General features: G+C 45.5%; 13 protein-coding genes and 1 non-coding gene across 33 annotated transcripts; 7 read left to right on the top strand and 7 right to left on the bottom strand.

The window, feature by feature from the left end:
• Window positions 1-1,720: 1,720 nt before the first annotated feature.
• Window positions 1,721-3,803, top strand: TMEM139 (transmembrane protein 139). 2 transcript variants are annotated; one of them, XM_033099005.1, is made up of 3 exons: window positions 1,721-1,901; window positions 2,897-3,146; window positions 3,357-3,803. In XM_033099005.1, the coding sequence occupies exons 2-3, from the start codon at window positions 2,914-2,916 to the stop codon at window positions 3,769-3,771; spliced, it is 648 nt and encodes a 215-aa protein (XP_032954896.1). In that variant the 5' UTR covers window positions 1,721-1,901; window positions 2,897-2,913; the 3' UTR covers window positions 3,772-3,803. The 2 variants fall into 2 exon arrangements, with proteins under 2 accessions (XP_032954896.1, XP_032954895.1); XM_033099004.1 differs by lacking the exon at window positions 1,721-1,901 and having other exon boundaries at window positions 1,916-3,146.
• Window positions 3,804-5,235: 1,432 nt separating this feature from the next.
• On the top strand, window positions 5,236-20,796 carry CASP2 (caspase 2). Of its 2 annotated transcripts, XM_033099140.1 has the most exons (11): window positions 5,236-5,409; window positions 8,438-8,588; window positions 8,889-9,056; window positions 9,206-9,287; window positions 9,880-9,974; window positions 10,247-10,423; window positions 14,297-14,425; window positions 14,564-14,654; window positions 17,991-18,140; window positions 18,291-18,400; window positions 18,571-20,796. In XM_033099140.1, exons 1-11 carry the CDS (start codon window positions 5,336-5,338, stop codon window positions 18,700-18,702), a joined length of 1,359 nt encoding a protein of 452 aa, XP_032955031.1. In that variant the 5' UTR covers window positions 5,236-5,335; the 3' UTR covers window positions 18,703-20,796. The 2 variants fall into 2 exon arrangements, with proteins under 2 accessions (XP_032955031.1, XP_032955032.1); XM_033099141.1 differs by lacking the exons at window positions 18,291-18,400; window positions 18,571-20,796 and adding an exon at window positions 14,740-14,800 and having other exon boundaries at window positions 17,991-18,107.
• Window positions 20,797-25,300: 4,504 nt separating this feature from the next.
• CLCN1 (chloride voltage-gated channel 1) lies at window positions 25,301-52,182 on the top strand. 2 transcript variants are annotated; one of them, XM_033098692.1, is made up of 23 exons: window positions 25,301-25,513; window positions 27,078-27,198; window positions 27,615-27,746; window positions 28,338-28,466; window positions 28,698-28,831; window positions 29,970-30,047; window positions 31,099-31,177; window positions 36,022-36,147; window positions 36,471-36,555; window positions 36,767-36,868; window positions 37,164-37,248; window positions 37,519-37,668; window positions 42,071-42,140; window positions 42,330-42,440; window positions 43,555-43,768; window positions 44,014-44,147; window positions 45,933-46,174; window positions 46,463-46,574; window positions 46,869-46,954; window positions 47,175-47,213; window positions 50,108-50,212; window positions 50,301-50,387; window positions 50,988-52,182. In XM_033098692.1, exons 1-23 carry the CDS (start codon window positions 25,334-25,336, stop codon window positions 51,357-51,359), a joined length of 2,973 nt encoding a protein of 990 aa, XP_032954583.1. In that variant the 5' UTR covers window positions 25,301-25,333; the 3' UTR covers window positions 51,360-52,182. The 2 variants fall into 2 exon arrangements, with proteins under 2 accessions (XP_032954583.1, XP_032954584.1); XM_033098693.1 differs by lacking the exon at window positions 50,108-50,212.
• A 145-nt stretch (window positions 52,183-52,327) lies between these two features.
• FAM131B (family with sequence similarity 131 member B) lies at window positions 52,328-75,394 on the bottom strand. Of its 4 annotated transcripts, none has more exons than XM_033098704.1 (7): window positions 75,156-75,394; window positions 58,915-59,024; window positions 58,544-58,579; window positions 58,115-58,208; window positions 57,629-57,826; window positions 56,049-56,192; window positions 52,328-55,836 (listed from the first exon to the last, which is right to left on the bottom strand). In XM_033098704.1, exons 2-7 carry the CDS (start codon window positions 58,966-58,968, stop codon window positions 55,364-55,366), a joined length of 999 nt encoding a protein of 332 aa, XP_032954595.1. In that variant the 5' UTR covers window positions 58,969-59,024; window positions 75,156-75,394; the 3' UTR covers window positions 52,328-55,363. The 4 variants fall into 4 exon arrangements, with proteins under 4 accessions (XP_032954595.1, XP_032954594.1, XP_032954592.1 ...); XM_033098703.1 differs by lacking the exon at window positions 75,156-75,394 and adding an exon at window positions 61,843-62,251; XM_033098701.1 differs by lacking the exon at window positions 75,156-75,394 and adding an exon at window positions 61,523-61,677.
• ZYX (zyxin) lies at window positions 70,685-83,557 on the top strand. Of its 5 annotated transcripts, XM_033098696.1 has the most exons (12): window positions 70,685-70,746; window positions 73,098-73,211; window positions 74,524-74,695; window positions 74,795-75,017; window positions 75,481-75,680; window positions 75,860-75,952; window positions 76,050-76,568; window positions 80,719-80,839; window positions 80,984-81,153; window positions 81,267-81,445; window positions 82,272-82,392; window positions 82,994-83,557. In XM_033098696.1, the coding sequence occupies exons 4-12, from the start codon at window positions 74,810-74,812 to the stop codon at window positions 83,096-83,098; spliced, it is 1,716 nt and encodes a 571-aa protein (XP_032954587.1). In that variant the 5' UTR covers window positions 70,685-70,746; window positions 73,098-73,211; window positions 74,524-74,695; window positions 74,795-74,809; the 3' UTR covers window positions 83,099-83,557. The 5 variants fall into 5 exon arrangements, with proteins under 5 accessions (XP_032954587.1, XP_032954591.1, XP_032954590.1 ...); XM_033098700.1 differs by lacking the exons at window positions 70,685-70,746; window positions 73,098-73,211 and adding an exon at window positions 73,886-73,974 and having other exon boundaries at window positions 74,524-74,690; window positions 74,798-75,017; XM_033098699.1 differs by lacking the exons at window positions 70,685-70,746; window positions 73,098-73,211 and adding an exon at window positions 73,886-73,974 and having other exon boundaries at window positions 74,524-74,690.
• A 165-nt stretch (window positions 83,558-83,722) lies between these two features.
• Window positions 83,723-98,106, bottom strand: EPHA1 (EPH receptor A1). Of its 2 annotated transcripts, none has more exons than XM_033099251.1 (18): window positions 97,971-98,106; window positions 96,960-97,024; window positions 92,921-93,202; window positions 91,606-92,002; window positions 91,224-91,379; window positions 90,559-90,903; window positions 90,272-90,399; window positions 89,874-90,024; window positions 89,330-89,426; window positions 89,058-89,116; window positions 88,127-88,252; window positions 87,050-87,235; window positions 86,824-86,885; window positions 86,496-86,702; window positions 86,158-86,307; window positions 85,701-85,894; window positions 84,080-84,235; window positions 83,723-83,999 (listed from the first exon to the last, which is right to left on the bottom strand). In XM_033099251.1, the coding sequence occupies exons 1-18, from the start codon at window positions 98,050-98,052 to the stop codon at window positions 83,921-83,923; spliced, it is 2,922 nt and encodes a 973-aa protein (XP_032955142.1). In that variant the 5' UTR covers window positions 98,053-98,106; the 3' UTR covers window positions 83,723-83,920. The 2 variants fall into 2 exon arrangements, with proteins under 2 accessions (XP_032955142.1, XP_032955143.1); XM_033099252.1 differs by lacking the exon at window positions 97,971-98,106 and adding an exon at window positions 97,626-97,743.
• A 28,591-nt stretch (window positions 98,107-126,697) lies between these two features.
• TAS2R60 (taste 2 receptor member 60) lies at window positions 126,698-127,654 on the top strand. The gene has a single exon (XM_033098645.1). The coding sequence runs from the start codon at window positions 126,698-126,700 to the stop codon at window positions 127,652-127,654; it is 957 nt and encodes a 318-aa protein (XP_032954536.1).
• Window positions 127,655-143,800: 16,146 nt separating this feature from the next.
• TAS2R41 (taste 2 receptor member 41) lies at window positions 143,801-144,727 on the top strand. Its single transcript, XM_033098711.1, has one exon. The coding sequence runs from the start codon at window positions 143,801-143,803 to the stop codon at window positions 144,725-144,727; it is 927 nt and encodes a 308-aa protein (XP_032954602.1).
• A 6,349-nt stretch (window positions 144,728-151,076) lies between these two features.
• On the bottom strand, window positions 151,077-152,036 carry LOC117017984 (olfactory receptor 2F1-like). Its single transcript, XM_033098644.1, has one exon. It carries the CDS (start codon window positions 152,034-152,036, stop codon window positions 151,077-151,079), a length of 960 nt encoding a protein of 319 aa, XP_032954535.1.
• Window positions 152,037-166,342: 14,306 nt separating this feature from the next.
• LOC117018324 (olfactory receptor 10AC1-like) lies at window positions 166,343-168,410 on the bottom strand. The gene is made up of 2 exons (XM_033099280.1): window positions 168,059-168,410; window positions 166,343-167,844 (listed from the first exon to the last, which is right to left on the bottom strand). The coding sequence occupies exon 2, from the start codon at window positions 167,820-167,822 to the stop codon at window positions 166,854-166,856; it is 969 nt and encodes a 322-aa protein (XP_032955171.1). The 5' UTR covers window positions 167,823-167,844; window positions 168,059-168,410; the 3' UTR covers window positions 166,343-166,853.
• A 27,004-nt stretch (window positions 168,411-195,414) lies between these two features.
• Window positions 195,415-209,621, bottom strand: TCAF2 (TRPM8 channel associated factor 2). Of its 4 annotated transcripts, XM_033099279.1 has the most exons (9): window positions 209,545-209,621; window positions 207,303-207,938; window positions 204,469-204,751; window positions 203,775-204,027; window positions 203,435-203,532; window positions 202,265-202,478; window positions 201,686-201,925; window positions 200,453-200,790; window positions 195,415-198,415 (listed from the first exon to the last, which is right to left on the bottom strand). In XM_033099279.1, the coding sequence occupies exons 2-9, from the start codon at window positions 207,923-207,925 to the stop codon at window positions 198,164-198,166; spliced, it is 2,301 nt and encodes a 766-aa protein (XP_032955170.1). In that variant the 5' UTR covers window positions 207,926-207,938; window positions 209,545-209,621; the 3' UTR covers window positions 195,415-198,163. The 4 variants fall into 4 exon arrangements, with proteins under 4 accessions (XP_032955170.1, XP_032955167.1, XP_032955168.1 ...); XM_033099276.1 differs by having other exon boundaries at window positions 203,775-204,751; XM_033099277.1 differs by lacking the exon at window positions 209,545-209,621 and adding an exon at window positions 208,592-209,013 and having other exon boundaries at window positions 203,775-204,751.
• Window positions 209,622-219,050: 9,429 nt separating this feature from the next.
• Window positions 219,051-265,628, bottom strand: TCAF1 (TRPM8 channel associated factor 1). 6 transcript variants are annotated; one of them, XM_033099274.1, is made up of 9 exons: window positions 265,478-265,628; window positions 244,057-244,690; window positions 228,632-229,626; window positions 228,249-228,346; window positions 226,967-227,180; window positions 226,433-226,672; window positions 225,104-225,441; window positions 223,817-224,093; window positions 219,051-221,208 (listed from the first exon to the last, which is right to left on the bottom strand). In XM_033099274.1, exons 2-8 carry the CDS (start codon window positions 244,674-244,676, stop codon window positions 223,839-223,841), a joined length of 2,760 nt encoding a protein of 919 aa, XP_032955165.1. In that variant the 5' UTR covers window positions 244,677-244,690; window positions 265,478-265,628; the 3' UTR covers window positions 219,051-221,208; window positions 223,817-223,838. The 6 variants fall into 6 exon arrangements, with proteins under 6 accessions (XP_032955165.1, XP_032955162.1, XP_032955163.1 ...); XM_033099271.1 differs by having other exon boundaries at window positions 223,843-224,093; XM_033099272.1 differs by lacking the exon at window positions 265,478-265,628 and adding an exon at window positions 253,515-253,659 and having other exon boundaries at window positions 223,843-224,093.
• TRNAI-AAU (transfer RNA isoleucine (anticodon AAU)) lies at window positions 225,785-225,858 on the bottom strand. Its single transcript has one exon. It is a non-coding gene; the product is annotated as a tRNA-Ile (tRNA).
• Window positions 265,629-278,302: 12,674 nt separating the features above from the next.
• Window positions 278,303-279,256, top strand: LOC117018327 (olfactory receptor-like protein OLF3). Its single transcript, XM_033099282.1, has one exon. The coding sequence runs from the start codon at window positions 278,303-278,305 to the stop codon at window positions 279,254-279,256; it is 954 nt and encodes a 317-aa protein (XP_032955173.1).
• The last annotated feature ends 3,588 nt before the right edge of the window (window positions 279,257-282,844 follow it).

Here is a 282,844-nt window from a genome sequence, read left to right as displayed (position 1 = left end):
GGAAATAATCAAAAAAGGGAAAATTACATGACACAAGATGTAGACCAAAAGGGGTCCTAAGGAAAGTAACCTCAGGTGACCTGATCACCAATTCCCAACTGAGAGGGTCCGGTGGGGAGTCAGGCCCCAGGCCTATCACCTGTTTAGTGAGAGGTTTGAAGCCGGCCGTGTCCGTTGTTCTTGGGCATCTAGGATCACACACCTTTGAGATGCCAGAAGTCATAACCGCGAAGGCCTGACCACCCTCAAGAGAGCACCTGACAGTAAGTATCCTGTCATCTAATCCCCGCCTTGCCTTCTCCCACCTCCATGTAATCTTCCTTACATTCCCTCCTTAATTTCAAATGCATAAAAGAAACTGCAAAACCGTCATTCTCTGGAGCATTTGAGATCTTGCTTCCTGGCACCTGTTGTCAGTTTGGGCTCAAATAAAGTCTTATACACGTTCTCTACAGGTTTGAACGTTCTTACATCGACACTTATTATGCGGACCAACTGGCTTTTGCCCAATTTCATTCTATTACTATATTAAGTATAGACTGAAATTCTTCTGATCCCACCTACATTTTCCAGTATGCAAGGAAACTGCTGGAAACAAAATAACAACGTCTCCTCCCTCTCTCCATTCCCACTTCCTCATTTATACAACCATAGCCTTCCCTCTTCTCTATCCACCTGGGACAGAGACTCATGATGACTTGTCCCACTATACACCCACACACCCCTCCTTTCCCCTGTCCTCCTCTTCCTTCTGTCTCTTTCTCTCTCTCTCTCTCACACACACACCCACACACACACACACACACACACACACTCACACACTCATGCTCACACATCGTCTGCTGCCGCAATCCCGGCTATGCGGCACGCCTGTCCCTGGGATTAGATTTGTGCCCCGTTATCTTCCGCTCCCCTCCGTTTGTCCACTGGTGACTCTGAAGGCACTCAGCACAGCCTTGTCTGTCCTTCTCTGAGTTGCAAGGACAAAGTGTGCCTCCAGCCACTCTGCACCTCCCAGCACTCGCCTCACCCAGAATTTACTGCCCGATCCGCAACTGAAAAGAGTGGGTCCTGGCTCTCCTGTGTGTGGTGAGGCCAGGCGAAATGGTAGCCTTCTAATCAAAGCATTTAGCTATGCTTAGTGAGCACCTACTATGTGTCTGTCAGGACTTGAGTTAGTTGCAGGGATTCAGAGATGATTGAAACTAATCACTCACCATGAGAAGCTCACGGGGGGGAAAAGGTGCATACACCGAAAATTACTATACGTACAGGTAAAGCGACAGAGGTAGGTGGTTATACTGTGGAGACAGCCTCCACAGCAGGCTTTGCCTCCAAGGTGGTTTCCGAAGAATCGAGAGTTCACCTGGCCAAGCAGCATACACACAAACTCGTCTTTCAGGTCTGCAGAAAACAAGGAGTTCATGGAAAACGCACCAAGGCAACAGAAGCAGCACGCACTATTCATTCCAGGCCCAAAGCAGTTTACAGTATGCAAAGCACTGTGTGACTTACAGACATTAAACAAACCAAAGTCTCCGCCCCTAGGCACAAAACAGATTCCCTGAACGTAAAGGCGAACTCTCAGCACACACCGGATTGAGAATAAGGAAAGGGGAATTGAACTCTGGCCCGAAGTACAAAGATCGCTGGGGGTGGGAAGGAGGCGCCTCTCATTAAGGCACTGCGGGGGGTGGATGGAGGGAAGAAAAAGCCAGGTGCGGCGGTAGGTCAGCCGCACCGAGAAACGGGAAGAATGAGCCGGGGCAGGAACTGAGGGATTGGGGCAGAAAAGAGGGTGGGGCCAGTGGGCTCCACCTCCTCCCCTCCTCGGACTCCCCCCACAACCCACTTTCTGCGGAGTCTGGTCCAGACAGTTGTGGGAGGAACTCCTAAGGCCGGTGAGAGGGGCGGGAGGGTCCTGGGATTGGGGCTGGGGTGGAGGGAGGGCTGGCCCCTCTGCAGAGTCTGTGAGTCCTTGCTATTCAGAGTTCAGGGAACTCCTGACAGGCTGGTATTGGAATACAGCTGCCTTGGTGCTGCTGCTGTGTTGCAAAGGAAAGAAAAGGCTTCTCCCTACCAACCTCCCAGCCCCTACGCAACTCCAGGGAACCGCGGTAACTCCAGGCAGGAAACTAGAAATCTGTCTTTACTGCGTTAGGGCCAGAAGAGGATGGGAGACCCTGGCAGAGGTGGGGGGTGTAAAGAGATCAGGAGTTATCTGGGCCACTGTCACCGCCCTAGGCCTTTGTCTGTAAGGTTCTCTCTCACTTAGTTGTGTCCCTGTGGCTGTGGTGGGCCTCTGCGCATTTTCTCCCTCCAACTGGAGCATGGGTTGACAGGAGGAAATAGGAAGGTGGGGTCAGACAGGGTGAGTGGTGCTTCCTCCCTCCCTACTCACCCCAACAGGGTCATACTGAGGGTCTCTGACTGGGAAGCTAGGGGGTGGAGTCCAGCAAGAGCAGTAACAGAGAAAGGGCAGGGCCTGCCCCATCACCTGGATTCCAGGGGTGCCAGTGAACCCCAAAGCCCCAGAGCCCACCCAGGACTGGATCCTGGATGGTGTGTGTTGAAAGGCAGAGCTGGAAGGGAGACCACAGGGAAGAAGGAGAAAGGAAGGCAGGACTGTGACCCAGTCAACTGGCATGAGGGCTGGGAGTCAGAACTCCTGGGCTGGTTTCCTGGCTAGTCCACATATACGAATACTCGGGGACAACAGTGGGATCCTAAAAAGAATTACTGGCCTGGAGAGGACCCTGCTGCTCATTTATCTGATTTGAAACCCAATCATCTGACTTAAAATCCAGAAAGGTGTCTAATATGGTTACTTTGGAATCTGACCCAGCCATGCTGCCAATTGCTAGTTTAGACACAACAGCTGTGTATCTTTTTGCAGGAGCCTGGGGAAGGGCCATGGTGCTCAGCCAGTGGTGGGGAAGACTGGAGAAGCTGTTTCTCTACCTGTGCTGCACCTCCTTCCTCCTGGGGCTGGCTCTGCTGGGCATACAGCCAGACATTGCCCCTGTCGCTTATTTCTTTCTGACCTTGGGTGGCTTCTTCACGTGTGCCTGCCTCCTGGCCTGTTTTCTGAAAAAGGTGTTCCAATCAGTGCAGACGGAGAACCCAGGGGCCTCCGGCAATGCACGGTGAGTTAAGATGTGGGCAGGCTTGCAGGACTTCACGGGGGATCCATGCTCCCCGTGTCCTTCTAGTCTCTTAGGCTCTGCTTTCCTCTGTCACCGGTATCAGCGAGAGGAGGGGTCACGGGCTTGTGGAGGGGTCCTTTGTGGTAGATAGAAAGCGGAAAAAGGACTCCTTTCAGGAAGCCACCAATGACCTTATTTCTCCTCCCTCAGGGACAACGAAGCCTTTGAGGTGCCCACCTATGAAGAGGCCGTGGTGTTAGAATCCCAGTGCCCCCCGCAAGAGTTGGATCAACCACCCCCCTACAGCAGTGTTGAAATCCCCCCAGGACTTGTAGACAGGCAGCCTAGCCATCCAGAGGGACCCAGGACAGACAGACTGGAGAGGCGAGTGGGCTCAGAGGGCTCCATGACCCGGGGAAGCCCTGGAGGAGCTCTCGTCAGCCTGCGGCTTCGGGGACCGCGAGTAGTGTCCACTGCTCCGGATCTGCAGAGCTTGGGGACACTCCCCAAATTGGAGTCGATCCCCAAACTGGAGCCTCTTACTCCACCCCCCGCCTATGATGTCAGCTTTGGTCACCCTGATGATGACAATGTTTTCCATGATGACAACTGGACACCCCCCTAACAGAGTGTCCCAGGATATATCATCTCTCTGCACCAGACCCACTCCTTCATTTGACCAACATTTCCCAATGCCTGCCTGCTCGGTGTCAGGAACCGGACATAACAAATGGGCAATTCAATCCAGAGAGGAGTCAGGCTTATGGTAAGTCCGTCGTAGTTGACAACATTCAGGCAACATTCCGAAACCTACCCCACATCCGATATTTCCGGAGTTAAACTGAGGGTGAGATGAGGTCGTCATGCACCGAATCTGGGGAATGAAGAAGAGAAACAACATTTAAGTGACAGCTCTGTTGCTTCTGTTCCAGGTGCTTTGCCTCTCTATTAGGTCACTTAGGCCTCTCAGCCATGTGAGGTATTATTACCTGCAACTGAAAAATGAGGAGTCCCAGGGTCAGAAAAGTGATTCCTTGCACAGGGGCACAGTACTCGTAAATAGCATAAAAACGATTTGAGCTCTGGCTTTTCTGATCCCAAAGCCCACTGTGTTCTCAGTACAAGGTAGAGGAAGCCAGGCCATCCGCACGTGTCGGTCTCCGTTCTGGACAACTGCTAGTGAGAGGCGGAGACGGAATGGGGGACCCGCTGCGTCTGCAGACAGGGCAGGCTGAGCGTGAAGCGCAAGCTCAGCCTCCTAGAGGAGCAAAGCTAATCAACGCTGTGACGGACCCTGCCCCTGTGGGAACAGTTCCTGCCCATCCAATGGGGGAAGCAGTGGAGCAAAGCTGCCCCAAGGTTAGACCTCCCAGTGTGAGAACGGGCGGAGAGGAGGGTCAGCAGGGATACAACGTGAGCTTCCAGGCAGGCTGGCGGAGTACCTAAGGCGATACTCGTGACTCTCCAATGTGAAGCGCTGGCGCCACTCGCACAGCCTGTCATCGCTTCAGCCTCACCCCTGCACTCTGACCGCTACCAGCTTTCCCCAGCGCGGCCCGCCCCCGTCCCTCCCCCGTCCCTCAACTCCCAACAGAACACCGGATTGGAATCAGGTGCTGCGGTGGTGGTGTAGGTTTCAGCCACCGGGAGCTGCTCAACCACCGCGGACCCACCCCACCCCTCCGGGCTGCGCGCCCCACGCAGGCTCTCAGTCACCGCGCGCGTGTCCGCCGAGCGCCTTCTCGCGCTCTCCGCCTCCTCCTAACCCTTGCCCCAACCGTTCAATAAAATGAAAAGCCCGGCCACACCCGTTTCCGTAACGCCCTTGCAATAGGCCGGGAAGGCGGCGTGGGAGGGGCCGGGAAGCGGGCCGTGATTTCCGCGGGAACCGACCACCAATCGCATTCCCCGCCTAGGACTGGGCGGATCCCCCCGCTGTGCCCGCCTTTTCCTTTTCCGCCGACCGCGCTCTCACCCCATTGGCCCGCGCGTCCGCCGGAAAGCTCTGCGCGCGCGCGCGCCCGCGGGCGACAGTAGGGGCGGGGCAGCCTGGTGTAGGGGTGGTGCTAAGGGCGGTAGGGCGCAGGCGCGTTGTGCTTCGGCGGACGGGGCTGGGATGCCGAGGACGCGGCGGCTGTCGGTGTGTTTGGGTTGTGGGCGGTCCGCTCACAGCCCGGGAAAAGCGAGAAATGGCGACGCCGATCGCAAGCTCCCGGCCCGCCTTCCAGCAAAAGGATCTGATGACCGCTGACAGGGGACGCAGGTGAGTGGCGGAAGGTCCCAGGGGTCCATAGTGGGGCCCAGGGAGGGAGATCGGGGTTCCAAGCGTGTGGCCCTGGCGCCCCCTCCCCTTGAAGAGCCTGGAAGCTCGCGTTTCCTGCCGAGGCCCGGAGGCCGGGATGCGCCCCCAAGGGGCGCCCGGTCGGGCGGGCCTCTTCTCGGCCTTGTCCCTCCTGAGCAAAGGCTGCCCAGCTTCGATTCGTCCAACCCAGGGGGGCTCTTTCCAGTCCTGCCAAATCTCGGCTTCTCTTAAAATTCTCCATCTTTAAGTCTTTAAGAGAATCTTTCCCTTTCTTCCTTTAGGAGGAATTATACTCTAGCCTTAAAAACTGATGAGACCTGCAGACCTGGGAATTCTGCCTGATGTGCATTTGATTTGGATTGAATATATCATGACCGGTAGTGCTTGGGTATAATGACCAGATTTGCAAAGCAGTCAATACAGGCTTTGGGATTTGAGTACTTTGAAAGGACAGGGAGTTTCCCCAGGCACCTAGTGTGTCTCCTTCTCTGCCCCAGTTAAATCTTGTAATGGCAGACATCACCCAGGATGATATATTTAAATGCCTCCTGGTCCAGACCCAGAAGATTAATTTAAGACCTCAGAACTGGAACCTGCATAAGGACAGAGAATCAAGACTGAAGAACTCTCTTTGTGTCCTTTTTCCCCGCCCTTTTTCCCCTTCCAGATGTGCCCTAAAGTTCTAGATGATTGTGTTTACTTTGGAAAGTGCACCTTTGAGTCTCTCCACATAATGTGGAATACAGGAAAGAGCAAGTGTGTGGAGAAGCGATGATGGTTCAGACGAAACCTAAGGAGCTTTTTATTGAATATTCAAATCTGAAACGTGACAGTTAACTGGGAGTCAATTAGTGAATTGTGAGTAGGATAAGATAGACTAGGAACAGGTTCTTTGGGGGTAGGGGGAAGGTTCTCTGGAGGGAAGTGGAATGTAGTGGGCAGAGACCTAAAGAATGGTGTCAAGAGAACCAAGGGAGGAGAAAGTTTTGGGGTTTTTTTTTAGGTTTTTATTCATCAAAAGTTAGCAGCAGACAATATTAAAATAAGTATGGCAAAGCCTTTTACAAATGGCTTTGCACTCGAACTTGGTCCCAAGAAAATGACTGTTGCAACAAACTAAACTTGATAAAGTCTTTTGAAATAACAAGGGAAATACAGTTGAACTAAAAGAAAGCACTGGTTTCTCTTAAAACTAGGTTACAGTTGTTCTTACTACTATACATCAAACAATTGAAAACGAATTACAAAAGTGGAATGTTGTAAGTTTAAAATTAGTCCTTAGATTTTTGTTCTACAAAACATCTGTTCACATCAAAAGGACCGTTCAAAGGGTAACTTTTCGTCAAAGCGAGGGACAAGAAAACAATACACTTTTTTCAAATCAAAACAAGAAGTTTGGTCGTTTAGCTTTGTGCATAATTAAGGCAACTGGGGCGATCTGTTACAGCTTATCTACTGGAAGGAGAAAGTTCTAATGAGAAAAAAATACTCTGGTAAACCAGGGGAAGAAACCGAGCAGGTAAACCTGCTCTGCCTTTGGTATGTATGCTAAGGAAATAGCATCCAGCTGCATGCGATGTTATCTCGTGGTTGGCCTAGTATCACTTCTTTTTACCGGAGTTCACATGTCATCATTATTACTGCTTTGGTCTGTTCTAAGGTGATTTTAAATGGGGTTTTTGATTTCTCTAGATTGTGATGTTGTAGCAGGTTTTCCTGAAGTTTTGGGGTAACAAGAATTAAAATGGACCAGCACTGTTCCAAACCGAAACTTAACCTAAGTTAGCTGCTTCCAATCCTGGGAATGTTTTCCTGATCACTTCCTCTGCTTTAGGATCCCACATGCTGTCTTTTTGGGTCTCTCTCAGCTCTTCCGAGACTCTGCTTTTCTCTCCTCTAACCTAGAGTTAAGCTAAGTACATCCTTAGATGCATGGTGTTTCACTGATTCTAAGATGCACATTTTAGCATCTTTGAAATCAGAATGCATCTTTTGGATAGGTTTTTAAATTATAAACTGAAGCTATTACCATATTCCTTTCTCACTACCATCAGGCCCTTACAGTTGTCATATATTTGGACACTGGCTAAGCAGGCTGGCGAGCTCTGGATTTATATAAACTAGGCACATAGATGATATACATTGGAAATGGGATTCTTTTGGTTCATAAACAGAAATTGATCTCTTTCCAAAGCAATAGCAAAACTAAGGAATCCTTGAAATTAAGACATCCCTAGTAAACTAAATTACCAAAATAATTTATCCTGTATGTGCATTACTTCTAACTGATCTCAAGGGATGGTGATTGTGTTTGTCATTGGTATTTGTCTACTGTGATTTTCTGTCATACTTTCTACTTACCCCGTTCTTACAGGATTCATTATCATTTCTACTGTCATTTTGTCCTATGGCTTTTAAAGTCTTAAAACTTTAAAAGCCATAGTTACAATTGTTATAAGTAGGCTAGACAGAGTATGTGTCTGTGTGTCTGTCTCATTTATTTTCTATTAAAGCTGGCCATTGGTTTGAGTTTTTGCCAGTGTGTCAAATGATTTTATTCCTCACCCAGGATGATGTTAAACTTATATCACTTTCAGCAGCCTAGATAAATAATGTGAAATGTTTTCTGGAGTAGCCTCCTAATTGAAATTCGTCTGTCAGAGGAATGTTTCTTCTCGTGAATACATGTGTGCTTGCTGTGTGTATGTTATCTTTGTCAAGACAGAGATTTCCCTCCTCTAGACAGACCATCTGTCTCAGGTGATGCTCTCAGTTGAACATACTCAGTAAAGAATTACATACATAATTTTCTTAGGGTCAGTGTGTTACTGCTTAATCCTTTGATTTTAACCAGATGCAATAAAATGTACGTGATCTTGGTTATTGTAAGTCCTGTTCTTTCTGTTCTTCCCGCCCACGCCTCTTCCACTCTACTCTTCTGTACCAAATCTTGCACTTCACAGTCTTTCTCTCTGCCTTTTATCTGTAGGATGTTGGGAGTTTGTGGCATGCATCCTGACCATCAGGAAGCTCTAAAAAAGAACCGAGTGGTGCTAGCCAAACAGCTGTTGCTGGGTGAACTCTTAGAACATCTGCTGGAGAAAGACATCATCACCTTGGAAATGAGGGAGCACATTCAGGTATCTCGAGGCAAAAGAGGAAAGCCAAGTAAATTGGCTGTAGAAGTAGGAGCAGAATATGATAAAGTGGGAAAAGGAGGCAGGGCCTTCCTCAGCCAATGGAAATACCCTCCTGCCCCAGAGCGGTTAGCAGAAAACAGATGTGGTTCAAGAATTACAGGAAGGGTGTCACCCGTGCATGTTTTGCCGATAAAGGGAATTCTTGAGATGGATGGTGCCATTTTTAGGAAGCTCATCTGGAGAAATACAATGATAGCTAGATAAGTAAGTATGATTTCATGTTTCGTTCTTGTATCATAGGCCAAAGTGGGCAGTTTCAGCCAGAATGTGGAGCTCCTCAACTTGCTGCCCAAGAGGGGTCCCCAGGCTTTTGATGCCTTCTGTGTGGCCCTGAGAGCGACCAAGCAGGGTCACCTGGAGGATCTGTTGCTCACAACCCTCTCGGGTCTTCAGCATGTACTCCCACCGGTATGGAGCCCAAGACGGGGGTGTGTTGAGAAGGGTTAGTTTGGTGGGAATGGCATTTTTGAGAAGGAGGGTGGGGAGACTAGATTTTTGTTGTATTTGGCCTGGACCATCTCCCTAAGTCCTGGCCTGGGGGTCCTGATTTCTTACAGTTGAGGTGTGACTACGACTTGAGTGTCCCTTTCCCGGTGTGTGAGTCCTGTCCCTCTCACAAGAAGCTCCGCCTGTCTGCAGGTGAGAATTGCTAGGCTAAAATAGGTCCCACAGATTGCTGTCCCTTTCCTTGACTGGTATCTGACTGTCCTAGCGTGATACCCATTTTCTCTCATCTGGGGAACAGTTCCCTCACTGACTTTATTAGGGACTAGCAGGGCAGTGTAGACGGGGTATTGCTTAGGCCTATTTGCCTTCCATCACAGATTTTTTTTTTAATGGCAATTGGCCCTTGGAGCAACTGTTTTCCAGCCCTGCCTGCAATTGGCCTGTCTGTATAAAGCTCCTGCAATTGGCCTGTCTGTATAAAACTAAGTTATTTTAGAATGAGAACAGACTACATTATGGGCCACTAGCCTGCTGATTGAACTGCTTCCTGATGAGAACAAGGCTTTTATTATCTATCTCATTCAGTCATTCAGTAGGTTTAGCACTTACTGAATACAGGCTAAATGAATAAACAGGCTCTTTTCCCTCGAGGATCTTACAAATTAGTGGAATGCAAGACCAGTAATTATTGAAACCCCAGTACCAAAGGATGCCTGAAGTTATAATGAAGCACTAGGATTGATGGGTAGATTATATGCTAGCTTTCTGGCTTTCTGTGCCCCAGATACTGTGGAACAGCCCTTAGACAACGGAGATGGTCCGTCCAGCCTTCAGGTGACGCCTTGCACGCCTGAGTTTTATCAAACACACTATCAGCTGGTGAGTCTTGCAGAGTGGCAAGAGAATAAGAGCTGGGAAATGCGATGCCCTTCCTGGCATCTAAACGTAGTTTGCATATACATTTCCTCCCTCCTTTATTAGTCAGGAGGTCTTTGCTGATGGCACGTCTCCTGTGGGCATTTCTCTCTTTTGACCTGGTGGGGTTCAGAAGAAGAATTTATGTCTTTGTGTTCTGAAATGTCTCATCTGCTGGGGGAGGCATAGTTTCTGTCCTCAGGACGCTCATGGTCTAATTGACGTCCCCTCCCCAGGCCTATAGGTTGCAGTCTCAGCCTCGCGGCCTGGCCCTGGTGCTAAGCAATGTGCACTTCACTGGAGAGAAAGACCTGGAATTTCGTTCTGGAGGGGATGTGGACCACAGCACTCTAGTCGCCCTCTTCAAGCTCTTGGGCTACAAAGTCCACGTTCTCCTTGACCAGACGGCACAGGTACAGGAGGCAGGAAACGCTGCCGTGTACATTAGAGGGCCGGGCAACACTGGGGCCAGAAACATCTGCTCTTACATCTGCTGCTCTCCCTCCGGGGATGTGTCGTACTAGAGTTAGATCCTCTCCTTCCCTTTTTACTCATTCTGTTCTGCCTCCCGCTTTGCAGTGTAGCTTAAAAAGAACAACAACGACTAGGTAGGGCCAGGCAGCTGCTTCTCAGGGTAGCTGTCCTCTCCCTGAGAAATGAAAGTCCAGGGCTGGGTTCTCACTTTTCTGTGTTCGGCAACTTGATTCCCAGTCACTCAGGAAGATATTTCTAAGCCAGGACTACACAGGACATTTACTTGGTTAATAAAAACAGGAGAGCGGTTATGGTTGTAAAGATGGCTTTGGCAGATAAAATTCTTACACATGAAAGTTCGCTGCAATTGCCCTTCTAACCATTTTGTGACAGTTTAATGAATGAACATGGAAAAATTCCTTATTTTTATCAGTTGTGTGGCCACAAGGCAGATCTTAAGGTAGATTACTTCTGAACTAGATTCCTGCAGATCGTAAGCATTTTCCTGATGGGCTATTCCGTTAACCTCGATTATAAAGCATATGTTACTGACTTTGTTTCCTTTAGGTGTTTCTGCTTTGAAATTGACAATAGCCTGTTGGTGAAATGATACTATTAATAGTGCTTCATTTTGATTCCAGAATAATAGTACTTTCCTAAACTCGCCTTTGGGAAAGTCAGTGGTAAGAGGAATGTTTCTAGGAGATTCCCTTTAATCTGTTGAGGTTGGTGGGGTGGGGAGGTCTTTGTTTCGGCTTCAACATTGTCTGTGGTCTCTGTCTCTCACCTGGCTTGCTTCTGTGAGGAAAGTATGTATTTGATATACTTTTGGTAAGGCTGGTTTCCACAGTAGATACTCAGATTATTCTTTACATGCTGTTTTGCCAGCTTTCCAGTGACAGCCCATGCAAAGACGTAAACCCGCCCTTGCTTCAAAACCATGGCTGAAACAGCTGCTTTAGTCACCAGTATAAGTAGGTTATACGCTTTCCCCTGAGGCCTGCTGGGCGTGAAGATAATACAAGTGGGATATCAGCCGTAATTCCTCCTGAAGGAATCCTATTAGACAGTCACTTAAGAAAGTGAATACTCCATGTTTTCTTACAGGTTTTGGTCCAGTCATTCCTTTTACTAGGAATTTATTATGTCCTGGTTTTCTAAATTGTATGTAGTCGATAAGGGAGCTTACATTGATGATAGTGAAAGATACAATCGTGAATCACCAAGTCAGCTGTGTATTATTGTTTTTCAGAGACAGCAGATTTGATGGACTTAGGACCCCACTTGACAAACACCATTCCTGTTTATGCTAAACCTGGTCAAGGACCTGTTGGATTCTCATTCTCTGGTTCCATTGCTCTATAACTGGAATTGCAGTGGCATTAAGTTTTGAGTACCTTAAAATGGGGAGAACTATATTAGGTATCAGAGATTTCAAAAAATGTGGACCTTGAGTTCAAGGGACCTCAGATACATAAGAAAGTATTGACATCAGCAAAAAAGGAAGTATGTCCCCTTATATTCCCAAGGACCCAGCAGGATTAGAGACAGTGTCTTCTACAGTCGTTAAGAGGAAGAAGTAAAGAATCGCCTGGGTAGATGTGGTCGAAAACATAAATGGAGGATGTGAGACTTGAGCTGGCCTGGAAGGATAGAAGCTACTAAAGCAGAGAGGAGTGGGGAACGCATTCTAGGCAAGAAGGACACGTGTGGACGAGAAATGTGTGTGTGACATTTGGGCCCAAGGGGGCACGCCACACGCTTAGAGCAGAGGAGAGCCAACAAGATTGGAGATACAGGGAACAGGGTGCACAGCGCCTTCCTTGGGTGTCTTCCCAAAGGAACTGGACGTCCTCGTTTTGACAGTAGAACATCATAGTAATTCTTGAACACAAAGGTGGTGCATTCACAGTGATGATTCAGGAAGATGAATATGACACCATTGTAAAGAATGGAGTAGGGACGAGCAGCAGAGACTCCTGTTTGGAGTTAATATTATAATGCCAGTCAGACATGATGAGGGCCTGGGCAGGTTAGTGGACCAGTAAGTGTGGGAAAGAATGTGTGTGAAAATAGTCTAATGGCAGGAAGTACTTTCAGTGCTTGGTGATTGAATGAGTACCTATAGAGGACGATGGAAAAATTAAGGAATTGAGGCCCTGAGAGGAAGTCAGGAGCAAAGATGTAAATTTGGGAATTACCTGGGTAAGGAAAAATACTTAATGAGAAGGTACGAGATCTTTGAGAGAGAAATTTAGAGTAACGAGAGCAAACGGTTTAGGCCTGAGCCCTCGGATATAGTCCTTCGTGTAGCCTGATCCTCAGCTGTGGAGACTCAGAAATGGGAGGAGATTATTGCAGAACTAGTTTCTGACAGTAGCCAAACTCTGAGATATAGTTACGAGCAGGTAATCGCAATGAGTATGATAATTTGGTGCATTGGGCACCTGCACAAAGTACTTTCTTCCTGGTAGAACCTCTCAAGAAACTCAGCACTTTGATCACACAATTATTTGGTGAGCAAAGAAACAGAATCAAAACAATTAAGATCCTCTGTTTTTTCCTTCTTGACTTTAGAGATAATTCCATTTACAAACTGGAAATAGTATATAGTCTTAGAAGATACTCTTCCCTGGATGGGGCTGGAGAGCACACTGGTACTCACTGCTCACGTAGGCGTCCAGTTTTTCTCTTTGTCATCAAGCCTCTTCTCTTTGCATCTCCCTCATGAGGTTGCTCGTTATAGAATTACAGTTTACACATATGAGGGAATAAGAGACGTTTTCAGTGGCAAGTTTTCTCTTACCATGTGGTATTGGTTTTTAACTTGAATTTGGGTCATAGACTGCTTTGAGAATGTAGGAACAAGTTATGGGTCATTCCAGGAAAATGAGTGGCCCACAAAATTTTGCATGTAATTTCAGAGGGTTCACAGGTTATTCTCTTCTCCTATGTCCTCCAGCCAAACACACACACACAAGAGTTGAGACTATTTATAGAAGTACTGTAATTTTTTCAGAAATACATCTACAAATCTTATTTTAAGTGATGCTACCTTTGGAAAAATTCTCCCAAATGACTAATCCCCATTAATTGAATGGTTTAGTCTTATTAATTCAGTTAGAAAGTGTGTGTTCTTACTTTGGGCTTTCTTGTCCTCAGTTTACTTACCTATGATCTCTCTTCAGTTTAGAAGGCTCGTGAGTAGGTGCCAACCATGTTTTTATTTCCTTCTTCGCGCAAACTTAATTTCAGCTGCTATATGTTAAATTATATTATGGTCCTCTTTGGAGGAGCATTCATACTTGTGTAGTCTCTTGAGGTTATACTCGAAATAAATGACTTTTGGGTATCTTTTATTACCTTAAGATTTCCAGTGTCGTGGTTGGCTTATACATACTTTTTCAATAGAGCCAGTTACTCCATTTTCAGATTAAGTTGGAGACTTTCAAGTCTTTGATATAATTAAGTCTCAGTGAGCTAGTAAAGAGTACAGTTGACCCTTGAACAACATGGGTTTGAATGGCGTGGCTCCACTTATATGCAGATTTTTTTCAGTAAATGTGCAGTGGGCCCTTTGTATCCCCTGGTTTTGCATCCGCAGATTCACCCCACCTCAGATAGGAAACAGTATTTTCAGTCCGCAGTTGGGAACCCGCAGATGAGGAAGGCCCGCTGTGCATTCTTATGCGCTAGTTGATGGAAGCGATCTGAGCATGCTTGTCCGTATCCGCAGGGGGTCCAGACACCAAAGAAAAGCTTATATTGGTGCTGACTACAGTGAACAGGGCTAACAGGTGTCTGTCCTCTAGGAAATGCTAGAGAAACTGCAGGATTTTGCCCGGTTCCCCGCTCACCGTGTCACGGACTCCTGCATAGTGGCCCTCCTGTCTCATGGCGTGGACGGTGGCATCTACGGTGTGGACGGCAGACTTCTTCAGGTGCGTGTAGTCCTGTGACCGACGTGAGTCCGGCTCGGGCGCGTCCCCCCGGCCGACCTGCCGGTCCTGTGCTGGGTGTAGGGCTAGGAGGTCTGAGTGACTGCTTACCCTCCCTTCTCCCTCCTTTCTTTCTGGCAGCTGCAAGAGGTTTTCCAGATCTTTGACAATGCCAACTGCCCGAGTCTACAGAACAAGCCGAAAATGTTCTTCATCCAGGCCTGCCGTGGAGGTGAGTGCCCTGGCCAAGCAGCACCTGGGTGGTGGCTCCTGGCCAGCCTCCCACCAGCTCTCACTTTGCTGTTTGCTCCTCTCAGGTGCTATTGGATCCCTTGGGCACCTCCTTCTGTTCACTGCTGCCACCGCCTCTCTTGCTCTGTAAGTGTCTCCCAATGCATGGGGTGTGCTGGGACTTGGGCAGCCACGGCTCTCAGGTTGATCAGCTGTGTGCACCGCCATGTGCTGTTCTCAAGACTCTCTGTCAGTGTCTCTGCCCTCTTTGCTGAGGATGCCGACGTTTCTGTGCTTATTCATAACCCTGATGCACTTTGTTGTTACTCCTTCCAGTTCCGGGTTTTCTGTCTGTCTCTTCTTCCCGTCCCCGTTCCTCTCGCTTTTATCCCCTTCTTCTTTTCCTTTCTCCATCTCTCCTCTCCCTTCCCACTTTCTCCTTTTGCTTCTCTTTTCACCCAGCCTGCCATTCTTGCCTCCGTTCTTCTCTTCTTCATCATCCGTGCGCCATGCAGGACAGCAGTACGGAAGCCCAGGTCAGCCCTGACTCTTCCTCTTCATCCGTTCTCTGCTTCCATCCCCTTCTTTCTCGCATGCAGTCTGCGTTCCCCCTTTCAGATCCAGGACTCCATGACTAGGCGCAGAAGACTCGCAGGCATGCTCATCCGGGAGCAAAGCAATAATAATAAAAAGCTCTAACTTTGGAGTCCACTTCTGCCTCTACCACTGACTAGTTATGTCAAGTTAGAGAAGATACTCGATGTCCCTCCGCCTTCACTTCCTCAAAGTAAAATATAGATAATCATCAAGCCTACTTCACAGGGTTGTTGCCATGACTAAATGAATTAATACATACGAGTATGAAGGGCTTACTTAGCACAGTGCCTGGCTCATAGTAAATCCATAAAAAATGCCAGCTGTGGCTGTTCTAACATGATCTGTGCCCTCACAGGGCGCTGTTTGGTTTAAAGGTGACTTAAAATATTGGAAAAAATTTTTTGATCTGTTGTGTGATCAACAAATGTAAAAGGCTAATGATGTTATTATCCTCCTAATGTCACCAAAGAATATCATTTATTAAGGTCCTACAATATGACTGGGACGACATTAGTTACTAATCACAAAAGCAAAAACAAATGTGGTCGGTCTCTCTTTTTCTCTCTCTCTAAGGGACCTACTATTTAGTAGGAAAATAAAGCAAATATACATGAAGTAGCTTGAATATAGTTCAAAGGCCTCAAGTAAGCAAGGCTGAAATTAGTGAGATACAAACTATACATATGAAGAAGTAGGCAGCAAGGAATAGTCATTTTAACTCAGCTTAGTTTGAACGGATTTTGTGGATAAGACTTAAGTTGGACCCAAAATGATAAGATTTACATAGGTGTGGAATAGCAGATAGAGCATTTTAGGGGGAGAGGGGGAATACAATATGACAGGCACACCAAGATTAAAAGGATGCCCCCTACCCCCCCAAAAATGGTGTGCTGAGTCAGAAGTATGCCCTCATCTAACGGGGAAAAAAAAAACGAGCTTCTAGAAGGACATAGTGAGATGTAGCTAGCCACATAAGGTAGAGCCAGCTGATTATGAACCTTTAGCCACGACTCAGATTATGGACTTCAACAGATAATAGTATGGAACTGTTGGGAGCTTAAGAAAAATAATGTGATGAGTTTTTTTTCCTAGGACAGTTACCATGGCAGGGAGCTGCACGAAGAAAAGAGTACATGAAGGCAGGAACTTTTTTATTCACCTGCTGTATTCCTAGGCCTGGAACACTGCCTGATACATGGTAGCACTTAATAAATGCTGAATGAACGGATAAAAATTAACCTGCCTAAAAAAGTTGTAGCAGTGATGTAAATAACAGATAGGAGGATGTTGTGAAGAAAGAGCCAATAACACTTATTGATTAATAGATCTGCGACATGAAGGCAAGAGAGGAGTTTCCTTTCTCCTGAGGGAAACAGTCAGCTTGGCCTTGTTCCTTTGGGAGGTGTCGCCAGCAAAATAAAATGAAATAAAAACATTAGCGATCATTGTCTCCTCCCATATTCAGCGATATATGCAATGCTAGACGTGGCTAGGGAGAAGTTGCTCTCTTCTGGGGTAATCTGAACCTTCTCTCTGCCATTAAATCCTTCAGGGGAGTGACCGGTAGCCAGCTGTTCCTTTGAAAACTTGAGCTCTCCTGTCTCCCACTGTATTTCAGTTAATATGATTGATGTCTGTAAAAGTACCGCTCACCCCAGTTGACTGGCTCCTTAGCTGGAGTGTGAGCTCCATGAGGGCGGGACTTTTTGTCTTCACCATGTCCCTAGGGCTTAAAAACAGTGCCTGGCACATGGCAGTTGCTTGATGAATTTTTATTGGATTGACGAGTCTCGGTTGTTTTCCCCAGCATTCTTCAAGCTTCACTTTCCTTTTAGGCTCTCTTGAATGTTGCATGGAGCAGGAAATGTAAAAGAGCATACTCCTATCTATGGTGTGATGAGCTGTGTGTCCTCCCTATCTCTCTTTCCTACCGACAGCACCCCTGCCACCCCCAAAATGAAACAGTATCAACATAAGAATATGTCTGGGGGTAGGCAAGGCCTGAGTCAAGAGGTTGGGAGTGTGCTCAGGTTATTTTGAGAAACTACTGCTAAAATGAAATAATAGTGTTCTTTTTTGATTGTATAGGACAAAATAGTCAAATTATCCCAATTTTAAGTTTTTCCTCCTTAAATGTCTCTTAAATCTTGGATGCCTGCTACAGTTTGGCTTATGACATTAATAAACAAGTAAGTGATTTAAAAATACCAAAAATGCCTTGGAAACATCTGGTCATGCTTAGTTTTAAACCTGTTTGTCGATACACAGATTTGAGGTTGTGACTTTTATACAGCATACATGTAGTAATCATACTTTGGGCTTGTTAACTTGTTTTTCCTTTTATCATAAAAGCCAAAATATCAATATTTTGTTGTACATTGCAATAAAAAGCACTGTGGCTTCCAGGTACATTGTTCCGTGAACAAATAAATCACGGACAGACAATTTTTAGCTCTTTATAAGGAGTATTGGATTCAGCACGTTCCCTGTCTCACACAGAATGGACAAAGCTCAGACTGGATGTGTGTACCCCCTGAGTGACAGATGCCTTCTGGGGGAGGCATGGGAGTAACGATTTTTTTGGTTTGTTTTCTTAATTCATCAAACATAGGTTGGAGGCAATAGCTGGAAACGGCTCTTCCCAGTAAAGGTCGTAAAGGGAATTTGGGCTTGCCTGTGACGGGCCCAAGAGAGATGGGAGGAAATAACATCCTTGTCCATTCTGTCTGCCTTCCTACAGATGAAACAGACCGTGGGGTCGACCAGCAAGACGGAAAGAACCACGCCCCGTCCCCTGGGTGCGAGGAGGCTGATGCTGGTCGAGAGGACTTGCTGAAGACGAGGCTGCCCACTCGCTCAGACATGATCTGTGGTTACGCCTGCCTCAAAGGTATTCGGAGTTCCAGAAGCATAAGCCAAATGTTACACTCTTGCACCTTTTCGTGCAGGGCTTTCTGGCCGGGGAGGGTCCAAGGTGCCATGAAAGTCTAGTTCAGGGTGTCCCACGACCTTGACACGGGCTACTGCTTCCTGGTTGCAGGGACGGCTGCCATGCGTAATACCAAACGGGGCTCCTGGTACATTGAGGCCCTCGCTCAAGTGTTCTCTCAGAGGGCTTGTGACATGCACGTGGCCGACATGCTTGTGAAGGTAAGGCGTTCCGTCCGGCTCCGTGAGCCTTCTGCACCTCCCTCCCACCGTGTTCCCCCTTCCTCCTCCCTTGCACTATTTTTCACCCTCTCCGCTCTTCCTCTTGTGCTGCCGGTATCATGAGAACACCCGGTTCTCAGACGTCGGACCCTTGGTTTCTACCTTTCCAGGTGAATGCACTTATCAAGGAGCGAGAAGGCTACGCCCCTGGCACGGAGTTCCACCGGTGCAAGGAGATGTCTGAGTACTGTAGCACTCTGTGCCGTCACCTCTATCTGTTCCCAGGACACCCTCCCACGTGATGCCACCTCCCTGTCATTCATGCCAGATTGAGGCCACTGGATCACAGGAGGCATGATGGAGCCTTTTCAGGATTACGGTTTCTGTTCTTCCCCCTCAGGGATTGGGAGTCTCCCGGGCAGGTTTCACATGCCCGTTGCCTCCGTTGGGTTTGGGACTGCAGGCCGGCTGCTGTGTGACACTCTCCCTGTGGAGCCGGCCCTGGCTGGACTGGTTGCCAGGAGCGTTTGGCCAGGAGCCTGGCAAAAGATGTTGTGAATGCGGTGTCTATGGGGAGAGGGCATGTGGGTTTCCTCAAAGTGTGTGCTCACTTCCTGCCCCGAGGCGTTTGTAGATGGCAGGTTGGTCATTGCTTTTATTACGTTAGCTAAGATAGCTCAGTGGTCATCTGTCTTTCCTTTCATATCCCAACCCTTTTTGTCCCAGAGTGAGTTTGGAAGGCGTCCTAATGTAATGCAGGCATTTTTCATTTGGCTTTGAAAGAGCAAACAGGATTAGAGACGCGGGTGCTGAGTGTGCGGAAACGACCTGTGCATTCCTTCCGTGTGGCAAGGCCACCCGCTGATGGGACAGTCTTCTCAGTGCCCCTTGGGGCTCCTTTGGACTCAGAGGGTCCAGGCTTTCAGCAGAGGGGAGTGTTTGGATGCCTGTGTCTGGAACTGGTCGATCTTTGCCGTGCAAGTTCCAAAGATCTATTCATTAGTTCTTTCTCTGAGTGTTGTTGCTGAAACGAGCCTGGCAGAGTGCCAGCAGAGGCCGATAAGGCTGGTATGCTTCCTCATACTCTAAGCTGCCACCTGCTCTTCTATTTCTTCCTATGAAGTGTCCCTTTCGTTTTCCCCTCTTTTCCATCATTTCATCCTGTTTACTGCTGCCATGAAATCTGTCTAAAATCCTACTCAATTGGGTTATTTGGCTGCTCAAAGATGTGATGATGTACGTTGCTCCTGCTTTCTGTTTCAGTATTAAATCCCCTTTTGATTTTGTATATGCCCTATGTCCCCTTCCAACTGAGTCTGTTGCCAGGAGGCCGTTGTCGTATTGCTATCCATGTTACTTGTTTCCCTTGGAAGCCTTTTTTGTCTGTGCTTATATGAAACGTGCCTGTTCTTGGAGCCTTTCTCTTTTACTTCCATTCTTGCTCGCTCCAATCTAATGTCTGTATGACAGGTTTTGGTTTGGGATTTTTTAATAGAAATCTGATCACGTTACTGCCCTGTTTGGAACCCTTTGGTTTCCTCCTGCACCTCACATAAAATCCAAGCTCCAGGAACTTGGCCAACAGGGTCCCTGCCTTCCCCCCCAAACCTCACTACGTGCTGCTTTTTCTCTTAAGCGACAGCCCCAGGGGCTTCCTCAGTTTCCAACGTTCTGAGCTCTTTCCTTTCCTGAACCACTCTCGGGGTCTGCTGAGCGCCACTCCTCACCGCTCTCGGTGGCTTGCTTATTCCTCAAGTTGGAGCTGAAATGCCTCTTTCTTCTGGAGGCCTCCCAAGCCGTTTTCTCTAAATGGCCTTCTATGTTTCTTTATCACTGTGTCCTGCTTGATCCCTCCATTATATTATACTTTTCACACTCTATCATGATATATTGGCTTGCTTCACTTGTTCATTCCTGTCTCCTCTACTAGGTTGTAAGCTCCATCAGGGCCAAAACCTTGTCTCTTTTGTTCACCAGTATGTATCCAGTGCCTGGCACATAGTAGGTCTTCAGTAAATGTTTGCTGAAGGAAGAAAGGGAGAAAGCAAGCAACCATAGGTAGAAGACTACTTTTTGATAATACACACAGTTTGGTGTTTGTTCTTGTGTGTTGTTTTATCCACTGGTGGTGTTAGCTCCTGAAGACACATGTCACATGTGTGACAACTTCTCCACGTGTCCCCCGTGCCTGGCGCCGTGCTCGGCTTGTATCCAGTCAGCACTTCAGGTGCTCAGTGAATACTGTTCTGTGAGCCAGGAGGATCGGAGACATGTGGCCAAGTCCTATATTGGGTCCTCATCTCATGGAAGTCGTATCTGGATGACAACCTTTCCAGTTCCCACTGCCAGGATGTATTGCCATCAGGTGCCAAATAAATTCTCGTATTTATTAGTGATGTGTGCCTGATGTCTCTGTCTGTAGATAATCGCGTGAAGCCCACGTGTTTTTATTTTCTTAGCCCCTTACCACATTCCTCACCACCGCACCAGGCATACCCCTTCTTATTTTGCTGCCAGATCTTTTTTATATGTACAAGTCCACGCCTGAGATGAATCCGTTTTAAGCTATGGGATGAAGGCTGGAGAAACATTGGGCTGGAATAGGATGGTAACGGGGATTATAGAATTGCTTACCTCACCTGGTCCAATTTGGATTTCAGGTTTCCTAGGGTGGGCACAGGTTGTGAGAGAATTCTTGGGCAACCAGGACACGATCTAAGCAGTGGGCTGCGTGAGTCGGGGAGCCATTGGGGTGCGGTGTGTCCAAACCACATGCTGGAGAGGCAAGGGCGCAAGTGCAGTTGGGCTGCGGAGGTTCAGCAAGAGATGGGACCTGCAGGAGCGGCGGTGGGACGGGGGCCAGTCGTGGAGAAAGAGCGAGAGGCACCGAGTCGCATCACGGGTGCAGGCAGCTGAGGGCACACGGCACGAGGACCGACTGGACCCTTCGGTTGTGCTGTAAGAAGGAATGGCAGCATGGCCTCGCGGGAGGGGGCGACACGAAGTCTCGGAGCCGTTAGAAAGTACTGGACAAAGGAAAAACGGAGGGTTGCTAGATGGGCGGGGGGAGTGGGGGTAAAGGGGAAGGTGAGGGGATTAGAAAACAATCAGTAACCACAAGATGGCCACGGGGTTTTGAAAATTAATCTGGGGAACGTAATTTAGTGGTTACCAGAGGGTAAGGGGGTTGGGGGGCGGGAGATAAGGGTGAGGGGGATCAAATATGTGGTGATGGAAGGAGAACTGACTCTGGGTGGTGAACACACAATGTAATTTATAGATGATGTGATACAGAATTGTACACCTGAAATCTATGTAATTTTACTAACAATTGTCACCCCAATAAATTTAATAAATAAATAAATAAATAAATAAAAAGAAAGTACTGGAAAAGTAGGAGGACAGGAAGGACCCACTTTGGGGACAGGAAAGCGTTTTGGAGCTGTGATGTTTGGGAATGACTGCGACGTCCGTCTGAGTTGGGTTGTGTGGCCCTGCCATCCCCGCCCTTGACTAAGGGTATCAAGTTCAGGTTCACTGCTCGCTTCCCTTCCCCTGTGCTCACCTCTGCCAGGGATTCTCTTCTAAAATTATCCCCTCCCTGAGCTGGGGGCTGCCCTCTGCTGCCCTCCCCCGGCCTGTTTCCTCTGATGGGGAGGAGGAGAACAGGAAATGAAGAAATGAACTGTGGGAGGTCAGAGCAAAGGGGGAAGGTGTCGAATCTGAGGAGGAAGCCGCTGATACTTTCCGCTGAGCGGGCCCTGTGCTTGGGAGCTCGTCCAGCCTCCCCACGCCCCACACGGCCGTCACTTGCCCACTTTACAGGAGAGGAAAAGGAGGCTCAGAGACTTCAGTTGTACAAAAAGGGAAGAAATGGAGCTGTGAGGGCATGGACTTAGATTTAAGCAGATTTTGAATGTTAGCCTTTTAAGATACTGGAGACCTTGGCTAAGGTACCTCACCTCATGGAACCTCGATCTCCCTTATCTGAAATGAGGAAAATTTTGCCTTACAAGGTTGAGGATTCAATGTGATGATGCCTGGTACGTTGCATGCTGTTGACGCATTAAGTCTCAGAATGCGTTTCAGTCTCATAACACGAGAGAACATTCCTTCAGTGCTAACTGGGGGGCACATATTATGGTAACTTTTGCATGCATCCTTCCAGCTCCAGAATCCTCTAATTGACTGCCTTTCTGAGGCACCCGTCTGTCACCAGTCTGCCAATCTGTCATCTTGAGTGTGCATCCTTAACTAACAATAGTGCTTCTGTGACTTTCCCTTGCGTGAGATTTTTCTCTTCACTTTTGGGGGCTATAGACTTTTCCCACTGAGCCGAGAGAATAAACCTGAGACCAAAGACTTCATTATTCCATCTTAGCAGAGAATAGGGGCAAATTGCATGGTGCTCGAAAAGCCAGAAGGGGGAGAGAAAGACCTGTCCAGTGCTCTCAGGAAAGCCTCATATGCGGGGCGTGGGGAAAGGACCAAGGATTTTTAAAGGATCTGGAAGGTAAGATCCAACAGGGAGTAGAGGAGAAATGACTACAACTGCAGAGAGAAAGTACACAGGAAGTTGCAGTTGCCTAAGTGAAATTTCAGAAAGAAGGTGCTCATGGATTCCATGCTTGGCTGGAAGGACAGAGAAAGTAACGACTGGAAACGCCCTCACAGAGAGTAGAACAGTGTATTATTGTCTAGGGGACGCCAGACTTGAAGAAGTGGGAGTCTGCAAACAAAGGTGTAACCCTGGGAGCAGATTCGTGCTTACATAGATGTGGCGGTGCCACAGAGCTGGCTTGTTCGCAGCCACCGACACCCCGGAACACACTTTCCTCTGCATGTGTGTCCTGTGTGGTCACTTTTGACAACCAACCTTCAAAGAGCAATTCATAAGCCTGTCGGTTTTAATCTTTGGTAACACAGACCTCAAGAAAATGTATTTAAAACCCGAGAAGAATCCATCTTACACAGTATGCATATCTTAGAATACATGCATGCTTGTGAATTTGTTTCCACCTCGAGGAGCTTTTCACAGAACTCCCCAGAAATCCATCTTTGGCCTTCCAAATTAGAACCTAAGCACTGTACCCGGAGTGCGGGGAAGGGGGGCAGAGTTGACATTTTAATTTCTTCTCTTACAGGATGGTAACTATGAGATTTTAACAATTTCTAATCTCAAACTCAAGATAATTCCTCTCAAATCCTTGCCCTAGCAGCTGTAGTTACCCTTGACGCTCCTAATTCCAGAATCTGGTTTTTAGAATTCCAGCTGGTGCCTCCACTTGGCTTGGTCAAGTGTGAGGGTTTTCCCAGCCCCACTGATCTCAGCCTTCAAATCTTGGAATTCATCACCAGGACCTGACTTTCTCGGGAATAGTGGGAAAATGGTAATTGCCTTCGATATTTGTTCCTTGGGATTATCAAGCCCCTACAGAAACTGGCTACCTTCAAGAGACCCATACTCCACAAACAGTTGAAAACCTTTCCTGTTTCTGAAACAAGCCCCCCCCCAAAAAACGAAAAAAAAAATATATATATATATATTTAATTCCACTTTGGCACTGTTTTCTTTATTAAGACAGTATTCTTTTCATCTCACACCAACCCCTCAGATCTCTTGTTTTCTGCCTGAAGAGAAGGCGAATATCACCTTTAGTCCTCAAATTGGCACACGGTTATCTGGTGGGTGATTTGGCAGCCTTCGGGCTTGTAGGATTCATGTTAGAAAAGGTGCTTCCAATGGTATCCATCGTCCCACCTGCTTTGGACAGTTCCATGTAGCCAAGATCAAAATTTAACTGTTTGGTGTCCCTACCCTGTTGTCCCTGAACTTGGACAGACCCTGCTTGGTGATGGATCCTTCATGACACATTGGCTCATGTAGGTACCTTGGCTTCTATAGTGAGGAGTTCACAGGGGAAGGAATGTCCTAGGGAAATTGGTACAAGAAAAAAGAAACTGTAATGCCAGATGGTTTGTCCTTGGACACAAGTTATTTATTGACCTGAAAAGGGAAGAATACTTGGGCACAAGTACTTCCCCATCATCTTGCAGGTTTGTCGGCTCGTCATGAGACATTCTTTCCCCCCCTGTTATTTAATGTACCCCAATAGACCTAGGCAGGTGTTCCACAGGCCCTAAGGAAGCTCAGTCCCTCCCCGTCCATCCTGGCTACTGGTGGGGCTGGCACCTATCAGTCTGGGAAGTGGGAGAAATGCCAGAACTCAAGGCTATCAGCCTGCTTCCCACAGCACCCCACAGCGTGGGTGATAAGGGGGTGGTCAGGGAGATGGCACCAAAGCATTGTTAGCTGCAGGCAGACAGAAAAGGCAGAGCTGGTCTGACAGGAGGACTAACCGTTGGGAAGATACCGAGCTGGGCACAACTCAACAGGGAAAAATGGCAGCGAGGCACAGGTTACTCTCCCAGGTGAGTGACTCTGCAGTGTTCCCAGACCTTAGAATCACGCCCTCCATCACCAAGCCTCACCTTTCCATCCTGGACAGAAGAGGTGGGACACAGAGTGCCGAGTTTGCGCACTCTGCCAGCGCAGAGGTTTGCAAGCATGCTAAGCAGTTTTCCATCCTGGTCTGGGCGATATTTATAGAGGGACCAGTGACTTGGGGCTGGAAGCCTCCTAGTGACTAAGGAGGGCACAGTGCTGCTGGCCCTGCCGAGGGAATACCCTGTGGGGCTGTCCCTCAGGTTCTTATCCCAGCCCCTCCCCCGCACTGCTCTCACACCTGCTTCGACCCCAAGCAGATCAGATGTGGCGGTGGGGGGGTCATGTGATGGAGAGATGGCTATAAATAGCTGGGGGTGGGCATGCTGCCCCAGACGCCTTGGGGACAGGCAAGAGGACAGGCTTAAGGAGTTGTACTGGGGGGCGGACGGGGCCAAGCAGGCCACGGCCTGGCCTGGGGAGGGAGCATGAAGCCATCGGAGTCCCTGAGGCGTGGGGGCGAACAAAGCTGGTGGGGTAGTGCCCCCCAGTACCAGTACATGGCCTTCGAGCACTGCACCAGCTACGGACTGCCCTCCGAGAACGGGGGCCTCCAGCACAGGCTCCGGAGGGATGCAGGCCCCCATCCCAACACCCACCAGACACAGGTAAGGTCCCAATGGGGGGGGCGGGGGTTTCAAGGAGACAGTGGTGTGATGGATTGGGGGAAATTAGGAAATAGGGGAAAAGAGGGAGCAATTTTCTTTTTCACTTAAAAAAGTACATGGCAATGTGTTCAAAAGGTGACAGTCCTTTGAAGGGCTGAGCCGAGCTCCCTGTGCACTGCCAGACACACACGTCCTTTTATATAACCTCTCCCAACAGAACACCCGAATCCAATGGGGGACAGCAAAGCCACACATGCGTGCCGAGCTTGTGCTTACATAAGCTACACAAGTGATTGGCCAAGGAGCCCACGCCTGTGCGTGTGCGAGCTCCCTCACCCACACGCAGCACCACCCCACGCACACCAAGCCCAGACTCGGCATCCCTTCAGGCTGGACTCCTCCCTCCCCCACCAGCCCTGCTCTGCTGTGGTACTTAGCCCTGAACCAGCCAGCACAGATTCGACTCCTCTAGCGTTTTCCAGGCCAGGGTTGGTAGGGAGCACCCCTATTCTTCAACTCCTTCAGCCTGGGTCCCAAGGGATGGAGACAGCCTGTGGAAGGGCGTGCACTGAGTGCCGCTGCTAGTGCCTTGTCTCTAGGTCCCACGTGGGGCGGGGAGGGAAACACTGCCTCCTTTAGCCACTACTAACCCCATCCCAGAAGACGAAACAGACACACGCAGGGCAATTAGTGTGTGCTGTCCACTACCCAGGCTTCAGATCTGTGCTTATATTGCGAAATCAGATCTCTTGTACCCAGGTTGTCTCAGAACCAGCAACATGGCCTGGCGTGACCCTGGCCCCAGAGGACAGAGTCAGTGCAGTGGGGGGGTGGGGCAGGCTGCAAGAAGTTAGAGCCCTTGCTTCCTAAGACGGAACTCACCTGCTCTACCTGGGGATGAGAGCAGAGGGCGACCACATACAAGGGGCACTGCTCCACCCGCCACATTTGGGGGAACGTCGAAGTAGCCTGTTTTGGGATGAAGTGGATTGACTTCCCTTCTCGGGACTGGTTCCTGTTTGTGCCTACAAGTCCAGGGAGTGAGGGATAGGCTTCCTTTAAGCTTGGCCGAGCATCTGAGGGGCCTCCAGTGAGACTAGACACACCAAGTCTCAGTGCCACCGAGAGTCACATGCCGCTCTGTCCTCACCCTGTTCGTGTCAGCGTTCCTAGGAGGGCGTCAGTGCAGGCGGTCGGGGGATATCAGCGAGGCGGGCTGAGATACAGTAAGCAGAGTGACAGAAAATGCCTAACTGACACACATACCCAGGCTTAGCACAGTTCTATCCCTGCTACAGAGTAGAAATTGGCCTCCTTAATGAAGGCTGTCATCGACCAAGATGAGGACGGATGGAGAGGGAGTGAGGATGGACAGACCAGGGGAAAGAGTGAGGAATGAGCAGATGGAGAGTGGGGAGTTCAGGGCCTGGACGCTACCTGAGGCCCTCAACACCCAGGGTTCTGTAAAGCCGTTCGGTTTTTCCTGGGGGTCTATGTGCTTCCCTCTGTCTAGTCCTTTGGATTCTTTCAAAAGGAAGACATTTCCCGTTCTCCCTCTGTCCAGATGTATGGCCATCACAAAGAGCAATTCTCAGACAAGGAGCAGGACATGGGGTTGCTCAAGAAGACGGGCTCCAGTGCTACCATGGACAGCAAGGACGAGGACCACTATTCCAAGTGTCAAGGTGATGGGACTGAGCAGTAAAGGAATGTGGACTAGAAGGAGGTGCAGGCTTGGGAGAGTAGCTGGATGTCCCACTGCATATATCCCGCCCTCCGCCTTCCCCACGTGCACCCCAGCATTCAGGAGAGGCATCCCTCTCCATCTCTTTCTCACTTGCCTTGTTCCCCACTCTCCCTCCCACCCAGCCCCAAGAAATGAGTTTTACAAAGGCATTCAAGGATCCAGTGGGGCACTGGACTTTGGTGCCTTTGGACGGGGCAGGTGCTGCCACACCTGGCAGAGAGGTGAAGAGAAACTCGGTGAATGAGACGTATCGATCGACAAGACCCTAAGTGAATGAGATGTCTGAACAAGACCTCAGTCCCATACCTGAGCAGTGAGGGGTTACCACTCTTCTTTACCCCTTTCTCTTCCTAGATTGTATCTGCCGCCTGGGACGCGTGGTAAGAAGAAAATTAGGGGAAGACTGGATCTTTCTGGTGCTTCTGGGACTTCTCATGGCTCTGGTTAGCTGGAGCATGGATTATGTCAGTGCCAAAACCCTTCAGGGTAGGTTTCCCCCGGCCCTGCCCCTCAACCTTTCCCCACACTGAGGCTGTGCCTAGAGCTTCTACTTAGGATAAGCTGGGTATGTTTGGGGAGGGGGACATTGCACAGAGGAGATCAGGTGGGACTCTGGCCACCTGACCCACATCCATCTCTGCTGCCCCTCCACCTGCTACCAGCCAAGCTGTGGGCGCCCCTCTAATACAGTGACCTACTCACCCCAGTTTTCCCAGGACTCTCCCGGTCTGAGCCCTGAACGTCCTGGGTCCCAGGACCCTCTCGGTTCCAGGCAAACAACGGTAGTTGGTCACCTGGGTGACCTCTAACATGACCAGTCCCAGCGCCCAGTGTGGTTTGCAGCCCTGCCAGGGTCTCCACCCCTGTGAGTGGCGGGAACGTGAACGGGTCAGGGTACCTCCGGCAAGTCAGGTTCCCCACGCGCGCACGTGTCAAATGAGAATAGCACGATCGCGCGAGGTCAGACGGGATAGCCCCGGCGCGTGCATGTTCTTTGCACACTGTCCTGTGCGGCGGCGTGGCGCTGGCAGCGGCGTGCCATCCCCCCGGCCTGAGCCCGGGCGCGTGTCTCTGCAGCCTACAAGTGGACCTACTACCAGGTGCAGCCCAACCTGCCTCTGCAGTACCTCGTCTGGGTCGCCTTCCCACTTACTCTCATCCTCTTCAGCGCCCTCTTCTGCCAGCTCATCTCTCCCCAGGCCGTTGGTGAGAACTTGCTTCCCTGCACGCGGTCAGCATAATCTCATTGTTCCGTGGACCCTTCCACCCCACCCCTCCCTTGCCCAGCCCTGCTGACAGCTCATGCACCTGCTTTGCCATTGTTCTCCCCACCACAGCCCTCTCCCTGCCCCCGCCCCCATGTCCCCGCCCTGGATGCTCACCTCCCTTTTAGCCTCCAGCTTGAACCTGCACAGAATCCTTTTGTTACCCTTTTAGGCTCTGGGATCCCTGAAATGAAGACAATACTCCGTGGGGTTATCCTGAAGGAGTATCTCACCCTCAAGGCCTTCGTCGCCAAGGTCGTGGCCCTGACTGCTGGGCTGGGCAGTGGCATCCCTGTGGGGAAGGAGGTAGGTGGCAGTCACCGAGGTGGGAGCTGGACGGCCGGCAGGCAGAGAGTGGCTCTGGGAACAGACGTGGACATGGGCATGGGGACGAGGGCCAGGGCCAAGAGGGACCAGGGAGGGGAAATACGTGGGAGGCCCCCGTCCTGAGGCAGAATAACAGTCATCAGAGCTGGGAGGGCTTTAGCGCAGAGACTCCCAGCGTGGACCTGGGTGTTTGGTCCTGAGGGGCCATCCTATGCACTGTAGGATGTTTTAGCATGATCCCTGGGCTACCCACTCGATGCCAGGAGCACCCCTCGTTGTGACAACCAGAATGTCTCCAGACGCTGCCAAATGTTTGCTGGGGGGCGGGGAGCAAAATGTCCCCCAGTGGAAGACCACTGCGTTAGAAACACTCCACACCAATGCCCTTGTTTTAATATGCAAAACTGAGACCTGGAAAGAGGCTGTGCTTTCTTCAAGGTTATACTCACGTGCATTCTTGTCCTGCGGCAGCCAGTATCCACACAGCAGCCAGAGTCACCTTTTCAAAATGGAATTAGTAATGTCTGACCTCTGCTCAAGAACTCCCAATGGCTTTCCATCCTTAAAATAAAGTCCAAACTTCTCACTGGGGCCTCGGAGGCCTGTGGTGACCTGGCTCCTCTCTGACCCCCCCTCTTGTCCTCCCAGGCTGCCCCTTGTTCAGTGCGTTTGAGTGACAAGGCCTTTTTTCCTGTCCTTCAACCACACAAGCGTGTGCCCTCTCAGGGCTTCTGCACTTGCTCTGCCTGGGACATCCTTCCTCCTGACCCCTGCGTGGCTAACGCCTTCGTTTCAGTCAGGCCGGACTCAGTTGTGATCTTCCCTGAGCACCTTCTCCAGACACACCCCCATCCCACCCTCTTCTGTCCTGTTTCTCTCTGGCCCCTGGCCCTCCCACCATTTCTTCCTAGCCCTTAGAATTTTCTGAAATGATAACATGCTGGTGTACTACCTCCCTTCCTCTCTGGGATGAAGCTCTGTGAGGGCAGAACTTCTATCTTCCTTCTCTGTTCCCAGTGCCTCGTACAGTGCCTGGGACAATAAATGTTAGTCCGTGGGATGCCACGAAGGCCCCCTCTGGCCCCTGCCCCTGACGTCTTGCCCTCCGCTCTCCCAGGGCCCTTTTGTCCACATTGCCAGCATCTGTGCTGCCGTGCTCAGCAAGTTTATGTCTGTGTTCAGTGGGGTCTATGAGGTAAGGTTGAGAAAGTAAGATGGAGGGCAGGGGCTGCCTTTGCTCCGGGCTGGCTGTGATGCTGAAATGGGGCTTGGCGCTCATCCGTGCTCCCCTGTGTTCCACACACACCCCACCACCTATGCTCCCCGCCTGACACCTCTGTTTAGCTTGTGTCTGTTCAGTAACGCCCTCTCCTTGCTCTGTACCCCTGCATCAGGGCTGCACACAGCCCGCTCCTCTGCTAATCTGCCAGTCCACTTGCCCCCCAACATCCGTTCCCCCACAATTGCCTCCCATGCTGCCCCTTTGTCGTTCCTGGCCCCCACCTCGTCTCTCTACGACTGCCCCCTGTGCAGCCCTCTGCCCTCCTGGTCCTGCGTGCTTCTCTGTTGCAGACCGTGCCTGAGCAGCTTGACCTCCTGGTGTCAGCCTGTGCGGTGGGCGTGGGACGCTGCTTTGCAGCCCCTGTCGGAGGCAAGTCCCACTTCCTCCCCATCCCAGTTGCCTGAGCACGACTTGGAAGTAGGGTCTGGGTGGCTGCCACAAGCTTTGGGGTGGAGGAGGGTGCTCGCTGACGGACTGGTGGGTGGGCAATCAGGGAGTGAGCCTGGATCCCAGCTCCTGGTCTCCAGGCACCCACACTTTTCTACCACAGGGCCTTGTGTTCTTTTGAGGCTGGTACCTATTTCATGCAGGCTTTAATAGCAGCACTAGTTGTCTGAAGTCCTTTCCTGTCTCTTGCAATTGACACGTGTGTCCCTGACTGTCCCCACCTCCAGCCCTGCTCTGGTGATCATTGATTGATTGGCTTACCTGCCCACCATATATTTGCCTAACTTTTATTTTCTTTTCTATGTTTGGCCTTGCGCGGTGAGGTCACTTCCTGTTTGCCAAACTCACTGAGTTTCTCTTGCCCTGGGAATTGCGGGGACGATGGGACCACTGAGATTCCCTGTGACTTAAGGCCCTCCTTCTGCCTTCTCCCCACCCTTGCTTGTTCTCCTTTCCTTTCTCCCCTGCCTCCTTCCCCACCCCGCCCACCTGTCTCCTGGTCTCTCTCCCCTAGTAGCAGCCATACTATTACACGGACATGCTGACGGTGGGTTGTGCTGTTGGAGTCGGCTGTTGCTTCGGGACGCCACTTGGAGGCAAGTGATTTGTTTACTCTCACAGCAGTCCATTTGCCTGATCTTGCTCCCAAAACAGTTGTCAGCATCCCCAAGTGTAGGAATTACCAGTTAAAACAAGGGCAACACAAGAATAGCCAACTTGTAGTGAGCATTTCCTGTGTGCAGGCAACATTTAAGCACTTGACATTTATTCCTGCCAAAAGCTCTATGAGACCGAGATTATACAAGAGAGAACTGATTAGAGAGAAAGTAAGTGATTTGAGCAAGGTTAGTAAGTGGTAGAGCCAGGAATTCAAACCCAGTCGGGCTCCCGGTTCCCCTACATACATTAAAACCTTTTATTGTATTGTTGGCTATTTTTGCCCTCCATTTTTCACATCTTCTCACAGGAGTCTGTGTACTTTCTTCTCCAACGGCAAACTTACATTTTGTTGTGTGTTATTAGGTCACGAGTTTAAGTGGAGCTTCTTTAGATGAACAGTCAGCTCTGCAGGAGGACTACTGGTGGGAGTTAAAGGATCGTTGTTTCTCGATTGCAATTTACAGTTGGGTTTAGCTCTTTCTACACGTATGAGACAAAGGGCAACCTTACGGTTTACTTTCCTTATCCTGGATGTCTGACAAGTGGGCGTGGTCAGAGAAAGCTGTTGTATGTTTATTTGCTCATCAATATCCATTGTAGCCAGATTAATTGAACAGAGATTATATGGACCAGTCCTTGGATTCACTGGTGACAAAAAGGACACCAAGCTGACAATTGGAGAAATCAATTTCAGGAAAGGCATATGCTTTTTAAACACACCAGCTGTGAGAGGTATCTTTTCAATTATGAAAAGGTGGTTGGTCCTTGCGTAGAGGAGTCTTCAGGTAGCTATAATGGCTTGGCTCAGGAATGATGCATGGATAAGCATTTAGAGTTAATGAAAATGGATCACGTTCACTCGTCCTGACGCTGCGCCAGTGCACACCGTAAGGAGATGAGCTCAGCAAACGCGTCAGCTGGCACCCTGTTTACACATCCCTTCACAGCTCTTGTCTTTGGAGTCATTGGTCCCCATCAGTAAAGGGTAGGTAGTGTGTTTGAATTTTTACACACATTGTTTCTCATTTCCATTTATACCCACTTTCACCTTTGTTTACTCCTCACCTTACACATCCGGAAGAGCTAAAAAGACAGGTAGAATTGTTTTTGCTTTTGTTTATAGTCAGATTCTTTTAAAGTGAAAAGGATCTGGATTTTCTGCAGACAACGTGACTCTTGAAACAGAACATGTTAAGCATTGAAAAGTTAAGGTGCTGTCTTCAGAATGTTTGTTGTAAGTGGCAAGTATTAAATGTACTTGCCAATCGCATAACTTGACTGGTTTTATTTCATACCCATAAACGAATTCTGAGAGAAGAAATTAGTATTAAGATCATTTGTTCACTATGTAGTCAACAAATTACCTAAATGACCAGCATCTTCTCGCATCCATTACGTGCTTTCTGTGCCGCGTCCTCTCCGGGTTCTGCTGGATCCTGGACTCACCTCGAGAGGGTAGCAGGCAGACAAGCACAGGTGTCTCCACGGCAGCCTGGCCAAGTGCAGTGAGAACCTCCTGCTAAGCTGCCTGGGTGGGGGTGAGGGTGGCAGCAGAGCTTTACAAAAGAGATAGTGTTTGATCTGAGGCTTAAGTAACAAGTAGGAACTTCCAAGGAAGACAGTGAGGGTAGGGTATTCTGGACAGAAGAAACAGTATGGCAGAATCAAAATCTGGGAGCTATAGTTACAGTCGAGTCGATGACGATGGAAGGGGAGGAATGACAGGAAATGAGTCTGGACAGGTAGCTGGGCGCTAAATCATGAAGGTCCTCATAGACCACGCACAAGGATGTAGCTTTTATTTTCTGTTAACAGATGTAACATGTAAAAAAGGGTTCCAAGGTCAAATAAGTTGAAAAACTATTGCGTTAAACAGAGAGGCTTTTAAACTGGGAAGTTATCAGAACGTTTGCTATGCTGACATGCATTGTGACTCTCCAAAATGTGGCTCAGAGTCAGCATTTCCTACAGAATCCCTTTTGCAAGGATTTTCTCGTGGGACTTAGAGCATCTCACGGACCTGACTTTGGGAAACACTGTCATGGGTGAAGGGGAGCCATGGAAGAATTGGGAGCAAGGAAGAGACATGGCTTGCTTTGCATGGTCACCCAATCCCTTTGGCATATGTGGGCAGCATAGAACTGGCCTGTGGATGAACAGGGTGCATCCAAGATTAACAAAAAGGCCATCATCGTAGGCCTAATGCTGGATGAAAATATGCGGGCGAGAGAAAGTAAAATTGGTGCAACCTGGTGGTTGATTTTATGAGAGGTTATGAAGGGTAAGAGAGAAGTAGAAATCTAGGCTAACTCCCAAATTTATAACAAGGAAACGGTAGACAGTGGTGCTAGAACCAAGAGATGGAATATAGGAAGTGAAACAGGTCTGGGGAGTTGGTAATTTTCACTTTGAATGTGTGGAGTTTGAAGTTCTGTGGCATATCCAAGTGATATCTGGCTTGGCAAGTCTGAAGTTCAGGAACGGGGCTGAAAAACATACTTTTATTAACCAGTAGCCTATAGGGGGTAGTTGAATCCATGGGCATAAATGAACTTGAGAGAGAAAGTGTATCTGAGAATAGCAAGAACAGGAGACCAAGGACAAGGCCCTGGGTTTGGGCAGAGGCGATGGGGGCAGAGGAGAACAGGGAACATCCAGAGTGAAATTCTGGGAGAAGAGAGCGAAATTCCTGAACCTAAGCGATCAGAGAGTTTCCAGAAGCTGTTTGGGTTTTTAATGCCGTGTTTCCTTTCAGCAACACATTTTCTGTTTGGCTCAGGCTAATATTAAAACTAGTTCTCATTCCTGAGTATACAGTGACAGACTGTTAGGGGAAGTGTCCCAGAACCACACCGTGGGAGAGAAAAATCTAGCCTAGGATTTCAAAAAATGGTTGTAATATAGTCCTCCATTGGATGGTTTACACCCAGACATAGCAAAGCCGACTTTGGTGCTGTTTCTGGTAAAGAAAAGGAGAGAGACTTTCTCTACCTGATTCCCTACTGTGTCAAATCTTCCTTTTAGGGCAAAGAGGCAGCTGCCTTACCTGATGAGATTCGAGGAGCAGGGGCAGAGGGTGGTTGGCAAGGCTCTGTCTGTCCCAGATTCCCCATTCCCTCACTCTGTTTTCTGAAATTCCACCCATCCTATTCTCTTCTGTTCTCATTCTTCCTTCTCCTCCGTGACCTCACCTCCCCTCTTTTTTCCCCTTCTCACCTCTCCTCACCTCCCCTCCCCTCCCCTGTCCTCTCCTTATCTGTTCATCCATTGAGCCCTGATTATGTACCAGGCACTGTATTGGTGTTGGGGTCCCAGAGGCGTTCAGTCCTGGGGGAACTCAGAGATGCAAACAAATAACTACATCTGAAAGTGGGAAGTGCTCTGATGGTTCAAAACTGAGAGAACAAGGGGAGGGAGGGGTTGTGTCTACCTGAAGAGGGGCTTGGGGATGGCTTCCTAGGGAAGCTGACGTTTAAGCTGCCCTCTAGGAGTCCTCTGCCAAAATGCTGCAGCTATTCCATGAGGGCGTAACCTCCCCTGTGACTATTGACTGTCACGTAGGGAAGAGAGGGGCTGGAGTCCTGAGAAGTTTAAGAGATGTGGCTTTGAATGTGGAACAGGGAGAAGAAACTGGCTAGGACGTGAGACACCACCTGAAGAGGGAACCAGCATTGGGACGGGTGGTCCTTATAGGCCAGAAACCACTTACCATGGAGCGGAAGGAAGAGACCAGCCTTACCTGTTTCATGATCTTTCTTGGGGCCAGGTGTCTTCTCCATTCACCTAATTATATGCTGCCTTTCCCTAGTTTTTTGATAAAGATGCGGCTTGGCTAGGTTTTAGGTAATGTTGTCGTCAATCTTTACTTTGCATCTAATCAAAGTCCACTCCCTTATTTTGAATATGTTTGATGATTATTTTCTTCGCCCCTCTTGAATCTTGCTTCCTATGTCCTCACTAGTGTTCTGAACTGTGTCCCTGTCAACCCTTGCCATTTTCCTATATATCTGCCTCCTCGTTTTCGGCTCCTGTGTCTGCTCTCAGAAACAGTGCTGCTTAGGACTTTGGTGTTCCTTCTGCCTCACTCACCCTTCTTCAGCGTAATTATTTTTAACTTCTTCTAGTCTCTTGGTTTTTCCCCTTGCTTTGGTCCTTTGAAGTCAAGTTTTTAATATTAATTTTTTAAAATCTAAATGAATCCTCTACTTTCTGTTCTTGGACTATTGAGCCCTGTCAAGTCTTGTGAAGCCCTTTCCTATTCATTTTTCTTATTTCTTCCTTACCAAATTGCCCTAGAATACGTGGTGCATGGGAGGAGGGAGGAAAGATTGGAAAGGATATTAAGGAGAGTCCCCAAAACTCTAGAGCTCAGCTCGGCCACTCTGGTACGCACCTGCTCTGAACGATTTCTTTCTCACAAGGTCCCTGCAGAAAATTTTCAGTGACCCTTAAATTCCTGTGACTATCTGACAATCGTGACTCCCACCCAACCCTCCTTTCTAAGGGACAGAGAGGGCATGACCACCTGATCCTCGTGAGGGTCCCTCATGTCCCAGTCTCCCTGGGTCTTGTTGAGCCACATCTCTGGCCTGCAAAAAGCTGCTACCACGAGCAGGTAGACGGTTTACAGCATGGTCTCTAAGCGATCTTTCCTTCCCACTACTGCTTCCCCTCGTGAGTCGAGTGTCAGGGAACGTTCCTGTGTCAGGCCCGCGGGGTGGGAGCGTGGGAGCGAGCGTTTCAGGCCTGTCTGCCCCTAACCAACTTCCACGCCCTACAGGAGTGCTCTTCAGCATCGAGGTCACCTCTACCTACTTTGCAGTGCACAACTACTGGCGAGGGTTCTTTGCGGCCACCTTCAGTGCCTTTGTTTTCCGCGTGCTGGCTGTGTGGAACAAGGACGCTGGTAACAGGAGGCCCGGGCTGCAGGGCTGTGAAATAGGGAGGCTGGCAGAGGGGTGTGGAAGGAAGCTCTGGGGAGCAGTGCGGAAAAGGAATGGGTGGCTTTACGTGGGACGGGGGACCGAGACCCAAGGATATCGGACAGGGAGATAAGTCATGGAGTAGGGGAGTATTGGTTGTTCACAGAAAAATGAAATTCAATGGAAGAGGAGCCACTGGGCTTGGAGGGAGAAAGGAGTTGATCCTTAAAAGCTAATGACTTCTGGTCCCCTCTTGGTGGGTTTCTGTGACGCTCCCACCATGATCTTTGGCCTTTCCATCCTATAGACACCATCACTGCTCTCTTCAGAACCAGTTTCCGAATGGATTTCCCCTTTGACCTGAAGGAACTCCCAGCCTTTGCCGTCATTGGGTCAGTGGGGTCACCTGCTCTGGGAGTAGTGAGCTGGGGGTGGGTGTGGCTTTGGATTGGAAGGGACCCAAGTTGGGAAGAAGGTGGGGTGGCTTGGATGAACTGTAAATTGTTAGTGGGAGGTTGGTAGAACAGAAAGGCAGAGGCCTGGTATTTGGGTCCCCCGTGGCTAGGTCTGAGGGTTTGATTTCTGTGTAACTTACACCCTCAGGATTTGCTGTGGGTTCCTGGGAGCTGTATTTGTATATCTGCATCGCCAAGTCATGCTCGGCGTCCGAAAAAACAAGGCCCTCAGCCAGTTTCTTGCTAAGCAGTGAGTCACTGCCCTTCCTTTACCCTCCCCACTTTTATGGTTTCTCCAAGAGTTCCTCTTTTTTAATCTTGTGGAAGGCATTAGATGTGTTTCAGTGACTGATGATAAAATACAGAAGCCCTGATACCCTGTGTAGAGAGTGAGTGGTGTGATTTCTCCTTTCAAGATGGCGTTTTGGAGAGAATGCGCAGTGTTTAAAGAATTGCGACTACATTGGACCGCAGGAAACTTCAGCTTGCCAGGGTTCAGTGGATGGGCTAAATTCGGGGGATGATTCATTCTGTTCCTTTTTCAGCCGCCTGCTGTATCCTGGAATTGTCACCTTTGTCATCGCCTCGTTTACCTTTCCACCAGGAATGGGTCAATTCATGGCTGGAGAGGTCAGCTCCCAGGGGGGTCTGAGGGTGAGGGTCAGGTCACTGAGCGCACGACAGGGACGAAGCCAGCACTGGGCCACATGCAAAGGAGGAAAGTGCACAGAGGTCCCTCAGGCTTCTGAGGATTATGTACTTTTGCCCAAGGGTAGAATCTGTCCCTCAGAAAAGAGCAGAGGGGACTCTTGAAAAATGAGAACGGGGGTCAGTTCTGTAAAAAGAGGAAGGACAGAGCATCCCTGGAGAACTGCCCCCTCTTGCTTCCTCCTTTCACAGCTGATGCCTCGGGAAGCCATCAGCACCCTCTTTGACAACAATACGTGGGTAAAACACATAGGTGACCCCGCAAGCCTGGGCCCGTCCGCTGTGTGGATCCACCCCCAGGTCAACGTGGTCATCATCGTCTTCCTCTTCTTTATCATGAAGGTACCTCTCCCAACACTCCTGACCCCCTACGCTTCCGTTTTCAACCCAGGGTCTGCAGAGGGTAGGAAAAGGTAAATCCTTCATCCCGTCTTCATCCAACCTAAAAAGAAACAGTTTGGAAACCATACCATAAGTAAGTTGCTCTTGTGTATGAGTGAACTGACATCTCGGTTAACCGTTCCACGGATGTCAACTTAGTGATGTTGCCATAATTATTTCACCCTTAAAGGTTCCACTTGCTAAATAATTAAGACATCACGGCAGCCAAGTCAAAAAGGACGAGATGTAGTTTAGCAATACAGATGACTGTAAAAACCTCAGCTAAATTAACCAGGACCCCCCCACATATTACATAATTAGGCACTTCATTCTCCATGGATCGGGTAATCCATTTTTAGATAATTGGCATATCCCCTTTTCCTCCCAGTCTAGTGGGTAATCTCTTTTCTAGAATTGCAAAAGAGATAAAATATTTAATTTCATTAGTGACTATAAATAATTTTTATAAATGTTGTTATTCTCTATTTAGCTAGCAAGGCTGTGAGGGTTTTGCCATTCTCAGACCACTGTCTTCTCACTCCAATTAGGAAACAAAAGCTGATCTCTTTTTACATTAGTTCTTTTTCATATCTGCCCGTCAAGGCTCATGTATTTATAGACTTCTCAATTACTGCCTTATACAAAGATGCTTTTATTTCCACCCCTGGTTGTGCTATCTATTACAATTGCCGGTTGCATTTTTGTTTTCTTTTTTGATGAATTGCCTTAATACTCATAGTGTGTCTTGCCGAAATAAGCCAACATTTTTCTCTGTATATTAGGGCTCTCATTTAAAAGTCTGTCCACACTGAACTTTCATGCTTTTGAATACCTTGCTATTACCTTATTCCTGATACTTTTTATGAATCTATAGTTCCCTAGGACATGAGTCACTAAGTGATATTTATACTGTAATAACTGTAGTGGGTTCGTTTACTCATTTATTCAATAAATGTTATTTTACACCTTCTAGGTGCCAAACGTGTAATACTTAATCATTGATATTTGGCAAATCTGATGCTTATGATTGAAAAAAATGTTTTTAATTTCCTTTTTTGTTTATTGATGCTCCTTGAATGTACTTGTCAGTGACCTTATGATTAGAGATGCCAGGTGCTTGACGCCCCAGGTTCCAACACTGTCATTTACATTCTCAGGATTTGCTGTGCGGTTTTAGAAGCTGAATTTGTGTCTGTTCTTCCCTGTTTCATTCCGGGGGCATAATTGGGTCTGTAGCTTCCACATTTCGCACACCCACTTTATCAATTATACCTTTTTAATTTCTGCCTTCAACAGATTTGATATTTTTATCATCTATAAGTTCTCAATATCTTGTGAGGGACTTTTTTGGGCTTTCGTTATAGAGTTCATCTTCTCTAATTTATCAATCCCAACTTCCTATCGTTGGTTGTTGAATGTACAAACCCACTTACAGTAACCAATTCCAAGGGTTGATGGCATCTCAGAATTTCGTTGTTCAATAATAATAATAATTGTGGTTTTCTGATACTCCTCTAGCCTGAACTGTATGGTAACTTTGAGATCATCCATACTTTTCAAGCGTCAAGCTTTTGAAAATGTTTTGAGCAACACAATACATTTTTCAACATTTTACCCACATCCCCCTCCCCTCCCAGGATTCCCAAGTATATGTCTGGATTCCACTTCACAGATTAAAGTTTACTCTGAGAAACCTCCTGGATTGTATAGAAAAATTCAACTGTATTTATTTGTATTTGTCACTATTATTAATTTCTCACTGAATTATATCCCTGATAACGTTTACATCGTAAGTGTATCAGGAACGGGAATTCACACATTTCCTGGGCTGTCCAACAGTTTGTAGCGGGCCTCTAATGGTCTCTAATATTTATAAACATGAAACCATTCGTGGCTCCCAAACCATGATATTACTCACTCATCACTGCTTCCAGCAGTTCTCGCTGTCTTATCATTGGACACATACACATACCCTTATTTTTTCCAGAGTGTGGGCAAGAGGGTACATAGCCAAATGAAAATGTAAAAGTGACTAGAACTATTTTTCCATAGTGTGACTTAAAATTTATGTGGTGACTACACTCACAGTATCAGGGCATGCAGATAAGGGTCTCAGTGCAGACCTTTCATAATATTGACGAAGGGCACTTTCATCTTCCTCAATCTTAAGACATGGAAAGTATCATTATGCTGTAAGTCAGGAGCATTTACAATGAGTATGAATATGATTGCAACTTCTCAGTTTCCCTTTCAGTTCATCTAACACGATTGCTTAGTATCACGGAGCACAGCCGGAGGCTCTGTAGAATTCCTTTTGCCTGATCTTCATATCTATCACTCCTTCTTGTGAAAGGTCTAAAGAAAGTGGAATCTATAATCATGGGTCTCTAGTTTCCCAGTTCTCTAGGATTGGGTGTTTAAAATCTTGGGAGTTATTTGTGTTCCACGTCACTTACACTGAGTCTGGATCTTTCCTTGCAAGAGCTAATAGCTCAAAAGCCAGCTAATCTCGTGTCATTCTTGGTGCTATAGGAGTTGAGCTGCCATTGTCCTCTGATCCTGATACTGGTCTTACATATATCTTGGAAGCTAATCTAAAGTTCATCCTCTGAAATCAGACCTATCGGCCACCTATTATCTGTATTACTGGAGTTTTCAGATTGACCTGAGCCTAGAAAATCCCTTATGGCTTTTCAGAATCCCTTATGTATTCCAAAGAGATGGTACAGAATAGTTCAAGGGGGTCTCGAACTGTCAGAGGTCAGAATCACTTTAGAAGCTTAAACTACAAGTGCCTAGAACTGTCTCCAGACAGTCTGATGTGGTGGCTTCCAGTAGTGTCAGGTCATCTGCAGTTTAAACAAGTTCCCTATGAGCCTTACTGTTGGGTGTTGCAGCAGACAATAGCTCTGAGAAGACTTTTCTGCTTTGCATCAATACTGTTTGACCAAGCTCTCTTCTTTTTTCCTTCTCTCCTACCAACCTACTTACCTACCTACCTACTTACCTACCTACCTACCTACATCCTACCTATATTTACTGAGCCCTGTGCCAGTGCAAAGCGAAGGCAGAGATAACAAGATACACTCATGCTATATACACTCAAGGATTTCTCAGTCTGCAGTCTCTTCATTTGTACATTTCACTTTTCAGTTCTCAACTGTTTCAAACAGTGATATTCTGACATGAAGTATGTGCTTTGCCTCAGAGTATCTGGGATAAAACGTCCGAGTCCTCGTCACTACCTCTTGAGGTCAGCCCTGGCTCCAGGGAATACTTTCTAAGGTTCAGGAAATGAAGAAATTTATTTCTCGTTAGTTTACAATGCAATTGGTTTTTAACTTGTAAATATTTTGATCCTGGCAATTTGTTTTGAACTTTAGCTTCTACCATCTTTCACCAAATTAGTTTGAGATCCTTTTCCAAGATTGGCTTATTTATTTTGGAAGTGATATATAAATCTATTGCTTAATTTACATATTATGTCTCGTATTTTTATTTCCTTTTTAGATGTTTCAAAAGTTCAACCACTACTCCTTTTCCCACTCTATTTCTCAGCTCATTTGCATCCTTTGCCACAAAATGCACACATTGCTTTTTCTAAAATTATCCCAGTTTCTGTTGGAATACTACCTGACAAAGTTGGCCTTGGACGCCTTTTCTGTTACGTTGGCTGAGTCACCTGGCTTTCTCCATGTGCCTTTCCAGTATGGCCAGGCCAGATCTGATTTTTGGATCCTTGATTTAAAGTGACTCGATGTCACAGGGAATGTCAGGCAGGACAGTCTCCACTGCAGCTTCCCCTGTGAGGTTTATCGTATGAATGGCTTGTAAATGACCGTCTCAAAGTTCAATTAGTCACACAGTAAGGCACTAAGACTTTAAGGTATGTCTGCCACTTAGAACGGGGGATCTTTTTCAGAAACATAATCTGACCAGGAAAAAGGTATTTTTCAGCTACAAGAGATTCAGGCTGCTCTGCTGAGGTGAGCCTTTCAAGCCAAGAGGATACAGAGGGCCAAGGCTCTTTTTGTGGGCAGTGACAGAGGAGAACTCTGGGGCCCCAGTCCTTGTTCTAGATTGCCTAGGAGCAAATATAGTCACTCCAAGTAGCAGACTTTAGGATAACCATCTGGAGGAAGTTTCATATTGTGTTGTCTTGGGTGATCTCTTAGCCTGATCGCTCCACGGTTTTTTGGTTCTGGAGGAAGGGGGACAGACAAGATGGCTTCCAGAAGGATGAGCCATCCCAGGATTTCTGTGACTCTTGAAGCAAGAAGGAAGATAGTGGGAAGGGGCTTGAGTATGCATCTGTGTGTTGGGCAGAGTTGAGACGGTGTCCTGACGCCTCTTTTTACCCCAGTTCTGGATGTCCATCGTGGCCACTACTATGCCCATACCCTGTGGAGGCTTCATGCCTGTGTTTGTGCTAGGTAAGTTCTGATGGGGAGCCTGGGAGCCTACTGATAGCTGCCTTCTAGGGCACTGGGAAAATACAGAAAGACCTGGAAAGCTGGAGGCTTGTATTTGGTCTTAGCACCCAAGAAGGGATTGGCTCTGAAAATACAGAGGCCAAGGAACATGAATCTCTAACACCTTCCTTCCTGTTGTCTGTCCTCCAGGAGCTGCATTTGGAAGGCTGGTAGGAGAGATCATGGCCATAATATTTCCTGAGGGCATCTTATTTGATGACATCATCTACAAGATTCTACCTGGGGGCTATGCAGTCATTGGTGAGACACACCCCACCCTCCTGTAACCAAACATTGAGTCCTTCAAATGCCCACACTCAAACTTTCCCAGGACATCTGCATTCCATGCCACACAGTATGGTTTTAATTTAATGCTATTTCATTCAACTTCTATTCAAATAATCAACCCTTAGTTCTGACTGTCATTAACATTTATTGAACACCTATGAGACTTAGTTTCTTCAAGGAGAAAAGGGATTATGGGGATTAAGTGAAATAATAGGGATGGAAGCACCTATGATTGTGTCTCAGTGTTTGGTAAGGGTTTGTTTTTCTCCTCAAAGAATCATGGAAACAACTATGCAGGTGACTGGCTCGGCTACTTTCACCTTGTAGATGGGCTAATATTGACGAGACTTAAGAGCACATGACTAAGAGCTAAGAAACATGGGCTCTGGACCCATCCCTGCCACTTGTCACCTGGATGACCCTGGACAAGTTACCTGCTTTTCTGAGCCTTAGTTTCTGTATTGTAAAGTGACTTCTGAGATAGCTTACAGCCTTAATATTCTGAGAGTCTATGATTTCCTTTTCATCTAATCTATTATCCCATCTAACCAAAAACTATGTCTAACACAGTGACCAATGTAACCCCCGGAATTATTATTCGTCTCTCTTCCCTCCTCTCTTCACCGAAATCCCATAACATCTAAAGCCATGTCTCCTCTAGACAGAGGCGTTCTAACCAGCTTCATTGCTCATATGATGCTCTTACTCTCCCATAAATTCTTGGCTCAAAATCTGAGTTCCAAAGTAGACTGCCATAACTGGGTTTTAAAATACTCAGCTAAGAATGATCCAAACTTTCAAAAACAAGGAATAGATAGGACATCACTACCTCCGTTTTATAAATGAAAATTTGGGCACACACCAAGATTTTGTAGCTTGTCAAAGGTCATAGAATGAAATCAAAAGGACGATTTCCTGACAGTTCAGCATTCTAGCCCCTCCTCTTGACAAGTGGTGATCCCAGGAGTATTGGCACTGACGAGGTCAGGTCTCCCTACTCTGTGTCACTCCCATCACACCCCCATGCACCGTCCATGCCAAGAATGGCAGCTCTAATGCACCAGTACCTTCCTGTGTCTCATTCTAGGAGCAGCAGCGCTGACTGGCGCCGTGTCCCACACAGTCTCCACAGCTGTGATTTGCTTCGAATTAACGGGTCAGATCGCTCACATCCTACCCATGATGGTGGCTGTTATCTTGGCCAACATGGTGGCTCAGAGCCTGCAGCCCTCCCTCTATGACAGCATCATCCAGGTCAAGAAGCTACCCTACTTGCCTGACCTTGGTTGGAACCAGCTCAGGTCAGGGGCACCAGCTGGAATTAGTTCAGCTTTGAGGGGGTGGGGGTGGGAGATTGTAAGGTTGAGAGTGAGGTTAGGGTCAGTGTTTGGAAGCACCGCTTTTTACTGATTTTTATATTCCCATGTACTTACTGAATATTGTGAGCGATCGAATGCCTGGCCAACCTCATGGGAGGTGTGGAAGGGACAGCCAAGGGACAGCATATGGTGGGGCTAACCCCGCCCCGTGCTTTCTCCCTCCGTAGCAAATTTACAATCTTTGTTGAAGACATCATGGTCCGTGATGTGAAGTTTGTTTCAGCGTCTTGCACGTATGGGGAGTTGCAAGCCCTGCTCCAGACAACCACACTCAAGACTTTACCACTGGTTGATTCAAAAGGTCAGTGGGAAGAAAGGTAGGCCACTCCTGAGCTAGTGACCTGAATTTAGGTCCCATAGAGGTGGAGGGGGCCCTGTGGTGTGGGTGCGTCTTTAGGGGCCACCCAGTCTGCTACAGGACACCCAGCCTGTGCTCCAGGAAGGGAAAATACAGCCGTAACGCAGGCACAGGAAGGAAGTTAAAACCCGACTAAAGAAATACAGTCAGTTCTCATTATTCATTATGGTTATAGTCTATAAAGTCGCCATGAACACTGAACTGGGGCTATGACACTGAACTATGGCTCCTAGAGGACATACAGGGTGTTCAACCCTCATCCGGGATGTGTGCGTGGGGCGACTCAGATATTTTGCTGCTCTGCGCATGTCTGTGAATGACGGCGGAAGCTCCACAGGTATTGATTTGGGTTACAAATGTGACTGTAGCCAGTAGGCAAATTAGCAAATAGGGAACCCCCCAATAATGAGGGTCAATCGGAAGTCTTACAACCCCTTCTGTGGTTCTCTTTGCTACTTAGATAAATGATAGCTGTTCTTTAATACCCCACTTGAGGGGCAGATGAAGCTTCCACGTGAAGGAGTGGACAATTTTAGTAAGCAGTGGTTTCCCAGTTCACTTCCTTCACCATCCTTCCTGCCCACCGTTGGCATTTAATCCCGCTCTGTATTATTTCTTACTGTGGTTTATATATCTCTGTCTGATCTCCCTCACTGGAGTGGGTATTCCTGGAGACTAGAACTTCTGTCTCCCTCAGACCACCTCTTCATAGGGATTTACTAGATATTAAATAGCTACTTGCCTAATGTTCGAATTCGTGTGATAGCGAAGAATTATGGAGGGCCATTTGGAGCCATTAAAATGGTTAGTTCTGAATTCAGATCATCAGAGTGCCCGAATTGCCCACGTTAGGTTAGTTTTAATATTTCCCCAAATCCCAGATACCTGCTAAGTGACCTCTAAAGCAGTGTCTCTTCATTGGACATGGGTACAGCCAGTGAGATTCAGGGTTTTCATAATAATGACTAAAACTTAAAGGTAAGATTTGTCTCAATAGCACTGCCACAATTTTATGGCCCTAACACTTAATGAAAATGTTCATAAATGTAGCAGAATATTGATAAACGTATAAAAGATCTTCCCAGGAAAAGTCGGCATTCTGTTTATACCGTGTTTCCCCGAAAATAAGACCTAGCTGGACCATCAGCTCTAATGCATCTTTTGGAGCAAAAATTAATATAAGACCTGGTCTTATTTTACTATAATATAAGATTGGGTCTTATATAAGACCAGGTAATATAATATAATATAATATAATATAATATAATGCCGGACGTTATATTAATTTTTGCTCCAAAAGACTCATTAGAGCTGATGGTCTGGCTAGGTCTTATTTTCGGGGAAACACGATATCCTAGGAGGACAGAGTCTTTAAGTGATTAAACATCGGATATCCCTGTAGATTTCTTTCAAAGTATACTCCTATCTCCACCTACATGGATGGCTTTTAATGTTTCTTTTTTGGGAGACGAGGTTGATTAGCCTACTTTAATCCCAAGTTCACCTATTTGCAAATAGACTATATCAAAATGAGTACAAATTAGCACCAATTTGTATACGATTAATTAGGTTTCTAAGTGCTCCATGGGTGAACTAAAAGGGAATGAGTGAGTTTTGGGGAAGAAGCAAGGGGCCGCTTGTTCTCTGTCCCTGTCCCATCCTGCCGAGTGGGGCGGGGTTGGGGGCTGTAATGAGCAAGTCCTCAGGCCCAGCTTGGATGGCCCCCAGATTCAATGATCCTGCTGGGCTCCGTGGAGCGGTCCGAGCTGCAGGCCCTCCTGCAGCGCCATCTGTGTCCTGAGCGGAGGCTGAGGGAAGCCCAGGACCTGGCTAGGAAGCTGTCTGAGCTGCCTTACGACGGGAAGACGCGGCAGTCTGGGGAGGGGTGCCGCGGCTTCTCCGGGGGCCGGCCGGAGTCCTTCGCCTTTGTGGATGAGGATGAAGAGGAGGACCTCTCTGGGAAGCCCGAGGTGACTGAGCTGGGAAGGGCCGGGGGAGCAGGAGAGATTGGTGCACAGGGAAATAGGAAGAAGGGGTGGAGATGCTGGTCACTGAGAAAGTCGGAGACCAGTGCCCCTGAGCCCAAAGGACTAGATTAGATTGCAGATGATGGTACCAAGAAGACTTCAAAGGGATAGAGGAACTCTGAACTGGGGAGGAAGAATAGAATTCGTTTTCCCAGGGCACCAGCTGGTAAAGGCAGGAAAGCACCAGGTAGCCTCTTCTCAGGGACTGAGAATCATTCCTGTTCTTTACAGATGCCTCCTCTCCATCCTCCTCACCCCCTTCCTACTGTTCCACTGCACCCCGAAGAGCCCAATGGGCCCCTGCCCAGCCACAAACAGCAGCCAGAAGCCCCAGAGCCTGAAGGTGAAGATTCTCCCATCCTGCACCTTCACTCAGCCTAAGGGCTGCTAGTAGGAGGAAGGGAGAGGCCAGGGTGGTGTGGGGGCTTCCCTATTCATTGAGTCTCCATATTACTGCCCCAAAGAGTGGGGCGAGGGCTGATTCAGGAGAGTAGGAGAGAGGGTGTCTGTGGTGGTAAACCATCTGGGCAGGACAGACCTTTTGTGGCAAAGGGTCGGGGGACCACTCGGGAGCCCCTGGCCATTTCTTCCCAGGATGAGTATTATTTTGTTTCCATTTCCATCCGCTCCCCACTAGTCTCAGGTCAAAGACCCTCCATCTTTCGGTCTCTGCTACGCTGCTTGCTGGGCAAAACTCGCCCCACAAAGAAGAAAACGAGTCAGGTGAGAGATGTGTTGGGGAGGGAACAGGGGAACAGAGCTCGTCTTTGAGGAGTGAGAAAACCATGGTCCTTAGATCAGGAGGGAAGGGGTCCCACCAAAGAGAAGTTTGATCACATGGAAGGGATGAGGAGCCGGAAAGCAGGCATCGGTGGCCCTGGTCGGGGAGATGTGGCTATGGTTCCATTAGGAAAGACCTTGGACCTTTGTCTTTCTTCTCTAGGATTCAACGGCTTTAGTAGATAACATGTCACCTGAAGAGGTAAGTAAGCGAAACAGCAAGCTGGGGTGGATGGTTCTGTCAAATGAAGATATTGCTCGTCTTTTTCTACCTTGTTCATTGCGTTGTCATAAGACTAAGATGCGAGTCTAGGGGGCAAAGCATTTTCAGAGATTGGAAAGGAGGTGTGCTTAGGGGGAGTGTGATGGACACAGTGCTCAGAGATGAGGGAGACCTGGTGGTGTTTTCAGATAGTTTGTCATCATTTCAGAAGAGGTAAGTTTTGAGTCTGCATGCATCGATGGGACCATGGTAGTAAGATGAGCCTCAGATCCTCTAGACATCAGTGATGTTCTGGACCAGACAGAGGCTGTGGGAAGGCTGAGCTTTGCCTGAAGTAAAACGGCACCAGCCCTTACATGTACCACTGCGGAAGAACAGCATGGAGACTAAAAGGGGCAAATCAGGGCCTGGGGAAGTTTACTCTGCTGAGGGATCCGGGCCCTGAGACACTGGACAACTGGAAGATGCCAGGAAGCACGACTGGGAAGAACCACAAACTGAGGACAAATATTGACAGTGCTGCCTCCTTGGGACTCATGCCCATTTCCCAAAAGAGTTAGTTATCAAGTCCACGAGAGAGAAAGTTGAGCCCACCGAATGAGTGGGCGTGGCTGTGAGAAATGAAAGAAGATGGAGCGGTGACCGGGAATACTAGTGATGGGATACCCTGGTGGGTGAGTGGAGACACCACAAAATCCATTAGCAGCCAGTCCATCTAGTAAAGGAGAACGCAGACTAGACTCGCTGTGAAGGCTGAAAGGTAGAGCTTTGTAGCTGACAGAACCACAAGGGATATTATTTCACAGTGAACATCTTATTGGACATCCAGAATAAATGTGTTGAAAAGTGAAAGTCCTCTGGGGTTAGAGGAGGGTTTGGGGAGTGACAAGAGAGAAAGGAAACCTCCCCATCCTCTCCATGTCACCCTTCAAAACACATACACTTCTGATAAATGACGTATGGAAAAGTCAAAGCAATGACCACGGAAGAAAAAGAACAACCGTTACATCTGCCCACAAGCAGGAATCAGATGGGTCATAACTGCAATTAAGAAGTACGTTGCTAAGGTGCTAAAACCAATAATAATAATAATAATATTATTATTATTATTATTATTATTCCAAAGAGAGGAAGCCAGCTAGATGATCAGTGAGTCTATTTATAAGTGCTGGAAATTAAAAGTTTAGCCAGAGATGAAAAGAAGATAGATCAATAGGTCGTACCTTTTTAGTTTATATCTTTCCCCAGGAAGACTTTAGGCAGCTACCAGCTGACATTTGAGAGGGATCAGACCCAATAGGAATCAAAATTCAGAGTATTTTGAACATGGCTTTCAGACTAGATCAAGGTGACATCCTTGGTAATACCAAGGGTGATACCTATGATATTGAAAGAATTCAGTTATTGATCATCCGAAGTCCCTGCTATGACTTCATTCTGCTACACTGTCAGGAGTACACACAATTGGAGCTCCAGTGTGTATCTGGGGCTGAGCTTTTTCAAGTTCAAAGCCAAGAGCTGGGGGGATACCTGGAACCCTGTCAGCAGTCCACGTCAGCAGCCCAGCTCCTCCTCTGTGTAATCTTGGGCACACTACTGAAGCACTCTGTGCCTCCACTTCCTTCACTGTCGAGTGGCTATAATGATAGGGTTGTTGGAAAGGATTAAAGGAGTGAAGATGTGTAAAGCAATGTGAATAATGCCTGGCACAGAGGAAATGTTTGGTACATGTGTGCTAGAAATTGGTACATGTGTGTTTGGTACATGTGTGCAGCTGTTGTTGCTGTTCTTTAAGGGAAGGCAAAAATGGAACTAGGACAGGCCAGGAACGATCGCAGAAAGGTCCAGGAGGACAGGAGCAGCCAAAGCGGAGTTGGCAAGAGTCTAGCCCGTCCTATAAATAAATTGTCTCTGCAACATACCTGCTAAGTGGTCACCATGTGCTGTGAGAGCTGGTCAAACTCCATGTGTACCTTTCGTCAGACAAGATGAGAATTTCAGAAAATTTTAGATTCATTTATGAAAGCCAGAGCTATCCTGGATTCCTTGAAAGCGTGAGGATTTGGAGTTCGTATCTAAAGTCAAGAGGTGAGTTGGCCATCGTGTTTTAAAGGATAGCTTTTTTGACTTGTGCGACTCAGTACAGCTCTTCAAACCCAACAAATACGCGCGTGATCGGAGGTGTAAAAGGCAAATGTGCTAGTATTTTCACGACATGCAGCCATCGATACCAGTAACACTCTCAAGGAGGTCACGTCCAATGGCAGAGGCTAGACAAACGCCGATGCAAGAGGGAGCATGGTCCGTACATTTCTGAAAAGCAGAGACCAGCAGAGTGCTGCAGGAATTGAAAAGGGGCGAAGCCAGTGCCTGGGAGTGGCAGGAGAGCTGTGTGGGCGCAGGGTGGGCAGGTAAGGGAAGTGCAGCCCAGCCAGCACGGAAGCCAGAAGGCCTGTCTGAGGAACGGAAAGCAGTCGGGTATGACCGGAGGAGGGGAAAAGGCTGGAAAGGTGCGTCGGAAATACGAGGTCGATGCAAAAGTACTTGCAGTTTCAAAGGTTAAAAATAATTGCAAAAACCGCAATTACTGTTGCACCAACCTAATAGCAAGTGTTTGGAGCACCAGGGGAGGACACGGGAGACGGGTCCCAGTGCCTGAGGCCGAAGGTTGATTTGTGGCCTGTGGAGGGGCCATCCCCTGGGAAGAAGGGAGGGAGGTGGTCTAGTGATCTGGAAGGTCTGTGCTAGTTCCTTGCAGACTTCAGGATTCTGACCTGGGGCTAAGAGGGCTGCTTGGGGATCAAAGTCTCCTCCTGTCTGAGGTGGAGGGGGACTCCTGTGATTTTGGGTGACTACCCTACTCTGCCCGACAGATAGAGGCCTGGGAGCAGGAGCAGCTGAGCCAGCCTGTCTGTTTTGACTGCTGCTGTATTGACCAGTCGCCTTTCCAGCTGGTGGAGCAGGCGTCCCTGCACCAGGCTAGTCCTTGCCCAGCACTCAGGGCTACTGGGAGGGGTGGGAGGTGTGGGGCTGCCCTTGCACTGACCCCCTGCTCTCTGCACACAGACTCACACGCTGTTCTCACTCCTGGGTCTCCACCTTGCCTACGTGACCAATATGGGGAAGCTCCGGGGGGTGCTGGCATTGGAGGAGGTAAGAGGGATGTGTTCCATTTTAGCTGCAGGAGGAACAGGTTGGCACAGGATGTGAGGGGATGGTCTTAATCCCCCATTTTCCTCTCTATTTCTCACACAGAGGTTGGGGGTACAACAATTGGGGTCGGGGGAGTAGAGTGGACGGCCAAGTCTTTTATGGCTGGTCCTGAAGGGGACATAGATCTCCACCCCGGATGTAGCCCTTGAGATCATCCATGGCTGGCATGGGTTGGGGTTGGGGTTCAGGGCCTGAGTCATGGTTTTACAGGAGTGCACTCTGGGGAAGGCCATGGAAGGAGGGACGAGATGAGACGTGGCTGAAGGGGGCCTGAAGGTTACTAGGAAGGGGGCCATAGGAGGTCGTGGCTCTGGAGGCTTGAGATTCACTGCTCTGGGGGGTCTTTTGGTCATGCCCTTTTCTTTTCCTTTTTCTGTCTTCTTTGATCTGTCCAAGTTGTCCATCTTTCTTGCCACTCTCCATCTTTACCATTCCTTTTCCCTTTTATTGTATCTGTTCTTCTCTCCTGTCTCTCTCTCACCCTGCCTCATCTTTCTTTTCCCAATTTGGTACCCTCTTTCCCTTTCCTTCTGCCCCCAGCTGCAGAAGGCCATCGAGGGGCACACCAAGTCAGGGGTGCAGCTCCGCCCTCCCCTTGCCAGCTTCCGGAACACAACTTCAACTCGAAAGACTCCTGGGGGCCCGCTCCCTCCCACAGAGGCCTGGAGCCTGCCTGAGGATGAAACTGGGGCCGCTGGGCCAGAGGGAGTGACCCCTGCCATGCCAGAGACCCGCACGCCCTCCCCTTGCCCACATACCCCTCTCCCCCTGGCTCCAGCCAAGGCGGAAGGTGAGCTGGAGGAGCTGGAGCTGGTGGAGAGTCCAGGGCTGGAAGAGGAGTTGGCTGACATCCTGCAGGGCCCCAGTCTGCGATCCACAGATGAGGAGGAGGAAGATGAATTGATCCTTTGACCACCTCCTGAGAGATGGCAGTTGAGAGAGGCCCAGGCCAGAGAGTGCAATTGTGTGGGAGAGGGTATGTCCTAAAGTTGGAGAGATCATGCCAATACCCTGGCCCCTCCCGGGAATCTTAAAATGTGACGGTGATAGTCTTAGAGGAGGCGTGGGAATCTGGGCAGAGAGTAGCTGTGGTGGATTAATTAGGCCATTCCTCCCCCTTCCCAGACATCCCAGTGAAGGGTCCCTGATACTCCATGGGGCTCCCGAGTTTTCCTGATGTGTGGTTGGGGAACTCCCTGCCTCTCTGCGCCTCCCCTCACTCCCCCACACGCCCTAGTGTTCTGTCCCAGCAGCTTCCTGGTCTTGTCCATTTGTCCTACCGTCTCCGCAGGGGGTGGGTAAAGGGAGACCCAGGACCACTTAGGCCCCGCAAGTGCCATATTGGAGGAAACGGGACCACCTCATGGCCTCATAGATGACGGCCCCAGAACACACTTGCAAACCTCTTCTCTGAGTCCCCCACCACCCTGGTGGGCTCCCCTCTTGCCCACATCCACTCTCCTAAATTTGCCTCTAGACTCTATCTGGCTCCCATTATCTGTCCCCAAGCCAGGGCCCTTACTAGGGCAATGGAAGGCCAATCCCAGTTCCCCTCCTTTGTCCCCCATTTAACCAGTAAAATGTGCATAAAGAGACTGTGGGGGGAGCCGCTAGAAGAGCTTCCACACTTGGCAAGTCAGAACCTTATCCTCCCCAAATCAGCAACAGGGAGCCTGCCATTAGCCTGCCTTTTCTGTAAGTGGCCCCAGGGGCTCCCAGCCTCCCGAAACCCTTGCTTCCACACCCGGCGCTTTGCTCCCTCCTTGCTTTGATGCCTTCTTTAGTTGTGTCCCCTCTCCAACACGACCTTCTCCTCCCTCCATCCCCTCCCAGGGGCCCAGTCTCCTTCATCCCCCAAAGAAGACACTCGTAGCCAGAGGATGCCACCACATTCTGTTTAGTGCCACTGAACACAGCCTGGAGCCCTCCCCAATGTTCCATGCCTGCCTCCTCCCCAGGCCGAGAGGCTGCAACCTGGGGAGGCGGCTGGCCCTGGGCATTCAAGCCCATGCCCATGTGTATATAACTATAATATTGATATATATTTATATATAATTCTCTCTGCAATATATGTCATAGAATCTCTCTTGGGCCTGGGGCGGGAATGTCACGTCAAGAAAACATGCTGAGACTGGCCATAAGAATGGATAGTCCCCAGACCTGGAAGACAAGTATGGGCCGAACAGGTGGCGGCAGGGAGAGGGTCTGAACCTCATTCATTAAGATGCCGTCCTTAACACGAGGATAAAGAAGGAAGGGGCCGGGAACTGGGGCAGTGGAAGGGGGAGGAATGGAAGAGCTGGGTTTTCCTTTAATAAAGTGAATTGAAAATAAAAGCGCACCCCGCCCCCCACCATGAGAAAATCATTTAGCATGAGCAGTTTCATTCACAATAATGTAAAAACAGCCCTGTTCCCGGGACTGTTGTAAGTCGTGCTGCACAGCCTTTAACCCCAAAGGAAAAGCGCCCCTCCCCCACCCCAACAGCCTCTTCCTGCACATGCTCCCCCCCCCCAAAGGCTATAAGCAAACCCCATGCACCCTGCCCCCAGCCCCAGAGGCAGCCCCTCCCTCCAGAAGAGTCCCAAGAGGGTCCCAGGCCAGCTCCCTGGGTCTTCTCCCTCTTCAGAGTGGGAGGGAAGCTCCTTGCAAATGCAGACCCTCAGCGGACCTCTGGTCTGCACACATGCCAGCCGTCAGCACTGGGGACGCGCAGCCCTGCTGGTGTCGTAACTCTGCTCGATTCTTTCACAGTTCAGTCATCCTTGGGCAGGAACCGAAGGCAGGCTTCCTCAAGGACGGGAAGGAGGAAAGAGCGGTTCGTCTACCTCCCGTAACTCCCAGGGCCCTGAGCAAAAAGGAACTGTGATGGATGAGCCCACTCACTGGAGTGGATGTCCACTGCGGTCTGGGGGCAGAATACGGGGCACGAAGGGGATGAGACTAAGAGGAAAAGGTGATGCGTGGAGAGAGCAAGTTGCTCAAGGCGAGGACACAGGGACCCCCTGGGAGGAGGAAACCCTGAGCATGCAAAACCCCAAGAGCCGCAGCAGGAGTGCGGAGCATGGGCACAAGGCCACTTCCCAGAGCTCCTAGACAGTAGGTCCTGGGACCTTGTGAGTCAGGTCAGGTCACGTGATCACACACAAGCCACAGCTTTAAATGAGGTAAGCAGCTCTCCACCCACCTGGCTCAGCAGGCCTACTTCTGGTTCCTCCAACAACTGATCTCCTCCTCCCCTGAGGACATGGGACCCCAGCCTTGATTGCATTTCAGGTACAGGCATGTACGAAAGTGTGAATTTCATTGGGGGGCGGTAGGGTCATAGATGGACAGAAACACCCCAACTCTCAACCTCCTCATTCCAAAGAAGTAGGCCTCTGGGGAGGGGTAGTTTGTGCCCAGGGTCTGAGAGAGGTGACAGTGCTCACTTTTGGGCAGAGAACATAGGCAGTAGGTCACCTGCCGAAGTTTGGGTAAGACAGGAGGACTCGGAGCTGCAGACAGACAGGAAAATGGGGAGGCAGGCAATGAACATCTTAGCTTCTCACAGCTACCCAGATTCTCCCTCTGCCAGGGGCCAGGGAGATGGGGTCCCACTGCAACAGGGAGGGGCAGTGTGCTCCACAGCTGCCACGTCTTCGCCCTAGCCTGTCCCTGTCATCAGGATCCCTTACAGATGTGTTGGGGCTTGATGTGCTCTGCAGGGAAGTCCCCAGTGGAGGTGGAACCTGTGTGGAAGGGCAAGCAGGTTCGGGGGCTTATGCATCACTGTAAACCCATCGTGGGAGGAAGGACGCCTTCTAGGGCCTCCTGGGAGTCCTGGGAGGAGCTGTGAAGACGGGGGAGAAAGGAGAAAGGAGCCGAGTGCCCACACTGCTCCTCAGCAAACACCCCACCTGGGGGGCCGGACAGCACCACACTCCTCCCTCCACTCCACTCAACCTGAGTCCCCAAGAAGTTATAAAAATGTAGAAAAGGCAAAGAGAAAAGTGTAAACAGCTCCAGAGAATTAGGGGATAGATGGAGGGAGGCACAGCCTTCATGCTTCCCCGCCTGGCAGGACACCTGCAATCTGTGTCACCCCCTCAGGGCGGGGGCTCCCAGAGCAGGGGGTGGAAGAAGGCAGACATAGGAAGCAAGAGCTGGGGCAGCCAGCTCACTGGGTCTTTTCCCAGACCCTTAGGACCCTCCTTTCAGCCACAAGATAGTCAAGATCCCAGAACTGGTGGCCGTGTTGGTTCTTGGTCCCATCAGTGACTCTCTGATCTCGGGGTGGGCCTTATACAAAGAATCGTGTTTGTGCCCCTGTGCGTCCCAGCTGCCACGTCCACATTCTCTATGAGTCCTGATCTCAGAAGCCACGTTACCCACTGGGGGCAGACTCGCCACCCTCTAAGGAGATGTGGCTTCCCTGTGCCCATCGAGCCACATTCAACAGCCCCTGAGGTCTGTTCCTCATACGTAGGGTCCCACTGAGGCCACAGCCAGAGAAAACACAGAGTTGGAAAAAGCAAGAGTGACATGGGGAAGGGGGCGTTCAAACAGCCACAGTCAAAGCTCCTGGAAGACGAAATCAGAGAGTGAGATGTAGTCGATGGCCGCAGGCTGTTCTGTGCTCCTGTCCCCACGATATCAACTGGAGCCTCACCATCACAGACCCAGAAGCCCGCAGCCAACTCAAGTTCACAGCCATCTGGTTGCCTGGGCCTCGGTCCCTGGACCTGTGGTTTCTACAGCACAAGCCTGGAGAAAATGCCATCCTGGCCCTGCATTTTCCTGGCGGGGACTGGCAGCTCCTGGGTTCCTCGCAGTCTTTTGCCCAGGTTTCAGCTGTATTGCCGGGGAAGGGAGGGTATTGTCGCAGCCATGCCTCTCAGGTGGGAGTGGAAGGCAGGGCGTCCAGTGGGAAGAAGCTAGTTGTTAGCCTCGCCCTCTTCTTCATCAAAGGACTGCACACCGGAGGATGTGACGTCGGACACCTTCCGGCTGAGAGCAGTGGATATCTCAGGGTCTTCTCGTGGGGAAAGTGACTCCAGGTCCCGGCATCCTGCATCCTCTTCCTCCTCGGGGGCCAATGGCCTCTTCTCCTCCTCGGCAGGGCCCCTTGCCAGATCCACGCCGCCCACCCCCGGAGCCCAGTCAGTGTCTCCCCCCAGCAAAGGAGGAGGCTCCTGAGCACAGTACCCGGAAGCAGGTTGGGAAGGCCCCATTTCATGCAAGCTGGGCTGTGAGTCATCAAATGCTGGGCCAAGGTAGGATCCTGTAGCTGGAGAGGCAATGAGGGACTGGTCACTTGCTTCCCAGGCATCAGATGACCCCAGACAGTACATGCCCTGGGACACGTAGGAGTGAGGCCAGCCATCCATGGGGGCTTGGACGAGGGCATCTGTAAAGAGAATCATGGAGGTCAGCAGGGTCACAGCCCATCAAAGGCAGTAACCACAGCACAGAGAACTGAGGGTGAGACTGAGGAAGGAGGGGAGTAGGAAAGCTGAGGTGAACAGAATGTCTTAGAAGAACAGAGATGAACAGAAGCAGCCACGGTAGTTGGGGAGGCCTCTTCGGCCTCCGGGGTAAGACTCTGGAACCATTCCTCACCCTGACTCTCCATCAACTCCTGGTAGTTGTCACTGTAGTTGCAGCCCAGTGGCTCCTGGGCAGAGTTGACACTCATGTCCTCACCATCCATGGAAGACCAGGCCATGAGTGTGGCCTCAGAGATGGCAAACTGTTCCATGACACCTGGAAGAAGAACGGTAGCTAGCACCAGACACTTCCAAGAACGCTTAGACACATGCATGGGGTAGGGGACATCAGGGCAGCGCTGTTCGATACAAATATCAATGCAGGCCACCTATGTACTAATATATCTTATGTAACCCAATGTGTATGAAAGACTGTCCTTTCAACATATAATCTATATAAAACCAGAGCTATTTTACATTCTTCTATTCACATGAAGTCTTTGAAATCCAGCCGATAGTTTACACTTACAGCACATCTCCACTCAGACGGGCCACATTTCAAGTTCTCAGTAGCCACATGTGGCCAGTGGCTACTGTACTAGACAGCACAGTCTTTAGATATGCCCCCAAATGAGGCAAAATCGTGGGCGACTTCCCAGAAGGTCAGATTTAGGATTCCTAGGGGAAAGAGTTGGGGGTCTTCAGGGGAGGTATCCTAAGGGATTGAAATTAGTGACTTCTCGAAGTTTATTTTTGGAAGTTTGTAGGGACCGTAGCTAGTATTAGGTAGTCAAGGACAGAGGATTCTAGATGGGAAGGGGGGTGGAGCCTAAGATCACCAGAGAATCCCCAAGAGAGCATCACGGGATTATGGGTCCACAGTGGTATCAAGGTGAAAGTTCAAGGCATTGGAAGGAGGGATGGAGGGTGGAATAGTGAGGAGGGGGCGCCTTGGGGGGGTCCCCGTTCTAGTCAAAGCCATGAGGAAGCTGAAGCTTACATTGCTGGCCACCCTACACCACCCCCTACCCCGACATGTTGTCTCCCCTCTCACTGATATTTTTTCCACCACCCATACCACCAACACAAAGGTATCTCCCTTCTCTTCTAGATCTCTCATTCTCCCTAGGCATCTTATCGAGACCTGCCATTGTGGGGGCACTATATGCCTGTCTCGTATCTATACTACTTAACTGGAGTGAAACCTCTTCTGGACACCCCTCTCTCCTCACCCAGGTCCCTTGATCTTCTAGTGGTTGTCACAAGTAATGAGCCCACTAGGTGAATCCATGACTGCAGTACGCTAATTGGATAAGGATAAAAAAAAATCCCCAAGGCCTTCCTTTCTTTTTCCTCAAAAAATAGGAGAAAGAGAGTCGTTTGAAGCCCACGGCCCCTGCCTTTTTTTCCTGTATTGAGGGAATCCAGAGGTTGGATAGTCCCACCGTGTAGGAAAAAGGCATTAGGTGGACCCACAATCCCATGTTCACTCTCCTCAGAGATGATAAAATATAAAAATAACACCCCTTCTGAGACGATCAAAGTAAGTTGGAGGGCACCTAGCAGAATCAAGTCAAAGAGTCTGAAATTAGAGCGGGTTGGCAAATTAAGTCTGCCGGTCCTCATTTGGACGATGTTCACACGGAGTGGAGTTGGAGGGTCAGTCTCTGGCCATCCGGAAATGTGCCTCTTGAGGGTTGGGGGAACGAGTACCTGCAAGGAAACGTGCCTCCTTCTCGCCGTCGCTGAGGTCCGAGTAGGCATCCGTATCCCTGCGCACGGCCTCGTGGCTGTGTTGCGGCTGAATGGCCGGTGCCTTCCCCCAGCCCTGCCACTCAATCATGTGGGCCACTCGGCCTTGCCCCATGGCTGTGGGCTTTGTCACGTGGTCCTTCATGCTTCTTGAAATCCCTGAGGGGCCAGACAGTCCCACATCCTCCACAATATTACAGGATACCCATAACAGATCTCATTAGCCCCACCCCAGGCCCAGAGGATTCCATCCCATGGGGAGGCGGGGCAGGGTCCCCAAGGTCTTCATATACGAGAGCAGCCTGGAGGATGGGAGAGGTTTGACTGAAAGGGCAAATAGGTCAGGGGTAGGTAGATGAGGGTCCTCTTCAAGCCCGAAGGACCAGGGAGACTGTGACAGGAGCCTGCAAGTATCTGTCTGGAGAGTCGCCAGGTAAGGAGTCTCACCTGAGAACGATGACTTGGCCAGGGCCCCAATGCCATAGGCGTTCGAGTTTCGCTTAAGCTTCGGAAGAATGGAAGTGGTATCCTCCATGGAGAGCTGGAATGGGAAATGTGGGAGAAGAGGAGAGAAGATGAGGGCCTGGGGGTGCTTTACACGCGCGGAGGAAAGTTGATGGTTTCCAGGCGGAAGGATCGGAGCTAGGGCCGGTGAGAAAGAAAACCATTATAGCCAGAGGTCCCCAAGAGGCATATCCCCCACCCGCCCTTGAAAATTTGGGATGGAGGGTGGGGTAGGTAGAGAACAGAAGGGGTCACAGTGCTTGTTGGAGTGAGGGGGCAGGCACTGTGCGCTATGGAAGGCCTAAGGGGAAATAGAAGGCAGCCGAGTTAGGCTGGAGAGGGAAAGCTGCCGGTGGGCAAAGCTGCACTCACATTGATGCCATCCCAGGAGAAGTCGGTTCGGGTTTGCTGTGAGGAGAGAGGAAATGGAGTGGGTATCCCTGCCACTTCCAGGCATGCAAGTACCCCCCTACCCCCCTTCCTTCAGAGGGATTTCCAGAAGTGTGTGAAGGAGGGAAGGCTTTCCTGAGATTAGCATAGGGAATTAGGATCTCAGTGTAGAACATTTGGCTTTGTATTTTGAGGAATGTAGGAGAAATGTTCTGTAAAAGCATCAGTCTGAAGGAGTGTTTAGGATGTTGTCTTGGAATTTAGGAAGGGAATTCAAGGATCAGGCAGCTGGCAGGCTTTGTTCGTGATGGATCCTGGGCTCTTTTAGAGGTCCTTTGGGGAGGGAGGCTCACCTCAGTGGATGGCCGGTGGAGGCTGCTCCCGTGCAGTGAGCTGGTGCTGTCCATGTTGATTTGGTCGACATCCTTCAGGCCCTTCCAACCCACTGCAATCACTTCATTCCCTGAAGTGGCCAGAGAATTAGGTGAGCCTGACTCAAAGGCCCCTCCTTGGTCTTGGAATGCAGAGGCCAAAGCACGGAGGCAGCCCCTCCAGACCCCTCCTTTCCCTCCAGCTAGGACTCCTTCCTCCTTCCGGTTGCTCCTTCCTTTTCCATCCCTACTCCCCAGTTTTTGAGTAGGAGAAATCCTAATGCTGAGCTGAAATATTCAGTTTGAGCTCAACCAAGAAGAGCAGTCACAGAACGAGTGGTATGTGGCCTTATTTGTTGTTGTTTACATGGAGGGGTCAGTGGTTGGGTTTTAGCAGGAAAATAATTCTCCATTCCGCCCAGAGGAACTTCTGAGGGTGTCTCCTATGTGCCTGTACTCAGAAGCTGTGCTTTTCATCTATTATGTCGCTATACATAAGGGTGGAACTTCTCTGTGTGCCAGCTTTATTTGTGAGGTGGAAGGCATGTTGTGGACCCTCCGCAGGAGTTAGAGAATTCGTCTGAGAGGAAAGAGATTTGGTGAATTTGTCTGACGAGGATTTGGTGGGGATGGAGGCTAGAGTTGGGTGTGTTCACCCAGAAACAGCGAGAGCAGAGAAAACAAAGAGTGAGCCAGAATCATTTTACCTGACTGTTTGGAGACAAGTGATGGATTAAAGAGGAGTGGAGGGGGACAGCGGGAGGAGAGAAGGGAACTTTTAAAAATAGGAACCAACAGAGTAGGTATTCAAGTCAAAGAGAAGACAGAAAACAATGGGAGGGGGTGGGCAAGGCTTGAGGGCTGTCAGGGAAAGTGGAGGCCTGAGAAGGTAATTGTTAGGGTGAGGCCAGAGGTCCTGGTGAAGGGAAACTGATGGCAGGAGGGCAGGGTGGTACCTCCTCCAAGGCTTGGAGAACAACCACTCGGATAGTTGTAAAGAGACTCAAGCATCAGATGGCTGTAGAGCCATCTGCCTGGATAGATCCTTTCTACACAAGCAGTTTTATGATTCTGAATTGAGGATGAGAGGTCCACTCTTGAGAAGGGGTGAACCGAACCCCGTCTTGGGCCTGAGGAGGCATTTAACATAGCTAGTGCAAGAGGAAGGGCTCCTGGTTAAGGGGTCCGAGGGAGGTAGGACCCCTCCAAAATGAGCCCTGCTCTCCCTTGGGGCTACAGGAGAGTGGCGCGATGGGTCAGACCAGAGTCTGTGGCTTGGGGGAAAGAAGAAAGATGGACGTCCGGGCAGAGAGAGTGGGAATGGGGCAGGCAGAGAACAATCTCTGAGGAGAAGGGAGATGGCAGAGTGGGAGAGAGGGGAGGGGGAGGGGGCCTTCACAGAGGAGGGAGAGCTGAGTCAGAGCTCTGCTGGGGGGCAGGGAGGGGGAGGGAGGGAACCCGAAGAAGAGGTGAAAGCAGAGGAGGAGGGGGGTATCCATGGAAATAAATCAGGTCTCAGAGAAATCAGGCTTCCAGAGAGTGAGTTTGTTTGTAATAATAATACGAATTATTTTCTCAGCCTGAGGTCACTGGGGCGTGTAGGCGGGAGAAATGGGGAGTTGCAATGGGAAAAACTGAGGGGTTGGATTAATTTGTTGAGCTGTGAGAGTGGAGTAGGTGCAGGGTCAAGGGGGTGAGGAAGCGGTAGCAAGGCAAAAAGGTGAGGGCGTTAGACGAATTAGGAGGCGCTCTTCTCACCCCCAGTCAAAGGTAAATAAAGGGCCGGCCCCGCCCCGCCAGCCCCCGCTGACAGGTGCAGTCTAGTCCCCGAGTTCCTCCACTGGGCCGGCCCCACCCTGCCGGGAGCCGGCTCCCGACCCCTCCACACCCCTGCCTCCCCGCCCGCGCCCACCGCTTCCCCCACCACGCCAGGCGGGCCCAGCCCCATTCCCTCCGGGCGTGGAACCCATCGCCTCCGGGAGGCCCTAGACGCATCCCGCCCCCGCCCCGAAGGGAAAACGCACGTGAACAAAGCAAATCGGGGGAGGCAGAAACGACAGAAAAAGGCAACGGAGAGGGAAGGAGAAGGGGGCAAAACACGCAAGCCAGATGGAGGCGGGTGGGGGGGGGGGCGTGCGAAAGAGACTCGGGGCTGACACTGTGCTGGGGGGGTTAGCAGGGGGCTGCTCAAGAACTGGTGATGGGGGCGAGGGCGCTGGGGAAAGCGGAGTCGAGGCGGATGGCGTGGAGCTGGTGGGTGAGGGGACGGGAGAGGAGGGGAGAGCGACGGAGGACAGAGGAAGCTGATGGAGAGAGGATGGAAAGGGACCGCGCCTGGGGGAGGGCGATGGAAGGAAGCTGGGAGGGAGACGAGAGAACGCCGAGAGCCAAGAGGGATGCAAGCCCTGGGGGCGCGCGAGGAGAGCGGGGAGGAGAGGAGCGGAGCGGAGACAAAGTGAGGCAGCCAAGCCCGGCAGCGCGGCGCGGAGCGAGGTACCCGGAGGGGCGCGGAGAGGGTGGGGGAGGGGGCCGGAGGACCGGACCCGGCGAGCCCTGCCTCCGCCCGCGCCCGCCCCGCCGCGGTACCCACCCACGGTCCGGGAGCCGATGCAGCCCATGGCGCGAGGCCTCCGGGGCCGGGCCCTCGCCGACGCGGGGCGGGCGCGGGGGGAGCACCGGGAGCCGCGCCGCCGCCCCAGCCTCTCTGCAGCACCGCGGCTGTCTCCGCTCGGCTCCGCTCCCCCCGCCCCTCTCCATCCCTCCCCGCGGCGGCCGCCGTCGCCGCCGCTGCCGCCGCCGCCTGGCTCCCCCGCCCCGGCTCTGCTCGCGGCCGGGGAGGGGGTGGCCCGGGGATTGGCTGCGCCCAGCGCCTCCCCCCAGCCCGGGATCGCCGCCGCGCTCCCCGCGCACCTCGCCGCGCTCCCTCGGGAGCCGTCTGCGGGCCTCGCGCCGCTCCCTCCGCCTGCCTTTCCCCAGCCCCACGTGGGGCTCCTCGCGGGTCGCGGCTGGGCTCGCGCCCCGGGGCCGGTGGAGCCCCGGAGAGTGCCCACCGTGGGTCTCAGGAGCCGCGTAAAGAAAGCCGGGCCCACCCTTCAGTTCTGGTGGATGGATTTTCAGGGTCTGCTCAGAGAGAAAGTGGGGTGGGGGTGAGAATAAAGCCTGGATCCAGGGCCTTGGCCGCCAAATTCCGCAAACACTTGTTTTCTTCCTGGGGCAGCATCTGGGACACAAACGGAAGCGTGATTGGATACAGCTGAGGATGCTTGCGTTTCCTGTGCACGGTGTGTCCACTCTAAGAGATCGCAAAGTCTTTGCTTAGACTAACCCGTGCTCGGCGCTCGCTGGAAATTCCGGGATGGGGACGGGGATGTATGATGCAGATTATCTAACTCCTGGCCTGATTGGGGATGTGGGAGCAGAATGAAGCTCCTTCAATGTCAACTAGAATGAAATCAAAATGTCAAGCCCCAAGACTGGCTAGAAGACTTAGTTTTAAATCCAATTCAACTTTTCTGAGCCTTGCTTGGTCTTCTCTGACAAATAAGACTGTGGATGTCATGAAGCAGTCAAGAGAGGGGAGGCTTGTCCTCTGGCTGGTAGGGAGGATCAGGTAGGTTCCAAGGGCTTCTTGGGTAAGAGATTGAGAGAGATATACAGGTGGCAGGGGTCAAGTGGGCACTGTAGTTACAGCAGGCAAGAAAGAAGTAGAGTCCAGAAAAGTCACACGAGCAAGGAAGGGCAAGAGACTCTTGCCAGAGCAGTACCCAGAAAATGCAGAGTGAGAGAGCAGACCTGGTTCGCACCAAAGACCAAAAGCTCCCCGCCTACTTTTCTGTCCCTCCTGAGGTTGAACAGGGAGAAGGGCAGTGGGCTAGGGGGTCCCTGGTGTGGGCATGTAACAGCGAGAGCGAGAGAAGGTCGTATGGATGTCACATTTAACCTTTAGGTTATGAATGGACGGCGAATCTTCCCGGTGATAACCACTACGTTTTGGGGAATCCCACATGAAATATGTGAGGTGACGCCGATAATCTAATGTAGATCTGGCAGATAGGATTCTGGAGAGAGAACTGATCTTTGGTCTCTGTGCATGAAGAAATTAACCAAAGCTCCTACATCCCTAAAACCATGAGAGAGAAGACAGAAGAGTCAGCTGTAGGTCTGCTTAGATTTTAATTGTCCAGTATAATTTGTGACAGGATCTCAATCCTTCTTTTGACAGTGGAGAGAAATAGAAAGTATTTTTCCTTATATCTACTATTGTTGGTTATACAAAAGAAGGACCAAATGGTTTCTGCTCTCCTGGAATATATTGTCTAGTTGCAAAGCAAAGAAAATGTAAAGATGGTAAAAAGAAAAGAAGAAAACAACCTCCATTACCACAGCAGTTCCACCCAAACCCCTAAGGTTTGAGCAGACAAAACACTGCCAGCGGAGTTTCCAGGTCAGGAGTAATGGGCCAAATATCCAGCTCTGCTCATGCCCTCCCACCTGAAATTGCTCTCCCTTTCGGGTGCTCTCTGATTCCACTATTCTCAGTATTACTCCGGTCCAAACATGGATATAAACCCCTCCCTTACACAGCCTTAACACAACTGTATAAGGTTGGATTTATCCAAATGATTATATCAAGGTCAACAAAAGGGATTTCAGGTCTTGAAGACTCAGTCCCATCCCACATTCTGGTTTTTTTTGCACCAGAGAAAAGTAGAATATCATAGGTACAACCTTAGCCAGCTTCCTTCCTGCTTCTCGTACAGGATCCTCTCACTTCTCACCATTTCGAGGCATTTTCCCAATCTCTTTGCCACTTTCTGAGCCAAGGTCAGTGATTCCAGTTCTCGTATAAATGAGAACAACCTTTCCAGAGGACAATTTGACAGTACTGATGAAAAAAATCTTTACAATATGCATTGATGTTGTTGTTGCTACATTGTGACACAGCTGTTCCATTTATAGAAATATTCGAAGGAAATAAAAATAGAATGTGGACAAAGATTTAATCTGCAGCACCCATCAGAGCACTGTTTACATAATAATGAAAGATTGTACATAAGCCCAATGTTCAAACCTGGGGGTTAATTAAATAAATTATGGTGTATGTCTATAACAGAATACTATGGAGCCATTAATAATATTTTATAACTGTATTTGTTGACAGAAAATTATATTGTGACATTATAAAAAATCAGGCTATAAGAATTACAGTACATCGATTTTTGTTTTAAAATTCTTCTCCTGCCTTTTGTGGGGCTTTCCATCCCAAGTAATTTATGGGTTTCCTTGGGGAAAGCTTATGTTTTCGAAACGTCTAATCCCACTCATTGGGTACAGTTTGACCCTCGATGAAATCACAATATTAACCAGTCCATTTCCAATGTCTAGAAATATAAGACTTGGGCACTTCCTAACTTGTTGCCTTTGTGACACACCCCTAAGGTGAAATTATACTTCCATCTTCTCTGTGGTTGCTGTTTCACGCTCCTAAACGCCTATGGACAGAAGGAAGAAACCAAGTGCAGAGATACTAACACAGGGACTGCTGTCCCAGAATTCACGGACAGAATCCAGAGGCCACAACATTGGAGGGAAAACTTACACCTTTATGTTCAGTAACCTGTAACTGAAATTATGCACTATGTAACTGAAACCCATGCACTTGGGTTATGCATACAGGCAGCAAACCACTTCAGTTTTAGAGATATTGTACTGTCTTTATTGCCCATAAAAATCACAGACATTTCTATTCTACAACAGTTGTTGCAGATTGTTTACATTTTTTGTGTTCACTACTTTGAAATTCCGGTAGCATTGGACTTGCCTACACATTTCCTTATGTGATGCTTTTATGAAGAAGCAGATAGATCACTGTATCAGAATTTTATAATAGCTGTATTTGATATAATTGGTTCCCTTTGTAATCCAATGCATTTGGTATTCTTAGGGGTCCAAGGCACAAAAAGCTTAAGAACCCCTGGCCTCTAAATACATATGAGGGAGAAGGGGGTTCTCCTAATTCTGCAGGAGCTCAATATTCCTTTTAATAGTACCAACTTAAAGGACCAAGCAAGACACTTAACATTCCATTTTGAAACCTGACTCCTCAATAACAAAGACACATCGCTTTTATCTGCAAGACTGAAAGAGCCAAACTCAAGCTTCATGGCTGCCCTCACCCAATGGAGAGGCAGCTCTAAAACACAACAGCGTAATCAAGTATTTCTTTTGGCTTCATGGGAGACACTAGATCACAGGTAAGGGTCTATGAAAAGATCCAGCTGAGAGAGGGAGGTTCCAAGCTCAAGAGAGGAAGATTAATCAGCACCCAGGGTAAATTCCGAAGGCAGCCGCCAAGGGTGGGTGCAAAGCCCAGTAAGGAGGATTAAACTCATATAAAGGCACCCAGCTCCTGTAGTCTAGCAGAAAGGATGGAACAGATGCCAGAATGTTGCACATTTGGTGTCAGGAAGATGAGGGATTCCTGTCTGATGGCGTCTGTTTTCTCTGAGAAATAGGAGGCGAAATCATCTACTAAGCGTCTGGGAATGGAGGAGATAGAGAAGAAAATAATAAAAAATAATATCCCTGTATCACTTTACAGCTGACAAAGAGTTTTCAGTCTCCTCTTACGACAACCCAGTAATGAATTGGGTTGAAAACACTGGGGTTAGAGGCCGATTAAATTTCTGTTCCCCAAAATTACCCAGCTGGAAAGAGGAGCTAGGACTTCAACTCAGATCCCCAGATGGAACATTCATCCTGGATGATGTAGGAAAAATCTTTACTTATGTGTTTGTTCATTTGTTTTTTAAATATTAGATTTCCTGGGTTTAGGACATGTTACTTGGTATGCATTCTTTTCCTCTTGTCTTGATTTAAAGTGGGACCATAAACTGAAGAGAGGGATGAATCTATCTACATTCCTCAATTTTGAAAATGGAAAAGCAAGGATCTTCCCTCAGGTGACTTACAGCCGTACTACAGCTCTTGGGTGCTGTCATAAAGTATTGATGAGAAGAGTGTCTCAGTTCCAGCTTGTCAAAATCTATGCCTTGGATCAGAATCTCTGTGTCTCGGGGCCACAAGGAGGTGACTCAGGCTGCTCCCAAGTTTAGTCAGCTTTGGAGCAGCTCTTCATGTCTCACAAGAGGTATTATGTACTTAAGGAACCGGAAGTGTGTATGCCAATACTGGAGAACCTCGAGAAAAAGGCTGGAGGAGATTTTGGCAGAGGAACACCTGGAATGGCGTGGGGTCTGGGTGGAAATCAGAAGAGTCTGTATTCTTTTCAATGGGAGTAACTTCCTTAATTTTCAGTGTCATGCAGGGTGTCATGTGGGGTCTCTGGTCCCGCTCCCCACATAAGAATGCAGGATGTGGTGAGGCCAAAAAGGAACACCCACAGAGCCGTAGATAGGGAAGTCATACAACTATATTCTTGCTGGTGGCCGGGCAAGACACATGAAGTAGGATCCACACGATTTGCAATCTGCCATCCACTTCTCTGCCTGCCAACCAACCAACCAACCAACCACCCTACCAACATAGCCATGGCAGTTGTACCAGTGGCTAATGGGCTAACTGGTTACAGCTGATGGCCAACCAGTCACAACTGATGGCCGTCTACTACCCGAGCCAGCACCTTTCCATGTGAGGCCGAGAGCCTGGAAACTGCTCTCTGGGACTCTGTCCCCACACTCAGTGAACAAGAAGACAAAGAATGGGGTTTGGGGCTCAGGTTGCTGACACATGGCAGCAGACTCAGCGCTAAGTCATGGATGGGTGGGGATGTTGGTAGTGTGTAAATTGTATTTCCACAGAGTAGGAAGTGCCACAGAATGCGCTGGTGGTCTAAGGAGTGCTCTTCCCCACACCACGCCCACCTTCAGCTGGATTCCCCGTGTAATCCATAGATGAAGTCCCTGGCCATTCTGTTGAGGCAGAGGCTTTCCTGGGCAGAGCAAGTTTGCTGAGGGAAGGAAGGACATCTCAGGGCAGCTAGTTATATAGGAAGACACATTCCATGGCAGAAGGTCTCTGGTTCCAGTGTTGGTAGTGGGGACAAAAAGTCCTCATTTGACTTGTGCCTGACCTGTGGGACACTGTACAAGATAAAACCTTTTAAACCAGCAGAAGTCATTGGTCGTATGACTTTTGGATGAAGTTTGAAACCTTTGCAAAATACTAAGGCTCTAAGGTGAGTTCATTCCCATGTATAGTGAAATAAGGACCCTTGGCAGGGGGGTGAACCCCCCACCCCTCTGTTGGTGCAGGCCCTGGAGACACACCTCCATGCATGAGGGCAAAGCCTCCTGCTGATGGGCATATCAGCATCACTGAACCCACATTTTGCAGGATCCTGTGTCTCCATTCAGCAGAAGAGAATGCCCAAATGTTTTCCCGGTGATTCTAATAGAGGCTTTTGACTAGATTATCAAGGGAATGCATTTGCCCCATCTTTTCTTTGAGAAGCAGGTGTGTGGGAAAGCCGGGAAGAGAATCATTTCGGATTTGGGGGTTCCATCCAAACATTCTAATGAGAAAGGCCAGGCCAGGGGTTCTGGGCTAATGGGATCCCATATCCTTCTCAGAGAGGGGAAGGGTTGGGTCCAGCGAGCCTGGAACAATGTCCGTCAGGCCCAAAAGCATACTCAGGGCCTCGGGGTGCCATCATATCCAGGTCACAGGCAGCAGCAGACCAGGCAGGATACCAGCACCAAGAAAGCAGGCCTGGGCAGCCATGAGTCAGAGGCCAGGAAAGCAATTCAAGCACAGTTCATCAATCCCAGAGGGCAGATCAGATGCGATCTTCAGAGGTGAAGCGAGTACTCAGCATTCACAAATCCCAGAGCCACTGATGGACAAGGGAAAGACTCAGATAGGTAACACCAGGCAGTTGCTTCTTCCAGCCTCAGGGACCCTACATGCCAGTATTTAACTCCTGTCTCCAGGAGGGCCAGTGGGAACCTGGAGCTGGAAGGCTTGTTCCTGACCATCACGGGTAGCTGCCTGCCTAGTATTTATGGACTCAGGGAAGAGGAGCAGCTGATGTCACATCATGCCTCTGGAGCTTTCTTATTGGCCCTGCTGGGACCCTTTTGCCCCACCTTTCTGCTAAACTCCTCCAGGAGAGATATCCTGCCTCGTTCTTGACTACCTGCTGTCACTGACTCACAGCCTGGTAGCTGATGCTCTCTTACTACTTGCCAGACTTCTCCATCACCAGGTAACAGCGACAGTCCAGCTCTCAGATTCCTGAATATACCCCCATTCTGTGCCCCATCCCTGTGCCTTCCCTAGTGGGTATCCTATAACCTCAGCTTGGATGCCTCTTGCAAATGCTTTCTTGGACGAGGGTCTGTTTTTGCTACCAAGTCTAACTCCCTGAGACCCTTTCTCCTTTCCTGCAATTAGTCCTGATCCTAAATAATGTTTAATACATAATTAAACACTATTACGGTCTCCAGGTCTCAGCCCTTCCCAGTCTGCCACCTTTAAGCAAGATGACAGAGAGGACAGCAGAGGCATTTTCCTGACAATGAAAGAGCAGGGGATGTACAGGACACTAAGTACAGATCACTGAGTGTTAGAACTGGAGGAAAACTTAAGATATCAAGTCCGTTCCTGTACTTTCCCAGAAAAGGAACATTCGTTTCAGACTTTTACACTCACACAGCCAGTAAGTGGCTGAACTGCAACAAAAATTCAGGTCTTCGAACTCATTTCTAGTGTTCTTCTCCCTATCCTGTGATGCCGCGCTAAATTTATGTTGGATTATTTTTCTGAATTTTATTGGACCATTAAATACTGTTGAAACATGCTCAGTCCCCACACTCCTTTTGCTCCATGGAGATGGATCGGCTCCTTTTGGATAAAATGAGGGGAAAAGAACGTCGTTCTAAGAAGGTAGGTTTCATGCTAAGTGTTTTTAATACAGTTAAAAAGAAAAGAACATTGTTCAAACTTAGGAGTTCCAGAAATAACTATTCTCTTGTTCTGTGTGTTTAAGAATGGGTGTGTAATCCTTATATATATGTAGTCAGGTCATTGTTTGGTTAAGGTTTTTTTCACGCTGATAAGCTGACAGGGAACACAGTTGTTACTCTCCTGGAAGGTGGCGAGTCCACTCGAGGGCTGTTCACTTGCTGAGTCAATCGTGATTGTCCTGTGAGTGTGCAGTGGACCCACCCAGGTGGGAAAGAAGAAAAGAGCCTGGAAACTTTGAACTCCAAGTGCTGTATAGGTGTTCCTCTCAAGTAATAACGTGCCCGTTTGAGAAAAACGTTAAAATGCAAGCAAGCAAAAATGTAGATACATACCACGAGGTGGCTCGAGTTAGCCGAGTTGAATGTTATTCCTGCTGGTGGCAAATTGTGTTGAGGGAGGGGCGCAAGTAATTTCTCCATTCTAAGGTGGGAGCTGGAATTTGCCTCTTGATCTTTTAAAATATTGGTTACATGTTGAAATGATAATATTTTGGATATCGTGGATTAAAGTATGTTATTAAAATAACAGCACCTGTTTCTTTTTTAGTTTCTTTTTAAATTACCTAGATGGCTCCCATCATATTTCGAAAGCTCTTAAGCTGTACCAAACACAGGGCCTCCCTTGATCTAATATAAGATTTCAATGGTTCTGGAACCCCGTTGCACTAAGTAAACGTACAAGGCCCTGGCTGTGTGGCAGACAATGTGTTGGGTCCACCATGCTGTGCTGATACTGAGCACACAGTCGTAACTTTGCTGGAAACCGGGTCGGTCTGCTCGGTGGCAGACATGTCTTCTGGTGGCATCTCACACCTGGGTACAAAGGCCCATCTCTAGCATGTTGAGAAGTCTAAGTAGGAAAACATCTGCTATTCTGAGTGAATCCCTTTTTCTCTTTCTGGGACTGGCTGTTCATTTGCCGCATTCATTGCATTACGGCAGGTAAATAACAACAAACCAGATGGCAGGAAGTGTGATCTAAAGAAAGCTTGAGCAAGCTCCCTCAGGAGTACCCACTTCCTGTGTGAGGTGAGCCTGGTGGGTTTCTTCATAGGAAGGACACCTTATCAAAGGGAGCGGAGGTGGTGGGAGCCACCAGACAAACAGAAGTACTTCTCATCTCAAGTTGCTAGGTTATCTATCCGTGGTTAACCCCCCCACTCCATGACATGTTTACTTCCCTCTAGTGACTTAGTCAGCTATTTTCAGTACAAACACTCGAGCTCCTAGCCAGGCTCTCTCTGATTTTGACATCCCCTGGGTTCAGGGAGAAGGAAGAAAAAAGGCAGCAGATGCTCCACGAGTGGCTGCCGTGGTGCCAGCAGCCTGCCTGTGCTGCTCTTGGTGCCCTGGGTCTCTTCCTGTCTGCCCTTCCCTGCTCCCTCGGCTGCTGACTTTCTGCCATCTGACCATCTGCCTGCTCTGCACCCCCGCAGCCACCACACATGGCTGCCTTGCTGACGCTTTCAGTGCCTTTGGGTGCCCATCTGGCTCAGACCTTGGAAGGTATGGATCCCCGCCTTCTACTGATCCTCTGACCTCTGCTTCCTAGATGCCCTCCCTGTGCGGCTCTGCTCACTGCTGCCTGGACGCGGGAAAATAATAATGAGGCGAGACGGCCACCCAGCTATTGTAAGTCGTGTAACCACACCACGCAAGCATTACTGGGAGTGGGGGGTGGGGGTGGGTGAAACTTGTTTTCTAATCTTTACACTTACCTACTAAAATATCTACTGAAGTGTTTTTTCCTCTAGATGAAGAGTTTCTTGAAGGCAAAAACTGGGTTTATTTACCTTCATACCCAGTGCCTGGAATATATAAGTTATTGGTTGATCTGAGGTTGGGAAGAGAAAAGTGCAGAGGGGATGTTTTGATGTCAGACTACTGGGCTGGCCCTGAGAGAAAGGAGGGAAAAGGGGGCATTTGTGGTTGTCAGTCCATCCCTTCCATAGGAGAGTGGTCCCTGGGGCCGCAGGGCTATCTGGGTCTTGCTGGATGCTTCACCCTCCTTCATCCCTATTCCCATCCAACTCACCCATCGTGTCTGCAGTCCCACGGGGGACGTCTTTTGTCCTGATTAACAAATGCAAGTGGGACTAGGAGGGGAGTAAATTTGGGAGAAAGTGGGAAAGCTACAGAGCATGTGCCCCGTCCTCAGTGCAAGAAAACACTCTGATCTAAGGAAAAAGAGATGATGGCTCTGTCACTTGTCTTTCTTTTCCTTTTTTAAAATTATAAAAGTAATACACGTTCCTGGAGAAAAAGACGACAGTTGTAAAAGCTTTCTGCCTTCCCCCAATCCCATGCCCTGACACCAACCACTGTTAACCATTCTTGGAGAAACCTTCTGGAAAAGTTCTATTACACAAAAGCATCTCTCTGTATCTCTATCTCTAGCGTTATCTCTACGTACATGCAGATGGACAGATACAGAGAGACAGACGGACAGAATTTGATGGTACCATGTGATGGAAAAAGAAAATGGTGGCCTAAGGGCTTAACGTGAGGGATGGAGAAGAGGTTGTTGATGGACAGGCAGGAGCTCCTGAAGGGGAGCCGTTGATGATGGACTGCAAGGATGTAAGTGGGGGGCAAGGGGGTCTTCAACTAAAATATTTGCGTTGCAAAACATTTTGCAGTTTTGAAGGTGAAAAATGCAACATCTAGTTAGCCTCAGTTTCCTTAACTGAAAAATGGGATAATAATGTCCATTCCTGACAGGTTCACTGTGACAACTAAATGGGGGTTATATATTTAAAGTGGTTAGTCTTATGCCTAGTGTCACGTACTAGGCTTTCTCTAAGTGTGTATTATTATTATTAGGATGATGATGATGATGGTGGTAGTGGCTTTTCTTGATGTTGTTTATGCCTCACGTAGCACCCGGCACATAATTGACCCTCGGTCCACCTGCAGCCCACGTCCGGAAAGAACTTCGTGATAGCATCCGTCTTTTCATTCCAGAATTCTTTTGCTACTGCCCTTGCTCGTTCCTTCTTCTTTTTCCTTTTCTTCTTCTTACTTTAGGTTGTGTGTCCTTGAGGAAAACTTTCTGATACCCGGCGGACATAAATCTTTGGAGATGTGTAGAGATGTTTTAGGTAGCAAAGATCCCTGCTCATTTTCTTATGTCCTCTCTCTTGCCAGGGCCCAAGCTGTTGGAAATGATTAGGTGGAAACACCTTCGTACTGGCTACCTTTTATACATACAACCTGGGGAGATCAATTAGAATTGTTTACTTAAGCACCTAATAATTATTAGGGCCGCTCCTGTTCATCGTGTGCATTTTAACAGCATTGACCCTGCAGGTCCACTGGTGACATCCTGGCCTAGTGACCCTGACCTCCTGGGGTACCCGGTGTGTTTCTCCTTGTATTCAGAATGGCTGGCTGAAACCCCTTAGTTTTAATATTCTGCATCCCAAATGCTCTTCGTTGTCAGTAAAACTAAGCCTGCCTACGCACTCTTCTAGTCTTGATTTATAAATAGTTTCAGCTGCCTAACAATTATACTATATTTTGCACAGGCACGTTCCTTAACGAGACATTTACACGGTCGATGGCTTTTCCTCTTGTGACGCTATCTGGAAACCATCTTCCTTTTTTCTCCAAGTGGGTGTATTTTGAAGGCTCGGCAATGAGACTTTTGGTCAGAAAAGCCCAAGACACAATTTCCAACATGCACAGGAAATCCAGTCTCAGATTTCTAGCAGGTCTTCACAGGGACAGGCCCAGGACCAGCTTATACCTGTCAGAGAAGGTCTGGGCAGCATGCTTTATAGCATACACGGCCACACATGCTTGTGGCTCTGAGAAACACCCGTGAGAAAGACAAGACACCAGAGAAAAGAAAGATGAGTGGAGTCTGAGTTGAAGATGTAGTATTAGGCATAATACAGTATTTGGTAAGGTTGAAGGAAGGAGCAGGCTTTGCAAAACAAACCCCAAGGCCCTTGGGAGTTATCTGCTTGGCAACCGAGAAGGGGACCTATGGAGCATGGGGGGTGGGGGTGAGGGGGAACGGCCTTAGGGTAACCTGTTAGAATTTTATTTCTGAGTGGAATGGGGAGCGAAAAATAATACCAAGTGTTATATAGCACTTTCAGATATGGAATTTCATTTATTTCTCCATATAATGCAATAAGGTAGGTGGATTAAATATCGCTGTTTTCCACACAGAGAAAATGGAGAGAATGAAGAGACTTGTCACCTAGTTTGGACACTCACACTAGTCGCTGCACCCTGAGTTCACCCTGCTCCCTTGTCTCCAGGGTTGCTTCACTTGACACCAAGGTATAAGGGAGTGAGCGCTGACAGCAGAGCCCTCAAGACACCCAATTCTCGCCTAGACCTTGTGGCTAAGTGGGCATGACTCTGTGCCCCTCTCTTAAGTTCCCCACTTGTTTTCTCATGGTAAAGGTCAGGGATGAGTCTGGATGATCTCCAGCGCACAGCCCAGATGCTTGCTGACAGTAGCCGATTGGGAGGGCTGGAAATACCGAGCAGGGTGTGTACTGGTGACCGACTGCCTTCCATGGCAGAGAAGGCTGGCAGCGCCCGAGGGTGATATGTTAGCCTTAAACGGACCGAAAGGCCATAAGACTCCATAGTTTGCAGGTAGTGAGTGTGGAGGAATTCAGGAGACAATTTGTAAGTTTCCATGTTCAATTAAAAACAAAAAATAGAACCAAGGTCGGTCCCTTTCGCGTAGCCTGGGGCACAGAGCCCAAGGCTGAGGAATCCGGTCGGACCAGTGGGGGGCTCCACAGAGCGCAGTCTCGGAATCCCCTGAGAGCCGCTCCGCCGCCCAAAGACTACTTGAAGGGTGGGTCACCGTGGTGCCCACGTCCGCGCACGTCCTCCCTGGCCCCCAAGGCGGTGGGCCGCCCCCGCCTCCGCCCTGCTCCCCACCTCCATTCCCCGGCCCCTCCCACCCAGCCTCTTCCTCCCGCAAATCTTAACTGATCTGCAGACTAGGGAGTCCGTGCTGAGAATTCCTAGAAGCCTGAAGAGGCTGCCCAGGATTTGAAGTTAGGATCCCCCAAGAACCCTTGAGGTTTGTGCTCACACACACCCCCATCCAGGTCACGGAAGGGCCTCGGGGGGCGTGGGTAGGGAAAACGCCCCACTCACCATCCCAGTCCACCCTGGAGCCCAGTTCTACCCCAGTCCTTCCAGTCCAGCCCGACGGGAGGGGATTTGGGGCGCGGGGCTGGCGGCTGGGTGGGGAGGCAGAGGAGCAGCTGGAGGTGGCGGGGACAGGTAACGGCAGGCCCGGAGAAGGGGGGGCTGGGCCGGGGCGGAGGCTCAAAGGAGCTACTTCGGCACGTCCGGGGCACCCGCGCGACCTCCGCCGGCTAGCTCAGAGTGGGGACGGTGAGTCAGATCCCGGGCAACCGCGGGTCGGGCGTGGAGGGGGGCAACTCAGGAAATGACATCAGAGGCCTGTGCTCGGGGAGGGGTGGTCCGCGCCGGGCCGGGGCGGCGGAGGTGGGGGCAGGAGGACTTTGGCAGAGCCTCGGGTCCGGGGGCAGGACCAGGGCCCCTTCCTGGGGGAGTTTCCTGCCCGGTCAGCCCTCCCCGCCTCTCCCCGCCCCCTCTCCAGGCCGCTCCTTGTATGGTCTCGGCGTTGCGCTCTCCCCGCCCCCTCCCTCCTCCCTCTGCTCTACGTCCCTCCCCCGCCTGGCTGGAGGCGGCTCGGGACCCGGCAGAGTCCGCGGACCCGGCGCCCAAGCGGCCACCCGAGACGCGGCGCATACGCTCCGGTCCGCGGTGAGGTGCGGCGAGCCGCCCACAGGGAGGGGACGTGGGGATCCGGGCCCGCCAGAGGGTCCTCCTCCGGGCTCGGCGCGCGTAACCCGGCCACCCACCTCCAGCAGCCCGGCCTGGCCATGGCGGCCCCCCGCCCGTCTCCCGCGATCTCCGTCTCGGTCTCGGCTCCGGCTTTTTACGCCCCGCAGAAGAAGTTCGCCCCGGTGGTGGCCCCAAAGCCCAAAGTGAATCCTTTCCGGCCCGGAGACAGCGAGCCTCTCCCGGCCGCCGGGGCCCAGCGCGCACAGATGGGCCGGGTGGGCGAGATCCCCCTGCCGCCCCCGGAAGGTATGCAGCCGTGCTGGGGGGCTGGACACCGGCGGGCTCCAGGCTGGGGGCAGTGGTTTTGAGAATTTGGGGGTGTCTGGAAATGTTGCAGCGGAGGGGGCTGGGCGCAGCCACCCTGTCCCGAGCAGATGTTCTTACCTCATCGTGGAGCTCATGGCTGAGAGCCAGGGTTCCTGGGACCGGTCCAAGTCCTTCGCCTGGGGGTGGGAGGCGGGAATGCGGGACACGAATCTTCCCCTCCGGGTCCGTTTTCCAAAGTGTAACGGGAGCTGCACCACTCCTGCGCCGAGCCCCCGGCCGTTCCTGACCCTGTGCTCTCAGGGTGTCTTGCGCCCCCTTTTCCTTCCCGTGTGCCCCGGGACCCCCAAGAGAGTTCTTGGCTTGGGGGTTAGAGCTGTAAAAGGAGGGGGACTCGGGGAATGTTAGAGGGGCCCCTGCTGACTGCCCTCTTTCCTTACCCCAGACTTTCCCTTACCCCCACCTCCCCTCCTTGGGGATGGCGACGATGCGGAGGGCACCCTGGGAGGTGCCTTTCCACCGCCCCCTCCCCCGATCGAGGAACCGTTTCCCCCTGCACCTCTGGAGGAGGAGATCTTTCCTTCCCCGCCGCCTCCGCTGGAGGAGGAGGGAGGGCATGAGGCCCCCAGTCCCCTCCCACCACAGGTATGGAGGCCTGGGATGGGCAGCAACGCAGGGACACCCGCAGGGACACCCCCAAGGGAAGGAGAGGAGGGTCCTTGCTTCTACCCCTTCCGCACCTCTGTCCTGATGGCACCTCTGTCCTGATGGAGTGGGGTGGGAATGGAGGACTGGAATGGGTGCTCTGACCCCTGATCCTCTAGCCCAGGGAGAAGGTGAGCAGTATTGATCTGGAGATAGACTCTTTGTCCTCGCTGCTGGATGACATGACCAGGAATGATCCCTTCAAAGCCCGGGTAAGGAACTGGAGCGGAGGAAAGGAGTGGGGACAGAACTTGGAAGGGCAGCACCCTCCTCTAATGGCACTTCTCTCCCCTCCTCCTTCCCTTGCAGGTGTCATCTGGATATGTACCCCCACCGGTCACCACTCCATTCATTTCCAAGACCAGTACTAAGCCTGCAACTGGGGGCACAGCACCCCTGCCTCCTTGGAAGGCCCCCTCCAGCCCCCAGCCTGTGCCCCAGGCTCAGCCTCCTAGCCAGGCACTGTTCCATGTACAGCCCCAGCCCCAGCCCGCAGCCAAACCTCAGGTCCAGCTCCATGTCCAGCCCCAGCCCCAGCCTGTGCCTTTGGCTAACAGTCAGCCTCGAGGTCCCCCAGCCCCACCTCCAGCCCCTAAGTTTTCTCCAATGACTCCCAAGTTTACTCCTGTGGCTTCTAAGTTCAGCCCTGGAGCCCCAGGTGGACCCGGGTCACAGCCCAGTCAAAAACTGGGGCCCCCTCAAGCTCCCTCTTCCACTGGCACAGGCTCCCCTCAGTCCCCCAGCTTCACCTATGCTCAGCAGAGGGAGAAGCCCCGAGTGCAAGAGAAGCAGCACCCAGTGCCCCCACCGGCTCAGAACCAAAACCAGGTGAGGGAGGGTGGGAGGACTAGGGTGAGACCTGGAGGCTGGCGGTAGGGGGGTAAGTTCAGGAGCCAGAGAATGAGGGCAAAGATGAGTGAGGTGGGGGTGGTGGGATAGGAGTTTCCAGCCTCTGGGGTTGGACTGGTGGGATAATGGTAAGAGAGAGCTCTTCTGGAGGAGGGCCTGGCAGGGGCTGCGGCTGGGTGGGGCCTGACGGAGTGGGAGAGCAGCACAGGCTCTGAATTAGGAGGAGGATTTGGTGGATCTTCCCTTGCACCCTGCCCCAGAATGTTAAAGGTGAGGGATGAGATCATCATCCAGCCAACCTTGGTTCTTCCCCCTGCTTGGATTCTTGAGTTAATCTCTCTGCTTCTCTGAGCGCTCTCACCGCCCAAGGGCCCATCTGATGATAAGAGTCGCTGCATTAGTAAACACTGGCTGAGCCAGCTTCTGCTGAGTGCCAGGCACTGTGCTCCGTGCTTGGGATGGAAGAGATCTCCCCAAGAGGTTAAGCCTGAGCGAGTGGGGTGGACCTGGGATAGAATTCCCTGCTCCCCATCTCACAAGACCCTAGGCAAGGGAGGTGAACTTTGAGCCTCAGTTTCCCCGTCTTTAAAATCACACTATCCACTCGGTACAATGGTTGTGAAGATCAAGGAGCTGATGCATAGAAGGCGCTGGGGTTTTTGTCTAGCACAGGAATGCTCAAAATAGAAAAACGATCATCCCTGCCTGACCATGCCTGCCTTCTAGTTCAGGAGATGAGAGCTTCCAAGTTGAAGCGACCTTGATGGTCATCTAGTCCAACCAGCCACAGAGTAAACCGACGACAGGCATGTCTGTCTCTGTGTGTGCAGGCACAGGATTGGAGGAGATGCCAGGTGCCACTGAGTTGTGCAGAATCCTGTGTTACAGGGAGTCGGCAACGGGCTGGCAAGTTAGGAAAGGCATCATGGCGCTGCTGTGCTTCGAAGGATGGGGGAACTTAGAAATCCAGAGAGGAGAGGGAAGGGCATTGAGGTGGGAATTGCATGAACAAAACTCAAGGGCACAAATATACCAGGGTGTTTGGAGAATAGAAAGTAGAAGGTCATTCTGGGAAATGATCAAGCGGTAGAAAGGTGGATGGGGGCTCGAGGGAGGAGGCAATGAAATAGCGCACCAGGGGAGCCTGTGAGTCCCGGCGCGTCCTTCACGGTGTTGGAGTGATGTGTGGCTGGGCCAGAGGACCGATGACAACCATGCTTTTGGAAGCTTTTGGGGAGTGTTTCCAGCAGCGGTGCGGAGTAGAGGTGGGAGGTGAATGACATGTAGAGATTCACTGGACCCTGCTGAGAGCAAAGGAAGTGCCTCCAGGACCTGGTCACTTCTCAGCAGTTGGAAGAGGAGGGGGAGGGGGGAAAATGCCTGGGTGTGTTGGGGAATGACGGTATTGCTGACAAAATAGAGAAGTCCAGAAGGGGAAATGGTTTGGACGGGAAGAGGAGGGGTCCAGCTGTCAGCGTGTTGAACAACACATTCCAGGAGGACTTTCGTTCAGCTGGAACTGTCATTCACTTGGAAATAGAGGACTGGGTTTCAGGAGAAGGGCCTGGACTCGGGGTTGTCGTGTGCAGTGGTACTGAAGCAGCCAGGGCTCTGAGGTGGCCAGGGCATGCTCACACAGGAGGAGATGAGGGCCTGGGAGGAACCTTGGGGAAAGCTCGCAGGGGTCAGGTGGGAGGGGATGAAGGGTGGAAGCAGCAGGGGCATCGTAAGTCAGGGTGGAATCTCACAGGATAGGATGTGAGGGCTGGGGAGCTCTCCAGTGGGGGGTTGAGGGAGATGAGGACTAAAAGAAGGCCAGAGATTTGACTGTGTGGACGTCATCGATGGCTGTGGGGTGGTCCATCTGTGCCCTGTGGTGGGGACAGTCAAAGGAGTTGAGAACTGAGTGGCGGTGAGAAAAGTGGAGTTGCCGCATTAGCCTGCAAGTCAGAGGTTGGCAGGGAGATGGACGAGGAGAGGAGTGTGTGTGTGTGTGTGTGTGTGTGTTTCAAGTTAGGGGAGAAGGGCCCAGATATGTGTGTGAACCAGGAAAAAGAATCTGCTAGAGGAGGTTGTTAGAGACTCCTATGAACAGGGGCTGCTGCTGCGATGAAGTCCTGGAGAAGAGGGGGTGGTGCCCTCCGCCCCTGCCCCCCACCGTGGCATTCCCCGAGAGCAAGGACAGTGTCACCACTGTCCTGTGTGTTGGGTGGAGAGGAGGAACGATGAGGGAGCTGCAGCTGGCTGGCTTCCATCGTCTCAGTCATGTAGGGGGGGAGGTCATCGGTAAGAGCGAGTGAGGGGCTAAACAGTCGGGGCTCGAGAAGACGGAAAGGTTTGAGACAGCTGCTGTGGGGAAGGTGACTGGGAACGTACAGGAGCCAAAAACCAGACAGCCGAGCTGGGGCTGGAGGACGCGGAAGGCCCTGCAGTGTTTTGTGAACTCATTCTGCAGTGTTTAGTGATCTCCACTTACTTTCCGCAGTTCAGAGGCAGAAACAGGAAGTGGGTGGTGGCGTGACCTGGGCTTGAAGTTGGACCAGATAAATGAGGGTGACAAGAGTGGCTGGGAGAGCCTTGTAGAAATAGGTGGTCAAGGGGCCGGGCTGGTTGGGGAAATGGGGGGTGAGGAGACACACATGGAAAGGTTGAGAGGCCAGGAATGAAAGCCTTTCTGAGTAGGTTCCTTCAGTGGGTGCGAATGGGGAAGGGGCAGGAGGGATGGATGGTTAGGGCTCAAGTCCAGGGTTTTGGAGGTGGAGAGAACCGTGAACCTCAGGTCCAAGATGGCCCGTGGTGGAAAGTGCCTGAGATGGAGGGGCGTTTGGAGCCACTGGGGTGGAGCTAGAGGTCTGGTACCATCGGTGTGGAAACTGGGACATAGATGCTGGCAGGCAGAGGGGAAAGCCAACTGGCTGAGTGTGTCAAGGAGCATGGAAACCCATGGGGCGCTGAGGTATATGAATAGTTCATACTTGAAAGAATGCAACAGGCTTTTAAAGTGGCACCAGAGAGCAAGGGCTGGCTGAGTCCCCTTTCTCTGTCCCCAAGGGAAAGAAAAATTGGGAGAAGAAAAGGTGAGCTTCCATTGCAGAGAGGACTCACAGGGAACACAGTTGATTGAGGGCAGGAGGTGGCAGGAGTCTACGGGGAAAGTGGCTAAGAGCTGGGGCTTCTGTGTGTCTGTTTCCCAGAGCAGATGTGTCTCTGGATACAGGTGGGGTGAGGGAGATGTGGCCTGGGCTTAGGGCAAGGTGGCTGTAGGAGGAGGTAGCTGGGAGACAGACTCCAGGTGTCAGGGGAAGGAAGGCCTGGGCCCTGAGAACATTCAGTGGCCACAGTCCTGGGTGGACTTACCCAGTAACAGAGAAGACCAACCAGTGTTCCTGTTGGAGCATCTCATGGCTATGATGATGCAGGCCCCTGCGTCACCTCCTCCTGGTACTTTTCAGGGTTCCTGCAGTCCCCTTCGCCTCACCCCACACCCATCCCTAGCTCTCTCAGGATCCCCTAAATAGGAGGGGTGAGCTGGCCTAGGATAGGCCCTTCTTTGAGGCCTACTGGGCAGGAAGAGAGGTCAGGTAGCCCAGAACCCCACTCTCAGGAGGGACCCCAGGACCTCTGTGTGGGGGGCTGGGGGCTGGGCTGCTGCAGACAGCCCTGAGGGTTTAACCTGTGCTTCCCGCCTGTGTTGTATCCTCACGCTAACAGGGCTGCTCGGTAGCAGGCGGGACGGGTAGGTGTGTGTGCACCTGGGTTCACACGCCGTCGCGTGCCGACCTCTTCCATGGGGGGCCATGTCTGAGCATGCTCTGTGGAGTTGCTGCGTGGCCTGGTGTGTTCGGTGCTTCTGTGACCTGAGCTGCTATGTGTGTGGCCTCCGTCCGCTCGCTCAGTCATTCTGGCCTGTCTGTGGCTGCCCAGGGGGGTTTGGGCAAAGTGGGTGGAAGAGTCATCCCCTCTCCCGGATTTGTGTGGTGCTGGGGTTGGGGAGGGAAAATGAGGAACTTTCAGGGTCAAACGTGGGGGTGAGTTAGTCCTTCTTGGGAGAAAGTGGATAGCTGACTGGGGAATGTTCTTGAAGGAGGGTGACCCTTGAGAGAGTGTGAAGAAAGTGTTGGGGTTTCAGGTGCGCTCCCCTGGGGCTCCAGGACCTCTGACTCTGAAGGAGGTGGAAGAGCTGGAACAGCTGACCCAGCAGCTGATGGAGGACATGGAACATCCTCAGAAGCAGAACGTGGCCGTCAGTGGTGAGCCCACCGTCCCCCGTTGGGACGTCTGCCCCTCCATTACTGTGTTGGCTGGTGCCTGTCTTCTCCCTGTGTGAGTCAGCTGATCCTTGGCAAGCCTATGTCCTCCCTCTGATCTATTTCTGTCTTCTCTGTCCTTCCCAGAGTCCTGTGGCCGGTGTCACCAGCCCCTGGCACGTGCACAGCCTGCAGTTCGTGCTCTGGGGCAGCTGTTCCACATCACCTGCTTTACCTGTCACCAGTGTGAGCATCAGCTGCAAGGACAGCAGTTCTACAGCCTGGAGGGGGCGCCCTACTGTGAGGGCTGCTATACTGTGAGTCACGTTGTGGCTCAGCCAGGGGGTGGGATGGCGGTGGGGCAGACCTGCCTTGATAGCGGGCTGTCAGGTGCCAGTTCCCAGCCAACCTCCTACTGCTACCTCCTCAGGACACCCTGGAGAAGTGCAACACCTGTGGGCAGCCCATCACTGACCGCATGCTGAGGGCCACAGGCAAAGCCTACCACCCGCAGTGCTTCACCTGTGTGGTCTGTGCCTGCCCCCTGGAGGGTACCTCCTTCATTGTGGACCAGGCCAACCGGCCCCACTGCGTCCCTGACTACCACAAGTGAGGACCCACCACCACCTTCTGGGCCCAGCTGTGCTTTGCCTGGAAGCCGGGCTACTAACCCCTTGACCCCAAGACACCTCTAACCCCCTGACCTTACTTTCTGGCCCTACAACCTATCTACAGACGGCAGAGACCAACTTATCTGGACGCAGATGTCTGTCGTTCTTAGACCTGGGTAGCCAGGCTTACTGCTGGCCAGTCCCCCGGCCTTTGGCTCGCCAAGGCTTCTTTTGGGTGTGGTCTTGTGTTCAGCAACGTGTGCTGGAGTGACTTCATTTCACACACAGGCCAGGTTCTAAACGTTCCTTTAGACATCAGCTGTTTGGAACTCTGGTTTCCCCCTAGAAACAATGTTTACAAGGTGGCTACTTCTCAGGCTAGTGGAAAATCCTGTAATGTGGCTAAAGGGCGGTACAAGGAAACTGCAGAGCCTGGCTCCCACCTCTGTCTGAGGTGTGCATTTTCAGGATTCCACCCGGGCCAGGAGTTTACATCCCTCTGTACTCCGCCCCAGTAGTCGGGCACAGGGACCTGTGTGGTGTGGGGGGGTGGGCTAGGGTCAGGGCTGCAGGGATGGGATGAAAGGGGCACCTCTTGGTATGTTTTCTGCAGAACTGCCCTGTGGATGTGGCTTTGGGAGGGTAAGGTGAGAAATTTCCGTTACGGTGGCCGGTCTTAAGCCTTTCTCTACCTCGAGATGTGGGGCAAGGCGGGTCAAGACGTGTGCCCATTGCCGTGCCACCGCCATCTCCTCCCTGCGCTCCGGTGAGAGCCCGGTGCCGCTCGCCCCATCCTGACCCGTGCCCCACTTGCTGCCCTCCAGGCAGTACGCGCCCAGGTGCTCTGTCTGTGCTGAGCCCATCATGCCTGAGCCTGGCCGCGAGGAGACTGTGCGCGTGGTCGCTCTGGATAAGAACTTTCACATGAAGTGCTACAAGTGTGAGGTCAGTGTCCCTGTGGCCCCCGGGGCGGGAGGTGGGACACTGCTCACTGACTGACCAGGTGGTGGACAGGGCCAGTCTGGAGATCGATGTCGTTTTGAGAGTGACCAGTGGCAGTACCCAAGCCTGTGCAGCCCAGATGCTTCCATCACTGCAGGAAAGGGGGGCTGGGGTTTCTGTGGGGTCACTCAGCTGTGGATAAACCAAGAAAGGGTGCTGACCAATGGCAGGGAAGGGTGCCTTCCTTTGTTGTGTCAGGGTTGGGGGCTCGGATTAGGAAGAAAAGTCAGAATGGAGTTGAGACAGGTGGGAGAAGCCCGATATCCTTTATTGGGGTGGACACTTTGGAAGCAGCTCTACCCACTGCCCTTCCTCCTGAGGGAGGCCTAGGGAACAAAAGTGAAAGCGGGTAATAGAAGAAGTGGGGCTAGCCCTGGAGTGGGGGTGTGGCGGTGGCTGGGGGAGGGAGGGAAAGGAGACAATGAGGACGCCAGCTCTGGGCCATTACTTGCAAAGCATTTGGCCTTCCTCATGTAAAATGGGGGTGAGTGGGGTGCACAGGACCGTTTCCCACCAGGGCGTCCTTCCTCTTCCTGCCTCTCAGGACTGTGGGAAGGCGCTGTCCATTGAGGCGGACGACAATGGCTGCTTCCCCCTGGACGGCCACGTGCTCTGCCGGAAGTGCCACACTGCCAGAGCCCAGACCTGAGTGAGGGTTGGCCCTTTTCCACCGCGAGTCCATTCCCCATCCGTGGACCACCCACACTGAAACCACCCGGCTCTTCACTTGCCCTGCCCCCTCCACTATTTTTGATGTCTAGCCCTTCCCTCCATTCCAAAACCCACCCAGTATCCCCGTCCTGGATCCAGGGCCCCCGACAGGCCTAGCCTGCAGAGTCCCAGCCCGGGGTTTCCTGTCCTCCCCACCATCCTCCAGGTACCCCACCTGAGATGGCACCAGGTTGAGCACTGCTGCTTTCACTGCTGCACCAATGCCCCCAGCTGCTGGCCCATGAGCAGCCTCTACTCCGCTTTCTTAGGGCCAGGAGCCACCCTGACCCTCGGGGAGGCTGGGCTGGGCTGGGCTGACTGGCCTGCACGTTCCCACCCACCCCCGGGCGGCCAGGTTGTGGCTGTAGCTACAAATAAAAAACATTGTTTTCCAGAATTCTTGGCAATTGACTCTTTTGTGCTACTGCCCTCAAGGGTGTGATGGACGAGACGGAGGGATGAAAAACCAGGGCTGAGGGTGAAAATTCAGCTCCTGTTTATTTACAAAAATATATATGTATATGTATATATATATAGTATATATATATATTAAACCCCCAGCTCCCTCCCACAATTACCTGTTTACTTCCACCCCCACCTCCCTTTTTAAAACAGAGGCTCCCAGCCTCCAGAGGCCATTTCCTCAGGGAAGAGGGGGCAGGAGCAGCACCAAGGCCTGGTAGGCTGAGGGAAGGGGCCTGAGCTACCATGGCCCCACCCTTGCTCCCTGAGGAGGACAGCGTCGGGGGGAAGAGACGGCTCAGTCCTTGAATCCCTGAATACTGCAAAGAATGCGCTTCTGGTGTCCTGGCAGCGTGATCCCCATTTGCACCAGGTCCCTGTGGGCAAGGAAAGGGGTCATGAGTGTGTGAGCTCAAAGCCCAGCAGCCCTCCGCTGCCCGGCCCCCCGGGTCCTCACTCAGCCGTCAGCTCCAGCACACACTCCATGGTGTCCAGCCCGGCGGAGCGGAAGTGCAAAATGTAGCGTTTCATGCGGATGGACTCCAGCCACTCAGGGACACTTCGATAGGGGATCCCATCTGAGCCACTCAAGCTGGGCAGGCGAAGGGTCAGCCTGTGGGACACGGGCTACCTCAGTCACACTGAAATACAGGCAGGGGCTATCTTTGGCCTTCCCATCCCCAGCTCGCCCCTGGCGTTCCTGAAACCGGGGCTCAGCCTGTGAGCATGGCGGCCAAAATTTAACTGGGTGTCTGAGCAAAGAGATTATCTAGACTTTGTGGATTAGCCTGGCTATTGTCTGTGAACCCATTTCCTGGCCTGCTTCCTGGTACACTTACAGCAGTGGGCAGGCTGACAGTCTGGCTGCACTGATAGACCTGGGGGAGGTGGCTGCCCTGAAAGTGCCAACACGAGCCTACCACAAAGCCCATCTGCAATGGAGTGGCCAGTTAAGACACAAAAGCATCCACTCTCCCAGCTGGGAGGAAGCAGAAGGCAAAAGCAGAGGTCCAGACGCCGGCTGTGGTCCTGCCTCTCTTGAGGGTGGCCCCTGGAGTTCTGGGAGCAGCCCCTACTTGCCACCTCCAACCCTGGCTGTTATTCTTGCACTCTGACACCTACAATACAATGAGTGTTCCTGTACTCAAGCCAGCCAGAGCCAAAAACCATTAGCAAAGTAAATCTGCTGGGGAAAAAAACATCCAACATTCCAAAAAGATTAGCACATGCAGTCTCCAGTGTACAAGGGAGTTGTGCTCCAAAAGATAGTTTCAAAAGTTGGAACTTGGAGCACATTTTCTCCCAGAAACAAGGTTATATATGGTGGTTTGATAGAGGCCAGCTCGCCAGGACTGGTTTGCCCGATAAAGCATTTGAAGCCCAGCTTTGCCTATCTCCCCCGCCTCAATGCCACCACCAGTTCATTTTCCACATCCTGGCAATGTTTTTGATAAAAATGCAATTCTGACCATGTCCCTCCCGTGGACAGTTTTAAAACATTGGTTACTAGTTCTCTGTGCTCAGGATAAAGTCCAAACTTCTCAAGGGTTCTCCTTGTACTGACCCTGCCACCTCTCCAGCTTCATCTCTGTCTGGCCACTGTCCCTGAAGGGGGTGCTGCCGTCCCCCTGCTCTTTGCAATCAGCCTGCCCTCAGTTCCCCAACCCATGTTGGCCACGTGATCTGGGAGCCTTCCCAGACCCCACAAGGCTGCTCCTCTCAGTCATGACAGACGTCCCACTGTCCATCGCTTGCCCGTTTCTCTGTCTTCCCCACCCCAATCGAAATGACCAAGCCCCCTGGGGCAGGTATTAGCTTGTAAGCACTGCTGCTATCTGCAGTTTTTGTTTTCAGTGTTTGCTTCCTTTCTTCTATCAAACTTGAGCTGCCCAGGGCAGGACAGCACCTCCTCCATCCGGCGCGGCCTCTCCCCGAGGGCGCAGGCTGTGGTCCTGCCTCATGCGGTGGACTTTGTCTGGAGCTCTGCAGGCCCACCCCCTGGTGGACACTGCCAAGTGCCCATTTCCCTTCTCCCAGATCTACCCTCCGAATCCCCTTGCCCTCCCCAGCATGGTTACTTGGGATCGAAGTTGGCAATGGTCCGCAGGGAGTGCGGCTTGGCAAGCAGCTGCTCTAGATGTGCCTTCAGCTGGTGGAAGGGGGGCCGACGAGCACAGTCGTAGGCCCAGCAGTTCTTCATGAGTTCATAGAGAGGGGCAGGGCAGTCCACGGGCGGGGGCAGCCGATACCCATCCTCAATGCTCTTCATTACCTGCAGCGGGGGGAGGGGAGGAAGGCCCAAGGTAGGAAGCTAACCTGGCGGCCCACACCCAATCTCTGTTCACACAAGATCACTGCAATGGAGCCTCTAAACCTCCTGACCAATAGTAAAGAGAACAGGGCGTGAGGAAAAAGGGACCAGAGGAGACAGAAGGGCAGAAAAACTGTGGATCAGGAAGAAGAAACAAGGATACGTGCAGGAAAGAGGCATGAGAGGATTTGGGGAGAAGATTGGTGCGAAGAGACCGGGCACACCTCCTGGTTGCTCATCTCGCCATAGGGTTTGTCCCCAAAGCTCAGCACCTCCCACATCACAATCCCAAAGCTCCACACGTCGCTGGCCGTGGTGAAGATCCGGTGGGCAATGGCTTCAGGGGCTGTCCATCGGATGGGGATCTTTCCTCCCTAATAAGGCACAGAAAGCTGATGTGTTTCAGGGCAGGGAGGAAGGGTGAAAAAACACCTGTGGGAAAGGGATGGGAAGTCACCGTGTCCACACGTGCACGCATCCCACACGCATCCCACATGTGCGCTTGTCGGTGTGGCATGAATTGTGTGCGCGCATGTGTGCGCGGTGCGTACCGGGCTCTCACCTGGGTTTCGTAGGTGCCGTCAAAGTTGTCCAGGAGGCGGGTCAGGCCGAAGTCAGACACCTTGCAGCACAGGTTCTGACTCACTAAGATGTTCCTGGCGGCCAGGTCCCGGTGGACGTAACTGTGGTCACTGAGGTAGTTCATACCAGAGGCAATGCCCAGCAACATGGTGACCAGCTGCCCCGGCCCCAGCTGGTCTTCCCGCTCCTGCAGCCGGATGAGGGGGCAGGTGACGGGATGGGCAGGGTGGCCTCTTCCAGGACCAGGAGCCAACACCCAGGGTTCCACGGTGCAGCCTCCCTCCCAGCGGGTCCTCTGCCCTCCTTACCCTGAGGAAGGCATCTAGGGCTCCATTCTCCATAAACTCGGTGATGATCATGATGGGTTTTCCTGAGACACGACGCATGTGTCACCACGGCAGCCTCCACGCCCTCTCCACCCAGAACCACCAGAACCACACTCCCTGCCGTGGCAGTACGTCTCCCCGCCACGGCCAGCGGTCTCACCCTCTGCCTCCTCCCCTCCCCGCAGACTCCTCAAGCCCCTCCTCATACTCTTTGTGACAACGCCTTCCAAGTGCAGAATGTGAGGGTGGTTGAATTGGCCCATGATCGTTGCCTCTCGAAGGAAGTTCCACCACTGGCCGTCTGGAGATGTGTCCTTCAAGGTCTTAATGGCCACAGTCTTGCTGTCCTGGCTGGGGATTCGCAGAGTCCCTCGATACACTTCCCCAAACTCTCCTGGGTGTAAAGAAAACAAGGTCATAGCCCGATGCATTGTCAGGCTCCTCGCCACCCCCAACCCCAGGGGACAGGCAGCGATATCCTCCAGTCCCCCAGTTCTCTTTTCTTCTCGGATCAGAAACCTGGTGTGCCCTTTCTGGGACAAGAGCTAGGCTGTCCTTCCCAGGGAAGGGGACAGGAGTCTGGGACAGGAATGCAGCTGGGGAACCTGTTCAGCACTGTCTCCAGGGTTAGCACGGTTCTTGGCTAACAGTGGGTGCTCAGTAAATGCGGGGTGAGTGGACGCTGTGCGGTGGCACCGGGGTGTCTTCATGAAGGGCAGGCTGGTCCTGGGCCGGCACACGAACGACCGGGAGGCTGCCCATTGCTGCCTCTTTTCCACAAGTTCCCCTGGTCAGAGCTTGGCCAGCTTGGCCGCACAACCAGCAAGGACACTGCCAAGCTTTGTTCTCTGCTCAGATCCATTTCCCCCGGTGACCCAAGGATCAGGGCAGCCCAAGGGCACTGGGCCCTGGAGGAGGGGGGTGTGGAATGTGGGGTGAGGGAGGCTCAGAACCTCTCCCACGTTTGAGAACCATCTGAGAAGCGCCTGAGCCTGGGCACAGTGGTGCACTATTGACAAACATGCTGTGTTTAATGCTCTTTATCAGGAACTCCATCACCACAGAGGCAGATTGTGTATGAGGCAGCGGCTACTCCAGGACACTTGATAAGGGGGCCGTAACAATGACCACAGCACTTCAGGGAGGATACAGGGTCGAGCAGAGAGGGAACTCATCTGGGAGTCCCTGGGCCAGAGTAGAGGCAGCTGGGCTCCGCAGGGAAGGGCTGGAAGGAAGTGGCTGGCCGGCAACTCTGTGCGGCCCCCAGACGGACCAGAGGGCTCACCTTCCCCTATGACAGTGTCCACGATCAGCCAAGTGGGATCGAGCTCCTGGGTGAACTCCAGAGCTCCCTGGGCAGGGTCCTCGTATGCCTGGAGGTCCACATAAGGCTTCAGCCACAGCTTGTCCTCTGCAGGGAGAACAGGGAGGCTCAGCACAGGAGCCCCACCTTCGGGGCTCAGGAGTAAAGAGGGGAGGGGCCAGCAGCAGACCTCGGACTTCCAGTCTTCTGTTCCCCGAGGAGTCCCGTTTTTGGCTGAAATGGGAGAAAGTCTCTATCCTCAGCAACGAAGCCAGCTTTTCCTCCTCCTATCTATGCGCAAAGCTTCCGTGTCCTCACCCGCTCCCCCCGGCCCCAGGCCCAGAGCAGTGGGCCAGAATCCAGACCCAAAAGCGTGCTCATGGCCTCGGGTTACTCAATCTTCCTGTGGTGGGTTGACCCAGGCTTCGAATTCTTTGCCCCTCCTCCTCCTCACCCCGGCTCTCCATACTCCTCCAGTAACTCACACTTCATTCACATTCCCAGACAAGCCTCACTCCGCCCCTTTACTTGGATGGATTGCAGACTGCCCCTTGTGTGGGGCACCTAATGAAGTGACCAGCAGGAAGCCCACATGCCTCCGAGGACTTCGGGGAGCCTGCCAAGCAACCTCCCTCCCGCGCGGCCTCAGCCCACACACCTGGCCAGCCAGGATGGGGAGGCTGCCCAAAGCCTGGGCGTGGGTGTAGCTGCACTAACAGCTAGCAGGTAATCGCACAGAGCCTCTGGGGTGCTCTCAGCACAAAGTTAATTAACCAAAGTTAATTAGGTGGCAAAAGACAAGAAGCCTAGAGACAAGAGAGCCCACTTGCGCCCCCAGAACTGGCCCAGCAAATGTGGGTCTCTCGGTCCCATCCCGATGGCGCCTCCCAACAAACAGGTGATTCTGACTCACCTCGGTCCATGTTGGTGACACGATCACGCTGCCTCTGTTGCCGTCGCCGCCGACCTTTCCTGTGGGGGATTGGGCACAGCTTCTTCAGGGTCCCAGGACCACCTCAGGGGCCCAGTGGGCTCCGGCTGAGTTTTTCCAGGGTGCAGGGTGAAGGTTGAGACACAGTGGAGCTTTGGTACTAGGGAATGGGAGGGTCGTGGAGGCTGCATTCAGGGGCTTCTGACCAGACAAAGGGACCCAGGATGGTGGCTTGGGAGGGGCAGGAGCAATACCTGGACCGGAAGACGAGAATCCCAAGCAGCAGTGCCACGCCCAGCAGCAGCCCGAAGATGACGGCCACGGTCTCGCCTCCAGTCAGGCCCTTGGAAACTGTGGCACACGGTGAGGGGGCGGGGAGGGGGAAGTCTGAGAGGCTCAGAGGCCACAGGGATGATGGAGGCCAGAAGGGCAAGCCCAGAAGCGGTCCTTCCATGGGCCTCACGTGTGTCCCCTAACTGGGGAGATGGGACTATATATGAGACAGCATGTGGAGGGGCCTCCTGCAGGGGCTGCCAGCTTGGGCTGCCTGCGCTGAACACTAACTGAGCGGTTAGGGGACTTGACGGGATGCTGGCCGGCAGTACCCAGTATCGGAAGGTGCGCCTGAGATCACTGGTGAGTCCGTGTGGGGCTCTCCCCCTGAGGCAGCTTCTGCGTGTGTGTGGGAGTGTGTGTCGAGGGAAAGGAAGGGTCACTGACTAGAACAGGGTCTGAGAGGGCCTCAGTGGGATGACAGATGCCTGTGTATTTGGAGCAGAACACAGGCTAGGCACCCACCTGGCGGGCTGGTCCGAAACTCATGGTCAGGGGAGAAAGGGCCAGGTCCCAGGGGGGTCAACATTCGGACTCTGACGATGTATGTGGTATCTGGCTGCAGTTCCGTCAGCAAGACCCTGGGTTCTAGCACCATCTGGTGCCGTTCTTCATCCTGTGGATGGGGACTCGTGTTGACTGTGCCATGCGTGCCAGACCTGGCAGAGGTGATGGGCGGTCTTGGGAGCATGTGGGGAGGGCCGGGCTGGGGAAGGGTCAAGGCAGAGTTCTGCATAGGTTTGGTCCCCAGAAAGCCATGTGGTTCCCTTCGGGCAGTTCCCCGCCATCCTGCACCCCAGGCAGGCTAGAATGTTGGGGTGTGCCAGGTCTCGACAGAGACTGTCTCTCAGCTGCGTTCTCACCTGGTTCAGCACATGCAGCTCGTAGCTCAGGTTCCCACTGGGGATACGGGGCCAGGAGCCTGCCCAGGTCAGCTCCAGCTGCCGTGGCTCCTTCTTTACCAGCCGCAGGGACAGACCTGACAGTGACTCTGAAAGTCCAGAGGGTTCCAGTGGATTGAGAAGGAAAGAGGAAATAGCTTGAGTAGCTTTCCCGATGGCATCCTGCCCATCACTTTGTCCCTGTGGTCCTAAGCCCTTCCTCTAGGCCCAGTCCCTCCCTAGGCCCAGTCCCTCCCCAGACTCCTCACCTGCGTGACCCATGCTGATGCTGAGCGAGGTGCTGGCGTGCGTGGAGCTGGCCAGCCCCGACACTCCATTTTGGGCTTCCACGTTAAAGGTATAATTGGCATAGGGTTCAAGGCCGCTGACGCGCACAGCAGGCTTCGTGAGCCCGCTGGCCCCCGGGGAGAAGCGCACACTCCCTCCACAGGGCTGGCAGGGCCCACCGTCCGGCACTGCTCCGCGACACTGAGAACACTCCACATTGTATCTCACGTCCTGGCGGCCCCCCGTATCTGCGGAGGGTGCCCAATACAGGGAGAGCTGAGTCCCCGACACAGAGAAGCTCAGGTTTTGAGGGGCTGAGGGAGGACCTGTGGGAGAAAGGGGCCATCAGTAAGAGCCTAAGCTTCTGGCCCTCGTTTCTTCCCACCACCCCAATTCTTGAAGTCCTCTGAAGGTCTTGCCAGGAGATTTGATTCCTACTGAGGAAAAGTAGCGTAACCGAGGCTCTGCATTCTTCCGGGTGGGGTGGGGGGCAGGGGACAGGGGAAGGTCTTCAAGTGTCTGACACGACATCCTGGACAGTCAGCCTCCAATATCTGAGAAGCTCTGGGAAACGCCCACCCTCACGCGGGCTCAGCCAAGGTCCCACACCGCCTCACAGATGGCCAGGCCTGGCTGCTGGACTCACGTGTGCACGCTGCCTGGGGGCCCTCCCCGGGGGCTCGGTAATGGCCGCTCTCACAGGCACAGATGGTGGCCCCTTCAGATTCCGCGGTGCTGTGTTGGGGGCACTTGAGACAATGGGGTGGGTCCATGTCCGCCCGATAAGAGCCACTAGGGCAGGCTGGAGAGACAAGCCAGCAGAGCCATGGCTGTCCAGTGCTCTTACAGGTAGAAGTCACCCCTGCCCATCCCTCGTACCGGAAACACCCCTGCATGTGTCTGTCTGGGGCCCTCCGACACTCAGTTTAACAATCTCTGATTTCCTTCCCTCTCTTGGCACCCCTGCCGCGGTCCCCCTCCCCCGAGCGGTCCCTGCTGATTGCCACCACCTCTTTAAGTCTCCTTACCAAGGCATCCTTCGCCACCTTCCTCATAGCCAGGCTCACAGTGGCACCGCCCCACCGGCACCAGCCACTCGCCTTCCGGGCTGCAGTGCATACGAGGACCACCCGAGGGGCTGGGGCTGGCCTGGGCATGGGGCAAGCAGGTCCCGGTCACTTCCACCAACCCGCCAGGTCCGGGAAGAGTGTCAGGGAATCGGGCCAAGCCGTGCACAGCCTCGGGGCAGCGCTGGTAGAACACCCGCACGGACACCAAGGCCACACAGGCCCCCGGGTTGTGGAAAGCGAGGTAGAGGCCACGGCGGGTCAGGCGGCCCAGGGAGCAGCGCTCCACGTTCATTTTCACAGCGCCAGAGGCGAGGTCTTGAATGGTGAAGCTCTGGTCTGCAGCCACCGTGGTCACCTGGGGAAAAGGTAGGGGGACAAGGGAAGCGACCACGTAACGGAAACGAAGTACACGACCAGAAACCGAGGGCCCATTACACGTGAGTTACTGGACTAAGCATTTACGTGCATTACGCTGTTGAGTCCATGCAATAACCCTGTGAAGTGGGATGGGTAGCCATCCCCAGCTAACAGACAGGAGACTAAGGCTAGGAGAGGTTAGAGACCTTGCTGGAGATCACACAGCTGCTACCCCGGTGGGGCCATCCTGTTGGGGCCAGGATTGCAACCCAGGCAGTGCAGCTATGACCCATGTCATTTCTGCTGTTGGAAGGTGTTGCCCAGGTGAGTGCCAATGGGGTAATCAGTTATAAAGTGTGTCATCATTTATTACTAATAGCAAACTTTACAACATCTTATCTTTGGAAAAAAATGTGCGTACACCCTATAATCGCGTGCTCTGAACTCTTTTGCCCTTCCGGTCTGTTTTCCTGAGTAGGAAAGACAGGGACAGAATTAGAGAAAGAGCCGCAAACAATGATCTCCTGACACAACCCCAGCAATACGCATGGGGAGGTGCCACGCAAGTGCGCGGCGGATACTGAAAACTTGAGCCACCTCTTCCCAGCCTCCACCACGGCAAGCTGTTATCTCAATGGATGCCTGGAAAGCCTCTGAAGTAGGGGAGGCTGACACTGTTATCACTATTCTCAGACAAGAAAACCAAAGCTCAGAGAGGTTAAGTGACACACCCAACGTCGGGACACCACAGAAAAAGTACTCAAATCCGGCTCTTCTGATTTCTTTGGTTAGTCAACACCTAGACTCTCTTCCTGTTGCTGCCACCTTCTCTTTTTCTTAAGCTGAGCAGGGACACGGACTGCAGTGAGGCAGGGATCAGTGTCCGGACCGGAATGGCACAGAGGGGTAAAAGTACCTTCTGGAACATGAGCCGGCGGAGCTGAACACCCACGTCCTGGTCGCTCTCCATATACAGAAGGTTGAAGGTCTCCTTGCAGCCCAGAGGCCCGGCGCCGCCAGGGAAACTCTTACAGTCCCGCACTGTGAAGCGCAGCTCCACATGCACGCGCCAAGGCTCTTCCCCTCGGTAGATCCAATTGGAGCGAAGCCAGTGGTCAGTGTCTCCGCTTTCTTGCACCGGGCAGTCCTGATACATGTATAGGGGTGTCCCATTCAGGATCTGCTGCACCCCGCTCCACTGTGAGAGGAAAATCAGAGTCAGGCTCCAAGTCACCACCTGCTCCCCAAACCCTAATTTTCTAGAGCTGATGGTGAGGAAGCAGGCATCAGTGTCCCCCAGGTCCACGCTCCCTGTCCTGCCTCTGCCCACCCCTCAGCCCCAGGACAGACAGTAGATGAAGTGCTACAGTCAGGGATTTATTTGGATAGAGGGTGGGCAAGACAATGCTCCTTTCCCAGCCATAGCCATCCCTTTTCCCTTCGATCAGCCCATTCCAGCTGCAAGAGTACGAGCACCAATTTTTATCTATTTCATCAACAGAGCTGTCAAGTACCCCAATGGCAGATTTCTGTAGCAAAAGCTCATTCACAAAATCTTTGTGCCTATTTGTTTAGAGAAGAGGAGTGTTTTAATATTGAGGCACCTGTGCTTTTGGAGGAGGCTAGAAGCAGCATAATAGACCTCTTCTGTAAAAGGGAATGTCACCCTCTCCAATATGCCTTCCAGTAAGGGCCACTATGAAAATCAACAAGAGTTGGCTGGACTTCTAGACACACCATCCAGTCCAACTCCTTTCATTTCTTTTAAACTAAAAGAACGTTTAAACTTAGTTAATAACGGCTAGAACTAATAGTATTTACCATGAGCTAGTCACAGTGGTAAGTACTTTCCACGAGGAAACTGAGTCACAGTGGGGTTAAGGGACTCGCCCAAGATGCTCCGCTATTAAAAGGCAGAGCTGGGACGTGCACCCAGGTATTCTGGGCTCCAGAGTTTATGCTCTTAATCATTATGCTTCTATGTGCTTATTATAAAAAAAAAAAATCAAAGAACAAAAACTTATATTAAAAAGTGAAAGTTCTCTCATCCATCCAGCCCACTGTCATAGGGAGCCACTCTTAACAATCGGAGTAAAACTTTCTAGACCGTTTTCAGTGCCTCTAGAGAAATGTTTTAACGTTTCTCTCGTGTGTGTTTAACATAAAAGTTTTTTAAAAAAACATACAAGTGTTATTCTGTTGAACTGCTGTATCAAAGGGTAAACATATTATACATAAGATAAGGCCAAATTGTCCTCCAAAACGGCTTTATCAGTTTACACTTCCACCAACAATGCCTGAGGGCTAATTTTCTCAAAAGCTCATCAACACTGAATATTAATGATTTTTTTACTTTTGGCCAAGCTTCTAGACAAAACGCCTTTTTAATTTACATTTCTTTGAGAGGAGGTTGTACGGTTCTCTTTTGCTCACTGGCTATTCGTAATTTTATGCAATTATGTATAACTTTGTCTGATATTCTATTGTTATCTTTTGATTGTTCATTTGGATGAAATTTTTTTTTTTGTATGGACATTAATCATTTGCTTGAAATGTATGTTTCTCCCTGTCTGTCATGCCACTTAACTTTGCTAATGTCTTTGATGTTGACATATATTAAAACTTTTTATATAATAACATTTATAGCCTTTCCCTTTATGATTTTTGGGTTGTGTGTTTTGTTTGGGAAGCTGCCCCATCCTAAACTTATAAAGATCTTCTATATTTTCTCCTAATATTTTTGTAGGTTTGGTTTTTAGTTTTAGATTTTAATCTCCCTAGAATTTATTTTTTGTGTATATAGGGTGGAGGTGTAACTTTACCATCTTCTTTTTCATTTTTTTTCAATTGTAGACATTCAATTGTCAATTTATTGACTAGTCTAGACTTTCCACATTGATTTGCAATTCCAATGTTATCACATACTAAAATCTTACATACGCGGGTTTGTTTTTGAACTTTCTATTTTGTTCCACTGACCTAAATATTATTGTGCAATGCCACACGTTTTAATTATAGTTGATGTATATAGTATGTTCTGGTGTCTGTAGGACAATCCCCCAGTTCATTATTCTTTTTTTCCAAAAAAAGTATCATCCATTCTTAAGTATTTTCTCTGCCAGATGAACTTAAGAAAGAGTCTCCCACATTCTACAAAATATTCCATTGATATTTTGGTTGCAATCCCCTTATTTTACAGAGAAGAGACCAAGAGGCCCTTAGAAAGCTCACCTCCCCAAGGGATTTTAATCCACTATAATAGCAGGGGCATTCATAGCTACTCTCAGTTCTGGGGAAAGACAAGAAAAAGCACCATTAACTATCAATTTGGGGTGGGGAGGGACAGGGGCATATCTGTGCATTATGCTAGGGAAGTCACAGATTGGGCAAGCGGGTGTCCAGACACTGAAGCTGGGATGAGAGAAGGCACTGAGAGCCTGTTCTTAAGGGGAAGCGGTGAAGGGGGGCAGGTGGGGGGGTGGTGGGTGGCTAATGTGCTGCTTGTTAGTTCGCCGGCCACCCCTGCAGCTGGAGCCAGAAGCAGATGTCCCCAGCTGTAACGCGTCTCTCCCAGTGGTGACCGATGGGGAGAATAAGCTGCCCCAGGATCCTTTCACTTATCACTCAGGCAGGGCTGGCTGCTGGGTGGGTACATTCTGGGGGAGCCTGGACCTGAGCGTGCGTGTGTTTTGAAGAGATGAAGAGGAGGACAGGGGCTGAGGTAGACACAGTGGGAGTGTGTGACTGCTGCTGTCTTCTTGCCCTCTTAGTGCTGTTGAGCCTGAGCTGGGAAAGTTGCCCGGCTTCCACTCCAGCCCAATTAGGGAAGAGTTATTTGGGTGGAGGTGGCAGGGGCACAGTGGAGGCCCGTGGGAGCCAGCAGATGGACCTGCAGCCCTTTTTGTGGAGTGATTAGCTGGTTTATGAGATGAGGCGCCTATTAGGGCTGGCCTAATCCAGGATTTTCCAGGCAGCCCCTCCTGTAGGATACATTATGGTTTAGTCTATTAATTCTAATTACAGGCTACTCTGTGGGAGAGCTGAGAGTGGAGCCAGGACCCAAGGACCCAGAAGGAAAGGAAGCAAGTCACCCCAACTCCAGAAATAGAGGCCTGATTCCTACTGGAGTAGGAAAGGGGAAAAGGGACCCCCAGAGAATGGGGTCTAGGACCAGAGCGAAGAAAGGCCTGACGCCAGAGTCCTGGAGGCTTAGGCCACTGGGCCAGCCTCCTGTGCAGCTCTGCTAAATGGCAGATAGGTGCTCCCTAGGACTCATAAGATCCTACCTCTGCTCTCTGCGTTTTAGGAAAACCCAAGGAAAGAAGGGATTGGAACAAACTCAGACAGCTGGAATACACGGTGTGCCTGCACTGGGGAGGACAGAGGAGGTGCCAGCAGCTCAGGGACCTCTATTGAGGCAGATTTGACTTTGGGGGAGTCACAGACCCTTTGAAAAATTTGATGAAAACTCTGGCTCTCCTCCCCAGGAAAAAAAGAAAAAGGCCACATATACACAACTTTGAATACATTTTTATGGGGTTCCCTGACCCCCTGGAACCTATCTGTGCAACTCCATTGGGAAAGATGAACCTCAGATTGAGGACCCTTTCCTGTTTTGGTGTCAGTCTTCAGCCATCCCCAGGACGGTCCATGCCCTCCCCACGATGTGAGCTCCTCTCTCCCCAGTTCCTCAGGAGTATTCAGCCCTGCCTCACAGGGGAGGGAGGAGAGCAGCCAGGGACTGAAGCATTCCCCATGGGGTGAAGCCTGACTACCCCCCCACCCAAGTCCCATTCAGGAGGCTCTGACTCACCTCCCCTCCCCCTCCCAGAGGAGACACTTCCAGTTTTTCCAGCTCTTTTCTCCGTTCCTCCACCCACCTCTCCACCCCGTTTCCCACTGGCCTTCAGCCTTGAGCCATCCTGGGTCCTTCCCTCCCCTCCCCTAGCACTTACCCCATCCTCTGGGTCCAGCAGCCAGCCCAACTCTCCCTCTGCGGTGCTCGTGTCCATCAGAGTGACTGAAGGTGTAGAGGAAAGGGGCCTGTCACCTCTGGGGGAGGAGGCCCCACATGTGCAACCCACATTCCTCACTCGGAGTCCCCCAGCCCCCAGGCTTCTACATCCTGTTCCTAACAGCTGTGAAGAGCTCCAGGGAGCAATTAGTCTGTCTTCCTCAGGAGTGAGAAGGGAGGAAGGCAGAGTGGAGCAAGGGTTGGAAGGCTAGACCTCTGACCAAAGTCAACGCAGGAAGCGTTAGAAGAGCTGCCACACAGAAGATGTGCCCCCTCTCCCTCTGGGGGACCCATCAGCTGCAGAATGGAAGGGTGCATGGGCAGCAAGCTGCTCAGCCTCTGGGGGTCACGAGTGGGCAGGACGTGGACCGGCGAACTTAGAGGGGAACCACCCACTGGCAAAGGGCCTGCTCTGACCATGATTGGGGGTGTGGAGTCGGGTACAAGGTACAGCTCTGAGTCTGGGAAGTGGGGGTAGTAGGGGTGAAGAAGGTGGGCAGGCCTTCACATATAAGGCTGGATCTCTACATCTGGGAACCGCTGCACCCCGACTCCTAACCCTTCCCCCAGCCGTGGGTCCCTAGGTTAGCACTGGGCGACTTCCCACCTCGGACTTCAGAGGGTTCAGATCTCTGGGCTGGGCGTCTGAGGCTGGGACTGCCTGGGCAAGCGGGGCCCCGCCATAGCTGGGGTGGGGGTTTGGACGCTGCTTCCTTGCACCCCACCCGCAGGTGTAAACTGCTGCCCAGCAGGGGCCGGGATGACTCGCCCGGGAAAGCAGCTGTGTGGGGTCAAAGACCAAAGATTGGCCTGCCCAGTCGATAGCCTGGCGGCAGGACAAAACAAGAGCGCTGGAGGGGGGCTCAAGGAGAGGCCTCCTCAGGAATGCCGGCTACTGGAGGGGGGTGCCAGCCCGGCCAGGGGAGGAAGGGTTGGGGGCGGGGGTCTGTACCTTCCTTGGCGCGCGCCCCCGGGGGCAGTGGGGCGCAGAGCAGCAGCAGCAGCCCAAGCCCCAGGGGCCAGCGCCGCTCCATGGCGCGGGGCCGGGACCTGGGACCGCGGTCGGGACAGCTGGGCCAGGTCTCGAGGACAGGGTTAGCCGGGCGGGCCAGGCGGGGGTGGGAGGCGGGGCCAGCTCCGGGGGCGGAGTCCCGGCCTCACCTGGCTCACCTTCTTAAAGAGACAGTAGGGCAGGAAGGAAACTTGTTGGACAGGTAATAAACTTCAAAAACCGGAGGCGTCTTGACAGGTATGAGACTGCGGGCGCCGCCTAGTGGGTGGGATTAGGAACTGATTAACCTAGTCCTAATTTTAACCCCACCAACCAAGTCTTGAACCAGCCTTTAGCCTAATTCTACCTAGGCTTTGAACTACACCCTTGTATTCCTCCCTCTTTCTTTCTTCGGGGCCCAGCACTGTGACAGACACCGGGGGAGGCAGGGGCTTGTGCTTCCGTGGGGCAGGCTTAATGACCAGAATGCAAGGCGGCCTACAACTCTTAGAAGGCTGGAAGAGAGAGCAAACTCGGCTGGCCGGGCACTTGAGGTGAGTCTGCAGGAAGTAGGCGTTTGAGTTGGGTTTTCAGTGGCAGAGATTGGGAAAGGCATGAGCAAGGGCCTGAAAGCAGGGAGCCTCAAGGTGCGTTCTGGGAGTGGCGAATGGACCAGTTTGACTGCTGGGGCACAGGATTTGTCTTGTGGGCCAGAAAGACAGGTGTGGGCCAGAGCTGGGAAGGTCCTGGTAAACTTGTTAAGGAGTTTGAACTTCCCATGCTCTTTGCAGAGCAGACAAGAGGAACCTGAGAGGTTCTGAGCACAAGTGGTAGAGACGGAAGGGATCCAGGCTGCTTGAGCCCTATCTGGTGATGTCAATCCAGGGCTTTCCCACCCTCTTGGACGCAGCCTTACATTATATTTAATAGCTGCTTATTCAGTTTCTACTTTCCATGCATTAAGCCCGAAAGCATCACAAAAGCGTAAGTCAGTCCTTGCCCTAAACGAACTATTAATCTGAGGAGTGTTGGGACTTAGGACGTGAAGCAAGCACACAGATGACTAAAATGACAGGCGGCAGCGGACCCCAGTGAAGGTGAAAAATAGGGGCAACAGTGGCTCAAAGGGGAGTGATGCATTCCCTGAGAACTGGCAGCGAGTTCCACTCCTGGGGCCCCTCCTTCCTACACCCCTCCCTGGCTCCATCTCATTGGGGTGAATCATTCATAGTTTTTCTATTGTTTAAGTTGTTGCATGTTTTAGTCACTGTGGAGGAAGGGAGATGGTGCATTCTAGGTGCCTGGTTTTTTTTTTATTTTTTCAAAAAGTAATACATAATATATATATATATATATATATATATATATATATATATAGGAAAGGGCTCATAATGTCCTAACGCAGGGTATCCTCATTGGCATAAATAAATAAATGCAACCCATGTACATTGGTTGGAAATTTTACATTGAACAGAAAAGAAACAGAACGGAAAGTAGAATCTTCCCTCCACCCGCCCTCCAATTTTTGTCCCCCAAATTTACCGCCATCAACAGTCCTGTGATTCTCCCCGGATTCCCCCGCTGTGTACACACCATCACCTTTCTCCCTCCCACACATATACATGCTTGTAGAATATATACACAGAGGGGCCCTGGGACCCAAGCACGGTGCACCAGGGGCCTCTTTCTAATGGAAGGTCTGGGGGGGGGCGGGGGGAGAGGCAGAGGCTCCTGTGGGCTCACTGGGGTCAGAGCTGTGTGATTTCAGCGGGGAGGAATGGTCGAAGGGTGCACAGCCAACAGAAGGGGGGAAATGGAGCAAGCTTTGGACAATTGCTGCTAGGAAATCAGCCAGACTGTGGTGAGGTAATGCATGTGCACATTGCTGTAGTTTTGTTAAAGTTACAAGACCCTTGGGACTCAAGGGGGTGGGGTGGGGGTTGCTCTGGGCAGGGAGAGTCTTGCTTTTGTTTAAGATTGCTTCTCTGTCCCCGGGTCTGAAAGTGTTGCAAAGGGGAACGAAAGCCGACCTTCTAGCTCCATTCAGCATGATTCCAATTGACAAGTCCTCCTTCTGTTTGTTGTGGGAGGAGGCACACCTTCTACTTGGCCTCTGTCTTAACTAGCAGTGCAGCTTTTGTCAAGTTATTTACACTCTCTGGACCTGAGTTCCCTTAGAACCGGGTGATCTCTGAGGCCACTTCCAGGAAAAACGGTGGGATCCGGAGTTAGAAGACTTAGGCCAGCTCTTTCAGCCATGCTGCGTCTCTGTTTCCTTAGCTATAAAATGGCATTAATCATGCTCACGTCATGGGGGTGGGGGTGGGGGTGTGTGATGATCAAAAGAGGAGAAAGTGTTTTGCTAACTGTAAGGTACTGAACAAATAAATGTTCATGTGCTGAGGGAATGATGGAAGTCAACATTTTGCCACACCAAAATATACCTTTTGGGATATTGATTTTGAGTTGGTTATCAACAAACAAAAGACTTAGAAAGTACCTTTGATACCCTCCCCCCTTACCTGCCTAAAAGAGTTCAGATAGAAAAACCTGGTTAAGGGAAAGGAACATTACCTTAGCTTCATAATATAAACTAAATGTGGCAGGCGCAGAAATCTGGCAAAGCCTGCTTGTTGAACTTCCCTCTTTGTCCCACTGTTTCTGGGTGGGCCTGCAAGAATTTATTTGCCACATGTTTGCTCTTTCCTGTCTATCTTTGAATTGCCTGCTTTCCCTTTCAAATCTCAGGCCCTGCGCCCCTCCCCACCCCTTCTCCTTTGTCCAAAATGGCAGGTAAACTTCAACTGTCCAATGCATCTTCGGGTCTGATATCTTTTGGTACTCCCGCAGGTACCTCCATAATAAATTTTAATCTGTCTCATGTAATTTGATTATTAGCCTGGCTGGAAGAATTTAGGAGGTGGGAAGAAAGTTATTTTTTTGTGTCCCCACAATACTATGACTTACTGAGGTTTGAACTCCTTACTGAGGCCTCCGGGGTTAGTCCCAGAGTGGAACAACCTGTATGACTAAGACATCCATTTTTTTTTTTCTTTTAAAAGCAACTGTATTACAGGACAATTTGCATAAAATAAGTTGCACCCATTCCAAGTGTACAATTCAGTGGGTTCTAACAAATGCGTACTCCCTGGTAACTACTGCCTCAGTCACATTACCAAAAACTTTCATCACCCAAAAAAACGTTCTCTGGAGCCCTGTGTAGTCAATCCCATCTCTGGCCCCAGGCTTCCTGTCAGGAGAGATACGTTTTGCCTGGTCCAAAATTTCACGCAGTCTTCTGAGTCTGGCTTTTTCCCTTCATCATGATCCCCCTTTCCCCCCCTACGTCTCCCCAAGGCCCCACAAAGTCTTCCTCTGCTCTCTCAGGAGCTGTAGGCCTCTTAGCTGAGGGGGTGCTCCACCCACCATACGCTGGGTTCCACCCAGCCTGGGTCAAGACCACGTATGCCCATAAGGCTCTGGTTAAAACTCTACTTAACCCAGTAAGCTGCCGGCAACCACTGAGAGCATCAGAGCAAATTAGTTGATCAGGTTAGTAGCATGTGCCCTAGCAAGGGCCTGCGTGGATGGGGCCCAAACAGCTTTGTTTTCGCTGCAGCAGCCGTGCCTGCACTTGTAGGCAGCACGACCCAGGAGATGGTATGGGCCGTGGGGAGGGAAGAGACAGCCCTCTCTGTACGGCATCGGGTACGCTCTGCCCATCTTTGGTCATCGGGCTAGTGTGGTCCTCCCCTTTCCTTCTGTCTGTGCTCTTTCCTATCTGTTCTCTGATCCCGCTCTACCACCAGGCAGCAGGGGTCGGATAATCATAGCTGCCATTTATTATAGCACTTACACAGGCTGCTGGGCACTTCTATACATTGTTTCATTTCCTTCTCACACCAACCTTTTGAGGAAGGTATCATTAGCCCCATTTTATAGATGGAAAAACCTGAGGCACAGGGTCTTTGTTCAAAGTCACTCAGTTGCAGAATCAGGATTTGAACCCAGTTCTGTCAGATTCGACTCAGGGTTTCCAGAAGCAAAGAATGTGGGGAACAGTTGACTTGTTTTACTCCCTACCTCCACCCCACCACCCCCCCCTTTGGCCCCGCCTGCCCCACCTGAGGGTAACCAGCATCCTGCCTTAAAACACCGTGGATTAGGTTTGCCTGTTTTTTGAACTTTGGTGACTGAATTCTTTCATTTACTCATGTTTGGGAGATTTATTCATGCGGTTTCTGCTGGTTCATTCATTGCTGTGTGCTACTCCATTGTATAAAGGACACCTTATTTTTAAAGACCTCTTGACTTGTGGTTAAACATTTCTACACTTGAATTGCTACACTGGGCAACTCCTGTGGTTTATCCGGCTAGTCTGAATGTCTCTGAAAGAGGCTTAATCCTCCCAGAAGGCACTTCCGGTTTTAAAGAAGACTTTCCTTAGCCCCATGGCTCCTTAATTGCTTAAATATACACAGGGGTGGTCTGTGAGCAAAGCCACCGGCCCCAGGGAGCCCCACCCCACCTCCGCCATTTGCATGTCCCTTCCTCCCTCCATGTCACTTTGCCAAGAGGAAAACACCTGATATGATTTAGGTAGCTGCAACTCTTCAAACACGTACTAGGACTGTTTTGAGAAAGAGGCAGTTTGAAGTTTTCTCTGCGATGTCAGGCGCAAAGTTATCTATTAGAAAGTTCTAATATTGTGACTTAATAGCCGTATGCTCTTGGGCAAATCCGTGAGCTTTTTGGGGCTTCAGCCTCCTCATCTATAAACTGGGGGAAATGGTGATAAACCCCTGGAGGTGAGTATAAATGGGATACGGTACGCAAGCCAAAGTTCCTGGTACTGCCATACAATTCAGGAGACATCCTTTTCATGGTTGTGTCCTGTACGGGGTTATTTGCAAGAGAGGTTTGAAGAATCAAGGGCAACGTCTGCTGAAGGAGGAAGCTGAGTAGCATCAACCCGTGAAGTAAAAGGGATGTTTGGTGGAAGCTTGGATCTCAAGAAGAGGCAAAAGAAGAATAAAAGAAACAGCTAAAAGAAATCACTCTTGATCTGTTTAGATGATGAGGCGTTATGGGCATAAATGCCCGAAAAGCACTTTCAGGACATATTGCAATTCTCCCTGCACTTGGATTTTTGTTGTTGTTGTTGTTTGTTTTGTTTTTAATTCTATCTCTATTTTTGCCATATTAAAATCCTCCAAAGCATTTTGTCTGTTTTAGGGGCAAGAAGGTGGTGGAGAAGGTGTAGCAGCCACAAAGGAGGAAGTGAGACCGTCCCTGGGTGCTGGTGGCAGAGCCCAAGGGGTTGAAACGGGAATTTGCTTGGGTTATGCATTACATCCAAGCGTGTATTTAGGTACAAGTTCACCTCGACACCTTCTGCATCCCCATTCTTAACTGATCTCACTCCAGAGTAAAAATAAAACCAATTCACAATCCTATTGTTACAGTTGATGTTTGGAGCCATGACGTGAGAATGTGGAGAGGCAGTTCAGTCACACGAAGGGGTCATGACTCAAAATTCCTCAGACTAATATTTGTGTGTGTCTCAGGAGAAACCAGGGTGTTTCTACCGTAACTTGTTTGCGCGACTGCCTGAGAAGGGAAGGTGGCTACCCAGAGAAAGAAAAATGCTGCATTAGCGCTCGGGCAGGTAGAAGGGAGGCAGAGAAAGGAAGAGAACAAACGTGGCTCAGAGAACTGGAACACGTCAGCAAGTTAATAAGAACAAGTTGAGACAAGTGTTAACCACCAGAAACGTCTGGGAGAAGAGTGTTCACTTGGTCCTTGTCAAAATGTTTACTGGTGTGACGGCAGGGAGAGAAAGTGGTAAACCAGATATGTTTTAAAATCAATTTTTGTTTGGCTAGTATGAGAGAGGAGAGGGCTGCAACCTTCAGCTTTGTCTTCCGGATTGGGCTCACATAGTTTATTTGACAAACGTACAATTCTATTGCTGGTCTAAGTTGGGGGTTCTGGGGAAAAACGGCTGGGAAGTACGTTGGCATAACCCACATCCACAGTTTTAAGTTACCAATCCCATTGTCTGGAGGGAACATTACATTGTTGTCTTATAAAAGAAGTATTTGTTAAGTACGAGCCCTATTAATTGGGCATAAGTTTGATTCCTTTTAAATTTTGCTTTGAAGACCTTTTTTATGAAGGGATCCTAACAGGGCAATCTGTAATTTCTTCTCGAAAGTTCTAGTGAGAAAGTTTATGTTTTGTTCAAACATACACGTTTGAACATTCATATCGACCAGCCATCTCTTTTAAGCAATCTATGTGTATTTCTCCAAATATATACCTGAGTTTGGAAGGGAGCCAGGCCATGGGTCATAAAATAATCTCGGCGCCACCTGGTGAGAAAAGTAGGTAACTGCATGGGTAACTTCAAATTTCAGGTATGCTATTAAACAGGTATAATTACTGTTTATAAAATCTTAGAATAGCATGGGACTATTTAATCAACATGCTATGAAAGTGATAACCATTTTTATCTATTCTCATTATTAAGAAAATGGGTAGGCTTTAGGCTAGAAAGTATCTTTCTTAGCCTGCCGTGTCATCCCGGTAACGGTAGCCTCTGCCAGGAGAGAAAGGAAGGGTCAGATAAGAACGGAATGGAGGGAGGCACTTGCAATGGCGTGGTAAGGGGCTTCTCCTACTTTCAGTCTTCAGTACTGGACACCCAAAAAAGCAGGCACAAAGTCATTTAGGAGGTGTTGTCTCAGAGGAGAGGCGACCATTATTTGCAATGTGTCTGTTACGTAGAAGCTAGAGACAGGCTTCCACTCTGACTAAGGCGTCTTCCTCTGAAGCTGCTATGTCATCTGGGCAGAGCACCGCCTGAGAAAAAGTCGCAGCACGGTTTCTTTTGCTTTATTCCTTCCTCCCGAGCCTCCCTCCCTTCTTTCCTTGTACATAATTATTGGAAAGTGCTCTTTAATAGATCAAAATTAAGAAAAAATTTTGGTATCAGAAAACCTTTTCTCAGGGTGAAAGTAAGGGTGCTGGAATGAATGCCTGCCCCCTGGAAAATAATGGTGGTAAATCAGTGTGACACTGTGACTTATAATAAAAAATAGATATTTGGTCTCAGTCCCCTTTCCTGGCACAGAGCTCCTACAGCCATTGGAATTTCCTGTGATGAGAGCGATAAAAGTGTCTTTTGCTATGTTAATGATGTGGTTTTTGGAGGGCCCCCTGGGTAACCTCGGGATGGGGCTGGTTGCCAGGGGACCCAACCTTGCGATTAGGGGGTTGGAACTTTCAGTCCCATCACCTGACCTCTGGGTAGGGGAGAGGAGCTGAGGGTTGAATCGACCCCAATGGCCCACGATTTGATCAATCGTGACTTCACGATGAAGCCTCCATTATCACCCACGCTGAGCTCCCAGGTTGGTGAGCGCGTGAGCTTTGTGGGGTGTACTGGTGCTCCTTCCCCAGACCTTGTCCTGTGCCTCTGTCTCTTCATCCAGCTGTCCCTGAGTTATATCCTTTAATAATGAACTGGTAATCTAGTGAGTAAATAGTTTTCATCCCTTCTGTGAGCTGCGCTGGCACGGGTGACAATCTGAACTCGGAGAGGGGCATCGGAAGTGGGAGGGAGGAGTGTTGTAAGGCTGAGCCCTTCACCTGTGGGATCCGATGCTACCTTGGCATAGATAGTGTCAGAATCCAATTGAGTTGTGGGGCACCCAGCCCGTGTCGCCGAATTGCATGGTGGTGTGGGGAAAACCCTCCCACGTTGGAATTGGGTGCAGAATTGGAATCAAAATCATTAATCAGGATTTTGTTTAGTTGAGTGGAGTCTGCTGGCTGGGGAAACTGAGAAATGGAGCTGGCGGTGGCAAGTGAGAGGCAGGGAATCAGGGAGGCCTGGGACAGGGTAGTTTGAGAGAGGACAAGGGAGTAAGTCGAGACATGGCCGGTGCCTTTGGCAGCAAAACATTAGTTTAAAATGGCCAAGGAACGGCAAGTGGACATTTGTGAAGATTTGCAGTGAGATGTCATGGCTGTCGGCTCCTTTTCTTCTCCCCATAGAGCTTTCTCTAGAAACTAAGTCCTTAGGTGTAGCTTTTGGAATCAGATTCTTGATTTTCTTGGAAGGAGAGGGTGCCAAGGACCCAGGACCAGGGCCGTCTTTTCTTTTTGCTCTGCGGCTTGTCACCTGCTGTGAGAATGAAACAAATGAAAATTTCAGCTACACTGCTGTTTTTCTTCCTCTCTGTTTAATGTGTCGCTGTTCCTTTTGTCTGCTCTTCCAAGCCCCGTGTTTTGCCTTATGCTCCTGCTCTGTGACATAAATTGTGCTTTATATTTCCCAACAGTCCATCTGGATTGAAAATAAAGGTCACGACTCACCGCTCCTTTGCTCTCCAGCTGTCTCCCTCAGGTGGGATCTTCCACCATTCTAGCCTCTCCTGTGGGTCTGGCCTGCTGCCCAAAGGGGTATTTGTCTGGAAGAAGCACCTCAGCTCTCACCTGTCTTTATTTCCCAGTGAGGATTTGTTTTTGTTCCCTCTTCCTTTATCACCTTCCCTGCTTGAAATACATCCCTCACTGTCACTTTGCAATTCTCAGAACTAAAAACAAAAAAACAAAATAACCCCCGAAATGATCACAAAAGAATGACATTCGCTTTGTCATGATCATAATGTTTCCTTTATCGCTAAGACTTGAGAAAGCATTAATTGTAACTGGTCCACGGGGATAGCAGTGAACAAGCATGAGTGTTGTCCAGGACCTGTCTTGGTCTTTAGGGGGTGGAGAGTTTGACACCAAGAAGCATGGACACTTACATGCAATGGAAAGGACCAAATGTCCTAAATTTATTGGGTAAATTCTAACTTCTTTCTGCCTTTGAGACCCCATCCTTTACTAGCTATGAGACCCGAGGCAAGTCATTTGAGCTCTCCTGGCTTCGAGTGTGGATAAAAAGATCTCACTGGAAGTTCAGCAAGACGATTTCTTAAAGGCCCTGCCTGTATTAAGATCTATAATTCTACGAATACTGTTTACTTGAAGGTCCCAGAAACAAAGTCAAACTCAATCCAGCATAACTTCAGAAGAATTCCCATCTGTTGGACCTAATATTCACAGTAAGCCCAGTGAGATTCGGGGAGGGGTGTTTTTAGCCGACCGTAACTCCTGAGACTGCCATGGTTTAGTCGTGGGGGACGATTTACTGGTGTGGTATGGTGGGGTGAGGTGTCCACTTCTTCAGAGTGCGTTGAGCCCTTTGCCCTGTGGTGATGGAAGAAGGCCCAGGAATTCTCCCTAACTCTCCTCTGATGTCCCTGCCACCTTTCTGTTGTGTTCCTGGGGGGTCTCCTAATGCTTCACAGAGTCTTGGTCGGGAACAGAGGGACGGAGCTCAGTTTGGCTCCGTCCTGTCTTGTTGGTTGCAGAAAATTGGCCATAGTACCCCATGTGTGAATCCCCAAAGCACGGCGAAGGTTTAGGGCCTCCTTCACGGCTCCTGGTGATAATGCGGTGTTGTCCTCTGGAGTGGCAAACCTTTGGGTTGGAATGCCCACTTCCCACTGGTGCACACTCAGTGGGGGGCCCCATCTCTATTGGGTTGAGACCCAAGTCCAAGTGCTTTCTCTTCCTGTCTGCAGTGCAGAAGGAATCGGGAATCCAGGCATGGTCTCACTGTGCCCAGGCTGCTCCTGCAGAAGGCTGCCCTATGTTCAGGCCACCAACACAGGGTGACAACTGTGAGAGCTCGGACATCGTGTTTTTTTTCTCAGCAATTCTTTTCAAGATTTTTATTTTAGGAATTTTAAACGATGTAATGAATAACTGCATATTTTCTCTCTGTACAACGTTCAAGCTTTACACTCACCATTTCACTCCCACTACCAGTCCTGATTCCATCCCCTTGTTCTCCGTTCATTTTGTAAACTTTCAGACATTTCCTCCATGCATTCTCTCTCTACATGAATATCATAAATAATGTGGTTTAGTACATATGTATGTTTATATAATTGAAAGCTGTACATGCTGTATACATTTCTCTGAAACAGCTTTCTTCGTTCAATTATCAAAGATTTTTCTATATCAGTGTATATAGATTTAGCTAATCTTTTTTTAACTGTTGCAGAATATTCCATAGTATAATGTATCATATTTTATTTAATTAATGATACTCTGGACCATATTTTATTTAATTAATGATACTCTTTTCCTAAAATTATTGGGGAATACCCTCCATGCTATTCTGAAATGAAATTCATACATAATACAACTTAAAATATGATTCCAAATCAATATAACTGCAATACGAAGATATAGAGATATAAATAAAAGTAATTTATAATAAACTGATATGTATTTTGATATTTAAATAACTCAGTCACACCGTGGCAAATGACATCATAAAATAGTCATCCTACACGGAGACTCAAGTGCTACACCCCCAAATGCACACAGATGTAGATGGTTTTTGTTGCTGATTTAACTACCCTGGGGAATGTTGACATTACTTTCATGATTTTTCTGACACGATGAACAACTCAGAGTAAAGAGTCAAACGAACCAAAATTCTACCGTGTCTCGATTTATTCGTTGGTTCCATCCTTGGAAAAGTCACTGTGCATATTAAAATTGTGCAAAAGTTATTTTGTGTTTATAGATAGTGGAGTTTAATTCTTGGCTCAGATGTTTCCATCTACACCAGTGTCTGGCAGGATACCCAGAGTCCTTGCTGGATGGGGAAATTTCTTCACTGTGTGGGATACATCATGGCTCCCAACCAGTAAATGCCAATAATATCCCCAAAGATGGTGACATCGCAAAAACATGCATACATTTCCTAAATATCTTTTAGGAGGGTGGTACTATCCTCATTAAGGACCAGTGATTTAATGATGACGTATGCTTTTTTTTTCTCTCTAGATTTCTGCTGTTATAAACAAAGCAACAAGGAGTATCCTTATTTATGCCTTTTCGTGCTCGTGTCAGAACAATTCTTCAGGGAAGGACAAATCCCGCAGTCATTGCAACTAAGATGCTGTCACGTGGAAGCTGGGACACGAAGTGTGATTTCTCTAGAGGAGGGCTCTTTCTGTGTCACTGTTTTTCTCTTATTCAGGGGACTCCCAGACTTGGGTCAGAGCAGGTTCTGGTTCACCCGGAAAACTCAGAGCCAGGGCCTCCTTCCCACCTCTGGGAACGCAGTCCTCCTGTGGGGTACACCCCTCTTACCTGCCTGTCTAAGGGGGGGGCGACACAGTCATGATTTCAGAGAACTCACCCTGCTCCTCCAAGGAGACGCCCCCTCACTGACTGACTTCTCTGCCATACCTTAACTCACAGCTTCTGTGCAGTGTCGTCTCTGGTGGGACACCCCCTCGGTGGGGATGCCACTGTTTGCCCAAATGTCAGTTTCAGAACAAGAGCAAAATAATCAGAAGCTATTATTATTAGATTGATTTTTTGATTAATGAGGTGTCTTAATTGTACATATTGAAAACCGTGAGTCGTTTGAAGGTGCTTCTCGGTGAGGTGGTGAACCTGGGCTTTTTCCCAGAGAGACTGATGAAAAAAACAGAGGTCAGACTTCTCAGACAGTGACTGGGAAAGAGAGAGAAGAATCAGAAACAGAACTTGCGAGCTGGCTGGGAACGTGGAGGACATTTCGTCTAAGGTCTCTGACGCCCATCGCACGAGAGAGACACTCTAGGAAGCCTTGAATGAGCCGGAACGTTCAGAGAAAGACAGGGAGGGTTTCGAAACATTATGAAGAAGCTGTTACAAGATTTGAGATTTGTTCATTAGCAAGAAGCAGAAAAGGCCATTTTTACTTACTTACTTATTTTTTAATGAGGTAAGGCTTCGGAGCAGGACTGTTGTGGGAATGTGTCCCTTCAGAAAAGGAAAACAATAGATAATTTAAGGAGTTTGAGTTATCTTTTCTGGGTTGGGCCTGTTTTACAAAGTAACTAATATATATATAAAATATATACAATATATAATATATCTATTCTATTGCCAAGCCCTTTTATATATATTATATATATATATATATATAAATATATATATATATATATATATATATATATATATAAAACTTTGCTTACCATTCACAAACTTGCCAAGTATTTATTATTACAATTGTATACACCAAGGCTGAAAAAGACGGAAAGACCTTTTTTTTTTTTTTAAAGTTTATTGGGGTGACAATTGTTAGTAAAGTTACATAGATTTCAGGTGTACAATTCTGTATCACATCATCTATAAATCCCATTGGTGTTCACCACCCAGAGTCAGTTCTCCTTCCATCACCATATATTTGATCCCCTTTACCGTCATCTCCCACCCCCCATCCCCCTTATCCTGTGGTAACCACTAAACTATTGTCTGTGTCTATGAGTTTTTGTTTCTCATTTGTTTGTCTTGTTCTTTTGTTGTTTTGGTTTATATACCACATATCAGTGAAATCATATGGCTCTCTGCTTTTTCTGTCTGACTTATTTCACTTAGCATCATACTCTCAAGATCCATCCATGTTGTCATAAATGTTCCTATATCATCTTTTCTTACCACCGAATAGTATTCCATTGTGTATATATACCACAACTTCTTTATCCATTCATCTATCGAAGGACATTTTGGTTGTTTCCACATCTTGGTCACCGTAAATAAAGCTGCAATGAACATTGGAGCACATATGTCTTTATGGATAAATGTTTTCAGATTTTTTGGGTAGATACCCAGGGGAGGGATTGCTGGGTCATATGGTAATTCTATTCGTAATTTTTTGAGGAACCTCCACACTGCCTTCCATAGCGGCTGCACCCGTCTGCATTCCCACCAACAGTGTATGAGGGTTCCTTTTTCTCCACAGCCTCTCCAACACTTGTTACTATTTGTCTTGTTGATGATGGCCATTCTGACTGGGGTGAGGTGATATCTCATTGAGGTTTTTATTTGCATTTCTCTGATGATTAGTGATGTTGAGCATTTTTTCATATGTCTATTTGCCATTTGTGTGTCCTCTTTGGAGAAATGTCTCTTCAGGTCTTCTGCCCATTTTTCATTGGGTTGTTTGTTTTTCTGTTGTTGAGTTGCATGAGTTCCTTGTATATTTTGGATATTAGCCCCTTATCAGAGGCACTGTTTGCAAAAATCTTCTCCCATTCAGTTGGTTGCCTCTTTATTTTGTCGATGGTTTCTTTTGCTGTGCAGAAGCTTTTAAGTTTGATATAGTCCCATTCATTTATTTTAGCTTTTACTTCCCTTGCCTTTGGAGTCAAATTCATGAAATGCTCTTTGAACCCAAGGTCCATAAGTTTAGTACTTATGTTTTCTTCTATGCAGTTTATTGTTTCAGGTCTTATGCTTAAGTCTTTGATCCATTTTGAATTAATTTTGGTACATGGTGACAGATAGCAGTCCAGTTTCATTCTTTTGTATGTGGCTTTCCAATTCTCCCAGCACCATTTATTGAAGAGGCTGTCTTTTCTCCATTGTATGTTTTTTGCTTCTTTGTCAAAAATTATCTGTCCATATTTATGTGGTTTTATTTCTGTGTTCTCAATTCTATTCCATTGGTCTATGTATCTGTTTTTCTGCTAATACCATGCTGTTTTGAGTATTGTAGCCCTGAAGTACAAGCTAAAGTCAGGGAGTGTGATACCTCCAGCTTTGTTCTTTTTTCTTAAGATTGCTTTGACTATTTAGGGTCTTTTGTGGTTGCAAACAAATCTGATGATTTTTTTTTGTTCTATTTCTTTAAAAAATGCCATTGGGATTTTGATGGGGATTGCATTAAATCTGTATATTGCTTTGGGTAATATGGCCATTTTAACTATGTTGATTCTTCTAATCCATGAGCATGGATTGTCTTTCCATTTCTTTGTGTCTTCTTCAGTTTCTTTTAAAAATGTCTTATAGTTTTCAGCATATAGGTCTTTCACATCCTTGGTTAAGTTTATTCCTAGGTATTTTATTCTTTTTGCTGCAATTGCAAATGGAATTTTTTTTTAATTTCTTTTTCTGAGATTTCATTGTTAGTATATACGAATGCAATGGACTTTTGTATGTTGATTTCGTAGCCAGCAACTTTATTGTATTCGTTGATTGTTTCTAATAGCTTTTTGGTGGAGTCTTTAGGGTTTTCTATATATAGCTTCATGCCATCTGCAAAGAGTGACAATTTTACTTCTTCATTCCCAATTTAGATGCCTTTTGTTTCTTTCTCTTGCCTGATTGCTCTGGCGAGGACTTACAACACTATGTTGAAAAGCAGACGTGAAGGAGGGAGAGACTTAATCTTAGGTTGCATGTTGAGAAAAGTGACAGAAATAAAACTCAAGACCACATCTGAAACTTAATTCTATGCCCTTTACAACAAAGCAGCTCAATGCTAATTGAAACTTGTAGAATATTGAGCATTTTATTTTTGTAGCTATCTTTGAATGTCATGTTTTCTTAGTCTCTCTAATGTTTGCCTGCCTTGGCATATTTACTCATTGCCACCTGGTGGTAAATAAATATTATGGGGAAGAGGAGAAACAGGGAGATGAGAAAACACTTGTTACTTACTCCAAACAGCATTCTTGGTTCAGAAATTTCCGATTCAGTCCCTGAAAAAGTGGCAAGTAGATGAAGCTGGTTTCTTTTGGCGCCACCAGGCATTGGAAAACACCGAAGTGACGTGGAGTCCTGACCTTCCATTCAGGGCAAAAGGAGAGCTGTAGCAGCCTCACTCTATTTTCCTGAGATTAAAAAACAGACAAACAAGAAAACCCAGAGACATAGACAGTGTGGCCAATAAGAGAGAACAAAATCTGGAGCACACATGACATCGTCAAATCAGGTTAAATGACAAAATGATGTATACAAACGTGCAGAGCATAATGTCAACTACATACTAGGTTTTCAATGAATGTTGGTTCAATTTGAGACATATTTCTTTCTCAGAACTCCCTACTCAATACCTTGTGATATAAAAAAATTTTTTTCTCCCTTTTATTTATTACGATGGTCTAATGGGGAGAAACTAAGTAATCCACTAATCCACCTATCTACTTGTATTCACCCAGTGCCGTGTTTCGGTGGTCCACACTTACTTACCCAGTGTTCCTGCAGCCATTCCACAATCCTTTCTTAGGGCATCCAAGAAGGGACAAAATGAGGGGGCCTGGAGAGAAAAAAATCAGGTAAAAAAATTGCCATTTGAAAAGTACAAATCTTAGATTATGATTTTTTTTTTTTGCGAGATGATTAAACCATTTTAGAAATATGACTTATATACTGACTCCTGCCCTTTCTTCCTCCAAGTGATTACGAAAAACACATACTTTAATAAAATTAAGGCTAATATTAGATCATTAGAATTTCTGTTTATGGAGGATTTCCGTCCAATACTTAATTGCAAGAGGAAAGTGATATGCTTCTAGGAGGCACCGCCATTTATAAAAACCGAAGAAGAATTTGGCTGTTTTTGCTTGTAGCCTTCTTCATGTTGCCTTTTCTCCTTTTTTTCCTTAGGATTGCATCAAAGTTATTTATACAGTTAGTTTAAAGAGCCGGATAGTTCTACTAATTTGCTTTGAAAAACACTGGTTCTTGCTCCCATCCTTTCATTCTCTTCCCCAAGACAATTAGTTTTACTTCCTTTAATTGACGTGCGTGTGTGTGTGTGTGTGTGTGTGTTCATGCCTTTGTATGTAAATTACACTCTTGTATTTTCGCTTTTGATTTTTCAGTCTTGGGCACCCTTTTCACTATGGGATATGAAGATTCATTCTTCCTCACTCCATTCCCATGGCAGACACTTTGCATCTCACTTTTCAATATAGTTTTATTGTGATGTTGGCTAAATCAGTATTAAGTGTTTAAAATACAATGACTGTGATAGAATAAGAAATATATATTTGGTCTCTTCCTCTGGTGTCTGACACAGAACTCCTAAAACCCTTGTAATTTCCTGTGTGATAGGGGTGCTACGAGCATCTTTTATTCTAAAATGGTTGACCCTTGAACAACATGGGTTAGGGAGGCCAAGCCCTGCATCGGGAAAATCCGCATATAACTTTTGAATCTCCAAAAACTTAACTGCAGTCAGCCCTTAGCACCTGAGGATTTAACCAAGCATGGATTTTCGATCACAGGTTGGGAATACGAGGTTGGGAATCCCCTGTTGGAAACTCAAAAATACTGTTTTCAATCCAGGGTTGGAAGGCCGAGGGTGGGAAACCATGGTTGCAAATCTGCAATTGGAGATGCGAAAATACTGTGTTCTATCCGTGGTTGGTCGAATCCCCGGATGCGAAACCTGCGGATACCATGTTTCCCTGAAAATAAGACCTAGCCGGACAATCAGCTCTAACGTGTCTTTTGGAGCAAAAATTTATATAAGCCCCAGTCTTCTTTTACTTTAATATAAGACCGGGTCTTATATTAATTTTTGCTCCAAAAGACGCATTAGAGCTGATGGTCTGGCAAGGTCTTATTTTCGGGGAAACACGGTATAAAGGGCGGAGAGCCTATTGAATAAATCCGTGTATATGTGGAATCCAGCAGTTCAAACCCATGTTGTTTAAGGGTCAATGGTATATGGTCTTGGACTCCAGTTCCTGACACAAGAATTCCTAAGGTCCTGAAATCTCTGGTGTGACAGGTGTGTCTTTTTGTATGCTACGGAGATGACTGCTGACTCGCAGCTGGGGGCCTACAGTTGCCAGAAAAACCAGGTGTGAACATTGGCAGTTTTAGCCCCACCTCCAACCTCCGGGGAACAGGGCTAGAGACTGGTGGCCAGTGATTGACTCAATCGTACCTACGTAGTGGAACCTCCATAAAATACCCAAACAGAGGGGTTCAGACAGCTTCTAGGTTGGTGAACACGTCCACATGCTGGAGAGTGGGGAACCTCAGCTCCACAAAGACTGAGCTCCAGCACGGAACTCTTCCAGAACTCGCCCTAGGTACCTCTTCATTCGGCATTAATCTGAATAAGCGCAAGTCAAGTGTTTCTTTGAGTTCTGTGAGCTGATACAGCAAATTATTGAACCTCAGAGGGGAGTGTGGAAACCTCAGTTGAGAGCTGGTTGGTCAGAAGTACAGGTAACAAACCTGGGACTTGGAACTGGTGTCTGAAGTGGCAGTCTTGTGGGACTGAGCCCTTAACCTGTGTGTTTGCACTAAATTCGAGTGGTTAGTGTCAAAATTGAACTGTTGGACAGCCAGATGGTTTCTGGAGAGTTGGGGAATTGTTTGGTGTGAGAAAAACTCCCACTTATTTGGTATCAGAAGCGTTGTAAGTAGAAAAATAGGTTTTCTTTTAATGACAACGTACACACTATTTTTGTTGGAGAAACATAATTTCATTTTGATTCCTGTACACATTTTTGTTTTCTGTTGAATTAATCACTGCTTTGTCTGGTTTGCTTTTGCTCTCAAGTTCTTCATCAATTGTCTAAATCTTTGTCGAAACAATTTGGATGCATCTGGTATTCTAAGATTTTATTTGTCTGAGAAAAGTTCTCCTGCAATCTCCTGTCCCGTCCCAATCTGGACTTGTCCCCGTGTGTGGTGCACCTCCCTTCATCCCGAGATCTGCCATTGCAGTCGACCTGGTCTTTCTCTCTCATCTTGGATCTTGTATTGTCTTCCTTTGTCCTGGTTTACCTGCTTGCCCTGGAGGAACATGTGCTCCAGTAGCTCCCAGAGAATTCTAGGTTAGAGATCGTTATTCCGTTGTCTTCTAGCTTCCAAAACTACCTTTGAAAAGTGTAAAACCACTCTAATTCCTAATATTTTGAATATGGTCTCCTGTCCCCTCTTTCCCTCCCTAGAAGCTTATAGGAACTTCTCCTTATGCTCCGTATTCTGAAATTTTATGATAATGGATTATATACTTGAAGAGCCCCTTTACAGTGAAAACCCAGGTCCTCTAGTTCTGGAAAATTTTTCTTTATTTGTTGATGTTTTTCTGCTGTTCATTTATTATTTCTCTATTTTTAGAATCCCTGTTATTGGGTATTGGATATCCTGGATTGCATTCTCTTGTTTTTCACCTATTTTTTTTTTCTTTTTGCTATGCTTTCTGAGATATTTCATACATTTTATATTCCAACTTTTCTACTGTTTTTAATTGCAGATATCATGTTTTTAAATCCCAAAAGCTCCCTTTTAAAATTTTGACAGATTCTTTTTAACAACATCCTGTTATTTGATATGGTTTTGTTATAGTCACTGAATTCTCTGAGCATATTGATTTTTGGGGGGCGGGGAAAGGTTTCTTCTCTTTGCATTCTTTTTTTTTTTCCTCCATGTAACCATTTTGTTTCTTTGTTTTGGTCTTATGTTCCATCTTTTCTCAGATGTCCCAAACTTCTCGTTTTCTGTTCTTGTTGAGTAAGGGATGGAAAGGCTGATTGAGCACTCTGAATTTATGCGTGGGGCTTGTGGCCACAAGCTTCACTGTAGAGGGATTGGCTGGACCAATTATTTGAGGAATTGCTGATACCAGTGTCTTTGGTTCTTTCTCTTGGAATGTTCAGATTCTTGGAAAAGACTAAACTCATCTCCTACCTGGAGGGTGGAGGCCTGAGTGCCAGTGTTCTGGAAGCCAACTGAAGGAAAAGCATTTTTTCTCCTAATTTTCCTGTTTTCAGTAAACCCTGGCCTCAAATGTGTTTGATATACACCCAGCTCAGAAATTCTGTTTTATTCTCTCCAGAGAACACCAGTCTTTTCCTAGGGTGAGGGAGGAGTGGTTGCCCAGTTATATAAAAGAGGAGAAGTGATCTGGGAATCTGTTGGTGGAAATGCAAAATGGTGCAGCCACTATGGAAGGCAGTGTAGAGGTTCCTCAAAAAATTAAGAATAGAATTACCATATGACCCAGCAATCCCTCTCTTGGATATCGACCCAAAAAATCTGAAAACATTTATCTGTAAAGATATATGTGCTCCAATGTTCATTGCAGCTTTATTTACAGTGGCCAAGACATGGACACAACCAAAGTGTAGATGATTAGATAAAGAAGATGAAACTGACTTTTAACCAATTTTTTACCAATTTGTCTGCAGAGGTACCTGGTACTATAAATCCTGAGTAAAAGTCAGGTTAGTCCTTGACTTTTCCAGCTGCTTGCGTAGGATTCAGTTTTCTCAGCCCTGCTACGTTTTTGATCACTCTTCCATCTATTTTCCAGCTTTCCAAATGTATTTTTTTTCCTTTTCTCATTTTTTTCTGTTATTGTGGATCAGTGCCTTGAAGATAATTTCTAAAAATCCCTTTACAGTCAATTTAGCAGAGTTTTGGGGAGGGAGTAAAAGAAAATGCATTGAATGATTTAATTTATCTTGTTTTCTCTTGGTGACTTGATCTAGGACAGCATTTTTAAATTTGTCCGTTTGTTTATTTATTTATTTATTTTTCAGTCTGTAACTGAAATCTTATGCAGAAGCTCAGTGTGAACGTACCATAGACATAAACGAAGCTGCTCTGTTTGAAGAGGGGATGGTTTATACACCACTGATTTCGAAGTTGCACATGATTGATTGTTTCAGTAGATGGTAGACATTCTAGTGAAGATTGTGACATTGTAGGAGGATTGATTTATTCCTTTAGAGATTAATTTCATTGCTTCCAATAGCTCAAATGGTGCAAGACAGAGAGACAAAAACTCTTCTAAAATGTTTTGAATTGAAATAAAATTGGACACTGGACCTCCTTGCAGGCTAACTTTATAATTGCAAAAATGACTTTGAAATGTAACATTTCATTTGAAAGGAAAGTGTGTAAATTTACCTGAATAGTAAACAATACGTAACTGTGCTTACACCTTTTGATAATTGAGAATGTTGGAAACTCTCAATTTTACTGTTGGAAAGCTAAAATTCTATTTTATACTGGATTACCATTAGATCCAATGTTTTATCCAAACGTATTTACCTGAATATAGGACTGAGAGGAGGTCTGTAGGACCAAAAAAATATTTAGAGCTTATTCTGCATGAAAACGATTATTAAAGTTGTGCATTATTTAGTTTATATTTATATGCAGTCTACTCATTAAAAACATTTCCTTCCTCCTCTATCTTTCCTTGGCACAGACCATCAATTACCTGGTAAAACCATGGGAAAATGTGAAAGTACAGTGCTCCCCCATTATCTGTGGGGGATAAGTTCCAAAACCCCAGTAGATGTCTGAAACTGCAGATTATACCAAACCCTATGTATACTATGTGTTTTCCTATGCATACATACATTTTTATGGCTTCTTTTTGGCATATCCAAATTGCTAGCATCACTACTCTTATACTTTTCTTGTACTTTGGGGCCATTATGAAGTAAAGTAAGGTTTACTTAGCACCAGCACTGTAGTACTACAACAGTTGATCTGATAATTGAGAGGCCTACTAAATGACGATGGGCGGATAATGTATTTGGGGTGGAGATACTGGACAAAGGGATAGCTCACATCCTGGGCAGGATGGAATGGAATGGCATGGGATTTTATCATGCTATTCAAAACGGCACGCGATTTAAACCTTGTGAATTGTTTATTTCTGGAATTTTCTATTTAAATATTTTTGGACCACAGGTTCATGAAACCACAGAAAGTGAAACTGAGGATAAGTGGGGGGACTTCTGTATTCACACATTCACTCAAAGATCCAGTAAAGAGTGGACACTAAGATTTACAAATCCTGTCAAATGGCATGTTTATTTTTACATGTCGCTAATATGACCCAAAGCATTTTTGAATGTAATAGGAAAAAAATAAAACCGAAACAAATGCATGAACAGAAAGCAAAAAAATCTTTTAACCGAAATGAAGGAAATGCAAGTAGGTCTTTTCAGGATTGTCCCTTGGGAATCCAACTTTCGGCTGTCAACTGGTTTGACACCAGCATCATTTCACAGAGGACTCAGGCATTGCCCTGAAAAGTATTGCCATTTGTGCTACAGGAAAAGGGTTCATCAGCTTCGTTTGCAGGCATGAGACACCTTTAGAAAAGAGATACCGAAACTCCTGTGAGGAACCCCTAGTATTTTGACTGCTGTTGCATACAGGAAGGACTCTTGAAAACGACTGAAAGCATTGTCCTGCTTTGGGCCTCTTGTAGCAGACTATGAATGGGGCGTGGGACCTGTCTAAGAGATACCTGGTGGGGCGCGGAGAGATGGATGAGCATGTCCCTGAGAAAGGGTACTCTGTTAACCTCCCTATAGGAGAATACTGAAACAGGAGAAAACTTTGACTTTGCAGCACTGTTAACTAGGAAAAGAAAAGTCATGGAAAAAGACAGTGTAGGGCCAAGTGTCTGCTTTGATGACTGTGCAAGTCGCATGGAGGTAGCCTGTGAGCACACAGGGCTTACATGTGGCCACAACAGGGTGTGTGTGCCATGGCCTCAACTTGCTTCTTGATGACATCGTGAAGCGGGCCTTTTGCCAAAGGATTCCAAGAAGCGCCAGAATGTTGTGAAACATGCCAAAGCTTCTCATTGCTGCTGACTTCAAGAAGAAGCCAGAAGAAAACATGCAAAGACCCAAGTCAGTCAAGCCACTGAAGCTGTGTTGCAAAACCGGTGATCAGATGGGATTATCTGCTCTTTGAATAACCTTAGAAGAGTGCTCTAAAAATGAAGCACATGCTATATTGAGAGGTAGCCGGATCTCTTTTTCCAGAGGTCTCCACTGTAAATGTTTATCCTTGTTTTTATTTCTCTTTCACAATAGACCTCTCACCTGTTGAATCTCGGGTGAGACCATATAAAGTGGGGGGTGGGCAAGGCCATTAACTGTGAATGGTTTTAGGGGAGGACTGTCACTCTAGGATCTTTGCCATCTGAAGAGGGGACTCCCTCTCCTGCTTCTCCACCTGAACCTCTGATTTCTTCTCTCTCTCTTCTCTCTTTCCCCTTTTTCTTTTTCTTTTTTCTTGTTCAGAGGCAATCCTGCCCTTTACAACCCACCTTAGTTGGGTCTTTCCTCATGGCTCCCCGAGCCTGGGTTGGCTGATCTGAACCAGTGTCACTGTGTGGCTGGTGGTGGAGGCAAAATGTAACACGTGTGCAACCACTTCATAAATGGCCAGGTGTTTGACCAGGTTGGTTGTTATTATCTTCAGCACCGTTATAGAATGTGGCTCCCCCTGCACACAGCAGCCCCTGCCTGTGGGCTTGTTTGGAGCTCTGTTCTGAGTCGCTCTTGGCAGACCACCCACTGTCTCTTCCCCAGCTCCTACTGCCATGTCCACGGGAGATCTGTTCTCCCCAGTTCTCATCTGTCTTTCCCTTCTTCTCATTATGACGTTATCTACTCTGTCTCATTTCCTCAGAGCCTTCTTAGGAAAGGATTAATTTTGGTGTGCCAAGCCCTCTGAAGTTAAGGTGTTAATGACTACCAGACTTGATGTTAACACATGAGGGAAATTCATATTTAGCTGGAGATGCCTGTCCATGAAATTTTGGCAGCGTGAGAGATTGTTGGAGGAGAAAAAGGAACTTTTTCTTAGTGCTTCCAAGACTTGTGCACGTGGATGACTTCTTGTTCCACCCGTTCAGAAGATGGTCCTTAATATAATGTATAAAGGCTTCTGAATAAAATATTAACACAGGACATGAAGGATCAGGGAAGGTTTGTGGTTAGGGGAGGAAACAACGATAAGGACATCTTTTAAGGAATAGTTAGGAAAGAAATAGTAAGGTAAGAAATAAAAGTGCAAAATATGGATATTTCAATTACCCCTGGAGCCTCTACTAACATTTTCCTGCATGTAGCTCTGATAAAGAACAGGCAAATACACGTTATGCAAATAGAGACAGGGTGTCCTTGAGCTGGGCATGATTTGCATGCCAAGGGAAATCACAGGGATCCTCTTTTCAAATCCTGGGGGGGTAGGGGTGTTTCTGGTAGCTAAGCTTTTGCATGAATCCAGGGAGAGAGCTTTTCGGATCTCAGACCTCAGAAGAGAATGGCTTGGCCAGAGAGGCTGTTTTTCCCTGTGGATGTTTTTCCCAGCAGTCCAGGGTAGAAGCTAATTCTGAGCAGAAACTTCTGGGAGCAGATGCCCCCCTCCCCCACGTCGGTCGATCTCCATGGTCCCCTTCTTCCTGGATCATGGGCTGCAATGGTGCAGAACGGCTTCATGGTGGCTGTACTTGGCAGGGAGCGGGCGTGATGCTGGTCACAGCCCACAGGCTGCCTCCCGGTTCTGCCTGCATGGGATCGCCCTTCCGAGCCACCTCCTTGCCTCCTTTGAGTTTTGTTCCAAAGTTTACTATTTCAACATCCCTCTGGGCCTTACCAACATTCTCCCTTTCTGGCTAACTGTCTGGCTTGCTGTCTTTGCTGTGTGAAGATCTCATTCTTCTCACCCCATCTTCTTTTGGCTGAAGTGGAGAATTTCTTGATCAGTGCCCAGGCTGCTGCTCTGGGCACTGATTGTCTCTGCTCTGCCAGTCATCTCATGAGCTGCTCGGATTACGGTTCTGGTGCAGAGAATGGCGTCCTGGGTTTCCCATGGAAACGGCAGCCTGGCCGATAGAATACAGACCTTCGATGGCTTTCCTATGTCATGTCGTGCTTGTGACACCGATTCCACTTCTCCGGTTCCTGGTGTCTGCGCTCTTGCTCATGCTCTCACCGTGCCAGCACCTGGAACAGATGGGTGGCCATAGGCCTGGGCTATGCGATCCCAGCACCCAGGCTTACCATGGCCCTGAAATCACTTGCTGCCTTCCTTGTCTTCTACACCTCATATTTCCTGTCCTGGCTTACTGGTGCTGTGAAAATCACAACCAGAATCACTGGCACTGGGCCTGGGAAGAGGTGACTTACGAAGGCATCTGTCTGCACTCCAGCATCCTGGTGATAAGCCACCCTAAGCGCAGAAAAGCCCTGAAGACGAGGTTTTGGAAAGCCCTGGACAAAGGGCAGTTCATTGCAAGTTGTCCGTATCAATAACCACTGTCAATGGACAAGCCCAGGAGTGGCGAAAATGCACAGGTCTGGGTGCTGTCCTTCTCTCTTTTCATTTCCTTCTTTCTTTCCAACTCCTTCTTTGCCTCATGAATCCTTTTTCCATCCTTCTCTGTTCCGTCTGTTCCTTTCACTGTTCCTGCTCCCTATCTGGGTCTCACATCACCTTGCACTAGGATGGCGGTGGCCTCATTTCCTCACAGGCCTCTCTCATTCTCGCTGAGCAACCCTAATCATATGCTCCAAGCATCATTTCAGTACGTACGCCCTTTACAGGGACCTGTAATGGATGTCAGGTGTCTCTGTGGTCAACCTGGAGTTGCTCAGTCTCTCGACTTCAGTCCAGTAGAACTTCTTTCCATCAACCCATGTGTTCTTCCCTCCAGCCTATGGTCGTCTGGCCCATTTGGAACGTCCTCCTTGCCTTTCTCTGACATTCTTTGCTATCCCCTTCTTTTGTGCCCTGCTTATGTCTGATTCCATTCACGGAGCCTTTTCTCTTTGACGCCATGGAAGGCTGAGGGCATATATGAATTTTGTGCCACTGTAGGTCCTCTCCATGATTTTATATGTTTGCTATATATTGAATGAAAAGGAATTGTCTGATATGGAAATGCTTTTAGCTTTGGGTCAACAGACAATAGAGAAGGAAAACAAATGAAATTTGCTGCAGTTCTTAGTTTTAACAATTCTACTCTTCCTGTCCACTCACCCAGGAGGTGGACCCTGGATGCCAAGGCATAGGATGGTAGTCTCCAAATGGGGGTGTTTGTATCCCAGAGTGTGTTCATAATGATTCATTGGATGTTGGAAGAAAAGCCAGGGCAACTTCAATTTCCATTTGTTTTTATCTCATCCTTCTAATTCCCATTTTTTCACGTATGTTTCATGATGTACATAATGTAATAGTAAAGTAGTACATGCATATAATTAAAATAAATAAATATGCATATGGTGGGATGTATGCTCATAATTTTTTTTTTCCTAAAAAAAAAGAAGGGAAAGTACAGAGACCAACAGACTAGATAGAATAGACTGGGGAAAGCAGTAGACATGGTTATGAGAGATTCATATATTTGAGCTAGTGAAAAGTAATAAATAACGGAATAGAATAGCGGTTACAAGGAATTTTCAAGTAAAGAACTGCATTTATAATAGGTTGTCTAACATTCTTGGGAAGCGGAGGCCGCCCAAATGTTATATTATTATGCTAGCTGAAGGCTGAGCGAGGCAAGAAGAGGGAAGACAAGAGGAGCAGAGATAAGCTAACAGGGTGACGAGTTTTTATTTGGAAAAAGATGATTAAAAGAGGGGATTCTCAAATTTCTGGAGAGGAGCACAGGGGATTTTCCAGAGAGTCAAGAGAGGGTGAGCTGCATAGAGGAAACTGGGGAAGCTGGTTGATAGAGTTTTTCTTTTCTTTTTTTTTCCTTTTTTTTTTTTCAGCCTCAGTGAGCTGGTGACTTCCTGCAGGGCGGGCAGTGATAAATTGTGTGGACTGAGCGTTGAGGATAAAGCCACAAGAGGGTAGGGTGGACGCAGCGAAGGCAGGGACATTGGGGGTGCCTGTCTCCTCTATTCCTCCTGCTCAGCTGGAAGCATCTGGAGGACTGCCTTTTCCTTGCGCGGAGCTCCAGAACTTTGCTGAACATCTTGGACGGGAAGGGGATGATAGTGAAACTCTCATGATCTGTAACATTTCCACAGCCCTTTGCAGTATGCCGGGTCTAGTGGGCTTGTCTCAGCAATATCTTATTTGATTGAGATTCTCAACCTCCCTTTCCTAAGCTGTAACTCATCAGAGCCCCAAAATGTTGGCCAGTCACAAGCCAATATCTCATCCTGACTTTCAAGGCTTTCTGTGACCTCTCTCAGCACACCTTATCAGCCTGATATGCCTCCATTCCCTTACTTGACTCCTCTGCCGTAGCCAAACTTCTTCCCTAGGCATAATCATGGCTTTACCTCCTTTACGGACGCCATGTCTCCTTCTTTCCAATATACAAGACAACATTTTCGTTGTCTCACAATGAAGGGGTTCCTGCTGCTGCTGCTGATGCGTCCAAACTCTCCTGAGAATTCTTGGAATGGGACTAGGATGACACATAACATTTACTACCACAGCCTGGCACTCTTCCTTTTTTTAATCCCCGTGAGACACAGTGTACTGAGTGAAGTGTTTCCCATGTAGAGAACCTACGTAGGATTCCTACTTCGACCACTTTAATGAACACTTATAAAGACTAGTTGTGAAAACGCTTAAATACTCAGACTTGGCTTCCCCTTAAGAAGAATCATCTGAATAGAAGAAAGCAAAATGCAACAAACAAACAAAACGCACAAACCACAAAAGAATCACTGAAACACACACTGCACATTTTAAATACAGATGATCATTCACCCTTTGGGATTAACTGAATCTGCACATAGTTTATGCCCAATAAATGTTTGTGGTTTATGATTCGTGCAGGAAAGCACTCTGAGGGCAGATCCCTACCTAGCTCACTGTTGTAGCCTCAGTGTCTTTCGCAGGGTTATTATGACTTCCAGGAGATGCTTAATACATTGTTGTTAAACGAACTGAGGATTAAGTGCACATCTTTCCCATCGTACGAGCCATCGAACATGTATGCAGGAGGGGGATGAGAGAAGATGAGATTTCCATGCTGACAGTTTTGTGGCTGGCCGAACTCCAGAGCTATGAGCCCAGAGTTTGCTCCGTTGCTCCAAGTTTTGGTAGGAAACAGCCAGATGTCATTTGGAGGAACAAGGGCAGGGAAGAGAGCAATTGGAAACTCTATCCCCTGGAGAGTTGCATCAAGAAGGGCACAGTGGATGAGTTACCTTAGTTTCCCTTCTTGCATTTCTCTAGGGACACAGTGTTTACTAGAGCTAAGCCTCTGTGTTGGAAGAACAATTCCGTCTGGACCTTTGTCCCAGCTGGACTGGGAACTGGAAAGCGGTGCTGAGTATTTTGCATTCTGTTCTCTCTTTGTGGGGTTCTATGCATGTCACTGATAGGATATGGTGCTAGTTGGGAGGTGAGTGTACTATAAAATACTCCCTCACTCTCTGGTGACTTGATCCTGAGCCTGCAGTGTTGCCAGATATGAACAATTTCTGCTGGCCTGTCTCCCTAGGACACGTTAACTTACACTCACCTGGGTAAGTAAGCACTCACCTGGTCGCTGATTGATTGATTGGTTTCACTCTTTGAACCTCTTTCTTATGAAAAATGTGGCCTTTGCTTCCTCTGCCTTCCTCTGGTTAAAGTAGATGGTCTCATATTTGGTTCCCTGGATCTGTACTGCATCCCTGATGCTCTCCTGAATTCTCCTCGGACTACTTGTGACTCCAAGGATGGATAGAATAGAAGATAGTCATTATAATAATGATTATCATCATCTTAGTTATTTCTTATGCATGTGCAGAGGTTTGTAGTTTCCAAAGTGTCTACCTACCTACCTACCTACCTACCTACCTTCTTACCTATCTACCTAAAATTACATTTGTTTCTGACCTATATATTTTTAGGTAAGGAAAGAGAGGTTCAGAGAGGTTCAATGACTAGCCTGAAGATCCATAAGTAGTTACTATGACAACACTCAAAACCTCGTCTCCTGACTTCAGCTAGGGATGAAGAAGATGAAAGTAAGAGATGTGTTGCTAACTCTGGCAAGATCTCTGGTCCTGGATCCAGTCTGGGTCTTGTACATGGGTCTTCCCTCCGTGTACCTGTGACTTCCAACGGGAGTATTAGTCGATAATTTGAAGCCTCATTTCTTTTGTCTATAAAGTTATTTCAGTGTCTTATTTCACTCTAAAAACTGAGATGCTAATCTTAGATTCTAGTCTAATCCTGTGAATTAAAACAGATGATACTTTTCACATCTTATAGGTGAAGAAACCGAGGCACCAGGGGCTAACTGGCCTACCCAATAATTCATAATGAGGGTGGAACTGGGACTAAGGCCTGCCTTGACTCCTAGTTCAGGGTTCTTCTTGCCACGTCTCCTTGGTTTTATTGCTATCCTGGTGAGTTTCTTCTGTGAAATGCCACTTTGAAGGTCACTACTTAGCAAATGTTTTAAAAAAAACAGAAGTCACCTACCTGGTTATATAATTGCCTCCTGTTCTATTGGATGACGGCAGTCACCATAAGCAATAGAATTTGAATTAACCTGTCTCTCGGTAGAGGGTTTGCTCAGTTTTCTCCGTCTGTCAAGGCGGGTGTTCTTAAAGCACCTACTTCCTAGGGCGGTGGTGAGAACTGAACACAATGGAGAATACTTCAAACAATGGCTGGCACAAAACAATCAGCCAATGGAGATGAGCTGTGACTGTCCGTAGGAGCTGCCAGCCGATGTGTGGTCATGTCGTAGGTGTCAGTTTTGAGTAGCATAACCTGCCGTGTAAGGGATACTGACGGCAAGGGCCTTATATATTATCCACACCAATGTTGACATGGGCAGCAAGTAGGCAGAAAGGGCAGGCAAATTCACGGGCAGACACGAAGACTTTGGAAACTGAGCCTTAGCGATATTTGCATTTATTCTAAGGGGAAGAACCTGTTCGCCCTCCTCAGATAGCCTGCATTCTCTGTTCTGTCCTCTGCATTTGGGGCAGCTGGAGGGACGAGCGTCATCGAGGACCTTCCACAGCAACTCTCCAGGGATACACCTTGAAGTCTTGGGACTCGCCTTGTCCACAGGAGAGATGAGTGGGGATGACATGGTTTCAGAAGTTACGGTGATGGATAAGAGAGTCGTCATCTTGTTTATCGTTGTATTCCTTTTGTGCCTGGTGGCAGTGGTCGGGAACGGCTTCATTATTGTAGCACTGGGCATGGAGTGGTGGCGACGCAGAATGTTGTCACCTTGCGATCAGTTGTTGGTCAGCCTGGGGGTCTCTCGCTTCTGTCTGCAGTGGGTGGTGATCAGTAAGAGCACTTATGTCTTCCTGTATCCAAAGGTCTTCCTGTACAACCCTGTACTCCAGTTCCTAGCCTTGCAGTGGGACTTCTGGAACACTGCCACCTTATGGTTTTGCAGCTGGCTCAGTGTCTTCTATTGCGTGAAAATTGTAACCCTCACTCACCCTGTCTTCCTCTGGCTAAAGCGGAAGTTGTCTGGCTTGGTTCCATGGATGCTGCTCAGCTCTGTGGGGTTCTCTAGCTTGAGCACCATCGTGTTTTGCATAGGCAACCAAAGCACATATCAGAACTATTTACGGAGAGGTCTGCAGTCGTGGAATGTCACTGGGGGTGCTGTCGGGAGAACACATGAGAAATTCTTTTTCCCTCTAAAAATTGTTACCTGGACAATCCCTACCATTGTCTTCCTCGCTGGCATGGTTTTGCTCATCACATCTCTGGGAAGACACGCCAAGAAGACCTTCCTGTCCATCTCTGGCGCTCGCGATCCCCGTTCTCAGGCACACATCAAGGCTCTCCTGGCTCTTACCTCCTTTACCATCCTCTTCACCTACTCTTTTCTGTCACTGATGCTCAAAGCTACAGGTGTTTTCCCATCTCGGGAATTGAAGTACGGGGTGTGGCAGGCAGGCATTTATCTGTGCACAGCGGTCCACCCCATCATTCTACTCGTGAGCAACCCCAGGCTGAGAGCTGTGCTGGTGAGGGGCTGCTCCTTACGGCGGGCGGGGGCATCTTGAACTGCAATTGATTGAAATCCTCAGAGACTCATGCATGGGCACAGGCACAGTGGGACACTGCTTCTTTAAATCTCTGCCACATTTCATGATGAGGAAAGTAACTTCCATGAAACAGAACTGTAAAGTGAGATCAAAGGTGCTGAAATTGGGGCTGGCATCACTCACATACTCTCAGCGAGCGTGTCGCGGAGACAGCTGTGTTCCCTGTGGGACTCGATATGGCTAAGAATCAGGAAACGTTTTACTTTCCCTGTGATTAGTCTCTTGGTGTTTAAAATTATGCTTCTAGAAACTGGATGCAAGGATCCTGACACATGCAATTTTCAGCTGTTGGATCAGACTGGAGAAGATTTTTGGAGCCTTCGCTGTCCTTTGGCTTCATCCTGTAAACCACCTTTCCCTTTTGATCACGAACTGCTTTCCAGACGTCGCCTGCAGTGAAGCACTCTGACTTTCCATGCACGAGTTCCTGCTACCTGACTTCTGTTCACAGAGTGTGGTGTGATGTGTGCATGCGTGTGGCAGTGTGTGTTACCTGGGATTTGCATATTTGCAGGTGACCTTTAGAGGTGCTTCTGAATGCTAGGGCCTTATGATTCATATGCTGTTTATATTGTCCACAGTAGCCCAGTCTGTTAGTCAGTTTTTGTGAATGTGAAGGTCCACATGCGTCCTTCACATTTACAACTCAGTTGTGACTTCTTTTGTGTTGACCTTGGGACCTACTGAAATGTTGACATGGAGAGTTTCCTCTACATCTGTCTGACCCTTGAGATTTAAGAAAAAGACCGCGGGCTTGGTTTGGTGCAGCGCATAGACGGCACTTCTACCTGTCGCAGGTCTTCTCAAACCTTCCTTAAGCTCACTTACCTCTTGAACCATTCAAACTGAGATCCTTAAGCTTCCCTCTATCCGCTTTAAAATTTCTCAGCCTCTTTCTTCTTTTCCCTTCCCCTGCCTTCTGCACTAGAAGGCGGGTCCCTGCTTTTGGCTTTTCAAGGCTCACATGTGCACATGCCTAGCTCCACGCTCTCGTGACTCTTGTCTATCCCCTGTGCAGTCAAGAGGGGGTCCTACTTCTACACGAATCTTCAACTTCTCCCTCTTTCTTATCCTCCCATGTTCAACAAATGTGCTTTTGAACTTCTTTCCTGAAAAAAATCCCCTCTGCTTTCTGACCCTGCCAAGCGTTCATTCCTCTGATCAATCGCTTGCCCAGAGTACCTCTCCCTTGCCACTTGCACGCATCTTCTGCTCTCTTTCCTGTCTCAATGTGTTTCTAAGGGACACACATGAGTCCTGATCCCTCAATGTGTCATTACCCTTAGTCCTCATCCTCCTGTGTCTCTGCAGTATTTGCTTCTCTTGATAACACAGTTTTTTTTCCTCAGAAAACAAACTGATTAAAAATGTTTTCACAAAAGTAATACTTGATCTTGGTAGAAGATTTTTTTAAAAGGACAGTAAATACCCCCCTTACTTGCCCCTCGCATGTCTTCCTGAAACGCCTTCTCCTGTGAGCCTGCACTGAGGGGGTCGGGGGTCTTCCACGCCCTGAGCTCCTGTTGTGTCTCCCTCATACTTACTCGTCCTCCTGCCCTGGTCCTTTCCTTAGCCAGCCCTCTTCTTTCTTTGAGATTAATTGGCTCCTTTTCCTTTGTGTTTATATCTGCTCACATGGCTTCACTTCTGACCTTCATGTGAATAATTACCAAAGCCTTGACCTTCCTCAAAACTCTAAACCTCTACTGTCGTCCTCTTGCTGGGCATTTGCACCTGATGGTACCATGAGCACTTCAAGTTGAAAGCAAGTTGAAAACGGCTGTCCTCCGTTACCTCCTCCTCCTCTTCCTTTCCCCCCACCAGTCCCTCCACTGCTCAGTTTTTTTCTAATAGTATTGATAGCCAGTGACTCAGGCTTACAACCTCTGAGTTAATTTTCACTCCCAACTCTCTGCCCTTCTATCCAATCAGCCACTTGTCTTCAACTTCTACCTCTGCAATGTCTCTCTTATCTCTCCCTTTCTTCCCAATCCTGTGGATCCTATTTTAGATTAGACTGTCCTCCTCTCTTACCTGGACTGCTTACGTTTCTTCTTCACCACTTGCTTCCTGACATTCCCTCCGCTCCCCTCCTCCCATCAGAATTACCATTACCAGGTCACTCCCTGAAGGCGTGACTATAACCCGTCCACCCCCACCCTCGTCATCGCTCAGTGCTTATCAAATGAAGCACAAGTCCCTAAACTTGGCCTCCAGGGATCTCCAAAATGTGACAACAATTGTATCTTTTACCGCTTCCACTCTACCGTGTTTCCCCGAAAACAAGACCGGGTCTTATACTAAATTTTGCTCCAAAAGACACATTAAGGCTTATGTTCAGGGGACGTCATCCTGAAAAATCATGCTAGGGCTTATTTTCTGGTTAGGTTTTATTTTTGGGGAGACACGGTAGCATAATCCTATTTTGCAGAGAAATTTGTATTATTATTATTATTCTGGACATACTTGGAGCTTCCTCCCTGACACGCTGAAATGTGCTCTTATCCTCACATCTGTCAAAATCCTGTTTTTCCACCCCCCACTGCAACTTTTAAGGGTTCATTCAAATGGCTCCTCTTCAGGGAGCTTTTCTGGATGCCCCTCCACTCCTTTGACCTCTCCCACAGTTGAGGACATATAAATAGGGTGGTGCTCAGTTGTGACATGAATGCTGTCTTGTAGTGATATATCTGTATACTCGGTTTATTCTCCCACGTAGATTTTAAAGTTCCTGAAGGCGTGGGCTGCCTTATAGCCTTCTGTGTGCTCCCTGAAGCACTTACAAACTCTTGCTGCTTTGAACAGAAAGATTCTATTGCACCTGGAACCCAGCTGTAGGCGTGAGTCCTTTCGTTGGTGTATTTATTTACTTACTGCATTTTTATGCTTACATTTGATTTGTCTTCTCTTCACTGTCTGGCCGGTTTATCTTTGGAGGTCAAACTTATATTCTGTTTCTCTTTGACTTATGCACAATGTGGAAGTAATAAATGGGTACGTGAGTAAAATTTGTCTGATTTTGCCATCCTTGGCTTTCTTCTTTCTCCAGCCCTTGCGTGTTGCTAAGCAACTGTGAACAGAAAGCTTTTAACTCCTTCCTGTGGCAATGTAAGTGAATGGCCACTTCTTCCTCTTTGTTCCTGACCGTGGCTCCCCTTCCAGAGAACCTGCTATAAGCTACTCTGTTCCTTCCACTCTTCACATCATTAGCCTAGGAGAACAGAACAGAATCTGAATGAGCTCCCCACAGAGACACGTCCTCTTGGAGCCTGAACACATGGAAAAGTAAAAGAGAAGAAGGGGTTATTTAAAAATAGCTAGTGACTTATTATCATTAATTTTTGCCTGTAGTCTAATTTCATCGTGCTTTATGATAGTATTAGTAACAGTCATTTATGAATGCCTATTTTGTACGAGGCATGGGCCTCAACAATTCATTTCCTTAACTCCTTCGTATATTTAATTCTTAAAACAATACCGCAAAGTGAAAGCAGAGGCTTAGCGGGCTTTATAAGGTCTCATGGCCAGGGAATGACAGACCTGAGACACCTCAGTGCTGCAGTATTTTAAACAGTGTGGTATTGATGTGGGAATAGTTACGTACACATTGGTACTACAATTGGAAAAACAAAAATAAAGTGAGAGCCAACATGCTATCATAAAGTCCAGATAAATTCTAAAGACAGATGATCTGTAATCTAAATGTCGTTTAATTTTTAAAAGCCCCCCCTCCTTTTAAATGATTCAACTTTTCCTATGTTTCATTTCATAAAATACAGCCTTTCAGTTTTACATGAAATGTTGGCTGTTCTCACCCCACCTTTTTGGATGTCTTTGTAATGTTTGTACATATACTTCAGCTCCCACAAGCCAGAGAAACCCTGTTTTCTTAGTCCTTCTTAAGCAAGACTTGACATAGCAAGTCATAATGGAAATCATTGGCAAATTTGAATTACACATTCACAGAAAAGGAAATGCAAATGGTTCTTAAACATATGAAAGATAATGAACCTAATTTAGAATAAGAAAAATGAAAATTAAAATGATACTGAGATACTACTTTTTTTTTAAACTATCCACGTGGCAAAACTTTTACAATTTGGCAACACTCTTTTGCCAAGTTACTGAGGAAACACGTTCTCTTGCACATTGCTGATGGGAGCAGAAATTATACAATCTCTGTGGAGGGCAATTTGGCAATAGCTATCACATTGACTAAGGTACACGCCGTTTGATCTAGCAATCCCCCTCTAGGATTTTGGTGCGTGTCACACCTTCTCATGAGTCACAGTTTGTGTCTTATTCTCTTGGGCCTGCTGGGACTTGAGTCTGGTTATAGGTCTCGAAGCAATGAGAGGAGGTGAGGTGGGTCCCTAGGGCCAGTGGTGCCTTGCCATGAAATCACTAGAAGGGACTCCATTACAGGCTCTGAAGGGAAGGTGACCAGCTTCCTCAGATAAGGGAGGAAAGAGTTGCTCTGTTGCTGAAGAAGATTTGACAGAGCTTAGGCGTCCAAGTTTCCAGCAGTCTATACTCCAGATCTCTCCATGGTGTCAAACTGAGTCTAGATTAATCCTCAAACCATTTTTCTTTCTTTCTTTTTTTTATCTAGCTTTTTCCTCTGCCTTATTTTATGTCTCTTAATTCCTTACAGGTTTCTCCTGAAAGCAATTCCTCAAAAAAAAAAAAAAAAAAAAAATCACTTGCACAATTATCTCCACCACAGGCTCTACTTCTAGAGAGTTTGATCTAAGTGGTCTGAACTTCAGACTGTATTTCTCTGATCTACATGTGTATAGCCCTTCTTGAAATGTCCACGTGGCTGTGTAATCGGCATTTCAAACCCTTCATATCAAAACGGAATTGGTATTTTCCTGCTTCAACATGTTTCTCTCACTGTTTTTCCTGTTTCAGTAGTGGCAACTCCGTTCTTCCAGTTGCTCTGGACAAAACTTTTTACCACCCGCATACAATCACTCAGCAACTCAGTTGGTAAACCATGTAAGCTGGTGCTAAGACATTTTTAGATAACCTGCTTCTGGGTGGGGATACATATGTCGCAAGCATCTCCTTCACTGCAGTCTGTTGAAAGCCAACCCTCGATGTAAAGGTTTGAAAAAAATTAGGGTTGGGCTTGTGCAGGCTACTCTTAGCTCGGCTTGGATTTTTGCAATGGCCTCTTACCTGGTTTGTAGCTTCCACTCTCGTTCGTCTTTGGTCTATATTTAACACAGGAGCTAGCAGGATTTTTAAAAAAATATAAGTCCTATCATGTCACATCTCTGCTTTTCAAAGTAGGGTAAACTTCCAAGTTTGCATACTGAACTGAAATGCCCTCTGTGAGTTTGTCCTCCACCCCATATCACGGAAGTTGTCTCCTATTGGTCCACCCTCCTGCCTGTCTCATTGCTCCTCCCACTTTGGCTTTCTCTGTGTTCCTGGTCTATGCCCAGCATACGTCTTCCTCAGACACTTTGCATTTGGTGACATCTCTGGTTGGCATGCTCTTCGCCAGACATTGTCCTGACCCACGCCCTTACTTCTTTCAGGCATTGTCATTGCCACTCTAAGTGACAATTTTCCAAATTATTAGTCCCTGTCCTGCTTTTCCCCTTAGTATTCTCATGATCTATTTTACTTATTTATATTTTGTGTCATTTGTTTCCTTCACTCTAATGTAGACTCCAAGGCGTTTGTGTCTTTGTTCCCTACTGGTAAGTGGTCGACACTCAATAAATATTTGTTAAGCACATGAATGAATTATTTTATTATAGTTAACTAGATTATTAATGCAAAAATTTATTATTTGTGTGCCTGTAGAAGTAGCAATGGCTGCCAGAAGTGGGGTGATTGATTGCCATTCTCTTATAAATTCAAACACTCCAGAGGTTTAGTCTGGTTCACTGATGTAACACCCAGCCTGCATGTTTTTAATAATTATTAGAAGTAACTGCTGCCATGCTTCTTTTACATTTTAACAAGAATTTATTGTTAGACATGGAGATCTAGGTACATATCTTCCTGCTCAGTGCAATGGGGATATGAAAGTAGCATCTAAACATTCATATCTACCGTACAACGTACATAAACCAGTTAGAGGAATACAAAACAGTGATAAGCTGAAGTGACCATTAAACAAGTACTAATAGTTTATATTTGACCCTGGTCCCGAGAGAATTCTAAAATGGAAATTAGACACAGTTGTCTGTAGCGTGATCTGTGTATGATGTTTGGCTGCAAATTTGATGTCTCAAGTACGGAATATTGGGGAGTTTCCACCTATCTTTTGTAATAGTCTGGTTTTGACATCTCTTTATGTCACCAATGGCCTCCTTTTCTGAATTCCTGTAGACTTTTGGCCTTGTATCTCTGGCCATTCTTGTGTCATTCACTCAGGTGAACGGGGATAATCTTGAGATTAAAAAAAGTCACAAGAAGAAGGGCTCATGTGGGAGAAGACTTGAGAGGGGGACTGAACCTTTGAAATCAGATCAGAATTGTGAAGCATGGGGTGAGCCAGGATGTGGCTGCTGGTGGCTGCTCTTGGGTTGGCCTCTGTGATACGCTTGCAGTGGATCTAAGTTCCAATTGTTTGGACGGTAGGCCTCTTGGTGGCAGATAAAAGCTTTTGGAACTGGGCTTTAGCAGTCGGCAGCAGGATGCAGTTTGAACTTGAGTTAGCTGAGCTAACTGGCACATCTTTTAATTATAAATGAGTGTTGTCCTGCACTTTGTGATGTTGCCAGGCTGGGGTGGCAGACAACTGTGGGCAGTGGAAGCGTTTTTGACGACTTTTAGTTTTCTTTCTGTAAAATTACACCATTTTTTAGAAGAGGTTGAATAAACTATTTAAGACACAATACTTAATACTATTCGTTTTCTATTTTGTTCAAAGTGATTTGTTTGAAAATGAGAAACTACTCCAGTGTCACTGTGTTATTATACTTCTTACATCAGAACTCAAGTGCAGTAGTTTTTGAGATCAAGATGGGTTTCTGTGTCTAGGGGGCACTATCATTTTCATAAAATAAGGGATTAGGACTTGGCTTTCTGAGGTTGGTGGCTTCCTACCCTACGAACAAACTCCTTGGGAGCACTGTGATTTGGGTCAGCACCAAAACAACCATCCATTCAGCCCTGTAGGGATCACAAGGAGATTCTTGTCCTTATGGCTGGAAAGCTTCAAATGGAGAAAGAAAACAGCTGGTCCAAACATTCAACATTAGAAAACATTTCCATTCTAGCGCCTCTGTGTGGTAATTGAGAAATCCATTAGGAAGCTGGGGGAGAGCTGCATTTCTCAAGTTAAAGCCAATGACTATATTATGTAGTCAATAACATGTTTTACTTTACCTGTGTTTCAAATTTTTTGTTACATGTATTATTGTAGTTGAGTTTTTACTAGTCTGTTAGTTTTGGGAAAAATCATCCCTAACCTTTAGTAACAGTACCAGACTTTCAGGGCTCCAACCAGTCAGACGGCAAACATCTTTATATGCACAATATGCTTGTTTCTTCTCAGAGTTTCTGAGCTAGACACAAACATTCCTGCTTCTGTTATCATAGCATTTATATAAAGTCTTGCTAACTCATTCTCCTCAAATAACCAAATATTGAAAGCATCTGTAACAAAATATGTCAGTAATGCAATTTGTAGTAGGGTGACACATAAGACTTATTTGAAAAAGGAAAAGCAACGAAGCTCATTCATTCAACAAATATTTCCTGAGTCCCTCTATGTGGGCGATGTGAGGGCTAAAGGAGACGTAGTCTTTGTTCTGTAAAAGAGTAACATACTTTTCTAGCAGACCAGGAACAATGTCTGAAATTGAAGCGTGTAATTAACAGATTAAGACTATACAGTTTGTCAAGAAAATATTCTTTGAGAAAATGCTCTTTTTTATTGTGGTAAAATCACACATAAAATGACCATTTTAACCTTTTTAAATTGTGTAGTTCTGTGGCATTAAGTACATTCACATTGTTATGCAGCCAACACCACCACCCTTCTCCAGAACGTTTCATCCTTCCCAACTCAAACTGTCTCCATTAAACAACGCCTCATTTCCTCCTCCCCTCCTAAACCTTGACGACTACCAGTCTGCTTTCTGTCTCTATGAATTTGACCACTCTCGGTAGCTCATGCAAGTAGAATCAGATAATATTTGTCTTTTTGTGACTGGCTTTCCCTTACTATAATGTCTTCAAGGTTCATCCATGTTGTAGCATGTGCCAGAATTTTCTTTTTTATTAAGGCTGAATAATATCCCATTACAGGTATATACCACTTTTTGTTTATCCATCCATCTGTTGAGGAACATGGGGTTGCTTCCACCTTTTGGCTAATAATGAAGAATGCTGCTATGAGCATAGGTGTACCCATATCTGCTGGAGACTAAGAAAATCCTTTTTAAAATCAGAACATGAGTGGTGATGAACGCTTTGTGAGGAAGAATCATTGAGGGACAGTGAATTAAAGTTATTTACAGGTGCTGATGGGTGAAAGAGTCATAAACTTTATGTCTTAAATTACTATTTTTTTTTTTACTAGAGCAGTGAAAGAGACACACGTGGTGGAGTATCTTGGCTACAACAAATGGGAAGTCCTTATCTGGGGCAGCTCAGCAGTTGCTTTGTGGAACAGCATTTTAGAACTCTGGGGTCTCCTCAGAGAGCACACGCCAGGAGCTCTAGTTTTCTCACCTCAGGAAGGGCTTCAAAACCACAGAACTCAGGGCAGTCAGTCTCTGTCCTAAATCCATTGCATACTTACTGGAGTATAACGAAATTAAACCTTGAGATGTTTGCCTCTGCGTAACTATGCTCTCTATTCAGATTTCTTTCCTTAGTTTAAACCTTGGACTCCAACTTTTGCTTAGGTCCTTCTGTCTTGTAGAGACATCTGGAAAGTGAATTGGTTTCCCAAGGAAGACTCTGCTGGTCTTTCCCTTCCTGTGGTTTGCTGTCTTTGACTCTCTCTTTGAATCGCAGCACAGGCCTCCTTTGGCCTTGTACTTGCTTTTGACAAAGTCATACTTGCTGGGCCAACATGGTTCCCATCTTGGTTTCTCCTGGCCAGCCCAGTCCGGCAGTAACCAGTCACCCAGCCCTGAGAAGAGGAACTGCCAGCGCCTCAAAGAAGCTTCTTTTCTTTTGCTTTGACTTGACGTTTGAGGATGGTTCCAATGAACTTAGGGGATTCTGTGGGGTCAGAATCTGGGAATTTGGAATAGGCTAGTCAAGAGTCCTAACGGGAACTAGTTGTCCTCCTAATCACTAATTCCCAACATTCAAGTGTGTACTGAATTACTAATACTAACTAATAATAGTAACTAATACAAACACGAATGCTTCTTCCATGCACCACACCCTCTCTACTGCAGACATTCTCTACTCATACAGTAGCTGGTATTTGGGAAGCAGAGACTATTAGGGCTCCGATTTTGGTCATGGGCTTGGAAATTAAAGGGCATCTAAGGCATGGAACTGGAGATGATGATGAGAAAAATGAAACCAAATGACATAAGGGCTCTTGGGGAGTGTGGTACAGTGTCTTGGAGTCAAAATCTGAGTTTAAGAGTTCATTTTTTTCTGCCTCTTACTTATGTTCTGGCCTTGGGAAAGTCAGTTACCTTGACATGGTCTATTTTCTTTGCTGTCAGACGAGAGTGGAGGTTGAAATCCTCAGGTTGTGACAGTGGTGGTAACGTGGTAGTGCTACTATTGATGGTGGTTTTGTGTTAGCAGGAGGGGTGAGCAGAGGTGCTGAAAAATTGGGTTGGACCAATTAGTTAAACACTCGGTATTTATATAGAAGATTTGCAGGAAAGCAGCTGTAAGTCAGTCTTTGGAAGATTAATATACAACTCTACGTAATAGTGGGACATTGAATACTGGTGCTAGCTCTGTCCTGCTGTGCTCTGCCCTCCCTGCCCTATGCCAGATCAATGAATTCTTACTAGTCTTAAATCATGGGGTCTTATAACCTAAGGTTAATGTTGGAGATAAGGTAGAGTTATTTAGTCTCCCTTAAATATATCACAAATGATTTATTAGTTTTAAAGCTTTGATGTTCTTTATGGATAATACAGGATTATTCCAGGAAACTTGGAAAATAAAGACTATTATAAAGAAGTTGAACAATCACTCAGACTGTCATTGTCCAAAGATAATCACCATTGACGCTTATTATTCCTCCCAGACATTTTTTTCTCACATAAAATTGTATCTACATGTACACATGCACAAAAATAAATAATGTTGATATTTCAGACATTTAAACAAGTTTTACAAAGTTAGGATAATAAATGTATATGTTTTTAATATGTTATGAATATTCCTCTTTTCTGCAATTACAGACATTAGAAAGCCTTCCAATAAGTACTGAAAGAAACTTTGAAATATATAAGTGAAAAAGCATGAAAAATATAAAATGGTAAATAATGAGCACAATAACTTGTGATTTCATGTAAAGAATCTTTATTGGTTTCTACAGATGGCAGTTTGGTAGGACACCCAAATATTTTGTGGAAACTATGGCATAAAACATGAATAAAACAAAACCCCATAAAGTTAGGAGTAAAAATATTTCTTTCAACAAGTTTGCTGAATCAGGATTTTATTATAAATCTTCTATAGTAATTTTAAATGGAACCAGGATACAATAAACTTGGTGCTGTTTTAGAATTATTCCGCCAGAGTGGTGCTCTCCCCTCCCAGCACCCAGCAGGACAGTCTGGAAAGAGACAGATTCTGAACATTTTATTGCCTGCAGTATTTTTATCTTGGCTCATGGGTTTGCAATCTGCATTGTGATTACGGTCATTTTAAACATTCCATTTCCTCTCTGCAAAGAGGGAATCATGGACCAGTCCTACCCTAGATTCTCAGCCAGTGTTATTCTGCATTGTATCCCAAGGAGCATGCTTTCATGTATGTTGACTTTACATTTACCATTTTTTAACTACTGTAGACAAATGTTTTATTATCTAAGACTGTCCCAGAAGCCATATTTGCTGACACTCTGCCACTTTGGGGATATTTATTATGACGATTTTATTTTGCATCCAAAGTATCAGTGGTTCTCTCTCTCTCTTTCTATCCACAAATCACATGTTTATTTATCCTTCTATTCATTCATCCTGTCATGGACATATATAAATATTTGAACTCTAATATAATATTTAACACACATCATATTGTGGTCTACATTTCTCAGTTACCATTCATAATTATTTTTTTATTGACTCCAGTATTTTTTTCAGTTTTACTGAGGTAATAGTGAGAAATAGTGAGAAAAAAATATATATATATAGTGTACAATGTGATGATTTGGTATATGTATACATTGTGAAAAGATTCCCACTATCAAGTCTTTTTATTGTTGAGTTATAAGTGTTCTAATATATTCTGGATACAAATTCCTTATCAGATATATGATTTGCAAATATTTTCTCCCTCTATGTGGTTGCCTTTCCACTTATTGATGGTGTCTTTTGAAGCACAAAAGTTTGTTTTAATTTTGATCAAATTCAATTTATCTCTTTTTTTTCTTTAGTCACTTGTACTTTTGATGTAATACCTATTGAAGAAGGTTTTGTCTAACCCAAGGTCATGAAGATTTACTCTTCTGCTTTCCTCGATGAGTTTTATAGTTTTAGTTCTAACATTTGGATCGATGATCCACTTTGAATTCATTTTTGTGTATTGTGTGAGGAAGGGGTCCAACTTCATTTTTTTGTGTGTGGAAATCTAGTTGTCCCAGCACCATTTTGGAAACTCGTTGAGTTTTGATGAATATCAAAAAATAAATATATGTAAAGCACTTAGGATAGTCCATGGGGATGCATAGCAGCATGGAGTAAATATTAGTTATTATTATTTTATCATTTATTATGCTGAATTGTCATGATACGTCACTTGTCTTTCTCTCTCAAGAGACTGTCTTAATCTTTGCACCTATGTGCATTGCCTGGTGCCCAACAGACAGTATGTGCTGAATAGATTTTGCTGAATGGACGAGTTATAAATCAGGCTTCTCTGTTCAGGCAATTAATGGGGAAAGCACAGGACAGATGCCAGTTTCAGCACTGACACTCTACTGTGCTAGACTTGGGTCCCAACCAAAGGGCATCTCAAAGTTGCAACATGTTAACAGTGCCTGCCCTAGGGCATCTCCCCAGAGAGCATAGAGTACAATCCCTGGGTGCAGATCACCTCTTCAGTATATTTTTCATTCCCATGTCTCCCTCCCCACCTGTTTGTTTCTTCCTCCCCATGTTCCCGAGTGTGAGCTCCTGGAATGGAATCCCTCTCTCATGTTAGTCTCAGCCCAATCTTCTTTGCTGCATCCTTTGGCTTTCCATCCCTAAACGCTGAAGGTACACGACTCACTCCTAGCCCATTAACAGTTTCCATTTCCATTTTCTCCCCACATGATCTCATCTAGTTTAATGGCTTTAAATACCATGTTAGTGTTGATGACTCCCAAACCTGTTACTCCGGCCTTAACTCTTCACTGAGATCCAGCCTTCAATTTCAGTTGTCTGCTTCCTGTCTCATCTGAGATATCTAACAGACATCTTGAACTTAACATAACCAAAACAGTTTCTCCCATAAACATATTTTTCTTTCAGTCTTTCTCATCAAAGTAACTGGTTCCATAAAATTGTCCCAGTTACTCAAGTACAATATTTCGGATCCATCCTTGATTTCTCTTTCTTTCACCCACATATCAAGTAAATCTTATTGAATCTGCCTTCCAAATCTCCCAGCATCTTGTCACTACTCACCATCTCCAGTGCTTCATCTTGAGAACAAGCACCATCTGCTTGTATATGATTTATTGCAGTAGTCTCCGCTAGCCTTCTTCCACCCTTGCCTCTCCCAATTTATTCTCTACACAACAGCCCAAAGGATCTGTTTCAAAACAAAATACATCACACAACTCCCCTATTTAAATCCCTCTAATGCAGGGGTGTCCAAACTGTGGCCCGCGGGCCAACTGCGGTCCGTGATCCATTGTTAATTGGCCCGCAGCAAATTCCAAAAATATATTTAGTTTACTTAAATAAACCAGGTGAGGCAATACGTACTTTACCTCGAGTGAGTTGCCCGGCTGTTTGTGCATTTTAATGCATATGGCCCTCGGTGAAAACCGTTGAAAAAAGTTTGGACCCCCTGCTCTAATGGCTTTCAATTACATTAGGATAATATTCAACTTTCTTACTATGACTAACATGACTTTCTTGATCTTGCCCTTTACATAACACGGTGTTAAAAGCTGAATTTTCTCTCAGGTGCAAAGGTTTAATGATATGAGATTTCAGAGTGAGTTAACCAGTTCATGATATGCAGGTTTTCAAAGGAAATCCGTATAAACCTGTTCCATAATTCTTGAAACCCTTTGATAAAAATAAAAGGGTTGAGACAGTAAAAGAGAGAGGGTTTTGTGAGGAATAAATATTTAGAAAAAGCTCTGCTATGAGTCCCATTCCATATTCCATGGAGGAGGACTAAGAAAGCTTCCCATCACCTCAAACCTGGTGGTGGTCCAGAGCTTCCATGGGAACGCTTGCGAAGCTCACTGTATTAGTTCTTCAGCTGGGAGGCAGAGTGGGCTAGGGGCTTGATCCCGCCTGGGCAATTAAGAGAATGATAGACAGACCGACTGGCTAAGTTTGGCATAGAGTCAGGAGAACGTGGCTACACGAGGACTGTGGGGGCAGGGTTGGGGGCCCTCTGTGAGCCACAAGAGAGAGCGCATGGCATGTGCGGGACTTGTCTTGAGGTCTGACTACCAGGGCTGCCTCGTGGAGTGTGGAAACTCCAGCAGCAACAATTAGGTGGTGAATGCCTAGGGGCTGATGGAGGAATCCCGAGGGATCACTCAAAATAAAGATACTTCCTTCCCATCAAAGGGAACTTCAGGAGAGTAGGCCCAGGAGGGACTTTCAGATCCCTGAACGTTTCCCAGGAGAAAGAGAATCAGTATAAACATTTGCCAGGCCTGGAAAGCACAAAGCCAGATTACTTTTGTTCTCGTCCATGTAAGATCTTTCCTGCGCCTTTCCCTCTCCCTCTGCGTTAGCCACCTCAGAGGGCTTGAGGCTGCAGTTATCTCATTAGGTAATGTTCGTATATTGGACTGCAATGTTCAGTTTCAGTTTCAGGCTGGTTTGTGAATTGAAGTGATCTTGGGATGACCTATTTGATAACAGTGAAAAGAAAAGTCACGTGGTCTGCTGGAGTTCTTATTCTCTGGCAGGAGAAGGAACCCTCACTGAATAAAGGTGGAATAAATGGTGGAAGAGACTTAATAAAAGCATGATTTGATAATATTATGAATACAGCCAGTGATACATGGCAAAGGCTCGATTTGTTCAGGCTGCTCAGGCCTCGTCACCCCTGAGAAAGCCTTCTCCAGCCTACAGGTCTAACGAAGCTGTAGGTCCAACCTTTCCCCTCTCTGGTCATTCTCCATCAATCTTACTGTTCCGTTTTTTTCAGAACACTGGTTACCACGTGAAAGTGTCTTGTCCATGTGTTTGCTTATTGTAGTTACCTTCCATGGGACTGCAAGTTCCCTAAGCAGGGATCCCACCTCTTTGGTTCACTGCTCTGTCCCCAGTGATGAGAATAGGTGCCCTGTATATATATATATATATATATATATATATATATATATATATATATATACTCAATAAATACCTGTTGAGTGAATGAATGAATGTGAAAATTGTATAGGAAGCAGATATCTAAGAGAGAGAAATATACATATTTACCCAAGGTCACTGGGATCTCTCTTTTCATTATAGAGTATTAATTTTAAGAGTTATACATTGATACTATGGTGGTAACAACTTTCACATTGTTTGTACGACTAATTAATTGACTCTTTCATGACAAACTCACAACCTAAAAGGATGCATGAGCATAAAAAAGGTTTTAAACAAATGTGGAGGAAGGACAAATTTGAAGTATTAAGCAGAAAACATTTGACTATGGATTAACTTGAATCGATTTTCATTCAAGAAAATATTTTTATTTTTCAGCATGGTCTCATAGGGAACTCTTATTAATGTTAGTGTCAGAGGACAGACTCACATATGCCTTATAAACTATGGTATCTCAGTGTGGCAGACAGATGCTAAGTTGGTCCCTTCATGTCCTCCACCGCTGGTATGCTCACCTTTGTGTAACCCCCTCCCTTTGAGTACAGTGGGTAGTGTGGCTTGCTTCTAGCCAATAGAATATGGGAAAGGTGATAGGACATCAGTCCCTTGATTACGTTGTGATATTTAACAATCTTGCTACATCTTGCTAGTCCACTCTCTCTAGAAACTCTCTTTGCTGGCTTGAGCCGCCATGTTGAAACAGCCCACTTGGCAAAGACTGGGGGTGGCCACTGGGACCTGAGGTTGGCCTTCAACTAATATTCAGCAAGAAGCAGTTTCCCTCAGTCCCACAACCACAAGGAAATGAATTCTCTCACTGGAAACGTAAAACCAGTTTAAACCATTGTTAATCATTTATAGCTCAGGGGCCATGAAGGATTTAGGAAGAGGTTCGACAGAAAGGTAGATCAAGGTATCTGACCTTGAAGGGGATGACTGCTGCTAGGTGAGGGTGGATGTGTGACAGGGAAGCTCAGCTGGAGACAGACTTCTCTAGCATCACTATTTGGCGTAGATCTTGGCCATGTGAGTGTGTCGCTATACTTGTTGTCTATATACTTAACGTCTTGAGAATGGTCTGATGGGGAGAGGTGTGTTTACAGGGCCCATGGGTGGAGTCATAAAGATGGAACTCAGTCACAGATTCCCTGAAAAGCCCTCTATGTTAATATCAACCAGGGCAGCATGCAGGAAAAAGCAGAGAAGGCAAATTAGGGGCAGTTGGTAGGCCCAGTGGTAATTGAGCCCGGGGGAAATTTGCATCTTGCTGAGCCCAGCTCACCTTTCCTCCATTGCCTGAGAAAGCATCCTCCTTCTAAGTGAGCTCCGGCTCAGATGCAGACCCTGATCCTTCTTCACACACCCAGGAGACATCAAAAGAGGGAGTGTGGGTGGGGATAGGGGGCAGGCCGGGGAACAAGGTGCCACAATGCATCCAGCAGTCTTAGCCCTCTTGATGCTGCTCTTTGTTCTGCTGTGTTTCCTGGGAATCCTGGCCAATGGCTTCATTGTGCTGGTGCTGAGCAGAGAATGGAGGCGGCGTGGCAGGTTGCTCCCCTCCGAAATGATCCTCATCAGCTTGGGTGCCTCGCGCTTCTGCCTGCAGTGGGTCGGAATGGTGCACGACCTCTACTACTTCCTTCACATGGAGCACTACAACCGGGGTCTTGAGCGGCAGCTATTCGGGCTCCACTGGGACTTCCTGAACTCGGCCACCTTCTGGTTTGGCACCTGGCTCAGTGTCTTCTTCTGTGTGAAGATCGCTACCTTCACCCACCCCACCTTCCTCTGGCTGAAGTGGAGGTTCCCAGGGTCAGTGCCCTGGGTCCTGCTGGGCTCCCTCCTGATCTCCTCCATCGTCACCCTGCTCTTCTTTTGGGGGAACCGTGCTGTGCATCAAGGTTTCCTATTAAGAAACATTGCGGTGAACATGACCTACAGGGAGTGGAACCAAAAGCTGGAGATTCACTACTTCCTGCCCCTGAAAGTTGTCACGCTGTCGATCCCTTACTCTGTTTTTCTGGTCTCCATGATGCTGTTGATTAATTCTCTGAGGAGACACAGGTGGACCATGCAGAGCAACGCCCATGGCCTGCAGGACCCCAGCACCCAGGCTCACACCAACGCTCTGAGGTCACTCGTCTCCTTCCTCGTTCTTTATGCCCTGTCCTTTGTGTCTCTGATTATTAACGCTGCAGGATTCTTCTCCTTAAGGAGTGACTGGTACTGGCCGTGGCAAATTTTAATCTTCCTGTGCACGTCTGTCCATCCCTTTATCCTCATCTTTAGCAACCTCAGGCTTCGAGGGTCATTCAGGCAGCTACTTCTGTGGGCTCGGGGCTTCTGGGTTGCCTAAGTGGCATGGTCAGGTGAGGACGACAGCACCACCCCCCGCTTACATGGAAATATCTTCAGACACAGGCAGATGTCCACTGCATCATGCTGTGGGGTTCCTCCGTTGGGAAGGAGAGGAGGAGAGTAAAATCTGGGAACTGTCTGAGCACAATACCATCCTTGGGACACTATTAAAATGGGGCCGCATGTGTCCCAGGGATCCAGTATTGTCCAGAAGTTCAGAATATAAAATTCTGTGCTATTCTCTGTTTTGTGTCCTGTGTTGTGTAGAAGCCTTCAGTGAAAAAGTCTTGATTAAGTGTACTGTCTTATCCTGACAGCCTCCTGGGGGATAAAGAGAACATGTGTCTAGGGTATCGATGGGAAACAGCAGCCTTCTTGAGGACAATGTAACGGTTACAACCTAGGAACAGTATTTGTGGTGGACAGTGGCCAGAGCTGGGATCTAATGGCCCTTCCTTCTGTGGAGATTCCTTTCCTCGCCAAACTTGGATCATTGGGTTTTAATTTTATTACAACTACTGGAAGGTTTCTGTACATCACCCCACCTCTTTTCTCACTAGTACGGATTTCAATTGTTCGGCCTTTGATTTTTCTCCTCTCTGAAGTCTAAGTGGCAGCCAGACATTTTCCATGTTTATTCTTCCATTAGAATCACACGTTATGGTTGTCTCCATTGTCAAATTATCTCTGGAACTTTTTTTTATCAAGCAAATGTCACAAAGTCACATGTGAATTGAATAAACATGTACTTTTTGTTCTGATAAAGGCTCATGAATTTCACTTAGTTTGTGTCTAAAAACTATTTAACATCTTTTTTTTTTAAAAGAATCACCCTAATAAATCTTATGTTTAAATATTATTTTAAAATAGCTTGCTCCAATTACTATGCCAGACATTTTTAGAAATAATTTTGTGGAAGATTTTAATTAGAGTTGGCTGGCACTAAGGCAGTCTTCAAAGTTTTTGCTAAAATTCGTCAATGTGCAAATTTCAGAGACTAACTTACAACTGGTTTCTCCTTGATAGGGAGAAATTTTAATCTCTGAGGGTGAAAATAATCTCCCTACCGATTAGGGTGTATGTTGCTAAGTGGATGCACACTCATGAACTATAATTTTGGGGCAAATTATTCTACATTTTCATTTTAAATTTTTATTTTTTAATAGGTGATACCTTCGCATGGTTAAAAATTCAAAATGTACTGAAGAATGTATATAAAAATCTCCCTCTTACTTGTCCCCCTCTGTGGCATTTTTTTGTCTGTCCTAGAGATATTTTATTCTATAGCAGAAAGCCACTAATGCCTAACTAACCAGTCAACTAACTTATGTATATACCAGTAGCTAACTAGCCAACTAGCTTATTAGCTGTTATCCCTGTGTCTTTCTACACAAGTGGTTACACAACGTACATGCTGTTCTGTGGGTCACAGACCGCCATGCAGCGGTCACAGGCCATTGCGGCCAGCGGTAGGAACTCGATCCCCTCCAAGGCCAGCGAGGAGAAGACCTAGTTGCACATCAGGTGAAGGAGATGGTCTTCTTCTCCAGCAGGAAGTGCACCAGCATCTGGGGGACCACACTGCAGGTGTAGCAGATGTCCACCACCGAGAGGTTGCAGAGGAAGAAGTACATGGGCAGGTGCAGGTGGGCGTCCAGTCCGACCAGGAGCAGGATGAGCCCATTGCCCAGCAAGGTCAGCAGATAGGCGGTCCCAAACAGGACGAAGAGTCCAGCCTGGGTCTGCCTGTCACTGGAGAGCCGCAGTAGGACAAAGTCACCCACCCAGGTCAGGTTGTCCCTCCCTATGGAATAGGTGGGTCAGGTTGTGGCAAGAGGCGGTGGTTAGAGAGGCCAGAATCAGAATCAGAATCAGAACTCAGCCTGGGATGGGACAGAGGACTCTAAGTAGGATTGCAAGGACTTGTACGTTTTCTCCATTAGACTCTGAGCTTCTTGAAGTCAGGCACCTTTTCTGATTTTTCTTTTTATACAGAGATTCCTAAAAACTGTTTCATAATAAAACATTTTTGTTAGGTACATGTATAAATAAAGTTTAAAGGTCTTGAGGATTGTTCTCTAATCCCAAATCTAGGACTGGAATTCCCTTATGTCCTTATTACTCAGGCTGTAGCCAGGGGTTCTTCCTGCTTCTCCCAGAAGCCACGCTGGGTGGATGACAGAGAAAATTGCTCACTTGGTTCTCAGTGTACTGATTAATGAAGCTTAGTCTTAGGTTGATAAAATCAAGGCCTCATTGTAGAACATTATACCAACTATAATTATGCCCCAACTTCTTGCGATTATGCTATTTCCTTGGTGAACTGCTGGCATTTATTTGAATGTTAAAGTCAGTGATTAATAAAAGATGAATGCATACATCACTGACTTGCAGTGACAACATTTGGAAACTGACAGTGCCTGCAGATGAAGTCAGTAAAGGGAGTGCCTCTAAAACCCTTTGAGCTTTGTTATGTATAAACCCTTCTGTCACAGCAAAGTTGTGCTTGCCCTTGGAACACCTCCCTGTTTACTTTGCTGGCCTTTAGCCTCTATCAAAGGATGAAGGGGAACACATTTTTGTTGTTGTTGTTAGTATGAATATACTGAGCAATTTTGTAGTCTTTATTTTTCTGCATATTAGTAGCAAGTCTCTGTAGCCCCATTTCAATATTTGCCTCATGTGCCTTTGCAACATGGTGGGAGAAGGTAGTTCTGTTGGCTAGTATGAGAATAAGGATAGACCACAGGGACACAGAGAAGAGTCTGACTGTTGGAAAAGCCCATCTGACTGCCTATTAGGGGAAGCTTGAGAGGGAAGGAAAAAATTCCAGATAATAGGGTTCTCCTATGAAAATCCCACAGGATCCATGGTGGATCCCAGCGCAGTGCTTTCCACATTGGGCTACACATTAGAACCACCTGGGATGCTTTGAAAACTCTGGAAGCCCAGACCACACTCCAGAGTAATTGAATTAGAATCTCAGGTGAGTGGAACCCAAACATTAGTATAATAGTAACTTTTAATGTTTCCCGGGTAATTGAAATGTTAAGTTAAGTTTGAGAACCATTGCTATAGAGGGAACATTAAACCTTATTTTGGAAGACTTGGTTTTTGAAAGAGGAATATGTTTCAAGATGAACCTGGAAGAGTCTTTGAGGAGGAAAGATCTTTTGGGCTAAACTTCTTGCTCTTTCTTTGGAAAAGTTGAGGCCAAGAGAGTTTAAATGATGTCTCAAATCCACTGTGCATCAGTGAAAATATGACCCTAGATATCTTGCCTTTGGTGTGCTGGGTCTCCCCGTAGCCTTAGCATTCTGAGATCTGGTCCAAAAACAACATTTGGGAATATCTTAGACCGAGAGAAGAACTAATGAGTATTAAATGATATAATGTGTGAGACAGCCCTTCATAAATTTCAAAGCATTCTTTAAATGAAAAAGGATTTATATGAAAGGATATGCGAGCTGGGACATAGAATCCAATGAAATAGAAATGAAAACAATTCAACCCAAGTCTTTCTAACAGGGTTTGAAGATAGGGCTCGAGGTTGGATGGGGTTGAAGAAGGCAGAGCAGCTGGATAGTATCCTCTGTCTCTCCGGGATTGTTGGAGCCTACCCTTTTCTTTCTTCTGGGCCTTCTGTGGCCAGAAGGTGTCACTGTAGAAAATGCTAAAAATAGAAACTGACTTTGGTGCAGTAGCCGGGAGCTGAGTTTCTGAGCCCAGCACCTCAGATGGGAGCTCTTGGTTTCCACACAGACTTTCCCCCCTTTGTCAGCACAGTAAGTAACCAAGCCTTAGTCTCCAAATGTGGTCCCTGAGTACATAGAATAGCAACTGAAATTCTCACCGTTGAAGAGAATAAAATGCGAAACAAGAACCACAGAAAAGAACGAACGCTGGAAGGAACTTTCTGGATCATTTCAACCTCATCATTTTACAAATGAGAACACTGAGGCTCAGAGAGCAAAAGTGATTTGCTTGAGGTCATTCTGCCTGTTGGGAGCAGAGCTGGAACTGGATCTGGAATCTGAGGACCACAATCCCATGTTCTTCCTGCTACATCACACTGTGTTCCCGCGAAGCACAAGGGTACGTGTTTCCGCGAAAATAAGACCTACCCTGAAAATAAGCCCCAGTTAAGATCTCAGCCAGACGGATGCATTTAGTACATTATGACCGTGTTCCAGAAGAAGGTGACGTGACTGTATTGGAATAAATGTAGATCGTTGTACATGAAAAACTAACACATCCTCTGAAAATAAGCCCTAATGGAGCAAAAATTAATATAAGACCCGGTCTTCTTTTTGGGGAAATTTGGTATCACAGTGGCCCGTGGGCAGCAGTATCTGACAGAATGACATGGAGAACAGGTATGATTTATAGGGGGGAGGAGGAAGTCAGGAAGGGTGTAGTGTTTGAGATGTTGCTCCTGGCAGCCAGGTGGAGACTTTGAAATGCCACCTGGCACTTCAGTAATGCAGAAAACAGACTGCCGAGGACTTTGGATAGGTCCGTGGACTGGAGGTCTAGCTCATCAAGTTAGCTGACCTCTTTCCATTTTTTCTGTGAAAGGGAAAATCCACTCCCTAGCTGAGTGGGAGTATGGGGCCCACATACCAACTCTCTGCTTTCCCAGAAGCCAGGAGGTAGGACCGGAAACACCCTCCACTAAGCTCTGCTCTTTCACTTCCCCTTTCTGACTCCTGACTAACTGCCTGAAGGGTGGAGAGGGTGTTTTCTCTTTTTATCGTACCCTTTTTAGTTTCTAACAGGGATTAGCATATGGATTTCGTAGACTGACGGAATGAATGGACATTATCTTGAGGCATGGCTTCTTTAAAATCCATTCTCTCACCGAGAAGTTAATTGGAGAAGCAGACTCACCTAGAAGTCTGCTCTGTGCTGCTACCTCAAGAATGACTCCACTCAGGAGGGTCCCTTGAGGGAACCCTTCTGATTAGTAAGTGTCCTTTAAATACATCGAATCTCTCTTTAAAGAGACAAGGAACCCCTCCTCCCCCCCCCAAAAAAAACCCTAAATTCTAAAACTCAAACAATGGGATAAGTAGGAAAATATTTTGGACTCCTGTAACTTAATGAATTGATGTTTTCTTTGGATAAACTCGATGTAGTCTCTTGCTGTGGAAAGTAGAAGTATTATTTTATGTACAAAATATATGTTTTAATTATTGTCATTAGGAGGTGTCAATAGATTACTGTCTGGACTATATCAGAGATCTGTAATATGTAGGTTAAGAGATGCTTTATTCTGATTTTTAAAAGTTATTGTTAAAAACATTGTCCTGGATATAATTAGCACAGCTTCACTTTATATTTTAATATGTTTAGAGCTTAATCGTTATTGTGTGTTATAAGATCAGAGCAAAATTGTCACCAGTGGGGAATTGTGATTCTTTCCTTGTTGAACAGCTCAGCTCACCTCTGATGTGTGTGGCATGACTTCTAGTGAAGCACAGGTTCTGAATACATCCCTCAGTTTTCACAAGAGGATATCCTTAGACCTGACTGTGTAGAAAGCTGTGTTTGTGGTCCTGAACATTTGACTTTTGGGCTAGCCATTTGCCACCACTGCAAGTCTGAGAGGGAAACACACAGAGTGATGTCCACGTGACTCACACACGGTCCCATCCTGCCCAACAGGGCTGTGGGGATCCTTACTGTGATTTTGGGTCTAAGTCCCTAGTGAATCCCCCACTTACTGAGCTGTGTGAGTTGCATGGGTGGCCTTTGTACGTATGGCTTAAGGCCGGCTTGGTGCCATGGACACAGGGACTTTTGTAGCTTATATCCTCCCCCTTTCTCACTGATTGCAGGAAAACTTAGACATATAGTTGTAAATTTGAGCAAGGAGATTGATAAACTTTGTGTACTGCCCTGACTTCTGATTTAATCTTTCTTTCTAATTCATATATGCCAGTATATATATAGTATATATTACCTATTATGTATATATGTTATATATATATATATATATACATGTATACATACATACATACATACATATATATATATATATATAACAGGTGTGTGTATGTATATGTGTATATATAAATACACACACACATATATATCCGTTCAATTTTCTGTAGGGTGTACGTATTTCTAAACTGTAACTTACATTTAAAAAAAAAATATGTCAGGAACCAAAAACAATCCAGAGATAAAATTCCGTTTCTCTATTATCTCAAAGGCTAGTAGTGCAGCTTGTGGTCCTCCCAGCTGCTGTCTTAATTGCGTGCCCTTATGTGCACACACGCGCACATGCACACATTGTACGGAGCGCACGCTCCAATGCCCACTGTGTTCAGAGCGAGGTCCTCTTAGGACAAAGTCACGTGCTCCTGCTTTGATCCAGAGCTCCTCATCAGAATCCGACTCAGTGCAGCCTTCATGTCCTTGTTTCGCAGGCTATAGATGAGCGGGTTCAACAAGGGGGTCATCACGGTATAGAAGAGCACCACCACCTTGTCCTGCATGGCTGAGTCGGTGGAGCTGGGATGCATGTAGGTGACCAGGGCCATCCCGTAGGACATGGAGACCACGGTGAGGTGGGAGGCACAAGTCCCGAAGGCTTTGCGGCGCCCCCTGGTGGTGCGGATCCGCAGGATGGCGCCCACAATGTGGGCGTAGGACAGAGAGACCAGGCAGCAGGGTACCAGCAGCACCAACACGCTGGAGGCCACAATGACTACCTGGTTGAGGGTGACGTCCACACAGGCCAACCTGACGAGTGCCAGTGTCTCGCAGCGCACGTGGTTCAGCACGTGGTGCCCACAGGTGGGCAGGCGCATGGTGATCGCTGTCTCTACCACAGAATTAGCCGTGCCCACAAGCCAACAGACAGCTGCCAGCACCACGCAGCACCTCGGGTCCATCGCTGCCATGTAGCGCAGGGGGTCACAGACCGCCATGTAGCGGTCATAGGCCATTGCGGCCAGCAGTAGGAATTCGGTCCCCCCCAAGGCCAGCGAGGAGAAGACCTGGGTTGCACATCGGGCGAAGGAGATGGTCTTCTTCTCCAGCAGGAAGTGCACCAGCATCTGGGGGACCGCACAGGAGGTGTAGCAGATGTCCACCACCGAGAGGTTGCAGAGGAAGAAGTACATGGGCAGGTGCAGGCGGGCGTCCAGTCCGACCAGGAGCAGGATGAGCCCGTTGCCCAGCAGGGTCAGCAGATAGGCGGTCCCAAACAGGACGAAGAGTCCAGCCTGGGTCTGCCTGTCACTGGAGAGCCCCAGTAGGACAAACTCACCCACCCAGGTCAGGTTGTCCTTCTTCATGGAGCGGGTGGGTCAGGCTGCCGGAGGGGGGTGGGGGAGGAGCAGAGTCAAAGGCGCAAATCCAGATGATACTTTAGGAGTCTCAGATTAAACCATGGGCTGGGACTGGAGCTGGAATGGGACACCTCCCCTCAGGTTCCTTAACTAAGGTGCTTAAAGGAGATTGTAGTGAAGATGCTGGAGAAAGGGACAGTTTGGTTCTCACACTAAACTGCGAGATTCGCAAGGATGAAGTCCCTATTCTGGCCATCCTTTTATGTCTAGGATTCAGCACAGTTAAAAGTGTATAAGAGATAATTAATTTATCAATGCGGAGGGGAAGACAGAGAAAAAAAGTGTTGGAGGAAAGGGAGAAAATGTGATAGAAGGAAGAAAAAAGAGTAAAAGAGAAAGAAACATGAAGAAAGGATGCTAGAAAGTAGATAAGGAGGGAAGGAAAGTGGAAGACAGGGAAAAAAGAAAGGATGCTTCAGTGTGCGAGAGCAGTGGGTAAAGTATTATAATCAAACACTTGAGATCAAGGGGGGGGGTACCCCGTTTCCTCACAGTTATTCCCAAAAGACTGGATTCAGTTGCTCTTCATGTTTTTTTTAGGGTCTAATCTAGGTTACTGCCTAGAAAGGATCCTCTCATATCATTTTCATTGAGATCATCAGTCCAGATGAAGTTTAAATCCTTGAAACCAATATCTGTTCAGCCCCTGTATGTGCCAGGGGCTGTGCTACGCATCAGACACCTGACTGTGAACAAGAAAGACAGAAGCACAAGTCCAGCTGCCTTGGTTCTTATCACTTAATCAGGAACGCAGAGATTAAATTAATAATTACAAAATTAATTAAGAATGAGGTTAGTCGTTGGTTAATTAAAGTTGCAGCTATAATTAAAGGACCACAGCAGTGATGCCTTCCTTTTCAACAATGTGCAATTTATATAGTACACTGCAGGCATTTATTTAGGTGTTTAAGTAAATGATTAACAAAATAATGTCATGAGACCATTTGGAAACCAATGATACTCACATATTACTACTGAGTATGAAGTGACTGAAATCCACTGAATTTTTTTCAGAGAGAGTGGATTCTCCTTTCTCAACTGAGATTGCTCTGGGTTATCTCCTGTCCAACATGTCGACCAACCCTCTATAAAAATAGAATTAAATGGCATCAGTTTTTCTTAATACAAATGGAATCTCAAGGCTTATTTCCTGCTCTTAAAATAATTAGTAAATTAATTAACTCATTTATTAAAAATATTATTGAATATATGAGGCATTCTGCTTTCAGCAAGGTTCTAGGAAATACTGCCATTCGACATTAGGAATTTGTGTGTAGAAAATCAGTAATGGCACAGAATAAAAAAAAAATGTTTTTAAAAATTGGATCTTGGTAAAATCTGTGAAAATAAAATGAGACAGCCAAAAAAAAGGACAAATGCAACATATCCAGGTTAAGAAAACCAGAGTAGAGCCATGGAATCAAATACAATGGAATTGAAAAGCATAATCCAATTCAGATTTCTTCTGGTTGGGAATAGTGGCCTGGGCTCTTATTGGTGGAGGCAGAGAGAAGAGAACCTGAATGGAGCAGGCATCTCTTGCCTTCTATTCAGCCCTGGCCCTGTAGTAGTCAGAAGGTGTCACCATGGAAACTGCAAAGGCTAGAAAGTGGCTTCCCGGTCTCAGGGTTGGAGACTGGGTTCTAGGGCCAGAGGGCGGGCTTGAGGTTCAGAGTATGGCCCCAGGGAGACAATGGCTGCCCACGGAGCCAGGTCCTTGTACCAGCAGAGGAAGTAATTCAGCTCTGTTCTACTATGATCCAGATGCTGCTATAGCATCCTGAATTCTTACCTTCAGAGTCACTGTCATGGATAAAAATCCCATCAGAAGGGCTCTGTTACTATATAAAAAGATAAAATATGTTAGAAATTAAAGGAATCATAGAGATCATGTGTCCCATCCATTTCATTTTACAGACAAGGAAACCAAGGACTTTTTTTCCAAAAAAAATTTGATGCTGTTTTTAGAGGATGATAAACTTTTTTATTAATAAATAGCTTTGTCCTCTGATTTTTGGGGTAGTTAGAGAATTTCATTCCACTGTGCTTGACTTAGTGAATATTTACTGGGCACTGAGTAGCGCCTGGTCCAGTGGCAGGTCTAGTAGCTGGGGTAACAGGGATCAATACAGCCTCGTCTCCTTGTCCAGGCCCTCAGCCTGGCAGGAGGATAGAGAAAGTGAATTATGATCATATCAGGATATTCCGAGGAAACTCAATTACAAAGTCTGGTAACTGGAGACATACGGTTGGAATATGGAAATAGCCAAGCAGATATGTAGAAATAATGAAGTAAAAGTAAAGAAACAACTAGTCCATTTGCTTCATGAAAAAAGTAGGTGAGGTTTAAGGTGTATGGAGATTGGTAGTAAGGAGAGCTGGGTTTCAGCCTGTATCAATAAACCATCTAGGCATCACTATAAATCACTACCTTTTTGAGCCATGGTTTCTTTGTCTGCACAACGAGCAGGTAAACACCAAGATTTCTCCCAGCTCTAAAGATCTGCAACAAAAGAATATACATAAGCTGTAGCTTCAAAGCAGTATAAAAAGGGGAAAGTAATTCATCAGTCTTTGATCCCTCTAAGAATGTATAGCTGGTGAGACTAGAGGCAGTAAAACATTATGGGTGACTGGGTTTGGAGATGAAAGCGTTCATATCGTACATAACTGTTTGGGGAGGTGTTAATGAATGCCACCACGCTGTCTTGATAACCAGAGGCTAATGAAACAGGGAAGGGGTCGTACAACTAGAAATGAGAGAACCAGTTAGGTCAAGGCCGAAAGCCTTTGGCCTTCTGATACGTGTGCTTCTTTCTAAAGTCGGTCCCAGATATTTCCTGGAGTGAGGGAATCCTTACCACCAAGTTTTCCACCAGATCAGGGTCCAAGCCTCAGAAAAGATGGGGTCATGTCTATCTTTGGTCCTTATACCAATCCCACCGCTTTTCCACATCTTCTTCTTACCTCCAGCATAGGGCAAATGCCTGGAGGCCAAGCAAAGAGCCTTGTCTCTTTTGATCTCCACTCTTCAGTTCCTTGAATGTATATCTATAAATACTGAGCACTTCAGTTTGTACTGTTGAGTGGAGGACTGACCGCGACCGAGAACTCGATAGAGTGGCCCGCAAAGGAGTTGCATGGCCACGGGAAGAATCAAAGAACCACAACCAGTGAGGAAAGCAGCGGAGGATTCCAGGGCAGTCCTGCGTGCTCCCCGGGATGCGGTCTGTATCATCTCAACCTCCCCATAACCTTCCCCGTGCAGGACTCACTGAGGGTCAGTGCTCACCTATGCACAGAACTCACGTGGGATGGAAAGGCAGCGCCTTTCTCAGGAAGCCCTTGAAGCAGTTGCCCAGCTTCTTCCTGGGAATGGAGGTTTTACTTTGTCAGCCCGAGCTGATAAGTTTGCAGAACCTAAGAATCCCCGGAGGGCAATTACTTGCTCTTGGTATGTTTCTTTACTCATCTCTCTTCCCCGCAAGCTAGTTCTTGGTAACCACAGCTGCTTATTCTTCTAAGTTCCCAATGGGATAGACATTCTGGAAATGTTTTCTCTCCACTTTTAATTGTTCTTCTAGTTACCAGGCTATGAGCCCTTCCATGACTTCTCAGAGTCTGATCTCCTTCCTAAGGGAAGACAATGAATACATCTTTGCCCTCCTTCCACATACCTAGTTTTAGTGACCAGGGCGTGGTAAGTAAGCAGTGCACAGCAGAATAATCATGTCCATGACCTGGAAGCCATTGAGAAATCCCAAGTTCACAATCATTAAAATATTTCTACAGGCCCCTTGGTGGTTTCCCATATCACATTTCCATTGAGTTGTGTTTCCTTTGCATGTTTTCATACCACCAGCTTTTCCAGCTTTCTCTTAGCTTGATCTCCCTTTGTTCTTGATCACCTTCCACAAAGTTTTAATCTCTTCACTGGAATTACTAGAAGGAACCGAGAAAACAATGAGTCAGGATGGAGTTTATTCCCAATATGTACCTGTCTGTTTCTATGGTACTAGAACATGGGTCTTTGGTAATACGGGAACAAAATATAGACATTGTTAGTGAGTAACGCACTAGAATTTTATTTTGGGTAATCATTGGCCAATATCAGCAAGATGTAGTTTTAATTATCTTGAAGATGTGTCACTCTAGTAACAATACATTGGGGACTGTTAGTTTTAGTGTATGGTCTTTCCTTGGGCAGGACGTGTTCACCTCTGCTCCTTCCATCATTCAGCTAAGCCCAGGACCTAAGCTCTCCCAACCTCAAAGGCCATCAAAAGCAAAAACTGAAGGGGCCTTCTGACTGCGAGTTGGGGCCAAAAGTTGAGGAGAGGGCAGAGGTAAAAAGAAGTAGATTGGTAGTAAGGGCACCGTGGGGAGAAGAGAAAGAGAAAGTGACACCTGAGAGGGGGGACTCCTGATGCACATAAGGAAGACTTAGCATGAACTGATACAGGTGAGTAAAGGGTAAAGGAGAAGAACTGTTGGGGACCATCTTCCAGATGATGTAGTGTGTGACCATCTAATAAAAATATTTCCTTGCCGTTCAAACAAAAATGCATCTTTCCTACTTTTCCAAACACTGAAGTTATAGATGATATACAACTGGATGACAAAAAACATTAGAAAATAGTATGTTCAATATGATCCTGAATGGCAAAAAATAATGTACATACATCTGGATGTATATAATGACAGAAACATACAAGTAGAAGAAGAACTAGAAGGATGATTATTAAAATATCAGTGGGTTATCTCTGGTGATACATGTATAGCTGTTTTTCTTTTCTTGTTTTTGCTCCTCTGTATTTTGAAAAATGTCCACAATAAACATTTTTCTAATATTCCAAATGAAAATTTAAAAATTATTATTCATATAGATATGTCATATTGCTATAGGGATGCTGAGAAATCAACTCGCTGGCTTAATGTCCAGCTCTACTGAATGGACTTTGGACAACATAAGTGAGTGTTAAGGGGTGGAAGGAAGGTATAATTAAAATTCTGCCTCAGCAAAGTAGATGTGACTACAGGTTTTGAGTCATTTATACCATGAAAGGTAAATCTGTAAATATTCTACTGTGGCACACACTCTGAACTAGGCACAGGACAATTGGTGATTGCTCTGGCTTTGGTATAAATAGTTCCATGACTTTGGGCATGTCATTTAATCTCCCTGGGTCTCACTTCCCTCATCTGTGAAACAGAGATTTGATTAGACCACTAAGGATCCTGCAGCTCTGGAAGTCTATGTTTTCCAGTGTGGACATTACAGTATTCTCCTTTCACTCTAGGTGCTGATGTCTGAGGCTGGAATCAGACCATCATAGGTTCTAAACTGTTTTCTTGAAGAGATAGGAATAATTCTCACCTTTGAGCCTGATCCACACCAGGAGTTTCCATGACAGAACCAATATTTTATATGCTATTTGGACCCCTGGCTCTTGGAGAAAATTCACTTCCTATAAAGACGGTGCTGCTTGCCTGGGTCTTTCCCTTCACTTTTTTGGGATTGTCCCACCCCTCACTTCCCCATCACCCCCACGCCCCCTTCCACCCTCATATCTATTTGCAACAAGGCTTTCCTGTTACTAGGAATAGTTTAGTTCCCTTACAGTGAGCTACTATATCTGGTTCTCAGATTGCACCTTCCCCTTTCAGTTCTTTCCACTTTTTACCCCTTTAAACCAGAATTAGCATTTCTTTACCTTTCCTCAACGAAATGTCAAGAGGCACCTTGTAGGAAGCAGGTTACCTGGGGTGATTGCCACTCTATTCCACAGAAGCTTCAATAACCTTGGATACAACCCCTCACAAATTAGCTCTGTCATGAGAGGGTCTGAATACTGCTCTGCTTCCCACCTCTGCACTCTAGGAAACATTTCAAATGGTATTTCTGTGCTTTGGTCTTCTCTGTGTGACTTGGAGAAAACCACTTACGTGGTGGTGGTGGGGATGAGGAAGAAAGACTGGGAAACTCATATTTAATGAGTACTAAATGCTTTATAAGAATCATCTCCTTGAAACTTGATGTAGCTTCCTTATTATGTATTAACGTTGGACAGGTATGGTATAACGTATTTCTGGAAAAGTCTTTCCTTAACAGATCACTAGCACACACACGGAGTCAGAGCAACCTTTACTTTAAGGTCAACTTACCCATGTAATGAAGTAACAAATTAAAATACACTCTTCATGGATGTTCATGTAGCTTCTTTGTTTTCCAAAGTGATCTTATCTTCTGGAGTCTACATCCTGGTGGGTAGTATGGAAAGGGGAGAGAAAAAAAAGCAAACAATATAATATGCCAATTTAAAATATCTTAGTTTTCTACAGTATAACTAGTCTGTTTTAGTCTGTTTGACTTAATCTTTCTTTTTTAGTCTTTAATTAAATACTAATTAAATATTTAATTAATTCAAAGTTCAACCTTTGATCAGAATGGTTTATGTCTTTCTCAAGATGGCTTCTGGGTATAAGAGAAAAACTGATACTATTGGGATATTGTGAAACTTACGAGGGTATTGAATCACTCTTGTTTCCTGCAAGTCCTGGGCTGGTCTCTGCAGTTGGGCAACTACTGTCATCTGTATATACACATGACTGGTTTCTGTTGAGAGGTGGTTGGTTTGGGTCTGGCCGTGGCATCCACTGTTGATGTCTGCAGCTGAGGGACCCGTGGACTGTTGGACTGTTGTCTTGGCTTTGTCAGTGTTCTGTGGCAATCCTTTTGTTGAAATTGTCTCACTTCAGGGTTTTCTAATATGATTCCCCCAAACACACACACACACACACACACACACACACACACACACACACACACCAACTCCAAGAACTAACTGTGATTCCTTTTGGGGTCCTGGCTTAGGAAGTCCGCTGTGTAGATTTTTTTCTCCATCAACCTGATCCTCCCCTGACAGGTTTTCTGTTTTCTGATAGAACTTCCAGCTGCCTTCTGCACCTTCCGCTTGAGCATGCAGGAGCTAGAGGCTTACAGCCAGCCCATGGTCTAGGATCCAGGAGTGTGTCTCAGATTGCCCTATCTGTCACCCTTCTCCACGGCTACTGCTCTGCTGTCCCACAACCACTGTGGAGTTTCTGAGCCACCCTGAACAATGATCTCCCACCAGGATTCCAAATGGGGATCAGAAAAGCATTTCTGCTTTTGGCCCTCTTCTCACTCCATCACTTCTCCATGCTAAGGGACCTAGGTCCCTCAGAAGGAGTGGTCAGGACACATATATTTGACTGTCTACTTCTCTTACTGTTCTCTCGCTTTCTTTCTCCCTACACCTGTGCCACAAGGGGTAGGTTTCCCTTCTCGAATGCAGGGGCATCTCCTGTATCATGTCCTGAGTTCCCTGTGCTTCTAGTTTCTCAAAATCTCTGTGTTCAAATCCGAAGGCTGTGGATTTTGATTTAGGTGACTCAGGACAACTAGAAATTTGGAATTAATAAAGACAAAACTATATTGATCTAATATTCCCAAAGCATTAACGGTTATATTAATACCTACTATTCTCCATACAGTGTCCATCTTTCATGGAGAATTGTCCATCTTTCCTGTCCTCTATTTAGCTCATCACCCCTGCCCCCCATGGACAGGTTGGGCCTTCAGTTTCAACTCCGTGAATTTCCAATGAGGAGATACTCAACGATCTTCTCCCCACTGGTTCCTGCAGTCTCTGATCTCTGATCAGGTTATATATCTCAAGCCTGATCTAGCATTCAGCTTCTTCTCCCTGGCATTTGGCCTGGGTTGCTCATCATTCTGTTCTGTTTCATTTTCCATAGATGCAACTGACTGTGGGTCCCTGTGGGTCCCTGTGGGGCTGTGGGTCCCTGTGGGCAGAGGAGGGAATGAAAGAATGTGGCCACGACAGGTCTGACTGCAGGACCAAGCTGTTGCGTGACACTGAGATTGTCATCACTAAGCATAAGGCATGGGAGGTATTTTGCTAAAAGAACCTGTCGGATTCTTTTTGAGAGGCCCTTCTCAGTTCCCCTCTCTTGGTGTGAGCTTAGTCCAAAAGGAGGACCTGGGTGTGTGCCATGTCCTAGGGAGTGAGAAGAGGAAGACGTTATTTTGTCAAATTCAGAGCAGCACTTTGAGGTAGGCAGAGATGTGGCCAGTGCTAGACAATTGGTAAAGAGCCAGCTGAGATGAAAACCGAGATAAAATCTGCCTGATGTGTCAGAATGTCAGGCTCTGACTTTCTAACCTTCTCTACACAGAGGTTAGCAGAAGGCGAGGCAGTATCTTTCTGCTTCAAGATCTTTTCCTTGTCCCAACTGAGTAAAATGATGTTTCTTAATGACCCCCAAAAAATGCAGAAAAGAAGAGTTCTGGCCGGCTATTTCCTGCTACTCTTAGACACAACTGGCTTCCTGGCCTTTAGATAAGGAAGCTGATTGTCTTCTCTTTCTAGAGTCTTTTGGCTCACCTCTGGGCTTACGTATTGGCCTCCATTTTACCCTAATATTTTGGATCTGTGGTAGGTTGAATAATCCCTCTCCCCATGTCCACATCCTAATCCCTGGAATTTGTGAGTTTCACCTCGTGTGACAAAAGGGACTTTGCAGATGTGATAACGGTAAGGATTTGGAGATGGGGAGGTTACCTTGGCTGATCCAGGTGAACGCAATGTATCAGAGGGGGCAGGAAGATTGGAGTCAGAAAAAGGAGATGTGATGACAGAGGCAAAAGTTCGGAGTGAGGTGGTGAAGAAGGGGTCACAAGCCAAGGAATGCAGGTGGCCACTTAAAGCTAAAAAGGCAAGGAAAATGGTTCCTCTGAGACGTCCAGAAGGGATAAGCCCTGGCAACACCTTGACCTGAGCCCAGTACAATTGATTTTGGACATCTCACCTCCAGAACTGTATAAAGATAAATGTGTGTTGTTTTAAGCCACTAAATCTGTGGTAATTTGTTAGAGCAGCATTAACTTACCAAAGCAGGTCCTAATCTCTTCCCTTTCTCTCCATTCCCTGGTTCCCCTGGCATTAGTTCACAGTTAATGATCTTCCTGCTTTGTCTTCCACACCTTGCTTTGTCTTCTTGCATCTGACTTCCTTCTCCCTCTCCATCTTTGTCCCTCAACCTGTGGTCTCTGTTTTTGGAATTGTCTGATCACCAGCTCTCCCAGTAAATAGTGCAGATGAGAAGCTCTGCCTTTTCTCCAAATAGATGATTCCTCAGCTGGTCCTGAGTTCCATGATGAGGGATACCTCTTGCTAGCTCGGTTTAGAGGGGTCTCTCATGGAGAGTGCGGGACTCTCTGTGCTTGAACCTCTTGACTCCCTTGGCCAAAGGTTGGGCTGTCTCAGGACACAATTCACAACAGCCCAATGACTTACTGATGGTCCAGGTCCCAGGGGCATTCTAAGTCAGGATGGCTACTTAAATATCTGTCACTGGATAGCAGGAGACCTTTGCTCCTCCTAATTGTTCTCTTCTGTTTCTCCAAAGGCCCTGCAACTTGATAAAGATATTAAAATAGGTTCTGTCTCAGTTTTATCTTTGTATGCGAACAATCAGATCAATGCTTCTTACCCAGATCTTCCAAAGTGAAATGCTTGCTTACTTCTGCAGAGTTTTCAAAGAGGGTTTCTGAAATCAAGTGTTGACTCTTGTCCCATTCCCTCAGCCCAGTATGAAAGGGTCGAGATTGGAGAGAAGAATTTTTTGGAGAGACTTGGTATTTTTTGGTGTTTGTCCTTCTTTACCTGCATGGATGAAGGATGGCATGGTTTCCCCTCTACCTTAAGCCATTCATTCTCTTATACCAGTTAATATGCACCCCTTGAAGTTTGGGGAGCCTAAGGGATGGTAAGAGGAGCTGTGGCTAGAGAGAGGCTTGAGAAGGCAGAGCAGAGGCAACAGGGCCACTAGAAAGTGTAGGGCATTTCTCCTGGTGGTACAGCACCGGTGCTCAAGGATTTCTTATGGACCAGAGGTGGGCTCCATGGAAGTGAGCCAGTCAGGTGTCACTTTGACTCTCTCCCAAGGGTCTACTTGGATGGGCAATGTGACCCTAACAGAGGGGGTGGACCCTCAGATACTCAGAGGTTGAGGGAGAAACTGTGTGTGGTCAGTGGAGGGGAGAGAGTGAGGGAAGGAGTTGGGGTGGGGGTGGGGGGTCAGGGACTCAGATGCACCCTGGGTAGCAGAGGCTGTTTTGTCTACTTAGCAGACCATGACCTGGCTGGAGGTAGCAAAGTCTGGTCGCTGAGGTTGTAGGTTCCAAACTTGGAATGCTGACATCTGAATCTTGGCTCCCACCCTGTGCATTTATGATCTTAGGTGAGTGAAAGTCTCCATTGCCTCAGTTTCTTCCATTGTAAACTGGGGAGAATGATAATATCTGTTGCCTGGGGCTCTTGTGAGGATGAAATGAGATAATCCATGAGAAGCATTTAGCCCGGTGCCTAGTCTATGGTGAACCCTTGACGAATGCTAGGTATTTTTATGTTTGAAAGACTTTCAGCACTTTAGAAGAAAGGAACTAATTAAACCAATGAATGCTACAAATAAAAACTGAAATTTCCCCTCACACTTTTACTTCTTTTGAGCCTTGTAAATTCAACATTTTCTTGTTTTTCTCTTTTGCAAAATACAAGCTGTTCCAACAGTTCTCCATGTCAAACCCAATGTGCTTTATGTCACCCTTGGGATTTGGTGAGAGGTGTTTTGGGAATACCTTTTGAGAAGTTTCACTGGTTGGAGTTGCTCCTCAAGCTTTGCGTTAAGTGCAGAAAGCTTCAGAGCTCCCGGCCTGTGGTGCTGTAGAGGGCAGCTGGGGGCCATCCCGAAGCAGAAAACAGACTCCAGCCCAGGAGGCCTTCTGGACAGTGGGTTGGGCATAGGGACACTGAGGCTAGAAGGGAGGTCAAAGAGGACAGTGAGTGTAAAGGCTAGGAATGGTTATTCACAGAGGCAATAAGAACCTTTTTCCATCTTGCCTGTTTTCCTATTAATAGTGAATTTACTATCAGGGTCCTGAAAGATGGGTGGAGAGAGGAGAGAGATGGGTGCTGCCCGAAGAAGCAGCCATATAGCCATCTTCCCTCTCTCCATCTATCCCCAAGTCCAGTGGGAAAAAAATCCAAAGAAAATCCGCCAGCTCCCATGAGAAAGATGACTCTCCAGCTCTCTGATCTTGTTAGATGGGGGTTCCACCTCTCCTTATCCTGAGAAAAGGAAAAAAAAAAAAGACCTTACGTTTGTATTGTGTTTGATCCCATTCAGGGAATGTCACAGTCACGATCTCATTTGAGGAAGGAGAAAATTGAGGCTGGGTTAGGCTTCACGAGGTTTGCCCAATGTCAAGTGTTTCCCAAGTCATTCCAAGGGGTCTGACTCCGAGGCTTAGAATACGTTGGCTCTTTCATTTCTAAAAATTCTAGTGGGAGAAGCACTATAATCATCACTAATATCACCATTGAACATATATTAAAAATCCTACTCTACCCATTGGAGGTAGCAATACGATCGGTGGAATAATTTTGAAGGCTTCTGCTTACAAGAGATGTTTATTCAGAGAAAAACAAGGTATCTTTTTCAAACATCCTTGAAAAATGATGTTAGGATATCTAGGTTGTCCAAATATTTACTCTAAAGTTAAAAAACAACAACAATAAATTATTCACTATTACTAAAGCTAGCGTATTATTTTTAAAAGTCCAGTTTATAATACCAAATTATGTTTTTTTATGACCTATATGTACCTTTTATGGTTGGGACACTTGCATTAAGAATAGGTACCTCTTTTGCACATTTTATAAGGCACTAGAGTATTTATTTCACTACTTAAATTATTGTTAAAGTTTATAATATTTTTATGATACATTTTTGGTCATGTAGAGGATTAATTTAATAATAATATTTTTACTTGGAAAACTACCCTTCTATTTATAATATCGTCCTTTTTTTAAAGTTTGTTTTTTACTGAGGTATAGTTGACATAACATTAGTTTCAGGTGTATAATGTGACGATTTGGTATTTGTATATGTTGCAAAATGATCACAATAAGTCCCGCTCATACCCATCACCATTCTTAGTTACATATTTTCTTTCTTGTGATGAGAACTTTCAAGATCCACTCTCCTGGCTACTTTCTAATCTGCAATACAGTGTTATTAAGTATAGCCACAATATTCTTCTTCTAGGAAAATATGATTTATGCGCTGACATACTTTTTAGAAGTAAATTTCCAAGAATGTTATGGGTAAGATGGTTTCTAAAAAAATTGGGAGTGAATTTCGCTGCTGAAGCTTTTCATTTCAGCTACTCCTGCAGCAAAATGTTTTATCAGTGATAAATGACTTTCGGGTTTAGTAGTGACATTGGACAAAGCTGAAAGAGGCCCATTTTGCAAACATAGCCACACCATCACTAAAGCTTCTTCCTCGTAAACTTCTTTCCCTTGCCTTATGTCCAGGATGGAGCTGCATCCTCCACACAAACCATAAATCCCAGTGCCCTGACAGGTAATTGATTTCACTGTGGAGTTCCACGGGTTGAGGGAGGAAGGGCTACCTTACCCATCACACAGCAAGCCTTCCTAAAACTCTCCCTCAATGTCTTTGATCTGCCCCTGAAATCCCTTTTCCCATGACAGCTGCCTTCCTTCCCCGTAACCCAGACTTCCTCAATCAGATGCCCATGCCTGATTTTGTTTCAGGAGTGATGTGTCGAAGTAGGCATACAATGTAGAGAAGGAAGTGCTGGAAGCGTGATATATGCTCTGTCCCCAGCGTGATATATGCTCTGTCCCTAACAGCAGAGCCGTGGGGTCCTCACCAGAGCAGTCAGGCTACGTGGTGTAGGCAGGATGCCTCCACGCCCAACTCTGTAGCCCTCCTAGAGTCTACAGGTCTTTTCATATCCTTTATAAATGATTCTTCTGCTTCATTTACTTGAGTGGGTTACTATTTATTTATTTATTTATTTGTAATTCAGCCCACACGCTTGATTGATCTGCCATGTTCAGCCCCCAGGCCATGTCTCAGCTTTTCCAGGCATTTCACTCCACTAGCCTTTCCATCTCAGAACTCCCTTACAAGACAGGAATGAGAGGCAGAGGGAAAGCAGTGCAGCCAAACAAAACCCGCAACTAAACTTGGGACCCTCAGTTCATCCAGGAACAACCACAATAAAAATAAGAACAAAGACACAAGTACTGGCTGGAGTCTGGCAGTCATTGCACGAGCTCTGGCTCCGAAGTATTTCTGGACATGGGCGGAGTGGTTTGGTTGCCAGATCTTGACACAGGTGAATTTGGTGCTCTTTGGGCTGGATTAGACATCTCTAAAGTCTTCTCTGGCTCTAGCATCATATTATTCCAGAAATAGTAATATCATTTGGCACAGTTGGTGACTCCATCCTTGAAATTGTCTTTCCTTGGTTTCCACGATGCCATGCTATCTTGAATTTTCTCCTGTTTTTCTGATTGCTCTTTAAAAAAAAAAAATCCTCCGTACATTCCTCTTCCTCTCCTTAGCCTTTATTTTCATTGTGAAAGTATTTATTAAATAAGTAACACATATGTGTATAAGGAAACTGTTTGATGAAAAGTAAAGGTCTGTCCCACCTCTGTCCTCCAGACTCTTAATTTGGTTACAAATATGTGTGTGTAAAACATATGACATATACGGGCACACACAACATACACCCACGTTATGTTCTATGTGCTTTTAGATGTAAATGCTATCATATCATAACACTGATCTATTTACTCTCTCATTAAATAATTTCCTGAGCAACTACTATATGCTAGACACTGTTCAGGAATGGGGAATACCATGGTGGGTAAAGTAGACAAATTTCATAGAGTTTATATTCTGTGGGGAAGAGCAGGCAATTAAAACATTAAAGATTGTGTCAGATAATTTCCAATGATGAGAGATGATTGAAAATTAAAGCATGATAATGTGAGAGAGGGCAGAGAGGGAATATTATATGGGGTGACCAGTGAACGTCTCTATGAGGAGTCAATATTTCAATCAAGACAGTTTCTGAATGCCAAGGAGCCAGCCTGTGCAGGTCTGTGACCGGAGCATTCCAGGAGTGGAAATAACCAGAGGCCACAAGCAAGGGTGTGGCAGAAACAAGAATGACTCCTTAACGCATACAATTATGCACCTTGTTTATATATATATATACCCACATATGTAAACAAGGTGCATAATTGTATGCATATATGAATTCATATGAGATGATTTCAAGTCTGTCACAGATAAAACTGCTTCATTTTTTCTTTTTGTTTTTTTTGGCAGCTGCATAGGATACCATTATAGGGATACACCATTATTTAGTCAGTCACATACTGGTATTTAAACAATCTCTCATCTGTCGCTGATCCACGCAGTGCCGACATGAATGTGTTTTGAGCATACACGTCTGCCCTGTCTGCGGACTCCCTTTGGCGGTGAGTTCTGCCTGTTGCATCACTGCAAGCCCCACCACCTTGCCCATGGGGAGACCTCAGCAGGCGCTTGTGGAAGCCCCAGATGCAGGTCTAGGGTTGTGATATGCGTCCGTATCACACTGTCTTTGGCCATTCTTTAAGGGAGGGTGGAGGGTGAGGCAACTGCAGGGAGGCTCTCCTGTGGCCATTTTCCAGGTTCTCTTTCCTGAATCGGGTCCTTGAGTCCCCCTGGTGGCGTTCCTGATGCAGATGCCTCCTGTTAGACTACCGTTTAGGGAGCATAGGTGCCCATTCTGGCCTGGTCCCTAACTGCTGTCCCTAACGGGGTTCACGCAGACTGACCCTGCCGTGGGCCCGGACGCCACCGCCCCAGCACCCTGCGGATGGCGGCGGTGATCTCGCGGTTGCGCAGGCTGTAGATGAGCGGGTAGAGCAGCGGCGTGACGTTGGTATAGACCAGCGCCAGCGTGCGGTCCCGCCGTGGGGTGTAGCTGGCCTTCGGCCGCACATACATGAAGGTGGCGCAGCCGTAGTGCAGGAAGGTGACGGTCAGGTGCGAGGCACAGGTGGAGGCGGCCTTGCGCCGGCCATCGGGCGAGTGCAGGCGGCGCAGGGCAGCGGCGATGGCGCCATAGGAGGCCAGGATGAGCATCAAGGGCAGCAGCAGCAGCAGCACGCAGCTGCCCAGCAGCGGCAGCTCGTCCGCGTAGCTCCGTGTGCAGGCCAGGTGCAGCAGCGCCGTGATGTCGCAGAAGAAATGCACCAGCAGGCGGGAGCCGCAGAACGGCAGGTGGAAGACCGCCGCCGTGATCCCCACGGACACCAACAGTCCTCCGAGGCAGCAGGCCACGGCCAGTCGCGCGCATAGCCCGGGGGTCACCATGGCCGCGTAGCGCAGCGGGTGGCAGATGGCCACGTAGCGGTCATAGGCCATGGCGGCCAGCAGGAAGCACTCGGCCCCGCCCAGCGCCACGAACATCTGCATCTGAACGGCGCAGCCCAGGAACGAGATGGGGCTGCCCCTGCCGAGGCTGGGCGAAGCCAGGTCGGCCAGCGAGCGGGGCACGACCACCAGCGTGTAGCAGAGCTCGATGGATGACAGCTGGCACAGGAAGAGCAGCATGGGCGGCCGTCTGGGAACCGAGGCCACGGCCACCAGGATGAGCAGGTTCCCACTCAGGGTGGCCAGGTGCACTGCCAGCAGCAGCAGGAAGAGCGCCAGCCTCAGGTACGGGAACTCAGAGAAGCCTTGGAGGAGAAAGCCGCAGGGCATGGTGGCGTTGCGGGGGCTGTCCATGCGCCGGCCCGTCCGGAGGCACCTGTAGGAGTGAAATGAGGGGACGAGGAGCTTGTGGGGTATCACCTTCTGGCCCTACTGGTGGAGAAAGGGCCAGGTGGCAGTTAGAGGGCAGGAGGGAGTAGTGGTCGCAGTAAGGGGCAGAGGGTTCAGGGTTCACGAGCCCGTTCCCAGCCCCCCTCCCCATGAGGGGCGTCTTGTTAAGTTGTTCAGAAAAACGGTGCAGGTTTGCCTACCTCCTGGACTAGAATTCCTATAGCTGCTTTCTCAACATACTTTTTCCAAAGAAGCCTTGAATTTAGGCCCTTTTCTTCCAATGCATCATCCAGACCTCCACCTACAAAGAATTCTCTGCCTTCAGACTCCAGTTCCTATTCTGAGGGGCCTGTGTATCCACCAGGATTGTCACCTCAGCCTGAGCTCCCCCAAGGCAGGAAATGTGTCTTTAATCTCTGCTTCTGTTTCCTCCTCCCTGCCCTAACTCTGTCATTTCTGAGTCGCTTCCTGTGGTGTGTCGCAGAATCACAAAAACATAATGCAGATGAAGACCTCAGAGATCATCTCGTACCACTGCATAATTTTAAAGAGAAAAATACAGCCAGCGGGGGTGGTGAAGGGCTGAACTGCTCACAGAAAATGACAAACAGAATCTGCCTTCCTGAGGCTGAATCCAGAACTTGCCACGACCACAAATGAGGTTGTAAAAAAGGGCCCTGGGATCAGTGGATCCTAATGATTCAGCCTTAAATAGAGACCCAGGTCTCTGCAGGTGCTGAGGCAGACAGAGGCTTAGGGACCTGGGGGTGTTAGCAGGAGGGCCTCACTGGGTGCCTCAGGAACAATATGTTCCTAGCGTTTTTTATTGCCGTTCTGTCAACGTGAGAAAAAGTGACGTGTAGCTGTTCTATTATAACTCGCCTTTCTGAGTGAGCAGTACATTCCAAAATTGCCTCCTGAGCACAGTTTCTCTCCAAGCATTATCAGTGAGTCATTTAGAGACAACATTTGGAAAACATTGATAGCATGTAGGTCGACTGTGCTTGTTTATACACCTCTGGGGTGGGGGCTAGTCAGAAATTCAAGGCCATGCAAACTGGAGGAGAATATTGGAGTTTTCCAGTAGTTGTTGATGATATCTCTTATTTCCTTATCTCTCTCTTTTTCTTTCTTTATTAATTTTAATTGTAAGCTTGACTGGTATTTCTTTTCAGTGATGCTGCGTCATGGTTTCTAATCAATGTTGGAAATGGGATTTGTGTACAGTTGTTGTACCACGGAGGGTAATAGCAATAAAGCTGAGTCAAGGGCCCCAGGTTACATCAAGGAAAGAACTGGAAAGAACGCAGAGAGCTTGGGTTTTGCTGGCTAATGTTCCTTTCTGAGAAGCAAATTCCGAGGATTTATATTTATTGGTGTGACCATGTGCTTTTTCTTATCAGCTGAGGGGAGCGTGTTCAAACAGATGTTTGCAGCCTTATGGAGGATCAGTAGGGTGGGGTGGGTCTGAGGGAGGAGGAATCACTTCCTATGTGTTTTAGAGCCTTCACTTTTTTTGGGAGGGAGGGGCAATCTTCAATCTATTGAGCAAATTTAGCAGAGCTCTTTTTGTTGAGTGCCTCTTCCTTGAAGCCTTGGTTGTCTTGGAGGTTCCGGTGGGATGAACCTGCTGAAGGACCCACAGTAGCTCTCTTCACTCTGCCTCAGCTCACCTCCTCTTTACTTGTTCCTTTTTGTCTCCTTAGAGAAGCAGGGGGTGAGGGGCTGGAGACTGAAATGATCTAGTTCTTTTGCCTTCATGTTCATACTGCACAGAAATGGAGATGACAAGAAAGGCCAGGGGAGGGTACCAATTACTATACACTGAAAGTATGTCGTGTTTTACAAACAAGGCCCTGTGAAGCAAGCCCAATAGTCACATAAACCAAAAGGAGACTGAGGAGTGTTTCTACTTGATAAGAGTTCCTAGGAAGATTTGCCATAAACTCTAGGAATGTATATTAGAGATGTCTCTTCTCTGGGAGGGGGCAGGGGAATAGACACTTCCAAAACTTCATGATTTGGTCCATTCAAAACCCAGCTCCACCCTGCTACGAGGAGAAGCTGCAGAGGAAAAAGAAATGACTGCAGGTCTACCTGAGCCCCCACTACCATCACCACCCAGGGGCAGAAAGGCAGATTCTCACTCTTCCAAGTGATTAATAATATCAACAACAATAGCTATGCTTGAAAGGGTGGCAGGCCAAAGAGCATAAGGACTTTCCACAGTCCTAGCGACAACCCAGTGAGGTAAGCAGACTCTTATACTCATTTTACAGATGGGAAAATGGAGGCCTACAGGAATTAAATGTCATGAGCTAGTTAATGGTAAAGTCAGGTTTTATACCCAAGCAATCTAGCCCTTGATAGTCCCTGGTCCTACCCTCTACAGAGTCTTCCTTCCTTACACCTCTCCTAAAAATCCTTCCCACATTAGACACACCCTACGCCTCTTCCCACATCTCTTACCTCTCCCTGCCTAGGAGTTATCTGTACTCTGCTCGGTATTTCTGTTGTCAGATTTCCCTTTGCTGACATTTCTCTTGAGGACATGTTGATGTAAGCTGTAATATAGATAATCTGAGATAGCAAATCTAAAAATAATTTCTCCTTAGCTTCGACATTCATCACTGCTATTATTATTGTTCTGGCAGATCCGCTCTCCTCATTGTGTGAGGCTCCATGGAGCATCACAAAGTCATGGCTGGCTGGTGGCCTAGGACATCTGCGTGTGTCTGGGCTGGCGCTACCGATCTGGGCTTTGATTTTCACAGTGCAGAATGATTAAAATCATCTGTAATAATGATGCTGTTTAATTGGTCATTTCAATAGTCAAGGAAGCACTTCTTAAGAGAGGTGATGAAATGGGAGATTTGAGAGGCAGACAGGTCAGGCCCCTCTGGGTCTTGAGGATTCCATAGATAGCTGAACTTGGATGGAGCTTAAAGGTCAAACGGTCTAGACCCTCATGGAGGTTATAGCAAGTGAGACCCAGAAAGGTCACACAACCAGCCTGAGCCATGGCCCCTATCTGTCCGTCGCAGAGTTCATCGAGAGACCAGGTCTCATAATTCCTGGTTGACGGTCCCATTTCTGAAAGACTTGTCTTCCAGAGTAGACCTGAGCATATTGGTTAGCATTACTAAAAGCACCAAAGGTGAGCAAGCTCACAGGAAAATCAGATCATTGTCCCATAGGATGTTAAAGTTAGGTTATAAATATGCCTCAATTTCTCTAACTTGACTTAATAACCTGTCAGGGGCCTCTGGTCTAAAAATTAATACAAATTGTTCTGTACTCTATTTAAAAATTTTTTTAAAAAAATATTTTTATTACTATGAGCTCCCGGTACACCAAACAGCATCAGTAATGTAAACTTTGATAAAAAGGACTTTTTAGCTTAGTAGAAAAGGAAACTTGAAGATCAGAAGTACAACGAATGTGTACATCGTAATGGGAGGTATATGTATGCGACCATTTTTCTGGACTCTATTTTCATCCAGTGCTTCTTTGTAGAGAAAACTCATACCATACATTCAAAAGATTTTTTTTTTTTTCTTAACCATTGGTGAAGTGGAAAGAGTCCCCACAGTTTAATTTTTGCTTTGTTATTTGCTGGATGCTTGATTTGGGGTGGGGATATCTTAGTTAACACTTCCAAAGCCTTGCTTCTTCACTATTAAGTGGGGCTAACAAAGGAGGGACTTTGGTGAGAATCCCATGAGATCCTATGTAAAAACTAGCACAAGACCCCATACATAGTAAGCACACAAAAAGACTGAAAAGCATTGTCATCTTTTCATTCTTCCTGACTTGACAGACTTAGGTCATTTTTCCTCTGAGTATTTATCTTTCCACCATGAAAATCTCCTCACCCCTTAATTGCATCCTTTCATGTGCTTTTCTAGTGCCGTTTCTGTCTTTCTGGGGTCCAAGAAGCGGAGGTGTGTGTAGTTTTCTGAATTTAGGAAACTCGTGGGGAGATAAGTAGAGATAGATACAAATAGATCTGTGTGTACATTTGTCATCACCACCATCATCACCGTCATCTCTCTGTCTTTTTGTCTTCCTACTTTTTTCCCCTTAGGTTTCCTATTGCCTTTCTAAGACTGTACAGACTATGGAAGAAGACATCTGTGGATTCAAATCCTGGCTCAACCATTTACTTACATTACCTCTGGGTGAATGTACTCAATTTCCCCGATCCTCAGTCTCTTCTGAATGGCGATGATGGTATCTAATTCGTCGGGTTGTTGTGAGAAGTGGGCACACGACAAAGGAAGCCCACACACAGTGCCAGGCAGAAAGTAGGCAACGAGAGGTGGTTGTGAATCGTATTATGTGAGGAAAGAGTGAAGATAGGGCATATATAAAATGGAGTCACTTTAACCTCGCCTAAAATTATTACCACTATGACGGTTGAGGTCTGAGGAAAGACTCTATTCTTGTTCTAACTAGTCTGGGAACTTCAATTTTTTGAACTTTCCAGTCCTTTATCAATGCCCGGATATACACCTGGACATATACCAGACCTCCAGATAACCCTCTGAAGCACTCATGTATCCAGACCACTGGACATGACCAGACCTCCTGGCACCCATCCTCTAGACCACCTGGCATCCATCATCTAGACTGCCTGACATCTGATTGATAACCATCCTGGACCAATCCTAGGGCTAAGACTGATAATTCTCACGGATGCACTTTCTACTATAAGAACTCAACTTTTCTTTTTTCTTCAGAACACTGTTGGGTTTTTGCCTAGCTGTGTGTCCACTTTGCAAACCCTAAGACCTTTGAATAAATCTTTATCACTGTTTCTAGCCAAAGCCTTCAGACTCTTTTTGAGTTCCTTCGACATATAACCCAACTTCTACAATGTCGTTGCAGAGCTTTGGGCTCTGTCTGCATAGCATCTGACTGTTATAATTACTATAATGACTCTTTTTCCTGTGGTTTATGACAGCCTTTCCCTTGGTTTATGACAGATAACTTGAAACTCATTAATTTACATGTATTTGTATCATTATGTATTTCAATTTTAGATTTGTTTTCTGAAATAAAATCCTTTGAGTTAAGACTCATTCACCATTTGCTTGCCCTGCAAATTTACATCTTTTGGTGGTTGTTTTCTCATCAGATTGGTAATCCCTTTATTCCAAGGGGCTAAATATCATCTCTGGAAGTAGAGATTTTACTGCATGCCTCCTCTTCCAATCATTTATGCTGTCAGCCTCAATCCCTGGGATATGTGCCTCTTTCCTGGCAGTCTGTTTCTGTCTTGTGAGTCAGTTCCTTTTACATGATAAAGCAGTCTACCAAGTCCTTGATGACTGAATTTGTTAAGACGGCTTGTCAAAGGCTTTTGAAAGTCTAAATAAAAGAAATCCTTTGTTAGTTTCTCATTGGCATCTGTAGCCCTAAAAGCATTTAAATAGATTTAATACGGAATGTTTTCCTTACACAAACATTCTTGCTTTTCATCCTTTATGGTGTTTTCTGAAGTATTTAGTGATCCTACATGTTATAGAAGTGAGGTGTCCTTGATATTCTCAATGTCTCCTCTGGAGCTCTTCTTACCAGTGATGGTTATATGTTAGTTCTCTAGCTTTGGGTCAATATGTTACTTTAGGTTTTGCATTTCAGCCAACATTTAGTCTTTAAGTTTCCTGACAATTCAGAATTACAATGACGTGCGCACTTGTGTTTAGAGCCCCCTAAATAGTTGCCACTGTTAGTTCTCTTTTCTTAAATCAATTGTGGGATGAAAGCTTTGAGCAAAGTATCATTTCAGCCTTCATGCTGTCTTGTATTTTCATCTGAAGAGGAGCTTTGAACCATACAAATCTAGGAGTCCTACTGATTTTAGAGCTTGCCCTCTGCCTTTGATGCTTTTAAAGAAACTCTCTGCTTGAATGAAGCAGCATTTGTTTAAACTGATATCTCTGACCCAGGCTTCTGCCAGAGGAAGAGGGATGGGCTTCAGAAATGAGCGTTTTAATGTTCAACATCAAAATTGTCTGGTGAAGAGGCTGTCCCCGTTCTGGGACTGTGAAGGTCATCTTTATCACACACGTGTGATCATTATAGTGCTACATTTTGAAGGGCATTCTAGGTCTCCGGGTCAGTGACTTTATCTCCCTGAAAACAAAGTAACATCTTTGCTCTGGTTGGTTTTCTCCTTTGTTTTTAAAATCAACTATCATTTTCCAGGAAGTCAGTTTTAGGACATTTGAAAATACTTTTAATTTCTAAACTGCATCTTAGGCCACAGAACAGCAAGAGGGCTCCATGAAAAACCCGGAAGATTCTCCTTCTAAAAGGTGCTCTTGTGTTTCTTTGTTGGCCACAGACTGATAGCTGGAGCTAAGGAATAGCGCAAGGCAGCTGCTTGGATGAGGAAATCAAGGCTACCTCAGTTCTGCCAGGGTATTTTCATGATTCATTAAAATGAAGAAAAAAACAAAAAAACCCACTGGTGAGAAAGAAAAAGCTGATCTCCTCTGCCAGCCACGCATCCATCAGAGAGCACTGCTGATGTCTTTGGAACACTGTCTCTGAAAGCCACAGGCTCCTCAGTGAACCCTTCCCCTGAGAGAGCGGTATGCGTGTTTCAGGACCCCTTTCTCATGCGACAGTCTTCTCACCACCTACTTCCTACCCCTAAATTTCTAGAATAGACTCCTGTGATTGCTGAGAAGAAGCAACAATGACTAGATGAAAAGAGATAGAAACCACAGGACTCAGTCAGCCCAAGGGGGCGCTCTCATGGGAGCCCAGGTCTTCTTCAGGGGGGCAGGTCACTGTGGTTGATGTGGTTTGGGGCCTGGGGGGTTTAGGTCTTTGGCCAAGAAGTGGAGAATAAGTGGAGGCAGTGACAATACCACGGCAGAAAGTTTCTGTGTGGTCAGATTTTGTGTCCTGTGGAGCTAACTAATAATCATGGATGTCACCTTCATGAATACTCTTTATTTTGCTTCTAAGAGTGGAAGAGATAATATTTTCCTCGATTCTATTCTTACATATTATTCTATAGAAACGACATAGCCTCTCTCCGTGAGAGCCTCTGTTGCCTTGAGAAGAAACAGGGCTCTCCCATTGTTCGATGGGAAAGTGGAGGCAGAAGAGAGGCGTTTGGGCAAAGATGTTGAATAAAAATGTATACAGAACCTCAAACATCCTGGCATCTGGAGCTTCTTATATTCCTCAGACTCCGGCCCACCTCAGTGCACCCCAAACTGAAGGGTTTCACAAGTGAGAGCACCTTGAACACTGTGTACCTCATTACTGCTGTGGGGTACCAAGTCCGACCTAAGAACGGTGGTGGCAGGGGAAGGGATGCTTCCCTCAGAAGTAGTTCCCTCTGTGGGGCAAACCTAGTTGGGAAGCGTTTTGATTTCCTTATTTCCAGGCCCTACTCTTGGTGTTTCCTTCTGTTCCATTGCCCACCTACCCTGTGATGCCATGTATCTCCTTACCTGCACTCAGAGAGACGGATGACTTGGAGATGAGTGGAGAGGAGACGCCGATGATGGTGACCGGAGGTGAGAGAGATCCCAGGCAAAAGGAAAAACAGCAGATTAAGAGCTGCACTGGGCAGTTGTAGAGGATCAGGAGGGCTTGACATGAGAAGAGAGAGATGGAGAGGCGAAAGAGTGGGGATTTCCACAGTGGTTTCTGGTTAGCCGTGTCTGGTTGGTCCTATAACCTTAGCTTGCTATATGTCCCTGGAGAGGTGGGGATAAAGGAGAGGAGTATACTCGTCCCTGCCACGGGGGGGGGGAGGGTGCGGGGGGGGCAGGGCAGAAGCCTCTGTGATTAATGCTTTCACTACAAAACCCTCCTCAAGTTGGGAGACTTGGGAGGAGCTTGGCACATACAATGACTCTGCAACTGTCCAAAGAGGAACAACTCTTCCTGTCTCACGTGACCCACCTGTCCAGAGTGCTGGCTGTCCCACTGGGGCTGCACTCTTTCCCTAGACTGTTCCTTGCTCCTCTGTCATGGTAACAATTCCCATCTCTGCGTGCTGGACCAGGTGGCAGCTCCAGAACCTGCTGTGAAGTGTCAGGTGCCTGATACGTCTAAGATGTCTTAGTTTGTCCAGCGGCAAGAGCAGGAGCTGGTTGTGGAGGTGCGTGAATGAATGCCCTTTCTAACTCTCACACATGTGCAAGGATCCAGGAAACTGCACTAGGAAGCCTCCACCAACAGGTACTCCTGACCATGGAGTATGAACTAGACTCTGGCGGGTCCCTCTAAGTTTGGGAGCTGAAGACTTGCTCTTGACTTTTTGGTTATTATCCTGCATGTCCACGAGTTATATGTGTACAGCATCGTAGGACTCTATGAGGTCATTTGTTCTAATTCATTCACTCATTCATTTATTCAACACTTCAACACATGTTTATTGAGTACCTACTATGTGCCAGGCTTGGATCTAGGTACTGGGATATAGAATGGGGCAAAACAGGCAAAAATGCTTGACTTCCTGGAACTTACATTCTAGGGAGGAGAGAGAGACAGTAGCTGAATTAAGTAAATGTTACTGCATATTTGAAAGTGAAAAGTCTAGTGGAGAAAAATAAAGGGTAGGAAATGCGCGGGGGGTGGGAGGGAGTGACAGACTCTTAAACGGGATGTCTGAGGAATACTTCAGTGGGAAGGTGACATTTGATGCAAAACTTGAAGGAGGTAGAGAAGACAATCATGTGGATATCTGGGGGAAGAACATTCCAGGCAGAAGAATTAGCCAGGCAGAGGCCCTGAGGGGAGCAGGCCTGGTGTGTTTGAGGCCCAGCTGGGAGGCCAGGGGGTTGGGGTGGAAGGAGTGAGGAAAGAACAGTAGCAGATGAGGTCAGAAAAGCAGTGTGTGGCCCATAGGGGGCGCCGTGCAAGTGATTGGGAGACTGCGGCTTGTATTCTGTGTGCGATGGGGACTGGATGCTACAAAAGGATCACTGGCTGCGGTGTTGAGGATACACTGTAGAGGGCCGGGGTGCCTTGCAGTAACCAGGCTGAGGGAAAATATGACTTGGGTCAGATTAGCAGTAAAAGTGAGATGTGGTTGGATTCTGAAAATATTTTAAATGTAGAGCCAGCAGAATCTCCTGATGGATTGGAGATGGTGTGTGAAAGAGAGGGGCCAGGATGACTTTGGTTTTTGACTAAGCAACAGGAAGGATAGAGGTGTCATTACCTGAGATGAGGCAGGCCTCAGGTTGAGCGAGTCTGGGGTGGAGAAGTTGTTGGAATTTCGGTGCGGGACCTAGTCAGTTGGAGATGTCTGCTAGACGTCCACGTGGGTCTCTGTAATTGGCAGTTGGGCATATGATCTGCAGATCATGGGAGAGGTCCAAGTGTGAGGTAAACATGTGAAGTTATCAATTAGAGGTGATATTTAAAGTCATGAAACAAAGGGTGAGATCATTATGGAAATGAGTATAGTTAGAGAAAAGAAAATGTCCCAAAACTGAGCCCAGAGGTATCCAAAGTTAAGAGTTTAATTTATAAGAGGAAACCAAAATGGGAGTCTGGGGTAGCGGGGTGTCTACAGTCTCCATTTTCCAGTTGAGTAAACCATACACTTACATTCTGCCTATCACCCAATTTGCATGTCTCCATCATCGTGGAATATTTACATGGAAAAGGATTCCATGATAGTGTAAGAAGACTTCCCCTAACTGATAATAAACAATGATTTCAATCTCTACGCAGTTCTTCTATTGAAGATAATGTAGAGTGTTGAATGATGGTCGTACGGGAAGCAGAAGAATCCTCCTGTCTCCCCTTCTTCAAAAGTATAAGGAGCTGCACCAGAGGATGGAAGTGAGGGCAGAACCCAACCCTATGGGAGAGAAGACAGTTGGGAGCAAAATTCTGGGTTCTAAAATTCTATGTTCTTATCCCAAATTTGTCTTTTTGTTGTTGTTGTTGCTATTGTATAATTTAGGAAGTAATTTACCGTGTCTGAGCCTTAGCTCACACGACTGAAATGTAAGAATAATAATACAACCTGTGTCAAATTAGCAGACTTTGTTTTCACATTGGATTTTACTTTTGACAGCTTTGTTGAGGTATAATTGAATACAAAGAACTGCACACGTGTAATGTGTACCATCTGATTAACTGGGACATATGCAAACACCTAGGATACTATCACCGTAATGAAGGGAATAGACGTATCCCAGAGTTTCCCTGGGCCTCTCAATGTCTCTCTTTTTTTTTTCTTAAAATGATTTCTACCTTCGTAACAAATTTTGAAGCGCACAATAAAGTTTTGTTATCCACAGGCATGGTGTTGTGCAACAGGTCCCTAGAATTTATTCATCAATCATAATTGAAATTGTATACCCCTTGGATAACAACTCCCTAACCCCCCACCATTCGGCCTCGGGCAACCACTATTGCATTCTCTTCTTCTATGAGTTAGACTATTTCAGATTCCTCATAAATGTGGAATTAAATAAAAGGTATTTCTCCCATCTTAAAGAAAAGCTTTCTTGATCCCTTTTTTTTTTCCATCTAGCTTTCTTGATCCCATTTTTATGCAATGGGAAAAACTCCTCAAGCGAATTGTCTATGCGTACCGTCTATACTTCCTCTCCTCTTTGTCTCTCTTTTTAAAAAAACACTTTAATGAGGTATCATTGACATGTAAAATGCTGTTTTGAGGTTTTAAATGAGATCTTATTTATGAAAACATTGTATAAATTCTGAAGTGCTACATTAAGTGCTACATAATTCTAAGTGTTACTTATAATTATTGTTATATTGAAGAACCACGATCAACATATGCTCCAACATAGAACTCTCTCCCGCCTTTCCCTGGCTCTGAGCTTTCAGAATGTAGAGTGCCCTCTCATTCTCTTTTGTTTGGTGCACATAGTTTTCCTGTAAGGTGAGAAACAATCGGAAAGGGACTCGGTCTGGACAGGCCTCCTTAGTGATCAGGACTCCCAGATGTGATGATTTCATCCACAAACAGCAGTGGAGTCATGGGTCATAATTTCAGAAACAGAGCCAGGAAGGTCTGGGACATCATCTTCAGGATGTACACACCCTGGACTGAAGCAAAATTTATCAGTGACAGGAGTTTGGAGTTTTATGCATAATGATTTCCTTGGCTGGAGTCTGGCTTTATTTGATAAATTGTGTCGACATAGGGAATTCTCTACTTGGGCTTAGGGATTCCTCAGATTGGTGGTGCCCCTCTCTTCCCTCTTAGGCAGTTGTGAGTTTTCTCAGATTTGGAATCATGTGGGATCTGTGTTTGGACAGAGACTGGAAATACTTATATCATGTCCACATTCCTCAACCATTTGTCACCGGATTGCACATTGCCTGGTGGGAAGCCTGCTTCCAGGGGGAAAAGATACTGCTTGTCTCTTGCCATCAGCAGAGAAGAGGTTGTTTAAGTTATTGAGTTTGATGAATACCTGTGACCCTAAAGAGGAAAAGTTAATTTCTTTGGGGGCTTTGCATATTTTGGGGCGGTAAATTTATAGAAATATAGATGATAGAAAAAGAGCAATAGGGTTAATCTAAAGAGGCAAAAATAAATGAAGTTATAATGATACATAAGGAAATCAAGGGTGTAGAAAGGAAACAAAACAGAGTATAACCAAACCTTGAGTTGATTCGCTGAAAATTCTTAGAAGATGGATACATTTCTGGCACCAAGGAAAGATGAGAAAAAGGCATAAGTAAATTAAAAAAAATTAAAAGAGAAATTAAAATAGATACAGTAGGGATTTGAAATAATAAAATAATATTATTAAAAAGTACTTATAGGTGCAATAGACACATAACTGAAAATAAAAGTCTAATTGGTCTAAGAAGAAACAGAAAACTTGGATAGACTTGTAATCATTAGTGACAATGAATTGCTATTAAAAAGATAACCTCTCTGACTTTCTCATTACGTCCATAAAAAAAAATTTTATAAGTGGACTTTACCAAAGTTTCAAGGGACACATAATCCCCATATATTAATAAGTTTTTCCAGAAAATGAAAAAAAGAAAGAAGGGAAAATTGCTCACTCATTTTATAAGGTTTGCATAACCTAGATTAAAATAATTCTCATAAGAATATTATGCAAAAAGTATGCAGTAATATTACAAGATGAAAACATCTTGTAATATTATCCAAGGAAATTCAACATTAAAAAAAAAACAGCCCATTTTTACCAAGTGACAATTTTTCCAGGAATACAGAAATGATTCAATTTCAGAAAAATCTATGAATTCACTATCACATTGGTTGACTAAAGGAAAAGAAAGTCATTTCAATACACATGGAAAATATGGTAAAAATTCCTAGAAAGCTAGAAATAGAGAATTTGATAACCTAATAAAGCGTATATGCAAAAATTCTACAACAAATGACATTATTTAATAGACAACTCTGAAGTACTTCTTCTAAAGTCAGAAACAAAATACATACACTTTGTATAAATGACACTTATGAGTACAGTACTTATGAGCCTAGCCAATACAAAAGGAGAGAAAATAAAAATTGATACGGAGGAGAATGTATTGTAATTATGTGCTGGTGATACGATCATTTACTTTTAAAATCCAAGAGAATTAATGAATAAATAAGTCACATCAATAAGAAAGTTCAGCAAGATTTCCCAATAAAATATCAACATATAAAAGTAAATAAGAGTCCTGTAAAGCAGCAATAGTCACTTAGAAAATATAATAAAAAATAAGATACCATTACAGTAGCAACACATGCCATAATATATAGAATTAATTTAACAAGATGCACAAGCGCTTTACAAAGAAAATTATTGTTTGTCTTTAGTAAAGGGCAAGAAAGAAAACTCCAAATAAACATAAAAATATACTATGTTCATTAATAACTTTTCCTGGTAAAAATGTCATGTTTTTAAATTTTGGGGATATAATAAATGCATTTTCAGTAATAATTACAACAGGACTCATGAGGCAAATTGGCATATCAGTTTTAAAATATATATGGGAAAATAAAGGCCCTAAAATAGCTAATAAAAATAAATTTTGAACTAAGGTAGAGAGAAAAGAGAATGAGTAACCCTCCTAGATATTAAAATATACTGCAAAGCAATAATTAGTAGAATAAGTTGATATTTGTATAAGAAAAATAGGCATATGGTACAGAACTGACAGTCCAGAAACCAATCTGTATCTTTATGTGAACTTGGTGAATGATGGTGATTGTATCATATATCAGTGGAAAATAATTTTAAAGTAAATGTTTCAGGGAAAGTAGGTTCAATAGGTTGGAGAAAATCAATAAGTTGCTCCAGATATATTAAAAGATGTAAAATACACAACCTTTAAGAGAAAAATAGATGGATTTGACTACATGAAAAATAAATATTTTGGTTAACAAAGGACAACGTAAGTAGAAATAATAGTCCACCCTGTTAACTATTGTTATACCTTAGTTTGCAAAGCAACATATTTACTAAATGTGACTTTAGACTACACCTTCAACCTCAGCTAGGTGGTTTAACACATTGAGCATCATACCTGACACAAGATATTAAACAACTATTAAGTGAAATAAGCAATCAAAAAAAAAAAAAGCAAGAACGAATGAGAGCCCTGTTTATAACTATCAGGTTACAAATAGCTAAAAAAAACTTTCCTGGAACATAGTAAACAATACATGTTTCTGCTGTTCTCCATATGTTTTGTCTCCTACGACCATCACATGTCAACACTTATTACGTGTTAAGCCTTGTGCCAAGTATATTATCTCGTTACGTATCTTATCTCATTTAATTTAACACACTTTTACTGAGCAGGTTGAAACAACTCAAGAAAAATCCTTAGGTTTTTCAAAATAGATTTCCTTAAAATCTGAGGTTTCCGCTGACCTTTCTAATCTCAGAAAAGAAGTGTGCTCTGCCTCTCCAAAGCTAGCACTTCAATATGTATTTTCATCCTCAGTCCTTTCTGTCACTTCCAAGACCATGTTTTCTTGGTTTGAATCCCTAGATTCTTTACTCTCTCCCTTCCACGAGCTTCTTTCTTGACCTTGAGATATGTGTAGGTCTACCGAACTTGTCTTGAAAACTCCCAGGTTTGAACATTTTGGGGCATAAGATTCTATCTTATTTTTCTCTTTCCCGTCATCTTAGACCTCCTGAGATAAGTTTTCAGTCTGTCCTCTGCTTTTTTCTTGCCTGAATTCTGCTCCTGGAACCCACCTCCATCATTTCTGAAGTCATCACAGCTGCTCATGATTTCCTAGTTACCAAAACCCTCTTCTAACTACTTATTTTCCATAGATTTTTCTAGTGCATTTTGCCCTTTTGACCCCTGTATCCTTGAACATCTTTCTTCTTTGGCTTTTATGGTGGGACCCATTCTGGATTCTCTTCCACCTTTCTGCACACACCCTCTGCCTCTCCCAGCCTCGTAAGGCCAGATGGTAAGCATCGTGTGAGGACACCATCTGGGGGATCTTGGAAGCAGAGCACAGGAGGTGAGGATTGGGGCAGCCATCGGGTCAGTATTCATATCTCGGAGAGAAATCCTGAGGACACCAAAGGGCAGAGAAAGGCAGAAGGTTCATATTCCTGCCATCAGTTGATAGCTGAGATAGCTGCAGTTGTAGATGCAATATTACGAATGTCTGAGCACAATTGGTCAAAGGGTTTACAAAACCAGATGGAGCTGCAGGAGGGAAGGGCAGGAGGCGTTCAGGTGGCAGCTGGGTGGGATTGCAGATGGGCAGAAGAACGATGGAAAGCCAGGGGTCTTGACTCCACTTGCTTACGAGCTCCTAGTGAGAGAAGTTAATCCTGGGTTGGCCTTGCTCAGTGGCCAGAGGGTAATGCAAGCAGCTGGCTGGGTGACCTTGACAGCAAGGTGAGAACCCGGTTGCTCTGATTATTGGCAGTGAAATGACTAGAACCTGATACAGGTACAGATCTGATAAGTGAGGCACTTGGACCATCATCACCCTTCCTCTTTAGTAAACATCAGTCATCCGCACCTTTCGTAGCTTTTTATTATTGAAATTCTCAAATATACATAAAAATAACGCAGTATAATGAGCCCTCAGGCATCTATCATCCAATTCGGCCATTATCCACATTTTGCCAATCTTGTTAAATCTAGCTTTGCCCCACACCTTTTTAAAGCAAATCTAAAACATCCTATTATTTTCCCCACAAATAATTCAGTGCGTTCACTCGTTTTGTGTCTAAACCCCTGCAGACACTGGCACATTTTCTGCTTTTGTACAGTTATGCATACGGTTCTTCAGTTATGATGTTTGAGTACCAGGTGAGTCTTAAAATAGACCAGTAGCCGGAAAGCCCAGCTGAGTCTGCAGACGGATGTAATAAAGACGCTGGTACTAGCGCCTTCTTTTTCCTGTAAGTTTTGTGCCGTTAAGAGGCCCCACCAAAGACTGTACCTTATTCCTTAAGTTAAAGCAGGGAATTCCTTTCTTAGGCGGTCAGCTTGGTCTTTAAAGCTGAAATTTGTATTTTGGGGAAGAAGGGCTTTGCCATTTGAAAGTCTCTGAGTTAGTCCGTTAGGCAACCTTAGAATCATCATTATAATCCACACTTTTAACTCTGGGAGATAAGTAAGTACTGGAGATAAATAGAGCAAGGCAGTAGGAGAGATACGAAGGGATAAAAACGTAATTAGCACTACAGTGCTGCACACAATACTGATAAACAGTACAAAAACAGGTGTGCACAATAGAGCGAACCAATTATATCAGTCGGATAGCAGGATATGTAATTTAATAAAGATGTTTTTCTGATGTGAATTTACTTATCATAAGAATTCTCAAAATAATCACATTTCATGCTATATTGGAGTTATCTTTATTAAGAAGGATAAATCAGATAAAATCAGGGCCATGTTGAAAACCTGGGACAAGTGGTTCCCAAGGCAGTGAGCTGAGCTATTTATTTATTTATTTATTTATTTATTCATTCATTCATTCATTCATTCATTCATTCATTCATTCATTCGTTTTTGAAATGAATCAGGAATGACTGGAAACTCATGGCCTTCATTTCTGGAAAGAATTCATTTATTGTGTTTTAGCTAAGGTTGTTCCCTCCATTTTCTTTGTTCTTTCTTTTTTGGAACTCCTATTCAGGTACTGAACTTTCTGGCTGCTCCTCTATTTTTTTTTTTTTAAAGTATGTATTTTCTCTAGTTTTCCCTCTTTGTCTTTTTGCTTAACTTAGGGGAGATTTTCTTGACTGTCTTCCAACATTTTCATTTCATTTTTCACCTCTACAGTCAAATTTCTGATTTTAAGGAGCATTTTATTCTCTGGTGTTTGTTTACCCTGTGTGAGGTGATGTTCTATTTGTTTCCATTTGATAGATGCAATATCTTTTCTAATTTCTCTGAGGAAAGCCACTCTATATATTTTGTAATATCTTTCTTTCCCCTGAGATTTCTTTTTGTGTCTATGTTTTCTCTAATAGTGGAGGTTTTTAAAACGCCTGGTGCTTCCTGCCTCTCTGTTCGTATTTATGATGAGTCAATAAAAACTGTTTAGAAAAACAGTATGAACAGACAAACCTTGTTGATAGGTGAGTGGGCTTCAACAGGTGAGTGGTGTCTCAGCTACTTCAGTGGGGGAACCTCTGAGTGTCAGAAGCTCCACATCTCTTCTACTGATTTGTCAGCACACTCAGAAAGAAATTCACTCATCTCTAGCCTGTAGGGTACATGTGTGGCTGCCAACATCCCAAGAATCTGATGGAGAAAGAGATTTGAGGGTGAGATGGGGAAGAAGGCTCAGTGCCCCTGTTTTCAACATACCACCCCTCTTCTTGCATAGTTTGCTGTCCTGAGTACAGAATTCTTGCCGTTCAACCTCTCCTGTCTTCACTTGGGGTAAAATAGGGGCAGGTCATAGAGTAGGGATCTCACTGCTTCTGTGCAGACTCTTAAACCAACCCTCATGTTCTTCACCCTTCACACCCCCATTTTTCCCCAATTCCAGAGACTTCCTAATAATCTGCAGTATAAATATGGGCTTTAGGGCTGCTATTTGTCCAGTCTCGGTTTCTGTTTTCCTTTGTCTGCTAAATTGGTTACCTATCTGTCTGTTCTGCAAAGTCTAAGATTTTTTTGCTATCATCCCTACTTCCGTGTTCTGGATCCTTGAAAATTTATATCATTTGTCATCCTTTAATTGTCATTTTAGTGAGGTTTGAGAGGAAGCAGTAGTGATTTCATGTGATAAATCGCATGCATAAATGGAAATTTCTTGAGAGGTACTTTTTCACCATGTTCTGTGGGACTAGCTTTTTGATTCATTGATTTTCTTTCTTTGTGTCTCTCTTTTTCCCCCATTTCATTGTTTTCTGCTGTTATTCATATTATGTCCTGGGAATTCTGGATTGATTTCCCAGAATCAATACTCTAGGTAATTGTGTTTCAAACTTTGTAAAATATTGTGGCTTATCATAAATACCTTTTACATCATATTTTGGTATGTGCACAAAAAACCCACATACATATAGTTAAAACAAACTTTTACAAAACAACACTTACCTGTGTTAGGCACAATAAATTTAATATTTTTCCCAGCTCAATTCCATTCTGTTCCAGCCTAGCTATATTCTCTTTTGTTAAGAGAAATCAGTTCAGAACCTGCTAAACTATATTTACAGCCTACTAATGGTTAGTGATGTACAGGTTGAAAAACATTGCTGAAGACGATTCTGATAACAGGTTATACACACAACATTTAGTGAAAACTTTTGCTATTTCTTTACCATGTCATGGATAAAAATGAAAAACAAGATAGGGCACATTTTCTAGCCCTACAGACTATCCCTAGAAATCTCTCACCAGGTTGAAATAGCGCCATTATTGAACAGAACATACTTTTGCATGTGGTGGTTTATCCATTCCTTCAACAAATATTGAACCCAGGTATCAATGGAGGCACCGTGAATACAACAGTGACTACAACAGATCAACTTATTGACCTATAAAATTTCTATTTTAGTGGGTAAAAACAGTTGATAAAAATTATACAAATAAACATGTCAAGCGATTATAAATCCAATGAGAAAAACTGAAGCAAGCTAAGGAAGAAAGACATGGGGATGTCATGCTATTTTATTTGGGATGGCCAGTGATTGTTTCTCTTAAAAACTGGTATTTGAGCAAAGAGCTGAAGACATGAGAAATGTCCAGGCGAAAGGTGGTGGTGACACTCTCTGTGTGTTTTTATAGCACTTGTTACCACTTATATATGTTTTCTTAATCATGTATTGTTCTCCTTAACTGCCCAGCGAGGCATGCTATGAGACCAGAAACCTTGTTTCTTTTATTCACAGCCATATTCCAGCACCTAGAGGAGTGCCTGGCTCATAGAGAGGCTCAATAAATATTGGTTTGAAAAACGTCTCTTCATGTCCTCTGCCCATTTTTTAATTGGGTTGTTTGGTTTTTTGGAGTTGAGTTTTTTAAATAAATTTGGGATATTAAAAAAAATTTTAAAAAAGTATATGACATAAAAAAAAATATTGGTTTGTATGAAGGAGTGAAAGGAAAAAAATTGGCATCTATATTGAGTCCTTACTATATTTCTGTCCTTTCGCTCTCTGCTTCCACTTCTGGGAATCTCTTTGGAGGAAATTTTCACAAATGCAAAGACTTATTCCCATCGATATTCATCAGAGCAACTGGTTCTAATGGTGGAAAATTAAACACATCCTAACTGTTTAACAAGAGGAGAATTTGGGACACTTCCAAAAATGTTCAAGGGAGACTTTGCCCACTTTGGGGGCAGGACGGTCAATGGTGGGAAATAGTTTCCTCTGCTTGGGCTTTATTTAGCACCAGAGCCCAGCTGACCTGTGGGCACAGGGTGGCAGGATTATGTTACTTCACTTCAGATCCTGCATTCTAATTACAACTTTTTAAATCTCGAGGGTTTAATTTAAAAAGTTTTACAGCAGGCTTTGCATGACTTCCTGGGGCCTCATTATTGTCCGCTCTGCTCACCCTGGGCCTACGTGGAAGGAGGTAAGGGAAATGAGAGAAGTGACTAAGGGACAAAAAGCGATGAGGAGGAGCGTATGTGATAGAAACACCCAAAGGAGAAGGGGGAGCAAAGTTTAATTAAAACCCAGCTGGGCAATTTGCACCAGTGAGTTTAACCCTGAGAAGGAGAGAGTGGCCTTAGAAAATGCTGTGGGAATGTGGGTTTGCTTGGCCCCTCAGAAGTGACATTTTCAATAGACATTGCAGTACAGCTCATGACAGGAGCTCAGAACGTCCCTGTGGGAACTCAGGCTTGTGTGTGCAAACGTGAACACGTTAGCTTTACTGTTTTACTAACTACTGAAACCTACATTTATTCTGCTGAGTGCAGCTGATTAGATTTCACTAAAAGAAAACAATATTGTTTCTACCTTCAACCGCAAGCATATTACCAAAGCGAATCGAGTTGACAGAAAATCAGTTTGTCCAGCTGTCCTGTGGCTCATGTTCTATCCAATCTCTTTAGCTTCCCTTGAAAACTACTTTATAATTTCATTTAAAGTAAACTTTATGTACTTTCCCCCTTTCAAACACGTAAGTCCCAATGTCTCCCTCCCTACTAGGTTATTCACATCTATATATAAATAGTCTCTAGTATTTCATTATTTTTTCAAAACCAGACTCTTCCCTTGGCCCTTTCTTCCTCCAGGTATCACGCTCCCATGGAATAGGTAGAGTGCTTCCTTACCAAGAAAAAAGTATTCAAAGCATTCTAAAGATGAGTTATCTCGACCTCTTCATCGCCCATTCTCCTGAACCTGCCCCAGTTGGGTTCCTGACTTGGCCACCCCCTGCCTTCACGACGCCACCAACATGAAGACTGATCCAAACTTCCCCTCTCCACCCTCACTTCACACGACTTCCATGAGTAGTCAACAAAATATGACTGCTGACCTCTTCTTCCCTCTCCTCCACTTAAAATTATTTTTCTTTCCCACCGTTCTATGATACTAAATATTATACGCCCGGGCTTTCTGCGTATCCCACCAGGCTAGTCCTGCTCCATCTCATGGGCTTGCTTCAGAATGTTGGCCTGCAGCATTCTCCCTGTTCTTCTCCTTAAGCAATTCAATGCAGCCTAAAACTTTGAATGCCATCTATAGTCTGGTAAGTTCTAGATTTATATTTTCAAGCTTGACCTCTGCTCTGAAGTCTAGACTCATCTATCCAATGGCCTATCTAATATCTCCTCTTTATTCTGTACTCCAGACCTCTCAAGTTGAGACACATATATCAAACTGTCTCTCTGATATTTTCCCTTCATCTTACACTTTCATTCCCCACTACGGCAGCTAAAGGCATGAAAAACTGACCGCTCAAGTCAAGAACCTAGGTGTAACCCTTGATCTCTCTTTGTCCCTATCACATCCAATTTATCAGCTGAGTCTATTCGGTCCACCTCCCTCCCCCCAGAAATATAGAGGGTCATATTTTCTGAAAATAATGACTATTTTGTCTCTTCCTTTTCAGTTTGCCTATTTTTCTTGTCCTTAATTCATAAGGACCTCCAGGGACATGCTGAAGGTAGCATTACACGTAAAGATTCTTCTCCTATTCTTGAACTTCATGTGAAGGCTTCTAACTTTTTACTACTTGAGTATAGTGCTTACTGAAGATTTCCAGTAGATACGTTCTTTGTTATAGGACGTTTCTTTCTACTTTACTGTGCTGTAACTGTTAATTATGCGTGGGTCTTGGATTTTTCAAATTATTTTTTGGCATGATCCTAAAGTTTTTCTCTTGTGATCTGTGGATTTACTGAACATATTCGATATCCTAGTATTGCATCATCTTTGCATTCTTGAGATGTATCTGTTCTCCCAATCCATTTCCTCTGGGCGTGGACAACTCCCGCGGCAGCTCTTGCTCTGTAAAGCACTTCGCACTGACCAGGTTCTTGGTTTTCTTCAACCATGTGACACCATCACCCCAGGTCTTTTAGAAGGAGCTGGCCTTCTGTTTTTCCAATGCTGTGTTAGAGTTTTAGAAAAGATCCTGTCTTTCTAGTAATTTAGGGCCAGGAGTTGGAGAGGCTGGAGCCTGTGCTTATTATGCCATCTTGAGGACAGACAGGAAAGGACTTGAGTTATTCTGATTGGTGACAAAGAGATTTGGGGGATCCTTCTGACTTAGGGGCATACCCTTGGTCCAGAATTTAATTATATAAAGCAGGACTGTGGGCAGTGATCATTCGGGAAAAAAAAAAAGTCCTCTCCAAAATTAATGTCGGCTGAAATTCAAGTCAGCAGAGAAAAAAAAAAAAGGTGTGGGAAGAAGTGAGGATAGACTGTAAAATATCAAAGGCCTAATAAATTTAATTAAAAATTGATTATTTCCCTTGAAAGTTTCCATCATCATCCCCCACAAAAAATTTTGCTGAAAACATTCTAAGTACTGAATCTTGAATATGTAAAAGGGGTGAGGAGGAAACCAAAGGAAAGTTCCCTCTCTTCCAATCTCACCACCAATATGGCCAAAATTTAAGTAGCCAGTTACAAGGTAGAAAAAAATGGAGGGAAGATTACAGTCACATTACAGCTTCCTTCTAGTTTAATGAGAGAATTTCTTTGGATTTCAGTAAATACCATAGGCCTCTATAGGCTATTCAATGGGTATATGAGTTGGGAATCCTTCATCTGTCTTGTATACCTTTATTGAGTCCACAAATACTTACGGAAAACTTTTGATGGGCCAGGCACTGTGCTGTGTATTGGAGAGAAAAGCTCTGAGAAATTCCGACATCAGCCCTGCCTTCATGAGGTGTACAGCCTAGTGAGGGAAGAGAACACGAAACAAGCATTTACTGCAAATGTGACAAGATGTATTAAACGATGCATGGCTGGTATGACTGCAGGTAGACAGTGTGCGCAGATTTTTAAATAGACTTAAAAGATGAGATACACAACCATTGGTCAGTCTTTCCCACCAGGCTCATGTCTTCCCAAAGCTGGAAAAAAACAAATTCTTTGTTTATCCTCTTTATCCAAAAGTGCCTTTAAAAACAAGAGTATGGTTTTGGAATCATGGAATTCTAGAAGTTGGGGCCTTGGTGACCATTGGCTATCTTTACTCTCCGTGGGAAACTGGCTTGTGTTATCACTGTCGCGATCTGTGTTGCTCTGGGGCCCACCCATGATGAGTAATAGTGAAAGAAGACGGTCTGTTCCTGGGCAAATCCTCTTTGAGAAAAGATAGGGGTTCCTATTGCTCCATCAGCAAGACTGGAGAGGACTTGAGGCAGGGGGAACTCTTTCAGCTGAAATTTCTGATGAGTTGAAGAAAACTCAAACTGGTAGAAGCAAAAGGAAGCAATTTATTGATTCAAGAAACAAAAAAAAGTGTGGGACTTAACCGGCAGCTGGAAGCATCACTAGATCCAGATTCTTGAGCAATATTCTTAGAGATCTGGACCTTTGACTTGCCATCGTTTTCCTTTGTGTGGGTTCCATTGTCCATCAGGCTCTTTTTGTGTGAGATAATGATATTTCAAGGTAGCCCTGGCCTTAAACAGCTCATAGAAACCATGATCTCAGGAAATAAAAGAAGAAATCATGCTTCCTCCCCTGCTTCGAAAATGGTTAGTTGATAGCCATAAACTGTAAGGTTTCTAAGTGGCTGCAGGGGGAGACAAAGAGCAATGGCGGTTGACCACAGAATCTGCAAAGTCTAAAGTTCCTTCAAGATAGAAATGACAGCCATGTGTCACTTAACAAAGGGGATGCGTTCTGAGAAATGTGTCGTTAGGGGATTTTGTCATTGTGTGACTATCATAGAGTGCACTTATACAAACCTAGATTGTCTCGCCTGCTGCACACCTAGGCTGTATGGCCTAGGCTAGTGCTCCTGGGCTACAAACCTGTGTGGCATGTTACTGTACTGAATACTGTGGGCAGTTAGAACCCAATGGTGAGTATTGGCCTATCTAAACATATCTAAATATAGAAAAGGTACAGTCAAATATGGTATAAAAGATTTTAATGAGGTTATACTCTTACGGGACCACTGTCGCATACGTGATGTGTCGTTGACGGCAATGTCAGGATGAGGTACATGGCTATACTTTCATTCCCTTGAGTAGTGCTTCTTATTTCATTTCTATAATGTGTGTCAGAAGTAGGAGGTTTGGTGGTTCCCTTTAGTGTGATCAACCACAAATGCTTTAATTGTTTTGAAATTAACTGCCCAGTCTTCTAACAAGCCAGTGGCTGTGTTGTGCTCAGGGGAGACGATACAGGTAGGGTCCTTTTTATCTTCTTTGCAACTTAAAAGTAGCCATTCCTATGTCCCTAGGGTTATTGCTTTTAAAACTTACCCGATTTGCCAGGAATTTGGGTCTCTCAGATATCGGATCTAATAATTTATAAGAATGTATGTGGTCCCTTGTCCAATGCTCTCAGACATGAGGCTAGAATTGGAAGAATGAGCAAAGCAGCCTTGGAGACAAGTCCTGTGCTTAACATGAGGTTCTTCTAGGACTCCGCCAAGTTGTTATTTGAAGCATGGGAGCTTTAATATCCTCCTGACGAGGGTAGGACAAGGTCTTGGTATTGAGGGATGTATGTCTTAGACGCATGACGCTTCTCATTAAGTACTTGCTTTTTTAATAACTAGAAGTCACCGGTTGGTTCAGTTTTTTCGCAGTTTGGATCTGGTCCTTTTGTGATTCAGCAGCCATGCACATAGTTTCATGCATGTAAAGTTCAGGCCCAATAATTGTGTGGTAGAGTATGTTGGTTAAAAGTGTGGGCTCCGGAGTCCAACGTGCAGGGCTAAAAATGTGGCTCCACCACTTGCTTGCTCTGTATCTCTGCTTCCTTCTCTGCAAAATGGGGTCAGTAATTGTACTCTGTGGGACTGTTGTGAACACAGATAAATAAAAAGCACTTATAACAGTTCCTGGCAAACACAGTTCATTTATGATTCACCAGGCCCACGTTGACATCTTGGGAAGAAATGCACTCTGCAATATAGATTTTTAGGTTCTTTGCTTTGAATGGGATTATACAAATGCACAGTATTTGTTATAACTACGAGTACCTACTTGGCTCCGTTTGTTGTAATAGTCCGCTGACTTTTCCCATATATAACTTCCTAATTCAATCCTCAATGGTTCCCAATGGCCATATAATTCAACTACCTGTTCAAACTATGGCTTATTCATGATCGATAAAAACGACGTGGCTGAGAGCAGCCTGCATGATTAAAGAGGGTGTCATTTGTGAGGGCGTCCCAGTATCGTGGGATCACATTGTCTTTATCTCATCGAATGACACAGCCGCTTGGGTTCCAGTCTCTGCAGACTCAGGAAGGCACTGAGCACTACACTTAAGTGCTGAAATTTGTTTCTCATCCTTGTGAGTGTCCTTGCATGGCTTGCTTTTTCTTAGGCCAATTGTGCTGGATCTGAATTTCTAAATGTAAGGACTAGAAGCAAGAAAGCAGAAGAGGTAGAGCGCCTTTTTTGGTTTAATTCTCCCTTCTACCTGTAATCCTTAGTAAGGAGGATTGGCTTTCTTCAGGTTATTCTTCATGAAATGATAATAAATCCAAGTAGCTTTCATAAATTTGTTAGAAGACTAACAAAAAAAAATTTTTTTTTTAAAAAGTAGGGTCCTTCTTACTGACTTCTAAGATGGAAATGGGTCATTAAACTATCCCTGTCTCAGGCTGGCTTTGAGTGCTATCCCCTTGAGGTGAGGTTGTGTGACATCTGAAGTGGGAACTAGGAAACTATACCCTCAGATTAGGTTCCTCGTTGCTCTCGAAGATGAGAACTTCTTTCTCTCCATTTGTCTGTGGTGCCGCCCACTGAACTTTGTTCTCTGGTTCTCTGGCTTGACAGGTAGTTTGCAATTTCAATTCTGATTTTTTCCCTCAACCCCATTATTTCCCAATCCATGCTTAACATTTTAAAACAGTGCTCTCTCCATTCATCGTCTTTGGGGATTTATAGAGGTGACATTGATATTATTTATGAAAAATAGGTTATTTTATGACTTTCCTGAACAAAAAGTGAGTTAGTACGGAGTTAGGTGGATAAAACGTAGGGTCTCCTGTAAGTTGAGTATGAGCACCAGAGTACCTTCCTGTCACAATGGTGACGCACTCCAAGCTTGTAAAAGAAGAAAAATGGAAGCTTTGTTAGCATGGTACCAAAAACCTAGTAATGGGACATGGAAAAGAGTGTTCTCAGAAGATAGGAAGTCATGACACGCCTGCCAGGAAATAGCATCAGCTGAAAATTAGCTGCCCTTCCTTCGGAACCTTGCCCACGTCTAAACACCTTGGCTGACCACTTGTTGGCACACTAGATACAGACAGCTCAAAATATGGTGGGAACTTTGATTTCAGGCCAGTAAGCACATCAGAGATATATCTTAGCAGGACTCAGAAAGCTCAGATTTCTGTTTCAAAGTTTTTGGTTGAGATAGCCTAGAGGCTGAAGAAATAACTTCTTGTCATAGGAAACTATGAGCAAATTTCAATGAGTGGGACAAAAATTTGAAGTAGGCTAACAGTAAGCTGTTTTTTCTACAGAAACAGAGACTACCTGATCAGAAGTACTTATATGAAGTTGCTATCTATAGGTACCTTGGCTGTCTTGTTCTGGAGTTGGAAAGCCATGTGAGAGGATTTGAATTATTAGGTTTATGTTTTGGTCTTAATTTGGCATGATTCTTGCTGTGGGATGAACCTTTGTTCCAGAGCCTAAAAACATGACAGAATCTGAGAATGTTAATTCAAAGTAAAAGTATCTTTAGTAGAGTTAACTTTGGTTGGAAATGGTAATTAATAGAGGAAAGGAATCGACATAGAGATACAGTAGAAATAGGGCTCAAGAAATTTCAGGAACTGAAAATTTGGTTAAGTAATTTTCCCCCCCACCAATAGTACAGAAAAAACTCCTGAAAATAGCTTGTAGTTTCCTCTGGCCTTAATTCTTGGAAAAGGAGGAAAAGGGTATTAATGGAAAATTTACTCTCACTCAGGTAGCCTGTATTCAGTTGATAAAAATAAAAGAATGATTATAATCACCCTAAAGGTTCTCTCTGGAATAATGAAAGTATTTTCCTGACTAAGAATAAATAAGAGGCCTTTTAAAGACCGCAAACAGGTACAACAGTTGGCAATCCATTCCTGTCTTTCCCCATGTTATACAGTCTCATTAGGAATGGACCGATTCCATAAAGACCCATAGCAAACCTGACCTGTGCCAGGCCCTGGGCTTGGAGCTATGTCACCAGCTGTCAATCAGACAACCATGGGCCCTGCCTTTACGAAGCCTATATGTAGTGGGAAAGAGAGACAGACACTAGACAAATAATTACAAATGTGATGACTGGTATCTAAGGGAAATTACTGGGCTTCCTCAGAGCATGAAGCATGGGGACAAGGCCCAAAGAAATGACCTTTAAGTTAAAACCTGAGAAATGAGAAGAAAACCTTAGAAAGACTGATACACAAATTCACATTTACCTAGAGAGGTACCATCTCTTCCCCAGGGCCACCACTAGCTCACCGCGTGCCTTTGTGTGAAGTAGAAAAGGCTTTGCAGCTGGGTCTTGGGGAGAGGACCAAGGGCTGTACAGCACCCCCTGCTGGCCCTTTGATGTGGGGTCTTTGTGTGGGGCCCAAATGGTACATGACATAGGGGTCCTCCTCCATACGACAGGATTTTATGTTATTAAATACAACACTAAACAGCACTGATTACCTTACTGATACTTAGCCAATAGATAAAATATATGGTAAAATTATTCACATTTCAAAAAGATTTCAGACCATTCAAGTGTAAGGTCTGGTTGAAGGTCATTGAATACATAGCAGGAAAAAAAAAAAGGACTGTTCTAATTTTCTATGGAAAAAACATATACATATGTATATATATGTATATATATGTGTATATATGTATATGTGTGTTCACATACACACACACACATATATATACATATATATATATCCTTTATATCTGAAACTATAATTATAAAAAAGGACATGTGTTGAGTTGAATTTCTTTTTCTGTTTCACTAGGGAGGAAGCCCAAACACCAGACATTTCTTTACTGTGAAGTGGAGGGAAGATCAGACAAGGGCAAGGAATGATCCAGGAGCACAGAACAATCTAGACTGAGAAAGTGGGCCACATTAGCGTAAATGAAATATGTGCGTCACGGCTAGAATAAAGAAAGCAAGGGAGACAGTGGCATGAGACAAATCTGGAAAAATACACAGGGACCAAATCATGGAAGACCCTGTTAGCTTGTAAGCCGTGTTGAAAATCTGAATATAGTTTAAATTTGTTTGGTTGAAAAAGTATCACAGCTGTATATGGCAGAAAACATAAATGGTAAAAATAAAATATTAGAAAAGAAAAACAACAGTAGTTTGCCTAAATCCTATTCTCTCTTCACCTCCCCCACTCTTTCAGTCCCACTCTCCCTAACAGACTATTTCAAAACTTAAAAAAAAAAAAATTTCTTCTACTGTTTTAGCTGTAAATAATATGCTCACACCATTCAATTTTTATTTATTACACAACTTTCAAATAGATGGAAAAGTTGAGGAATGAACCCAACTGTTCTTTCACTGAGCTTTAATAATGAACAGTACCTGGCAATCTTTTTACACGTTTCACTCCAGTTCTCCAGTACCAAAGAAAATGTGTACTTCCCAGTCTATCCAGTAAAAGTCAGTGGCTGGCACTTCATCAGCCTGGCATGCGCTGCCCTCTCATCATTTGAACCAATCAAGTGTCAGAAGGTCCAGACGATCACATGAGCCTGGTCTGGATTCTATGCCCACTCCTTCCAAACCAAGTGGCCTCTCTGTGTTGAGAGTGGTGATACCAAAGGAAAACTGGTGGGGCTTTTGCCAAAGTAATAAAGTAGCTGGTGGGAGGCCGCAAAAAACAAAAGACAAAAAAAAACAACAAAACACCCATATCCTGTACACGTAATGACAGGGCAAAAGTATATAGTCTGAGGGAAACTGTAGGTACAAGTTCCAAACCTGGACGAGCTGTATTTAGTATTTATCCTGTTATGTATAAATAATTTTCTAAGAATAATTTCTCTAGACTTAGAATTATAAAATTATAGAGGTCAACATCTCAGAAATCATAGATTATCCCAACCATTGGCAGCAAATTAGTTTTTGTGTATTCAGGAATACATGGGGAGCGTCACAGTGACAATGAACTGAATTTAGAAACAAGTGGCAGAGCCACAGTCGGTGTAAGAGAAAGAAGAGCTCCAACTTCCTCTGCAGAGTGTGGGGAAAAGTCAGATTTTGTCCTTGTGTCTATGGCCACCTATAACACCTAGCATTATTCATCAATTTACCCCTCAACTAACACCAGTTCTGGAGTAGAATTGCCTGGGTTCAAATCCTTTTCTCCATCTACCGGGAGGCTAATGATGTGCTGAGATGAGAAAATCAGGTAGATAGCTTTTTGGAGGTTAAATTTGATATTTAATAAAAACTCAACAGTGAAGGATAAATCAAACCTCCGCTGAACTTCCTTTCATCCATTTTCTAGGTGGATTTTTGTTTAAATCGTAAATCATTCACTGAAGATAAGATCCACATGTTTTTTTTTTTTCATTTCTGTGGGCTTTTCAGTCAAGCCAACTCTTCCTCTATTAGCTTTGTGACATCAGAAGTTGTTTAATATCCCTTAGTGTCCGTTTTCTCATCTATGAGGTGGGAATAATAATAGTATCTAAATCAGAGTTCTGTTGCAAAGATTCCATTAACTCAAAGAAAATACCTCCCACAATACCTGGGACATAGCGACTGCTCATTCATTATGTGTTAGGTGTCATTACTGCTCTTTCAATTAATATTTCCTGAGCACCTTTTATATGAAAAGTACCTGGCCAAGGACACTAGTGAAATAAAAGGAAATTACCCTAGAATTGAGAGATGTGCTGATGGGACTCAGAAAAAGACATTCCCTAGGTCAGTTCTTTCAGAGGAGCCACTCTACTCTCAACAAAGCTCATGGATTGATATTCAGTACAACAAAAGTATGCTTTAAAAGTAAGCTGGAGCAAAATGGCTAGTTGTACATCCCATTAATCCTGGAGACAAGTCTAATTAGAACTCCACCCAACCAAAGAGCAGGGATGGGCTGGAATGAGATTATGAGAAAGTTCCGGGGATGCTGGGTTGTGAGTGAATTAAGTGATTGTGGGTTCATTAGGTCTGCTGCACCCAGTAATCCTGTCCCAGAGTGAAGCCTGCCACATCCATGGACCTCCCAGCACACCTGCTGTCCACGGACAGCGTCCCGATTCCATGGCGACCAGAGGAGTCGTAGCCTGTTTTGTTCTAAGAACAAACAGACTATAGACTCGGTAGGGTTGCTAGAGCGACTTCTACCTTTGGCTGAAACAAAAATACTGGAAGATGGAACTAACCAAGACCAAACCCCAAAAGCTTTGTAACCTCCAGTTGAGTTCACACCATTCTCTTGAGTTTACACCGTTCTGTAGGTTATACACAAGAATAATTCCAGAGGCAGGGGAAAGGATATAGATGGGCTAGGATCCTGACAACTATCGTTGATACCATGTCTGGGAAAGACACCGATAGTCATTCCTCTCCCACGAGGACTGAATGCTGACCTCAAGGTGGCCAACCCTGAAGTAAGATTCAATTTGTAGGTTGTCCGCACGAAACTGGACAGACGGGCCACTGTAGGACCTGGTGAAGGCTTAAGAGTACCCTGTCACCAACACCTTCCCCATCATGGAGCCACAGATTTTTATCCCCACGTCATGGACAAGAATGCAGAAGCACAGAGGCGTTAGTGGCTTTCTACAGAACCAAAGCTGGTCCAGGGTTCTCTCCACTACATCAGCCTGTCGTTCTTGCTGTTAGAAAACCTCTCAGAGCATAAGAAATGAAGAGCCTTGCTCAGGCTGGCAGGGGCGAGGGAGTGATACCAGATTATTATGGTAATCCATAATCCATGGTCTTTAGAACTGTTGGCCACAAAGAGAAGCCAAGAGCCTGCAGGACCTCAAGATGCCAAGAGCAAAAATCTTCCACTAGCTGATGAGAATGGATACGCAGAGTGAAAATACAAAGAAGCACCAGGGCATTTTCCGGAGAAAGTTGGTTTCATTTTGTCTTAAACCTTAATAGCTGTCCTGAAGACAGAGTAGGAAGTAGGATTCAGGCTCAAGGTACACGAGGCCAGGCTCATGGGTGGTAGAGCGAGCGAGGGGCCTGCTCTCCTCCCACCAACTCTGCACAGCTTTACACAGTGTGGACATGAACCTGCATGGGGTTTTCCCGCCACTGAGGCAGACAGGCCAGGCTGTCAGCCACTTCCTTCTGGACAGGCCAGCCCCAGGCCTCAAAGAAAGGAACTAGATTCTTCTGCACTTTTTCGGAAAACTTCTTCACCCACAGATTCATCTTGCCAGCGTTGTCTTTGGGGGTGTCACGGAGCGTCTGATACTCAGCAAAGAGCTGGGTGAATGGCTCCCATCCAAAGGCCTCCTGGAGCTGGGGAGAGAAGGAAGGGGCAAAATGAAGTGTCGGGGTTGTGAAAGAAACTGCAACATGCACGTTCAGAACATTTCATGCACGGTGATTTCTGCCCCTTCATCGTTCGTTAGCTTCACTCCTGTTATTTGCCCGTCTCCTACCTGATCCCTGCTCTCAATACAATTGTATTGGCTCATCCCACTTGTTGGCCACAAAACGTATACCCCCTGACTCTTGTAGGGGACGTCCTGGGAACCTAATATCTGAAGAGAGGTAAACACTCCATAAATGACACTTATTGATATTATGTTTAATTTAAAAAATTATATCCCTAGGTCCTAAGTGTTTTCCTAGGTGTCAGACAGGTTTGAGCCTGTCTGAGTGACTTGAGAACCCCTCACTTCGTACTATTTGGGATGACGTCAGAAGAGGGCAGTAGAGCTGAATTTTGACCGGTGACTTAATAGACAAGATGTTCAAGCACGTTTCAGCCGCAGGAGGAAACATGGGGAGGCAAAGAAGCCTGGAACAGCAAGATGTGCTCCTAGCGGAAAGCAGCTTGGTATCCAGGAGGGTAATTATGGAGGTGTGAGAACCGGGAGATGGAGCTGGATGTGCTGGTGGAAGTCTGATGGCAAAGGGCCTTCGCACCCTGCTAAGCAGCCTTGGCTTTATTCTGCATGGAAAGGAGAGCACTTTGAGGGTGTTCAATGCGGAATATTAAGGTTGTTTTGGAAGTAGAATGGAAAGTGGGTTGTAGGGGTCGAGACAAGGTGCTGGAACAATTGAGGAGTCTTCTGGAATTGACAAGGAAGAGTAATGAGGAACTGAGCTGTGAGATGGGAATAATAGCGGACGATGTGATGGGGAACAGACCTCTCGCAGGTAGAGGAAGCAGGTGTCTACCTGTCCTGCTGCTGAGGCTCAGTCTCCGAGGTGATAGGTGTCTCCATAGCTTTTGCAAAATGATATTCACGGCTCCCCGGTAAGTGGGTACGTGGGGAAGGGCAGAATTAGGGCTGTAACTTCCACTTTGGTGGCAACCTACCATCTAAGGTGTGTTTCCTTGTACACCTTCGAACTGGCTATTTAAGAATACAGAACTGATGCAATGCAAAGGTATGTCATTGACAGTCACTCTTTAGAAAAAGAAAGGGTATGGCAATACAGGAGCCTGGGGCTCATCGTTAACTCTTAATCTTAGGTTCTGGGTCCATCCTTTACATGTCATTTTGGACAGGCTGCTGCAACGCCTTAACTTAGTATGTGTCCCTGGAAAAAGCAGGCCATCCAACTCCTATCTGTCGTGCTAGATGCACAGCTTAGGAGGTCTGATGTGGAGAACAGCTTTCACTATTCCAAAACGTGAAAATTCAAAGCCGGATTGGGGGAGGAAACGGGGCCTTGGGTTTATTTCACAGGCAGTCGACCTGGGTCAGGGCTTTCTCCCACTGGATTGGTTGGTTGTTTATTTGTTCTAAAAACAGTTTTGGTTCAAGTGGGGTGATAAGCATCTGAGAATATCACTGACAGCTGGATCTCCTACCTTCTTGTCATGCAGTTGTTCCATAGACACATCACCGTTAACATGAAGGGATGGAACATGCCCTTGACCCATAAAACCAAGATGAGGAAAAAAAACAAAGCAAAACAAAGCAAGGACCATTTCTGGAGCACTTATTAGGAGACCCAGGAAGAGCTGTGGAAGAGCTGTGACTCAGTCCTGGGAACGTCTAACTCATAACTTCTGCTCTTGACCGATATACTGATAGGCTGTATTTCTCTCTCTCTTTTTTTTTTTTTACAATGCTTTTCATTTCCTCTTACTTATCATCATAAAATCACAGGAGGCAAGTGGAACAGGCATCCTTCTCTGCATCTTAGAGATGTATAACCTGAGAAGCACCACCATGCAGCCTAGTCTCCCGTATCCAGGGGAGGTAGTGGGCCCAGGCTGGTGGGGGTGGTGCAGGAGGTGGAGAACTCCTGGGATACAGGATGCTATATGACAGACAGGTCTCGTGGACCCCACCTCCATGAGTTTCAGCTCCATACCTGTAGATATGTTTCCAGAGCTGTCCACACGGTCCAGTTACACAGGGGGGCTCCCTTCCCTAGGTGCTCTTTGATCCTCTTCTCTCGTTTTGGTGGGCTCAGAGCAGGGTGGGCCTGGGCCCTGGGGATGCCAAGGACTGTCTCATGCACGTAGACTGACCAGAGGTTGCAAGTGGCTTCAGTGGTGTGTGGGGGGAACTCCCACCCGTGCCTCTGCTGGTTGTGGCCCAGCTCGTGGATGGGTCCCCACAGACCACGGCTTCTTATGCTGCTCTCATTGATGAGCTCCTGCACCGACTCCAGGTGGCACATGATGGGGTACCCTGAGTGCATCCAACCTGGGAAGACAAAAGGAAGAGGTGAGGATTGGGGGGGGAGGCCCAAACTCATCTCCTTTCATTCCTCTCCACGGTGTAGCTTTTGCTCACCATCCCGGCTGCCCCCAGTAATTCCAGAATCTCTGTGCTGACTGGAAAGTCGATGGCTTTTTTTTCCTGAGAAACTGAAGAGTCCTTACATCCCCTCCCAGCCTCACACTGGTTATGCCCTCCTCGTCACTCTGGCCCTGGAGAATAAGAATACACTTCACACAGCCATTCTCGCTGTAATTCCGTGCTTCGTTTGTGTGTGTGTTTCCTATGCATGTTATTCTGTGACATTACGTCCTGTGTCTGAATCTGAGATCCTCGAGGCTAGAACAGTAGGACCCCTTCTTCTCCAATGTCAATTGCTGTTGTCCAGATTCTACTCTTTTAACAGAGAGAATCTTGTCCTTTTTTTAAAAAATAAGAAAACTGAGGTCCAGAGGAATTTTCTCCATGTCGGAATCAGATTTCCTTATTTTTCTTTGGGTGCTCTCTTTCCTCTAGACCATTCAAGACTTATCATAAACCTCTTTACTCCCCCTTTTCATTGCCAACTACTCTGACTTATGTTCGAAGCAAGTATTTCTATGTTACCCTCTCCTTGAAACAACCCTTATGGTCATCTATGGACTCCTAGTACCATTTTCCCTGAGATTGTTCTACCAACTCTGTGAAATCTCACCTAGTAGAGAGAAATGATTTGCCTCTTCACATATAAACATCTTTGCATCCCATCAAGGTCCACGGTTCTTATGTCTTTTTACCTTTACTGGTAAAATGACGCCGTACACATATTGGACATTAACAAAAGGCAGAATAATAAATCAATGGTGTTCACCGACTAGGGGCCCTTCCCCACAGCACCCACCAGCCGAGATCTGCACGTCAGCAACGATCCTCTCGGGACGGAGGAATGGGAAAGGCTGGGCCGCCAGCCTAGCTATCGCCTGCATCATCTCGTCCCAGAGCCGGAGCACGGGCTCGGGGTCCCCCAGGGCCCGCAGGTTCGTGGTTGGCACCGTCAAGATGATGTTGTCTGTTGCCAGCTCTCCCCAGGGAGCTGGGCTCTCCTGGGTACGCCTCTTCCACTCCTCTAGGGATGTCTTCCCTGGGAATGAATAGCACAGACGCTGTCACCCACTTCCCCAACTTTCCCTTGAGCTGAAAAACACAACTTGAACTCCAGGAGGAGGACCCTGAAATAATGAACTGTTATCATGTGGGTCTCCAGGCTAGGCAGTGAAGGACAGGCTTCCAGACCCTTCCTCTGGTTCTTCCCTGAAGTCTCTGGGGACACGGCATGTTCCATGTCTCCTGCCTCCACTCTCACCTCGAGCACTTCCCCCTCCTGTCCACCCATCCTTCTCTCTCTCCACCTTAGCAACCAGCCCCTAACTACCGTGGCGTCCTCGGTGTTGCCTCTTCCCCCAACGTTCAGTCCACTTACCCAGCTTGTAGTACGGGGCAGGCACAGCCCTCTGGATGGTGACGGGCATGGGGCCCAGTTTGCTGCCCTTGGGCACGATGACGTAGAGAAGGCCACCCCAGAGACAGGAGACCGACCGTTTGGTCCTGTCCATACAGCACTGGTGAGTCACCACAGGGGCTCGACACAGCTTGCCGGCCTTGCTCAAGTCGTCGGTGTGGCAGCCAACCTGTACCTGGAGGGGTGATTCCACCATGTGTTGGAGGAACTAGGTCCCTGTGGGGTGCGTGTGAGGTTGAGCGCGGTGCGGTGTGGCTGGCGCATATTAGAAACACTTCAGCTTCCTCTTTCTGTGAGCTCTACATGGACACCTACGAAAATGCAGCACTGCAAAGGTCATATGGACTGAAAGGCACACAGAATCATTTTTCCAGGGATGAGAACAGCTCCTGAGGCTGATACTGGTGGGGTACCCTGGCTTCTCCTGGCAGACCCTAAGCGGTCGGGTGATTCCCATGCTGGGTTTGGCCTGGGGGGATGCTGTGTGCCCTCCCTGCACAGACAGGGGGCCCATCCGGAGGCAGCAGGGTCTGGCCCGAGGGGAGGACTCAGTCTCTCTGCGCCCTTTGCCCAGGGCTCCCCTCTTGGTCACATGGTCTGAGTGCTGTGTTCTCTGGTGTCTGGGACTTGCTTTTCTTAGGCTTACTGTAAGCGAGCTCCTGAGAGGAGGCTGACACAAGAGACTCTGAGTGTGGAAGGAAGTGACCCTCAGAATTGAGGCAGGAGGAACTTGAATTCCGCACGTAGGGCCTATTTTTGGGAATGATCACATGGGAGGGTAAAGAGGTAATCAGAAAGGCGGGGGTGCGATGGGGACAACGGGTAAAGTCGGGAATATGCAGGGGGCAGGCCCTCTCCTCACCCCTGGGATCTCTCCACATCCCTGTCAGGAGGCCAAAATCACCATGCGTGGAAATCTGCAGGCTTAGGGCTGAGTGCTGGAGCTGATCATAGAGCTCTGGCTTCGTCATCATCACTCCCTTAGGCACCCTGAAATTTAGCTGCTTCGTCTGTGAAATCTGTAAAATGGGCAGAGTACTCTCTTCCTATGCCCCTGTAGCAGTGCTGTGAGCGGGACGAGTGAAGCCACCCAAGGCTTTGGGATATGGGCAGTGGGTGTTCTGGCCTTACCTTCAGGCCAGCACAGGCTGCAGCTTCAGACAGCGAGACTTCTGCGTTTTGTCCGTTCAGGAGGTAGAGTCCAGTGCTCACCCAGGACTCACCGTGGCCTGACAAAAGCCATCGGAGAGTCAGAGTTCTCCCCGCACCTGGAGTCTCACAGCCCCCTCCCCCCCAGAGATGCAGCCCCTCCTAAATCCTGAGCAGAACCCCAACCCATCTTCCCGAAAGTACCTGCTGGAGAATGGAGCAGGCCTGCCTGAGCTTCAGCACCTGCGTTGTCCCGGAAGCCCACTGACCCCACCTTCCCCAGCTCCCGCAGTGCTCCAGGCACTCTCCCCTCACTCCATACCTGGGTTGCTTCCATCCACCTCCACAGTGACAGGGAATTCTGAGTGGCAGGTCCCAGTTCCCGGCCCATGTGCCAGCTGAGAGCAGTCGGTCCCAGAGCGTGCCAGCTCCGTGGCCAAGCAGAGCACTGCGGCCTCACAGGAGTCACTGGCCAACGGGTTTTCCCGGCTCACGGCTGGGAGGCCTGACAAGCGCAGCATCTTCCTCAGGAGCCGGTGCAAGGATATGTAAGCGGGGACTCCCTCTGCAGGAATCTGCAGGAAAGCGGCACCGTCCACTCCCAGTTTTGCTAGCCAGCCCTTTTCCAAGTTCCTGTCCCCCCGGGTCAGGACAGCCTGGAATTCAGACAGTGCCTTGCGGAAGTGGTAGCTCCGCATATGGGGAGTGGGGACCGGGAAACAGCCTGGGTCAAGAGTCCTAGGGAGGATGCTGAGGCCAAAGCAGTTGAGGATGATGTTACCAGGGAAACCAGCCAATGTGGAGCGGCCTGGGTTCTGGGAGGCCCACCACCAGGCCTGGCCCCCGATTAGCAAGCCCCCTCCCTCGGCCACAAACTCCTGCAGCTGCTTAGCTTCCTTGTCACTGTAAGCCACACAGCAGTAGACACCCAGGCTATCCTTCAGATGGGGTACCAGACTGCACTGTAGGCCATGCTCTGACAGTAGGACATGCAGGTTTTTTAGACTTGGGTTCACCCCAATTTTGTCCATCTGGCCTCTGGCCAGCCAGCGCACAGCATTGAGCAAAAAGGGCCCCATCTTGGGAGCACAGAGCATGCCCTCGTGGGCAGCCAGGACCACACGGCCCCGGCCATAGCGGGCAGCGGCCAGAAAGCAGCCGAGGGAGGCATCTAACCCCAGAGGGAAGGCCAGCGCCCCGTGAACCAGCAGCTGCGAGGGGATTCCTCCCGTCTTGATGTCCAGCTCTGAGATCCCTTCCAGGAGTTGATGCTGGTCCTGCGTGACGTCCTCCCCACACCTGGAAAGTGACATGGGGAATAAAGGGGTTACAGTCGGTCAATGAACCACTGGAATGAGCTTATTGAGTAGAGAAATCTGTGCGTGGGTACAAAGATTATACAGTTCATGCCAGTCTCCTCATTTTTACTAGTAACATGTAGGAGTTTAGTGCATAATACCATTTATTTTATTGCGTCTAAGACATAATTTTTCACCTTTTCACAATTGATGGCATATCATTGTTTGTGCTTTGTAGTCCTTGTAGAGGCTAATTGACTTCTTTTACGTGAGGCGTTTGGTGCTTAATTTGTTTTCTTCACTCTGAAATCCCCTTTTTCATCTCATTCCGTCTCTCGTTTTATTTAACATGTATTTTTAGAAAGTTCTTTTGTAGCTTGAAGCAGTCTCAGAAAATCTGCTTCTGTGCATTGGGTCACATTTTTCTTCCAGACGTGACTGATTCTGTTGTCTTTTCATACTAAACATCTGTCTCTCTTATATTTCCCTTTTAAACTTATTATAGTGTTTGTATTTATTAATAGTTATTATATGGATTTTTTTCACAACTGGCATGGGCAGATCTTTTGCATGTTCTGATATAGGGCGGGTGAATTCTCCATAGTGTTTTTTCTAAGCCACCCAGGACCAGTTTGTTTCTACACACACACACATCCATATCCACCTTCTCAAATTATACTGAGGTCTGTATATTGTTTCTTTCCACTTTTTTATCACCTGAGATTCGTAGCACTAAGTGAAGGGCAAAGACCGGCTGGGGCCTACTGTCCTTGGTGGGGGCCGATCCCTCCACTCTTTGGGGACCTAAAACTAAGCCTATTCTACTCACCAGGGATAGAATGCATTGAAGGGGTTCAACCCACCATTATGCTTGGAAGAGGGTACACGCAGCACCCCTTTCTGTCTTCACCAAGTCCTGAAGTAACTTTGCTGCTCTGCTGGAACACTTGAGGGTTGTTTTTTTCTTAAATGTCCACTCACCCAATTTGCTCATTCTTGTACAACACGAGAAGGCATCAGTGATCATTCTTGGATGTGCAGATGCTGCAGCACACCTCAGTCACCTGTCTCTCCCTCCCGTCCATGCTCGGCAACTTCAGCATCAGTATCAAAACCTGCCAGTTCAGCTGCTTGCTTCTTATGTTTCATTCACGTGGTCAGATTTGGTGGAGAGGGTGATTCCAGGATCTAGCCTCATTGCACACAATCTTTAACTGGAAACTCTACATTTCCGGATCTTGGATATGAAAACGGAATGGTGCTGCTTACCAGCTGGGAGTCCTCAGACAAAGACCTTGCACTCTGGGGTTGTGGTGAGAAGCGAATGAGGTAACGTCATCTTCATGAGATGCAAAAACATAAGCAACCAAGATGTACTGACTTTTATATGAGCAGCTTTTAATACGTTCTAGACTTTGTGGGTGTGAGGATATTGAGCTACTGATCTGAGATTAACCGTTTCCCCAGACTCTTCTACCCTGTTTCACCGAAGATAACACCTAGCTGGACAATCAGCTCTAATGTATCTTTTGGAGGAAAAATTAATATAAGACCTAGTATTATATTATATTATATTATATTATATTATATTATATTATATTATATTATATTATATTACATTATTATTATATAAGACCCAGTCTTATATTATAGTAAAATAAGACTGGTTCTTATATTAATTTTTGCTCCAAAAGACACATTAGAGCCGATTATCCGGCTAGGTCTTAGTTCCGGGGAAACACTACGTCTTGGTGTTAAAGCTGCCGGTGACTTGGGATCTGATTTTGCATATAAACGTAACTGCAGTGTCTTCCTCGAGTATACAAACCAGGTGTGCCATCAGCTCTTGCCCGTGGGGATAGCATGAGCCAGAGGAATTGGTGTTTAGAGCCGGCCCCTCCCCTGACAAACCGAGCAACTCCCTGAATGAACTCCAGAGCCTTCCGCAGAAATCTGAAGTTAGCAAACCTGCTAGGTCAGTCCAGAAGGTCTTGACCAAGACTTGTTGGCAGGAAAGTTCACCGAAAACCTCCGAGGGGACATCCCCGTGAAGGAGGCAGGAATCTGAGCTGAGGGCCTGGGCCCCACATAAGGGCCTTCTTAGACTTGAGAGTTGATTGGGTCGGTGAGATCCAGATGCTTTTGGCTGAGGCTGGAAGCCCCTGAGACTCAGCAACCCCGGCAGTATATTCCATAACCTGAAGCTGTCTGTAGTCTTAACACCAGTACACTAGGCCACCCATTCTCTTCTTATGGTTTTGGATGAGTAGTCATTCATTTATTTGTTCATTGATTTCTATAATCTACAAATATCTGTTGCTTTCTTGCACACACCAGGCGCTGAGAGGAAAGCAGCATACATGACAGGCCAAGATCATTGCATTCATGGAGTTTTACCTTCTGCTTGGCAAGACAGGCACTTACAAGTGCACCGGGGGGGTATTTACAGGTGTGATCACTGATGTTTAGGGAATAAATGGAGAAACTGGAAGGTTAGTCCTAGTTTCAGTAGGGTCATTGGGTAGGATTCCCCAGAGGGACACATTACTCACCTGACCTGGAGTGGGATCTTAGGGACCTTCTTTGACACCTTGAACCGGCCTGTGTCCCCATAGGTGTCGGTGAAGTACACTCCGGCCACACTGGTCACCTGGTTCCCGGGGAACCTGGATAGCACCTTGTCACGACCATGCTGACTGGCCCAATACCAGGCCTGGCCTCCGATGAGCAGGCCCCCTCCACATTTCACAAACTGGATCAGCTCTGCAGTCAGGGTGTCTGTGTAGGCATTGATGCAGTAAACCCCCAGGGGGTCTCCCGGTTCTGGCTGAATCTGTGCCTCAACCCCAAACCCCTGCAGGGTGCATACTAGTGGCGCCAGGGAGGGGTGCACGCCAACGGGAGCCTCACGTGAGGGACAGAGCCAGGCCACCGCATTGCGAAGAAATGGAGCCAAGCCGGTATCCAGCAGATAGCCCTCATGGGACAGCACCACCAGGCGGCCTCGGCCATAGGAGGACGCAGCAATGAGGACCTGGCCCATGTCATTCACCATCACTGGGAAGGAGGCCTCTCCAATAAGAAGGAGTTCACAGGGGATGGGGCCTTTGGGGACATCCCAGCTTGTCACTCCGTTCATAAGGGCCTCGAAGGCAGCAGCGGGAGTTGTTGCCATGGTCAGTTGGCTGCTGCAGAGGAAAGCAAAGACTCAGCGTGGTCAGAACAGATGAAGGAGTGCGTGAACACACAAACAACTAACCGCATTCAGATGAAAATCATTTGATGGGTCCCCACTATGTGCCAAGCACTGGGGATACAGGAAGGAACGTGGCAGACACAGTCCCTGCTTTTATGAATCTAGTATTTTAGAAGGGGAAGGACAATAAATTAATAGGTAGATAAACGGATAAAATGCAGCAGTGAGTAACTGTTATGATAAAAATAAAACATAGTGACACCTTGTTCCGGGCCAGGTACACAGTAAGCACTGAGAACACTGGCGCCTTTGTCCCTTTGCTGCCCTTTCCACCTTCCTCAAGTGACAAGGTCTATGGAGTAGATGCTCCAGGTATCAATGCCCCTGCCCCGTAGCACACCTCTGACTTTGGTGGCTACCTGAAGTGCTTTCTGGAATCTCCAGAAGGTCCGGGAGGGACGGAGTTCCAGCTGCCCACAGTGGGAAAAGCTCAGCAATGTGGTCTCTTCACTGCCTTCCCTTCCTTCCTTATCTCCTGCTCGCTTCCACACTCTGGCGTTCTGCACTTTCTTCCTAAGTAAACTACCTGCACTCAAGTCCCTCTACCAGGTTTGCTTTGGGGAAGAAGAATCTAAACTAAGATACCTGAGCACAAGGCTTCCTTTGAGGCCTTCCGCCCTCTCTGTTTCCACATGCAGTCAGCCACTTCATTTATTCCTCTTCCTCCACCGGATCTCCAAACGTCAGTCCCTTTCGTGTCATTCATATTTACACAAGCCCATCTGGTTTTACTTCCCAGGGTGTGGTCTCATCTACAGTGTTTTTCAAGCTGTCCTACTCACAGTTCTCCCTACTGACAGCCCTCCAATTTCATCCACTGCCATAACGCAAAAGCTGAGTGACTCACTCTGGATTCTAAGGCCTCCAGGATCTGGGCTTTCCATTGTTTTCTAGACTTTTTCCACGAAATCTCTAGTTGGCGTAGCCTCCCGGAGCATGACCTGTATTTCCTGTAGAATTCTAGATTCCAGCTCTTTTTTTTTTTTTTTTTTTAACTTCCCCTTCCATCTCCCACCTCTTTCTCAGTATTGCTCTCAGGTCAGTGAATTCACAAACGACAGCCCATCCCCAGCTGGAGCGTGGAGTGTGTGGGTGTGTGATCTCAGCTTTGGGGTCCGGAGTGAGAAAGACAGGGGAGAGGTCAGGCAGCCGAAGGTCAAGTTCCTGCCAACATCTCTGAGCCGACAAGGGAAGTCTTTCACTAATCTGGGCCTCCCTGGTTTTACAGGAAAAACAAACACAAAACCCAGGAGATGAGCAATGTCCTCGGGACGCCGACCCCAACTCCCTATAGCTCAATGCGCATGTGCGCACACACGCATCTTTGTCAAATTCTTGACTCACACATTCAAAAAGGCAAGAGAAAAGCGTTTTGAGACAAATAGTAACTAGCGAAACAAAACGAAACAAAAACCTGGCCTACGAAAAGAGAGACACCCCGATGGAGTGAACGTTCTCGGGCCCACGTCTGGCACCTCCGGGCGCACAAGTTGCCGGGGGCTCGGCCCACCCACTACGCGCTGGGGTAGAAAACTCACGCTCGGGTCGTGCCGGACGGCAGCGCTGGCTCCGGAGCCGGGGGCTTAGGCCAGGGTGTGGCGGGGCCGGTCCGGGCCTGAGGGGCGGGACGAGGGGAGGGGAGGGGAGGGCCTTGTGTCCCGGAGCCACCTACCTGCCATCCCTCCCAGGCAGGCCACACCTTGGGCGGCACCCCGGACTCTCAGGGCGCCTGCGGGGTGCGTGTCCGGCTCCGTCCTCCTCCTCCCCCCTCCCGCCCCGCCGCATGGTCCCTCGACCTGCAGGGATCCGGACCAAAACCGGCTCTCCCAGACCCTCCTAGGGGTCCTGGGGTTCGAGAGGGAGCCCTGCAAAGTTGCTGTCACACTGGGTGCGGAAAGCAGACACCAAGTCTCTAGCAAACCAGATTCGGGACAAATAGTCCCCCAGCAACAACGTAACCCACAGGCGAGGGTCTGCTTGGGTCCCGCCTGGAATTGGGCTCCCACCCCTCCGGGCCTGGGGTGCGGTGTCCCCGCCGCCCAGAGATGCTACATGAGAGCCTGCCCTCTGGTGGTCAGCACCCAGCGTGCATCCCGTGCCGGGGGACCTTTGTTCCAATCCTGGGAACTCAACCGAGAGAACTGGGTCTGGGTGATAGAAATCTTGCCCAGTGACATTCTGCTGGGAAGGAAGCGTTACCTGTTACGGACACATCCATGCATGGCTTCAGAAACTACAGCTAAAGCTATAGAGTGGCTGCTGCTGGAAATTCTACCTAAGAAAGGTGGGAAGGAGAAAATCAAGGTGGAAGAGTACAAGATGTGCCGCGAATCTGATTTTGCACAGCAGTTATGCTATTTTTGCTTCGATGGAGTGTTGTTTTGTTTTCTTTTTAGGGGAGAGAGAGGATACAAGTCAGGGTAGGGAGGTGAGTGTTATGACTTGACGGTGATTATGGAGCCAGGGGCTTTAGAGCTCTTTTTTTCTAAGCCCCCCCCCCTTTGGGGCTACCACTGATTATACATGTAAATCATCTCACTGTTTATGAAGTTATCGGATGTGCCTATTTTAAAAAAAATAAGGTTGGTGACTGTCTGTTCATAAGCATTATTTAAAAGCAGCAGTTACTCTCGTAAACAGCCTCCTTGAATTCTGTTCGGTTGGTGCAAAAGTAATTTCAGTTTAAAAGGCTAATAATTGCAAAAACTGCAATTCTTTTTGCACCAACCTAATCAAATGTAGCTGACTCTTCACTCATATTCTCTCTTCTGTCTGGGGGCTTGTCGAGACCTAGTCTCCTCACCAGAACTTGAGCCCATTCTCTTTATAAAACAGGTGGCATCTCCTCCAGGATCTTGCTGTCCAGTTCCCTCTCCTTTTTATGTTTCCATTTTTTATCCTCTCCTGATATCTTTCCTGGACTTACGTTGCGTAAACTCCCTTCCTTGCTTCTCTGTATGGAACATGTCATTTCTTCCCCTGATTCACCCTCTCCTTTGCCAAGAATGAGGTTCAAATCTCAGCATGCAGCTTCTGCTTGGACTACGTCATCTCCTTCCAAGGTCACCAGTGGACTCCCTCCCAAGTCCAGACTACATCCTTACCTCCTTGACTCCCACACACACTTGGCAGTGCGAGCTGATTCATCCTTTTCACTCTTTCTCTTAAACTAACATAATGCTACATATTATTACTGTGTTTATCTTTGTAACTTTACCAAAATATACTTTCAGTCTTTTAAAGCAATTTTATTTATGTATTTACTGAGAGTGGGGGCAACCAGGAATGAAATGCTGATTCTTAATGCATGGTGAAATGTTTCTTGTTATGGGGTGAATTGTGTCGCCGTATCCCTCAAATTCACATGTTGACGTCCCACTCCTCAGTACCTCAGAATGTAATTTTACTTGGAGAGAAGGTATTTAAAGACGTGATTAAATAAGTGAGGCTCCTGAGGTAGGTCCTAAATCCAATATGACTGCAGTCCCTATAAGAAGAGACACTGGGGAACTCCACACACAGATGAAAAAGCATATGAGGACAGAGCAAGAAGGTGACTGTCAGCCAGCTAAGGAGAGAGGCCTCAGGGAAACTAAATCCTACTGGCACCTTGACCTTGGACTTCTAGGCTCCAGACTGTGTAAAATTTACTGAAAGTAAATTTCTATTATTGAAGACAAAGACAAATCAAAATTACCTAATCAATATTTAACTGCTAACTTATTGATAGTTTGAATTTAAGATGCATTATACAGTGTAACTTTTCAACTGTCAACAGAAATGAAGTAGATTTGCAAGTACTAATATGGAAATGCTTGACAGTTGAATGTTTAAAATGTGTTGGTTACTGCGCATAATATTTTGTTAATATAGAAAAAGGTTTTATACAGATACTAAGCCTGTGTGTGTGTGTGTGTGTGTAAATGCATAGACAATGTCTTGAGAAGGATTTTAGAACTTGATAACCATGGTTACCTCTGATAAGTGATTACAGATTTTTGGGGGAATGGAGAGGAGCACTTTTCCTTTGCATCTTGTGTTCTTAACATGTATTATTTGTACTATTAAGAACAAAGAAAACTATAAATGTTTCTGGGAAGAAACAGTCACATACACTTTGAGCTACTGGAGACTTATAAGACCTTAGAGAATTTGTCACGGTTACGTGTTTGCGACACCGGGGAGAAGTTGATAGTATTGCTACTTAAAATGACCCAAATTTGGACCTGGCTGCCACAATACTAAGAGGCAGCACATTCAAAGCTCTAGCATAAAGTCCATCGACGGGAAGTCCTGTGTCCACACCTCCAAGACCTGTGCTATCCATGCCTCAATCAGTCCTTACCACTGAACTATCACTAATCCCTACTATGTACCTCTTGACAACCTCTTGTCCCCTCCCTCCATCTCCACACCCTGACCTATGTCAAACCACAGGTATCTCTCCTACTGCCATGGCCCCCTAACTGAACGCCCTTCCCCTCCTCCCACACCATTTCTAGTCTGCTCTTAACACTGCAGTTAGTGTTCATTCTAAAATTCAAGTTGGGTCATGACAGCTTCCTGCATAAAACCATGTCATGGCTTCTTACCTGCCTTAGACTATCGACCTAGATAGACAGCCCCTGCCATGGTCTGACCCCTGCTTAGTTCCCCAGCCTCAGTGAACGTTGTGGGTCTTCTTTTCTCCCAGGACTCTAGCCCCATGGTTTTCCTTTAAGTTTCCTCAATGTGCAGCCCTCACTCCTCCTAAAGTGAAATTTCCTTCTCTGAGATAATGACTCTTTTTTTTTTTTAATCTTAGCTTAGTCACCTCTTCCCTAGAAAAGACTTTCCTAATCTCCAGACTCTACCAAAGCCTCTTCGTGACTACACCAAATACCTCTGCTTCTTTGTTCTTATCCAGGTTATAATTTTATATTTATTCGTATGATCATTTGGCTAATGTTGGTCTCTCTCACAGGCTCTCGTGCTGTGAGTACAGAGTCTGTCTCCATTTTGCCCACCATTGGGTCCTCACTGCCTGGTTTCCTTCTGGCATGGCATAGGCTTTAGTTTCTTAATAAATATATAAATGCAGGTTGAATAAAATGAGTAAGTATATAGTGAATGTTCCAGAAATGTGTGTTGAATTTGTGAGTAAATAACTTAGTCTTTGGAACACTTTTGGCAAAGGACCAAATGGAATCAGGTTTCAGAAAGAAAGAACAAGGAGAAACCTACCCCAGGGAGACCATTTGGATAAGACATATCAGGATTTCAAATACTCAGGATGGAAGCCCAATGGGAGGTGAGGTTAGCTGAGTTCTTAGGTCTCATACCAGGAAACAGTTGACATTCAGGAAGCGAAGTGGGAGACAGACATTGAGGGAGTGGGTCAGGAATATTGCATGTCCAACGCTGAGCTCATGGTGTCTTTTGTGTGTCTGTGCTCTTTGATTTCAAGCACTACATCAATCTCCCTCTTCATGGTAAAGCACCGCTATTGTTCTAAAGACTCCTGAGAATATTTTGGTATTGATCTAATAGAAGAAGGGACTTCAAACAAAGGTGAAATTTCCAGGGTTAGAAAGTAGAAGCTAGTTCACCATCACCAAGGTAACTGCCATTTGGGAGCAGGCTGAAGAATGGAAACAGAGAAACATAGGGCATAGCATGAAGGTCTATTGAAAACCTGGAAATGAAAGGTGGTGACCAGCGTGGGTTCTGACTGAAGGTCATTTGGCATGCAAAGGTGCCCCAGACCTTTTATCCTACCTAGGAGAAAGCAGAAAGTACTCCATGAAAAGTCACTCTTCTCACTGGGCGTATCTTCTGTGAGGCAGAAGATATCTCCATCCTGGGAGATGGAGATGGTGCTATGGCCAATAAGTTAGACAGGAGAGCAGATGTGAAACAACAATAATATCAGGTCAATCTATGTAAGTGCCAAAATTGGCTGCAAATTAAGTGCAAGGGAACAGAAAGGAAGAAGCAATGATTTCTAATCAAGGTATCGGAGAAGAACTTAGAGAGAAGGTGACACTAAAACTTAGCTTGGAAAAAACAGATATCTTTGTGGGCAGAGAAGCATGGAAGGGACATCACAAAGTAAAGCTATGTCATAGTCACAGCGTGCACATGTGAAAGTGACGAGCTGGATTTAAGAAACAAAACGTTCGTGGTGATCGACACTTCTTAACAGGACCCGTAGAGTGCGAGCTCTGAAGAGACCTTGGGCCGGGTTTTGAGGAACTTTGGCTGATACACTGAGGGAGGAGTCTGGGTTGTGGTCTGCCGTCTGCAGGAAGGTTCTTAAGAAATGCCATGTAGGAAGCACTGAAGTCACCTCTTCAACTCTATGCCCTACCTGACCCGCCTCCGATTATCTTTTCTAACCAAACCTCAACTCTGTTCGGATAATCCAGCTTTCCCGTGTCAGAATCGGGGGAAAATGAAGCCATTTCCAATTCCAGGGCTAGATATGAATTGGCTTAAGCCAACCGTGGTAATGCATGCCCTTTGCCCTGCAATGACTGGTGCTTTCTGGGTCATATTTCGTAAAGATACATAAACACTGTGGCACTTCATTGTCCAGCCTATTGCAAGAGGCATACACAGATCAGAATTGTCATTGTTACCAGTGGGACATCAGTCCATTTTTGTCAAATAGAGGACAATCCCTTCAGAAAGTCTCACTAAGCCAAACGCAGGGATTACTTCATACAATTGCTTTCTAGTTATAGGCTAGTACGAAGAGTCACTGGCCTCCTGCTTCAATTATTTTTAGATACGAGTTAAACTGACGTGCCCCAATATATTCTTCCCCTGAAGGGCCTCAAGAATCTGGAAAGGATTAGCCATACTCTAATTTAGGAAGAGAGATGGGTGAACCCACCTGTGTGCATTTACTGGCATGAGTCACTGGGGAGGTTGACTAAGTCACTACGAGAGATGATCCAGAACAGGTGTCTACAGCTGTTTTAAGAATAAGTATGGCGGGGGCCATGAAAATGGTCCGCTCAGATCTCCAACTGCAGGGAGCGGGTGTGTGATTGACAGGAGGCCCCAGTTGGTGGCTTTGGAATCCCTGGCACCAGGGCCATGCTGCCCAGAGGCTTCTCCTGGCCAGTGATTAAGTGTGGCGGGGATGCTAAGCTAGACCCATTCCTGGGAGACACAGGACTCTTCCGATGGGTGACTTGGCTCAAGGATTCCCCAGTGGCCTTGACAAAACTTTCTGAGAACTGCACTGCAGTGCAAGCCTTTCTTCCTTCTTTTGCTCTCTCCTTCCCAAGGCTTAAACGTATATCACAGTCTGATGGCTCTCCCAGCACACTTGATCTCGCCTTGGCTTCTGCCTCTGGAAGACCGGGCTAACACAAGTACTGCGATAATTATATCTCCTCACAGTAAAACGCTCAAGTGTATTTATTGAAATTGTGGTGTGGGGGGAGTAAAAAGCCAAATCATTAACTGGGGAATATTTATGAAAGACTCACGCTCTACGTTTATCATCCTCCAGCATGTGTATGGTAACCTTTATTCAAATTACAGCGTACTCTATCTCTACCGGCAAGTTCCTGCCCGCCTATTTATTTAAAGCAATGAAGCTGGCGTTTGCTGCGTCTCTTGACAGTTGGCCAGCCCTAATTCAGAGTAATAGAAGCTGTCACAGTCTCCTTTGGCATATTTGTGGAATTAGCCTGGGCCTATATTTTCTTTCTGGGTCATAAGAGTGCGGAACATATGTGGTAGGGGCCAGGATTCCAATTACAGAGGATATCTTGGAACACATGACTGCCACTCTAGAGGTATCCCTGCTGAAACTGCCTTCCTCTCATGAGGAACAAGGGAGGGGTCTTCTTATATTTCTAAACTTCCCCCATCCCCAGGTTAGACATTGTTTATTCTTTTCGTGCAAATGTAAACAATTCTTTCCAAAGTGATGTATTCTAAAGTTCCTGTGATATTAAGGTCTTCCTTCTGCAGACTCTCCATTCTGTGTCGCAAAGTGTGATCCAAAGTGTCTTGTAATTTTAACTGAGGTGAGATGATCTTCATTCAGCATGGGGCAAGGAGAGGAAGTTATGGAATGAGAAGCCAGGAATCACTGAGTCTAAATGTCCCACTGCTCTCTACACATATGTTCTCATGGACATCACTATGTAAGACTAAACCTTTCAGTGCTATGCAAGTGTATTCGGTTGTTTCCAGACCAGTTTTCTCCATGTGAATTTGGTTCCACTTCCACTGCTTATTGGGTCCATCAGGCCATTAACAGGGGATCAGAACTTAGTATATAAAATAAGAATTATGTCTCCAGTCAATACCTTTGGCAGAGAGCCCGGCAACCCCTGAGATAAGCTCCTCTTTCTTCTTAGAGAAATGTCAGAGGGGAGAAGCTGCAAAATTTACTATGAGGTGTGCCTTGCCTTGGAAGTTTGAAGACAGATATTCAAAACTGGTGAGTTTCCTTTCGGTCAATGGCTCCTATCAGAATGTTAAGGTCAGAAATCTGTGATCAAGACTTACATCTGAGAAAGTAGCTGCTGGTTATTACAGGACTGAAACTCGTGTCTGTCTTGCTGCTCTCAAGACGTTCAGTATAATCTTCCCTTTTGGCCTTGAATTATCTGCATGGTTTGTTCCATCTCTTTCAAGAATCTGCTCAAATGTCACCTTGTCAGAGAGGCTTTCCTGGACCTCATTATATAAAATAGCAAGCATATCCACGTGCAGTCCCTTACCGCATCCTTACTTAATTTTTGTGTTCCTTCGTAGTACTTATCATACCTGATATGTTTATAACTATGTAAAAAAAAAAACACAAAAAAAACCCCATTGGATTTGCCTCTCCTATCTCTGTTTACCTTGATGGAGGGTGAGGAAGGAGTTTCTGGTCTTTTTCTAGGTCCCTGGCTCCTGTTTAAAGCACACACACTTCACAGAAATGGTACTAGGCCTAGGGATAGCCTGCTATATACACTTGGGTCTTGGCCTACAGGTTGTGTTGAGAAAGGGGGGAGGGTCTTCTCTCTACGTCTGTGGGGCCTCGTCTAGACCCCTTGACTTTTTATATTGTACATTTGATCATTTTGCTTCCTACCCCACCCTTTCAGCGCTATCTCAGATTTCAAATTATACTAAATAATTTTGGCAATCCATGAAAGTGAATTTCATGTGAAAATTTAGGTAGTTTGTGCAAAGAAATGTTTAGTACCGGTATGTACACATTTCTTAAATAATTATGAGTTCCTCTATAGTGCAGGTGAACCAGAAGGAACTTTTTAATAGCCCTCTGGTGCACATATTTATATTCACATAATCCGTGGCTCCTGACACTCATCTCTAGTAAGTGCATGGCTTGTTTATAATTTAGTCATTCATTTATTCTGTTTATTTCTCATATAATGAACACCTATGAAAGCAACCATCCAACACGACCCTAGAACATTGGCAATAACTTAAACTGCTTCTTTCCTATTGAAGGAATGCTTTTTTTTTTTAAGTAGCATTTAAATGCTCAAGAATCCAAATGCGTTAAGTACCATTTCTATAGCTCTTGAATTAGATGTGGAATTGTCTGTGTGAACGTGTAGTTAGAAGATCTCTGAAAAGTTGGGGCTCACTCCCACCCCTTCTCTACCACCCTTGGAAGACTAACTCCAATGTTGTGTGTCAAAGAAAGAAGTCCGTTTCAAAGTGGAAGGCAGGTAGGGGTCCAAAAGCTTTGAAGGAGAACAGCACACAGCAGTGAAGTAGTCTTGAAAGAAGGGTGTGTTATTTTTGTCAGCAAAAATTATCAACATCTAAGGCCAGATCTGGTTAGCTCTTGGCCTGTTAAGTACATACATTAGGTGAGATTGTGACATTGGGTGGAGACACTGATTTAGGGATGGAAGTGTATCAGAGGTTAATCTTAGGAGGAGATGGGAAGGATTTCCAATAAATGCAGCTGTTGAAGATTGGCTGTAAGGCCTATAGGCATTAGAGAGCTCCAGTTGGCCTTGGGAATTACACAATAGAAGAAAGTAAACGAATGGAGAAAGAAGAACCGCCACGGAACAGCAAGACACAAGAGCCTGAAATTTCCACTAGTTAGTTGACTGTTTCCCCCAAATACAGGGGGAAAAAATCATCATCTGTTCAGGCAAAGTGGCAAAAAACATACCAAGGAGAATGACAGATGGACAGAACTCCTTTGAACCTGGTCTCCTAAGACAAATACTTATTATCGAATGTGTTGGAGGGCAGGAAAACTTACGGCCCCATATGGTCTTGAAATACTTTCTGGAATAGGGACAACTCTTCTGCGCCTTTTGGGAAAAGAACATCAGTTGTGCATACACCCTATTGTGCATTCATTCATCCCACAAATATTGACAACCTGCTAGACCGTAAGCTCAATCACCAGACACATGGTGAGATCAGGGGCGGGCTTTGTTTTTCTGTGGAACACCTACAGAAACAAGGTGAAGTGTGTTTGAATCGCTGGAGGATCTTAAGTGTGGCTAGAACTAGAGAGTATGGGAAAATATGATGAGTCTGGACACGTCAGATAGAGCCAAACAGTTGAGGGCTTTATAAGCCATTTTAAGGGTTTGGGTTGGACTGTATCTGAGTCAATATGGAGCCACTGAAGGATTTTTATTTGAGTTTATTAAAAATTTTTCCAAGTAATACATGCACAAGGTAAAAAATTAAATAGTACAGAAGAACTTAAAATGAAAAACACAGTTCCCCATCCTATCCTTTTTAACCCGAGTCCCAATCCCGAGAGGCAATGCATTTAACAATTTCTATTTTTAGATCTCCTGTTATCTAACTTCCTAACATTAAATAATATGTTTGAACAATAATTTCTTGGCTTATTAACTTTAGACAATCTTTAATAATACCCCATTACAAAAGATAAGGAATTAACTTACACTATCTCCACTTTTCCTTTACCTAGCCTTTCTCAAAATTTTGATAGATGTGTCATTTTGATACTTCTATTGGTTTAATTTATAGCTTTGAACAGTATACTAATTCTCTAGTTCTTGTTCCATTAACTGTAGACTTTTTTTTTTTTAAATCTCCGCTTTGAATCTTCCTTCAGCTCTCTTCTCACAACTGATTCTCAACCTCTTTCTGCTCCCTTTTTCCTTAACTTGTCAGGATTAATTATTTTCAACTTCATTTCGGAATAAAAAATTTAAGCTTTTTGTGGTTTGCCTATAGGCTGATCAGAACACTGTGTACAGATAAATAACATCTATATTATTTTGGCTATGTACATACTGTTTACTGAGAGCCAAGTAGAAGCTAGGGCATTTTCTTCTATACACATCCAATGACATGCCTGTGTCACTTGAAAGGAAATGTACCTACCGTCAATGTGAAATTCTGGTCTCTTCTTACATTCCATCCATGAGTATTTTTTGGTTGTTGTTTCCTAATTGGATGTGAATTTCATGACGTTTGCTTTGTTTTCTCTTTTGTTGGCTAAAGAATGTATGTTCTCCATATTCTCTCAAACATGCCAGTTTCTCGATGACACCATCTATGGCATAGAATGCATATTCTTCCCAGAGAGCCTGAACTATGCATTCTCATCTGAAATGGGTCTGCTGGAAAACTGTCACTCTAGCATGAGACATCCTGTTGGATAAGTGTCACTTTGGAGTGACACATCCTGGGTGAGGTCCATTGTTTTCTGGATTCTGTTTCTTCTTCTTTCCTGGTTCTCATCCTCATTTTGCTGTAGAACTTCCTCAAGGTGCTTGCTCAGGAAGGGTGCAAAGGAGGTATAGACTTTTTGAAAACTTGCATGTCAGAAAATGTCTTCATTTTGACTTGACTCTTGACAGTTTGGCTTGCTATAGAATTCTGGGCACAAAATTTTTCCATAAGAAATGTGAAGACATTGCTCCATTGGCCTTTAGCTTTCAGTGCTGCTGATGAAAAATCTGCTGCCAGTCTATTTCTCATCCCTTTTTATTTCAGGTAATTATGATGACCTAATTTTGTTTTCTCTCTGGGCACTTTTAATGTCTTTCCTCTATCCTTAATATTCTAAAATTTCACAAGATTGTGTCTCAGTGTAGGTTTTATTGGAGCCCCCTCAATCTGGAGACTTAGTTCTTTCTGTTCTTCATTTTTCTTTTTCTTTTTTTTCACCTATATTTCCTATGCTTTCTCTTCCAGAAACTCCTAATGGTTAGATATTATTGTCTATTGTCCTTTCTTCAGATTTTCTGCTAATTCTCTTTGCTCTACATCTAGGGAGATTCCCTCAATTTTGTTTTCTAGCCTGTCTACTGAATATTTTTGGCAGTCTTATTTCACTTTCAAAAGGCTCTTTTTCTTTTCAGTGTTTTTCCTTTCTTTGTATCAATCTGTTTTCGTCTTACAAAATGTCAGATCTCTCTGGAGATATAGCTAGATTTTAAAGTTATATTTGTTTTTCCATTTGAACTTTGTTTCTTCCAGAATTTGTTGTATTTTTCAAATCTCCTAATTTGCTGTATTTTTCTGACATGCTTTTCCCCTGGTCCTCCTTCTCACCCTCCCAACTCCCATACCCAATGTCTGGGAATTCCTAGCTGACCATTTGTGTTTTTAAGAATCAATATAACTGGTGACTTTTATAGAAATTGATGTGGGTTTCCTCTGCCACTTTTCTGTTTTTCCAGTAAGCCTCTTCTATGATGGGAAGCACTTGGTTACTTACGTAGGGGTCTCAACTCTCAGTAGAGAATTGGCAGATAGGCTAGAGGGTCACTTATTTCCACAAAAAGAGAAATTTTATTCTGGATCACCAACTCCTACCTCTCCTCGGGCAGTTTATTCAATTCCTTCATAGAAACAACAACAACAAACAACAAACAACAACAAACAACAACAGCAAGAACACATTTTTCACTGGTACCAATAGGTGATTGCCTGTCTTTTGTACACAAGAGATGGAGTAGAATGGGATGGGGTTTAATTTTACAACTAGTATAACCTTTAGTAGACAGACTATTCAGGTGCCCGAGTCTCTCTAGGGTTATGTTGTTCAGATCAGCTTATAGTCTGTCTTAAAGGTACCTTCACTCTCTCATTCTTTTTCATGCTTCATCCATTTTCTCTCTTCCAGAAATGCGTTGAGGTCTTCTTCACTTATAATCGAATGCCTTCCGTTTTCTTTGCTGAGTTGTTTCTTTTGTATTTCTTGACTTCAATTTCAGTGGGGCCTGAGGAGGGAGGGAAGGTAAACTTATAATGTTTAGTTTATCATCTTAAATCCAAATTCCCACTGGAAGTTTTTAGACAGGGAGGTGGCATGGATAGCTTTACATTTAAAAACATCCCCAGGGCTGTACTGCTGAAAATGGATTATAGAGGGTGAGAATGGATGTAAATATTATTTTAAATAACTGAGGATCTAATTTCCTTTCTGAGAACATGCAGTGTCTGGGACTTTTGGGAGTCAGGCACTTTACCAAAATAACCCCTTATTCAAAATCCAATAAGCTAGTAGAATGCTTTTATGTCTCCTGGAGGGAATGGCTGAAACCTGAACAACCTGGAACCTAAAAGACTTTGGTGACACTAACGGGTCATCCCAGCTCTGTGTATCGGGATGCACTTCAGGAGCCTACCTCGAATTCTTCCTTTGAACTAGAATTTGGGATAAACAAAGGGACTTTTGGTTGTGATACAATTAGATGAGAGATAAGTACAAGCAGCCAAAGTGCTGGCAAGTAGGGACATAAGGTCCTTCTGTTTGCTCGCTGGTTTCTTCATTTACTCAGTTATTTGGTTATTCAAAGCACTAGAGTTATCAGCACCCGTATTGTAATCAGAACGCCCCAGTTCAAATCCCAGGTCTACCATTTGTTAGCAGTGTAGCCTTAGGCACTTTATTTGATCTCCATAAAACTCAGCTCATTCCCAAAAAGGGAGCGATAACTTTCCATCTCATAAGATTATTGTGAAGATTAAATGAAACAATCTATGAAAAGGAACTAGCACAATGCTTGGCACATATTCAGTACCCCACTATTTGATAGCAAGTATTTTAAACGGTGAACGAATTTTCAACATCTGTGTTTAAAGCACCTAGATGATAGACATTCATGAAATAAGGGGAAATAATTTTATGATTGAAAGATGTTATTTAGGTCACACCTTATTGTCTATGAACCCACCCAATTTCCAATAAAGCAAATAGAACGGTGTCTTAAAACAAGCAAATAAAAAGAGGTGAGCTCAAGGAAAACTGGCCGGATGTACACGACATTAATCCTCCAGGCTCCACTCTCGTTGAAACTACAAAGAAATGGGAGGTTCTGAAAACAATCAGAAGAAAATTGAAGAAATTCTTTGATCGTGTTGCAATGAAATGAAATGTGAGTCAGCTCTATCTACTTATCGTGTTCCAAAGTAAAGATTTCTATACATGTAGGGGCTGTATCTGCCCAACTGGTAAGTAATTCTTGACAGTGATACCAATCTGTGTCACTGTGGGAATGTAAACGATGTCACTGAGCTCCTGCCCAGTGTTTGCTAAAGACAAGCACCCTCGGGGAATTGTTCTCATTTTATCAAGTGACGTCTACTCTTGAGTTAATTAAAGGAGGAATGTTACCTGAAGGATGGAATTGAATAGAGACCAAACCCTAAGTAGCTTTTAAAACGCTGTGAATTTAGAGCCCTTCCTTTAGATCATAAAGCAACGCGCCAGAACCCTTCCAGAGGTGGGTGTATGGAGTGTAAGATGGGATAGGATTAATGACACTCCATCTGTAGAAGCCATCTAAAAATGAAGTCTAGCTTCAAAACGATGTTGAGTTAATTCAATAATAATAATAATAATAATGTCAGCTGACACTTTCTCAGTATCTACTAATTGCCAGGTACTGTTCTGATTACTTTCAGAGACACTAAAATTTAATCTTCGCAATAGTCCTATGCACTAGAGCCCGTGTTATAGATGAGGAAATCAAGTCACGAAGAAGTGAAAGAACTTGCCCAGAGTCATACGACTAATAGGTGGAAGAACTAGGATTTGGATGCAGGGAGTCAACTGTGACGGATGATCTTAACCTCTCGGCTATGGGAAGTAGTCAGCTCACTACTGTGGCCCAGCACAAAACAGAGCAGCCCCTTAGAGAACATGCACTGCCTTCACAGACCTCTTCACAATGATCAGTGTGCGCCTTCACAACCCCGTGGGGCAGGCGTTTGTAGCCTCATGTCACACACAGAGAAATGGGAGGACAGAGGTAAAATGACTTTTCCAAGAGCTAACCGCCCTAGCGATGGGCTCTTTCTACTCCACCAGATTGCTTTTCTGGCTCTTTGAAAACTATCTAAGACACAAAATATGTAAGTCATCAGGGTAAATTTGTGTTTACAAATTTACCGAAATGGTATTTGTAAATACAAATGTGTGTCTGGTTATCATGGTAAATTTGTATTTCAGTTGGGTCCTGTGGTCAGGGATTTTAGAATAACTGATCAGCTATAAAAGCCCAGAGAGTCCTCGGGATGTAAGAACTATGGGCTGGGGCCCATGATGGTGAAGCAAGGGCTGGTATAGACACAGAGCTCTCAGAACCGTGCCCGACAGGGTCAGGAGAGCAGAGCTGTTAGAATAAGACTCATAAACAGAAGGCCTTGCCTCTGAGAAATTCGGATTCTGCTTTTTGGCTGTGTTCTGAACCCACTTCCTAAAGACAGAACTAGTTAATGAGATACAGGGGCAGTGAGCTGAGAGGAGCCCTAAAGCTGGATCCCTAAGAGGCAGAGGTTGAGGAGTGAGTCTCCATCTCTGCCTACCTCCCCAGACCTCTCTACCTGCCACCTCGCTGGGCACTCCTTACATCTGTGTGAGGAGGTACAATTTCATAATATTTTCCTTCCATTCAGGCAGGTAGGCCAGGCTGGTAGCCACTTCCTTCTGGATCGGCCAGGCCCAGGCCTCAAAGAAGGGAGCCAGGTTCTTCTGCACTTGGTGGGAGAACATCTTCACCCACAGATTCATTTTGTCAACGTTGTCTGTGGGCAGGTTGGTCTGGTTGCGATACTCAGTGAAGAGACGGATGAATGGCTCCCAACCAAAGGCCTCCTGTAGCTGGAAAGAGAAAGACGCAGGATGACACATCTAATCAGCAACAAGCAGACAGCACTCTAATACATGAATTGAATGCGTTACACGCCTGAAACACTAGTTTCCTATCTATCGCTGATCCTCCTGCTGCCCTCATGCCCTGCTCTCTCATACTCTAATCTGAGGAAGGGCCTCTGAGCTAGCGTCGTGCTTCGCACAAAGCAGACACTCAATAAAGTGTGCTAATAACAGCAATGATTATCATCAGTATTTACCGCCAACACCATTATCATGAAAATGGTGACGGGATATTACAGGGGATATAAAATGGGCTGAAGTGAAAAAAGAGCCTTATCTCTTTCACCGTTGCAAAGTGAAACCCCAATAGTTGGGCAACTGCTAGCCCTGTCCTGACAGAATCCACATTAATCGTAGGTCTATGTCCATTTGCAAATGCTGCTACAGTGGTCTTTGGCGGAAAAACAGTGAGTCTGGTAGAAGCAGAAGACTATGTACAGTCTAGGGAATTAACAGTAAGGTGTAACTTTAGAAAAAGGCAGCCATCCTCAGGCCACTGGAGATAAGCTGGGTTACAGAGCTTTAGAGTTAAAGGGACTTTAGCAGTTCCCTCGAACAACCTCAGTTTTATTTCACAGATGAGTGGCCCCCGTGACAAGTTTCAGTAGAGTCTCTGGCAGTTTCACTGTCATCTTCATGGCAGTGGGAAGGAACAGAGAGGCACACAGGCAGGTGGGAGGACCGGAATACAGTGTGCCTGGGCTGCGACTGAGTTCTAGAATCCAGGGAGATGTAGCTCTCCATAGGGAGCTGTGAACTGATCCAGGGACTAGGGGAGAGACCTGGGGTTTGAACGATGATAATTCAAGGCCAATGGGGAAGCTTGGATTGCCTATAAGGTGGAAACTGAGGCACAGTCAGGTCTTAATGAGAAGATGGTATACTCGTCTAAGGAAAAAACATAGGTCCTATCCCACGTGTGTGTGTGTGTGTTGGGGATAGGGGTTGCCTATTACCTGTAAATATGTTTCCAGTGCTGTCCATGCATTCCAGTTTTTCACATTAGGACCCTTGCCCAGGTAGATTCTGACTCTCTTCTCCCGAACTGGGGGCCACAGGGCAATGTTGGCACGGCCTCGAGGAATGCCCAAGACCGTTTCGTGCACGTACACACACCACAGGTTGCAGGTGGCCTCGGTGGTGTGTGGTGGGAATTCCCACTCCTGCCGCTGCTGGTTGCGGCCGAGCTCATGGACGGGGCCCCACAGCCCCTTGGTTCTGATGAGTTTCTCATTGATGAGCTCCTGCACAGACTCCAGATGGCACATGATGGGGTACCCTGCGTGCATCCAGCCTGGGAAACACAGAGGGGAGGGAGAGAGGGTTAGAGTGCTTCCCCCCCATCCTGCAAAACTCTTCTCTGCATTGTTTCTCTCCAAATACCCAGTAGCCCTGAAGACTTCCAGTATCCCATAATGCTCAGAAGGCCAATCCAAACCCAGAACGTCCTGGGCTTTCCTCTTTAGCTGCTCATTCCATCATAATGCTTTGAACCTCACCCTGACCTGAAAGCATGGCTATAGGAGGTGACGCAGGTGACAAAACACTGTTCGTGCTACTATTCAATTGTTATTTATTTATTTATTTATTTATTTATTTATTTATTTATTTATTTTTAAGGAGGGCGGAGCTCACAGTGGCCCATGCAGGGATCGAACCAGCAACCTTGGTGTTATTAGCACCACGCTCTAACCAATTGAGCTAACCAGCCACCCCTTCCATTGTTTTATTTTTATGAGAGTGCCCTGTCCACGTGAACCCATGTCATCACACTCTTCTCAAAATTAAGGACTCGTCGAGGGTGGGTCCCCTTCTCTTTATTCAGATGTGGAGTTGCCCTCCCTGACGTTCCTTTATGGCGATCATCTTTGTAAACCGAGAAAGCTAGGGTCTAGAGCGATGTCCATGGTTCTTTAATTTCTATAGAACCCCGCACCCCCAATTTTTTAGGCCCCTTGGCCCACTGGTAAAACACCATCCACATATCGCTTTGAATGTCTTCCTCAGTGGCTGTTGAAGGGACACACATATGTTACTAAACCATTCCAGAATTATTGGACATTTAGGTAGTTTCCAGTGTTTTGTAGAAGTGGCTGAGGCCATGTTTTTTAAAATACATTTTTCCCCTTCTCATTTAAATAGCAAAGGTTACGTCTTCTATGTCTTGCTGGAAAAACATTTTTACCCTGCTGGCTGCCCACTGCACAGCTGTTGAAAAGAAGAAAAGAAGGCCCCTAGGGGCGGGGCAGCATGCACAGAGGGCTGGTTCACCCAAGGGCACCCACCTACTGAGATCTGCACGTCAGCGACAATTCTCTGAGGCAGACGCAACGGGAAGGGCTCAGCCCCCAGCCGCGCCACGGCCTGCATCACCTCGTCCCAGAGGCGGAGCAGCGGCTCAGGATTCTCCAGGGTGCGGAGGTTGGCGGTTGGCACCGTCAGGATGATGTTGTCCGTGGCCAGCTCTCCCCAGGGTCCTGGGTTTTCCTGGATGCGCCTCTTCCACTCCTCCTGGGATGTCTCCCCTGGGAAGAGAGGCCGTGGGGCTTAAACTCACTTTCCTAAATCCCTTACGTTAAAACATACAACTTTGAACCTCAAGGTCACAAACCCCAAGGTCACGAACCACCATGTCACCGTCTCTAATGTATTTACCTCTATGAAGTCCCCATGGATGTGGTTTGGTCTGTCTCCTCAGCCCCAAAGCTGAATCTGAGGGGGCTCACCTTCCTTCCCTCCACGTCTGAACCTCTCCCTTCCTGCACCCAGCAGCCCCCGTGGCCTCACCCAGCTCTCCTGTCCCCTCAGGGCTCACTCACCCAGCTTGTAGTATGGAGCGTGCACAGCCCCCTTCACAGTGACAGGCACGGTCCCCAGCTTGCTGCTCTGCGGCACGATGATGTAGAGGAGGCCACCCCAGAGGCAGGTGATCGATTTCGAGGGCTTGTCCAAGCAGCACCGGTTAATCACCAGCGGACCTCGGAATAGCTTGCTGGCCCTGGTCAGGTCGTCAGTGTGGCAGCCGATCTGTACCTGGAAAAGAGAGGTCCCCCCACGGAGTCACTTCGGGGCGTGTGCGGGCAGGAGGTGGAGACAGGAAGGGCTCTGGGCTAGGACCCCAGGTAAGCTCAGCCTTCCCCCGTCTATGAACCGCGTGTGCGAAACTTATAAAATTGCATCAGTCCTCAGGTGGATGGGCCGAATCGTGTGTAAACATCCTCCCAGGGGAGTCGTGAAGGGTGATGCTGAGACGCCGAGGTGAGCGGCCTCAGGTGTAATCCACAGGCTAATTCTGAGGGTCTCTCTGTAAGAGACAGAATGCCAGGGCGCCTGTGCCATGGTGGGGATTCTGGCATTGGGAAAGGGGTGCAGGGGATCCTGCCTTTTGCTGACTCGAGAGGACGCTCAGGGGAAGGCAGTGTGACGGGCTGATGGAGCCGAGGGTCGCTTCAGTTCCTCCTGATCTCCAAGACCCCCTTCCTGGGCCGATGAAGTGACCCCTGTGCTCAGTGGAGTCCGGGAATAGTTTTCCCGGTTTATGCCAATCAAGTGCCAGGATGGGTGCAGGCACAGAATAGACCCTAACCTTCCTAGCCACTCTCAAGGGGACAGAGCAGGACGGTAACTTAATTTGTGACTAGAGTATGTGTATGTGCAAGTGACAGAGCTGAAGGGGGGGCAGGGCGAGCAAGGAACAGTCTTTGGCATCCCAGGCAGAAGCCGGAGTCAGAAAGGCCTTTGCTACAATGGGAGATGTGTGTGTGTGGGGGAAGTGAGCTGAGATTTACTGAATACCTCTGTGTGCTAGGGCGTCTTCCATGTGGCTCCTTTCCTGTTCCTCACTCTATGACATCAGTTCATCGCACACAACTTCAAAGCCAGAAGGTGGTTAGGTTTGAGTCTCGGACTCTAGAATGTCTCTGATCTATACATTTCAATCAGTCAGTGTGCAGCTCCACCCCTTAGTTGCCTCATCCTTAAAATGGAGGTAAAACACCCCAATTGCCAGTAGGCTTTTTATGAGGATCAAATAAGATGCTGACTGGGAAAGCCAGAACACTGGGGTTCCATGTTTTGTGGGGAGAAGGGGCGTGGCCTTACCTTCAGGTCAGCTGAGGCAGCAGCTTCAGGCAGTGAGACTTCTATAATCTGCCGTCCAGGTATGTAGAGCCCGGTGCTCATCCAGCAATATCTGGTGCCTGCCGAAAGCACGGGACAGACTTTACCCCTGCTCCACGATTCCATCTCCCGCCAGCATTCCACAGCCCCGTGCATGACTCTGCATGTCTTCCCCCTCCACACTGCCCTGACTCAACTCCTGCAAACATTATCTAACACCTCAACCCCTGTCTCCTTGGAAGTACATGACAAAGGGTGGAGGTGGCCTTCTAAAGGTGATCAGGTCCCTGGAATGCGCTGCTGAAGTCATCACGCCCCAGTCCCCCAGGCCCCCCAACACTGAGCTCCCACGCCTCCTTCCATACCTGGATTGTTGCAGTTGACCTCGACAGTGATAGGAGATTCCGAGGGGCGCAGATACGGGCTGCTGTACATATCTTCAATTTCGGGGACTAACAGAGAGAGGTCACTTCCAGAGTGGGCCAGACCAGTGGCCAGGGACAGCATAGCACCCCTGCAGCAGTCGTTGATGACGGGGTTCTCTCGGGTGGCGACTGGGAGCCGGTATCGGCTCAGCAGCTTTCTCAGGAGCCGGTGCACAGACATGTAGGCAGGGATCTCTTCTGCTGGGATCTGCAGGAAAGCGGCGCCATCCGGCCCCAGCTTTGCCAACCAGCCCTTTTCCACGTTCCCTCTCTTCCTGCCCATTATAACCTGGAACTCGGCCAGGGTGGAGCGGAAGTGATAGGTCCTTATCCCTGCTTTGGGCGTACGGAAGGGCCCTGGATTGAGGCTTTGGCTTGTGATGCTGATGCCAAAGAGGTTGAGGAGAAGATTTCCTGGAAAGCGAGCCAGAGGGGACACGCCGGGGTTCTTGAAGGCCCACCACCAGGCCTGCGCTGCAACGAACAGCCCGCCGCCCTCCGCTACAAACTCCTGCAGCTCCTTGACTTCCATGTCACTCACGGGCTCAAAGCAATAGACACTCGCATCGCTGGTCAGATTCGGCTCGATGCTGGTGTCTATGCCCCCCACCGCGAGCAGGCCGCTCAGTGTCCGCAGTTCGGTTTGCACCACGATCTTGCCTCGGCGGCCGGCGTCCAGCCAGCGCACGGCGTTGAGTAGGAAGGGGCCCAGTTTACTGACGGTGAATAATACCTTGTGGCCCATCACGACCACGCGGCCCCGGCCATAGCGGGCAGCCGCTATCACACAGCCGTGGTAGGAATCTAACCCCAGGGGGAACGCTAACGCGCCGTGCACTAGCAGCTGGGACGGGAAACAATCCGAGTTGCTGATGTCCAACTCCGAAATGCCGTGCAGGAGCTCCTCTCTGTCTTCGGAGAGATCGTCTTCGCAACTGCAAAAGACACACGTGTGCTGTGAAAGGAGAGACTGCACAAAGCTCCTAGAACAGCCCCCGGCATGCAGCAAGCGTCAGCTTTACTAATAGGACCAATTTAGCTCCTAGAGGACAGCTGGGAGAACACAGGGGGCAGATAATGACCTCACTGTGCACGGAAGTCCTTTGAGGGAAGACAGGGGGACTCAGGCTTAATTCTGCTCTGCGCATTCTTGGTACACAAATTCTCCAAAGGAGATCTCCAAGGAAGCCCCGCTGTTTTTACCCCATCCTACATGTGAAATGGTCTGGATCGAAGGGTAAAAACGGCCCTTGTAGCATTAGGTAAAGAATCAGACCGGAAATACTGTTTTCATCCTTATAAGGAATCTAGTTTATAAACTTCATGCAGCTAATCTTCTGCAAATAAACTCAATGGACAGTTGAGTCCATGGTGCTAGGGAAGAACCACTATTATGTCAAAGCCAGGCGGCTGGTTGGCCTCAACACTAGTAAGACCCACCTCTGACTTGAACCCAAGAGGATTTCCTGTCTACATCCAGCACTCTCCCCAATGGTGCTTGCCCACGGGAGTTCTGTTTATAAATTTCATGCAGTTAATTGTTTTCCAAATGAAGTGAGTGAAGAGGTAGGTTACTGTGTTTTAAACTAACACACTGGTATCAAGGTTTATACAGTAGCTTATTATGACAAGATGAGTGACGTAGAATAATAATGAGACACCACTGCACACCTATTAGAATGGCATATCCCCAAGGACATACGATGTGGGGCATCCTTTCATATCTTACGTGCCATCTGTACATCTTCTCTGGTGCAGGGTCTGTTAAGGTCTTTGGACCATTTTTAAATCAGATTGTGTTCTCACTGTTGAGTTTTAAGAGTTCTTCATATACTTTGGATAATAATCCTCTATTAGATGTGTCTTTTGCAAATATTTTCTCCCAATTGCTTTCTCATACTCCTGACACTGTCTTTTGCTGAGCAGAGGTTGTAATTTTAATGAAGTCCAGCCTGTTGATTACGGATTGTGCCTTTGGTGTTGCGTCTATAAACTCATAGGCATAGTCAAGGCCATCTAGGTTTTCTCCTGTTATCTTCTAGAAATTTTATTATAGTTTTGTGGTTTCCATTTAGGTCTGTGATCCATTTTGAGTTGATTTTTGTAAAGGGTGTAGGATCTGCATCTAGATTCATTTTTTTTTGCATGCTGGATGCTCAGTTGTTCCAGTACCACTTGACGAAAAGACTACCTTTGCTCCATTGTATTGTCTTTGTTTCTTTGTCAAAGATCAGTTCACTACATTTACGAGGTGTGATAAAACAATACGGTGAATGTTTAAATAAAAAAAAATTTATTACAGTGAAAGACACATTGCCATTAATCACCCTCAAAATTTTCCCCCTCACTTCAAACACACTTATCCCATCGTTCTTGCCACTTTCTGAAGCAGTTCTGGAAGTCCTCTTTTGTGAGTGTCTTTAGTTGCGCTGTCATGGCTGCTTTGATGTCCTGAATCATTTTGACTTTGGGGAAGAGCCAGAAGTTGCACAATGCCAGATCTAGTGAATAAGGTGGATGAGGACACACCATAATGTTTTTATTTGACAGAAATTGCTGTGTATCAGAAGCGATGTGTGACATGGAACATAGTCATGATGGAGCATGATTTGCACCACACTTTAAAAGACACCTTCTCTCAACCGTAGCTTACACTTGATTGACTGCACCGAACAAGTTGATACTTGTCACACACTGTTACTAAGGTTGGCCGTGCTGTTTCCCATATTGAAGATCCCTGCCTTTCCATTGGATGGCACTTGGCAGCAGCAGTCACCGTATTTTGTGATCACAACGGAAAGGCTCCGATGTGGGTGTATTTCTGGGCTCTCTATTCTGTTTAATTGGTCTCTTTGTTCTTTCACCAATACCACGCTCTTTTGATTGTTGTAGCTTTGCAGTAAGTCTTTAAGTCTGGTAGTGTCCGTCCTCCAACTTTATTCTCCTTCAGTATTATGTTAAACATGTCAATTTTAAAAAATCAACTTCACTGACACATGATAAAATTCACCTACTTAAAGTGCACATCATGATGCATTTTTGCTACATTTATACACTTGTATAATCACAATAAAAATATATCATTTTCATCACCATGAGAAGCTACCTTTTGCCCCTTTGCAGTTGATTGAGCCCTCAGGCAACTACTGATGTGCTTCTTTTCAGTACAAATTAGATTTGCCTTTTCTAAAGTTTCATATAAATATAATAAAATATGTACTCTCGTGCTTGGTTTCTTTCACTTAGAATAGTTTTTTTTCTGTTTTTTTGTTTTTGTTTTTGTTCTGTTTGTTTGTTTTAAGATGAAAGCATTATTCCGATTTTATTGGGGAATGTTGGGGAACAGTGTGTTTCTCCAGGGCCAATCAGCTGCAAGTCACTGTCCATCAATCTAGTTGTGGAGGGTGCAGCTCAGTACCAAGTCCAGTTACTGTTTTCAATCTTTAGTGGCGGGGGGCGCAGCCCACCATCCCATGAGGGAATTGAACCGGCAACCTTGTTGAGAGTTCGTGCTCTAACCAACTGAGTCATCCAGCTGCCCCTGAGGCAGCTCAGCAGCAGCTCATTGTCTTCAATCTAGTTGTGGCGGGCACAGCTCACTCGACCAAGTGGGAATCGAACCAGCAACCGTGTTGTTCAGAGTTCACGCTCTAACCAACTGAGCCATCTGGATGCCCCAGAATAGTTTTTTGAGAGCCATCCATGATGTTGGGCCTACCAGTAATTCATCTCCTTTTATTGCTCTGTGGTATATACCACTGTGTGGCTACATCACGTTGTGTTTATCCATCCGTTAATGATCATTTGGGTAGCTTCCAGCGTGGGACTTGCTGCCACGAACATTCACGTACAAATTTTAGCATGGACATGTTTTCATTTCTTTAGGATAAATAGTTAGGGATGAAATGGTTGAGTGGTATAAGTGTGGGTTTCACTTTATAAGATATTGCCAAACTGTTTTCCACAGTGGTTGTATTAGTTTACATTCACAACAGAAACGTATTAGAGTTCCAGTTTGCTCCACATTCTTGTCAACACTTGGTTTGTGAGTCTTTTTACTTTTAGCCATTCTAGTGGGGGTGTAGGGTATCTAATTGTGATTTTAATTTGCATTTCTCTGATGACCAATGATGTTGAGAATCTTTTTCCTACGTCATCTTCTGTAAAGTGTGCTAAAATATTTTGCCCCCTCCTTTTTTACTATTGTTTCTCTTCTTGAGATATGAGTATAAGAATTCTGAATGCACGTCTATTGTCAGATATAAGTACTGCCAATAATATTTCTAGTGTGTGGCTTGCCTTTTTGTTTTCTTAATATTTTCTATTGAGCTGCAGAAGTTACTGAAATCTTTTTTTGATGCTCAATGTATTAATCTTTCCTCTTACGACTCGTGTACTTTTTGTAACCTATCTAGGCAATCTTTGCCTACCCCATAGTCACAGATATTTTCTCCTACTTATTCATTTAGAAGTTTTTGAATTTTAGCTTCTGCATGTAAGTCTAGATCTATTTTTAATTATTTGTTTTGAATGGAGTGGGATACTTTTCAAGATTCACTTTTTTTCCATAAGGGTTCCAGAACCATCTGTTGAAAAGTTTCTCTTTTCCTCATTGAACTACCTTGGCATCTTTGCCCCAAAATAACTGAGCATAAATCTGTGGCTCTATTTCTGAACTATCTAGTCTGTTTCATTCATTTGTATGTCTACCCTTATGCCAAAATCACAGTGTTTTGATTACTTGATTACTTTAGCTTTTTAGTAAGTCTTGAAATTAGGTTATGTTAGTTCCCTTCATTTGCATATAATTTTAGAATCAATTTGAACTTCATTTGGGATTGCATTGAATCTACTTGTCATTTGGGGAAAAACTGACATCTTAAAAATATTGAGTGTTTTGATCCATCAACATGGTGTGTTTCTCCAATTCTCTAGGTTTTATTTAATCTCTCTCAGTAATGTTTTGTAGTTTTCGGCATAGAGGTCTTGTAACATGTTTTGTTAAACTTATCTGCTAGTATTTAATGATTTTGGGTCCTATTTATTATAGTAGGTTTTTGGACATTAACAATTTTTTTTACATAGATGATCATGTTTTCTGCAAATAAACATAGGTTTACTTCTTAACTTTTAATCTCTATGCCCTCTTTTATTTGGCTTATTGCCCTGGCTAGGACCTTTAGTGCAATGTTGAATAAAAGCAATGAGAGCAGGTATTCTTTTTGCCTGGTTCTTAATTTTGGGTATTTCACCATTAAGTATGTGCTTACTTACAGGTTCTTCAAAGATGACTCTTATCACATTGAGGAAGTTCCTTTTTATTTCTAGTTTGCTGAAATTTTATCATGATTGGGTATTGAATTTTGCCAATTTTTTTTTTGTGTGTGTGTGGGCATGTTTTGAATTACATGGTTTTCTCATGCATTCTGTTAATATGGTGAATTTATTTGATACTTGAATGTTAAAGCTGCCATGCTTTCCTAACATAAATCCTACTTGGTCATGAGGTATTATCCTTGTTATATATTGCTATATTTTATTTACAATATTTTAATAAGAATTTTTGCGTCTTTGTTCATGAGGGATATTGTTCTGTAGTTTTCTTGTCTTTCTTGTCTTTCTTTCTCTGTCCTTCTTGTCTTTCTCTGGTTCTGGTACCAGAAAAATACTGGTTTAATAAATCAAGTTGCAAAAATTTTCCTCCTCTCCTATTTTCTGGAAGAGTTCATATAGGGTTAGTATTATTTGTTCCTTGAGTGTTAGATAAAATTCATCAGTGATGTTATTTGGGCCTGGAGGATTTTTTTTGTTTTGTTTTGTTTTATTTTGTGTGGGTTTTTTTTTTAGGTAGGTTTTTTTGCATTGTTGTTGATTTTAAATAAAATTTTTATTTTAAAATAAAAATATAAAAGTTGTCAAAATAGTACAGAGAGTTCCTATATATGCTTCACCCAGTTTCCCTAATGTTAACATGTTATATAATCATAGTACATTTGTTAAAACTAAGCAGTTAACATTGGTAAAATACTATTAACTAATCTCCAGACTTTATACAAATTTCACCAGTTTTCCCACTAATGTTTTCCAGAATGCAATCAGGCTACCACATCGCATTTAGTATTGAAATAATTTCAATTACAATTCAACTCATTTAACATATATTTTCTGTTTCTTCTTGTGCCAATTTTAGTAGTTTTTGTCTGTCAGGAAGATTATCCACTTTATATAAATTGTCAAATTTACTGGCATAAAATTGTTGTTCCCTTATTATTATTTTAATGTTTGTAGGATCTGTATTAATGTCCCTCATTCCATTCTTGGAATTTATAATTTGTGTTAGGTTTCTTATTGTCATAATCAGTATACCTAGAGATTTATCACTTTTTTTCTTTTTTGACTAACCAGCTCTTGGTTTTGTTGTTTTCTCTATTTCCTATTGCATTGATTTCTGCTCTCATCTTTATTATCTTCTTATTCCTTCCACATGTTTTGGGTTTAATTTGACTTTCCTTTTTTTAGCTTCTTGATGTGGAAACTTAGGCCATTATGTTTAAACTTTTCACTTTTCTAATAAAAACATTTAATTTCTCTTTAAGCACTGCTTGAACTGCATTCCACAAATTTTGACATGTTGTGTTTTCATTTATATTCAGTTCAAAATATTTTCTAATTTCTTGTGTAATTTCTTCTTTACTTATAGAGTATTTGTGGTTTTTAACTTACAAATATTTAGATATTCCTGATATGTTTGTTACTGATTTCCAATTTAACACCATTGCGATCCGATCAGAACATACTGTATGATTTCAATCCTTTTAATCTCATTGAGACATTTTATGGCCCAACATACAGTTTTGCTTCATGAGCTTCTCATGTGCACTTAAAGAGAATGTAGTCTGCCGTAAACTATTAGACATGCTAATAGTTTACACGTTCAAAAATTAAAATTAGATTAAAAAATATGTGGGAAAACTCACATTAAACAAAAATAGGACCAAATTAAAAAGAACAATCCAAATAATTTTTGAACAGAGTATTTAGCCTTGTTATGCTCCATGCAATATATTCTGAGAACATCAGAAAAACTACAAAAAAAAATCTTTATCTTAGTAAGTTTGCTGTTGGTAATAGCATGGGAATAGTAATCATGAAGTTATTTTGTGTGCACTGTAGGACTGAGCAAATGAGTACATATTGAAGTTGCTGGAAACCAATATTCTCACTATAAGAGAAGGAAGGTAGAAACATGGGATGAGTGAAGGAGAAGAAGAATCTTGTGGTTCTGGATTAAAATTAGGGCCTTATGATTAACAGATACATATGCCCTGATTCTGTCTTCGTAGGGGTCTGGAGAAGATGAGACTCCAACAGCAATGAGCACACCTAGAGCTTGGTTTCCAATACCATTCACCACTAAAAGGAACTAAGATTCCTTGAAGAAATCACGGAGTCCAGGTTTTGGACTGGAAAAGGACAAGGTAAGCCTGCAATTTCTTGTTGTGCCAGAAATGAAGTATTAAAAACTGATGGTATGTCAAAAGACTCAGGAGTCAGCTCAGTGGGGCTTTTATTTGCTAAATTTGGGACCATTGGACCGTCAAAAAAATACCAACTATAAATGAATTATATAACACATTTGATTTTTGTTCTGTCTTTTAAAAAAGGTCTATGTGTACAGAGTGATATTAAGACAAACAAAATTTGAAAACAATCACAAAACCAGCAATAAATGTTGTGAAGGTGGGGAGGGAAAGCTTCTCTTAACAGAAGGATGTAGCCAATTCTGGGAGAAACCTAAACTCCGCTGGGGTATGTCCTAGAGTGTCAGGTTGCTATGGAAGCACAGAGGAGAGCATCTATATTAGAATAGGAGGTGGGGGGGCAGTTTCTGGAGGAGGTGATGCTTGACATGAATCTTTAAGAAAGGAGCACAGGAACTACCTAAGTGGTAGAAGTAACCATTTTTGTAAATATTGACTGTGACACATCATCAAGATCATAAAACCACTGAGTGAAGGGTTGTTGCTGGACAGGATATGAATAGTCTCAAATTGTCACACCGTATATTAAATTAGTTTGAAAGGGGAAAAGGCACGATTACAAATAGGAAAATCTGGCAAACTCCAATTTAACTAAATGACCAATTCAAACATTGCCAATAACAGACAAACTGATTTCATGTCCTCCCAATTTGATACATTGTGATGAATACAATGTCACGTATGCAGTATTCTTGCCAAAAATGTTTGAAAGGAGTATAATCACGAGGAAACAATTAGACAAATCCAAACTCAAGGGTATTCCATAAAACAACTGGGCTGGATGCTTCAAAAATGCTAATGTCCCTACAGGTAAAAGCTGGGAACTATTTTGGTTGAATCCTATATATTTTTAAAAAACATTGTTAGGACAATTGGAGATATCTGAATATGGACATTAGATAATAGTATTGTGTCAATACAACATTGTTTGAGTGAGGTAACTGTGTCGTGGTTGTGTGGGAGAATGGCCTTGTCTTTAGGAGATACATGATGAAGTATTTAGGTGTGAAGTGTCATGATGTCTATAGGTTACTCGTTAATGGTTAGGCAAAATAGTCTGTCTTTGTGTGTTTATATGGTACATGCGACAAAACCTAACCACCTGGTGAACCGAGGGGAGGGGCATGGTTATCTTTATGTTATTATTGCAACCTTCCCATAAGCATGAAAAATTCTTAATGAAGAGCTGGGAAAAAAATTAAAGATACCTTTGAAAGAACAGAAAAACTATCTGTAATTTCAGAACAGTGAGAAGGGGAAAAGAAACAACCAATTGAGCAAAACATTTAAAAAGAAGCAACAGGAAAGTGTAACAGAAAACACTGAGCAAGATGATAGTAACTAGAACACACATCAGTTTTCTCAGTTATGTGAGTTTTGCCTTTGTGACAGAGGATCTCTTTTAGGAAATCAGATTGATGCTACGAGATAAATCTGTTTTAAAAGTCGAATCTTTTTAAAAGGGATCAACGACAACAGCAAAAATAAAATAAAATAGGAATAATTACAATATTAGACAAAATAGAGTTCAAGGTGAAATAGATTAGTTGCAAGAAAGGATATTTTATGCTGATAAACATGTACAAATCATAAAAAATTCATAACTTTTTAGAAATCCAAACTATAGCTTTGAAATATATAAAGTAAATGACAAATTCAGTTCCAAAATCTCAGTGGGGGTATGAAGCAATTGTTGTAGAGATCCCTTTTAGATCAAGTATATGAAAATTAAGTAATTCATAAAAAATATGACTAATCAAGTTGATCTAAGGGATAAGTATAAAGATATATACAAAATAGAGATACTTACAGAATGTTCTCAAAAAATGGTATTGTTATTGATATTTTATTGGTCAGAAAAAAATGCTATTTAAAAAATGTGTTAACAGTATTGTGCTTATATTTAAAAATGAGTGTTTATCTTTTAGAGATATACAATTTTATGGATACATAATGCAATGAAAGGGACTTGCTTCAAAACAAACTGGAAGGAGGAGAGAATGGGTGGGATATAGAGTTGATACCAGTTAGCCAGGAGTTGCTAACTGTGGCACCTGGGTGATGGCTACATGCATGTTCGTTGTTCTGTGTTCTAGTTTCATACATGTTTGAAGATTTCCAAAATGTTTCTAACAGAAAACTGCCAAGTATTTAAAATAAATAGGTGTATATCAAGCCTATGGCTTTTAGTGAAAACATATTCATTGTATCGTGATTTATAAGAGAAAAATTAGAAAATAACCTTAATGTGCACTAATAGATGAATGGTTAGATGACTTATAGAACCATTCAGCTGTGAAACGCTACATGGCCATTCCAAAGGGTGACGCACACCTTTTTTCATGCATATGGAAAAATGTCCAAGATATATTCAGTGAGAAATCAAGTTGCAGATCTGTCTGTCTCCCTTTCTACTGTTTCAGCTCTCTCACCCCAACCCCAATACATACACAAGAAAGTAAAGTCAGAAAAGACACAGTCTAAACTGTTAGAGAAGAATGGAATTAGCAGGAGGCAGAGGGAGCCTCCGGTGGGGGATGAAGCTCTTTCACTTTCTACTTTGTATACTTCTGGATTATTTCATTTTTTTTTCTCTACAAAGTGTGTATTTTGAAGTTGAAGAAAGGAGTGTTCATCAAAAGATGAGATGTAGCAATTTCTCTTCTATGATGGCACATCATCCCACTTGCATTCACTCTCTAAAAACTTCTAGTTTATTTTGTGAGAAGCAGTTAATACAATTTTACTATACATGGCTAAGAATGTAGTAAGAGGCAGAGTACGAGTTAGGAAAGGACACTTGCTCTAGTACACCAGCCATGATCCTAAAGGTAAGATCTATAGTTAGCATTTTATGTCTTCCTAACATGTAACTAACTGGCAGTGACCTCCATGGATTTGTGGATCCTTGTTATAAAGAAGCTTATTAATATCTGCTCAGATATTTTTATTTTCCAAACTACATGAGGAATCATACTAATGTTTCTTTTCAGTAATTGGGCAGTTTTCTTGTTTCATTTGAGCTAATTTCAAGTAGGCACTAAACTTTCAAAATTCTGAAATCTTAATAATCTGGAATTTAAAAAAGACCCGTTTGTGTATAACATCCCTTCAGCATTTTTCAAGACGAAGGGGATATATCACATCTATTTATAATGTTTGTCAATTCAGGTTTAACAGGGGTGTTGTCAGGCTAAAGTGTTTGGAGCATTTGGATATTTTAGAGCATGACCACTGGTACACCAGTCTTTTCTATGCATTTTTGATGACTTTGAGCAAAAAGGCATCACTGAAGACTGTCAATGGAGTAAAAGCTAAAATAGGGACAAGGACCTTCTACTCCAACACTTTTCACCTAAAGGGAAAAAGAGAGGTGAAAGGACATGCCAAGGTCACACTGCACAGTTATAGGGGGTAGACCCTGGGTTCCATGTTCTACTGAAACATGTTAGCACAGCCCTCTTCCTACAACAGTTATTTGTTTTTTGCGATTTCTCCCAGGTCTGGTGATTGCAGATGTTTCTGGGTCCTAAGTCCCAGATCTTTGGAAATCATTCTCTTGAAGTAAGAAATACTGTCTATTTCTTAGAATATAGAATGTACTCATATAGAATGCTGGCTAAACGACGATGAATGAACAAACATAGAGTTAGAATTTTAACAGAAGCTTGAGATTTGGGTTAAAATGAGACAAGGGCCTTCTTATCCTAAAGACAGAGTAGATAAGCTCTCTTGGTTGATTTTCCTAAAACAAACCTTGCTTGTTAAGTGATATATTTAATCTGCATCAAATCTTTTACTGATAGCGCCAATTCAGTCTCTAGGACTTGTTTTGTTAAATGTCTAAAGAGGGTAAAATGTCAGTTGGTGTCATTTGATTATAATGATGCTCTCGGTTTGGTGGAGGAACTAGGAAAACATCAGTTAAAATGTTAATACCTTATACAACTGGAACATACATGATTGAGAACAAAGCAGTAGAATGACAGATGCTAGGTCATTTTCAATGGTTGGGAGTGATTTATTCATGACATCATACGCTTACATACCATAGCGTGAAGACCGGATGTCAAAATAATTGAAGTGTTTTAGGTACTCTTAAGTATGTTTCTTCATTTATTCCTCACAACCACCGAGAAAGGCGTCCTTACTCAACCAGTTTTAGAAATGAGGCTTAGAGTGGTTGCTATGGCCCAGGGTTTTAGAGCAAGCCCGACTTACTAAACTTACTAAAGTCTCAAGTCTGCCTTCCCTAAAGTCTGTGCTTTTTCCGGGATATATGAGATCTTTTACTAGAATCCAGAGTCCTGCAATGGGGCTGTGAGTAGTTTATGACAGTAGGCCCAGGATTTGTCCATATGAAATAGTTAATGGAAAGAAGGTGGGATCAGTTCTATACATAAAGTACAACAGCCACTGCCCTTCAGAGCTGGAGGGGCCACTGAGGAGAAAGCTGATGGGAGAGGACGAGTCACTGCTCAGGGAACAGACGACAAGTGGCTTTGGACATGGAGGCTAGTGTTCTGAACGCAGATCATGATACTTTCCGGGTGGGAAGGTAGGGCCACGTCTACAAGGCTTGTGTCCTGATATCTGTGGGTATTCTCACCGGGCTAAAAGTTGATCACCTGGTTTTATTTACTTGCGGTTTTATTTTGCCGATCATAAGTGTAGTATCTTCTTCTGATAAAAATTTGATTCATCTTTAAGACCAGTGGATACTCTTTTAGAAGGTTAAGAGGATCCCAAGATCGTGTTCAGAGTTTAATATAGTAAGAAATGTGCAAGTAATTAGATGAAAGGTTAAAGGTTAATTCACACTCATGTTTAAATGAGGGTTTAAAAATAAATAACAGGACACTTTGGCAGAGTAACTAAATCCATAGGGGCTTTCAATCTAAACCTCACTCTGTCTGTGATGGAAATAAGCTTCCTTCTTGAATTCTAATAGAAGCATTTTGATGTCTTGTATTGTCTAATATTTCTAAAATGCTTTGAAGTTATTTTGTACAGTATTACATATTCCAACAGGAAGAGAGAAAGATCCGAAAGCTCAACGGTAGGCAAGGATTCAATAAATTGGGCACACACACGGCATTTGCATAAAGTGAATCAAATATAATTACATAGGATGAAGAATGGTTATCAGCAGAATTCAAAATAGCATGTATACTAAGATGATGCCAATGCATCATTAGGAATGAGTGCGGAAAATAATATGCAAAGATGAAAAGAGTTGGATTGTGGATGTAGGGTTTAATTTTAGTTTTTAAAAATGAAACTAAAAAAATATAAGAGATACAGCAACATATAAAAAGTCGTTTAAAAGAGTATCCCATGAAGAATAATTCAAAAGTATTGGCAATGCCATACACATACACACACATATATACATACATACCATATATTATACATAATACCATACACACATACGTACAACATAATATGTATGTATATATATTATATTGTATGTATGTATATATGTGTGTGTGTATATATATATATCCACGACACACACATATACACATATATATATGTGTATGTATGTCAGAGATATTAGAAAGGAAAGGGAGAAAAATAAATTATTACAGAATTTTGTTTTATATTTTCCGTTTAGAAAATAAAAAGTGTTTGTGTGTTATACAGATGTACATCTTTAATGTGACTTTTGAATATTTTTCTTGTCTTTTAATGTTGTTGCATGGGAAGTGAGGTAATGAAATATATGCCTTATTAACAAAATTTGATAGAAAATTTGGAAAATAAAAGTTTAGAAGTAAAAATCATCTACCATTATTCCACATTCCAGAGATCTATCCATTAATGATATTTTGGCCTTTTTCTAATGTAATATTTTCTATACATAACTATTTTTTGAGCAAAATTGGGAACATTGAACAAGAGGTTAGTATTCTCCTTTATTTCGTTTAATAGTGACCCCCAAAAGATTTTTTCCCACGTCCTTAAATATTCTTAGAAACATAATATTTTTATTGGTTGGTTAATAATTCTGTAATTTATTTAACCATCCTACTCTTCCCTAGTATAAATAACGCTGGATTGCATATCCTTATACATGAGTCTGATTATAACCTGATTATCTCTTTATTTTTAAAAATTCTATGAAAAGAACCTATTTTTAAAGGTTTAATTTACATAAAAGTTTAATTTACATAAAGAAAAGTTAACTCGATTTAGGCATACAATTAATGAATTTTGACAAATATATATAGTTTTTCTCCCACAACACCAGGTGGGAGAAAAATAGCTCAACGTTTACCTTTCAGTATTGTGTACTTGAGAGCTAATATTAAGAAAACTATAGAGTAAGAAGAAAAGGTTTTTGTTTTCTATTTTTCCATATTAATCTCAACCTATGCATTTGATCAGTATTTCCTCTCTCTCTCTCTCTGTCTCTCAGACACACACACACACACACACCCTCTTGCACCTTTTACTATTTTCTTACTTCATCTCAGCCAATTAGCTCAGGAAAATCACTATTGGCATCTTCAATCCACCCACAAGTCAAAAAGTTATCCAGCTAACATGAGAGTAATGCTACGATATACCTCCCTGTATAAACAGAGAGTCAAGAGTTGTGATGCAGTCTTACCGAGTAAATAATCAATACTAATAACCCATATTCTCCACAATGGATTCTATATTCTTCCCTTATTAAGTCTTTGGTAGAGAAAAACATCTTTGAAGGCAACTAAGGGGGATTAGGATGTTAAGAAATAGAATTACGGCCAAGTCTTACCTTCCTATTCCTTGGGATGAAGATCATTGATAAACTGAAGTTTGATCAGCTTGATCAATCACTATGCCTCTGAATAGCCGTGTTTCTCCTCATTGCACATGTGAGAATGGAGCTGTGGGTGTTCCAGGAGTTCCATGCCAAGGAGAGGCCACCAGTCATTCCCTATGCCTCTCTACTATCCCTGGTGTGCACACCTCCCCCAATCCTACCTTACTCTGCTTCCATTGGTCAGAAATACCACCGCTCTTTGCTCCAAGGATGCTGAGAGTTTTCATGTACAATATAAGGTGTGGCCTGTGGTACTTTTTCTACTCCTGGGACTTCCAGCTTCTAATCTCTCTCATTCATCCATCCAATAAATGTTTACTGAGCACCTACTTACCTGCTCTACGTTCAGCACTGTATGAGGTGCAGGAGCTCAATGCGAATAGAACAGCTGGGCAGTGCTCTGAGACTTTCAGTGTCGCTGTCTCTGCATCCATCACCTGCCTCCTTCATTCTCCACCATCGGGTCGTTTGCCCCCCAAGATGAAAGCTGCTCCTAACTCCTCCTAGATTTCGCATAGATAACTTGTGCATAGAAAAGAGGTTTTCTGCTATTTCAGCTTCTGAAGGCTCTAGTTCTTACTGCCATCCTAATCCCATCTAGCTGGACATTTCAAAATCTTTCCCAGGGCTCTCTAGACTTTGTCTTATGGGGTCCCTCATGGTTGTTTCTCTTTCCCTCACATTTCAGTTGCAAGCAACCTTCTCAGGCAAACCTTCCTGGATTAGTCATGCCAACTGTGGGATTCAGCAATGTATTTCAGTAAGCTAGACTCTGAGGGCATAACGATCACTAAGTTTGTCCCCTCAAAACTAAGTGACCTGGTCTGAGAAGGCAGCAGCAACAGAGACCCTGCCCCACCTGTACTTCAGGTTGTTTTAAAACTCTGGGTGATTTACGTGAATCCATATCTGAGTGCCAAATTCTCTTCTGTTAGCCTGGGAGTAACCTGAAGAGAAGAACGGTGTCAGCTTTTGAACCTGGGACCAACTCCCCGTTGGGGTAATGCACTCACCTAACTAAGACTGGAATCTTGGGCATCTTCTTAGACACTTTAAAGAAACTAGTGTCTCCTTTGTTGTCAGTGAAGTACACGCCGGCCACGCTGGTCACGAGGTTCCCAGGGAACGTGAACAGAACCCTTTCGTCATCGCCCTGGTTGGCCCAGTCCCAGGCTTGGCCTCCAATGAGCAGGCCCCCTCCGCGTTTCATAAACTTGACCAACTTTTCAGTCAGGGTTTCGTTGTAGGCATCGATACAGTAAACCCCCAGGGAGTCTTTCACTTCGGGCTCAATCTTCGCCTCCACCCCAGAGCCCTCGAGGATTTTGGCCAGAGGTGCCAGGGATGGGTGTACACCAATGGGAGCCCCAGGGGAAGAGCAAAGCCAACCCACTGCATTAAGGAGAAAGGGAGTGAGCTGGGCTTCCACCAAATAGTCCTCATGGGACAGCACCACCAGGCGGCCTCGGCCATAGGAGGACGCAGCAATGAGGACCTGGCCCATGTCATTCACCATCACTGGGAAGGAGGCCTCTCCAATAAGAAGGAGTTCACAGGGGATGGCATCTTCGGGGACATCCCAGCTTGTCACTCCGTTCATAAGGGCCTCGAAGGCAGCAGAGGGAGTTGCCATGGCTGGATTGACTTCTGCAAAGAGGAAAGCAAAGACTCAGCTTGGTGAAGAATGGCTCAAACGAATAAACAAACAGACAAACAAACAAACAAACAAACAAGCCAAGTAGTTCATTCCTCCGCTAGCTGGTGTGATTCTTCACATAACTCAGATGAGACTGACATTGTGAAAGGACTCACCAGGGGTGGCAGTGTCTCCAATCCAGGAGACACCCTGTCCTCTTAAACTCTCCTGGTCAAGCTGAAAGGGCTCGATGCTTTCCCATCACCGAAGGAAACAAAGAGAAGTGAAGAATGGGGGCAGAATTGTGTCCCCAAAGAGATATGCTTCAGTCCTAACCCCCGTGACTGTGACCGTTTTTGGAAGTAGGGTCTTTGCGGATGTCATCAAATTAAAATGAGGTCATACTGGATTTGAGGGCGCCCTAACCGAATGACCGGTGTCCTTATAGGAAGAGGAAATTTGGACACAGACACAGATACCTGGAGGAGAATGCCATGAGAAGATGGAGGCAGAGACTAGAGAAATGTGTCTACAAGCCAAGGAACGCCAAAGATTGCTGGCAAACCCAGGAGCTAGGAGAGAAGCCTGGAGCGGATTCTCCTTCAGAACTTCCAGAAAGAACCAATCTTGCCAACACCTACATTTCAAACTTCGGTGCCTCTAGAACTGTGAGAGCATAAAATTCTGTTGTTTTGAGCCACTGAGTTTGTGGTAATTCGTTACGGCAGCCCCTGGAAAGTACCACAGTGGTGCAACATGCCGTTCCCTCAGCCCCACTTTACCCCACCCACTCAGCTCACACATTGATCTTATTAATCCCAGCTTGGGGAACCAGAATTCCAGTCTGAAAAGTCTGGGTCTTCAGAGAAGGATTTTTGGTCATAGTCATAAGTTATTAGGTAAGAGGAAAGCTGAAGCCCTCTGTGGCTTGAATCCAGGTCTCAAAGGCAGAAGGTAAGTTATGAAATTATGGCAGATTCTTCCTTGCACCTGAACACAGTGGAGAAAGGATTTGTATTCACAGAAATCCTCTGCTCCTTCACCACAAGCTCCCCACTTACGGATGCTCTATAGTCTGACCTCTGCTATATGCACTTTACTGAAACAGCTCCCCCACGGACAGATGTGTTTTCATACTTGGGACATCCAGGGCTTGCCATCCTCACCGACCACTCCACTCGGTGGCTCTGGGCAATGCTTTGCTCCTGGTCCCTGAGCCTCTCACTACCTCTAGCCTTATGGCCCGAGCCAACGTCATCATGGGTCACCTCTTGAGCCATGTACTTCCTAGCCTTCCCTTACCTCTTCTGAAAATCCTTGTGTTTCTACCTTTGGCCCTTTAACCTCTTTTCTATTTCCTTGTGCTCACTCTCAAGGTCAGATGGCAAAGCGATTACTCTCGGCTCTGGGGTTAGGCTGTCTGGGTCTGAATCTCAGCTTTGCTGTTACCGACTGTGAGATTGGGTAACCCATCTCAGATTTAGTTTCCTCATTTATTAAGTTAGGATGACAGTATCTGCCACGTAAGGCTGTTCTGAGGATTACATTTATTATATATATGTATATGCGTGTATATATATATATATATATATATATATATATGCATATACACACACATACATATACATACATATGTGTATTTGCTTATAATTATTTGCTTAAGAGTAAAATATTTAAGTATGCGTAATAGAGAATTCTTATAAAGTAAACGAAAAACCTAACCCAATGTTAGATTTTACAAACACTGGATTAAACATTTACTGGTTCTGATTTCATAGTTTTCGTAGTGTACAGCCAATATGTACGTTAATACCGATTATTAATATGTTTAGTTCTCAGGTATTTCTAGTGCCCTTGGAAAAGTCCTTGGCATAGGTACCATGCCTTCTCAAGGCCACAGATGAAAAGGCCCTGATGTAACGAATAAACTCCAAGCCCCACTGAAAGAGCACACTCTCCAATTGGTAGCAGTCTCTAAAACTAAAGACTGACATTTATCCTTTTCCTTCCAAACTAGCTCCTCATAGGGAAACTACAAAAGCTGGATGTCCCTACTTGTTAAAGAGGGTCGCCTACACCTCAGAAAACTACTACTGAGAAGATACAACCCAACACAATTGGTTACTAAGAGCTTGTCCCTTGCCTGCTTCTCCTGGTGTCCACAAATAACCAGGACAGCAAACTATACAGTCACAATTGTGTCCCTTCTCCCTCCTGCTCCATATCCAGCTGGCCCCAAGTCCTGTTAATGTTGTTGTTCGAGGTTTCCAATCACACTGCCATTAACCTAGTTCAGTAGCTCATTTCTTGACTACACTGATCCAGTTTCTCAGTCACCACTATCTCTTCTCGCCTCTATTCTTCTAAAGCCACCAATGGTGGTGTTATTTCCTAGAAGCGAGCCCTAGACATCACCTTGGCCCACAGGGGAGAACCTGAGAGCTCGGCTTGGGGTGGGAGACCTTCAGAACTGTCTGCTTCTTACTTTTCCAGCTGTATCTCCTGCCACCCAACCTCCCTGCAGCTCCTGGAACACTTGGCATCCCTGGACATGCCCTGCTTTCACTCCGGATTCTCTTCCCATTCTCTTTCCTTCCTGCTCCCTCTCCCACATCTTTCTAGTTATTGAAATTCTATCCTTCTCAGAGAAGATATTCACAGAAGAGGACGTTTAAATGGCTGATTGGTTTATGAAAATATGCTCAATCGCACTAATGAGGCAAATGAAAGTATAATGTATGTTGCCCATAACATTGTCAAAAAAAGAAGGTGGTGAGGAAGAAGAAAGAGGAAAAGGAGGAGGAGGAGGAAGAGGTGAAGAAGACAAAGGCAGCTAACAATGTCCACTGTTCAAAAAGGCTTTGGGGACATGATCACATCTGCGAGAAGGACTGAGAACCTGACAGCCATCTGACAGTGGCAACTCAGCGATCCTTCTTCTAATAAGCTTTCTCACAGAAATGAGAGCAGCAGTATGAAAGACACACATACAAGGATGCTTACTGCCACACAAATGACAGATGGAGAAGGATAAATGACCACCTGGAAACGGAGATAGATAAATGACAAGGAATGTTTCCTAGAACCATTTTTTACTCCTGTGGGTACAGGATCTGTAATCCAAAGGTACACCCATTATCCACATATCCTGCCCCCGTAACCCACTGTACCCAACATAAAACCCTGGGGCACAGCCCCAGCCAGCCACCCATACACACCCTGGAAAGAACTGCCCATCGGACCCCTTCTCTTTGGGCCTATGTCACCGCTGGTGTTAGTACTCCAAACACACCCAGAGCCGGGAACTCACATGTTTGTCTCTCTAGTTGTACTCTGAGCTAGCTCATGAGAGAAGGAATATCTGTCAAGTGACAAAGGGCAGGTGACTTGGAGATTTGAAAAGTAGGGAACCAGGGAGAAAGGAGGGTTTTTCCTGATGGGTCCCCTCTTCTATCTTTCCTCTGGGCCACACTGGTGGCCCAAAGTGAGTGGGGTTTGGCTGGGAACGCCTGAGCTCCCCTTTTCTCTGCCAGTTGCTCCCTTTCTTGCACTGTGAGTGCAGCTGTCGTGTCAGCCTTCGTCTGATACCAATGCTGTGTACGTGTCAAGATATTTGAGAGGGAGAATGTTTGAGTCAAGTATGATAATCGGCATTGTAGGACATCACAGAGCTATGACAAAGGATGCTTTAAACCTATTTTGCCTCTACCTAGAAGAATGGTCTAGATATATCTAAAGTGAAAATTTCAAATCACTATAATCTGTAGGACACAAACCCATTTTTGTATGGGTGAAGATGATAAGGGCAGCAGGACTAGTAATTTCAATAGTAGTCATGACAATACAGTACTTACCAGCTTCCGGGCATTATTTTAAGTGCTTTACATAAATCATTTCATCCTGACAATAAGCCGATAAGGTCTGTACTGCCACCCTCCCCATCTTATAGGTGGGCAGAAATACACAGACAAAACAAAAAACCTGATGGCTAGAGAATTTGTTACTTGTTCAAGACCACATAGGTGGTAGTGGCAGATCCAGCATTCAACCCCAGGACATCTAGTCCTGGAGTCCATGTTCTTAAGTGCCAGGAATAGATAAGCCTGTAAAGTGCCAGGATCTTGTATATATAGCAAATCCATGGAGGCCACATTTCAACATGCTAACATTGATGCGTAAGGAAGGGAAGAGGTGAACAGTATTCTTTCTCTCTATATGTCTGCATCCTTTCAATTGTTATTAGTACAATTAAAAATAGCACACGCAATTCAATCAAGTCAACACACAGTCAATGCCTGAGTATGTAAGTGATTCGACTGATCAGGTGTCATTCCTCCTGAATGATCCTGTCTCGTTCCTCCTAAAATGTCTTCCTTCCCAATTGGTTGTGCATTTGCCCATCAATAGGTTGAACTTTGCAGCTAGTTCTGTTCCCACTGTAACCAGCTATGGGTGACTCTGACACTTAACGGTTTTTGTGTTTTAATTATTATGAGTTTTCAAGTGTACAGAACAACATAATGATTAGACATTTACCCCTCTCACAAAGCGATCACCCCAACAAGTCTACTACCCCTCTGACATTGTACACAGCTGTTATAGTACTATTGACTATATTCTGTTCCCTATTGGGTACTTTACACCCCATGATGATATATATATATAAATTTTAGTTGACAGACACTTGACTTTTGAACCAAATGCTTCCTCTTTGTGCCTGAATCCACGTTTGCCCTCCTAGCTTCGTGAGCTCAGTCAGACACAGCCTGGAGAAATCCCTCTTATTTCTCTCCCGAAGTTCTTCATCTTTGGTTCTCCTTCCATGGGTCTTGCTTTCTCTCCCCGAGGTCCACCAACTTTCTGGAACACAAGGCCCCTCTAAAGCCGAAGGTACCCTAGGCACAACCTGCAACTCAGGAAGAGAGCTTTACAAATCCCCTACCCCAGCCACCAAGTGGCACCATGTCACCTAACCAGGGGTTTCCCTTTCAGATGTATATGAAAGGGAAGGAGGGCAGTGGGCCTGTCTTGCACATTGCACCACATCCTGCATTATGGTTTGCTTTCAAATCCCAAAGTAGGGTAAGTGCCTGAGGTCAGAGGAACAAGTTTTGTTTTTTTTTGGATTTCCCAGGAGCATGAACAGATACTCTGGATGGATGATTCAATGATGGATACAGGTGTGGGTGTAAGAGCCAACCTAGGATGTATTCTTGACTACCTTGGCCTTGAAAAAGGACTATCACAGCCATCCAATTCTGTAGGTCTTCTCTTCTTCATGCCATCTTCTTCCATGAACTCTGTTTCTTTTTCCTTACATGTCCGATACCTTTTCCAATATCCATCAACTTCTCCTAAGCCAGAATTAGGGCGGGTTCAACTCCTTTTGCATTCTGTCTGAGATGTTCCCAGCTCAATCTTAGTTGATTTTCACTTAAAAATGGTTTAATTCACACATGTAAAAGAATATGTAATGCGCGTGGAAGGATATAAATGGTAAAATAATAATAAGACAATTTAAAAAAATTAAACAGACTCCTACATACCAACCACCCAGCTTAAAAAAGAGACCATTGCTATTATCTTTGAAGGTCGTTTGTAGCTCTCCCCAATCAATCCCTCCCCCACTCCCCCAAAAACGTCAGCATGATTCAGAACTTTGCGTTTTCTATTCTGATCCTACTACACTCCCTGCTTAATTCATCAGTTCTCCTGTGGCTGTCTTTCTCCCACTCATCTTTGCACACTTCTCACTGCGTAACTCCCAGGAGAAGAGCAAAATGGAGGACCACTAGCCCAGGAGTGAGAAGACCTGTTTTGTTTTTCTTAAAAAATCCCGGTGCTGCCTCCTCACAGCTAGCTGTGGATCCCCCTGCCTCAGAGGGCGTTCTATAAATGGACAGTGTTGGAGACAGAAAGGACGTTCCACCTTCTGGTGTGGGATCCCTCTCCCCGCTTTCCTCTCCCAGACCCTCACCCAGGCAAGACTTTCCTCTCCAGGCCCAGGGCCAGTCCACAAAGAGCAAGTCGGTGACGTCAGAGGAGGAGTGAAGGGGGGCGGAGATAGTGGAGTTGGGCGCAGCAGGGGGAGGAGGGGAGCATAGCGGAAAAGCTGGGGTTGGCAGGCAAGTCTCCTGGCCGCTGGCACAGGGTCTGGGATGGGCCACTGGCCCCTCTTCCACACACATCAGTCTCCAGGGGCCACTGCAAGTGGACGAGGGATCTCGGTCCCAGAAACTGTGTTTGCACAGATCAAAGGGCAGTAGGACAGAAGTGATGCTCGGTCACCAGCCACCTGTGTGACTCTGAGCCAGCCCTGTCTCCTCCCTGAGTCACGCTATTCTCATCCGCTAAAACTGCGGATTAGATGCTGTTCCTCTAGGTCAGGTCTGAGCGTAACTCGACGACACAAAGCAGGCAAACAAACATCAGATGTCAGAGCCCTGCGGCAGGCGCGACGCAGAGCCTGAGAGCGCAGAACAGTCACTAACAGGACCGCGACACTAACAGGGAGGGATTCTATCCCCGGTTTGGGCACCCCCAGCCCTGCGGAGCCAGTTCCTGCAGGTCTGCCCGCGCCCCCCTCGACGTCCCCTCGGCCTGCGGCACCGCCCTCCCCCAGACCCGGGGCCGATGCACCGCCACCAGCCCTTTTTCTGCCTGCGGAGCTTTCCGAGAGGGCCACTCACCTGGTTGCCTGCAACTGACAAGGGGGCAGCTGGAGGGAGCAGGGCTGCGTGCAGAATGGACGCACAGTCTGGCAGAGAAGCGGCTTCCCTGCAAGCAGCACCCCGAGACGAGCGAGGAATGGGGAGAGGAGGGAGACGAGCGAGGAGCCAGGAGAGAAGGAGCAGGAGAGGAGGGTTCCTGAGCAGTCTCCTCCCCCCCACTTCCTCCCGGGCGGGATCGAGCCGAGGAGGCGGCGCTTGGCAGGGGACAGCGCTTCTTTGTGTCGCCGGCCCTCTTGGCTTGGCACCGCGGCGGGCCCCCATCCTGGCAGAGGGGCTGGCCGTTTTATTAAAGACATAAAGTTCTCCCACTATTCACTAATATGGAAAAGGCTGAGCAAACGCTAGGACACATCCTGTGGAATATCATCCAATTCTTCTGAAGAGCTTAGCTCTCCATTCAGTTGTAGGAATGCACCTTATAAAAACTAGACGCTCTTGAATATGCTTTCATTTTTTTAAATAATAAAAAACAGCCCTGTGTATATTTGTAGTATGGTGGCTGAAGGGAAGGATACAGCTCTACCTGTGAATACTGTTGAACCTGAAGAACAGTCCAGGGCAACTTTTATAGAGGTCTACATTGTGTGCACTCTTCTAGATGTTATTCTTGTAAAAAAATAATATGTTTCAAATAAAGAATAGGTAGCTAAAATGTATTCTTCAAGGTACATTTCAAATCCTATTTCTTTTCTGAAGCCCTATCCAATTATTAGTTGACAGTCGTTCCTAACCCTCTGTGAATTGCAAGTTCCTACTGTGTGTGGTGATTTCACCTGGGTCACGTGCTAGTTCTCGTATGCGAAATGGGTAGTTCGATGGTTAGGAACCCAGACAGTCACCAGATGGCCTGGGCTCAGATCTCAGGGCTACTCTATATGGGCTGAGTGACTCTGAGCATGTTACTTAATTCCTCTTTGCCTCAGTTTTATTATCGGTAAAATGGGGATGATGAAATGAGTCCCTACATTACAGATTTATCGTAAGGTTTAAATCAGGTTAAGTGAATACTTGTAAAGTTCTTAGATCAATGTCTGGCAGAGAGTAAGACTGTATGCGTGCTTGTTAAGTACCATAAATATTCAGGTCGTCCTAAGAATCAATATTTCGTGTTTCAGGAAAATGCGTACCTTTCAATCCTGACTAGGGTTTTGGTTCAAACCCAAGTCATACTTCAACCCTCTTTCCTCAAATTGACTCATGTGAACAATAATCAATAGGGGGCTGGGGGTCGGTGAGCTCAGTGGCAGGGCTTACATAGAAGAAACACCAGGAACAGATATGAACCACCTGGATTCAGGATCCTGTCCCTTCAGGGACCACTTGAGTGACAACGAGTAGGTCCTTTCTCGCCTCCAGGGCTCAGTGTTCTCAGCTAATCAAGGACGGCTGCGGACGTGCTTGCTAAGTCCTTTTTCGGTATGAAATGCCAAGACTCATAGCACCATGAGTTAAAACCCCCAAATACTGAGTTTCATAAACAATTTTAAAATGCTAAACAAAAACGCATATATATTGCTTACATAAAAATAAAAAATTAAAAAACCCAAAAATATACACAGGAAGGATACCACCTGACTTACCTCTCAGGATGTGGGCATGAGATTTGGTGGGGAAAAGGTTTTAACTGTCAGGTTTTGTTTCTTAGGGACACACACACACACACACACGGGTGAAGCACAGGTGATAAAATGTCAGCATCTGATAAATCTGTTATATTATTTTCTGCAAGGATCTGTAGCTTTGAAATATGTCATCATGAAAAACGTTTTAAAAGGACAGGAATATACTAGACTCCTGATGGTTAGGTTCCTGGAGAAGAAATGCAGCACACAATAATTAAGAGACACAGCGGTAGAAAAACAGCAGAAACCAGACATGGAGAAAACGCAGGGAATCCTCTTTGAAAGACATCTAGACATCTGCGTCCTTTGGCCCAGTCGGTCTCAGGCCCCAAACCCGACCACTTCACCGCCCCGCAGGCGCCCCCTCTCCCGAGCTCCCCCAGACCCGGGCCCGGTCCCTCCCTCTCCCACCAGGGACTGTGGACTTGATTGGTGCGCCCGGCCTGGTCCGGTTTCAGAGACCATCATTAGATAAGACTCACCGGTTGTCCAGCAGTGTCCACACCCGGCTAATTCGGAAGGGTAAGGACTCCTCTGCAGAGATGTGACTAGAAGGGATAGACAGCCTGGGGACTTGAAAATTGGTGGCGACGGTGCTGGGAGATATGTGGGGGTAGGCGAGCTGTGGTGCAGAGGAGGCGCGGAGGCCGTCCTGGAAGCTGATTGGCGGTCACGGCGGGGGGGTGGAGCCACCTCTCCTCACCCCTCCCACGTCAGGCCCCGCTTTGTGTCAGTTTCTGTGGAAGATGCGGCCCCAAATCTACGATGGTGACACTGGGGCCCGCCGGGGGTGTGCAGTGGGGCAATTTGTTGAAAAATAAATCCCTGAGACTATTTACCAACAAGGGAGTGGTTGATAAATTATGACAGGTCTTTATGTAAAATAATATATAATGCAAATACTTATTAGAATAAGTAAAATCGCTACATATTTGCCATTAGTTAGGTTATGTTGATATTCATGTTTTTAATAAACATTTAACATGGTGGTAAAATGGAGAGTTTGCATTTTTGTATGAAAAACTTGAAAAATATTTTACATACGTATATAAACTCAAAAATTATGTGAAAAACATACGTCAAGCTATTCGGATCAGTTACGTCAGACAGGAAAGTATTTTTTTCTTCATACACCTCATTGAAGTTTAATATGTATTATGTAATAAGTTGAATAATATGTATTAAGTTTAATATGTAATATGTATTATTTTGTGATAACATAGATACATTTAATCAACTAAAAAGAGATAAAATATCCTTGTTCATACAGCTGGTAGTGACCACCACTCTATAAATATGAATTCTCCCTGTGTGTGGATTCATAAACTTTGTTCCTAGTTATAACTCATTTTAATCAAGTAAGAGTGGGATCTAGCGCTTGACTTTGAGCCAGGCCCTGGCTTTATGCCTGATGAGGTTCTATCTGGAATGGGTATCTGCTCATCTAGCTTTGTGAGTCAACTTTAGAGCCTGGGAGGAAACCTCTGGTTCCTTTTTATGGTTGTCCCCAATGCCCCCAAAGATTTGTGCGGCCTCTGTACATTCTCCTGTATCCCAGCCCATCAGCACTCTGGCCCCTGTTCTCTGGGTACCTATAAAGAGAAGGTGTCCCCAGACCAAACTGTCCCTGGGAAGAGACCATTAAAAAATCTTTTTCCTGGACCACAAAACAGTATCCAGTCTGGACCTCCCACAGGAATGTGGATTCCGTGATAAAGGGGATAGAGTGTCACATCCGGATTACTTCAGGGTTTCATTACAACTCCCCAAGCATAAGTCAAGTACTGTGTTTTATTTTTCTTTAGATTCTCCACTTCATGTGGCCATAAGCAGGTGCTCCATAATGTCCACTTGATGGATAGATGAACAAAATAGATGAATATGGACTGAGGAAGGCAGTCCTAGAATCACTCTTCAACAAAACAGCAGCTTGATGTAGAAAACTGCTCAAATTACAAATTTCCTGTATTGTTTAAGTTTTCTCCTCTTCTTCGTGTTCTTCTTTTTTTCCCCTTAAGCCTTTTGTTTTCTTTCTATACCTCCCCAAATTTCAGCTGGTTCTATCCTTTCTTTCTCTGTTTCAGACTCCACGTTACTAGTTCAATTTTAAATCTTTTATCCTTCCCTATTTCTAGTTCCCCTAGAGTTTCTGTTTTTCTTTCCAATTTTTTGCCTTGAGTTATAGAGACTGTTATGAAACTTTTAAAGCACTGAAATCACTTTTGAGATGTTAAGTTCTATAAATATTCAGCAACATAGGAGAGAATGAACAACTTATTAAAAAGCCATACTACAGAATATATGCAATCCTTCATAAGGGTGAGCTCAAGTCAGAACCTGAGGAATGTTTTCAATATATATTTTCAGTGAAAAACTTACGGTCCTACTTTTTTATGTTTATCTAACAGGAAAAATAGGGATATATTTGGTGAACTCAGGAAATGGGGAGGGTTGACCAGTAATTTTTTTCTTTAGACATTTTGTATTTAAAAAATGTTACGAAAATAATTTTGAAATAAAAAATACGACTATTCAGTAATACCACTCTTAGGTACATACCCAATAGAAATGCGTACGGATGTCGTCAAAAGACTTGTACTAGAATGTTCAAAGCAGCAGCAGCACCCATTATAGCCTAAAACTGGAAACTACCCAAGTGCCACCTTCCCTGCTTTCTTTCCCATAATGCGCTGCCCTGGCACTACCTTCCATTAAAAGAGTCTTAAAAATGTTACTTCAGACCAACAAATATTGAGAATTTGTCATCAAAAGATCTGCTTTAAAGGAAATTCTAAAAATTGTATCTCAAGAATAAATCAAATCATCTTAGATAAATAATCTAAGATGTAAGACAAAACAGTGAGTGATTTCCAATTCTGGCATTGAGAGAATACCTTGTTTGGAACAACCCTCCCACTGAAAACAACAATGAAAGTTGGACAAGATATCAGTGGAAGACTCTGAAGAGTAACAACACAAGCAGAACTTGGGATGCTATGATCCTGATGGAAGGAAAACACGACCTGAGCTCCACATTCACTACGACTTTTTACTTTAGGGCATTTTCCAGTTCACAGTGCAGGGTAACTGAGACCAAGCAGTCCAAGAGGCTCGGCCTCAGTTACCCTGCATTGTGAACTGGAAAATGCCCTAAAGTAAATAAAGTAAAGGAAAATGTGAACTGGCTCAAGGTGACCAAACTAACTGGAACTCAAAGGGCAAAATTAAGAAAGCTCAGAGAAGTGAATCTAAAACTCTATGTACAAATTCCCCTTAAGTCACTGGCTGACTCCTAAGCTATGCATGCACAGGAAGAGACCCCCAAAAAGATTTGCAGAAAATAGTGGTTAAATGCTAAACAACTGAGCAGTCATTTCAGTAGCTGTACTATTGTGGGAATAAATAAAGCAGTGGAGGGCAGGTCCCACCAAAGTAAATGATTCTTATCAACATACTGCTTTCGGTTGAGATATGAGAAAATCCATAGCATATGAACGAGAATGACATCTAAGGACTATGCTCTTGGAGAAAGGAAAAACCTGAAATGGACCAGTTTTAATAAAGCTTAAAACTAACCTTTGATAATATGAAATTAATCTGCTGGTACTTTATCTGTCCCCCAACCCTGAAAAAATCCTCTTTGAAAAATAATAGCATCAAGCAGAACTTTATAATTTTTCATTCCTGGTGTCCTGCATCCAATAAAAAATTTAGAGGAAGGCTGAAAATCAGGGTAAATTGCCAAGAACTCAGGAAAACAACAGATAATAGAAACAGACTTACAGGTAGTTCAGACATTTGAGTTCTTAGGGACTGACTTTAAAATAACTGTGATCAATGTGTTCAAAAATAACAGAAACAAGGCTGGAGAATTTCTGTATAGAATGAAAACTCATAAAAGAGTAAAATGGAAACTTTAAAAATAAAGTCATTGAAATCAGAAATTCAATAGTTGGCTTTACTTGCATGTTAGACACAAATGTCCAGAGAATTGGTGAAGTATAACAAAGTTTAATAGAAAGTATTTAAAAATAACACAGAGGAAAGAAAGGATGATGCACAAAGAGATGAAAGATATAGAAAGAGTATAATAATATTATGAGACATGGTAAAAAAGTTGTGACATATGTGTAATTAGAGCCCCAGAAGAAGAGAGAGGGAGAATGAAACAGAAGCAGTATGTTAATAATTCATGGCTGAAAATTCCCTGAAATAGATGAAAAACATAAAAACTCAAATTGAAAAAACTCTATGTTCCCTAAGCAGAATAAATACAAAGAAAACTACACCTGGGCACATTATAGTCAAAGTGCTAAAAACCAAATTCAGAGAGGAAATCTGAACATCAGCTGAAGGACCTAAAGGATATTTTCCACTCAGAGAAATAATAATACAGCTGGCTTTTCAAAAGAAATGATAGAAACCAGAACACAATGGAATTGCTTAAATAAAAAAAAAAGAAGAAGAAGAAGATAAAATCTTTCAACTTAAAACTCTATGCACCACAAAATGGAAGGCAAAATAAAGACAATTATAGATAAACTGAAGCTGGGAAAATTTGTTGGCTATACAGTATAAGAACTTTGAAAAGGAGTTTTTTGGGATTAAGGAAGATAATCCCAGATAGGAGCCCATAACTATCTGAAAGAATAGAGAATACTGAAAAGCGTAAATATATGGGCAAATATAAGTTAATATTGACTGTTTAAATAAACAAATACAATGTCTCATGGGATATAAGGGTATACAAAAAATAAAATATACAATAATAGCACAGCTCTGAGATAGAAGTTAATGAAGATAAACTGTTGTAAAGTTCTTGTATTGTTTGAGTCTTACCCTTACCTTGATACCAAAACCAGACAAGAACACTACAAAAAAAGAGAAATTATAGGCATGTATCACTGATGAGCATAGATGCAAAAATCCTCAACAAATATTACTAAACTGAATTCAACAATACATTCAAAGGATACTGCACCATGATCAAGTGGGATTTATTCCAGAGATGCAAGGATCGTTCAACATCTGCAAATCAATAAATGTGCTACACCGCATTTAAGAAATGAAGGATAAAATCATGTGATCATCTCTGTAGCTGCAGAAAAAGCACTTGGCAAAATACAACATCCTTTTAACACAAAACAAAAACTCAACAAATTGGATATGAAAGAAATGTACCTCAGTGTAATAAAGGCCTATATTACAGGCCACAATTAACATCATACTCAAAGTTGATCAGGGACAAGACAAGAAGTCCCACTCTCACCACTTCTTTTCAGCATTGTACTGGAAGTACTACGCTGAGCAATTAGGCAAGAAAAAGAAATAAAAGGCATCCAAAATAGAAAAGAAGAACTTAAAATTGTTTCTGTTTGCAGATGACATGGTCTTAGATATAGAAAACCCTAAAGACTCCACCAAAAAACTATAAGAATTAATAAACAAATTCAGGATGATTGCAGAATATAAAATCAACATAAAAAATCAGTTGTGGTTCCATACACTAACAACAAAGTATCTGAAAAGGAAATTTAAAAAACAATCCTATTTATAACAGAATCAAAAACAAAAAAATACTTAGGAACCAATTTTATCTAAGGAGGTAAAAGATCTGTACACTGAAAACTATAAAACGTTGACGAAAGAAATTGAAGACACAAATAAATGAAAAACCTCGTCTGTGTTTACGGATTAGATGAATATATAAAGTTAAAATGTCTATACAGATTCAGTGAAATCCCTATCAACACTCCAATGGCATTTCCCACAGAAACAGAAAAAACAATCCTAAAATTCACATGGAACCACAAAAGAACTCAAATAGACAAGAAACACTTCAGTAAGAATAAAATTTGAGGCATCACAGTGCCTAATTTCAAACTATACTACAAAGTGATAGTAATCAAAATAGTATGGTACTTGCATAGAGACAGATATATAGACCAACGGAACAGAATAGGGAACCCAGAGCTAAACCCAGAGCATTTACATTCAGCTGATCTTCAACAAAGGTGCAGAGAGCACACAATGGAGGAAAGGATAGTCTCTTCAATAAATGGTATTGGAATAACTGGATATCCACATGCAGAAAAATGAAACTGGACTCTTGTATCTCACACCATATACAAAATCAACTGAACACACATGAGAGACTTAAATGTAAGATCTGAAACCATAAAGTTACTGGATGAAAACACGGGGACAAAGTTTCTTCACATTGGTCTGAGCAATAAAACTTTTGGATATGACCCCGAAAATACAGGCAACAAAAGCAAAAATGAACAATTGGGACTATATCAAACTAAAGAGCATCTGCACAGCAATGGGAAAGCAGAGTGAAGAGACAACATACAGAATGGGAGAAAATATTTGCAAACCATATATCCAATAAGGGGTTAATATTCAAAATACATAAGGGACTTAAACAACTCAATAGTAAGAAAACAAAAAATCTAAATAAAAGATGAGCAAAGGACCAGCATAGACATTTCTCAAAAGAAGACATTCAAAGGGCTGATAGGTATATGAAAAGGTACTTAAATCCACTAGTCATCAGGGAAATGCAAATCTAAACCACGAAATATCATCTCACACCTTTTAGAAGAGCTGTGATCAAAAAAGAGAAAAGATAACAAGTGTTGGAGATGATGGGAGAAAAGGGAACCCTGTGCATTGTTGGTGTGAATGTAACTTGGTACAGTCATTATAGAAAACAGTACATATAGAGGTTCCTCAAAAAATTAAAAACAGAACTACCATATTATCCAGGTACTTCTGGGTACATATATATTCAAGGGACATGAAATCGGTATCTAGAAGTGATATATGCACTCCCATGCTCTTTGCATCATTTTTCACAGTAGCCAAAATATGGATACAACCCAAGTGTCTGTCAAATCGATAAAGAGACTGTGGTACATGTATACAATGGAATATTTTTGGTCATAAAAACAGGAAGGAAACCCTGCCATTTGTAACAACATGGGTGAGTTTGAGGGCATTATGCTAAGTTTCGAAGTAATTCAGACAGTGAAAGACAAATACTACTATACTTGTGGGACCTCTCTTTATGTAGAATCTAAAAGTCAAACTCATAAAAGCATAGCATTTATGATGGTTTATGAGAATAGCATGGTGGCTACTAGGAGGTGGAGTGAAGAAAATGGGGAAATATTGGTCAAAGGTTGCAAAGTTTCAGATATGTAAGATGAGTAAGTTCTGAAGAGCTAATATATGACACAGTGATTATAGTTAATAATACTGTATTATTATGTACTTGAAATTTGCTAACAGTAAATTTCAATTGTTCTCACACACAAAAAAGGGTAAATTAAGTGAGGTGATTAATATGTTAATTAGCTTGATTTGATTGTGGTAATCATTTCACAATGTATGCATATACCTAAAGATCACATTGTACTATATGCCTGTGTGTATGTACACACACACACACACATATACATATCTCGTCAATTATGCCTCAATAAATGTTATAAGTTAAATGTGTTATGCAATTAAAGTATTCCTAAAACATTTACGTTAATACACTAGAATATGTAACTTCCAAATAAGATTAGGAGTAAAATAGGGAAACAAATAAGGAGTAAGAATGAGGGGAGAGGAATCAAACAGATAAAGCAGAAAAATAAAAAGCAAATAATAAGATGGCAGAAAAAAATCAAATTGTACTACTAATTGCAATAAATATAATGACTAAATTATTCAATGACAAGTTATAAATTATACAATAATTTTAAAATCACAGGACTTAAAAAAAATACAGATACGGCTTTGACATATTTACTTAAAACATAAATTTAGAAAGATTTATAGTCAAAAGATGAAAGATAGGTAAATAAACACCAATCAAGGAAACCTAATTTGATATCTGAACAAGTTAAGAATTTAAAACAAAAGGCTTTAATAGGTAGCTATAATATTGTATCCCTACATTATGATAAAATTTTAATTTACTGCAATTCACTAATAATATAACCTCAAAATATATAAAGTAAAAATATACAGCTCTACAATGAGAAATTTCAAAATTTACCGTTGTCATGGGAGACTTTAATATACCTATTTTTGTAATTGATAATACAAGCAGATAAAAAATCGGTGAAAATATGGCAGACCTGGATGTGTAATTAAAACACTTGTTTTAAAGGTATGTGTAGGACATTATATAATTAGAGACTATACATTATTTTCAAGTATACAAATAAAACTGACCACATGCTAGGTTATAACACTAATTTCAATAAACCCAAAGAAACTGGTATCATATATTCTCTGACTATGTTATAAATTAGTTAGGCAACGTTTACTACAAGATAATAGAGGAATCTTCATATGAGTGACTGGAAATTAAAATATACACTTCTGAAAAATTCGTGGCTCAAATAAGAAACCATAATGGAAATTATAAATACTGAAAGGTACATAATAGCAAAATATTCATATCAAAACTCATGAAGTGACACAGCTAAAAAGAAGTGACACACATTTATAGCCTTAAGAGCTGATGTACGAAGGAAAGCCCAAATTTAATAAGCTAAGCATATACCTTAAGAAATTGGAAAATAAATAACAGAAAAATTCAAAGATAGCAGGAAGAAGTAATAAACTAAATACCAATTAATGAAAAAAAGACAGTTTTTTTTGTGTGTGAGTATGTGAAAGAGCTAATAAAGTAGTCCAAATTCTGATAAAATTAATTAAAACAAAAAGAGAAAGAATATATATCCATATTAATAATGAGAAGGTCATAATAGATGATGGAAATATTTAAACAGATAACAAGAGGATATTATGAACAATTTTATTCTATTAATTTTGAATGTGTGTGTGTGTGTGTGTGTGTGTGTGTGTGTATGAAATGGTTAAATATATTGGAAAATATAATTTATGAAAACAGAGTCCATAAGAAAACCTAAATAGTCCTGTAATCCTTAAAGGTATTGAACCAGTTAGTTTAATATCTTCTGACAAAGTAAATTCCAAACCCCAAGGGTTTTCTGGTGATTTGAGGAAATATTCAAGGACTAGATAATTCCAAACTCGCACAAATTCTTCCAGAGAATAGTCATTGTGAGAATTCTACCCTTCTTATTTTATGTGATCATATCAGCAGCACATAAGGTTAATACCAAAAGGGATAATTATAGGCCAATCTCAATTCACGTATATAGATGCAAATATCTAATGCTTATCATTATATCGATATCTATACATAAAATGTATTGCATATTTGTCATAGAGGGTTTATTCCAGGGATGTAAAAAGTTGATTTAATATTAAAAATTGAATACTATACTTCACCATATTAACATATTTAAAAGAAAAAATTATATGTAAAAATCAGTAGCTATAGAAGAAGCATTCACTACAACATCTGCTAATAATCAAAGTGCTTACACAAGGAAGAATTGAACTTTCTTACCATGGGACAAAGCATATACAAAATAACAATAATCAATGCAATATTTAAAGATGATATAGTGAAATCTTCCTCTTTATTAAGGATAAAACAAGATGACCTTCCCTACTTTCATTCAACATTATAGTGGAGGTACTAGCCAATGCACTAAGACAAAATAAATTTTAAAAAATAAAGTTATAAGGATTGGAAAGAAAGAAACAAAATTGTCTTTATTTTCAGATGCTATAACTACTTATTTAGCAAACCTGAAAGACTCCATAGGTAAATTTGGAATTATTGAGTTTATCAAGTTTGATATATAATCAATGTGTAAAAGGCAATTGGATTTCTATACACCAGCTACAAAATATAATTTTTATAAAATAAAACATTTATAAGAGCAATAAAGATACAATGTACTTATAAATAAGTTTAACAAAAATGAGCAAAAGGAAAACAATGAAAAATACCACAAAACCTTAAGAAAACATTAAAGTGAGCTAAATAAATAGCATTATATAGTAAGTTCATAGGTGGAAACAGTCAACATCTTAAAGAGGCCATTTCTCCCCAAATTGATATATAGAATTAATTCAGCATCAATCAAAATTCTAGCAGGTTTGTTTGTTTGCTTGTTTGTTTCTTGTTTTCGTTTTTAAATAACAAGGGTCAAAGGTCCAAGAATTGGTAAAACACTCTAGAAGAAGAATAAAGAGGTGGGAGGATCTTTCCTACCAAGTTTCAATACTGGTTATAAAACTATTTCATATTGGTGCAGAATTAGACAAATAGATAATGAAAGAGAGTAGAGAACCTAAACAAATTCAGGCATATATAAAAAACTTGATTCATGTAGATCACTGGTGCTGGGATAATTATTACCAATATGGAATAAAAATATAATAATTTCCAAGTGAATTAAGACTAATTGCCAAATGCAAAACTATAAAAGCTTTTAGAGGAAAATATAGTAAAATTAATTTATTACTTTCAGAAAACAATTTTCTCAAACAACACAAACTATAAAAGAAAATAATGCTGACTTGAAATGAAAAGACGTAGTTCATTGAGACAGACATACAGAGAAAGAAAAGCTAAGCAACAAATTGAAAGCAGGTATTTGCAGCATAGATAGATAACAAAAGATTAATTAGCTTTCAGATTATATAAAAAAAGCATTCCAATGGTCAATAAGAAAAAGACAAACAACCCAATATGAAAATGAATAAAAGGCAGAAACAAGAATTATCACAGAGAGAAAGGACCATAGCTCGTCAATATATGAAAAGATAGTCAACTTCATTACTTATCAGAGAAATACTCATCAAAATCACAAGGGAATGCTATTCCATGCCTGCCAGACTGGCTAAAAGTGAAATTTCGTAATTCCAAGTTATGACAAGTATGCAGAGCAACAGGAACTTCCATCTGTTGCTGAAGAGAGTGCAGACTGGCTCAACATTTTGGAAAACAGCTTGGAAATAGCCTAATAAAGTTGAACATATACAAATCTTGTAACTCAGTAATTCTGCACGTAGGTATATACTTCAGGGAAACTCATGTGCACGTGAACCAGAAGTCACGGGCAAGACTGTTAGAAGACATTACTTGTTAATATCCTCTGTAGTACGCAGCTTTTAACATGGCCCCCTGATAATCCCTGTTTCTGGGTATTCATTCTCTTGTATCACCCTCTCGCCTTGAGTGTGGCCTGGAACAAGTGACTCACTTCTGATGAATATATGGCAAAGTGATGGGATGTCACTTTTGAGATTAGGTTACAAGAAGAATCTGACTTTTGGCCTTCTCTCTTTCTTTCTCTCTGAGAGCCTTCATTGTAGGGGAAGCAAGCTTCTGTATAGAGGCCCACGTAGCAAAGAACTGATGTGTAAAATAAGGGTCACTTGAACACAAGCACTGTGGTACCCCGACAGTGGGTCTGTTGGTTGAAGCATCTCGGTTGAGACGCAGGGGACTGCGCGAAATTTCATCGCACTACTCAGAACAGTGTGCAATTTAAAACGTAAGAGGTGCTTGTTTCTGGAATTTTCTATGTAATATTTTCAGACCATGGTGGACTGCGGGTGACTGAAACCTTGGAACAGCAGATAAGGGGGAATACTGTATTGAAATGACGTCAATTGACAAATCAACAGTTGGGAGTATAAAAGGATGGTTGGATGGATGGATGGCCAGCTAGACAGATACATTCTGTGCTTCATGTCTGGTTAGACCTGCACTTCTTCCAGTAGTGTCTATGATAATCCCATTGTTAAATCTTTTTCTCCTGCTTAAGGTCTTCTCCCTCCTACCCTCCGCCCCCCCCCCCCCCCCCCCCAGTCAACTCAGCGGCCAGCTCCTCCTGGGCTATTCACCTGGTAACTGTGTAATCCAGCATTTACCTGGAGGCCTAATGCATTCCAGACAGAACATTCCACCCAGTTCCCTGCACTCACCCTCTCCACAACCACCCCTGCACCGCGCACCTCCCTCCCCCACCACAGCCACTCTCAGGGCCCCCTGTAGAGCACTTGTGTAGGTGAGGACTTTAACCTTGGGGGAGGAAGGGTTATGCAGAGGCAGGCTACACTGACATAACTGAAGAGCAAGCCCCAGGAGGTGAGATGCCATCGCCTCCACAGTTCTTTGCGGCTTAAATCTCAATGGCTCCTGTGGAGCCCAGGAAAATAGGGGGTAATCGCCGCCAGACAAGCAAGGGTGAATAACGATGTGGCAAGAAGGAACTAGAGAGCCAGCTGCAGGGAGGCACCTGAGAAAGATCCGTGAGGTATACAGCAAGGACTCCTGCGTGGAACACGTCTGCCAGCCTCCCATCGGGGACATGCAGAGGCCCCACACTAGGCCCCCACCCATCCTGTCCCCACACAAACGCACAGACAGCCTCCCCGGGCGTTCACCACCCGCCCCGTCTCCCCGCCAGGGCCATCAGCGCTTCATAATGTGGCCAGTGTCACCGCCCAGCCTCTCCTGGTCCAGAATCTATCGCTGACCCCCACTCACCGTTTGCCCCTCTGTTCCCTGCAGCGCGAGATCGGGGGCAGAATGCACTGGCTAGGAGTGGGTAGCAGCTGTTCCCAACGGGAAGGAGCTTCTCAGGAGAGAAGGGACTGGATGGCGGAAAAGGCCTGGGACGTGAGAAGTCACAGGCAGGCAGAGAGGCGAGGAGGGGCCATCCCGGGAACTGATTGGTGGCTGTGGCGGTGGAGGGCGGAGCCTGGCTGGCCACCTCTGGACTGCAGAGGCCCGGCTTTGTGTCAATTTCTGCACGAAGATGCGGCCCCAAATCCAGGATGGAGAGACACTGGTGCCCGCCCCGGGAGTGCGGCAGGATAATTTGTTGAAAAATAATCCCTGAGACTATTTATGAAAAAGTGAGGGGCTGACAAATAATAATAATATATTTTTCTATAAGATAACGCACAATTATTTTTAAAGATGAGTTAAAAAATCCTTGGGTCCTAGATATATTTTTAATTAAAAGAATCAAGTTGTATTACAATGGAGTATATGATTACATTCTTATAAGAAGAAAATCTTACATTGCTTATATTTATAAGGGAAGGGCTATGAGTGAAGAAATTGCCTATCGATACTTCATAACCATTTAATTGTTTTAAAACTATCACATGTCTTGTTTTATGAATTAAATAAAACAGGAAAGGGTTAAAATTTTTACTAACCAATAAATAGGTGACCGACACTGAGCATGAGGGAGAGAAAAGGCCTGGCTGTTGAAAGTATGGACTTTGAAGCCACTGTGACATCCTCTACTTAACCAGCTGGGGAGTGCATGTGTTTCCTAATGCTGTGGTAACATGTGACCACAAACTTAGTGGCTTCAAACAACACATTTATTAGCCTACAATTCTCACTGGCTAACATCAAGGTGTAGGTAGGGCTGTGTTTCTTCTGGAAGCTCTAGGGAAGAACCCGTCTCCTTGCCTTTTCTAGCTTCTAGAGGCTGCTCAAATTCTTTGGCTTGAGGCCTCTTGCTCCAAACCAGCAATCTCATCACTTGGACCTCTGCTTCTTTCCTCACATCTCATTGTCTGCTTCTCCTCTTTGACTTATTTCTGAGGAAATCTGACCCTGTCAGTTCCCTTTCTGTCCTAGATCCAATGGGCCTCCCTCAATTCTAAATCCCACTTCCCCATGTTATCGGATTCCACCTTTGGTCCTTTGGTTCATCTTCTGTCTTCTGCATTGTTTGTCTTTGTCCCCCAGATAACGTATTTCTTTACAGGTAGGAACTGTTGTGAGTAGAGCACCTTATCAACAGAACACTTGCACAGCCCTCTTACTGCCACTTAAAAGTCAGGTGCTTTTCAGAGTTGTTGAAAGACATGTGACAACGTGTGAGAGGGACGCTCTAAACCTCCAGAGGCTGTCAGTACTGTGTGCCCAGTCTGCACGGGCTCCCCGCTCCCCGCTTCCCTCTCCAGGCCCTCACCCTGGCCAGACTTTCCTCCGCAATTCCAGGGCCAGTCCACAACGAGCAAGTCAATGACGTCAGAGGAGGAGGGGCGAGGGGCCTGGGGGCGAGGAGGCAGCGGGAGGAGGAGAGTTGCTGAGCAGAACAGCCTGGCCCCCAAACGCAGGGAATTTGCTGGCAGAGGTTCTTGTAGTCTGCGTGTGCTTTGCAGGGTGGAGGAGGTACGTAGTGTGCACTGGCTCTGTCTCCTGCCAGCCACACACACACACACACACACACACACACACACACACACACACACGAGGACTGCACCACGGATCTTTGCCTCATGGATTTTGTACTGAAAGCACGGGAGTCTTACGTGGGCATCCGATGTCAAGATCATGCTCCATTTCTGCCTGTGCTAACCTTTTCTGCAGTCTGCATTTCAGTATTCTTTTTTTTTTTTTTTTTTATAAAGGAGTACACTGGGTGAGATATTTTAGCTCTGAAACTGTGACCAAATAAATACACAGCAAGACCAACAACTAAAAATGGTGGGCTCTGGGGGTGTATCTGGGGAGAGGAAGGCGGTAGGCAGTATCACTAGTCACTGTCAGTGTCTGAGAGGAGGAGGGGTATGGCAGGAGAGAAATGCAGCTGTCTTGGCAGAGAGAACGAGGGTGCAATCCAAACCAAACCTCCATCGGCCGCCACAGGTCCCCCAGACACCCCTCTCAGCTGTGCAAACATGCCCAGACACTGGCTTTGCCTTTCACCCCCAAAGGACGTTGTAGTCAGAAACTACGGCTCTCTGCCTGGGAAGCCAGGTTGCTCATTTCTAGAGACCTTTGAGAAGTGAACCCTCAGGTCTGCCCTCCAATCTCAGGCCCCGCCTGGCAGATGGTGCTGAGGGAGATTAGACCTTGGCAGGGAAGTGAGGGGACAAAGGCTTGCAGATTTTGAGAGTAAAGGAGGCAAGGGAGAAGGAGCAGTGGTTGTACCTGTGAACAAAAAGGCCGATCCTCTCCTTAGAAGGAGAGAATTCTTCCTGCTTCCAACTGGGACATTGACTTTGTTTCTTGCCTTCAAACTTGAGCTGAACATTAACTCTTCCTGGGTGTTTAGCCTGTTGGCCTTCAGACTGGATTTACACCATCGGCTCTCCTGTGTCTCCAGCTTGCCACAAACCCTGGTCCACCCTAAAACAAAACAAAACAAAACAAAAAAACCCAAACAACTCCCTTCACCCCCAAAAACACCCCAAAATAAAAATACCCAGCCAGTTATTTTACCATCACAAACAGGCTTGTTAGGGAATGGCAGAAGAATTTCAAGTTACAACATGTGAGCTCTGAGGTGTCTTATTTTTTTAGGATAATGACTTGCTTATTTTTATGAAAGCTATATAATTCATGAATAGTCGGAAAGAAAGGAAAAAAGGGGCTTATACTAAACATACTCTTTTTTTTTAATTTAAAAGGTATTTGTCTTAGTCAGTTTGGGCTTCTAAAACAAAAATATAGATTGGATAGCTTAACAACAAAAATTTTATTTGTCCCCGTTCTGGAGGCTAAGAAGTCCAAGATCAAGTTGCCAGCAGATATGGTGTCCCGCGAGGATTCTATTTCTGGTTCAGAGATGCCGTCTTCTCCCGGTGTCCTCACATGGCTGAGAAGGAGCTCAGGTATTTTCAGCCCCTTACAAGGGCACTATTCCCTTTCATGAGGGCTCTGCCTTCATGACCTAATGACTTCCTAAAGGGCTCACCACCTAATACCATCATATTGGGGGTTAGGATTTCAGCATATAAATTCTGGGGTGACCAAATACTTAGTTCATAACAGTTAACTTGAAGTCTACAACAACAACAACAACAGCCAAAGAATTGCTCAGGTAAATGTTTCTTCACAACAAGAACATCTGAAATATTGCTGCGTGTTCTGTACCGTGGTGTTCTCCAGTGGCTGGGTATACCCTCTTGTCAGGGAACGGCATTTTTGAACCCTGGGAAACTGTGAGTGCTGCTGGTTTTGATGGTTTCTGTGGAGACCATGGTGGAGGTAGAGAGAAGTTCCTACACTTGGAGGATTTTATTCTGACTTTTCCCAGGGCTCTTCACCACGTCAGTCCACTATCTCATGATTGGGTGATATCAGTGAGAATTCTTAGCATTTTATCAACTTATCTCTTTCCTTAGTATAATTTCTTAGGCCACGAAGGTGCTATTGGCAGAATGAGTGAGGGGATTAAACATCGTTCCAAGGGGAACCAGATCTTATTTTCTGTAGAGGCACGATTTAGAGCCAAACAGCCTGGCATCGAATACCCATTCTTACATTAAGACATGGGTTAAAGAGAGCCTGGCACATAGCAAGGGCTCAGTAAATGCCAGGCATTTATTATTAAATTAATACCGCTTTTAGAAATTCATGGAACGAGGTTGTGCCACATTCCTCGTTTGCTCTATGCTAAGAAATATTTCTTTCACGCGTTTACAACTTTCTTTAAAAATAACTTTATTAGATGTTAATGGAAGGGAATTTTGTGATCTCGCTCTTCTCTGTCATCCTGCCACTGCCTCTTCACATGTATGATCACCAACACGTTCCTGGGAGGATTTCACCTATTTTCTTTTACAAATTCTCAAATGTTCACAGGTTTTGCTTTAACTTAAAAGAGTTTTGTATGCCTGTTTTTCTCCTGGTCACTGAAAAATACAGCCTCCACAGTGTAAGTCTGCAGTTTCTCTCTCTTTCTCTCATACATACAGCCTCTCTTGCTCTCTTTAAATCCCATTTAGGATATTCAAATAGGGTGGTTTGAAGAGAGAGAGAGAGAGGAAAAAAAGCCTAATATCCTCTTCAGGGAAGAAAAACAATCTATTTTAAAGCAGGATCCAAAAAAGTCTTGACAGGTCTGGCTCAGGCCTGGACACTTTTAGGGGGACACTCTCTGACACTCCTTGGCTTACAGAAGTTACTGGTGATGACACTGACACTTCCTGGGGCATGGGAACCCCAAAGCCACCCAATTTCCTCTCGCCAACTTCCTCAGACCCTGCTAGGCTCCCATTCCCTCAGACCCAGAGCCTGGATTTCAGGCATGTAACCCCTGAGAAAGTCGGATTTCAGCTGGCCATTCCCGGAGGAAGCCCCGTCTCAACAGAGCCAGGGGCAAGGGAAGCCTCCCAAGCCCCATCCTGACTGGGCCACATGCTCTGCCCATCTCCCTTTATGTCCAGGGCCTGGATGCTAGGCAGGGAAGCCCAGAGAGGTTGAACGTTGACCTGGGCTCATGTTTTCTGAAAGACAGGAGACTCCAGTAGACCCTTGTATGAGGGAATCCTATTTTCTCCACCCACCCACACCCCTTGATCTAACTGCAAGTTCTGCCCCCAATTGGTCACGCTCTAGGGCCTCCGTGTTGTACGTGGAAGCCCTGGGGAGGTACAGCGATGGTCAGTCCATGTGTAGTGATCCCTCTCTATCTAGAAGGTACCCGGGCCTGTCTTCAATCTCTGCTGTTGCCAGAAGCAAAACAACTCCCCCCTCCTAACCTCCTACGTTTTATTTGCTTATGGATAGAAAAATAAACATCCCCACTAAGTTAGATACCCATGCGATTAACTGAAAAATATCCTTAAGAAATGGTGCAAACTACCAGTGGGGGTGGCATACTTCTCACTGAAGTGCAGAAGGGTTGAAGAGGTCAAACGACTGGGTATATAGCCACTCTGATTATGGGAGGTTTTGACTATATATACTGGTATAAATCCCATATAAATCCTCTTTGTATTCTGCTTTTTTTTCCACTTAAAGTATCATTTGTGTGTGTGTGTGTGTTTATTACATTTTCTAATACCATGTTTACCTGAAAATAAGACCTAGCTGGACCATCAGCTCTCATATGTTTTTTGGAGCAAAAATTAATATAAGACCTGGTCTTATTTTACTATAATATAAAACCGGGTATAATATAACACAATACAATACAATACAATATAATATATAATATAATACCGGGTTTTGTATATATAACATAATACAAGACCGGGTCTTATATTAATTTTGCCCCAAAAGACGCATTAGAGCTGATTGTCTGGCTAGGTCTTATTTTCGGGGAAACACAGTAGGTCATTGTCGGTCTGAAGGAATGCTATTCACTTTTTTTTTAAAGAAACTAATAATAGTTTAAGTGTGCTATTACCTGTTGATTTAAAATAGAGAAATGATATTTGTCATGTTAAGGAAATATAGTTTTATTTCTAGCATACCAAAACATATAAAGTCTGGAATGGGCAAAGCATCTTATTGAATTTCTTCTGTTTTTTTCCTATTGATCCAGTAGATGTTCAGATTTTAATTTCTTATATTGGTGGAATGTATGCACTTGATTATGGTAAATCACGTTTAGATTAAGCTGTTAAAATTACGGACACTTTATTTAGAAGTTTTAATCTACTTTCGTAAAGGAGCTTCGTCTATACAGCACTCTCATATTTTTATTTTGTAGAACAGTGATCAGGAACATACCGGTATGTGGATCATGCTCAAATAACTTTGGGAAATTCCAGGTTCTACATCCATTTTTGCAGATTTGAAGTCGTATCAGCATATTAAAGGCTTGGAGCAGTCCTGCAATAAATAACGCTTCTTAAATATTTAATGCAACACTGTTTATATTTACTTAAAAATGAATTTGTCCCCCCTGGGATACCTATTAAAATGTGTGGGACAGACCTTTGCGCATACCAACCTAGGGACACACTGGTCAATGAATTTTTTTTTTTTTTTTACTGACTTTGCCAGGTTTAGTTACTAGAGTTATGTTAGCTTTATAGGATCTGGACATGGATACAACTTTGTCGATATTTTGGCTTATTTATATTAAAATAACATTTTTATAATTATAAAACTATATGTCCATTATAGAAAATTGGAAAAATACTAAAACTCATAGAACAAAAAAATGTAAATCACTTATATGTAATCCTACTGTTCGGATCATAAGTTGTTATAGCTATACATAGGTATCTATATATTTATGTACCAATGTATTTATACATAAGTATCATATAGTTATAAAGTTGAGACTGTTTTATAAATTGCATCCAGTTCCATGTTGTATTCTTTTCACTCTGATTTATATCTTAAACATTGATCATGCTATTAAATATTCTTTAAACATTTTTAATGGCTGCATAATAGTTCACTTCATTTACTGAAATTGTATTTATTTTCCATTTTAGAAATCAGATTATTCCAGAAGTTGGCTAGTCACAACAATCTTGTTAAAAATATCTGTTTTACTTACACCTTGATTTGCATTTCTGATTATGGGATGCATTTCTTGAAGTAGAATTAATGATCCAAGAGACATAGCATTTTGTGGGTTTTTGATACATAATGCCAAATTATTTTCTAGAAATGTTTTGTATATTTATACTTCCAACAATTCAATGTGAATGTATCCATCTGGACTTCCACTGTACTGAATACCTTATTTTCCAGACATTGTGTAGTCTCTCCACCTGTGGACTGAAATCCTTTTTGGTACAGATTGAAACATTTGTGGCAGAATGAGTGTTTGTCTCCTTTCTTTTCTTCCTGGAGCCCAACACATGTGGAGCCGAATGCATGTAGAGCCTACCATGAAAAAAAGGCTTATTTTGAAATATAACCCCCGGTATGGGGAAGTTCGGAAGATGTATTAGCTTCAAATTAGTATTTGCAGTTCAGAAGTCCATATATCTTTTAAAGAATCCTTCCAGAGACTGGTTTGGGAAAGGGTCTTACTCTGTTCCTGTCTTCATCTCATTATCCAAAGCATTCCCTTTTAAACCTCCGATTAAGCAGGGAAGCTGAATGGAGCAAGAAAAATGGCAGAAAAGTCTAGCTGAAGGCTGGACACAGAGGACTTTGTGGTGAACAACTGGGGCTAACAGGACAGGGGCTGAGGGAAAAGGGAGGTCAAGACCTGGGAGGAATGTTTGCTGCTGATTGCAGGGGCATGCTTGCAATGTTGGAAAATCCTGAGAATATAGAGCTAAGGCCCTATGCTTATGGGTGGAGTTTGGCAATAGGTCGGGCACAAAAAGAAGTCACAGTAAAATCTCTGCATGGATTACAATCTATCCCATACACCTGCGATAAAACCCCATGGGTCTCTCGAGTTGTGGGCACTTGTCTGGCTGACACGAAGGCTCTTTCTGTTGTCGTCTGCCTTGCCCTCCAATGTGTGCATACAGTTGGGTCATAGAACTTAGCCAAGGGCATTTTTTTAATCATGGGTGCTAACCTGTCAGAAAAATAGTTTCAAGGAGCTGCAGTAGACCCTCAGAAAATGATGATGTTACTTAAAATGCACTCTCAGGGGAGAAGATGCAATAGTCTCAGGTCTAAAGATGAAGTCTGTAATTTAGTAATTGGTGCTTCAGTGGGAGAGAGGATTATTCTGCGTTGTGAAGATGCCAGGGGAGGGCAGCCCGGAGTAGGGTGGGGGGGTGGATGTGTGCTGGTGAGAACAAGTCCATGTCAAGTAACGTATTTTAGGGACAAACAGTAGATTGTTTTTGGAAGAAGTTACATCGATGGCAAAATGATTGTGCTGGCTCTTTATTCCTCTGCCTAGAAGACAGCAGACTTTCAATATTAAATACTTTGAAATGTGGAGAAAACCAATGACCATTTTATTAGAAATGTAGAGGACAAAGGGATATGTAAAATGGTACCAGAGGGATGCAATCAGCAAATTCAAATTGTGGGAAACTCTGGAAGTGCTTCAAGTGCACAGAATTTTTACCCCCTGAACCGTTTGAGAGCAAGTTGCTAATACAATTTCCTAATCACCTCTGAATGTTAAGAAGACGTCCTATAGAAGCAACGTACAACCATCACAACCGGAAAAATTAATATCACTACCACCTAATCTTCAGATTTCATTTAAATGTTGCTAATTATCCAAATACTGGCATTTGTAGCAATAGGATCTAGTCTAGAATCACCCATGGTCCATTTACTTGTCGTTGTCTTTTCTCTTCTTCAGTCTTGAACAGTTCTTCAGTCTGTCCTTCCCTTTGTGACCTTGACACTTGAAGACTATAGCCAGCTATTTTATGTGGCCTCAATTTGAATGTCTCTGATATTTCTTTGTGATTATATTCAGGTTATTCATTTCTGGCAACAGTATCACAGAAGTGATGCTGAGTTCAACATTCTCTTGGATGTCACTTGATTTCAGTTTTATCCCATTACTAACGATATTCACGCTCATTACTTGATTCAGGTGGTGTTTGCCAAGCAGTTGAGAAGAAGCTGTTTCTTTAGCAAAAATTCCTCATTTAACTCCCCTGTCATACAGCCCTCCAGTGCTGTTTTAATTTAATTCGCCTCACCTTCTAATCCCATAAGCTCATTTTTTCCAAATGTGCAGGGGCATACCTAAAGCCACTGACCTGGCTTTATTTGTATTTGCACAGTTTTGTGTCACGTTAACCTTCTATATTTGACTATTTAGAACATTTCTCTTAATATGCAGCATTCCCCAGTTTCCACGTAGAAACATTGCACCATTGCTTTCCAATATCTCACTTTCCAATATCTCACACACATGAATATGCAGAAAGTATATTTTGTCAGGCTTTTACAACCTTTTAGAGGGAAGACTAATCAGAGAAATCCTTTGATTCCGTACAAAAACAAAATCAAATATACATGCTAGAATTACTTGCCTCACTATTAGGTTGTTGGAAAATTAAATGTAAAATGCAATTTTGATCCTCAAAAAAGGAGAAGGAATTGTTGGGAGGGTAGGGAGATGGTGGGATGGCAAAGGTATATAGAAGAGGCAGAGCTGTGTCCACATCTGCCATCCTAAGTGGAGCCTGCAGCTAGGTCTGAGTGCAGCACGTATGAGTGCTGGGTGGCAGATCACCATTTCCTGTCCCTTTAGCATGTGTAACCAGTGGGCGAGTGTCCTTAACTCCAGTGGCTTTGTAGCGGAAGGAACAGATGGAAGGTGGAGAGCGTGGCGTCTTCTGTCCATATTCTGTTATGAATTCCTTGTGTTGTGCTGAACAATCATTTTTCTTCTCTGGACCTCAGTTTTTATGTCATGGGGTTGGGGGAAAGGAATACGTCAGAACGGTGAAATTCTGAAACGAGAGTAATACTAGTGGAGTAAAACAGAAACAGATAATCATCAGAAAACGTTTGCTCCTTTTGGGCTTGCAGAGTCTCTCACCCATAGACCTTGCGTATGTTTCACTTATTCACAAAGCTCTGCCATTCCAATCACATGCTCCTTTATAACTGCTTCCCTCCCCACCCCCACTCAAGGAGCTGTCCATATGCCCTCTCATCCTTGAGGCCTGTTAAGCTAAACTTGCCATATTCCAGAAACTCTTAGAGTAAAATCTTCATTTATGCTCCTGTTTCAGCTCAGAACATGCTGAGCAGGAGATTCATCTTCAAAGAAGTGATGAGGAGATACGTAAACATCCTGGAGGTTTAAACAGTAGGAACAGAGAGTGAAAAGGAGAATTATTGTCCATGGATGTCTTTTTCCTTCCTTCTGGGCTTCTCTGGAGGCCCCAGGGGCTGGCTGGAGCTTTGCTGTGGAGGCTGAGTCAATAAGATTTATAGCTAGAGCTTGTGGGGCTCATATGCTTGGGGAATTCATAGAACTGAGTGAAAAGACATTATAAAACCATTTAAAAAATTTTTATGGTCTTAAAATGTGCTTCTTTTTTCTTTCAAAGGTTTTTTTTTTCTCAGGCATGGGTTCTGACACAAGCTTTCTCACAGAAGTGCTATCAGACATTCTGCACTGCTGGAAATTGCTAATTCCAACAGGTTTTTGAAAATGATCACCAAGGGGCTGTTGGGTAAAAAAGAATAGAGGAGAAGGAAGGAGGTTGTTTTGCATTGAAATAAATGTGAAAATGCAATTTACAAAGCTGAGCTGCCTTCTAGGAATGGAAAGAATTAATCATCGGCCTGGGCTTTCTGCATTAGGAGCAGGGAGCTTAGGTTCCCACAGAGCTTCTCTTTCCAATTTAGGTGGCCGGGGCAAGGAGAAATTATGTCCTTTAGGCAAAGTAGCTGAAAACACCCCACACAAACCAAATCTGTTCTTTCAATGAGCTTAAGATGCCAAGCAAAACAAATTGACAGTTGCAGTGGTGGAAGGCAGGCAGTTTAGAAAGGCTGTCTAGAGAGACCACTGCTATCAGAAAACCCCAAAACAGCTCCGCTGTGTTATCCATGTGGTTCCCTAAATTCCATGGACATGCTGTTACCCTAGTGCAAATTGGGGGCGTGGGTTAAGGAGTTGGGGTGAAGGAGGGTTGACATCTTTCAATTTCAAGGATTAGTCAAAGGCCTCCTTCTGTGAGAGTCGAAGACTATCTAAAGGAAAAAATAAATGAACAAACCAAAAATTAAAGCCTAAAGTTTAATTTTTTCCGTTAAGATTTAAACATGTAGGTAGAAAGATTACAAATAAATCTCTTATCATTACAGGATCCAAGAAAAACTACTCTTAACGTTATTAAACATGGACCTTTTCCCTTTTGAATTTCTATTTTTAAAAACATAGCTGCAAATTGGGCTTAATGAAATCATTCAGCAATTTCAAATAAACCTTTTTATTTTGAAATAATTACACGTTCAGAGGAAGTTATAAAAATGCACAGGGAGTTCCTGTGTCCCCTTCACCTAGTTTTCCCTAATGTTCACATGTTGCACGACTGGACAATATCAGAGCCAGGAAGCAGACCCTGGTGTAGTCCACAGAGCTTATTCCAATCCCACCAGTTTTATATGCACTTGTGTGTGTGTGGATGTGTGTGTGTGTATGTATGTGTGTATGGTTCTAGGCCACTTTTTCCCATGTGTGGATTTGTGTAAGCACGACAGTCAAGATATAGAACTGTTTCATCACCACAAAGCCACCTTGTACTGTATCCCTTTATATGGCCACATGCTCCTAACAACATATAATTTTTGCCCACTTTAAAGTCAACAGGACATTTACAGAGGCACTCCCCTTTACCAGAATTCAAGTTCTTGTTCCTCACTCCCTAGAGCTCCCTCTCGGCAAACTTCAAATGAACTCCTGCTTATATTTTAGATATCAGCTCACAGGTCCATTTTTCAGGAAAACGTCCCTGGTGCCCATCACATGGATGTGCAATCTGCATATGGCGCTTTATTTTGCTGCCTGTAATGGTGGTAGATCATTCATTTCAGGTCTGCAGATGTACTTTCATGAGTTACCCTTGTCAGATCAATTGAAGAGCTAAAATTGAACCTGCTAATTTTACAATCCTGTTTGAGTATTATGTGAAAATGATTTGAACCATTGGAAGGATCCAAACTTTTAGCTAGCTCTTTCACAGAAATGCTACAGGGAAGGCTGCAGAAGTCATTGATGACAAATGCTAAAGGCCTTTGAGAAGGAGTAATATTACACCAGAAAGCCTGCGCAGCCATTTTCATACCATATTTTTTACCAAGACCATATCCAAGGGCTAGAATTGCAGAAAAGTAACAAGCAAGTCAGAATGACAGAAACAGAATGGTAGAAGAATAAAACAAGCAAGATAAAATTCAAACTCTTCTCCCTGTCCTTCCAAAGACTAAGAAACCAGATTCTAAGAAAAACCCATATTGCCCTGGAGGTGCCAAGCGTCTGAGTTGCCTTTTAGACTTCAAATCTATCAAAGGTTTTGCTTTCTCTTTTTATGTCTGAAATGTAGAAGGGACATGAGAAGGAAGCACAACATTTGTTACTCTATTTTTCCCAGGGTTGAGTTGAAGTATTAAGAGCAATAACAGTTAATACTTTCCCCATAGGTTATTTACATTTGAGTTTATATACTTGTAAGTTATGCAACATTATTCCATTTTGTATGTAAAAGTTTAAATCTTTAATCCAGTCACACATCTGGTAAATCATAAAAACAAGTTTCATATTCAGGTTTTCTAATTCTAGAACTTTACATGAGACACCAGTCTTATTTATAGTGTACATCTGTCTGAACGTCGAACAATTTTATCTTCAGTGTTTATCACTTTACCTCCTATTGTCACCTACCATCCTCTCTCATCCTGGAAACTGAGGTAAATTGAAAAGATACAGAGCTTCCAAAAATTGCACTGCATTCTCTCCAGGATTTAACTGACTCCCTGAGACCACATTTGTCTTTGTGAAGGGGTATCTTCTCTCTTCCGTAGAGTAGATATAATGCATATTGGGATCAAGCCTGTAGTCTTGGCCCGTAAATGATCTGAAACCATTATGGCTGGCAGGTCTTACACAATATGCATTATTTTAAGAAGTTATGGTTCTTTGATTCAACAGTTTGTTCTTTCTGATTCTTCGCAGATTAATAATTCTCACGTTTTTTAATGGGAACAGATAACCAGACGTGGGTGAGAGAGTTTATTCTCCTTGGCTTGTCCAGTGGCTGGGACACTCAGGTCTCTCTCTCTGTCCTGTTCTCCATCACATACCTGGTGACAGTCCTGGGGAACTTCCTCATTGTTCTTCTGATCAGACTGGACAGCCGACTTCACACTCCCATGTATTTCTTTCTCACCAACCTCTCGGTTGTTGATGTCTCTTATGCCACAAGCATCGTCCCTCAGATGTTGGTGCATCTTCTTGCAGAACATAAAGCAATCCCACACGTGAGCTGTGCAGCCCAGCTATTTTTCTCGCTGGGCTTGGGTGGGATTGAGTTTGTTCTGCTGGCAGTGATGGCCTATGACCGCTATGTGGCTGTGTGCGACCCCCTGCGATACTCGGTCGTCATGCATGGAGGGCTGTGTAACAGGTTGGCCGTCACATCCTGGGTCAGCGGCTCCGTCAACTCTCTCATGCAGACCGCCATCACCTTTCAGCTGCCCATGTGCACCCACAAGTTGATTGACCACATATCCTGCGAGCTCCTAGCTGTGGTCAGGCTGGCCTGTGTGGACACCTCCTCCAACGAGATTGCAATCATGGTTTCTAGCCTCGTCCTGCTGATGACCCCATTCTGCCTGGTACTCGTGTCCTATGTACAGATCATCTCCACCATCCTAAAGAGCCAGTCCGCAGAGGGAAGAAAGAAAGCCTTTCAGACCTGTGCCTCTCACCTCACCGTGGTTGTCCTGTGCTATGGCATGGCCATTGTCACTTACATCCAGCCCCGCTCCGGCCCCTCTGTCCTCCAGGAGAAGTTGATCTCTCTCTTCTATGCCCTTTTGACACCCATGCTGAAACCCATGATTTATAGTCTAAGGAATAAGGAGGTGAAGGGGGCGTGGCAGAAACTATTAAGGAAATTATCTGGATTCACGTCAAAATTGGCAACTTGATGAATCATGAGCATCACTTAGAGAAAAGAGCTTTGCCTGTGTTTTCTCCCACCCAACTCAGATATGACAGGCAGCAACTGTGTTGCCATGGCAACGAGGAAGATGAACCGTGTGCTGGTGACGTGGGGTAGGAGGCTGAGAGGTGGGATTGGGGTGTGAGATGCGGGGGCATTTTTATGTCACAGGAGCATGTTCAGAGGACGTAAGCACTGCTGTCACTTCATCATTTCTTAATCTCCATTCATATGACCTGAAAGTCATTGGAAAAAAACCCACACACAACATTGACTGCTTTGATTCATCGCATTGTTTGTAATCATGGATCTATTCAGGAACCTTTGCACCACTGGTTCCTATTCATCCAAATTTTGTACAAGGTGATTGTGTTTCCATTTGGAACAAACCACTTTCACATTGTAGACTCACTTAAAAAATGTGTGGTATATGTAACCACATCCATCCATTAGTTTGCGAGTCACTGTTCTGAGGACAGTGTTGCTGTCCAGGCTGATTGAAATGCTTTTATGCAGGACCATCACGTGGACATAATGTGTGTCTGAGTGCTGCTACAGGTACCTCAGTGCAGAAGCCTCAACAGAAGGTCTTGTTTCACATCAACAGGACTCTTAACTAAAGCGGGTTTGTACACATGATTCTTACTGGCCAAGGAAAAGCTATGTTTCAGGCCCTGCCTGAGTATACAGACAGTCTGAGAGGAATTTTCCTGCGTATGTAAGGCTCACCATTTAAATATTAAAACTGTCTAATTCTGAAAAAATCTATTAACTCTTTTTCCTAGACTTTAGAAACAAAATGTGCATATACTATTTGAAATAATGTATAAAATGTAAAAGATGTAGTTAATCTAAGAAAACTGATGAAAGATCAGACAACTTTAGCACGGATTTTGGGAATCAGGATAGTGAAATCAGCTGTGCAGATGTCACACTCTACGCTCCATCCCTGCTTCACACACCACAGGGCCTGCTTGGTCTTCATAAATCCACGGAGCTGGGATGGTCTGAGAGGGGACCATATCTCTGAGAAAAAGCCGAAGTAAATAAGGTAAAGGGGAGGGAAGAAATCCTTGAACAAGGGATAAGGAAGGGGAAGGAAAGAGGAGAGAGACCGTGATCACGGCAGCTCATCTTCTTCCCTTGAAGTCTCAAAGCCCTTTCTTCCCACTGTCTCTTCTTTATGTCGGTTGATTTGCAGTCATCCATTTGTGAACATATTATCACAGACTCTCAGTGTGCAAGCAGCGTTGAAGGCTCATATAGCCCAGAGCCTGTTTGGTATTTTAATTTTACCTTGCAATAATCCAATCCCAAATTTTGTGAGATAGGCAAGTATCTCAAAGAAGTGAGTGCTAGCGGGCTATATTTTTCTTGGTGTTAATTCAGGAAATACTATAGGAGCGTCTATGTGTCTATAACAGTGAATGGTTGTTGAGACACAATAGTCAATACGATACGGTTCTGGCAAGGATATTGCCTGTATAGCAGGGATAAGAGACAATGAAGCAATCAAAATGCAGTGTTTGGTCTCAGAGAGAGTAAGCCTTCGGGGGTGATTGCAGAAGTCTTCCTGTATGAAAGGACCAAAAAAGGTCCAGGTGGAGAGCAGGAAGGTGACAATAAGTGACCCAGAGGACAAGCAACCTGAGCAAAGGGGCGACCTGTCAAAGATGCAGAGCTGGGCAAGAGTGTGAGATTACCAAAATGTCCTGAAGTGCGCTTGCAGGGCAGAGAAGATTGAGGAAGGAGTGGGGATGAAGCAGGCCTCTCAAGAAGGGTCAGATCACGGAGGGCATTGAATGCCAAAATACCTTTTACCTTTAAAAGTAACGGGAGCCACGACAGATTTTGAAGCAGGAGCATGGCTTGACAAAATTTACGTTTTTGAATTAGCACTCTGGCAAAGGAGTCAGAGGAAGAAGAAAAATGGAGCTAAGGCGACCAGCTACGGGGCTGCTCCATGATTCCTAATGAGGCACTAGCAGAATCTGAACTAAAAGTAGTGGCAGTGGGGAAAGAGAAAAGTCAAGTCAAGTCACATGATTTAAGAGATTCAGAGGAACAGTTCATTTTCTCTGTATGGAATTCCTATATGGACCCATATCTGGTCTAAAATGTCATAATTCTGTCTGAATTTTCTGCAACTGTGGACTAAACCACAAAACTTGCCAATATGAACATAACCTATAAATGGAGAGGAAAGGGATGAAAGAAGAAAGTTAGTTAAAAATACAAATATTCATATGACACTTCAAGGAGGAAAATAAGTGAAGATGCGGTATCCTCATTTCTACACCTGTTAAAATGTTTGTGACTTTTCTCCACTCTTCATTGCACGGTCCCTTTGCCGTCACCCAACCTCCATTCCTCTGCTTATCACCCCTCCTCCCATCTTCAAGGTCAGCAGCAGAGAAACTTCTGTCTGAACCTGATCCTTTTCCATTTTTGCATTTCTTTCTCCTGACGCTGGTCCTCCTACACCGCTCTTATGAGGATTCTTCTAATTATATTGGGACCACTAAGATTATCTAGGGTAGTCTCCATCCACATTTTAAGATTCTTAATTTAAATACGTCTGCCAGGTTCCTTTCAACATATAAGGCAGCATATTCACAGGGTCTGAGACTCAGGCACGGACATCTTTTTGGGGTCATTTCTCAAACCTATTCAAATTGGCCACTTAGTTTTTCCACACGACCCTACTGTTACCAAACAGAAAGTTCATCCACCCGGTGCTAGCAGAGCCAAACACCCAACACCAACAACTGCACTGGGGAAATACTGGCTATTTTGTTATGAACGGCACCACCCAGGAAAACACGAAGCTCAGGCTAAAAAGCCCGAACACCCCTATGACATGTAGGATATGGATTCTATAGGGCAAAATCACAAGGCACTGTGAGTTAGGGGTTTTGGGGTCGTGCTGGGAGCTGATTGGTCAGAGGTGAGGTAAGGGAAATGAATCATTTCTTCAGGTCTGGAGGACAGCTCTGAGGTCTGTTCTGGTGTGCCTCTGGGGAAGTAGCCAGGGGGTCATTCCACCTTGGGGCTCAGGAGCTGAAACATAACTTAGGTCAGGATGTTATCTGCAGCCTGCCAGAGGTCCAGACCTTGTGACCATTTGTCAGGTCCCTGCTACTGTCTTCTGCTGCCTGGAGGGCTCCTGATTATGAGGGAAAGACTAGGTCTCTGAGGGGTAGAGAGAGATGATTTCTAGAGCTAGAATTTCAGGCTAAATTTAATCAAAGTCATAAGGATTTTCACGTTCACTAGTAATCTTCAACAGCTTCCTTACTTTCTTGTGTGATAGAATATATTACAGTCCCAATTTTCACATTTCCTGCCTTATAATGGAATTATATTTTCAAGAAGCTTATTAACATTTCTTGTGATCTAGGTCTGCTGGAAACGCCATTCAGTTGTTGTTTGTCTGAAAATGTCTTTATTTCTCTTTCATTCTCAAAATATTTTCTCTATATACAGAATTCTTTGTCGGGGGTTGTTCTCCCCTCAAGACTTTAAAGATGTCACTTCATTGTCTTCTGGCTTGCGTAGTTTCTGGGAAGAATTC

The sequence above is a fragment of the Rhinolophus ferrumequinum genome, chromosome 26 (genome assembly GCF_004115265.2).
Source record: "Rhinolophus ferrumequinum isolate MPI-CBG mRhiFer1 chromosome 26, mRhiFer1_v1.p, whole genome shotgun sequence".
Taxonomy (NCBI): domain Eukaryota; kingdom Metazoa; phylum Chordata; class Mammalia; order Chiroptera; family Rhinolophidae; genus Rhinolophus; species Rhinolophus ferrumequinum.
Note: the sequence above shows the minus strand (reverse complement) of the source record. Positions and strands in the feature narration are given on the sequence as shown.

What these genes read in the sequence shown, in the direction of transcription:
- TMEM139 (XM_033099004.1), top strand. Translation starts at nt 2,821, where the DNA reads ATGGTTACTTTGGAATCTGACCCAGCCATGCTGCCAATTGCTAGTTTA. An exon ending in GGGGCCTCCGGCAATGCACG is followed by an intron (nt 3,147 to 3,356) that starts GTGAGTTAAGAT and finishes CTCCTCCCTCAG; the next exon opens with GGACAACGAAGCCTTTGAGG.
- FAM131B (XM_033098701.1), bottom strand. Translation starts at nt 61,550, where the DNA reads ATGGGCTGCATCGGCTCCCGGACCGTGG. An exon ending in TCTCCTGGGATGGCATCAAT is followed by an intron (nt 58,209 to 58,543) that starts GTGAGTGCAGCT and finishes TTCCCATTCCAG; the next exon opens with CTCTCCATGGAGGATACCAC. An exon ending in GGAGTTGATGGAGAGTCAGG is followed by an intron (nt 55,837 to 56,048) that starts GTGAGGAATGGT and finishes TTCTCTTTACAG; the next exon opens with ATGCCCTCGTCCAAGCCCCC.
- TAS2R41 (XM_033098711.1), top strand. Translation starts at nt 143,801, where the DNA reads ATGCATCCAGCAGTCTTAGCCCTCTTGATGCTGCTCTTTGTTCTGCTG.
- CLCN1 (XM_033098692.1), top strand. Translation starts at nt 25,334, where the DNA reads ATGAAGCCATCGGAGTCCCTGAGGCGTGGGGGCGAACAAAGCTGGTGG. An exon ending in AGAAGCCCCAGAGCCTGAAG is followed by an intron (nt 46,575 to 46,868) that starts GTGAAGATTCTC and finishes GCTCCCCACTAG; the next exon opens with TCTCAGGTCAAAGACCCTCC. An exon ending in ATAACATGTCACCTGAAGAG is followed by an intron (nt 47,214 to 50,107) that starts GTAAGTAAGCGA and finishes TCTGCCCGACAG; the next exon opens with ATAGAGGCCTGGGAGCAGGA.
- LOC117018324 (XM_033099280.1), bottom strand. Translation starts at nt 167,822, where the DNA reads ATGGACAGCCCCCGCAACGCCACCATGCCCTGCGGCTTTCTCCTCCAA.
- EPHA1 (XM_033099251.1), bottom strand. Translation starts at nt 98,052, where the DNA reads ATGGAGCGGCGCTGGCCCCTGGGGCTTGGGCTGCTGCTGCTGCTCTGC. An exon ending in TGCTGGACCCAGAGGATGGG is followed by an intron (nt 93,203 to 96,959) that starts GTAAGTGCTAGG and finishes TTCCTCTCACAG; the next exon opens with TGGAGCGGGGTGCAGCAGAT. An exon ending in AGGTGGCGAAGGATGCCTTG is followed by an intron (nt 91,380 to 91,605) that starts GTAAGGAGACTT and finishes TTGTCTCTCCAG; the next exon opens with CCTGCCCTAGTGGCTCTTAT.
- TAS2R60 (XM_033098645.1), top strand. Translation starts at nt 126,698, where the DNA reads ATGAGTGGGGATGACATGGTTTCAGAAGTTACGGTGATGGATAAGAGA.
- LOC117017984 (XM_033098644.1), bottom strand. Translation starts at nt 152,036, where the DNA reads ATGAAGAAGGACAACCTGACCTGGGTGGGTGAGTTTGTCCTACTGGGG.
- TCAF2 (XM_033099276.1), bottom strand. Translation starts at nt 207,925, where the DNA reads ATGGCAACAACTCCCGCTGCTGCCTTCGAGGCCCTTATGAACGGAGTG. An exon ending in AAGATCCCACTCCAGGTCAG is followed by an intron (nt 204,752 to 207,302) that starts GTGAGTAATGTG and finishes GTCACTTTCCAG; the next exon opens with GTGTGGGGAGGACGTCACGC. An exon ending in TGCCCCGTACTACAAGCTGG is followed by an intron (nt 201,926 to 202,264) that starts GTAAGTGGACTG and finishes ATTCATTCCCAG; the next exon opens with GGAAGACATCCCTAGAGGAG.
- ZYX (XM_033098696.1), top strand. Translation starts at nt 74,810, where the DNA reads ATGGCGGCCCCCCGCCCGTCTCCCGCGATCTCCGTCTCGGTCTCGGCT. An exon ending in CCAGTCCCCTCCCACCACAG is followed by an intron (nt 75,681 to 75,859) that starts GTATGGAGGCCT and finishes CTGATCCTCTAG; the next exon opens with CCCAGGGAGAAGGTGAGCAG. An exon ending in ACTGTGAGGGCTGCTATACT is followed by an intron (nt 81,154 to 81,266) that starts GTGAGTCACGTT and finishes CTACCTCCTCAG; the next exon opens with GACACCCTGGAGAAGTGCAA.
- CASP2 (XM_033099140.1), top strand. Translation starts at nt 5,336, where the DNA reads ATGGCGACGCCGATCGCAAGCTCCCGGCCCGCCTTCCAGCAAAAGGAT. An exon ending in GAAGCTCCGCCTGTCTGCAG is followed by an intron (nt 9,288 to 9,879) that starts GTGAGAATTGCT and finishes TCTGTGCCCCAG; the next exon opens with ATACTGTGGAACAGCCCTTA. An exon ending in TCCTTGACCAGACGGCACAG is followed by an intron (nt 10,424 to 14,296) that starts GTACAGGAGGCA and finishes TCTGTCCTCTAG; the next exon opens with GAAATGCTAGAGAAACTGCA.
- TCAF1 (XM_033099271.1), bottom strand. Translation starts at nt 244,676, where the DNA reads ATGGCAACTCCCTCTGCTGCCTTCGAGGCCCTTATGAACGGAGTGACA. An exon ending in AAGATTCCAGTCTTAGTTAG is followed by an intron (nt 229,627 to 244,056) that starts GTGAGTGCATTA and finishes TGTCTTTTGCAG; the next exon opens with TTGCGAAGACGATCTCTCCG. An exon ending in TGACGTGCAGATCTCAGTAG is followed by an intron (nt 225,442 to 226,432) that starts GTGGGTGCCCTT and finishes TGTGTTTCCCAG; the next exon opens with GCTGGATGCACGCAGGGTAC.
- LOC117018327 (XM_033099282.1), top strand. Translation starts at nt 278,303, where the DNA reads ATGGGAACAGATAACCAGACGTGGGTGAGAGAGTTTATTCTCCTTGGC.